The 239,277-nt window shown below is 38.8% G+C and overlaps 3 protein-coding genes, 1 non-coding gene and 1 pseudogene across 4 annotated transcripts in view; 3 read left to right on the top strand and 2 right to left on the bottom strand.

Moving 5' to 3' along the window:
* Positions 1-1,131: 1,131 nt before the first annotated feature.
* OTOF (otoferlin) lies at positions 1,132-179,978 on the bottom strand. The gene is made up of 48 exons (XM_074188236.1): positions 179,884-179,978; positions 179,713-179,792; positions 136,329-136,387; positions 117,168-117,256; positions 107,419-107,518; positions 102,464-102,645; positions 90,937-90,981; positions 77,736-77,809; positions 73,183-73,309; positions 72,622-72,676; positions 67,323-67,454; positions 62,777-62,839; positions 62,351-62,435; positions 43,984-44,143; positions 43,202-43,388; positions 41,562-41,748; positions 39,939-40,162; positions 39,151-39,259; positions 38,403-38,580; positions 38,012-38,132; positions 37,314-37,414; positions 36,929-37,019; positions 36,312-36,428; positions 32,812-32,964; positions 31,686-31,875; positions 31,140-31,264; positions 30,552-30,686; positions 29,472-29,633; positions 27,868-27,987; positions 26,135-26,296; positions 25,625-25,787; positions 24,997-25,067; positions 22,084-22,113; positions 21,009-21,140; positions 19,186-19,255; positions 15,900-16,036; positions 15,534-15,668; positions 15,240-15,377; positions 14,412-14,539; positions 14,023-14,193; positions 12,769-12,929; positions 9,918-10,060; positions 9,182-9,270; positions 6,116-6,214; positions 5,593-5,834; positions 5,121-5,299; positions 4,367-4,467; positions 1,132-2,126 (listed from the first exon to the last, which is right to left on the bottom strand). Exons 1-48 carry the CDS (start codon positions 179,976-179,978, stop codon positions 1,946-1,948), a joined length of 6,078 nt encoding a protein of 2,025 aa, XP_074044337.1. The 3' UTR covers positions 1,132-1,945.
* LOC141515528 (NADH dehydrogenase [ubiquinone] flavoprotein 2, mitochondrial pseudogene) lies at positions 68,291-68,836 on the top strand (annotated as a pseudogene).
* A 12,677-nt stretch (positions 179,979-192,655) lies between the features above and the next one.
* On the top strand, positions 192,656-192,762 carry LOC141510349 (U6 spliceosomal RNA). Its single transcript, XR_012474846.1, has one exon. It is a non-coding gene; the product is annotated as a U6 spliceosomal RNA (small nuclear RNA).
* A 2,675-nt stretch (positions 192,763-195,437) lies between these two features.
* On the top strand, positions 195,438-215,595 carry CIMIP2C (ciliary microtubule inner protein 2C). Its single transcript, XM_074209920.1, has 4 exons — positions 195,438-195,691; positions 206,180-206,453; positions 208,935-209,047; positions 214,080-215,595. Exons 1-4 carry the CDS (start codon positions 195,618-195,620, stop codon positions 214,117-214,119), a joined length of 501 nt encoding a protein of 166 aa, XP_074066021.1. The 5' UTR covers positions 195,438-195,617; the 3' UTR covers positions 214,120-215,595.
* CIB4 (calcium and integrin binding family member 4) overlaps positions 215,124-239,277 on the bottom strand; it is a 122,143-nt gene continuing 97,989 nt past the window's right edge. The window contains exons 5-8 of the mRNA XM_074209919.1: positions 229,087-229,196; positions 226,981-227,069; positions 221,603-221,797; positions 215,124-215,381 (exon numbers count right to left, since the gene is read on the bottom strand). Coding sequence (XP_074066020.1) covers positions 221,767-221,797; positions 226,981-227,069; positions 229,087-229,196 — 230 coding nt within the window. The 3' untranslated portion in view covers positions 215,124-215,381; positions 221,603-221,766. The remainder of the gene's footprint in view (positions 215,382-221,602; positions 221,798-226,980; positions 227,070-229,086; positions 229,197-239,277) is intronic.

The following is a 239,277-nucleotide window of genomic DNA, read 5'->3' as shown; positions in this document are numbered from 1 at the left end:
TGGTTTGTTTTTTATTTCTGTACATCACTCTAAAATGGAACCAATGTTGGAGGTGAGGCTCTGCTTCCCCAGGTTCCTTGAATTGTCTACTACTATATATGTACTTATAAAGGGGTGGACTCCCAGAATTCTTATGCCCTTACCAAGGTGGGAGATATGAGCAGAGTGATGCAGATAGAAGGGCTCAAATAAGCCCCTCCAAGAGATCCACTTAAGTTCCTTTTCATGACTATATAACTCTCTACTTGGAAGTTTTATGCCTTATTTTGTTCAATTTCCTCTTTGTTTTTCATTTTGTAGTATGTCCTTTTTAACCCTGATCTTGTCTCAGTTGAAACAGAGGAATAGTCTGCTTACCTGTCTAGAAAAGGAGGGGGCCAGTCAGAGTTCCACTAGACCAGGAGAAAAGAAGAAAGGGCAAGTTTCTGGATGGCATTGGTGGTGCTCAGCAACAATTGCTAGCAAGGGGGATTGATAGATATGGAGGGTGAGGTATTTCACAAGGAGGAAAAACCATAGTTGCCTATTGTATATTTAACTTACAGAGTCCACTTAGCACTTCATTGTAGAGACAGCTTGGTGGGCACAGTGGATAGGAGTTTGATCTGGAGTTCGGAAGACCTGAGTTCAAGCCTAACCTTAGAAACTAGCCACATGACTCTGGGCAAGTCACTTCATCTCTGTCTGCCTCAATTTCCTCAAACTATAAGATGGGCATAATAATAGCATCTATTTCCCAGAGTTGTTGTGAAGATCAAATGAAATATTTATAAAAGACTTAGCATTAGCACCGTAGTAGGTGCTTACCCTCTCATTCTGTCTCAGTCCCCCCAAACACACTTTTATCTCTTAGGAAACAGGCAGCTCAGATATTTGATTTCTTTTATTCAGAGAAAAAAAAACATCCAAAGGTGAAAAACCCAACAGGAACACAACCCAAACAGGAAGGGAGAAGTGCTTTCTGCACCATCTTCAAGGAGGGAAAAGTATAATTTAGAAGAGCAGGCAACAGTGAGAGATGGCAGAGTGGGGAGAATGGGACTGAAGCCAATCTGGTCATACCACCAGCTTAGGACTGTAGGGGGACCAGGTCCAAGCAGAGGGAGCATGAGGAAGGGCTGAGGGTGCAAACAGGATGATGACAAGGAATGAACACCCACTGAGGTCAGTGCTTTGGAGAAGGGCATACAGGCACAGGGATTCACGTGAGGATGGTTAAAAATCCCAGGGAGAATGGGGTCCTGTGATCCACAGTGGATCCTTGGCAAAGCTGGGCATATCCCATGGGAAACAGGGAGCTACCTTTTATTTTCTCCTTTGGGGGAGAGATAAAGCAAAGAGGAACCAGAGCAAAAGTAGTAATTTGAGGGAATTGGGAGTAGGACAGAGATAGCTGTCCCATTACTGGAGGACAAAGGTCCTATGTTCTTACTATAATATAACATGTTACTGGAATGGGACAAGTTGTGGAGAGGGAGGTGGAGAGAGGAGTGTTTAGTGTGGCCCTAGGTATCTTGGTTTGCAACTCCCTATGAAGCCATTTTATAGCCTGGGTTCACTATGATTTTCTCTTGGTTTTATGCAAGCTTTACTGATCAGGGCACTGGACTCTGGGAAGGGTTAGGAGGTTGTAATCCAATTGGAGATTTCCATGACCAAGTCTAGACCTTGGCAAAGAGGAGGGAGGGAGGGAATCACCCAATTTTCCACCATGCCTTGCTCTAGAACCTCCCCACTTGGATCTGGACAGAGGGGAGCTGCAGGCCCTGGAATCAGAAGGAGAAATTTAGGAGCCAAACAAGAGGGAGGCAAGGCCTCTGAAAGCCCAGGCCTCCCAGGGAGTCAACAGAGCTCAGTTGGTCCCTGGGGGAGAAGACAAACAGTTCAAATCACAGAAATTCCAAACACAGAAACAGGTGGGCCCAAGGTTGGGAGTGGGGGGCATTCAGGCTCCCAGCAGCTTCTTGACCATGTAGCCAGGGAGGCTGTAGAGAAAGAGGGCAAGCATGAGCAGCCCCAGCAGGGCCAGCACAATCTTGATAATGAGCCACTTGTATCTGGTGCAAATGAGGTACTTGATGGACTTCAGTGGGTTGAGGAACCAAACGAAGGCAGTATCTGGCCGGCTGGGGAGAAGAAAAAGATTTAAGAGTTGGGATGTTTAATGGGGAGCCAATGGATCCCCACTCAACCAGCTGTAGAGACCTGCAGGCATGAAGATAGGGATTCAAGTCTTGTTTCAGACATTATTTGTGTGACTGTGGCTTTGATAAGTACTAAAGCTTTTTCTAATCAGCATGTGAATAATGATAGCACTTATCTCAAAAGGTTGTTGCAAAGTCCAAATTAGATAATGTACACTGTGGCACTGCCCATATCTTGAAGTGTGTGTTATAACTTAAAGCTATTGTTTCTATTACTCCAGATGGCACTCCCTGACCTTATCCACTCCTGCCCCTTGTAGGCTTATTCGGTATGTTGGGAATAGAATCATTCCTCAATATTATTGGCTACCTACTTTTTCATTGTCAAAAGGTACAGTTCAATTGACACTCTTTCCATAAAATAGAAAATATTCCCTCCCTCCTCAGTCTGACTCTTTCTAGGTACTGTGTTAACATTCTAGCTTGCATAATTGTGTCCTTGTCTTATCCTCCTAGGTAGGGATCATTTGGTTTTTCACTATGTCCAGCACCTAGCAAGCTACATGAAATGTTCTATCTTCCATCTTCCTACTCTACCTATGCACAGGTGTTCTCATGTCTGTAATGTACTCTTCACTTCTGTCTTGTAGAACCCCTAGCTTCCTTCAAAGTACAATTCTGGTGCTCTTAGTTATACGAAGCCTCTCCTGGTCTCCCTAGTTGTTGAGATTTTTCCCCTCTTGAAATTACTGTACTTATGGGCCGCAGTACTGGAGATTGTAAGTTCCTTGAGGGCAGGGGCAGGTTTTTTTTTTGTAATTCAAGGACCTTGTACATAATAATAGACAAAGCAAAAACATGAGAAATGTTTAAAACATTTTGAATTTCATTGAATCTATCACAGAGGGACTAAATTCTATGCTGGCAGCCTGTATTCTTAGGATCCATTGGGACTTGCTAGTTGTCCCTGGGGTGTCCTTTTTCCTTCCTGTACTCCAGTCTGCTGATAAATATTGACTTTATAATCCTTTTGGAGAATTTCCCCTATTCCCTCAAGGAAAGGAAAAATAGGGGAAGAGAAGGAAAGAGAAGGAAGGAAAAGAAAGGAGGGAATGCCCTTTTCAGTAGTGCAAATCTGAGAGAAAGCAGCAAAGGGGAGGAGTACCAGACCACTGAGGACTAAAGGATGCTTAGGCACCAATAATCTTCTTGACCAGGTAGCCAGGCACAGAGTAGAGAAAGAGGCCAATGAGGAGAAGGAGAAGCACCAACAGCAGTATCTTCAGCAGAAACCAACGATATGTGTGCCATAGGAAGTAACGAGCAGACTTGAGAGGATTTAAGAACCAGATGAAGCTTGTGTCAGGTCGGCTGGGGGGGGGGGGGTGATGAGAGGAAACAGAAGAAGAAGGTAATATTGGAGTGAAAATAATGCAGAAGAAGGGGAAATGGAGAGGGGGGGAGGGAGAGAGAGAGAGAGAGAGAGAGAGAGAGAGAGAGAGAGAGAGAGAGAATGAGAATCATTTTGGGTTGAACCAAATTGCCTTTGTTTGGTAAAATCTTTATCTCCCTGGAAAAAAGCAACAGACTGTAACTTTATCAGTCATTTTGACCTGAATCTGAGTTTTTAAAAATTTAAATGGGAGGAAAGGGAAAGAGAAGATAAGGAATACTGAAACACCTGAGGAGGGCACCTGAATTGGAGGAGAGGGGAAGTTGGAAGTTTTGTGGAACATCTGTCCTGGACATAGGAGAAGAACAAAAAGGGAGATGAGGACTAAGGAAGAATAAAATTTTCTTGGTTCTATTGGTTGTTTATTGTTAGGTCATTCTCTTCTAGGAAGTGGCTCTAAGACTATTCTTACATAAGAGATTTTAGCATTTAATCATTTTACAGATAAGGAAACTGAGGTCAAGAAGCATTGAGTGACTTGGCCAGGGTCATACAGGTGACAGGGATTCAAGAGCTGAGATTCCCCCAACTCCAGATCCAGAGCTTTTTCCACCTCCCATTTATCTTAGAGCCTCTCAGACCTGGTGCATTTTGAAGTCTTAGAAATATTAACAGAATTGAAGCATCTAGGCAGTGACCAGAAAGCAGTGTTCTGAGGGAAGAAGTTGGAATACTTGGGAATTCTCTACTGTAGGTGGGAGATAGGGATGAAGTGTTGGGCAGGATTAAAAGGGAAGAGAACAAGGAAGGCAAGGAGAACTGAACTTACTTAGGTTTCTCCAAAGGGTCTGGTTCATTTCGGGCTAAGCCCACAGGGTTCTTCTCTGCCTCCTCAGCAGTTAATAGATGCAATTCTGCCTCCACTTTTCCCTAAAGAGAAACACAATTTCACAGACATGCCATGTTCATCCAGGAGGTCCAGGACTGTAATCATGCTCAACTTATTCTCTGAGCCTTTGTAGTTCCATTCTCTTCCTAGGAAGAGAAAGCTTGCCATGACCTTACAATTAGCTCCATGTACTCAACTTCTCAGGAATATGAAATCCTAATTCATCAGGATCCATCCAATGCCCCAGTTCTGTTGTTCTCTCTAGTGGCCTCTTGGTTATTCCATGAACAAGACACTATATCTCTCATCTCCTGACTTTTTTCTCTGGAGTTATCTTGTGCCTGGAGTCTCCCCTCTTTCTAACTAATGAGGTCCTTGAGTTCTTTAGGCCCCAACTAAAAGTCCCAATTTCTACAAGAAGCCTCAGTTCCTCTTAGTTTAATGCCTTCCTTCTGTTAATTATTTACTATTTATCCTATTTGCAGCTTGCTTTGTATATGTTTGCATGTTGTCTCCCCCATTAAACTGTAAACTTTTTGAAGGCAGGGATTGTCTTTTGCCTCTTTTTGTATCCCAATATGTAGTTCAGTGTCAGGCACATGAGGCAATTAATAAGTATTGATTAATTAGCTGTTTTCCATATCTGTCTTCCACTTCTATTTTATTATATGTCTGAAGGTGCAGTGGTGCTCACCGTTAGCTCAAATTCATCATTCTCATTGCGAGCCAACAAGGGCCACCAGCCTTTGACACGCTTCTGTTTAAAGATGGAGACCAAGGGGACCTCCATCTCCCCTGTGGCCATCTCCATGGAGCACTGCTTGGCTGTCTTGGCGCCTCGGGGGAAGCGGTTCAGATCCAGCTCAATGGCACCTGTTGCAAGGAGAGCAGTAAGATGTTAAGTGTATCTTCTTGTCACATACCTGACTCCGATTTACTAGGGTAGAAACTGTCCAGAGCATTTGAACCCCTTTTCATACCAATACCTCTGCTTTGGGGTTTCTAGATCCCTTTTGTATTTCTCACTAAAACTCAGTCTCCTTTTTTTCTCTCTCTTGGGAACCCACCACTTTTTCCTCAATCCCCTCCCCCTGCTTTTTTCTTCATCCCCCCAGTTTTCTTCTTCTTTGTGTGGTCCCCTCTCTTTTGCTCCTCTCTGGCCGCACCCAAGAAGTCATCAGCAGAGAAGTGGTCTGCATCCCAGATTTGCAAGGTGAGCCGTGCAGGGATCTTGTATTCTGTCTCATCCCAAGAGAACATGGACTCCTTCTTGGAGATGACGATCTTCTCCTCCGCTGCCAGGTAGTCAAAGGGGAACAGGTAGCGCCAGTTAAAGTTCCCCTCACCAGTCAGGGAGTGATAGTGAACATCAGTATCTTGTTTGTCTTCTTGCTGGCCCTTCAGCCACCTGTGGAGAGGTTGTCATGGAAGTTCTTAGAACCCACTGCTCATAAATGCTTCCTGGCCTCACCTCTGCCCCAACTTTTCAGCTACCCTGCCTCCCCCACTTCCCTGGCATGCTGCCTTAGCCTTTGGAGTTGGGATCAGTGGCTCCTAAGGTCCCTTTGGAGCCAAAGTGCATATTTTATGCCTTCTATTTTCCCCTTCCCCACCCCAGCTAACCAAACAAAAGTCTTTCTCCTTCAAAACTAGCCTTAAGCTTTCCAAGCTCACAGTGCCCCTGCTTACCCCCGCACAAAGATGTCACTGGATTTTTCCCCAGTAAAAAAATCATCATCCTCTAGCACCACTTCATCTGTGTTCCATACAATGACTCGAAGCTCATACCTGAGTAATAATAATAATTATAATAATAATGATGATGATTAATAATAATAATAGATGGTAGTAGCATCAGAAATGATAGAGGCTAATTTCATTATAGAGAACTCCTAAATGAACAAGCTCCTTCTACCAGTGCAGTTTGTCATCTTTTCTACAAATGAGTCTTCGAGAGTTATTTAGGAAACTTAGATTTTAAGTAATTTGCTCAGTCACCACTTGTGTGTGTGTGTATGTGTTATAGGTATTACTTGAATTCAGATCTTCCTAGCACTAAGGTAAGCTGTCTGTCACAGTATGACAAGCTGCATCTCTCAATAATTTCTTCTACTACTACTACTACTAGATACACATATGATAAACATCACAAATCTCTAGAAATACTTTTGAAATAAACAGACATCACTACAAGCAAGGAAAAGCTTGATAATAAGTACAGGTCATTGGATTGAATGAAAGTAGGTTATTGGATTTATCAAATATATTTGTATTTATATCTGTACATATATACAGTTATACATATGTACATCTCTAAATATACATATACCCATATGCATACACACACATATATATGTGGAAGTGATTTATCTTCACATGAGTTCTATGAAATGGTTAAGATCCAAGAATGAAATCACAAGGTCCTCAAGGGGCAACATTCACATGATTTAGTCAACTATTCTATTGAAGACCATTGAACTAATGACTGTTTCAAGCAAACTTGATTGTGAAAATGGAGGGGTTTTTGAAGATAATGCAGGACAGGTCACTACCACTAGAAATTATAAAAGGGCTATCCTTGAGCAATATGGGTTTACTAATCAATGTAGATTTTGCAAGGAAATGGTAGATGTTTTCTATCATTGCTGTAGTCTATAGCAACTTAGTGCCAACTAAATATTTAGCAAGACATGATCTAGGAGCTAGAGGTACACACCAGAAGTTTACTACCTTTCAGGGACTGAAAGATAGCAAGTTCTCACGCTACATGTATATGTATAAATCTCATAATATCCTGGATAACTTCTATTTACTGCAACTGGACCGTTACCACAGACTGTTCAACTGCTGTGTCAGATCACAACATACATAAAAACTTAAGAACACAGTTTTAAATAGATATTGATAAAATATTCAATCTCTAAACTATATGGAAGCTTTCAAAATATGGTAACCAAAGAGAGGAAATCAAAATCTTGTTGAAAGAAAATGAGGTATATTTATATTATCCTTGTTCTGTCTACTCTGGATTGGTACCAAGGATGCTTTCAGGGAACCTACAGTGGGTGAGCTTACATCCTAATACTTTTATTCAACTACAAAAAGCAGTTATTTTATTCACCTGTACAAAAAATCATAGACCATTGAATATGAAAGAATAATAGCAGAAAAGAGAACTGTTTCTGTTTCTATTGAAGTTGAAAATAGGGTAATAATAATACTAATAATAATGCCTTCCAGTTTACAAATATTTATAGCACCCTTGCAGTTTCAGAGAATATAATTCACATTGTATAAAAAAGAAAAACTGAGACTCAGGGGAGTTAACTTTTTGCCCAAGGTTTTAGTGTTAGTAAATAATGGGAGTCCACATTAGAAATGATTTCCTGATGTTTTTTCTGGATTAAGTATGAGAATAAAAATATGATACTGAAATGAGGGGATTAGTCAGGTTTGAGAGGAGGAACTGAGAGAACAGAGGAGAAAAGGTTATATTAAAATTGATGGGGAAGTTCATGGAAATGAAAACTGATAGGGACAGAGGGGAACCAGTTTGAGAAGTAGGACCTATATCCAATAGCAATCTCTTGTTCAATAGGTCAGTATATGATGGGTGCTTTGGGAAGATATAAAGGCAGTTCTTGATCTCTTCATCTTCTACTCTTTACATCGTTAGTTCACAAAATCTTGAATCCTACTTCTGCCCAAATCCCTTACCCTTTTCCTGCAGAAGACCCTGCATCCTTGGTCAATGTCTCCAGTAAGGTTCCTTCTTTCATTCCCTCCAACATAATGGCCTAAGAAGTGAACTGTCCTATTCCTTGCTTCTCTTTACCATATCCAGACTCTTCCTCTTCTGTCATCAATGGGTAACTTTTCTTTCCTTTGAGACTTTCTTCCCTATTCTGTATTACCTAGTTAGATCTTAGCGGCAATTATCAGCTCTAAGGTTATTTTCTTTTCTTTCTTAAGGGAGTTTGTTCATACCTGCTCATGGTCTTTCTGAGATTTGGAAACTATATACCACAGTTCACTGAGAGTTTCTTCTTATATAAAATAAAGGGTTTAGGTTGAATTTCTTTCACCTAGAATGATCTTTGAGTCTATTATTCACTTTAATGGAATTCTTTCAGATTCTGGGGCCTGATAAATCATTCTTTCCATTTCAACCAGATAAACATCCCCTGTACATATTTAGCACTTTCATGTCCCCAAGACTGTAAATGTCATTTCCTCCCACTTAAAATACCTTCCCTTATGTTCTGATTGTCTCCTTCCAAACATTGTTAAAGACTCATCTTTTGCAGGAAATTATTCTAAGTTAGTCTGACCTAGCTTCCACTGGTTCAGGAAATTCCTTGCCCTTTTTTAATTTCTGCTGTACCAGACACCCACCCGACTTGTGTTAGGTGAAATTAGAGATAAATGTGGACATGTTTCTGTCTTGGGTGTTTCTGTGCATATAAAACGATGACCAGCCAACATCTCCTACTACAATTATACATTTCTCTGGGCAAAAACTATCTTCTAAGTGATTTCCCTAGGACTTTGTAGAACAGTTGTTGTTGAGTAGATATTTGTTGAATGAAATATATGTATCTCCCTCTGAGACCCTCACACAACACTTTGGACTGGGAGCTCAGCAGGTTGACTGACACCAGGTTAGGACTGGCAGGATTGTGAGATGAGTAAGAAAGACCAGGATTTCTGAGTCTTGAAGAAAGAAAGAAGAGCCAGAGGACTTAGGAGGCTCACTTCTTGGGCTTTCGGGGTGAGATGTCCAAAGGTGTCCCAGGAGCAGGCATATCCATGGGGAACATATCCACCCACAGCTCTAGGCGGCCCTGAAGAAGAGACAGATATTGTGGTCTTTGACTTTTCCTTTAGTCTCAACAGACCCTAAACTTCTCTCAGAACTTGCCGTTCACACACAGAGAGCCAAGTTTCCTACCCTTCTTTTCTTAGCTATTCCTTCTCTCTGTACTGCAGATCCATTGCTACACTTAATTAACATCAGGCAAAAATAGTTGTGGGAAGGAAAGACAACAGCTGTGGAGAGTTGTGTCTCTAGGTGATAGCAGGTTCAGGAGCTGAGAGTAGAAAGTGATGGAGTAGACTAAAGCTTCTTCCTGTAGGCTCTAGGGTTGCCAAGAAGCAGGGTGGTGGTGGTGGTGGTTTCTGTTCTGCCGGGGTAAGAGGTACACCCCTTCAAGCTCTGACACCTTGAGACAAAACTCCAGGTTCCCTGCCCTAGGTGCAGTTTTATAGGAACTTTAGTATGTTTGGGGCTATACAACGCAGAGACAAAAGAAGATTGATTGATAGATAGGGTGAAGGAAATATATCCCCTATTCCTATCCATCTCCCCCATTTCTATTTCTAACCCTTTCCCACAGGGCCCCCATCTTTTTCTTGTAGATCCAACTTCCAAAGATTACCCTCATATTGTTTAATTTTTTTATCCCTTTCCCTCTGACTTTGCTCTCCTCACCTGCTCAATGCCTGGCTTGTCAGGGTTGAGTAGAGGTCGGGTTTCCACATGTTCAGGTACCAGGGGACAACCTACACGGGGGATGTCCTCCCAATGCCGTAACGCAGCCAAGGCCACATGCTCATCAGTGGTCTTCCGCTGACCTGTAAGGGGAGGGAGATACCTTTAGGGATTGAAGGGACTCTTAAGAGTCGTTTTGTTCAACCTTCTCATTTTACAAAAAAAGGGAGACTGAGACCTAGTAGGGCTTAAGTGACTTTTTCAAAGTCAGAAGTGTAAGAGGCAAAGCCAACATTTGAGCCTCAGCCCTCTGATTCCATATCCTGCTTCCATGTTGCCTCAGGGCACCAGTGCTCTGTAGAAGTCAGGATGTCAGGGCTGGAGGGGGATGTTAGGGAATAGAGAGGTATTAAATAATGCAGATCTAAGAGAATAGAGTTCATATAGATGCAGGTTTCTCCTAGAATTCCCTCTAATATGGAGACATGGGGATCTGAGCTGCATAGGTACTATTAATATAAGGTTTAGGAAGGAAGGGATCTTTAGGGATGGAGACCAAGGAGTTTGTCTTAAGTAGGAGGACCTGGGTATAGGATTGAGAAAGGAGGAAACTGAGGCAGATGGGTTAAGTGATTTGCCTAAGGTGACATAGCTAGTAAGTGCCTGAAATTGAATTTGAACTCAAGTCTTCCTGACTCTAGACTCAGATCTCTATCCACCTACCACATAGCCTTCCCTCCTGGTTCCTTCCTCCTTCCCAGTTCCCACTGGGCCAGGATGGTCATAATAATGTAGTGTTTATAGCTATGACTAAGTCCATCATGGTCACCCTTTTGATGTAGGCGAATTTGGGAGATCCCCTGACTCTGTTGGGGGAGGGGGTGAGGTCAGGGAAGTAGATGGAGGACTAAGCCAGATAAAAGTTGTGGGGTATTTTTATACATAGGGCTATTAATGCTTCAGGTTGGGATTTGTCAACAGATTATTCCAAAGTCCCTCCATAAAATTTTCCTCTAATACCTCATCATGGTCTACCCAGCTTAGATAAATTCCAGAATTCCATCACCAGAAAGTAACATCCTTGTATCCCTCACATATGGTGTTCTTCTTGGGACTCTGGACTTTAGTAATGACTATCTCTCATGCTTGTACCTAATACCTATATTTGTTTCTATCCTTGTATAACCTTAGTCCTAAAATTGTTTCTGACTTGAAACTAATTTCTAACCCTAAATTAGTTTTTAAATTATTTCTCCCTTTCATTTCTCCTTTTTGGCTTCTTAAAAAGTTCTCTTCTTCAGGAGGTCCTTCATAGTCCCCCAGCTCCTATTGCCTTTTTTCTGAAATAACCTTCCATCTGTACCATACGTACACCTATACACACACATTTTTGTATATCCACCCGCCGCATAGTTGCCTTCCCTCCTGGAGTAGTGGGGTGTCTGTGTTTGTGTGTGTGTGTGTGTGTGTGTGTGTGTGTGATATAAATACTATATATTGTAATATAATAGTATAGATGTGCATAGATATGTATATACATATACATATCTTGAATGTATGTAGGCATTTGCAATTTTCTTTATTTGAATGTTAGCCCCTTGAAGGAAAGGACCATTTTTCTGTGCCTTTCTTTGTAGCCCTAGAGATTAACCAAATGCCTTCCAAATACTGGGCAGCTAGGTGGTATAGTGGATAGAGTACCAGCCCAGGAGTCAGAGGGACCTGAGTTCAAATTCAGTCTCAGACACTTGACACCAGCCATGTAACATTGGGCAAGTCACTTAATCTGATTGTCTTGCATCCAGGGCCATCTCCAGTTGTCCTGATTCATATCTAGCCACTGAACCTCGGTATCTTTGGAGGACAAAGGGAGGCTGGTAACTTAGCACAATACCTCCCTCACTCAAATCCATTTCATCTGCTTGTCATGACATCACCTCCCTAATGTCATAGTCTTCTTTGAGGTTACAGCCCAGCCCAGTGCCTGCCAGATAATAAGTGTTTAATACTTATTGAGAAAGCTGGCCACCAAGCAATGAATTATTTTGGCCACAGAAACTTGAAATAATCATTTATCACAGGGTGGGGAACCTCCAGTCCATGGGCTGTATTGGTCTCATGTTGCCAAGGCAACTTCAGGTGGGGACTCAAAATTCAATTATTCTAATAGCTTATTAGGAATGAATTATATGTTGACAGAAAAAAAAGTTTTCCCATCCCTGATTTACCAACTAGAATAAAACTCTTCTTTTTGAAATTTAAAGGTCTTCAAAATCATGCTCCAACCTATCTTAACTACCAGAATATACATGACTCCCCCCTCAAACACATTGACTTGCTAAACCATATATGACAATCTAGTTCCAACCTTTATGCCTTTGGAAGGGCCATTTCCGTTACTCTCTTCTTTCCTACCACCATCTTTTGGAAATCCTATCTCCCCTCAAGGTAAAGCCTGTCCTATTCCTCCTGGTCAGTGCACTCCATGCATTTGCTTATTTTATTGCTTGTTCTCTTCTGAAGTGGGTTTAGAAGGGAGTCTCAGGGCAGCTACGTGGCACACAGTGGATAGAGCACCTGCCCTGGTGTCAGGAGGACCTGAGTTCAAATCCAGCCTCAGTCACTTAATAATTACCTGTGTGACTTTGGGCAAGTCACTTAACCCCATTGCCTTTCAAAAAAAAAAACCAGAAGGGAGTCTCAGACTTCTTTCCAAGGCAGATCTCATGAATTTCCCATGGAAATGTGAACCCCAGATTTCTATCTTCCCTTTCTTTTCTCTTTCTATACTTTCCAGAAGAGGCTGGGAAAGATTTTGAACCCATGATTTCTCCAGGCTGACCCCAATTACCATTCTCATCCTCAATTTCAGAAGGGCCAGTAAAGACGCGGTTGGCCACCTTGACACGCCCAGGAGGCCCAAAATGAGGGCCATCTACTTTTCCTTCCTTGCAGAGCTGGGATAAGATCTGTGTTGGCTTCATGGGGTCCCGCCAGATATTGTAGCCGTGTCTGCAGGTGACAATACAGAGGGGCTCCTTGGGATAAAGACTGAGATAGAAGGATTCTATAGGATTGTACCCAGTGTTGAGGGAGGTATGAGAACACTATGAGGCTGGAAGCATGAGCAAGACTGGGACCATAGGTAATTGAACTCTTATTTCTTAAAGCAGTTTTGGTCATATTAACCCTTATCCCTTTCTGAGGAAGTGTTCTTCACTTCCCAATTGCTTGAGGGAAAGCACACTTGCAGATACCTTCACTTAACCCTGTCCTCATGGGCCTAGTTTTCATTTCCTTTCTAGACTTTTTCCCCTCTATCTGCCTCTTGATATCAGTTTCCCACCCTCTCTATTATTCTCCCCTCCAATTCCATTCTACTCTTCTCTAACTCTTCTATTCCCTAAAAGACTTCTCTTCTTCCAACTTCTTTTAAATGATATTCTGTCTCTCCTATTCATGCAGCCTGCTGACCTGCAAAGAGTCATTTCCTTGTGGGATTAGGGTCCAAGTTGGAGCAATTTAACTGGGAGCCCATAGACCAGGTGTTCTTAACTTAAGATCCAAGAATTGTATTTTTTTTTAAATTTTGAGGCAGTTTAGTATAAATGAATTGCCCAGGGTCATACAGCTGGATTTGAACTCAGTCCTCATGGACTCCAGGCCTGGTGGTCTATCCATTGTTTTACTTAACTGCCCTCATGAACTTGCCTTTAAAAAGATTTTGATAACTGTATATTGTTAGATTTGTTTTCATTTGTAATCCTATGTATTTTTTGCATTTAAAAACATTATTGAGATATGGGTCTTCTATATTTGAGCAGATTGCTAAAGGGGTCTATAAAGCAAAAAAAAAAAAGGTTGAAGACCCTTCTGTAGGCCTTAAAGGCATTCAAGGACCCTGTTTGGTCCAAGACTGGACTCTGAGCAAGAAATTTAAAGATCACTGAGTCCAAATCACCACCATCATCATTTTTGGTTTTAAAATAAAACTGTTGTTGGTCCATCTTCTTTCCTGCCCCAAGCCTTGTCCTTCTCTGTCCTCCCACCAGTCTGAGTTCAATTTTTCCTCTGTCTTCTCCCCAAGCCACACCCCAGAGCATACATGGAATAAGTCTGGGTAATGCCACAGGTGGCCCGGTGCTTGCTGTAATATCGATTCTCCAAATCAATCTTGGTCTCTCCAATTAGGTCATCCGTGCCTACCAGATCCCAATCATACACAGCCACAGTCAACATGGACTCCATGGGGAAAGAGGCTTCAATGTCAAAGGATCTGCAAGTAGAGTCAGAGAGTAAATGGAATGATGAGAATAGGCAAGGACTGCTGAGGATAGGACTATAAGCTGGGGGAGGTCACTGGTCTAGGAATAGTCATGCCTAGAATATTTGCCATACTGGGAAAAGTCACTAGTTTGGGGGAGATCATGACCGAGGAGGTAACTGGGTAGAAGGAATCATGGATGTGGGGGCAATGAGTACTAGAGGTCTTACTTTCCAAAGACAGGATTAAGCTGCTTGGAAATATAGTTCTCTTTATCCCGAATGTCTGTCTTCCCCAGGCGGATGGCAATATAGGGATCAGCTTTGCCATTGATGTCAGCGGGGTGCAGGTCTGTGGCCTATAAGGAAGGGTGATGATTAATCTGGATTGTAGTTGGGGTCAAGGACAAGAGAACTTCACATAATCACCCTATTGCATAAACCTTGTTTGAGGTTCCAATTCCCTAAACTATCCCATCTTCTTTTTGTATCTTCTTTTTTCCCCTATTCTCTAGGTAAGAAACTTTCCAAGTTTTGGAGGAGAGAAGGTGTCACAAAATAGGTTTTCAGTCTTCTCCCCAAAGCAGATCTCATACAGTGTCCCCATGGAAAAGTGGGACCCAGAATTCTATTTCCCTTTCTATTCCTTTCTTTTTAAGAGTCTGGCAGACAATATTGGGAAAGATCCCTGCACCCAGCTACCCCAAGAGGTAATTGACTGACTCCAATGACTGTTCTCATCTCTAAATTCAGAAGGGCCAATAAAGACTCAGGTGGCCACTTGAATATGCCCAAAAGACCCAAATGTGCAGAGTCCAGGATTGGGAGTCAGGAGACCTAGGCTATAGACCTAGCTCTCTCTTTAAGACCTTGCCTCTGGACTTGGCTTCCTTATTTCTAAAGAGAAGGAGCTGTAATAAGATGTATTCTGAGGTTCTGTGGAAGTATTACTGTATAGAATCATGTTAACTTTGGTATTGCTCTGATTCCTCTCCAGTGCAGGATCAAATTATGAAGGAGGTCAAGAGGAACAAGATAAGAGGTCAGGAAAAGGCTTACCCTAACCACATAAATCCGGACGAGGACATTAATGGGGTCATTACTTGGAATTCCTTGGAACATGCCATAGGTGGGGTCATAACCGGCTTCCCGGGATATGTCCTCTGGGAGAGGTACCTTGTACACACAGAGAGAGCCCTGTAGGAGAAGACAGGGAAATGCATTAGAGATAAATTTTGGGGTAAGCACTTGGAGGCTGAGGACTGAGATGTGTATGTGACAGTGGCTCAAATGGAGATATTTGGAGTAAAGTTCCACTTTGGGTAACAGAATCTGGGGCCCTCATTCTCTGACCTTGAATCTGCCCACAATGCGTTCCTCCTCTGTGGAGCTGTCCTCATCATCGCCAATCTTGCCACGAAGCAGGTTGAAAGTGTGCAACCAGTCCTCAAAGTTGTCAAATTCTGACTCCAACTCCTTGGGGTACACCTGGAACCCCAAATCACATCATGAAGTGGAAACTGCCTTCCCTCCCCATTTAGATTCCCACTTTTTTTTGCAACAGCCCTTGGGCAAAAGTACCCACCATGCTTCAGGGAAAGGGGTATTTGCTTGATCATGGCCATTGAAGGCCAGGTATCTTGCCTTGGATCCCTTCAGCACTGACCCTTTACCACTATGCCCCACTCTCTTCTTTCTCTGGTTACAAGGGGTCTTCACCTTGAGTTCATCAATCTTGGGCTTCTTTTTCTCTGGAACCTCTGTACCCTGACCCTGTCCTTGGTTCTGAACTTTCTTCTTCTTTTCTTCTTTGGCCGCCTTTGCCTTCTCCTTGCCCTTTGTATGTCCCTTTGGGCCTGCCAGGAAAGAGAAGGAAAAATAAAACCCATTCATTAAAGACTACTCAACAGCATGGCATAATAGAAAGAGCTCAATACTAGGATCCAGGAGATCCAGGGCCTAATACCCCAACCACATTATTATGAGACAAGTTGCCTTACTACTCTATGTCTCGATTTCTTCATCTGTAGTGTATTGTTAATATGTGTCTTTCTATCAGTGAGAGGTTAAGAGAAACAAATGAAACATTAACTGAACTGTTGTATAAAGTCCTATCCAAATGTAAGGCAGAGAACTGATTTTTGGAGTGAGAAAGATCTTGATTCACATCTTGCTTTTGGCACATTCTGGCTGTGTGACTCTAAACAAGTTATTTAATCTCTCATTATTTGAGGCAAAGATGATAAACTGAAAATGTTGATCTGTGTTCTTTTTTTAATTTTTTTTTTTAGGGTTTTTTTTTTGTTTGGCAAGGCAATGGGATTAAGTGACTTGCCCAAGGCCACACAGCTAGAGGTAATTATTAAGTGTTTGAAGCTGGATTTGAACTTCTGACTCCAGGGCCGGTGCTCTATCCACTGCACCACCTAACCACCGATCTGTATTCTTAAAGAGAGTGTCCTTACTAGAAGTTCTCTAAACTACTAAAAATCAGAGATTTCACCCAAAAATTAATGAATTAATTGATTAAGCAGTTGGTTGGGAGCTTAGTGGAGTATGTGCTCCTAGAGGGCAGAAAAATAGGTTTTTGGAGGCAGTCATGGGCCTAGTGACTTGCCCAGGATGACACAGAAAATGCCTCAGGTTAGATTTGAACTCAGGTCCTCCTGACTATGGGTCTAGTACTCAATCCATTGAGCAATCTAACTGCCATAACAAGAAGTGTTTTTTTAAATTTGTATTCATAAATGCATAAAAATGTAAACAGGAAATGGAAAAGATGCTAGTCAAGAACATTAAACTATATATACATCCCTACAAGCAAAGATAATACTTGTAACTCTTGAAAATTGTATTTCTCTTAGGATAATTAAAAGAAACATACTTAGAGAGAGGGTAAGGGTATAGAATGATCATGAAAATGTTGAGCCTTTAGCCTATCCCTTAACTAGTGAGAGTTTAATGTAGTTGGAGGGATTGTACAATCCTAGCTGTACCAGATTTAAAATTATATTATAAAGTGGAAGTCATCAAAACTGCCTGGAACTGGTTAAGAAATAGAGTAATGATTAGTGGTTTAGAGTAGATATAAAAGAAATGGTAGTAAATGACTATAGTAATAATTACTGTTTGACATACATAAATATATTAGTTTCTGGGATAAGAACTCACTATTTGACAAAATAGTATGGCAAAAACTAGGCATAGACCCACATTTCACACCCTATACCAAAATAGGATCAAAATGGGTAATGAATTTAGACATAAAAGTTAAAGTCATAAAAGACTAAAAGAATAAGAAATACTTTATCAGATCTATAGAAAGAGGAGCAATTTATGGCCAAGCAAAAGATAGAGAACATTGTAAGTTGCAAAATGGATGATTTTTATAATATTAAAAAGTTTTTGCAATCATAAAGCCAATGCACCCCAAAATAGAAAGAAGGCAGAAAGCTGGAAAACAATTTTTACAGCTAGTATTTTTGATAAAGGACTCAATTCTAAAATATATAGAAAACTGAATCAAATTTATAAGATTACAAATCATTCTCCCAACTAATAAATTCAAAAGATATGAACAGTGAGTTTTCAGATTAAGAAATTAAAGCAATATGTAGTCATATGAAAAATGGTCAAATCATTATTGATTAGAGAAATGTAAATTAAAACTATGAGGTACCATCTCACATTTATCAGATTTGTTAAGATGACAAAAAAGGAAAGTGATCACTGTTGGAAAGGATGTGAGAAAATAAGACATTAATGTATTGTTGGTGGAGTTGTGAACTGATACAGGCATTCTGGAGAGCAATCTGTAACTATGTCCAAAGAGCAATAAAACTGACATACCTTTTAACCCAGCAATATCAATACTAGGTATATATTCCAAAGAAACCATAAAAAATTGGAAAACGTCTCACATGTTCAGAAATATCTATAGCAGCTCTTTTTATAGTTGCAAAGAATTGGAAATTGAAGGAATGTCCATCAAATGGGGCTGAATGGCTGAATGAGTTGTGATCTATGAATGCTATGGGGTACCATTGTTCTATAAGAAACTATGAATAGTTGGACTTTACATAAGAATGGAAAGAATTACATGAACTGATGCTGAGTGGAGGAAGCAGAACTAATTCAGAACATTGTACACATTAACCACAACATTGTGAGATGATCAACTATGATGGATGCAGCTTATCTTAGCAGTTCAGAGATCAAGGACAACCCTGAGAGACCTGCTATGGACAAGGCCATTTACATCCAGATTAAAAAAATCAAAAGTATCTGAATGCATACTATGTTCACTTTTAACAAACTTCTTTTATGTTTTCCCTTCCTTTCTCATGGTTTTCCCTTTCTCCTTAGTTCTAATTACTCTTTTGCAACCTGACTAATATGTAAACATGTTAAACATGAATGTACATGTTCAACTTTTACCAGACTGCCACCATGGAAAGTGGGGAGTGGAGAGAGGGAAATAGAAAAATGTTGAATTCATAAATTTGCAAATGGGTAATTGTTGAAAAACTACCATTGCCTGTAATTGGAAAAATAAAATAAAATTTCAATTAAAAAATTTGTAGGCACAGCAGACAACACAGTGCTCAAATGGTAAGTATTCAATAAATATTTATTGAATTAAATCGAGTCTGGAAACCTGAATTCTCATTACATCTCTGTCAATACAACTCTATAATGACCTTGGGCAAGTTATTCATCTCTTTGTACCTCCTCTTCTATATATGTAAATTGATGGGCCTGGAACATATGAGTTCTAAGGTCTCTTTTTTTAACATCTGGATTTTTCTCAACATAATTGTTAACTATCTGAGGCTGAACTTTTCCCCTGGGATAGGGACCAGTTCTGCTTAATTTGTGTCTGGAAACATCTAATTGGTGAATTTTACTGCTACTCTTGCCCTTCCATAGCTGGGTCTGGAGTCAGGGTAAGGTGTAAGTGTGAGTTTTTTGGGGAAGATAAGATTTGGGATCACAGAGGCCTCACCCTCAGTAGTGGTGTCCATCTCCTCTTTGTCTTCAGCATCACCTGCTGCTGCCTCTTGCTGTTTAAGTTGCTGCCAAAAGATGGAACAGATGTGAGTGGGAATTGAGAAGGGAAATACTCTGTGGTGTCCTTGACTTCAATGAAGTCCCTTCTAGTCCATCAAATACATTTATTAACTTCACAAATTCAATCTAAGATTAACATGAAAAAAATCCTATCATCCCATTCCATTTTAGAAATATTTTTATCAGGTGGCCCAGGTATCCCCTAAGAATATAGGCAAGCCTCCCTTCCTGTGTCTCCTTGATGAAATATGAATTTGCTGAGAATAGTATGAATTTCCCTTCTTCTGGGCCTTCTGTAATTCATTGATGAGTATTTTGCTTTTTCACTGCTAAGCTCATAATCCAGACACCTGAGTCATTATGTCCTTGGGCTTGTTCTCTAAGAGGAGGTTATATATTCTCTGGGAGAGCAAGAGAGAAGTAGAAAGAAAAATGAAGAGAGGATACAGAATTGAGAGTGATCTCTGCATGGTTGGTCAATCAAACATTTATTAAGCACTATGTGCCTCTTAAATGTTGAGAATACAAAACTAGCTCCTACTCTCAAAGAACTATTGATCTAATAAGGGAGATGACAAAGAACTAGTTAAGATAGATATTTACATGTGAGTGTTGGATAGGAGAAACAATAAGGAGGTTGGTATCAATGGACTGAATACATAGAGGTGGGGGGAGTAAATTATAAGAAGACTGAAAAAGAAGTAGGGTATTGAATGCCAAATAGATTTTATATTTGATCCTGAAGTTTATGTGAAACCCCTGGAATCTGCTTAATAGAAAAGTGATCTGGTCAAACTGACTTTTTAAGAAAATCAAACTGATAGTTGAGTGGAGGATAGTCCAGAGTTGGATACCAATCAGTAGGCTATTGCAATAGTCCAGAAGGTGATGAGAGTCTGCACCAACATGATGACAATATCAGAGGGAAAAGGGGAGCATATATGGGAGAAATATATAGAAATGATAGGACTTGGCAATACACACACACACACACACACATACACACACACATATATATGGGGAAGAGTTAGTATAGGATCTAGAATGATAATTTGTGAGCCTGGGTGACAGGGAGATGGTATCTTAAATAATAGAGAAGGTAGTGGATGAGTGGGAATAATGTGTTTTAGAAATCTTGTTCAATATGTGGCTGGGGATGTGATACTAGAGGTCAAGAGAAAGGTTAGAGCCCACTAAGTAGATCCAGGAATCATCAACATAGAGATAATAGTTAAAGCTATAGGAGCTGATAAGATGATGGAGGGAAATAGTAAAGGAGAAAAGAGGGCCTATGATAGAGCCTTTGGGAACTGATGATTAGTGAGTGTGACCAGGATGAAGATACCAAAAAAAAAAAAAAAAAGATTGAACTGTGGTAAAACAGAGAAGAGAATATTAAGGAGAAAAGGATGATTGTGTCAGATTGCAGAGAGATCAAGGAGGATGTGTGTGAATTGAGAAAAGGCCAATAGATTTGGGAATAAAAATATTTGGTGACTTTAGAAGGAGCAGTTTCAGTTGATGAGGTTGGAAGTCATATTGTAAAGAGTTAAGAGAAAGAAAGGAAAGGAAGTAGTATAAAGAACTATGCATTGAGGTAGGAATGAGTAAGTTGCATGAAGAGATGACAAGCTCAATGATTTGGATATTGTATTAAGGAGGTCAGTGACCTAGAGGTAGGAGTTGAGACCAGTCTCATCTTCTTACCCATTTCTCCCCTGCTTTTGCTGCCCCAGTCCCTCTCCTGGAGCCTCTCACCTCTTTCATGGTGTCAATAGAGGCAAAGTATTTAGACCACCAGTCCAACATGCTTTCATCTGGCTCCTCCTCCTCTGGCTCCTCTGATGTTCCTTTCTTCTTCTTCTTCTTCTTGTCCTTCTCCTCCTCTGTCTGTAAGTGGTGAGGGACATTAAAGGATCCTGGATATAGTCAATCTGTCAGTCAGCCAGTATCAATTAATCATCTATGAGCCAGGTACTGTTGCTGGATGATGGATTGGAAGTCCTTTGTACATATGATGAAACTGAGCCCAGAGAGGTTAAGAGGCTAGTTCAGGGTCACACAGTAAATGTCTAAGGCATGATTTGAATTCATGTCTTTCTGACTCCAAGTTCAAATCTAGGCTCAGGTTCAGTTTTCTTTTCCTCTGTATCATCCCTCCCTCCAGTGTTATTGTCAGCCTGTGAGCTAGACCATACAGCCTCTATTGTCTTATCTACTGGACTAGTCCAGGATAGGAAGCTACCAAGTCTTTGTAGTAATATTGGAACTTCTGTGGGCCAACTGGTGGTAGTTAGGAGATGTGTATCCAACTGTTGGATACACGATAATCAACAGAAGGAAGGCACAAAAGGGAATCTGGAAAGACTTCTAATAGAAGATGGAATTTTAGCTGGGACTTGAAGGAAGATGGGATACAGATATGAAGGATAATCAGTAAAAAGTTGCAGAATGAAGAAATGGAGTGTTGGATAGGAGGATTATCCTGTATCCACTGTATCCAACTATAACCCTCAGATACAGAATACGAGTGACTTTTTAACTTTAATTTTTAATTTTTTTTGCAAGGCAATCTGTGTTAAGTAACTTGCCTAGGGTCACATAGCTAGAAAGCGTGAAATGTCAGGGTTTGAATTGGAACTCAGGTCCTCCTGACACCAGGGCTGGTGCTCTATGCATTTTGCCACCTAGCTGCCCTGTTTTATTTTATTTTATTTTTTTAGCATGTGAGCTATTTCCCCCATTCAGTAGCCCCCCATACCTCCCAGGTCCCTCATCCCATAAGCTTGTCCTCGGGCACTTCCCTTTGTAACTTTCCAGGGCCCAAACTCACCACATCCACCTTGACAACAGCATCAGAACTCTGGGAAGCATGTCACAAGAAACAAAGACAAAGTTACTTACTCAGGTCACAAGCCTGAGAGTAGTAGCAGAGGTCCAGACAGATCACAAAAGTAAGAGAATGGACAGGAAGGTGTGTGCATACAGTTCTTGTGAAGTACCTATTCACAGAGATGCTGCTTTCCAAACAGAGTTGCAGAAATAATGTAATTTGTATCAACAATGGTATATTATTTTAGTAAGCTGTAAATAGTTTCCTTTTCAGCTATTTCTAAATTAAATTTCATCTGATCTGGTTTAGTAGGGGATAAATGAAATTAATGATTAAATGGATATGAACTTCAGTTGACTACCAGTAGATTTCAATTATCTATATGTTCTGACTCCATCTTTATTTCTTGGCTTCTCAATGAGTAGAGGAGGACCTGAAGGGAGGGAGAGAATTCAGAATTGAAATAGAAATTGAAATAATGGCAATAACAGCAACAACAACCTCAAAGTAATCAGAACAGGAAGTTTTTTTAAAAAATTATCTTTATGCTTTCATCTGCCTACCAGAGACTATCAAAGAGTTTGCCGTATTTACACACATGCAGCTAAAACGGAAGGCGTGTAAGTGGTGGCTTGTTTCCCAAGGGGGCTAATGAATGACCTCATAATCTATATAGGATATTGTGATTTTTGCATAGGGCTTCCCAAGTACACCTTGATGACATTCTATCTATTTGATTAAAGGGAAATCAATTCCCTTGGCCTCAGTTTCCTCCTCTGTAAAATGAGGGCATTGGATTAGATGACCTCAGGTATCTTCCAGCTCTAAAATCTGTGATCCTTTGGTTCCAAATGAATTATTCTTTTTGAAACTTGGTTTTCTTGTTTGTGAAATGAGTGTTCTCAATGGCTTCAGAGGTCCCTTCCAATTCTTTATTTAGAATCCTTTATCTAGAACCAGTCCTGGTGGGGGAGGTAGAAGGTAATATAAATGGTGAATTGACAAAGTGGGTGAGGACTTCCTAATATGGAGGAAAGATGTTAAATGAAAAAATAAACCCAGGAAATTTGGTAAGATGGATTTTGAAATGAAAATGAATATCCTTGTTTGATGGAAGGTGAAACAATATGGACGGTATCTTTTCTGCAGGTAACTTGGCTACTGACTTGGCCTTTTCCTGAGCCTGGGCCATGAGACAAGCTAGATGGCAAATGGGATAGTTAACCTCAGAATTTATGGGACCAGGAACCCTTTAGGTTTAGATTGCCAAGTTCTGTGATGTGATAATTCTGGAATTTTGATTTCTGTTATCTCCCATCTCTTTCTTTGCAGGTAAAGTTGTTCTGAAAATCCTAGCAAAGTCAGTTTCCTAGTTGGGACAACTGAAGTTTGTCAAGGGTTGGAGAAGAGAGGAATATGAACACATTGGGGTTTGTCCATGGAGATGTTCTGAGGCAGCTTATTTTGTGTTTGGACAATTCTATTTGTTAGGAAGTTCTCCCATTATATTGAGTGGAAAACTCCTCTATAACCTGTAACTTGTATGATCTACCAGATGCATCAGACTTATTCAGTCATTTCTTGCTAAGTATACTAAATTGGTTTGTCTTTTTCTTCTCTAGCTCATTTTACAGATGAGGAAACTGAGGCAATCAGGATCAAGTGACTTACCCAGGGTCATGCAACTAATAAGTATCTGAGGCTAGATTTGACCTCTAGTCTTCCTGACTCCAGGCTTGGCTTTCCATCTATTTTGCCACCTAGTTGCACCAGACTAACAGATTATAAATTCCTTGAAGTCAAAGATTACATAATTTTTCATCTTTATATTTCCTGCAGTGCCTTGAACATAGTAGGCAGTTAGGTGATACAATAAATAGAATGCCAGACCTCAAGTCAAGAAGATTCATATTTTTGAGTTCAAATCTGGTCTCAAACACTTACCAGTTGTTTGACCTGGCATGTCACTTAACATTGCTTCAGTTTTCTGGACAAAGAATGGCAAACCACTCCAATATCTTTGTTAAGAAAACCCCAAATGGGGTCATGAAGAGACAGAAATGACTGAAAAATAATTGAACCAAAAAAGTGACGAGTTGTCAGCCAGTAAGAGGCCAAACAGTGATGGGTTTGATCAGTTGTTATACCATTACTAATTGGTCTGATGATGCAAGAAGGCTTTCCTTCCCTCTGCTGACTATACCAGAAGAAAGTTCAAAGCAACAATCTTAGGATAAAAAATATATGTTGATATTCCACAAGGAGATCTAACATATCCCTCGATTCCCTACTCCTATTTGAATAAGGAGAGAGATGGGCACTTACAGCTAAGATCTGGATGGGTATCCTCAAATAGAATAATGACTCCTTCTAGGTTCCCAGTGCTTTTGGTCTTGCTTTGAATTCTAGCATTTGGGTTTTAGGATAAAATTGTCCTCATTGCCCCCCCCCATAAATATCAATACACATTCAGGTAGTTTAAGATTGGTATTGTTGGACTATTACCATATAATTTTTCATGGGAATGTTCAACATAATGCTGCTTAGTGTCTTATTACACTGTTGTACAACATGAAAGAATCATTGAAGGATTATTATGAATCCTATTGATCTGAACAAAGGTCAGCCTTAATTATAGGCTATATTCCTATCATGAGCTTTAAAATGGGTATAGAAGAAACACTGGAAAATAATAAAAATTATAAGTTGTATCAGGTTGTCTATGAGATATATTTGTGTGCATGTGCGCAGGTGTGTATGTGTGTGTGTATGTTTGTGTGTGTGTGTGTGTGTGTGTATGTGTGTGTAAGTGCTCCTGTATTTGGACAAACATAAAAATTCTTAGAAAACACATAACACATGCACATGCATTCATAGGCAAGTCAGGGCTGCTCCTAGGGCAGAGGCTCTTACCGCATCTAGCTTCACCATGGTCTCCAGTTTCTTGACTGGAGCCTCGGGTTCCATATTGATCACAATCTCCCCTGTAGGACGGTAGCAGGGACCACCATTGCACAGCACCCGGCCCCCCCTGCATAGCCCAACTGAAGTAGGAAACAGATCGATAGATAGAAAAGAAATGGTGATAGCAATATAAGGCAGGAGGAGGAATGGATCAATGTTCTAGAACTGTCTGTCCAGGAGTTCCAAGGTAAAGAGAGACATGTCAAAGGGTGGTAGGGAACAGAAGTCAGAGAAATAGACTGACAGCCCCTTGCAGGATTACAGAGGGTGGCAAGGACTAAGGGTCAAAGAGAAGAAAGGGTTGATTAGGATGTACTAGGGACAGGTTTTTTAAATTCAGGGCTCTAGGGGACTGGTTATCCTGTGAGTTCAGCACTCTCCCATCCATCCTCCACCCCACCTCACCCACATCAGTCCCTCTCAACTTCTTTGCCACAACTCTCAATAGTTAGGATTCTTAAGTTAGGGTGGTCAGTTGACTGGAAAGAAGAAGAGAGGTCAAAAGGGAGTCTAGCCTTGAGCAGATTTTCTAATTGTTAGCAGAATAGCCAGGATTGGGTTTGAAGGTGCTTGGTACCTGTAGTGTTCCAGTTGGGAGAAGAGCGATCAGGGGGCCTATAGATGAACCGTCGAAGGGAACTGACAGCATGGGAGCCCACCAAGGTGTATCGGCCAAAAGCTCTGCAATCTACTACCCGGATATTGAGAGGTGGGTGAAGCAGCTCATTCTCTGGAAGGTCCTGGATGGGAATTGGTAAGGAAACTAAGAACTTGAAGAAGGATCTTGGGAATACTCCCCTTTTCACTCCTTTGTCTAGGGAGTAGTAGAAAGAGCACTGGGACTAGGACAGGAAGACTTGAGTTCAAATCCTTATTTTGACTTTTTTCTCCCTGTTCAACCATGGGCAGTGACATAATCTTTCTGGGTCTCAGCTTCTTTATCTGTAAAATTAGAGGGTTTGTACTTACTGACTTCTAAGGCCACTTTCAGATCTTGATGATTCAATTAAAATTGGATCTCTTTCTCTATTCCACATCCCTTTGTTCCTCCTCATATCCCAACTGGCAGCCCTGAGCCCCCACTCACTACTTCAAACCACTTGACAAGGGTGTTGAAATTGGGGTTCTTCTTATAGTTGTGGATCAAGGATGACTGCACCCCTCGGCCTGCACATTCAATATCCACTCGAGGCCGATCCACCTGGGCCAGATTCACTCGTTTCAAATCCCGGAGACCCCAGAAGAGCACCTAGAAAAGAAGACTCACTGGGAGGAGGAAGGATACAGGGGAAATGAGGGTAGCATCTGGACCAAATGGTGCCATTGGGTATGGACAGAGAGGCAAAATTGTCTAGGAAATCACAACCCAAGGGAGAACAGCAATGGTTTTGGAGCAAGGAAAACCTGGATTTGAGACTATTCTCCTGCTGAGTGATATTGGCCATGTATGTTTCTCCTCTCTGCCCTGTTTTTTATTTATAAAATAAAGGATTGGACTAGATAATTTCTATGATCACAAACAGAACCAACATTCTGTGGTTTCCTGTTCCTTGAACCTACCTACCCAGGTACAAGTGAGTGTCTAATGAGAATTGGGGAAAAAATCCAAGTTGAGGGATAGAGACCAAGAAAAATTAGCCAATGGGAAGGGATATAGTGGAATGACTTTAGATACACTAATGCTGGAGTCTAATGAGATGAAGGAATGATTCAATCAATGAACAAGCATTTATTAAGCTCCTTCATTTACTATGTTCTGTACTGAATCCCAAGAAAAGGGCGTACAAAAGACCAAATTGGAACTGTTACTGCCCCCAAGGAACTTAGAATCTAGTCAGGGGACTATTTATGTACATAGATATTAATTTCCTTTGGTCTCTTTGCTTCTACTTGGATTTTCTCCAGTGGTGTCAAACTCAAATAGAAACAGGGATCTTTGCCTGTGTATAATGACTTGGAAAAAAATTTAACATTATGGTTTATTGTACATTTATTTATTCTGTTAAATATTTCCCAATACATTTTTATCTGGTTCAGATCATACTCTGGAATAATTTTGGAGATATGTTTGACACCTCCACATTATACTTGTTCTTGTATGTGTATATACATATATATATGTATATATACATATATATATATATATATATATATATATATTATGACTTGTACTTGGGTAGAAAAGAAAGAAGATGCCATAGATGGAGAATATGTCAGGGCTTCCTGGGTCTTCCAGCCTAACCATTACAATTCATTCATTTTTATATAGGAATAGAAAAATTTGGATAGGGTAGTATTCATTCCACTTCTGACACTATGTTAGTGATATTAGGTTTCATGGAGAAAAGATGACACCAGAACTGAACCTTAAAGGAAACTAAGAATTCTAAAAGAAAGGTGAGGAGAGAATACATTCCAGATGTGCAGAATAGCCTATGCAAAAGCATGATGGTGGGAGGTCATATGCTATATATAAGAACAGTAAGCCCTGTTTGACTGAACTATAGAATGTAGGGGATCAGGGGGATCAGTCATGTTTAATAAGATTCAGGAGGAAGAGTAAGATCTGATTCTGAAGGACTTTGTGACTCCATTTGTGAGCTTTACATTTGTGCTGTTGGAAGAAACTGACTGTAAAAGTTAGGAAAGACACATGGAGAGAAATTGGGACTTTGGAAACCAGAATGTTAAGAAATAAAAGGGTTTTAGTTGTAGATAACCATTTATGAGCAATAGGGAGAAAGAAAGGGAAGAGGTACAGTCAGGAAGATTGAGCAGGATGCCTGGTCTTGCCAAGAATGAGAAGGGGACACCCATTACCTCAATCCGATATTTGCTGAGCACGGGTCGGATGCCAAGGGGCACGGGCATGATGGGACCTCGATCTGTATCCACAGGGCCATTGATGGGAGGTAGGTCAGCCTTCCCTGCAGGTCCAATCTACAGACACAGAGATAGAGACCACAGGCACATAAGTCAGTCTAGAGTAGTGTCTATCTCTGTGTATATCTGAGGCAAGATGGATAAAATGTCCTTAGGGCGATAAAAATGAAATAAGTCCTCAAACAAGTTAGATGTCAGTATCTGTGTGTGTGCATGTATGTGGATGTCGATGTCCTTGTGGAGTAAAATATAGTTGTATAAAAATTTGTTACATGTCAGTATATTTTGTAGTGCCTAAGAAAACGTTCAGTACATTACCCACATGCATATGTGAACATGCATGTGATTGTTCTCCCAGCTGAATGTGCTTGCATATGCTATGTGTGTATTACAAGTAGTGCGTTTCATGGTGCGTACATAAGCACAATGTGAGGCATGTAATATGGCACTCTGCACATTTCCATTTCTAGATGTGCATACATGTTTATGTTGTTAAGTGCTGTGTGTCACTATGTAGTTTACATGTACACATGTTTGGAGTCTGTGTTATATATGTATGTATTATGACTTGTACTTGGGTAGAAAAGAAAGAAGATGCCATAGATGGAGAATATGTCAGGGCTTCCTGGGTCTTCCAGCCTAACCATTACAATTCATTCATTTTTATATAGGAATAGAAAAATTTGGATAGGATAGTATTCATTCCACTTTAGAAGGATGCATATACAGATAAATAAAGGGGCATGTCTGTGTGTACACACAGTAGACATAGCGTGGCTGTACACACCACAGTGATTATACATTATGTAGCTTGTGCATATATCATGAGATCCACATACATGTGTTGCATATACAGTAGGAGTATGTGTTTACCCCTATGTAGATAGCTGTGACCAGATGTGAGCATATGCACCTTTGTGTCTGTCTCTGGCTGTGCATGTGCCTCCACTTGAACATAAGACCTATCTAGCATGTATGTAATTGAAGATGCACTCACATGTACTCATGCGTGTGTCCATGTGGGAACCCCAGAGTTCTTTGAGGCTGCTTCTAGAAAGGCTGCTTCAGGTAATGCTGGCAGCCCACTAGGGCTGTCTGGGGAAGAGGCTGATGGGTGGGAGGAGGCAGCCTCCCCTTTTCACTAATTATTCTTACCAGTTTGATGCCAAGCACCAGTGTTTGAATACCCCTGAAGGACAGAGTGTTCCTCTGGATTTCAACACTATGGGATAAAACTGTGAGCACTCACCTCTGGTTCCCCTGGCAGGTGCCCAGGACAAGAGCAGAACCTTTTTCTATGAGAAATTCTGCCTTTGTTTTCTGATAAACAGAGCCCAGAAGTCACCTTCTGACATGACTACTCAAAATAAGTCTAGTCTGGAACCTTATTAGGCTTTAATATCAGGATTCCTCAAAGAAGCAGGCCATTTTGTTCTGGGTTAGACTTTGGGGATGTTGGACTAAAATTCCCTCTAGCACTTCAACATCCTTGGAAGCTTGGCCCCTTCCAGTTTTTTCTCTCTGTGTGGGCTCCTCCTCACCTGCAGCAGTTCAAAGGCGGCCAGCAGGTCCCCAGCTGTGGCATTGCCACGGTAGATCTGGTAATACTCAAGCTGGGGAGGGAATCGGGGTGGGCAGTAATCCTCATCTGCCATCTTCACCACTGGCTTGGCAAAGGTCCGGCCCATGAAGTCTGCCTTCCCCTGGGAAGAGGAGAGGGTAAAGAGAATGCTGCCTTTGGTTGCCCCCCACTCCCAGAGGGCTGCCTCTCCTATGTCCTTCCAACTCCTAAGTGACTTGTCTTTTTCAGAGACATCAGTGGGCAATGAGTTAGATATGGTGCAATGCTTATGAGTTGGGAAATGCATGAAAGATGAAGGGGGCACTTGGAACATTCCTTAGTATGGTCTTAGCAGGATAGCAGCTCAATCAGTTAAAAGGTTATGGGTACTTTAGAGTTTATAAAGTCCTTTATGAATTATTTCATTTTATTCTTCCAATGAACTTATGGGGTTGTTAGGGATGGTATCATTTCCATTTTACAGATAAGGGAACTGAGGCTGAGGCTAAATGATTTGCCCTAAGTCAAAAGGACAGATCTAGAATTTGAACCTGGAACCAATTTGAGTGAAGGTTCCTGGACATTTCTGATTCAAATTAGATATGACTCCATACTCAGACAGGTGGGGGCCAAAGAAAGGCTGTGAGGACTTTAGAGCTCACCTAGCTCAATTCCTTAATTTTGCAATGGGAGGATATGGAGGGAATCTCTGTTCTGGACTAGGAACAACCCTACTCCATTTCCCTCAAGGGGATCTCAGTGTAGGAGAGGTATAGAGGAGCATCTAGCACAGGAAAAGGAAACGGGCCTCCTTTTTTCAGGGTAGATAGGCAAGAGCTTTAAAAATTGTGGTATTGGAGGTTGCCAGTTGTCTTGAGAATAGGGCAACTGAACACACCAAAGTGCATGCTTTGGAATGAACCACAATCCAACTCCAGGGGTGTAATAAGACTAGGATATTTGGTGGTCAGTAATAATAGTAGGAGGGGATGAGGCCAGGAGATGAAGGGGTGATCCAAAGGGGCTCCTGATCCCCTCTCCCTCCTTCCATAGCATTTACCATAGTATCCTGGTCATATATTTCAATGACAATGATGGGGGGATCATCCCGCAGTTCATGGGCCTCTCCATATAGCTCCAGGTTGTCAAACACCAACATCTGGTCCCATGTTGGGCATAGGGTCTCATTTAAAACCTGAAACCCAGGTGTGAAAGGAGGGGAAAATATTATCAGGAAATCAATAGGGACCCACCTGGGAGAAAGCCATAACTATCTTCTCTTGAAATTCAGATTCTATGAAAATTCAGAGCTGAATTTTAGTTTCTTTCTCTAAGCCTTCAGCAGTCTTGAAAAAATGTCAATACTCAAGAAATGTTTTCCCAATCTGTGTTGTACTGAATTTAACTTTAACAAAAATTAATAACAGCTGTTATAAGTCTTGGGCCAGTAGCTATTTGCAAGGCCCTTCTCCCCTGCCCCTCCCCCTCAATACCCCCCCCCAAAGGAATTAGTTGATGCTTGAGCTTGATCTCTAGAGCAAACATGTAACTTCTTGCCTATGGATCTCATATCTCTCTAATCCTCTTTTGGACCTGGTTGTCTATCTCCTTTATCCTCCCAGGGAGAGTCCCTTAGCTGAGATCTCACCTCTGTGCACTGACTCTGAGTGATGAAGAAGACCCTGGCAAAAGGATCTGAGAGGCCACTACTGTCCGCAGCAAAGAGGCTTCGAGCCTGATACATGTGGGTCCTGAGCTGGAATGCCTGCTTCTCTAGATGGGGAGGGGGTATAGAGAAGCAAGGTCCTGAGGCTCACAGGGTCCCAAATGTTTCCTCCCTCCCCAAGGAGTGTCCAGGACTAAGGCACTGGTCTCCCTCTTCTCTCTAATCCAACCCTTCCCAACTCTACAGGTCTGATCACCACCTCTTTCCTCTCATCTAGCTCTCCACAAGTCCATAGGTCAGGCCACCACCCTCCTTTTGATGAGGATTTTGGGTGACTTAGAGTGGGGGTGGGATAGCATGGGTGCAGGACTTTACTCTGGGAGGACAGACTGAGCTGGACAGACCTGTCCAATGGATCTACAAGAAACTGAGTTGAACTGTCCCTGGGATTCTGCCATGGACACATGTAGAAGCCTGATGAACTGGGAAGGAAGTTACTCATAGGGACTTTTCATGGTTCACACTCACTAGTATAGCAGAGGCTGATGGGTGGGAAGGATTGCAGACCCAGGCCCTGGGCTGCCTTGACCTCCTCAAAGCCACAAGGCAAGCCGCATAGGAAGTCTTTCCGTTGCTTATTGAGACCCAACCATAGGTATAGCTCCAACTTGGCCTGAACTGTCCAGCCAGCTGATCCAAAGCCCCTCTTTCCTGGCAGCTGGGAAGGTAATGAAGAATATATGCCTGAGGGATAACTAGGACCATGGCCATGACCATTCCCTTTCCCCAATCTGTGCCCTTTTGCCTGGATTCCCAGATGACACCAGATGGGGTAGGGGATAGGAGGAGAAGGAAGGCCAGGAAATAGGGAGAGACAAAATCTTTCCCTATAATCCATGCCCTAATTTCCCTTTTTATGGTATATCCCTTGAAGTTGTAGATTAGGTAGGCTGGAGATGATATCATCATCATCATCATCATCATCATCATATTTGACATAGGGCCTTAAGATTTGCAAGCATTTATATATTACCTTATTTGAACCTCAACATAATGTAGGTGATATTGTTATCTCCATTTTACAAGTAAGGAAACTGAGTCTGGGAAAGGTTAGGTCACTTGCCCAAGATCACACAGGTACTAAATGCTGGAGGCCAAGTTCAGTGTTCTACCCACTAGAGTTACAGTGTTAGGGAATATACCAGGACCAGGCAGGTCAGTGCCCAAGCATTCTGGTACCTAATTCATTTAATGCAATCATTATCCTATATGCTCCATCCCTTCTACATCTCCCCACCTTTCAGTTTCCCTTCTTTGACTCTTCTAGCAAAGGCTAGAAGATTTTCAGATTTCTAAAAGATTCCAGATTAATATCAACTTCTTTATAGTTTCTGTCAGAGCTGGGGTCCCATGGAGAATGTATGTGCATGAGATTAGATTGTAAGTTTCTTGAGGGCAGTTATATCTCAATATTTCTTTTCCCAGGACCTAGCACTATAGCTGAACATAATAAGTGTTGATTGATTGAGTGTTTGATTGGGGTGTACAGTGGGGATGGGATAGTGGTGGTCGTTAGTCATACATAACCATTTAGGAGAGACTAAAGTTTTGGTTCATTCCTCCCTTCCCATCTCCCCTTAATCCCGCCAAGCACCTTGAGGAATAGAGTCTTGACTTTAGCGCAGTCCTTTCCGGCTTCTTCCTCCACAATTGAGAAGAGCACATCTTTGGAGGGTACCCGAGCATAGGCAATTCGCTTATTATTGCTCATCATCCAGATGAAGACGTCTGGGATGCTGTGCTGGGGCTGTGTTTAAAGAAGAAGTATTTGTGGGGGGTCTTGAGTAAGAAAGTGGTGCAGAGGAAGCTGGGTTTAGAGTGGGTTAAATGATGGAGAGAAAGTCATGGTTTGTGGGATGTAGGCCTGGAAAGAGGACAACTAGGGCAAAAGGAAGAAGGCAACTTCTTGGAGCTGGGGAAATGGAAGGAAGCTAGATGAATAATGTCTCTATGTATCTGGTAATCTCCATTTTATGAACACACTGTCTCTTCCCATAAGAATATGAACTTTTTGAGAGTAGGGACTGAATTGTATCTCTAGCTCTTAGCCCAGTGTCTGGTACATAAAAATGCTTTAATAAATGCTTGTTAATTGACTTGCTGATGTATACAATACTTGACCTAAATTTGGAGCATGAGAATTTAAGGGATTGTTAGTGTGGGAGGATTCCAGAGTCCTAGAATCATGAGAGCTTCAAAGATTCAACTTAGATGAATAAGCTAGGTAAATGATTTGGAGAATTAACATTTTTCTTTGGTCAGAAATGAGGTGTGGGGGCAGCTAGGTGGCACAGTGGTTAGAGTGCCAGCTCCAGAGTCAGGAGGATCTGAGTTCAAATCCAGCCTCAGACACTTAATAATTACCTAGCTGGGTAATTAACCCCATTGCCTTAAATAAGAAAAATTTTTTTAAAAGAAATGAGTTGTGACTGACTCTAAAGCTGGGGTCCTAGACCTTTTCTGTGTCATGTACCCCTCCATGTCTGGTAAAACCTATCAACCCCTTCTCATGACAATGTGTTTATTATTTTTTATACTTTTTAAAAATTTTATTTATTTAAGGCAATAGGTTTAAGTGACTTGCCCAAGGTCACACAGCTAGGCAATTATTAAAAGTCTGAAGTTGGATTTGAACTCAGATCCTCCTGAATCCAGGACCAGTGCTCTATCCACTGCATTATAAAGCTGCCCTGACAGTATGTTTAAATGTATAAAATAAAATAGACTTCCAAAGGAAACCAATTATATTAAAACAGTTATTAAAATGTTAAAAAAATTCAAGTCAATGCACCTGAGGTTTAAGAACCCTTGCTTTAAAGCAATAAATCTAAAGGGGACTAACTTTGAAATTGAAAAGAATAATATGGTGATTTTGGAGGCACTTGCTCAGGCAAGATTGATGGGAATAATGTCATTTAGTTCAGAAATGCTAATTGCTCAATTCCATCTTTTTTTATTTTTTTCTTAGTTTTTCCAAGTCAATGGGGTTAAGTAGCTTGCTCAAGGCCACACAGCTAGGTAATTATTATGTGTCTGAGGCCAGATTTGAACTCAGGTACTCCTGACTCCAGGGCTGGTGCTCTATCCATTATGCCACCTAGCCGCCCCTGCTCAATTCCATCTTGCTACTTGCTACATGTGTGACTCTGGGCTAGGCATATGACCTTGTTGGCACCTAGTCTCTTCGTCTTCAAGATGAGAGACAACTGGGCTAGACCTCAGTGGTTCTTTGGTCCTTGGAGTGATCAGTGGTCAATCCTCAATCTATGCTTACTCTAAGAATTGATAGTTTAGGGATGTCTCAGAACATGATTTCCCCATTTTGCTACATGGCAATTCAGTTTTACATAAGTGTTTTAATTAAGTTCCTACTATGGTTCAGGCACTAATTAATCACTGAGTGTGTACAAAGGAAGGCACAAACAGTCCCTGATTTCAAGGAACTCATGGTAATGATTATTTCACAGAACTGAAAAATCTCAGAATTCGGAGGGATCACAACATCCATTAATTCAACGCATACTTGAAAAAAAAAGAATCCTCTCTCCTACATCCTTGACAATTATATCTCCAGGTTCTTCTCAAAGACTCTGAATGATGGGGACCACCCACCACCTCTCAAGGCAGCTAGTTCCACTTTGGGATCATTCTAATCGTGTGGGAGCTCTTCCTTTCATCATGCCTAAATTTATCTTTTTGTAACTTCTACCCACATTTTACCATCAGAGGTCAAATTGTGCTTAAGTATTGGTAAAATCCTTTTCAAAAGTTCAATCTCTTAGTTAAGGAGACTATGGAGAATAAAAGTGGGGGTATTGCTAACAAGACTGAATATGGTCTGGTAGCATCAGGAGACAGGTTAGAAAGGACTGATTAGTGAAAGAACTGATAAATAGAAGTATAGAATATTTTTACATTTATACATATATGTATGTATTCATATAGATACACACACATATACAAACTTTCTGTCTCTGTCTCTTTGTCTCTGTCTCTCTTTGTCTTTGTCTCTGTCTCTCTGTCTCTCTGTATCTCTTTCTTTGTGTCTGTCTGTCTGTCTGTCTGTCTGTCTGTCTGTCTGTCTCTCTCTCTCTCTCTCTCTCTCTCTCTCTCTCTCCTATTTATGTCTAATGGTAGCCTGGTAGCCATCTCTAAGGTAGAAGATGGGAAGGGGAAGAAAAAGGGAATGGCAAGTTGTATGTGGTAGATTTGCAATTTTATATGCAATCATCTTTTTTATTGTATTATATTATAGAAATGCTTGTTTGAGTTGTTGCATGTTTGAAAGTAAAATAAATTTGTTATACAAAAAAAGTGGAAAAAAGAAAAAAAGAAACATTTTGGGCAAACTGGTCAGTGAAGTAACACAGTCAAGCAAAAAGAAAATGAAAAGAAGAAACATCGCAGTTCAGGAGAAGTCTAGGGGATGAATGCCAGAATTCCCTTTCTGCCCAGAATCTGCTTCCTGATTGATCATCCTCAGAAGACTACTTTGAAAGCAATAATGTTCAAGAAAATATATTATATATATGTATATATAAATATATATCTATATATTCATGTGAATGTCTAAATGTTTGGTTAAGAAATATTAGTTTTGTTACTTCTGATACCATGTATGTCTTATCTTTCCCATTTGACTATAGGCTCTCTGGCTTCATAGGATCAGTTTTGAAGTTGAAAGTTTCCTTAGGGGCAGCTAGGTGGCGCAGTGCATAGAGCACTGGCCCTGGAGTCAGGAGTACCTGAGTTCAAATCAGACCTCCAACACTTAATAATTATCTGTGTGGCCTTGGGAAAGCCACTTAACACCATTTGCCTTGCAAAGATCTTAAAAAAAAAGTTTTCTTAGAGGCCATTAATCCAATTTCCTTATTTTGAGATGAGGAAACTAAGGTCCATGTTAGTTAACTTACCCAAGGTCATACAATTTGAATGCAAAGTCTTTCATTTATCCCATTATGACCCTTCATAGAAGAAGGGAATGACAGTTGTTGGATCTGACCCCCCATACCTTGTTCAGGACCTAGAGCAGGGCAGTGTTGGGTTAGGAATACTTTCAATACTTGTCTGATGGACCCCCAGATCCTTTACCTCATCTGCCAGAAATCGAAGCTTCTGGAGGAAGTTCTGTACCAGCTTCAGCTTGTCTCGCACAGTGTGCCTCTTCACCTGAGCCCGAAGAGCCTTTGCCTGCTGTCCCATGCTCTCCTGTGTGTGGCAAAAGATGGGCAGAGGCCCAGAGGGGCCCCAGAGGCCAGGGAGGGGGATAGGTACAATGGGAAAGAGCTCAGGAAGAATCTGGAGTGGGAGTTTGGGTAAAATTAAAGCTGCCTCATAGTGAGTTCTGTAGGACTGATCCTAGGAAGGGGCAGCTTTGAGAATCCCAGAAATGAACAGAATGCTTCCTTGATCCTGCTGCCCCTAGTTGGGGTCTGACACCCTTACATTTGCAGCCTATCTCCCCCCCCCATCATTAGTTTCTCCTTCCCTGGGTCTAATTCCCTCAGCATTTCTTTTTTTCTTTTCTATTTTCTTTCTTTTTTTTTTTTTTTTAACATCCTGACCAGTTGCCAGAACCAGTCCCTTCTTAACTTTTCTCCTATGGCTTCCCATTTCCCCCCTCCTCAGACCCCCCCCCCCCAATTAGCTGCTCATGCTCCACTCCACCTTCTCCCTTCCCCCAAATTTAGACAACTTCATGCCCTCACCAGTTCCCTCATGCATGATTTGAGTCTCTCTCTGTCAAGTCTTGTCTTAGAAGATTGGCTCTGGTCCTTGTCAGCAAGTGAGAGAAATCGACTGCGAGAGACAAAGCCACAACCTGGGTCTGAATGAACTTTCTCAGAGCTCATTCCACTTTTACTATCCATGTCTATCTTAGGTGTACATGGATGTCTCACTGTTGGTCTTTCCATGCCTCATTCCATCTTTATGTTGCCCAGCCTTGTCCTCTGTTCCTATGCCTACTCCTACCAGTCCTTTTCCTGTTCCTCTTCCCTTGACTTCCCTACCTCATTTCCATTTCCCTTTCCTCTTCCCCCTCCTCATCCCTCACCCCAAAATGTACCCCTCTCCCCCTAATCTTTGTCTCACTAGCAGCCACAGCTGAGTTCCTCCAGAACACCTCGGAGCCGACGCTCTGGGTAAGACTTCTCTGTCTTGATCATCTCCTGTACATCATTCAGACCCTCCTCCTGGGAGAAGGGTTTTGGGGGAGAAAAGCACAAGAGATTTATGTTATAATATTTGTACCTTTCCTCATTTTGGGACTAGATGGCAAGATAAGTTGGGAAGTGTTTTGTTTTTTCAAGTGAATGAATCAAAATTATGGACCTTAAGCTAGTTTTTTTTGAGTTCTAGAATAGCATTGACTGAACTCCCTTCCCTGTTGAGGTTTTCCATTGTTCTGATATCTGAGACTACCATGATAGGATGGTCTCCCTCTACCAGTCCCAAATTCCTCTCCATTTAATACTTTCTTCTTGCTATAGGATGGAACTAGAGACATTTCTGTGAATTCAGTGATCTGTCCTGCCATCTCTGTCATGGTTGTATTAGAATGCTGTAATTAGGCTATTTTAGTAAGGGTATTTCAGAAAGATCAAAGAATTTCAGAGCTCAAAGACTTGGAAACCATCTAGTCCAAACCTATCATTTTATAGATTAAGACAAAAGTGGAGATTTGACCAAGATCTTCCAGTGAATTAGGACTAGAACTTAGATCTCCTATCACATTGGTCTTTCTACTCCCCTTTGAGTTTCCTTTCCTGCCTCCCACCAAGGGCACTTACCAGCTTGTCTGCAATGCGGTCCATGATATTAGCATTGTAGAGGCGACGACGCTGGTCCTGCCACCAGCTTTTGATGTAGATACAGGGTTTGCGATCCAAGTAGGGCAGATGGAAGTAGTTCCTGGGGACAGAAATAAGGGGATGAGTTGGGGAGGAGACTGAGAGGAAGCATGGAAGGGAGGTAGAATGGTCTAATCTGCCATGCCAGTAAGAAGCAGGGTGAAGGCAGGATGTGGGATAGATAGGTCAGAAACTAGAGTGTGAATGGGCTAATATACAGAAGACAGGGAGTTGGCTACTGACTGTTAAGAAGGGTCCTTTCCCACCACTACTACGTAGCTCTCTTCTAATCTCTTCATTTCCTTTCTACTCCCTTGTTCTAGGCCTTTACCTATCTGTGATTTGGGGCCGCATTGGAGGTGTGGAAGAGACAGATACTAGATCTCCACCCTCATCTCCTTCATCATCACTGGAATTTTGGATCAGATCCACTTCTTCCTCATCTCCACCCTCCTTCTTCTTTGGACGTTGTGGTCGAGACATCCCATCTACCTGGTTGCCATAGTTTCCTGGAAGTAGAATGAGGACACTGTGACTGTGTCCTTCATGTGAGGGGAAGAGAAGGTACTAAAATTGTTCCATCAATGATTATCATCAATCCAGACCAAGGTTCCCACCCTCCAAGCTGTTTACCCCTTTGGGATTTAGTGGGGAGAGAGAAAGAGAGAGCTGAGGGGATGAGGGGAGAGGGAAAAAGGGAATCTGGGTGAGTGGTTTCACTGGTTTGGAAGTAGCGGAGTAACATTGAATAAGAATCTGAGTCTGCTTTTTCTTCTCTCTTCCCTCTATTTTTTCTTCCCTTTTCTAACTTACTTTCTTCTTCACTCCCCAAAACTAGTATCATATCAGATTCTTCCCAGAAGCCCATCCTGAAGGTCTGAACTGTTTCTATTATTTGAGTGGGACTTCAATGTTTTTTTAAAGGAGAAATCCTTTTCATTACTGGTGTTCAAGTGAGGACTCAGCTCTCTGGAGAATGCACATATTTATGTGCTATATAAGTGTATGTAAAGGGAGGGAAGAAGACAGAATGACAAGGGGTCAGGAGTTATTGATTCCAACCATGATGCTGTGCTGACCTATGGTGACTTCAAAGGTGACAGGTTTGTCTCCATTCTTCCGGTCAATCATGGAGGCTTCCAGGAAGGCCCCAAAGAGAAAGAATTCTTCCATTTTCCCTGTGCAGCTCTAGTGAGGAGATAGGGTGAGGGATCATTGAATCACAGACTAGACAGAGAAGTTGTGGGACCAGAATATCTCCTCTAACTTTTTATGGGCAGAACCTTCGCACTGGGTATATTTCCCTTTAAAACTTGGTAGACAGGGTTCTGAAGTTCCTACCTTGACCTCCAAGGTTTATAGAGTTTGGGGGCTGAATTCTTTCTCCAGGACAACAGACATTAGCTATAGTTAATGAGACACCATTGACTGGAAAAATGGGGTTCAGGAGTTCTGATGAGAAACTCCCATTTGGATTTGTCGGCATCTAACCACCACTTTATTAAGATGAGCTGTATTCTCAATGACTTTTGGGCAGAGGATAGACAAAGTTCAGGATATGGAATTGTCATCTGGTAAAGGGATTCTAGTTTTTGTTCAGGAAATCCTGGTAAGAATCAAGGGACTGGGGCTTTAGAAAGGGTGACCCTTGGAAATTGATACTCTGCTAGTCTTGGACAAAATGGAATGAAACTGATCTTGCTAAGCTAAGATGTACAAGATGGAGAGCTTGGGTTGCTGAATGGGTAAAGTCTCATCTCTAGGACATGAAAGGTGTGAGATTTGGTTGGGATGGGGCTAAATGCAGTGAGACTTTAGGATATGATGGAGTTCTAACCTAGAGGCATGACCAAGAAACTAGACTCACATCAGAAACAGGATTGGCTTGTTCCACCTGCACCTCGGTGGAGCTGGTGAGCTCAGGGTTAGAAGTGTCCAGTATTTCCACAGCTAGACCCAGCATCAGGCGGGCTCGGAAAGAGACGCCTTCACCCAGCCCCTCATTCAGATCCTGGTGCTCATCTAATAGGGTGTAGTTTCTAGTAGAACCATACATATTCACCCAGGCTGGGCCCAAAGTGGGCAAGAAGCCTGAAATAGGGGAAGAAAGGTTTTGGAGAAGAGTAGGAAGGGAAACCTTCCATAAAGCCCAGTTGGAAAGCAAACCTAAGCTAGGGTGGGCTTGCTATTCTCCCCATAACTTCATCCTTCCAACTCCTTAGCATCCTTTGACTTCCGTGCATAGGAGAAGAGTTCACCTAGGAAGGGGAGTTATTCTTTGTGAAGAAGGTGTACAGACAGTGATAAAATGGGAAGAGCACTGATCCTGGAGTCTAAGGATCTAGGTTCAAATTCCAGCCTTGCCATTTGCTATTTGGGGCAGATCACTTAACTTTTCTGGGCCTTCCAACCTGGAATCTATTATCCTATGATCCCCTTTAGCTCTAGATACATATTCTTATGACAAAATAAGCCTGGTACATATTAGGTACTTAAAGACTTGTGGATTGGTTGATTTGGTTTGTTGGTTGGCTGACTTAGAAGGGGTGAGATTTGGAGTTTTCATATATTAAATAACTTTCCTGGATATATCTATTCTCTTTGGGAAACCAGGCAGAGTCAAGGTTGGGGGTTCAAGCTGAGTATTTGGTAAAGCTCTCTGCTTTATGGCAATAGGCTAATGGAATTTGAGTCCTGCCCTCAAGGAACTTACATTCTGAAGGATAAGCTAAAAATTTGATACATTATGAGTCAGGAAGGACCTGGATTCAGGTCCTGCCTCTGACACATACTTGCTGAAGGACCTGGGGCAAATCATGTAACCTCTGCCTCCAGACAGCTCTGTAAAATTATGTAATATAAGTCACACAATTTGCATGTAGAAGGAGCTTATAAGATAATAGTTTTCTCATATATAATTTCCCCAAAGAAATCATTGGTCTGGATCCCTAAATTCTACAAGATAAAGATAAACTGGGAATGGCAAAATGGGGTCAGTATTTTCTAAGGTGTCCTCAGAGAACAAAGGAATCTTAGAATTGGGAGAGCTGAGGGTCATCTAGTCCAATTTGTCTTTCAAGAGCATTCTCCTTGCCATCCTTGTTATCTGGATTGCAGAAGAGTACGAGTTGGGAGTAGTTAGGTGGGTTTCAGTCAATTGAGTACCTTGAAAATCACTCCATTCCTTGACTTCTCAACATTGGTTTTTCTTCTTTATTGATTTTAAAATTAGTTATTTATTCATCCATTCATCTATCTATCTACTTATTTAATTTTTTAGTGAATCAGGATCTGCTATTATCTTATAAACTCCTTCTACATGCAAATTGTGTGACTTATATTACATAACCTTTTCACCATAAGAAATCCACCCTACTAATTGATACAAGAACTCTTGGATGTGACTTCTTATCTACCTCAGGGGTTTCATCTACTTCTCTTCTTCCTGTTCCTTATTTGCCATCAACCTCTCCCAGTCTTTGCCACTGACCTTTGTCTCCATCATTGGAAATCTTTCTCAGGTCAATGAAATGGGTGCCAATTGCTACATCATTGACCTTATCTGAGTCCCGGATCTGCACCTTCATGCGTTTGCAGAGTGGAGGAAACAGGTCTGTGAAGACGATTTGTTCATTCCACAAAGGCTCATAGCTGCTCTTCTGCACAGATGTCTTTCCCTGCCCAGATGGGAGAATGATGATGGATTGGGATAGGAGAGAGAATATATAACTCATTTAAACTTCCTTCCTCTCCCTAAGTTTTATCTCTCACTACTGTGATCTCCCTATTCTTTGAAGTTAGGGAATCTAACTCCTCTGGTGTTTCGAGGTCTTTGTCATGACCAGCAGGGACTGTTTCCTTGTTATTGTAACTCTGTATTCCTAGCATCTGACACATTGCCTGGCACAGAGTAGCAACTTAATATGTTCTTCTTGAATTTAATTGAATGTCAGGGGTGTTCATAATCTGTCCTGTGGGTTTTTATCTGTTTGGATCCTCTCTCTTCCAATCTCCCTTCCTCCTGCTCTTCTCATTTCTCCAGGCTCTTAAACTCTTGATTGTATTGCATCTCAGTTCCAAGTCTAGAACAGGAATTTTTAAACCTTTTTAGGTTTAGTGGCTATCTTTGGCAATCTGATGAAAGCCATGGACCCTTCTTAGAATAATGTTTTTAAATGCATAAGTAAATGCATTATAACTCAATAAATGTATAGAGTTACAGAGGAAATGAATTATATTGAAACATGGTTATTAAAATATACCTACATCTACATCTGTCTCTATATCCTCTCTCTCTCCAGCTATAGCTACACCTCTATCTACAGCTATACCTTTATCTACATCTACATCTACAACTATCTCTATTTCATTATCTACATCAGCATCTATATCTACCTCTGTTTATATCTATCTTCATTACATATCATTATCTACATCTATATCTATCTCTTTATATCTGTCTTTATGATCTCTATATATTTATCTACATCTATATCAATATCTGCACCTATCTATATATCTATCTCCATCTTCTCTAGCTTCATCTACATCTTTCTCTATCTATTATCTCTATCTCTATTTACATCTACATCTATCCCTGTCTCTATCATTTCTATCTCTATTCCATCTCTATTTACACCTATATTTCTACTTATACCTATACCTATATCTGTACCCATATCTAGATCTATGCCTATATCTACCAAGTTCATGGACTTTGGGTTAAGGATTTTTATTCTAGAGAGAGTTCCAAGTCTAGGAAGTGAAAGATGAGACCCGTTTCCTATCTGCCTTGCTCTAACACTAGGTTTCTTGCTAGACCTAAATCCTCAAAGCTTCAAATTTCTATTTCCCATCTCCCCCCACCCCCAACTCTTGGCCTTCCTTCTGAGGTTTCCTTTCTGCAGTTACCTCTATATGTCACTGTATACAACTTATGTACTCATAGTGGTTTGCATCTTGTCCCCTCCATTAGACTAGGAGCTTCTTGAAGGCAGGGGACCCTGTTTTTGCCTTTCTTTGTATTCATATTATTTAGTGAAATAGAAGGCACATAGTAAATGCTTAATAAATGTTTATTAACTGACTGGACTACTGACATTCTGAGCACCCCCTAGCACCTATGAGTACCTTTTGGCCAGCAAAGAAGACTTGAACGTAGGGGTCAACGAGGTCCTTGTTTTCACCAATGAATGCCTTTTTCACGTTGGCCATGAGGCTTGTGTTCATGCGGGGCAGCCCCTCTGCCCGGTATATCTTCACATAGAAACGGGCCCACTGGCGCTCTGCGGGCACCCCCTCAGGAAGCAGTAAGTTCCTGCCGGCACATCCAGCTGAGGGTATTACAGCCAGGTTCCCCTTTTCCCCTCTACTAAGACCTGTATCTTTATTCTATTTTGTTCCAGATTCTTTGACCCAGAAATGTTTTAGTCTCTGTCATTCCTACTCGTTTCCTTCATTGTTCTCAGATATAGATAACTGTATGCCAAAAAGCTGCCCTCTATATTTCTGATTGCCTTCATGTTTTTGCCTTCTATCTATGGAAAGATAGGGAATTAAAAAAATCCCCCAGGCCCATGTGTTCTTCCCTATCGCCCTCTTCTATTTCTACTCAAGTAGAAAAGGAAGCCTAGAATGAGGAAGAGAAGTAGTACATGCCACAGGCTGCCTCTGAGAAACTGGTTGAGGTTCTAAAAAAAGGACTATATCTTTGTGGAGCCTCGGAACATACAATGACTATCTGGGACTATTGAAGTAGATAGGATATCATGGAAGGTAAGACAGGCAGACACCCCAGGATCAAATGGGGCTGCCACTCTAGGGTAAAATATATTTTTTGCTGGATCAGAGGCAGGAAAGGAAGAGATGGAATCAAGGAAACCCTGGGATTGGGATAACATGGGAGACCTCACCCTTCAATGTCATCTTCTTCTGTTTCGTTGGCCTTGTGGGGGGTCTTGATATTGTCTCCCTTGCCCACCACAGCAATGTCACACTTGACATAGCCCTTCAGCCCAGCTGAGATGTCATCTGGATCTGACAGAATAGCCCACTTGTGATGGAACTGGTGCTCTGCAGATGGAGGGAAGTGAATTTGATGGTGCTCCCATTCTTCAGAATTTTAACTTATCCTTCTTCTAAGATTGGGTAGGCAAAGTCCATTTAAGGAAAACGCTATAGCAAAGCCCCAGCAAGCAGAGTTTATTGGTTTATGAATGGTCATTGGCTCATACTCCCAAGTCCCTGACTTTCTCTTTATCATAATTCAAGTTGAATTTATTCAAAGCTGAGAATGTTAGCTAAATTACCAGGATAAGGCAAATACAACTACAAAGAAAAGGGACTTAAAAAAAGTCAAACATAGAAAAATCCATATAGCTGAACAATTGTCAACTCCTTAATTATAGCCAGCATTTATATAGAATTTTGAATCTTGTAAAACACTTCACAAATTTTATCTCATTTTATCCTCACAACAATCCTGGGAAGTAGGTGTTATGTTTATCCACTTTGGAAGCTGAGACAGACAAAGGCTAAGTGACTTGCCCAGGATCACACAATTTGTACGCATCTGAGGGTGGATTTGAACTCAGGTCTTCCTAACTCCACACCCAGTACACTATTCCAATGCCCCAATTTTCATGCTATTATTGTTCAAAGCATCCTTGGAATGTTGTTTCTAGAAACTGCTTCCAGGGCTGGTTCATAAACCACAGAAGAGAATTAGTTTCATCATTTTATGGCTATACCTTATTGTTATGTAGCTACTCCTTAGTATTAGAACACTTAGGGGACATAGACAACCTTCATTGCCAGCCTAGAATCCCATAATCTTCTCTGTTCATTTGAAGATGATTTCTACAATATTGCTGTAAACTATAGTTAACCCCTCTAGACTTATCTTATATCCCTGAAGTGAATCCAAAAAACCTCCTGAAAACCATTGCTTTCAATACTTTCCCATTCTTCCTTAATGTTAATCTTCTTCTGATATTATTTCTAATATTTCCAGTATATTTTTATACATAATTGTTTACATGTGACACATATAAGTTTGTGAGTTCTCAAAGGCACAGACTAATTTTGTCTTTCTTTGTATATGTAGTGTTTAGCACTTTAGGTATTTAATAAATCCTTGTTGACTTAACTGTTGTCACCTAATTGTTTTCCTTCCCAGTGTCTAGGTCTATATTAAGGCACTTGTACAGAAACAAGCCTATTTGCAATGGCCAATCTCCACACTAGCAAATAATACCTGTCTAGAAAGGGCAATTAGGTGACACAGTAGATAACGTCCTGGAACTGGGGTCAGGAAGATTCAACTTCCTGAATTCAAGTCTGGTCTCAGACACTTATTAACTATTAACTTATTAACTATTAACTTATTAACTATAACTATATGACCCTGGGCAAGTCTGTTACCTAAATCTGTTACCTCATCTGTAAAATGAGCTGGAGAAGGAAATGACAAATCACTCCAATAACTTTTCCAAGAAAACCCCAAATGGGATCATCAAGAGTTGGACATGACTAATTGATTAAACAATATTTGTCTGAATGCAGAAAAAAACATGGCTCAAGGCCTAAAAACCTAATAAAGGGAGATTGTTTTAGTGATGTTATTGTTTTGAAAATCAATAATTTTAACTCACTACATTGCTCTCTAAGGGAGGTAGTTAAGTGTGAGAAGATTTGCCTTGGAGTTGGGAAATGTCTCATTTAAATTTTGCCTGTGACATATACCATTTGTATTTTCATGGGTTTTTAGTATTCCAGGCATCTCTCTCTAAAACAGTTTACAGAAGAGTTATCTATAAAATTTATATCAGTGGCGGTCATTTATACATCAATTGTCCACATGACAAAAATTAAAGGTCCAAATAAAACAATCATCATTGAGCTATATTGTTTTATAAATTGTCTATAATTAAGATTGTGATAGAAAATACACTAATAATATAGATTTAACTTAAAAGTATATGAAAAGCACTTTTTTGGGGCAGGGGGGCAAGTTGTTAAATATTTACCAGTTAAACATTACTGTCCTCTTCATGGATCCCTTTTGGCAGTCTGGTGAAGCATTATGGACCCTTTCTCAGAATAGTTTTTAAAAAAATAATTGATAATCAAAGAAAATGCTAAAAACTTCAGTTAGTGGTTAGTGAAAATAAGGAATGTAGCTTTTTTCCCATCCAAATTAATGGACCTTCTGAAATAAATGCACAGATCCTTTAGAGGGTGGTATGGTCCATGGATCCCAGGTTAAGAACAGCCTAACACAGGAAAGCAGGAGTTTATTTGCCTTTGGTCATTCCTTGTTTCCTGATAGGGGTTTTTACTGATATCAGCCCAAAGGATTTGACATCACAAGAGGTGAAAGGCAGCAAGTAGTTGTTGGAAGTAGTTCCACAATTGATAGAAATTGGCCTTGGGAGAAAGGGAAGATGATGACAGACAAAGAATTTGGATACCACCCTAATGATAGGTAGAGAGATCTTGGAATAGCTCTGTCCCCCATCCCTAACAAATTTTCCTGGGTTGGAGACTCTGGGACACCATCAACTGACAAGGAGGCTGAGAGTGTCCAGATAGGACTAGGCCAGGGAAGGACTTACTTGGGCTTGCACCTATTTAGTTTCCTATTTTAACTAATTATTTTTGATAAGTAGATGCTAGGCCAGCTAGGTAGCTCAATGGATATAGAGCCAGATCTGAAGTCAGGAAGACTCATCTTTCTGAGTTCAAATTTGACTTTAGATACTTAATAGCTATGTGATCCTGGACAAGTCATTTTACCCTGTTATTCTCATTTTCTTCATCTCTAAAATGATCTGGAGAGGAAAATGGCAAACCACTTCAGCATCTTTGCCAAGAAAATTCTAAATGGGGTCATGCAAAGTTGTACATGCCTGAACAACAACAAATTGGTTGCTAAGCTCACCTGTTTCTAGGCTGTTGGTGAGTACACATATTGTCAGAGCCCTCTATGTTTCAATGCTTTAGGGAAAACCTTAGTTACACTCACCTACTTAATAGTTCTGATAATAATTGATTGCTTAATCAACTAAAGTTCTTTCAAAATTAGCTGCTTTACTTATGGCCCACTGTCTTTTGTTTATGTTTTTGTCTTTGTTTTTTTAATGTTTTTTGGCCCACTATCTTTTAATGAGTTTTACTTTTTGGTGAAAATGAATGTAAACTATATATATTACAAAGAAAGTAATTTTTGTCTTGTGGAAGCTTGGAATACAATGAGAAATTAGGAACTAGGGGGATGTCTAGAAAAAGAAGTTGCATTAGTTGACTATGTTATATAGAAGTGCCTCAGTAATCTAAAATAGGCTAAGAAACTGAGTGTCAGAGAGGCTGGAAATCACATATTTAATAGAATAATAGATTTAAGCTTAGAAGGAACTTTAGAGAACCATCTAGTTCAGCCTTCTCATTTTACAGATAGAGAAACTGAGGCTCAGAGATGTTCCATGATTTGTTCAAGGTCAAATAGGAAATAAATGGCAAATTGAGGATTCAAATCCCAAGCTTTCTTACTCCAAAGTCAGTGTTAGTTCCACAGGATCATCCTGCCTCCTGTCCTCCCAGTAAGATGTTGCCTCCTTGAGGGCAGGGATTGTTCATTTTTATGACAACCAAGAACTTATCTCAGATTTAAATGATTTAGACTAAGAGACGTCATTTGTGGGACCCATTTTCAAGAGAAATGTAGAGAGGACCTGCATTCAAACCCTCCTGTTGCCATTCACTTCCTATTTGACTTCAGCATGTCATTTAACCTCCATGGTCCTCAGATATAAAATAAAGGGATTGGACTTGATGGTGACAGTATCCCCTCTAGCTCTAAATCTTTGCTCCTATGATTCTATGGTGGATTTTAAAAGACATCTCAGTATTTGCCTCCATGTGTCCAGGCCTGGCCAGAGGAACTAAAGGCAATTTTATGGATTTTGTGTGTATCCATCAAACTGAACTGTATTCTATTACTGTCCCCAGGGACCAACGCTTCCCTTTACCCTGCCACCCAAATCCTGACAGATAGGTTTTATAATATAACTCATTATCTAAGGCCAAGTTGATTATCAGCCACTATGAAATATTTCACTGCAGGATTTGGTAAGGATGCTAAACCTTGGAGGGAGGGCCATAAACTTCTTTTTCGTTTATTTGTTTGTTTGTTTTAGGTTTCTGTGAGGCAAATGGATTTAAGTGGCTTGCCCAAGGCCAAACAGGTAATTATTGTGTCTGAGGCTGGATTTGAACTCAGGTACTCCTGACTCCAGGTCCAATGCTCTATCCACACTGCGCCACCTAGCCACCCCCATAGACTTCTTAATATTGGAAAGTCAGGTGTGTGCTGGAGCCACATTGGAGAAGCAATTGCTAAAAATTTTCAATGTGAACATTCACACTTCAGAAATTGGCAAGTGCTACAAATCAGGGCACTTGATTGTTTTGTTGGTTCCTAGACTTAAAAAAAAAGGTGATAGAGAAAATGTTAATAGTATGGATTAAACCTAAATGTGTTTGGTGACACACTATTTTTCAGAGAGGTCATTATCAGCCATTCACCAGCACAGCCTTGCTAAACTTCTTGGAATCACCAACACAATCTAAATAGAGGGATTCCTTCATGTATGCACCTGAGGCTAACTAGTGCAAGTTTGATGGCAACTTTCACTGTCTTAAAAAAACAAAGTTGGAGACTTCCGGCCAAGATGGTGGAGAGAAGACAGGCACAGTTCTAAAGTCTCCTGATCTCTTCCCCATCTATCACATGAAACAAACCTCTTAAAAGAAATCCGACTCACAAAACCAAGAAAGAAAAGCCAGGAGAAAGAACATCTACCTCAGGATTTGTCTCCTGCAGCAGCTTTGGTAGAATTCAGGCGGGTGAGTCTGGGCTCAGAGGGAGGATCAGCCCCAGATCAGCCAGATTAACAGCTGAATTGGAACCGGGAGTCTGAGGGCCGGAGAGTGGGACCTGCTGGATCAGCCGTGGGGCTGGATGAAAGGGGCTTGGGTCCACCGGGAAGCAGAAGCACTGGTGTTGGTGCTGTCCCCCTGGAGCTTGGGGATGGGGCTGCGGGGAGAGGTCTGGTACAGGAGAGCTGCAGATGCCATCCCTGGGCTCCTCCGGTCTGAGAAACTCCGAGTCCACGCCTCCATTGCACTGAGGCCTCCTTCCAAACAAACAATTGCAAACTACTTCTGCCTCAGGCCCAGGTGTGTGAGCAGAAGAACCAGCCCAGCTGAGGAATGACCTCAGGCCAGGGTAAAGCCCACCATTGATTGAAGGCAAAAGAATTCAATAGTTCCAACTCCTCCCTTTGGGCAAAGGGAGAAGGCCTCTCAACCCAGGTCACAGACACTCCAGAGAAAGGAACCAACACCTCCTACTGGCCAGCCAGAGAAACTGCACTCAGGAAAGCCTTTAGCCATCCCAAGCCCAGGTGAACCAGCCCCCTCCCCCCCAACTCAAGGTCTTAGCATAATGAAGAAGGGTCAACGGAAAGGTGGATCCATAGAAAAATTCCTGGAAGGGAAAGACCCCAACTCAGAGAGACCTGGAACCTCTGAGGAGAATACAATCTGGTCTCCAGCACAGAAAGACTTCCTTGAAGAAATAAGGAAGGAGAGACAATACCTTGCAACAAGAAAACAAAACCTTAGAAAGTACAATTGGACAAACACAAAAGGAGAATAAATCTCTCAGATCATCTATTGGACAATTAGAAAATGAGAATAATTCTCTCAGATCCTCAAATGAGCAAATGCAAAAAGAAATTAATTCTCTCAAAACCTCAATTGGTCAAATGGAAAGCTCTTTCAAAAGTAGAATTGACCAATTGGAAAAGGACTTGCAAAAGGTTAATGAAGAAAACTCCTCCCCTCAAAAAATAATGGAGTCTACAGAAACTAATGATTCCATGAGACAGCAAGAGTCAGTTAAACAAAATCAAAAAATAGAAAAAATAGAAGCAAATGTAAAATACCTCATCAACAAAACCACTGACCTTGAGAATAGATCGAGAAGGGGCAACTTGAAAATTATAGGACTTCCTGAAAATATTGAAGAGAAAAAAAGCCTGGACTTAATATTACAGGATCTAGTGATGGAAAACTGCCCTGATATCATGGAATCGGAGGGCAAAGTAGTTATTGAAAGAGTACAGCGATTCCCACCAGAAAAAGATCCTAAAATGAAAACACCATGGAATGTTGTGGCCAAACTGCAGAACTATTAGATAAAAGAGAAAATCCTACAAGCAGCCAGAATGAAACAATTTAAATATCAAGGAGCCACAGTAAGGATCACTCAGGACCTGGCTGCATCAACATTAAGGGATCGAAGAGCCTGGAACGTGATATTTCGAAGAGCACGGGAGCTTGGAATGCAGCCAAGAATCTACTTTCCTGCAAAGCTGAACCTTCTTTTCTAGGGAAAAAGATGGACATTTAACGAAAGGGAAGAATTTGAAAAATTTCTGATGAAAAGACCAGAGCTAAACAGAAAATTTGGACATCAAACAGGAGGTTCAAGAGACACATGAAAAGGTAAAAAAAGGGGGGGTGGTAAAAGAAAAAAAATGCAATCCAGTAAGTTAGTTGAAACTGGCTATATCCCAGCATGGGGGTAAAAAAAAAAGATTCTCATAAATCTTGAGAAATGTAACTCTAACAGAGAGAATACACCTAGCCAGAAATGATGGACATTCATGACCTATCCATGAGACTAGTATCTAATGGGATGTAACTGGCTTTAACCCCATTTGGGAGAAAGACTCTAATAACTCTTAGGAATTTTGACTCTGTTCGATAGAATATACAGAAATAGACAGGACAGACACTCAGAATTTTCTATGACTTAGATAGAATGATAAAAAAAAACACTACCCCCCTAAAAGGGGGGACAGGAAAGAGATGGGAGGAGGGAGGGGATTGAATGGGGTAAAACTCATTACACTAAGAGGTACAAAAAACCTATGGTAATAGTGGGGAAGAAGGGAGCAGAGGAGAAAAACCTGAATCTTCTTCTCATCAGACTTGGCTTAAATTCAACCTACACATACTCAGTTAACTTATAAAACATCTAACCTTTCAAGTATTAAAAGGGGAAAAGGGGGAGGGGGGACGGAGAAAGGGAAGGAGAATGGGGGAAATAAGGGGAAATAATAAAAGGAAGGGAAGGGAAAAGGGAAAAAGGGAAAGGGGAAAGAAAGGGGAGGGTGTGATATAGGAGGGCAAACACACTGAAGGGGGTAGTATTCAAAAACAAAAGATTGGGGAATATGGATAAAAGGGGGGGAAAGGGGGAAAATACAAACAGAGGGAAGATAGCACAGAGGGCAATAAAGAATTAGTAATCATAACCTTGAATGTGAATGGGATGAACTCTCCCTTAAAACATAAGCAAATAGCAGAGTGGATTAAAAACCAGAATCCTAAAATATGCTGCTTACAAGAAACTCATTTGAAGCGGAGAGATACATATAGAGTAAAGGTAAAAGGTTGGAGCAAAATATATTTTGCTTCAGCTGAAGTAAAAAAAGAAGGGGTAGCAATCCTTATCTCAGACAAAGCAGCAGCAAAAATAGATAGCGTTAAAAGAGATAAGGAAGGAAATTATATCCTCCTAAAAGGTACCATAGACAATAAAGTCATTTCAATATTGAATATATAAACCCAGTGGGACAGCATCCAAATTCTTAGAGGAGAAGCTGAAAGAATTACAGGAAGACATAGACAGCAAAACTCTACTAGTGGGAGACCTCAACCTCCCACTCTCAGATCTAGATAAATCAAATCATAAAACAAACAAGAAAGAAATTAGGGAGGGGAATAGATTGTTAGAAAAATTAGATATGGTAGATTTATGGAGGAAACTGAATGGGGATAGAAAGGAATATACCTTTTTCTCTGCAGTACATGGAACTTATACAAAAATTGACCATGTACTAGGACATAAAAACCTAATGATCAACTGCAGAAGGGCAGAAATAGTGAATACATCTTTCTCAGATCACAATGCAATAAAAGTCATATGCAATATTGGGCCAAGGAGATATAGACCCAGAACAAATTGGAAACTGAATAACCTCGTTTTAAAAAATGAGTGGACCAAAAAACAAATTATGGAAAGAATTAACCATTTTATCCTAGATAATGATAATAATGAAACAACATAACAAAACCTATGGGATTCATTCAAAACAACTCTCAGGGGATATATTATAGCTCTAAATGATTATATGAATAAATTGGAGAAAGAGGAAATCAATGAACTAAACATGCAACTAAAAAAATTAGAGAAAGAACAAATCAAAAATCCCCAATTAAGTACCAAATTAGAAATTCTAAAAATTAAAGGAGAAATTAATAAAATTGAAAGCAAAAAAAAACTATTGAATTAATAAGTAAAACCAAAAGTTGGTATTATGAAAAAACCAATAAAATTGATAAACCTCTGGTCGATTTGATTAAAAAAAAGAAAGAAGAAAACCAAATAGCTAGTATCATAAATGAAAAAGGTGAACTCACCACCAATGAGGAGGAAATTAAAGTAATAATTCGAAATTATTTTGCCCAACTCTATGCCAATAAATTTGATAATCTAAGTGAAATGGATGAATATTTACAAAAATATAAGTTTCCCAGGTTAAATGAAGAAGAGATTAAATACCTAAACAACCCTATCTCAGAAAACGAAATTCAACAAGCCATCATTGAACTCCCTAAAAAAAAAATCTCCAGGGCCTGATGGATTCACAAGTGGATTCTACCAAACATTTAAGGAACAATTGGTTCCAATTCTATATAAAGTCTTTGGAAAAAATAGGGAAAGATGGAACTCTGCCTAACTCTTTCTATGAAACGAATATGATGCTGATACCTAAACCAGGAAGAGTTAAAACAGAGAAAGAAAATTACAGCATCCATTCCTATTAAAAACACTAGAGTGTGTAGGAATAAATGGACTGTTCCTTAAAATAATTAGCAGTATCTATCTGAAACCATCAACAAGCATTATACTCAATGGGGAGAGGCTAGAGGCATTCCCAATAAGATCAGTGGTGAAACAAGGGTGTCCATTATCACCACTACTATTCAATATTGTATTAGAAATGTTAGCATCAGCAATTAGAGAAGAAAAAGAAATCGAAGGAATTAGAATTGGGAAGGAAGAGACAAAACTAAACATGCAACTAAAAAAAAATGAAAGAACAAATTAACCCCCCCCAAATAAATACCAAATTAGAAATTCTAAAAATTAAATGAGAAATTAATAAAATTGAAAGGAAGAAAACTACTGAACTAATAAATAAAACCAAGAGTTAGTTTTATGAAAAAAAACAATAAAATTGATAAACCTTTGGTTAATTTGATTTAAAAAAAAGAAAGAAAAAACCAAATTACAAGTAGCATAAATGAAAAAGGTGAACTCATAACCAATGGGGAGGAAATTAATATAATAATTAAGAATTATTTTGTCCCACTGTATGCCAATAAATTTGGTAATCTAAGTAAAGTGAATGAATAGGTACAAAAATATAAGTTGTCCAGGTTAAATGAAGAGGAAATTAAATACCTAAATAACTATATATGAGAAAAAGAGATTCAACAAGCTAACACTGAACTCCCTAAAAAAATATACAGGGCCAGATGGATTCACAAGTGAATTCTATCAAGCATTTAAGAAACAATGGGTTCCAATTCTATATAAACTCTTTGGAAAATTAGGTGAAGACAGAACGCTGCCTGATTCCTTCTATGACACCATTATGGTGCTACGTCAGTAAGAGTCAAAACAGAGAAAGAAAATTATAGACCAATTTCCCTGATGAATATGGATGCAAAAATCTTAAATAAAATCTTGGCAAAGCAATTACTTCAAATTATCACTAGGATAATGCACTATGACCAAGCAGGATTTATCCCAGGAATGCAAGGTTGGTCAATATTAGGAAAACTGTTAATATAATTGACTATATCAATAACAAACCTAACAGAAATCACATGATTATCTCAATAGATGCTGAAAAAGCCTTTGACAAAATGCAGCACTCATCCTATCAAAAACACTGGAGAGAGTAGGAATAAATGGATTGTTCCCTAGAATGATAAGTAGTATCTATCTGAAAGCATCAACAAGCATTAGATGCAATGGGAATAAGCTAAAAGCATTGACAATAAGATCAAGGATGAAACAAGGATGCCTATTATCACCACTACTATTCAATATTGTATTAGAAATGTTAGCTTCAGCAATAAGACAAGAAAAAGAAATTGAAGAAATTGGAATGGGAAGGAAAAAAACAAAACTCTCACTCTTTGCAGATGACATGATGGTATACCTAGAGAATCTCAAAAAATCATCTACAAAATTACTAGAAACAATTAGCAACTTTAGCAAAGTTGCAGGACATAAAATAAACACATAATTCCTCATCATTTCTATATATTTCTAGCAAGATACAGCAGCAAGAACTAGAAAGAAAAATTTCATTTAAGGTAATTTCAGAAAACACTTTTCATATAATAAAATCAGATTTAAATAACTGGGCAAATATCAACTGGTCATGGATAGGCCAAGCTAATGTAATAAAAATGACAATTCTACCTAAATTTAACTACTTATTTAGTTCCTTACCAAACTTCCAAAAAATTACTTTAATGAGTTAGAAAAAATTGTAACTAAATTCATATGGAGAAATAAGAAGTCAAGAATATCCAGGGACTTAATGAAAAAAGTGAAAAAAAAGGTGGATTAGTCTTACTAGATCTAAAATTATAAAGCATCAGTCATCAAAACTGTCTGGTATTGACTAAGAAATAGAGTAGTGGATCAGTGGATTAGATTAGGTACAAAAGAAATGGTGGGAAATGATTATAGTAATCTGCTGTGTGATAAACCCAGTTCAGCTTCTGGGATAAGAACTCTATCTTCCATAAAAACTGTTGGGAAAATTGGAAATAAGCATGGCAGAAACTTGGATTAGACCAGCATCTCATACCCTATACCAAGATAAGTTCAAAATGGGTGCAGGATTTAGACATAAAAGACGATATTATAAGCAAACTAGGAGATTAGGGCTCTATGGAAAGGGAAACAGTTTATGACCAAGTAAGAAATGGAGAACAACATTAAAAACAAATTAGATAATGTTGATTACATTAAAGTAAAAAGCTTTTGCAGAAACAAAACCACTGTAACCAAGATCAAAAGAAATCTAGTAAATTGGGAAACATTTTTTACAACTAGCATTTTTCACAAAGGAGTCTTTTCTAAAATATATAGACAACTGAGTCAAAATGTTTTTAAAAAACAAGCCATTCCCCAATTGACAAATTGTCAAAGGACATACAAAGGCAATTACAGATAAATAAATAATAGTTATATGAAAATTGCTCTAAATCATTACTGATTAGAGAAATATAAATGAAAGTAGCTCTGAGGTACCATCTTACACTTACCAGATTGGCCAATATGATCAGAAAGGACAATGTTCAGTGTTGGAAGGTATCTCAGAAATCTGGGACACTAATACATTGTTGGTGGAGCTGTGAACTCATCCAATCTTTTTGGAGAGTAATCTGGTATTATGCCCGAAGGACAATAAAAATGTGCATATGCTTTGACCCAGTATAACATTACTGGGTCTATACCTTGAAGAGTTCATGAAAAAGGGTAAAAACATCACTTGTACAAAAATATTAATAGCAGCCCTGCTTGTGGTACAAAGAATTGGAAATCAAGTGAATGTCCATCAATTGGGGAAATGGATAAACAAATTGTGGTATATGTGTGTTATGGAACACTGTTGTTCTATTAGAAACCAAAAGGAATTAGAATTCAGAGAAGCTTGGAAAGACTTGCACAAAGTGATACTGAGCGAGATGAGCACAACCAGAAGAACACTGTACACCCTAACAACAACATGGGAGTGATGATCAACCTTAATGGACTTGCTCATTACATCAATACAATAATCAGGGACAATTTTAGAGTATTTGTGATGGATAATACCATCTGTATCCAGAGAAAGAACTGTGGAGTTTAAACAAAGACCAAAGACCATTACCTTCAATTTAAAAAAAAAAACTGTCTTACATACAACACAAATTTTCTATGTCTAATATTTTATTCTTCTCAAGGGTATGATTTCTCTCTCAACACATTCAATTTTGATCAATGTATTGCATGGAAACAAAGTAAACGTTATCAGACTGTCTTCCATGGGGGGGGATGGGGGAGGGAAGGAAGGGTGGAGGAAAAATTGTAAAATTCAAAACATTATAAAAAATAAGTAGAAACTACTATTGTTATATAATTGGAAAACAAACAAAATATTAATTAAAAAAAGAAAATCAAAACACATAGAAGATAATAAAATCAAAGATAAAAATCAACATCTAAAGTCTCCAAGAAAAATATGAATTGGTTTCAGGCAGAAGAGCTCAAAAAGGATTTTGAAAATCAAATAAGAAAGATAGAAGAAGAGTTGGAAAGATAAATGAGAATGATACAAGAAAATAATGAAAAAAAAAGAGTCAACAGTTTGGTAAAGGAGACACAAAAAATGATAAAGAGGCCCCTCTTGGGGGCTTGGTGGCACAGTGGATAGAGCACTGGCCCTGGAGTCAGAAGTACCTGAGTTCAAATCTGGCCTCAGACACTTAATAATTACCTAGTTGTATGGCTTTGCACTAGTCATTTAACCCCATTTGCCTTGCAAAAAAACCCCCCAAAAACCTAAAAAAATGATAAAGAAAATAAATAAAACCTTAAAAAACAAGGGAAAAAACAAATGGTATAAAAAGGGGGAAAAGTCAATGAGGAGGAAAAAAAGTTTTAAAAATAATTGATCATAAGGAAAAGGAAGTTTAAAGCTCAGTGAAGAAAATAATTCCTTAAAAATTAGGATTGAGCAAATAGAAGCAAATGAGTTTATGAGAAATCAAGAAACAATATAACAAAACCAAAAATAATGAAAAAATAAGCAGACAATGTGAAATATCTCATTGGAAAAACAACTGACCTGGAAATAGATCTGAGAGATAATTTTAAAATTATTGGATTACCTGAAAAACCATTATCAAAAAAGACCTTATACATCATCTTTCAAGAAATTCTCAAGAAAAGCTGCCCTGATATTCTAGAACAGAGGGTAAAATAGAAATGGAAAGACTTTACCAATACTCTGAACAAAATCCCCCAAAATGAAAACTCCCAGACATATTACAGCAAAATTACAGAGCTCCCACAAGAAGGAGAAAACATTGCATGTATCCAGAAAGAAACAATTAAAATATCATGGAATCATAGTCAGAATAACACAAAATTGAGCAGCTTCCCCATTGAAGAATTAGAGGACTTGAAATATTATATTCTGGAGCACAAAGGAGCTAGGCTTACAACCAAGAATCACCTACTCAGCAAACTGAGTATAATTATTTAAGGGGAGGGGGTGGACATACAATGCAATAGAAGACTTTCAACATTTTTTTTAAGTTTTTAAAGTTTTTTTGCAAGGCAATGGTAAGGTTAAGTGGCCTGCCCAAGGCCACACAGCTAGGCAATTACCAAGTGTCTGAGGCCAGATCTGAACTCAGGTACTCCTGACTCCAGGACTCCAGTGCTCTATCCACTGCACCACCTAGCTGCCCCTCAAGCATTCTTGATGAAAAGACAAACTGAATTGAAAATTTGACTTTCAAATCCAAGAAGCAAAAGAAGCATAAAAAAGGAAACAGGAAAGGGAAATTAATAAGGTTAAACTGCTTATATCCCTATATGGGAAAATGATACTTGTAACTGTAAGGGATGAGAAAGAGAAATGCACTGGGATAAAGGGAAAGGGAGGGAGTAGAATGGGGGTAAATTATCTCACATAAAAGAAATGGGAAAAAAACTTTTATAGATGAGGATAAGATGGAGGAGGTGGGAGAGAGTGAGTAAACCTTACTCTCATCAGAATTTGCTCAAAGAGGGAATAACATATACACTCAGTTGGGTATAGAAATTTTTCATACCCCACAGGAAAGTAGGAGGGAAAGGGAATAAGAAAAGTGTAAGGGTAATAGAAGGGAGGGTAGATTGAGGGAGATAGTAGTCAGGAGCAAAATACTTTTGAGAAGGGACAAGGTAAAAGGAGAGAAAGAATAGCAATCAAAACTATAAAAAATTTGAAGTGTTAGACTGATAGAGGCCTCTTTTCTCAACTATAGAAAACCATAGCGAACTGAATAAAATTTGTAAAATAGGAACCATTTCCGAACTGATAAATGATCAAAAGATATGAACAATTTTCAAATGAAGTAGTAAAAACTATCTATATAGCCATATGAGAACATACTCTTAACTACTATTAATTGGAAGAATGCAATTTGAAACACTTCTTAGATACTACTTCATAACTATTAGACTGGCTAATAGGAAAAGGAGAATGACAAATATTGGAGGGGATGTGGGAAAATGAGACATTAATGAACTGTTCATGGAATTGTGAACTGATTCCACCTTTCTGTAGAGCAATTTGGAACTCTGCCTAAAAGGGCTATAAAACCATATGTACAGAAATATTTAAAGAAGTTCTTTTCTGGTGTCAGGGAGTTGGAAATTGGGAGGATGCCCATAATTGGGGACTATTTGAACATATCGTGCTATGTGATTGTGATGGAATACTATTGTGCTTTAAGAAATGATGAGCAGGAAAACCTAGAAAAGGAAAATCTCAGAAAAATCTAGAAACACTTACAATGTACTACATACAAAGTAATAGTAATATTGTAAGACGATCAGCTATGAATGACTGAACTATTCTTGTCTATATAATGACCAAGACAACTCTGAAGGACATATGATGAAAAAATGCTATTCATCCCCAGAATGATGGAACAAACTGACGGGACAAAGTCTGAATACAGATGGAAGCACATTTTTTAAAAAAACTTTTTTCTTGAGTTTTCTTTTCTTTTTTTTTGGTTTGTGTTTTCTTTTACAATATAACTAATATGGAACTATTTTTGCATGACTATACAAGCCTATATCAAATTGCTTGCCTTCTCAATGAGGAAGAAGGGAGAAAATTTGGAAATAAAAATTTTTTAAATGAATGTTAAAAATTGTTTTTACATATAATTGCTCTTTCTCTCCATCATTCCCTACTTTAGGTCCTTACCCTACTTCTTATATTTCTTCCCTTCTTTTGCCTAAGTTTTAGACCTATAAGGGACACTCAAGCACCTTACTTACTCTGTCAACTGTAATGATTTACCAGTGTGCTGAACCCTAAAAAGATACAATTCCAAATGGTGTTTGGAAAGCTGGAGGCAAAAAAACCAATGGAGATTTCAATGTGTTTTTTTAAGAAGCTACCTACATATTCTTTGAGGCTCTAAGTGCTCACTGAATTTATAGTAGATTTGGATCTGAGTCCAAATAGATTTGGACTTAGCTGTCCTTTAGTTCAATCTCATTTTATAGAATAGAAAAATTATTATCTTCGAGGACCAGGTGATTTATTCTAGGTCATCCCATGATCCAAAAACAGGTCTTCTGACTGCAAGTCCAATAAACTCTCTACTACACCATGAGTTAAGGATGCATGACTAATCATTGAGACACATGTGTACAAGAACATGGCCATTTGCCATGTCTGACCACTTTGTTAGTTCTTGTGCACTGAGCCATGTTGGTGGTTACTTATTAATTTGAGTGTATCATGTACATTCTCTTTCTCATTCCCAACTGATACATTTACCAAAGGGTGTCCACTTACTGTTCTGTTGTGAGCCACCTTAAGCACTGGGATATTATAGAAACAGCTCTTATTCTCTTTTTATCTTCTGCAGCCCTTCATTAGGGGTTTAGGTAAATAGTTATCAATCAAACTGTGGGTATCTGGTTACTTGTCAGCTAGCCAACATTTGCTGTGTGCAGAGGACCATAGCAAGGACTAGGCATTCCATGTAACTGGAAGGTATTTAGGTGGCTCAGTAAATAGAGCACTGAACCAGGGGTTAGGAAGATCTGAATTCAAATCCGGTCTCGAGCACTTAATAGCTGTTTAGCCTTGGGAAAGTTACTTTTACTTCTACTTGAAAACATTTCTTCATCAATAAAATAAAAATAATAATAGCACCTAGCTCCTAGGGTTGTAAGAAAAAAAAACTAAGATGACAGTTTTTTTTTAAAGTAGGTTATAAATCTTTAAATTTTTAACCTTGTTGTTCATTTGATCATCTCTGACACTTCTTGACACCATTTGGGTTTTTCTTGTCAAAGATGCTGGAGCCATTTGTCATTTCCTTTTCTGGCTCATTTTATAGTTGAGGAAACTGAGGCAATCAGGGTTAAGTGACTTGCCCAAGACTACACAGCCAATAAATATTTGAAGGCAGATTTGCTATTTGGGTTGGTTAGTCAGTCATTTCAGTCATATCCAACTTTTTGTGGCTCCATTTGAGGTTTTCTTGGCAGAGATACAGGAGGAATTTGCTATTTCCTCTCCAGCTCATTTTACAAATGAGGAAACCGAGGTAAACAGGGTTAAGTGACTTGCCCAGGGTCATACAGCTAGTATGGATCTGAAGCCAGACTGGAACTCAGAAAGTGGCGTCTTCCAGACTCTGGGTTAGTCACTCTATGCCCTGTGGCACCACCTAGCAGCCACTAAGGAATACTACAGAGGAGATTATCTCCTCTGGATCTGGGAAGGTTTGTTAGGAGAGTTTCTTGAGGGCAGGGATCATGGTATTCTTGTCTTTGTATTATCAATGCCTGTTGAACAGTGTTGCACAGCCAATAGAGTGCTGGCTTCCGAGCTAGGAAAACCTGCTTCTGACATGTAACTCTTGGCAAATGACAATCCCTCAGCTCTATAGGCTACTATAAACTGCAAATTAGAGAGAGAAGGCACTGATTTGTTTGAAGAGAAAAAATTATTTTCCTATGCCAGTGAAATAACCTATATATGAAGCCCTATGGGCTTCATACATATAGAGACTAGAGATAAGGGTGGGAAAAACTCCTGAATTCAACAAAACCAAACAAACAACAACTTTCTCCACCAAAACAAATTAAGATCCTCTCTCCAAATTGTAGTATCTGAGTTAGGACTTGAACCCAGACCTTCCAGGCTCCAAAACCAGTTCTCTACTCTTTATGCCTCACAATCTTTTGTGTTTTGAGATCCTTGGTGTAGGGAGCTCCCTATATTGAGTAAACTCTCTCCTGGACACCTGCTCTGCAATTCAATCAGGTAATAATGTTTAGTGAGTCTCTACCCCCTTCCCTAGCTCTTAATTGTTCTTGCTAAACAGGTGCTGACTCTGGGCATTTCTATGCTTCTAAAGAATGAAAGGCACTGTTTTAATTCCTTAAGAAGCACTTCTTACTCCCACCCTTGCTATCCTTCTGTGGTTACTCAGTTGACTAGGTGGGCTGCTACTTGTGAAAGTCTAAAATCCACTCCTTTCATATCACCACCTGCTGAAATCCATTTCTCCCTTAAAAGGTCTAGTTTAGCTGACAACACCTCTTCCATGAAGCCTTCCCTGTTTGGTGCAGATGAAAATGAATTCACCTGCCTTAAATTTCCCATAGGAATTTATTTGGATCTCTTAATCTGCGTTTCTTCCCACTTGGCCTTGTGCTGTATGTAAATGCTCACAGAGGGGCAGTGACCTGAACCAGAAAGGGTGCTGGGTTTGGAGTTAACCAGTGGTTTGGAATTCTGATGCTTCTGTGTGACCTTTGGCAAATCAACTAACCTTTCTGATCCTTTGTTTTCTCCTTTTTTAAATGGGAGGGATTGGACTAAAATGAGCCCGAGCTCTAAGTTTTATGATAGTTCTGGGGGGAAGTAGTGTTGTTATGTAGTGAAAAGAACACTGTTTTTGGAGTCAGAGGACCTGGGTTCATATTTTGCTTCTGTTATGAGCTAGCTGTGATTTACTGGGCAAGTGCCTTCACTGATCTGGACCTCAGTTTCCTTCTCTGTAAGATGAGTCAGTATGGTCTCAAAGGTCCTTTTTGGTTCTACTGCTGTTTCAACCCTATCTTTGATAATAAATTCAGTGAGGGCAGGGGATGTGTGGTATTTTCTCTTTGAATCCTTCACTCTCTAGCAGTCCCACTCCCTAGCACTCCTATAAGTGGGACTCAGTTAAGCTTTGGTGAATTTACATTACACTGTGTTATATCTGATTACTCACCAGGCTCCCAGTTTAGACCCTGGATAATTTGGTGACTGCTCTACTCACCTGGCTGCAAGTATACAGTTCCCACGTCCATCTTGAAGGACCCCACGAGGGTTCCACTGCGTAGAAGATTCTTGGAGTGAATCACCTTCCAGACAGAATCAGCTGCCATCAGTCAGAGCAGATATGGGGCTGTCCATCCATAATGGATGGGGCTGGGTTAACTGGGATGGGGGCAATAAGTGCATTGGTCTTTTATGAGGATTTGGGAGAGTAGTCAGTTTGACTCTCCAGCCTGAGTGCAATGAGTTATTGGGAGCTGTCTAAATAAACTTGGGGAGGGTGGAAGGGGCCATGAGGTAGGAGGGACATTGGCAGAGCAGGGGCTGCCCTCAGAGGCCTTGCTGGCATTCTCAGCTCTCAGCCTCTCCTGCCTTGAGCCCCCTTCTCTTTCAGCTGCCCTCACTCAGAGCTGCTGCCCAAACTCACCGAGATCTTGATGATCTTGTCGAACATGACATCAGGAGAGACGTGGAAGTCGAAGACAAAGTACTGGGGGAGGAAGGACCCAGGACTACATGTCACCCAACTGGCAGTACCCAGACCCTTCCTCCTGGAAGTGCCTGTCTGTACCCCCTAGCATGACTCTGGGTGATGGCAAGAGATCATGCCATTTCCCCTTAGCCATGGAGTTAGGATAAAGGAGAGGAGAGAGCCTGGCTCCTCCCTGGGGAGGGTGACCCCTTGCTTGACAGGAGGTACTAATTAGGAAAGGATCCCTGGCACTCTGTTAATAGGAGCAGGATGTTTTAAAACCCAGTACACTCTAGAAGTCTGATTTGCAACCTTGAGAGATAGGTATGTCAGAATCAGCTAGTTCAGTGATGACAATCATGAGTTGGGGGCATGAAGAGGAGGAAGGGTTAATAACAACATCATAATTATCCTTAATATCTATAATGCTCCACTCAGTAACAGAGACAGAGACATGGGGACAGAGAGATAATCCCAGAGATAGAGAGGTTTGAGAGATAGAGAAGAATATAAGCTTCTTGAATGCAGATCCCGTTTCACTTTTATTTAATGGACCCAGGACCTTTCATAGTTCCTGGTTCATAGTTGGTATTTAATAAATGCTTATTTATTTATTATAAAAATTATCTTTTATATGTCTATGTACTGCTTATCTCTCCCATTGACAGATAAACTTCTTGAGGGCAGTGACTGTTTCTACCTTTTTTTATTCCTAGCACCCAACCTGGCCCACAGGAAGTAGTTAGTAAATGTTTGCTGAGTGAATAAATCCCAAACCATATATAGTTTGATATTGAACTCTTGATCATGACCATGGAGATACGATATTTATTGACATAAAGCAAAAAGACTAAGAAAGACCTTGGTTTCCTTTATCTACATATGGGTGTAGAAAAACCATCAGTGATAGGATAAGGTTGACCTAAGTCTATAACACCTGCTATTTACTTGTGTATTGGTTGTGTCTTTTCCTTCTCTATTTCCCTTCTCTTTCCCCCTTTCCTCTAGAATATAAAAAACTTTTCATGGGTCAGTTTTCATAGCATGATGGATGGAAACAGCTTGAGAGTTTGGAGTTGAGTAATAAGGGGCTCAACCTCACATTGGCCACAGGGCTATGCATCTTTTAGTTATAGAAAGTCTAGAAGATGGTCTTAAAAGGAATTCACTGCCTCACTGCTACCCTGAGAAACAGTTAGCTCTTTAGTGTTCAGATAAGTCCAGCTGCACTGAACATCAGTGGCAGGAATTTCCATGCCAGAAAGAGTCTAAACCAAAAACTAAAAAAAACCAAATCAAAACCTTGCTTCTTCAATTTTTGTTAAAATGAGTCAAATCTAGATATTTTTATTGGGAATGATTTTGAGGAGTCCACATAATCTGTGACAATGGGAAACCCATCCAGGATGAGCCCAGGAACACAACTGATTAAGTGAACAAGAAAGAAAGTTCATATAGTCATGAGAAGGCTTGGAGCTAAAGGAACGATCTTTAATAGCAGGTGTGTTCAATCCCTGACCTGTGGACCACAAGTAGCCCTCAAAACCCATTCATTTGGACAGTATTACATTTTATTATTATATGCATTAGGCAATATGGATTTCATTGTAGTCATAAATTTATATTAAATTCTATATGTAGCCTAGAAGAGCTAAAAGGAACAAAGACAGCGTTAGAATATTTTTGGGTTAGTGAAAAACAATAGACCATCCAGTCAGGATCTTAGAGAAGATCTACAGAAGGATGAAAGAAATGGAAGAATTTAGTGGAAACAAATATAGGATCCCCCTTGGTCAGAATTTTCCTCCATAGACTTTTGCTGTTGAGGTGAGGCTGGGTTCTGCCAGCTCTTTCAGGGTCTTCCAAGATAGAAAAGCTTGAAGTCAAAGCTCAGTGTCATTTTGTGTTCATTATCTGGTGACTAGCCTTGGGTGAGTTCTGAGTGCTGATTAGTGAGAGGCTCAACCCCAGGTTGGCCACAGGGCTATACATCTTTTAGTTATGGCAAATCTTGAAGATGGTCTACAAAGGAGTTCACTGCCTCAGTGAAGAGGGGGAAAAAATGATAGAACCTTGACGTATTAGTATATTGAAGGAAATCTGGGCCCTAGAGAGTAATTCAGACTTATGCAAAGATCAATTTGACATAGGGAATGGATTACTAGACTTCAATTCAAATTCCCCTTCAGATCCTTCCTAGACATGTGAACTTCGACAAGTAAATTAAATTCTCTTGATCTCAAGGTTCTAATCTGTAAAATGGAGATAATAAGAGCTCAACTCACAAAATTGAGAAAACAAAGCATTTTGCAAACCTTCAAACACAATACAAATTCTAACCATTATTGTTGTTATTCTTATGGATATTTACTTGGTGAAGGTGTAAGCCATTGCATTATAGCTTCCATATTTAGGGGGAGGTGCTCCTTAAACACCAGGAGACCGTTTTGTGTTTCTGTGTGGAAAACCAGACTCATATTGATCAGGGACTTTTCCACAATCAAATGTGTCCCTCAATACTACTTGTACTACTATTTCAGATAGCTTGTATTTCTATAGTGATTTAATTTATGCACTATGCTTTTTTATATTTTATTTCATTAGTACAGTGTAGAGTACTCTAGATTTGTGGTCAAAGGTCTAGGATTTGAATGCCCTTTTTTCCATATTCTCTCAGTTATCAATGATATGTTAAAGGCAAAAATGGAATGGGCATATTGAGGCATTGTTGGTGACACTGTAAATTAGTCCAAACTATTCTGGAAAACAAATAGGAAATATAGCCTCTAAATCACAAAATTATGTATATCTATGAACTAAATGATATTAAAAATAGACCTATATTCCAAAGAAAGAAGAAAAGGGCTCATCTGTGTAAAAATATTTAAGACCATTAATTATTTCTGAAGTGACAAAGAACTGAAAGTTAAGAAGATGCTCTTCAACTGGAGAATGGTAGAAAAGATTATGGTATGCAGCATATTGTCATGCTGCAAGAAATGATGAAACAATTAGATTCAGAGAAATCTTGGCCTATTTGAACTGGTACATAGTGAAATGATCAGAATCAGGAGGACAATTTATACAATAACAACAACATTTTAAAGACAAAGATTTTTGAATGACTGATCATTGCAATAACCAAACAGGATTCCAGGGTCAATGATGAAACCGGTTATCTATCTCTTGTAGAATGAACATACATTTTTGAATATGTATAGGACAGGGATTTGTTTTTGCTTGGCTATGCATATTTGTTATGAGGTTTTTCTTTTTCCTATTTGTGAGGAGCATATGGGAGGAAGAGAAAGACTTGCTAATTAAAAAAGTTAAAAATAAATATATGGATAAATTGCTCATTTACAGATGAAACAAGGGAGAGCTAGCTTATACACTGGATTGCAGTTAAGATCCAAAAAAATCTCGGCCATTTAGAGTATGGGCTGAATCTGGTAAGATGAAATTTGATAGAGATAAATATTTTATTCTTGAGTCCTAAAAAGTCAGCTTTACAAGAACAGAATGAAAGAAACATGGCTTAACAGTCATTGTTTCAAGAACTTTTTTTTCTTCTTTTAAATTGGGGGAAGGGTAGGGTAGAGAGAAAATAAATACTTGAAAAATGAAAACTTTAAAAATATTCTGCATATATATTTAGATATATACAGCTTATCTCCCTACAGAATAGAAACTCGCTGAGGGAGAGGGCCAATTTTTTTTTGGAGTGATGGGAGGTCTTTTCATCTCCAACATGGTTATTGATTGATTAAAGCATAAATTCCATTTATACTATCACTCTACTTCCTCCAATAAGTCTTAAGGCCTGACTAGTTGCCTACAGGGAATTCAATTAGCTGGAAGGAATAGAATTGTTACTGATAATTCTCTTCCCTACTCTAGCATACTCCAGTTTCCCAGAGAGCCTGAAAAGAGATTCAGAAAACTGCAGAAATCATCTTTAAGAAGCAACTATGTATGTAGTTATTTCTTAGAAGAAAGGAACAAATCAGGCACATATGTCTCTTGACTCTGTACCCTACCCCAAACAGAATAAAGGGTGTGGATCTGGGACCAACAGGGAGCCTGTAAGAGTCTGGAAGGTGGGTCAACTGCCCTTTAAGCTAAGCCATCACAAAGTGATTGAACTAGCAATGACTGCTGTGATCTATGTGAGACCTAAGGGGTTGTGTAGGACCATGGAACATGAAAATATATCAATACATTTATTTACACATATATGTGTATATATATATATATAATATATATATATATTATATATATATAACAGATGCCAATATCTATATCTATATCACTCTATAAAGGATTCTTCCAGTTCTTCCAGCTAGTATTCTAAGACCCCTTGGTTAAATGAGACATCCCATCTCATGAAGTTCTTTATAAGTAGGATTGACAGGGAGCAGGAAGTCAAGATTTCTGTATGGAAGGAAAGGACCATCTTCCCAGTGTCCCTCCAATATCTTGGAGCCACAGAGTCACTGACCTCATTGTAATAGGGGCAGTTGGTTGACTCCTTCATGGAGGTGTACTTCTTGTCCTCTCCCACCTCCACACATACTACAGGGTCCATATTTAGCCCCACCAGCTGCCGAGCTTCAATGACTGTGATGCTGACCTGGAGGAAGACCAGAAAGACTTTGAAAAAGGGGCAAATTGTTCTCTTAATATTTGTAGGGGTCAAGAATTCAATTGAATTCAATTAAAACTAAGCACTTTGTTGTTAAGTAATTTTCAATTATGTCTGACCCTTCATGACCCCATTTGGGGTTTTCTTGGCAGAAACATTGGAGTGGTTTGCCATTTCCTTCTCCAGCTCATTTTACAGTAAGGAAACTGAAGAATTCAGAGTTAAGTGATTTGCCTAGGGTCACACAGATAGTAAGTGTATGAAGCCAGAATTGAACTTAGGAAGATGAGTTTTCCTGACTCCAGGACTGGCAATCTATTTACTGAGCTATCTAGATATCCTATTAAGCACCTACTTGCTATAAATGAAGGGCAAATTATGTGACCCACAGAACTGAACCTTTTCGCTCCAGCCTAGTAAAAGAAACTACTTCTTACTAAATCATACAAATTGATGTATATTTCATGACCTCATTATAAACTCCATTTATATCTCCAGTGCCAATCACATCTTTTTGAAATATAGACATGAATATTATCAACCTAATCCATTCTATGAGATTATAAACAGTAGTTGGCATGCACTTTGTTATTTTTTATCTTTAAAACTTGGACATAGTTGGCATTTGAAGAACTGATTTAGGCGCGGCCCTGGGACTGCGGTGGGGGCAGCCGGGAGACCCGCTCTGCCGTGTTCCTGTCCTCATCCCAAAGTGGAGCTGGAGGAGCCTTATTTGTTCACAGAGATACTCCTGAAAGTAACCCAGATACTCCATTTGATTTTACACCAGAAAACTACAAGAGGATAGAAGCAATTGTAAAGAATTACCCAGAGGGACATAAAGCAGCAGCTGTACTTCCAGTACTGGACTTAGCCCAAAGGCAGAATGGATGGTTGCCCATCTCTGCCATGAACAAGGTTGCTGAAGTTTTGCAAGTACCTCCAATGAGAGTTTATGAAGTGGCAACTTTTTATACAATGTATAATCAAAAGCCAGTTGGAAAGTATCATATTCAAGTCTGTACCACTACACCTTGTATGCTTTGGGATTCTGACAGCATACTGGAGGCCATTCAGAAAAAGCTTGGTATTAAGGTTGGAGAAACTACACCTGACAAGCTTTTCACACTAATAGAAGTAGAATGTTTAGGTGCCTGTGTAAATGCACCTATGATTCAAATAAATGACAATTACTATGAAGATTTGACACCTAAGGATATTGAAGAGATACTTGATGACCTAAAAGCTGGCAATGTTCCAAAACCTGGACCAAGGAGTGGACGTTTCTCTTGTGAGCCAGCTGGTGGTCTTACATCTTTGACTGAGCCACCCAAAAGACCTGGTTTTGGTTTGCAATCAGGCCTCTAAGTAATTTGTATGAATTTGTTAGGAACCCTAAACAAATCTGTGAAAATATTTCTTAGTACATTAAAATAAATTAAAACAAATCTCCCTAAAAAAAAAGAACTGATTTAAAATAAAGTATCTTGCAACAATTTCATCTGATAAGTAGAAGGCTATTCATTATTAATCCAATTATTAGTTGCAAGACCATGGATTTGGGCAAATTGTTTTTCTTTGTTTTCATTCTTCTTAACTTTTCACTTGTATTGTTCTGTATTTATCACAGTTTCTGTTCCATAATTTGGTTTTGTTTTTTAAGGATTTGGGAGGAGCCTTTGCTCACCATTTCTCCTGCTAGTCCTCTGTAGTCATCTATCCCAGACAGATCATTCTGTTTCCTGGGACTTTGGAGGGCTGTTAAACTGTTTTTTCCTTAGGAGTAGGACTTGATATTTTTAACTTCAGAAGAATTAAAAGAGGGATAAAATGCACTTTTAAAAAATTTGCCTTTTGTGATGGTCCTTTTGTATAGCTCCCAAAGTAGTCTGAAGTAGGTCATGAGCAACTCCCAAGTCTACTCTCTCACCTAATAATGTATAATGACCTTGCACTGAAGGTGCCATATTTGAACAGATGGTAAAAATCATTCTCAAGTTGGAAATAGGCAAAGGTAACAATGACTCTAGGATATTTTTCATGATAAATAGATTTGGGCAAACTGCTTTGCTTTGAAGTAGGTTGGCTAGGTGACTTTTTCCCTAGATAGGAGTGGGGTGAGAAAATGACACACTGAAGTTGAGTAACATTGAATCCATAAAGTATGATCATAAGCTACCAAAGAGATTTTATCAGTTTGGGTTCTAATTGGTACAGTTAGAGGTATGTAGGATTTTGGTTGGGTCTATTTGAAAAGCATATTTGGGTAGCTTATTGATTCCAAGTAGAATGCAATCAAGGTGATTGGAATAGTGGACAGAAAACTGGCTCTGGAGTCAGGAAGATCAAGTCCACTTTCTGAAAAATGCTAGCTTGTATGACCACAGAATGGTTGTTGCATATTTCAGGGTCTTAAATTGCAGAATAATTACTGATTTTCACATATAGAGATATTTATTCACCTGGAGATCTTAACATCAATGCACAGGTTTGGTTTAAAGAAGTAAATAAACCTAACTTTTCCCTCCCCGAATTCCATTCCTTATGATCAGTTTGTTATCTTGACAGGACTGGCTGACTCCTGCTTGGATTTGGTGTGTGATTAAAGTGATGCAAGTTCCAGAATTAGGACAAATGAAACCAGAGAGGCTATGCCACAGAAGAGTATATGTCTTCATCGTTTCCTTTGTTTTGAAATTCTTAGATAAATTCCATGAGCATGGCAGAAGATGAACTAGAAGTTCCCTTTTCTGTATCATGAGGATGATAATGTAGCTACTACTAACTATCCCATAGGGCTTTTTCAAGGAAGACAGTGCCTCCTTTGACCCTTACAAAACTAGTATGAGGCAGGTTTTGTTAAATTTTATTCTCCCCATATTACAGATGAAGAAACTGAAGGCCTAGAGCTGGGAGAGACCTTAGAATTCCTTGAATTCAACTTCATTTTATGGATAGAGAAACTGAGATCTGGGGTAATGGGATGACTTTCCCAAGGTCCCAGAGCTAATTAGAACTAGCTCTAGAACTCCTGGTAATATAAGGCCTAGTACTATTTCAATTTCACCATGCTGTCTTAGGGAAAATTTTACTCCCATTTTTCCACAATGCCAGGTCACTTCTCTTTCCATGTTTTGGCATTTTTCTGGGTGGTGGTTTGGAAACTTTAGTACTTCGTTTTTCCCAGTGGCAGTAAGGCAGAATGTGGAAGACACTCACTTCTTGATGGAGGAACACTAGAACCATGAACAATTGAAATAGTACCAGCTTTCCTTTCCTTCTCTGGAGTATAATCAGATATTCTAGTTTAGTGAATGATTTTTGTGAGAATTGGGTTCATGTAAAATATTTGCTGTAAAGGCATACAGCAGTAGTATAAAATTTTTCTGGAGTCCTTTTGTTCTTTCACTCATAAAGCTGATGTCTGTGAAGGCCTTCAGAATTCTAAAATACTATTTATCTGGGGAAAAGCGATTATCTGGGTGACGCCATTCAGTCTGTACAGCTGAACTAGGAAACTGACTTTCTAGTACATGATACTTTCAGAGGAGTGTGAGCAGGATAGCCCCAGTCCTTGGTTCCAGGCTACACTCAGATCAGATGGAATAGCTGGGGATATGTAACCTGGAGAAGGGAAAACTTAGGGGTTACTTGACTTCTGTCTTCAAGTTAGAAGAGCCTTCTATGTGAACAAGTAATAACATTTGTACTGCTTGACCCTTGTGTGTGTATGTGTGTGTGTGTGTGTGGGGGGGGAGTAAGAGGTAGATATTGCATAGTGAGATTTCAACTCAACTTTTAAAACTCTGAAACAATTAGAGCTGCCTGGAAGTAGAATAACCTGCCTTGAGTGACTGCTAAGTGTGTTCCTAATGGTTTTTAAGTTGGTTAACCACTTGTCAGGATGGAAAAATATAGAGAGGATATTTGTTCAAGTATGGGTTAGAGTAAATGACTGTGAGAATCCTTTCAATACAGAGATTTTATGCTTCATTTCAATGTCACACACATTTATTAAATGCCTACTGTATGAAAGGCATTGTTAGGGCCAAGGGAAACAAAGACAAATATGAAATAAGGGCCTGCCTTCAAGAAGCATCCATTCTATGGAATCCTATGATTTCAAAGTAAACTTGCTATTTTGGCGTGGGGGTGGGGTTGTTTCTATAGGACAATTAGGTTAAGTGACTTGCCCAAGGTCACTCAGTTGGTATGTATCAAGTATCTGAGGCTGAACTCAGGTCCTCCTGACTCCAGGGCTGGTACTCTATCCACTATGCCACCTAGTTGCCCCTGTTGCTATTTTTTAATATTGTATCTAGTCTAGAAGTTACTTTGCTATTTCTCATAGCAATAATAACTCATCTTTTTAGAGTACTTTAAGGCTTCCAAGATCTGAGGTTCTGAGTAAATATACAAGTCCAACATCCAACCCATGCTTTGTTGTCTCTTTTAATTTAAAGAATGTTATAATTAGTAGGGATTTTAGAGATAATTTAGTTTAACCCTTTTACAGATGAGGAAGTTGAGACTTGGAGTTCTGGTTGCCCAAGATCACTACAACTATTTGGCAGTAAACATTATTTTATCTGACAACTAAGTGGCACAGTGGATAGGATTCTAGGTCTGGAGTCAGGAAGACTCCTCTTCTTGAGTTCAAATCTGACCTCAGACCCTTACTAACTGTGTACTTTTGGGTAAGTCACTTAACCCTTATTGCCTCAGTTTCCTCATTTGTAAATGAGGTTGAGAAAGAAATAGCAAACCATGCCAATATCATTACCAAAAAAAAAATCCAAAATAAGGTCGGGAAGAATTGGACACAATTGAAATGACCCAACAACAAAGAAATCTACTTTATCCATGAATCAAACATTTCCAGTCTTCTTCTGCGTCAGCATATGATAGGATCAATTTTTCCTGCAGGCATCTAAGTAGTTACAGCAGATTAAAAAAATAGCAAATGAACTTGACAATTTATATTGACAAATGCCTCCATTTCTATCCCCAACTTCTCCTCTGATGGCCAGGCCATAAAGACATAATTACTATGACCTTGAGATCCATACCTGTACATAGTCTGTGAATCCATCAAGCTGGATGAACTCAAGAGAATTCAGGTTTGAGAAGCATTTGAGTTCAAGCTCCAACCTACCTGATAATCCATGGGCCTTCCAGCACTTGGCTCCATCTTAATGTCAGGCTTGGACCTATGGGGGAGAAATGTACACACCTCAGTGATCTGGTGTGGCGTATAGAGGGAAATGAGCTCAATAAAAACTTTGGAGGTTCATAGGTTCTGGGATATGAGTTCTATACCCAACTTTCTTCTGCCTTCCTATAGACGATGGGTTGTGTGTATGGGAATGAAGCTGAAAATAAATACAAAATGATAACAGATTCAGAGTTAGATGGGATCTTGAAAGTCATTTAATTCAACCCCCAGATTTTATAGATGTGGAAATGGATGCCCAAGAGGTTGAATTTTAGCAAGGCCATGAAATAAAATGGCAGAGTTGGGATTTAAACAAAGGACTGTTGCCTCCATGACAACACTCTTTCCATTGAACCATGGTAAGCAGTGTGAGAAATGGGGGGGCAGCAGGGCCCAGACAGTCAACTCTTTATCACCTCAAGTCTTGGAAAAGCCTGTGAAGGAGCTTTTGCTTGCTGGTGATTGAGGGGCCTGGGACAGAGGGGGTGATTCTTCTCTTACCTCTTATTGGAGACATTGGTTGTAAGTGCTGTGACAGAGGCCAAGGAGATAGAGTCAGGGTCCAGGCCATCCCCAAGATGAATGGCCAGGCGGTCAAGGTCCTCCATCTCAAGTACAGCTGGCTCATCTGGTGGAAGAACAAAGAAGGCTAAGTGGCAGGAAAGATAGGATTCCTGGGATTTCTTACAACAGTCATTGCTTACCAAGTGAAATAAAAAAAGGCTGATTCTGTAGAGTCAACTGGAACTTAGCCAGTATCAACTTCCCTCAAATATTTTAGAGATTGCAAAAAAAAATGAAATTGAGGAGATATCCATCAATTGGGAATAGCTGAACAAGTTGAGCTATATGAATGTAATGGAATACATTGTGCTAAAAGAAATAATGAGCAGTCTGATTTTAGAAAAAAGATTTACATGAACTGAAACAAAGTGAAATGAGCAGAACCCAGAGAACATCATATATAGCAACAGCAGCACTGTGAGATGATCAACTATGAGTGATTTAACTCTAACCAAGTAACTTTTTTTTACAAAGGAAGTTATTTATATTTTTTAATTTTATAATTTTTCCCCTAATTTCACTTCCCTTTCCCCCCCCACAGAAGGCAATCTGTTGGTTTTTACATTGTTTCCATGGTATACATTGATCTAAGTTGAATGTGATGAGAGAGAAATCATATCCTTAAGGAAAAAAATGAAGTATAAGAAAAAGCAAAATTACATAATAAGATAATGGGTTTTTTTTTGGTAAATTAAAGATAACAGTCTTTGTCTTTGTTCAAACCCCACAATTCTTTCTCTGGATACAGATGGTATTCTCCATTGCAGATATCCCCAAATTGTGCCTGATTATTGCACTGATGGAATGAGCAAATCCATTAAGGTTGATCAACCCCATGTTGCTGTTAGGGTGTACATTGTTCTTCTGGTTCTGCTCATCTCACTCAGCATCAGTTCATGCAAATCCTTCCAGGCTTCCCTGAATTCCCATCCCTCCTGGAGCAACCAAGTAATTTTCAAAGGACTCATGATGGAAAATGCTATCCATATCCAGAGAAGAATTAATCGGACTGAATGCAGATTGAATCAAATTATTTTCATATTTTATTTCCTTTTGGTCTGTTTTGGTAATGGTTTTTTGTAACATGAATAATATGTTTCTTTTTCCACAACAGCTTTTACATAAATCCCCTCTCACTACTGCCACTCTAACTTAGACTCTCAAAACCTTTGGCCTATTCCATTGTAATAGCCTTCTAGCTAGTCTCCCTGCCTCAGTTCAATGTATCCTCCACATAGTTGATAAAATGATTACCTTAAATGTCAGGGCTGATGATTTTAGTACCTTAATTAATAAACATCAATAATTCTTTATTATCTCTGGGATTCAATATAAACTTCCTTTGCATTTAAAGCCTTTTCACAAGCTGCCTCCTCCCTACTTTTCTATTCTTCTTACAATCCTATGCATACTGGCCTGCTTTTGGCTCTTCACACATAAAGTTCCATTTCCCATTTCCTCTGCCTTTGCAATAGCTGTCCCCCATATCTGACCTGTTCTCCCACCTAACTCCTTTTTATTGGGGCCTTTGCTTCTTTTATGGTTTATTTCAAGATTCATCTCCTTTAGGAAGTCTTGCCTAATCCCCCACATTAGTACCTTTCCCTTTATCCCCCTTACTTGTACTCTAAATTTATTTTATATATTACTGAACTGTGTGTGTTGACTTCTCCATTAGAATAATGTGAGGTTTTTGAAAATAAGGACTTTTTTGGGGTTTTCTTTTTCTTTGTGTCCCAAGAAGTTAACATTCTGACTAGCATCCACATTAATAAGCACTTAATAAATGCTTGTAGATTCACTGATTGATGGGTAGGAAGAATATGCTTGTTGTTCAGGATAGTTTTAGTTATGGACTTTATATATCTTTATCCTGACAGATTTGAAGGATCACAGTCCTTCCATGGAAAGGACGTACAATGCCTTTATCCCAGAACTAATAAACACCTATGCCACCTCATAAATCCATTGGTCCAAAGCAGTGTGTAGTAGAGAGGGCTGGGATGTGGTCCTATAGTCTAGTGGGAGGTTGAGTAGGTCAAGAAAGGGTATAATGGACATTGTCTAATTATCACATAGGATATCATTGCTAATGAGATGTGAGACATGTAGATCTCTAATAAAATGATTTCAACTTTGAAAAAGGACTTTGAGTTAGACAAAATGTCAGTTCTCTAATATTCTTCATTTTGAATTCCTGATCTTTGGTAGATTCTCTTGGAACTGAATTCTACTTAGTGAGTAGAACTGTCGGCTCTCTTCCTAACTTGGGTTTCACTTTTCCTATCACAGGTGATGATTATCCTTGTATCCTGCCTGTGGGCTTCCCAAAATGTCACAGTAGCTTATATTTGATCCTAGAGGTAACCAGGGGGGCTGTTGTGTTCAGTAGAGGAATGACATGAACAGATATGAACTTTAAGAAAATCACTGCCAGCTGTGTGGAGGGAGGATTGGATTGACTCTGCCTGGGAAGGGGATTATTATTCCAAGTGTAGAAACACAGGAGCTAACTTTAGAGCTGGAATCAGTCATATTGGGAAGCAGAGAGATAGTCTAGAACTTCTGAAGTATTTCCCAATGATAGCCATAAAAAATAGCCTCTCATTGCCACCTCCTCTCTCCCTATTTTACCCATTCCTAACTCTTCTGGTCTTCAGTCATATCTAACTTTTCTTCCTTTTCTTCTTTCCCAGACTTTCCAGTACTTTCAATTTCTGGAGTTCATACTTTTGCTTTTGCAGGATTATTTATTAGCTATAAACGACTCTAGATCCCTAAACTCCTTACCTTTCCCAAACTGTGTTTTTATAGGAGGCAGAGACTAGACCTGTGATTTTATTGGTATAGAGAATGTCCAGAGGGAGAAACTCCTTACATCAAGAAAAGCTGTCACCTTCTCAGTTAGAGTTTTATAGAGTTACTTGGAACACAATTTGAGTTCAGAATTATAGAACTATGTATAGAGCTATGTATCAGAGGCAAGACGTGAACTCAGGTCTTTCTGGATCTGGAACCATTTCTCTTTCTATTTTAGCACAGTTTTTACATTCACAGCAAATATGAATTATTATCTTTCTTAATACCACTCCTGGGAGATTATCTTACAAACTCTGACTCATAGCAGGAGTTCATAACAAATGGAGATACCATCTGTAGGCCTGCTGTACTGGGAAGTTTCATAGACTCACAGACTTTGGGGATCAATGAGGACCTTGAAGACCACCTAATTTAATCAGTACCTAACAATCCTCTATAATATTTATAACAAGTTGTTATCCAATCTCCACTTGGAAAACTCATTCATTCTACTTAAGAGAGGGAGTTCCTCCCTCACCCAGAATTGAAACTCAATCTTCAAGATTTTAGAGTTGGAACCTCACCAGTCATATTCCAAAAGAATTCCCATTTTACTATACCAATAATTTCCAAACATTCTCCTAGTTCTTCCCTTATAGAACCAAGCAAAATAAGAGTTTGGGGAATCTCCAACTCAATGGATTTTCATAAAAATTCACATCAACAAGCATTCATTTGTGCAAGTACCAGGCTCTGAAATTACAAAATATGAAACCAAGCAGTCCCTGACCTTAAATTCTTCTGAGAGTACAAAGACAAAAATGAAAACAGTTCCTCATGACCTCATTTTAAGTCATTCTATTGCTCGTGAATTTCATAAAGTGGGTTCAGTTTAAAAACTTAAATGGGCATTGTATACAATGAATCAGTCGTAACCCCCAGATGCAGAAGAATAAAAGAATGAATGAAGACATTTAGGATTTGTACCAAGGGTTCTCCCTATCCTCCTCAATAGATCTTACAGTCTAATGGAAAATAAATGACTGGAAAAATATTTGTTTGGCATTCAATTTAATCCAAGCATTGGTCATATGAAAAGAAAAATGGAGAGACCCTACTCTCAAGAAACTCACAGTCTATTTGGAATACAATATACAAATAAGATCACTCTGCAACACTTGATCAAATAGTTAAAAGGAAAAACAAATCCAACTTTTCAATGTTTCTATTAAGCTTCCTCAATTTAATCCTTTTAGCATCTCAGTGAAGTTGATGGGGCAAAGGGGAAAGGAAGAAAAGAGCCTTTAAGGGAACAGAGGGAGAAGAAATGATTATATGAAATTCATACTATAAAAACTGGCAAATCTCACAGTGACAGTGAAGGGGACTGAGTTGTTGGTTTAACTTATAAGAGAATAAGAATGTTCTTCTATTCAGAAGTAATTCAATTCCAGTTCCTCATTTTTCAGTATTATCTGCCCTGTTCCTAGAAGACTTTATTTCTTATGAGGCTTTTAAAAAACTCAGTCAATGGGGATAACGATTCTCCCTTGTTGAGTTTGTATGGGATCAATTCAAGGAATGTAAAACTTGGGGTTTGGGTAGAATTGTGCCCAGCTTGATGTGATAGGAAAGAATGGTCTGAAGAATAGGAACTGGAAGGAGAGGAGAGCAAGGGTAAGCATCTTTACCTTGTCTCTGTTGCTCTTCCTTGTGAGGTCGACTCTTGCCAAGTTTCATGGCAGAGAATACACTCTTTCCAGCTCTGAGAGGAGGCCCCAGGCACGGGTGGAGTTGGAGATGGAAAAGAGTAGAGACAAGTAGAAACACATGAGAGAAAACATGATTAGGTCATTCTCAGAGTCCCTCTTACACACTTGCTTCCTCCATCTTCTTCCCTTTCTTTTCCAAAGCCTCTTTATTCTTCAAGAGGACCTGAGTTTACAGAAATTTGGGACTAAATGTCCCCTACTGAGAATTCACCCAGTTAAGCCATTGGAGCAACTGTCTCCTCCAGTACTCCTTACATCTTCTAGAATGGAACTATGTACGAGCAAAGACTCCAGCAAATACAGAACCTAGGACACCACCAAATATCAATCTTTTTACTTGGAGCCAAACTTAAAACTAAGTCCTCTGTGCTGTGTGGTCCTACACAGAGTAACTTAAGAACCCTCCCTTCCTTTGCCCCTCTGAGCTCTGAGTCATTAGTGTCTCTCAGTCCCCAGTCCTGCAGCCCCCTCCCCTCCCCCCTACTAGAGGGAAGGGAAGGGAAAGGAAGGAAGAAAGCTATAACAGAAGAGTTGCAAATGACAGTCACTTGGTGTGACAGAGTGGTCAAAACAGAGGACTGCTAGGAGAAACATGCATTCAGTCGACAGTCAGCCTTGGCTCATTGAGATCTAACTACGTGCGCCTTTCTCTAATCCCTTTGTCTCCAGGCTTCTCCCTAGTTTCTGTAGAGGAAATGAAGTCATTCCTTCCCCAAATTTGTCTTCCCTCCTCACCAATTCTGAAATGGTACCTAGGATGGAAACCCTAAGGGGCTAGGTGGTTCCTACCTCGTCTTGTTGCTTGATTGGGCTTTGCTCCCCCAAGTGAAGGGGGTTGAATTTCCTGGATTGTGGGCACAGGTTCTGTTTGATGACCCTTTGTTGCTAGCAGCCGACTCTATGGTCCTAGAGCCAGGAGGAGGATTGGGAGGTAGGAGAAGCAAAGTGCAGTATTCCATTACACCATCAATATTGAATGAGAAGGATATCTGAGCTACCTCCACTTCCAGTTCTTCCTTCTACTTTCCCTCCAGGAGGCTGGATAGGGGGTGGCCCTATCATTCTGTAGGTTCTGTATGGGGATAGGTTAGGAGGTTGCCTGGTCAGGTTCCCATGGAGTCATCCTGAGGTAGGAATCTTGGGATACCAAGAGGAAGGGTATTTGATTCATATGGACCCTGCTCAGGAGGATAGAGCTCACCTTCCTTTGGGACAAAAAAGATTTCTACTACTCTATGCTTTCCTTGTTGGATAATTTGTATTTATATTTGTGTGTAAGTGTCTGAAAGTGGAAGTGGGAAGAAGAGAAAGAATTTCTTTATAAGTGGGACCTATAACTGAAAGCATTTTTTGTTGTTGCTCCTTTTTAGTTGTTTCAGTCATGTCTAATTCTTCATGACCCTGTTTGGAGATTACTTGGCAAAGATGCTGGACTGATTTTGCCATTTTCTTTTCCAGTTCATTTTACATTTGAGGAAATTGAGGCAAACAGGGCCAAGTGACTTGCTCAGGGTCACACAGCTAGTAAGTTTCTGAGGCCAAATTTGAACTCAGGAAGATAAATCTTCCTGAACTTCAGCTTTGACATCCTATCCACTGTGCCACCTAGCTGCCCCCTTGGTCCATAAGTACATCAATCAGTTCTCCATCCATGCATCCATCCATTCATCCATCCTCCAACAAGCATTTATTAAGCCCTTGTTATTTGTTAGGTACTGTGTCACACTTCCTTTTATTTGCTTGCATAGGGCTCTGGAAACTAAAGGAAGTAAATCTTGTACACAGAACCAATGAGCCAGCACCTGAGTCATTTACCACATCTATCCCTTCCTCCAAAATTGATCCTTATTAGACAACAAGAAAGTGAGAAACTTAAAATAGACATGATTGGGGGATGGGGGGAGGGATATTAGTGTAGATAGCTTGGAGCATCTGGCACTGGGGAGGAGACCCTGGCCAAGGTCCTGATTAGAATAGACTTGAGAAGTTGTGGTTTTTTAAAATTCTTTCCAACTTATTATTTAATTTTACTATTCTCATTATCTTAGCATTTCAGAAAAAAAGTAGAAAAGAACTAGTAAGGGGGAGGAAGAGAGAAACTCAGTAATATAAAGCCTGATGGATTCGTTGTTCTTTTAAAGCATTTTTCCCAAGGAAGTACCACCTCTAAGGAAACTCTACTTTATGTACATATTTCTCTTAAAAGAATATAAAACCCTTGAGAGCAAAATCTATTTCTATTTAGTTTTTTTTTTTAGGTTTTTCCAAGGCAAATGGGGTTAAGTGGCTTGCCCAAGGCCACACAGCTAGGTAATTATTAAGTGTCTGAGACCGGATTTGAACCCAGGTACTCCTGACTCCAGGGCTGGTGCTTTATCTACTGTGCCACCTAGCTGCCCCTCTATTTAGTTTTTAATATTCTCAGCTCTAGCAGCATAATGACTGTCACAATGTAGGTGCTTAATAAACGATTGTCTACTGACTGAGTGATCCTTGGCATATTGACTTAATTGCACTAGTCTATACCTCTCAAAAAACTGAAGTTGTATCCAGCAGTCCATGCAAGAGGGAAGTGTCCAAATACAAGCTCATACAAATATAATTAGGTATATTCTTTTAGTCCAAAAGTTATAATCTGGGGGCCGCTAGGCGGCGCAGTGGATAAAGTACGAGCCCTGGAGTCAGGAGTACCTGGGTTCAAATCCGGTCTCAGACACTTAATAATTACCTAGCTGTGTGGCCTTGGGCAAGCCACTTAACCCCATCTGCCTTGCAAAAATCTAAAAAAAACAAAAACAAAAACAAAAAGTTATATTCTGTCCATTTGAAGAAAGACATGACACTCTGAATAGTTCAGTGGGGTCTGCATAAGTTTGAAGAACTTCCAAATCAAATGGAACCATCAAAATCTTTTGAAAGAAACTCTTACTAATGCAAAAGTTAAATACCTTGTGCCCTCTTAATAAGTAGAATAAATAAAAGTGAACCCAAAAGAAGAAACATTAGCTATTCATCACAAAACTTTATGTTCACCAACCTCATTAAAGGTACTGTAGGTAGATACAAAGATAGCCAAGAAATGTTCCCTGTCCTTCAAGAAGTTATGAGTACTGAGAACTCTTGACTTAGAAAGGTATCAAAACTTTTGCAATAGCCATTTAGATGGGAATTTATTGATCTTTTTTAGTTTAAATAAGAGCTAAAATCACAATAGATTTAAAAGACTCCAAATTCTTTGCTGAATTTAGGAAGCACTCATTCAATCTCTTTGCAAATAGGAAGTTGTTTTTTTTGGGGGGGGGTAGACCTTGAATCATGAACTCTTTAGAATCTTGGAGGTCATCAAGTCTAATCTGGAAGCAGTACCTCCAACAAGTAATCATTCTACTTCTGTCTGAACACTTCCAGTGACAGGGAGCTCACTACCCTGAGGCAACCCATTCCAAAAATGGTTAAGAAGTTTTCTCACTAATGTGGAACAAAATCTTCCTTTCTCTAACTAATACCCATTGTTCCTAGTTCTTCCTTACAGGAACAAGCAATTAAAGTCAGACTCTCTTTTATATAATAGCCCTTCAAGTATTTAAAACAACAACAACAATAAACTAACATAAGACTGCTATTCTCCAGGCAAGACACCTTCAGTTTCTTCTAAGGGTTCTAATATGACTTGGCCTCAAGTCTTTTTTTGTCTGGAATGCTCATATGATAGTGCCCCTTCTAAAATGTGACACCCCCAAATTAGTGCCATAATCTAGATGTGATCAGGCCAGGGCAGACTATTGCAGGGTTATCACCATCCTCCCTCTTCTTTCTCCTGGTTACCACATCATTCTGCTGATTTACTGTGTATCCAGTCTCTTAGAAATCTCATAGCTTTTGTACATGACTCTATTCCTAGTAATACAGATATGTTTCTGTCTAAGGATCGAGAGCTCTAAATCCCAGTCTTGACCATGAGAAGAAAATAACCATTAATAAATTTTACCTGGGGACCTGTTTGTCATTCTGTCATAAGAATGAACCTTTGTTAGATTAAACAATATATCATACTTTTTTATTGTCAAATGTTATATGTAAACCCATGTTGGGTTGGGCCTTCCTAGGAAATGTAAGATTAGTGGTAGCTCTGAAGAGGTAGAAAATCAAACCTGTTCTCTTCACTAATAACCATAAGTTAAGGAAACCTCACTTCAAAAAGAAAACTGTATATATTGGATAATTAATCATAAGATCATAGATGTAGACCTGGAAGGGACCTTAGAAAACTCTGAGTTCAAATTCTTCATTTTAAAGATGAAGAAACTAAGGCCCAAAACTTCCCAAAGATCATAGATTTATTAAATGGCAGAGATGGAATTTAAACCTGATCTTTTCTGACTCCAAATTCAGTATTCTACTCATTCTGCTAAGCTGCCTAAATTATTGTATTTGTTAGCAGTTACTCGTATGGCCTTTGGTTCTTCAGCTGTGATAGGCACATTGTCATTTGCACAGAGGCATGGAAATTGTGCTAAGATACTATTCACTAGCATGAAAAATAAGCTGGGTCTGACTGGGAGCCCACCCAATTAGATTTAGTTCCTGAAAAGTTCAAAGGACTTAGTTTGGACTTTGTGGTCTAGTAAAGATAAACAATTTTCCAAATGATTTTACATTAGCTCCTTTGAGAGGGAGATGTTAACTCCCTTTAGGAAATGAATCCCCTAGGATTTCAAGCCTTGCTAATGCCAGGCTTCCTTTTATGCCACATTGAACCCTCAGGACTTGGAAAAAAGCCAGGATGAAGTGATTTCTGAAGCTTGGGTTAGTAGTGGCAGGGAGAAGGAAGTGGTGGGGGAAGAATTCTTGCTCAAGGGTTTACCTAATAGGAATTTCAAGCTGCCCTACACTACAAAATGACATCTTTTAAAAAATACCCTTAAGATTTCTTCTTTTTTGGAATGCCTTCCACTCATCTCCATGGTAGGGAGGAGGTAGGACTCTTTTCTAACTAGCAAATGTCAGTCAGATTAAGTTTCCTTGACAGATGTATCGATAGAGATAGTTTTATTTAAAAACCTAAACCCAAACTTCTAACCATCATTGGTAATGTTGTCATAAAACTGGGAGATGTATATTTTCAAAGGTGTTTGCCTCTAACAGACAGAGACTTCCAATTATCTTTAATCTTGAGTAAGTCACTTTACCCAGGGTTTCTGTTACCTTGTCTATAAAATGGAGGCAGGAAAACCAAGTTAACTGCAAGATTGCATCTATTTATAAATCTGTTATCGCATTTACAATTAACTTGTGTAATTCATTGCAGAAGTAGGTTTGTCAGTTCTTCTGAATTTGCTAGGAGTCTTCTAGGGTCTCTAATAGATTTGTCATTCCCAGGTACAATGGGAATGTGTATTTATATATGGCTACTCCATCACTTTTTTGGCTAATTCTGGGAGCCGTATCTTCCCTAAAGGCTCGGTGTTGGAGAACCACACTGAATTCCAGCACATAGATGCAGGCACTGTTATATCCCAATTCTCTATTCCATGTCTGCCACACTATCACAATCCCTTCTCCAGACCATGGTCTTCTAGTATGAAAGTTCATCAAGTTTGAAAGCCATGTAGCAATAAGGAGGGAAAAGAACCAGACCCCAGCCTAAGATATAGACTTCAAAGGGAATGGCTGACCTGGTCCTTTTAGGTGCTCAGTATTTACTGCTGTTAGATCCCAAATGAGAAAGAAGGTCAGCAGTTGAGTTATTCAGGTACTTTGAAGCATGATTTTGATATTACTGTTAGATCACAGCTTAGGCAAGCTGATTCTACACAAGTGAGTGGAGCAAGGGACAAACCTTGCTACTTCCTCTCTCCTATAGGATCAATGGCCACACCACAAAGCAGCAGTGAAAAGAATCCTTTATTTGAACTCAGAGGATTTGGGTTCAAATCTTAATCTTGTTACTTAATAAATATTTGAGCTTGGGCAAGTCATTTCTCTGCTCTGAGCCTCAATTTTCTCATTTGTAAAATGTTAGCCTTGGACTCAAGCATGTCTAAAGACCCTTCCACCTCTACATCTATGTGCCTATTCTTTAGAATGTGTAAGTATAGGAACAAACTAAATGACTAAAGATTTGGATTTTATGACACAGTCTCTGGATTATGTTCATCTTCCCTGGTAGTCAGTTCTAACAATAGCAAGGTTTAAAATGATCCTTCTTCATTTCTGAGATAATACCAATACTTTGAGCTCATCTGAAGACTTGAAAACAATGAAGTTTTCTCTTAGATATGAACATGAAGACAAGTTTCAGAAAAACAGATTTTTTTTTTGTAGACTCAAATATTTGTTAGTTTTAAATATGGGGCACTTGTCACACATGAGCCATATTTATTACCTCTGCCTTTTGAAATTCTGATGAATATTGAAAAGTCAAAATCATGTTTGTTATCAGGAATGGGGGCACAGGAATATAATTCTTATTCTTGGGGAAAATTGAGGCTGATAGATTGCTGGAGCTTCAGAAGATGGAGATGCAGTCAAGTTAAAAGCTAGGTTGGACTCCCACAATAAGTCTAAGACCAATTTGGTGCCAAAGGGGGATGGAGCTGGATGAAGAGAGGATCAGGCTGCCTAAGGAAAGGTACTCTCTTCTGACAATAAACAAACAAATGAAAGGTTTCGAACCATCAGTAGCAGGATCAGGTTATGTGTAGTCAATATGTTTCCAGTCAGGGAGAAATGGGGAGACTCAGTTTCAAAAAAAAGAAAAAGAAAAATATGTTAGTTGACTATAATTATCATTTGCTTTTAATAACCTAACATTCTTTTTCAGTTCCATGGTATAGAATTTAAAAATGCAATTATTTTACATATTTGTAAGTATATACATGTATATGATGAACATATTCTGAAATATTTGGGGTTAACAAAGTACTACAATTCACTTTTTTTTTAGGTTTTTGCAAGGCAAATGGGGTTAAGTGGCTTGCCCAAGGCCACACAGCTGGGTAATTACTGTTTGAGACCGGATTTGAACTGTGCCACCTAGCTGCCCCTACAATTCACTTCTACAAAGATTTAAATGTCTAGCTTTGGGGATACACTGTTCATTGTTGTTGTTCAGTCTTATCTGATACTTCATGACCAGGAAAACCATACTGTTCATGGCTTGTTTTTTTTTTTTTGCAAGGATTTTGGAATGGTTTGTCATTTTCTTCTCCAGAAGAGTAAAGCAAACAGAGGCTAAGTGACTTGTTCAGGAACACATAGCTAGTAAGTATCTGAGGTAGGATATAAACTCAGGTTTTCTTGATTCCAGACCCAGTGTTCTATCCATTGCTCTATCTAGCTGTCCAAAGTTGTGTTATTCAAGGAGAAATATGCATGCATATTTATGACTATATGTATATATATACATACATATATTATCATAGAAAGTGATTTATAAAAAAGTTATTTATATTATTGTAGAAGTTGTAGGTGTGTATTAGTTGCAATTTGTATCTTTGGAAAGAGCTCCCATATTAATGAGAACATAAATCTAATAATAGCCACTATGCTAAGAGCTTTATAATTATTATCTCATTTGATTTTCATAATAATGCTGGGAGGTAGGTACTATTATTATTTTATTATTATTATTATTATTATATATTTTACATATGAAGAAACTGAAGCACACAAAGGTTAAGTGACTTGTTCAAGTCATAAATCTAGTGAGGCTAGATTTGAACTCAAGTTTTTCTGACTCCTAAGTGCTTACTGCACTACCTAGCTGCCCTAACAGTTAGCTTTGCCTTAATTTCTAAACATAGATAAACATACCTCTTCTTTGTAGAGTTCATTCTTTTGATTATCTAGTCACAGACACAAGTGACTTTATTGATATATCATTAATAGTTCCTTTTCAAAGTCTATTGAATTTTCATTAACTATTTTTTCCTCATTTGCCTGAGGCTGATTGAATCCTTCAAAGATAGGCCAATCTAGACTGCAAATTCAGATAACAGATTTTAGATTTGCATGGGACCTACTCATTCCAGAATAAGAATCTCCTCTAGTAATGTTTGTCCTTCATTTTCAGAGAAGACCACAACATCAGGGAGGTGATGCCCTGACAAACACACGAACTGGATTTAAGTGAGGGGGTGCTGTGCTAGGTCATCAGCCTTACTTTCTCCTTCAGAACCATCTGAGTTCAGTGGCCAGATATGAATCAGGATGACTGGAGATGACCCTGGATGCTGGGCAATCAGGATTAAGTAACTTGCCCAAGGTCACACAGCTCATAAATGTCAGAGGCTGAATTCGAATTCCTGTCTTCCTGATACTAGGGTCAGTGCTCTATCCACTGTGCCATCTAGCTGCCCTAAGAATCTCCTCTCCAATTGTCCCCCAAAAGGTCATCCTGCCAATGAAGTATTCCTAAGGGAAATCATTCTGTTTCTGGAAAGATTTAATTTTTTAGAAGCTTTTCTTGATGTTGAACCTTATAGTATGACATTAAGTCTGGAAAGGTCAATCAGTTAGATCATGTTTTAGGCTTCTGAATAAGTTCAAGTATGGTCTGACTCCAGTGTGAATTTTGAACAACCTTTGAGAATTCTTTCAGTTCTAGCTCTATGGTCACTTTAATTCCTATTTTTTTCCAATTTATTTATTATTTCCTAAACTTAATAAAGATCCAAGGAAGGTTTAGGATAAGAAGGGTTCCAAGATCACATTTGGACATTTGGAAAATTAACAAAGGTAAAAAGGATTAGAAAAAGACAAAATCAAAGGTAAAGAGAGCCATAGGGAAGCAGTTAACAAAAGAATGGGTGAGATCATAGGTCAAGAACTGAGCTGGATCTCAGGGTTTATCTGTTTAACTGCTCCTCTCTCTATTCAATTTACTGATTAAAAAAACTAAGGTCTAAAGAGTTAAAGTTAGATCAGCATCAGTGTTGGGATTTGAACCTAAATCCTCTGATGGTCTAGAGACAGTGCTTTTCCTAATGTAACAAATAGGTTAAGAACTAGGGTATATGTAGTGGGGGGGGGGGGAGAGGAGGAAGGAGGGTTGAGCAAAAGTTTTTAATGGACATAATAACTGGCACTTATATAGAATTTTAAAATTTGTAGAAGCATTTTCTATGTTAGTTCATTTGATGCTTACAACAATAATGTGAGGTAGGTTCTCATACTATCTCCAAGTTAAATGACTTGCCCAGGATTATAAAATTAAGAAAGTATCTGAGATAGGATATGAACTCAGGATATGACTCTCCATCCACTGAGTCATCGAAAGAACTTGGTTTCTGGTTTTCTATTATTAGAGACTGAAGGAGAGAAAGAGGTTTTAAAAAGGCACTTCAGGTTTTGAAGACTCTATGAGAAAGAATTGCAGTCATAAACTCCTTCATTTGAGGAGGGGAACAGTACTAACATCTCCCCAGGCTTCTCCTTGTTTCCCATCCCTCTCACTCAGATACAGATTTCCTTAGATTTTCACAATGCTTAAAACAAGAGTTCCTTTACCTGGGGTCCATGGACTCTGTCCCCTCAAGAGATCATGAACTTGGAAAAGGAAAAACTTGCACCTTAGTTTTTACTAACTTCTAAATGAATTTAGCATTTCCTTCAATAATAAGTTGAAAAGTTCTACATTTTTTTGAGAAAGGATTCAAGGTAACCAGACTGCCGGATGGTTCAATAATGCATAAAGGGCTAAGAATCTTTGATTTACAGTGAGCAAATTCTTTCTTCAATCAAGAATCAAAAGCTTGTACCAGCACTGCTCTGAGGACTGGGAAAATACATGAAAAAAAAAGGCAAAGATAATCCCTGCCCTCAAGGAACTTATTCCCAATGGGAGAAGACAATGTACAAAAGAAAAATGAAAGAGGTGGATGGAGAAGGGGTGGGGGTGGGGAAAAATGGAGAAGACATAGAAATCTAAAACTGAGAGGGATGGGAAACAAGAAGCCTAGGGAGATATTAGTATTGTTCCCCCTCCTCATATGGAGGAGTTTATGACTGCCCCCTCTAATCCAAGGTGTAGAGTCCAGATGAGATGTGAGTTACAAGGCTGATTGGATCTTACAAAATGAACTTTCCCAAGGGGTGGCTAGGTGGTACAGTGGATAGAGCACCGGCCCTGGAGTCAGGGGTACCTGAGTTCAAATCTAGCCTCAGACACTTAATAATTACCTAGCTGTGTGGCCTTGGGCAAGCCACTTAACCCCATTTGCCTTTCAAAAACCTAAAAAAAAAAAAAAGATGAGCTTTCCCAATAAGGAGTTGTTTAGAATCACGTGGGGAAATTAAGGGAATCCAAAATGAATGCAGCGGAACAGGGAAATTGTGCCTAATCTATCTCCCTTGCTATGATTTTAACTCACTTCCTCTTATTCACCTTTAGTGGAGATTTTTAAAATATAGATAATCAATCATTGTTTGCCATGCAGTAACTTCAGACATGTAAGAATATGCCTTCCTTCACATTTCTATATGCTATATTGTTTTATTGCTTAAAAAGGGGCTTCCTTTGAGACTCAGATCAGAGGCCACCTCTGTAGGAGGATTTTCCTAATTTCCTCAGCTGCCGATGGAAAGTAGCTCATTCCTTATAAGATTACTTTGTATTATATGTATGTCTGTACACATACACACATATATAATGTATATGACTGATTATCTATGTGTTTTCTCTCCACTATTAAAATGTAAATTTCTTTAGAATAGGTTCCAGGGCCCAGCATGATGTCCAGCATGGAATAAATACTAATTGAATGATTGATTGGTTGTACTTGAAGCCTTTATTGTCTGATAGGACAGAGCTCCTTCCTTGTTAGCATGTTTTGAGAACTTATCTTCTCCACATTATAAAAAGGCACCAGAGTAGGACTTCAATGGAAGTGACTATTCTTGAAGGTTATATGGAAGAGGCACCCAAATATAAATATAAATATATTGGAAGAGACACCCAAATATAATATCCTTATGATCCTGGGAAATTCTGGTTTGAGTCTATGAGAGCCTAAAAGAGCTGGTTAAGAGTTCATTCATTAGTTGCCATCCTTGCTATCTTTGTAGCCCCATCTCTATATATAATTCTCATTGAGAACTTCTCTTTCTCTATCCTATCATTTATCATCTCTCCTATCATCTATCCCTTAATTAACATCTCCCATTTCTTAAGAACTGATGTGCCATATATATAACCAGCACAGGAGAAAAGAACATAGTTTCTCTGGACCTTCTCAGTGCTTGCCCCATTCCTCCATAGCTCTGAACCCAGAATCCATTGTCCCAGATCCTTTGGTACCCTATGACTGTCTACTCCTCCACTTTTCCGCCTCATAAGATGTTTGTGTGTGTGTGTGTGTGTGTGTGTGTGTGTGTGTGTGTGTGTGTGTGTGTGTGCTTGTCCTCTTTAGGTCCCAGGAATATCATCTCTCGCAGTTACTTATAAACCACATTCCTCAAGAATTGATAATTTGAACTTTGCCTAAGCTTCTTCCAAAGCAGTGTGTTCCATTCTGTTGTTGAGTCATTTTCAGCTGCCTGATTCTTTGTGACCCCATTTGGGATTTTTTTGGCAAAGTTACTGAGTGATTTACCATTTCCTTCTCTAGTTCATTTTATAGATGAGGAAATTGAGACAAATAGAGCTAAGTGACTTGTCCAGGTTCACACAGCTAGTAAGTGTCTGAGGCCAGATTTGAACTCATGAAGATGAGTCTCCCTTCTCCAGTTTCAGCATTCTATCCACTACATCACCTAGACATCCTTTTGTACTTTGGGGTAGTACTAATTGTTAGAAACTTTTTCTTTTATATCAAATCTGATGGATGGACACCTACCAAGCCATCTCACTTGCCCTGAAGTCATTACTATCCTATTCCCTCCCACCTGAAGCATTATGCTTAACCCTAAACCAGATTTTGATGAACCATCCAAACAGGTCATCTGCCATCTGTCCTGCTACAGCATTTATACTGCTACTCTTTTCCTCTACTCCTTGCTTTGGGAATAGAGTAATCCAATCATATATAGTATATTGCTTCTGGAAAGGGCATTGGCATTGACTAACCTATGCTTCCACTCAACATTCCTTTGACTCAGGCCTAATTTCCCTTCCCCTGGCCAACACAACTTCTGTGCTATCACCCTCTATTAGAAAGGAAGTTCTATGAGAACAGGAGTTATATCATGCTTTGAATTGGAATCTTTGGCACATAATACAGTTCTTGGGGCAGCTAGGTGGTGCAGTGGCTAGTGCATCAGCCTTGGAGTCAGGAGGACCTGAGTTCAAATGTGGCCTCAAATACTTAATAATTACCTAGCTGGATGACCTTGGGCAAGTCACTTTTGCCTTGTAAAAAAAAAAACAACCCAAAACACCCAAAACCAAAAAGAAAAAAACCAAACCAGTTCTTGGCAAGTAGTAAACACTTAAGAAATGCGTTGACATTCATTCATTCATGTATGCATTTATGCATGCATTTAAATCAGCTTCTCTGAAATTTCTATTCCCTGCTCCTATCTCTGTTTTCTAGGACCAAACAGAAGTCTAACTCCTTTACCACACACATATCAGTCATTCAGGCAAAAGGAAAATAAAGGATGTAGGGAAAAGACATAGGAAGAGAAAGTGTTATTCATAAAAACCATGAGAATGGAATACAGATATTTTTGCCATTCTGATCTGTCTATTCTAGCACTTGGCATTTCCACCTCAAAGTCCTGAGTCATCCCAGATCATAATGGCCCTTTCTGGCCTGTTCCAGCAGGTGTGTGTGTGTGTGTGTGTGTGTGTGTGTGTATACATACACATATATATATATATATATATATATGTGTATATATACACACACACACACACACACACACACACACACACACACACACACACACATATATATATATATATATATATATATATATGAAGACCTCGTTCCCTATCCCATTGCCCTTCTATCTGGATAGGCCAGCTTATTATTATTAACCCATATCAGGTGAGGGGAACAGCTAGGTAAGCCCAATTCTAAACCACAGCTCTCTTCCTCATAGAGCAGAACCTAGTGATCATAGATGCTGCACAATGTGGCACCCAATAGGTCCACCATACGCCAAGGTCACCTACTTGTGCTCTCCATCTTTTCCTCCCTTGGTCTTCTCTCTGCCTTTGCTGAGCCAGGAAGAAACAAGGAAATGAGTATGCATATGTACATCAACACATGCAAGCACAGACATATACCAACATACAGATTAGAGACTGGCTGGAACCTAGAACATGCTCTTTTCCCAAGCCCAGCTCTTCCCAGGGACCTCCCTGTCTCTGAAACACTTTATTTCCTTTCACACTTCCACATTTCCTTGCTATGCAGTAGATGTGGAAGGAATGAAAAGCAGTCAATATTGAAACATAGAGTCATCTCTTCTAGGGGAATAGGGAGGCAATTAATTACTTGAGGAATGGCTTTGGAAATAGAGGGTGAAGGGGTCGCCAACTTCAGTATATCTCAATTAAATGAGATTTGGGAGGATATAGGAGTGGGGTACAGCTACCTAAATGATACTGAGATAAGACTATCTGAGGCAGCTGGAACATCCCTTCCATGTCATTGGGTCACAGGATCATAGATTTAGAATTGTAAGGGATATTAGAGGTTCTAGAGTTCAACATATTTATTTTAAACTAAGGAAACTGAAGCACAGAGAAGTTAAGTGATTTGCACATGGTCATACAGCAAGTAAGTATCTGAAGTTCTTAGTGGTTATGCCAGATCTTGTCCCTATCTCCCTTCATCACCCCTGGCTTGCAGGTGATCTGGAGCTAAATTTTCCGAATATCTACTATTAGGGATCAGACTGCAGTAGCCCCAGTTCCCCATGCAGGGAAATAGTGTAGATAATGGTGGACCCGGGCTATATCAGTTACTGCTTGGATCTCTTATCAACACTTCCTTCAGTTTCCCTCTCTGACCATTGTGAGCTATGTTCACATTCCTACATGTGCATTGCTCCTCCTAAATGAATGGAAGGCTGAACCTCCCCCTTTTAGTTCTGTCCTGAAGGAGCTCAGCTGGACTGGGAGCTTAGTAACAGACCCACAGAGCAAGGTCACGTTCCAGTTTGTCTTTAGAACCGGGGCTTTCAAACCAGAAAAAGTTTTTGCTATGGCTACCATATTGCTTCTGTACTCTGAGAGAAGGGAGGCTAAGCAAATGGGGAGCACAAAACTTTTTCAGGCATCACATATTTATGTTATTGCTGAAGATCAAAAACTGGTCAATGTCATTATTATGTAGCTAATATTTACATCAACGGGGTAAGTTTGCTTTGTCTTTAAACTACTGGACATTTACCAGGTCTCTAACTAATATTTAATTGGATGGCTGCTGTCAACACTGTCAAAAGGGTCAGAATTTTCCATATATTCTTTTGACCCAGATCAATAATGACTGATGAGCTCACAGAAGGGAAATGTTCAACTAGTCCTAAAATTTTTGTGGGCAAAATCTTGGGCCAAAGATACAGCCTGAGTAAAAAGAACCCCTGAAAGTGGTGAGCATCTCCCAGGAGTTCCAATAAAACAATTACAAATAGTAAATTGGGTCCTCTCACAGAGAGGTCAAAGTGGGGGCATAAGGTTGGGGTGAGTGTACCTGAATGATAAAATATGATGCTTTTTCTCTTTCCCTTTGGGTTTTGTTCTGAAATCATAGAAAAATATGAGGGTAATACCAAATAAGAAGTACAAACGTTGGTCCTCAGGCACATGGAGTACCAATGTCCCATTATCACCCCAAACCTGGGAACACCACACACAACCCTTCCCCCTTTTCTCTAACACATGGTTTTCCCCTTCACAGACACATGTACATAAGGCTTCATAGCTGGCAAAGCAAATGCACAAAAGCAGAAACAGAAAGATACTTTAGAGTGTGGTAATGGATGGAGAGGAAGAATGAAGTCTTGAAGCCAAAAGACAAGTAAGGATGGTTGATGAATGAACCCTGATGATGAGATACTGGGACAACTTGAACTCAGACCTTCTGTCCCCACAGTTTTTGCTTATTTTACATCTTCTTCCCCATATCCAAACTAGATTGATTATTCTCTAAATCTTCAGTGTCCTGAGCTGGGATTGACCCTTATTGCATTGCCATCCTCTTGCTGCTTCTGCCCTATACACTTTGAGTCATTTGGAGACATAGACCCGGGGACCACTTCTTAGAGTTACCCCAGAAGGTGTCACAGGGACAGGACATGAGTGAGATTTCAGGGTGTGCTTTAGAAAGCTATCCAATCTATAACCATCTCTGAAGCTTAGCATCTATAGTTTCTATCTCTCTGTGTTATTCATAGGTGGGAGGGACCTTAAAGGTTATCTGGTTCCATATTAAACATGAGACAATTAAGGCCTCTGAAAGTTAAGTGATTTTCCCAAGCTCATACATTAGTATCACAGCTCCAGACCTGGCAGGGATCTATCCTGATGGGTTTACACATGAGTTTAAGTGACTTTCTCAAGATCACATAGGTAGCAAATATTACAATTTGATCCAAGATTTTACTGTATGTATTTTCTACTATACCAGGTGATCACTATCTTTCTATTTCTCTTTCTGACTTTCTTGGATTGTTTTCCTCTAGTTCTAACACTGTCTTTGGACAATCTTTAGTACTGGCTGAAAATTTGGGTCAAAATGCCCTTGGATGTGAAATTACCCTGTTTTGGAGGAAGTGATTCTAGGTCCCAGATTCCCTCAGAGTTAGGGCATAACTCTGATAGTTCTGATTTTCTTCAGGAATTTTCATCACAGAGTAAAATGTATAGTATGGGGAAGTCAGGGTAGAAGCTGAAAGGAAAAGAAAAACATTCCCTTCTAATGATGGGAATTCCCATACCTCTTCTTGCTGTATCTTCAAAACTCGTTTTGCACACATGCACACATGCTTAAGGCACATCACCACTGCACACAACCCCTCTGGGAACACACTTCCCATTCCTCCTCCACCCCCATGCAATTAGATCCAACCTCTCCTTGACCCTGGGAAGAGGAGCGAGGTACCTGACTTCTGCAAGGTCCCCACTGGAATAAGAAGGATCATTAGTAAGAAAGCCAGGTAAGGACAAGATATCCTCTTTTCCATTTCCCTCCCCTTAGCTAATAAGGAAGTCAGGGGACCATGGGTGTTGCCATTGTGCAGGTATAACAGAAGTCCCTTTGGCCTTTGGCACAGGGATCAGAGGGGTAAAAGAGACAACAGAAAGAATAAGTCAAGAAAGAGTGACTGGCATAGGGGGACCCAAATCACCAAACAAAGTAGGAGTGCTGAGATATTAGAAAGAAGAAATTCAAGACTTCACTCTTCTAGAGCCCAACTCAAGATTAAAGCTTTAGATCCTGACCAATTCTCTGATGTTTTTTGTTTGTCCTTTTCCAAAGAACATGACAACAGGGAGGTGATGTCATGAGAAGCACATGAATTGAATTTGAGTGATGGGTATGCTATGCTAAGTCACCAGCCTCATTTTTTTCTTCCAGAGTCATTTGGGTCCAGTGATCAGATATGATTCAGGACAACTGGAGATGGCCCTGGATGCGAGGCAATTAGGGTTAAATGACTTGCCCAAGGTCACGCAGCTAGTAAATGGCAAATGTCTAAGGTCAGATTCGAACTCCTGTCCTCCTGACTCAAAGGCCACTGCTCTGTCCACTTCACCACCTAGCTACTTTTCTGTTGGTTTGCTTGAGATGAGCCATTTGACTTAGCACCTGAGATGTGACTGACACAGAAAATAACAACACCCCTAGTCAGACACTGCAGCATCTCCAGAGTATTTGAGTGTTTATGTATGTGTATTTATGTGTGTTTAATCTGAGCAAACTTTATGCAAGAAGAATTTGATGGGATCTCAGATTTATCATATTTTTCAGAAAGGACCATCTCCAGTAGGCTAACCTGTCAGAACCTTCTCATCAATTATCAGATCTTTGGACTGGAGTGTCATTCTTTTGTTCATTAGAAGCATTGCGAATGTATTTGGGGGCTACATGCATTTGAGTGAAGGTGTACAATATGTAGGATATGACCTTCCACTCTCACAAGGAAACTGGAAAATTTCTTGCCCCAGTTAGTATTAGTAGAATGTTAGTTATGGGATTTAATGAATAAGTGGAGGGGAGAGGAATTTCAGGAACATTTTGTAGACCTAACTACTGGGTATTTTCTAAGATTTGGAGAACTATCAATTTATTACCTATGAGGATTTTAGAAGGAGACAGAAAGAACAAGACATACCGTGATTTTAGGGAAAGTGCTAGAAATAGGGGAAGAGATATTCAAAGGAAGTGAAGGTATACTAGCATTAATGTTTATTAAATAAATGAATGAGTTAAATTATCCTCTGAGGACTAGCAAGTGAGTGAGTCTATGGTGTCCAGAAGGGCAAATTCAATAAAATTTACTGGGTAACTACTAACGAAAGGAGAGATTGAAAAGAAACCTGGGACCAGAGTTTGGGCAAAATTGGGTCAAGAGCTGATAGTACTCGGAAAAGTGTTTATCATTTTGGGGATGTGGTAGGGCTGTCCCAATGAAGAACCTCCTCACCAATGCAGGTGGTCTTTGTTCTACAACATAGTCTTAAGGGGATTTTCTGGGGGAATCTGTGATTTAACCAGGATCACAAAGGATGCATTATAGGTATGACTTGAACCAAGGTCTTCCTGATTCTAAGACCAACCCTCTATACCAGGCTGCCTCTTAGAATATGTTTATCCTTTTTACTTGTTATAGGCTCCCAGGAAATGAAAGCTTCCTGATAACAGGAACAATTTATTAGATTACCTTTGAATCCCTAGCATCTAAAATTAGTTGGATTAGATAAACTTGAAATGGGGGGAGGGAAGGAGTAGGGTTTCTAGAGGATTTCCATAATACTATGACTCCCAGAACTAAGAAAACCAGTGCCTGAATCTACCCTGTACCTGCAACTATAAGTTCTGGGATCTGTTAGTTTCATGACAGATACATTGCTTGGTAAGTTTTGACTGAAGAATTCAGTCTGGATAGGTCTGGATAAACAAACAGCAGGGATGATGAAGCCCTTGTGGGATCAATATTTTGGATGACAGAGACAGGAGGATTTTCTCAGACTTCTCCCAACAGGGACCCAATCTCTAAAAGGACTTCAGTGGTTCTGTTCCACTGTGTATCTGTTCCACTGTGTAGTCTTGAATTGGTAGGTAAAAAGATGCCTTGACAGAAACTCACCATATTAGTCTTGTTTCACTGTCCAAGCTAAAAGAAGGTAAGAAAGTAATGAGATCTATTACACTAGTGAAGACGCAAGTTTCCCCATATCTTCTGAGAACTTTCTTCCCTCTTTTCCCCCATATCTCACTAACCTTCCCAGTAAGAATGTGAGCCTCCATCACATCCAGTTTTTAAGAAGAGAAATGGAATGATAAAGAAATGGAATGATTTGCTCAAGATCACACAGAGAGTAAATAACAGAGACAGAATTTGAACTCAGCCCTCTTTATCTCACCCCATCCCTCCAAACACACAATAGATTTTATAGGAATGAAGGAAAGAGACAAAGATATTCTAATGATTCAAGAGCACATGTCCAGAAATGAGGATCAGTCCCAGTCTTTGAATCACAACTTTGACTATAAACTCTTCTCCAGTCTCAGCTTCCTTATTTTAATTTGAACCAATCCCTTATTTATTCTTCCCTGATTCTAGAACTTCCTTTGTCCCAATAGAGCCCTTTGTGGATGCAGAAACTGATTTATCCCTCAAGATTTCAGAACTCTAAAGAGACCTGGTTTCTCCCACATGAATCCTTTTTTTAATTTCCTCAATTTCTGGACCTCATCTCCTCTGTCCATTAATTTTTTATATATTTTGGATTTTTAAAAATTTACTCATTGTTTTTCCCAAGTAGACTATAAACTCTTAAGGACAGAGATTATTCTGTTTCTGCCTTTATATTCCCATTACAGTGTCTGGAACTTCTTTCTTTTTTTTTTTTTACCAGATTTATAAAATTATTGGTATAAGAAAGAAACTTCCTCTAAGCAGAACAACAATTATTCTGCTATTTATCATCTTAGGGAGTCATCTAGGGGTCTGAGAGTTTAAGTAACTTGTCCAGAGTTACTCTATCAGAATGCATCAGAGGTCTTCCTGACTCTTAAGACTGGCTTGATTTGCTATTTCAGGCTGTGTGATACATAATATGAGCTTGATCACTGCTAACTGAATTGATGTGAATTCTCCAGTTTCTCCCCAGCCCCTTAGTGGCACCCATATAGTTGGGAACCTCTGACCTTGCCCAGTTCACTTTGCCAGGAGCTTGTTGCTCAACAGCCTCAGTTCTCCTTTGCCTATTCCTTCCCTACTGTAATAGGAGAGCATGAATCAGACTCCAGGAAAATTTTACCATTGTATCTCAACTCTTCCAGTTCCTTTAGCCAGAACAGGATTGTTTACTCATTGCTTATTCCTGCTTCCTATTGCTCTGACTGCTTCCTCTTTTTGAAAGACCTTTAATTCCAGTTTATAGATCACTTTGAAAATGAAATATCTCCAGGTATCAAGCAAGGTCTTTAGGGAATTGGCAGTCAGGAGATGCTGGAAAGAGCTTGTCTGGGACTCCTCTCACATTCTCAGGGTGTTGGGAGTGGGGTAGTGATATGGAGGAGAAGGATGGTATTAGCGCTAAGTCAAGGACAGACCATAAATTTAAAGATGAGAAAACTGAGGCATAGAGAAGAGAAATTATTTAAGTAGGAGTAAGTAGTAAGTTCTACCTAAGAGAAATACTCAGGTAGATCATAGGAATAGAGCTGGAGAGCTGCAAGAGGCCATAGAAAGCAAAGGGTCATAAATTAGGGAAGGGATCTTAAAAAACATCATCTAATCCAATTGCCTCATTTTACAGATGAGGAGCCAAGGCCCAGAATGGGCAAATGACTTGCCCCAAATCACAAAGATAGTAACTGGAAAAACCAAGATTTGGGCTCAGGTCCTTCAACTCCAAACCCACAGATGTGTGCATACACATATACTCTCACATACATACACAGAATCTCTCTCTTTCTCTCTCTCTCTCTCTCTCTCTCTCTCTCTCTCTCACACACACACACACACACACACACACACACACACACACAAACACACACCCTGAGACTGTGGTGGTGATACCTGGAGGTCAGGGAGCACTGGCTGTTGTTGTCACCCTGTCCCAGATCGTTGTCACTGTGATAAAAGTCCTCCTCCTCCTCCTCTTCTTCTGCCCTGGGAGTGGCCACATGAAGATGGGAGGGGGATAGTTTGGAACTTTGCCTTTGACCTGTCTATGAGGTTCAGAGACTCTTTTCCCTCTCCCCCACCCTAACCCGACCACTCTTACCAATCTGGAAAATTCTGTTGAGGAATTCTGCTGGAAAACTTTTCATCTCCCAGCTAGATACCTTTTCTATTACCTCCTTCCCCTTTCCCTTTTCCCCTAAAGGACCCAGGGGGGAACTGGTTCAGAGTTCACTCTCCTTTTCCTAAGTAATTAACATTGTCCCAGAAAGAATTATTTTGTCTTATTTGTAAAGTTTTCCCAGAGGTGAACCTTTGTAAGCCACCCTTTGGCTTCTTTAGTCTTCCTGGGACATTTAAAATCAAAGAAAGCTAGAATTTAAAATGATCTTAGTGGTTACTTCTCTCAAATCTCTATTACAGGTCAAGAAACTAAGGTCAAGAGTGGTTATATTGACTTGTTTGGGGTTACAGAACATTTAAAGGCAGAGAAAAGATGAGAACTCAGCTTAGATTTCCTGACTGCCTCATTCTACCATGCTGTCCTATCTTCTAGAAGTTCTTTTACCCAATCTGAAACCACAATTCATGTTTTTCCTTTGTTGGAGATGGATATGATTTGGGAATAATTCAATAAATGTGTAGATGGCCACTAAATCCTAAAATGTATTTTTCTATTTCATAAGATCCTAGTTGGGGCTCAAAGAGAACTCAGAGGTCAACTAGTTTATCATTCTATAGTTAAGGAAGTAGAAGCCCAGAGAAATGAAATGATTTGACCAGAGTACCCAGGCCCCCTGAGTATAATCCTGTGCTCTTCTCACTGTACCATGTTACCTTTTCCTTCTTGACCCTTCTATTCAACCATACAAGGGATCACTCCTCTTTGGTTTACAATGGATCAAAGGATGACTGGGGTCCAAGAAGAGCCCAAAGCATAGTCGTGAATGTGCTCAGACTTTTACTGCTTCTACCTCCATCATTCACCTCATTGTGATAGCCTTTGCTGTAGCAACAATGAACATCCTTCATATCTCCTATTCCAGGCCCCTTATTCCTCTTAGAGATAGGATGGTTTGGAAGGGAGGAAGCAGAGGGAGAAGAGCATGGCCATAAGGTATAATCACATTATTTCATCTAGATGTTGCTAAATTAGAATTTTTTAGACTAGAAGACAAAATTTGGCTGTCAGTTTAACTATAAGGAAAATGTTTAAAATAAATTAAAATCTGTTTTCAGACTCTAGGATCTGAGAAAATCTTATAAATATCTTCTTACTTCTTACTTCTTACAGTTATTCCCTATGCTCACTGCAAGCTATTCTTAAGTATTCACTAAGGGATCATAACTTTTAGAAGTAGAAGAGACCTTAGAGATCACCTATTTCATCTGTATCTTACATTGCCCAGATCAGGCAGTTGAGTTTCACAAGGTCACACAGAAGCGAAGCCAAGATTTGAATTCATTTAAATTCATCTGGATTTATTTGGCCAGTTTCTTTCCCTCCTAAGATTGATTAGCCTTTGAATAAAATTAAGTGGTGTTAGGTACTAATCAGGCTTGGATTACTGTATTGCCTAGTTAGTGCAGGAAAGACATTCTCCTTTGAAATAAAACAGAAAGACTCAGGATCATGGATTTAGAACTTAGTGAGCCTTTAGAGACTCACAAACGGAAGTCCATGGAGGTTAAGTGACTTGTCTAAGGTCATATGGATACTAAAGAATAGAGACAGTGTTTGAACCTAGGTCCAAATACTGGGTTCTTTCCTAATTCACAAATACATGTGACTTCCTAGCATACATTGATCTGGAAATTTAGTTATACCTGACTTTACTCTGGGCTTTTACCATTATACCTCAGGCTCTTATACTTTCAAATGTGTCTCACACAGTAGGCACTTAATAAATGTTAAGTTGATTGATTCATAATATTTGAAGAACAAGTTATTCTTTGGTGGTCCCTTTGAGATGCCACTAAGTTGACATTAGATCACAGGATCTGAAGTAAAGATCTAGAAGAGATCTTAAAGGTCATCATTTTACAGCTGAGGAAACCAAGATTTACGGAGTTTAAAAGTGTACTCCTAGGTATACCAGGAACCAGTTTTTAGATGTAGAAGTTGAGACTCAAAAGATGCAAGATACTTTTCCATCATATCTCATCACCTCACAGAGTTATTCTTTCCTTATTCCAGCTCTCAGGGCAGAATCCTGAGATTGCTTTTGCTTACCAAGTGCTGTTTTATAAAAACTTTGTTTTAAAGAAGAAAATCGTGTAAGTAGTCTCTTCCTTTACCTGAATAAAAGTTGAGGTTAATTGAGGCTACAAGTTCCTTGGGGCTACTCTGGGTACAGATAACTGTAATTCCTCTGACTTTTGAATTTGCCCTTTGCCTTCCAACTGGCCCAGTGAGGTCTAATTTTCCTAGAAGATATCACTGCTGATTAAAGTTGGTAACCCTATTTCCACCCCAGTCTGAAGCAATTTTTTTTTCACATGAAGAGAGAGATGTTACTCCTGATTGGCTAAGAGGCCTCTGGCCAAAGGCTCTCAATATTTGCATAAAAGGGTAGAGAATTTGGAGAGATTTCAATGGAATAGTCTGAGAGAGAAGCACAAGTGTCTTCCAATAATCTCTCTGAAGCCTTTACCTACTTACTCAGTGGACAGTGTCTTCAACTCAATGGTCTCTCAGACAATCAGGAATCACATTTTCTTCACACAGAGCCTGCAGTCTGTAGGACTGTCCTTTAGAGAGAACCACTCTAGATTTGAACGCGAGTGGGATTACATTTAAAACATTGTCTCTTCTGCCATTTCTAATGTCCTCTGGCCCATCTTTCCCATCCTATTATATATTATTCTGTCAAATTTCTGTTCTGTTTTTAAAAAAGGGAGGAAATTCTGAATGTTAGTATTGGAAAAGTAGAGCCCTGGGTTAGTCTGATAATAGAGAGCACATCATGTTTCCCAGGTCTGGTCCTGCTAGACATCAGGACTTGTCCTAATGAGGAGTTTTGAGTGGTCACTTTATCTGTAGTCTATTTTAAAAATTTGATTATATAGGAGTTTTTTTCTTCTTATTCTTGGAAGAAGTTTATTCACTGTAAGTAGAGGTTTTCATTTTCTTAGAATGTAAGTTTCTTGAAGGCAAATACTATTTTTTGCTTTGTCTTTGTACCCTTTAGGTTTATGACAATACTGAGCACATGTAGGCAATGAATAAATGCTGTAGGATTGGACTAGATCTTACCTGGGTGGTATGAGGAAAACAGAAGTAAATGGGATGACTAGGAAGGGGCTCTGTAGATTTGCACAGGAAGAGGATGATTTTTTTTAATAAGGGGAATAATTTTGAGAGCTTTGGCAAGATTGATTTAGGCACCTTCATAGCCACAGAAGGTATTCCTGTGTTATAAACAGGATTCATTGTTTTGTTCCTATAGTTTGGGTGAGTTCCCAGTCCTGAAAGTATAGTGGGGATGATCCTGACCAGGAAAGCATCTGAAGCAATGATCTGTCAAAACTTATCTCATGTTATGGAAAACATAAGTAATCTCTTCCTGTCCTACTCATCCATCTTCTTGTGGCTAGTGGAACTACTTATGGAAGTTTCAAACCTTTCATATTAACCAGATCTAGAATCTCTCCTGAACTAAGGGTTGGAGAAACAGTTAATTCTTTCTCAGGAGACACCTGCCCTTTTGAGGCCAGAACACTTCATATGAAGTATATGATTCTCAGTTGACTTCTGAAGTTTAAAATTTCCAGTGGTTAGGGGCGAGGGGAGATTGATATCAAACTGCCTTGCTCTTCTTGTTCATTTCTTCTCAAGTAATTCTAATAATAATTAATATTTGTGTAGCTGTTTAGCTTGCTATATACTTTGGTTACATTATTTCATCCAAACCTTGCTCTGGATGATAGTTAATATGGATATTTATATCCCTGTTTTACAGATATGGCTCCTGAAGTTGGTAATTCAACTAAGGTAATGCAATTTATAAACAGGAGAGCTAGACCTCTAAGGGAAGTGTTCGAATCCCAAGTCCAGTGTTCCTTCCTTTATGACTTGCTGCCTATAAACCTATATGCTATAAAAAGAGTCTGAGGGAATCTGAAGACATTCAGAATCCAGCCTCTCTCCTAATCACAAGGCAGAGATGTTTGGGGCAGAGATGCTACTGATGCAGACACAGACACCAGCATATGCCTCCTCCAGGGAAGGTGATTGGTGTGGGGCCCCACTTTTGGCATTATTTGGGTGACCAAAATGGAACTACCCAATGTACATATTGCAAAGCCCCAGCATAAAATAATTGTCTTCTTATTACCTCCGAAAACTCTTCTCCCCAGGCTGACGGGTACCACGGTGGGAACCTGGGAGCAGACCATCTGTCTCCTGACTGTCCTTCTCTTCCCCTTGTAGAGAGTCATCCCCCAGGAACTCTCCATCATTCCAAGAACCCACAGTGCCATCAGCTGCCTGGTACCGGACCTCCACACATATGCTGGTCTATAAATAAAAGGGTAGGGGCAGAATGTGAGCATTTGTAAACTGGAAGAACCATCAGTAGAACCTGTGGATCAATCATGATATGTCTCAGAGGGTTGAGGCATCCTGGAAGCTGAATTGGACATCCTCTCCATTGCTTAGATTCCAACTATAGTTTTTAAAACTCAGCTCATTATAAATTCCAGTTCAACAACAATAACAATCCTGAGAGATAAATGCTATTATTACCTCCATTTTACAGAAAAGGAAACTGAGGCAAATAGGGGTTAAATGACTTGCCCAGGGTGACATAACTTGTAAATATCTGAAGCCAGATTGAACTCATGTTATTCTAACTCTAGGTCCAAGCCTTTAGCAAGTCACCTCTTACTAAGTAAATTCTAGAGAAGTTTTCCGACACTTGCCAGTGTCAAATAACCAGTAAGTGTCCATGTTGGAATTTGAAGTCAAGTCTCCCTGATTCAAAGCCTAGCACTCTAGCCATTGTTCCATGTTCCCTCTAATGGGGGTGGTGAGGAAAAAAGGAAAACTTAATGGATCTTAGTATCATAGAACCTTAGAGATCACCTCTTGGTAACCTGGGGAGGGTAGAACTGGGTAGTTAGGGGGACAATGGGAGATAGCTAGACCTTGCAATGGGTCGTGATGGACTTGGATTCAGCAAGGTTTGAGTTTGTATACTATCTCAGACAGTTACTAGACATGTGACCTTGGGCAAATCACTTACCCTTTCTCTGCTTCAATTTTCCCATCTTTAAAATGCAGGACTTGGACTCAGTGACCTCTAAAGCTTCTTCTCAACTCTAAATCTATGATGCTATGGGTCTTTTTTACAACAATATTCAGTTTCAGCTTGAAATTGTCCAGTAATGAGGAATTCAATGCTTTAGGATGCAAGTCTCATTGATTAGAAGTTCTCCCAAATAGTGGGCCCAGATCTGCTTCCATGTAACTTCTATTCAATGATCCTAGTTCTTTTATCTTCAGGAGTTTAAAAAGACAAATATATTCTCTTCTTCTATGTGTTAGCCCTTCAGTCTGCAGAGAAGCTGAAGAAGTTGAAGTTGAAATAGAGAGTTGAAAAAAGAGAATCCCAGATTTGACTTTTTCAAATGCATTCATCCATCCATCTAATCAAATAATCCATGCTGCCTCTGATAAAGAGGAAATTATCTTAGAATGAGTATTGGCCTTAGGAATTACAAATCTTAATTCGGTACTCTTTGTGTACTATCTTCTCTGTGTTTCAGTTTCATTCATTCAGTTTCATTCATTTCTTTCATTTAGCAATGCAAGGAAGGACCACTTCTTTCAATTGAGGTACTGAAATATTACTTAATTGCCCTTAATTCCTTTATCAGATGGTAATGTGACCCTTTAGCTCATGTGGGGCTGAGGATTCTCAAAGAGATCATTAGGGAATTAAAGAAATATCTTTGAGGCACTCCCTTCCTTCTCTGTTCCCCTGTCACCTAACCTGGCCAGGTTAAAGACTCAGATTGAGATCTGGGGGCAAAGTAATAACAAAAAAAATAGAAATAATATGTTTTACTGAAAATAGCATGTAACTGGGTCAGAATTCAATCTCATAAAAAAGCATTTATTAAATGCTTACTTTGTGTAAAGTATACTATTGTGCTAGGCAGAGACAAAAGCAGTCCCTTCTCTTAAAGAGCTACATTTTCCTGGGACAGAAGGAAGAAGAGGGTAAAACAGATAAACAAATAAATATATGCAGGAGAATTTGAAGATGGAGCAAGGACTCATAGCTTAGGGGATCAGAAAAGGTTTCCTATAAAAGATGGATTATAAAATGAACTGAACCTTGACAATAGCTAGGGAAGATAAAAGATAGAATTGAGGAGGGAGGGCATTCTAGACCTCTGCAAAGGCAGTGAGATGGAAGATGGAGGGCCAATTTCAGGGAACAGCAATAGACCAGTTTTTCTGGAGCATAGAGTTTGTGGAAGGGAATTGTGTGTAAGAATCCTAGAAATTAAATATCAGAACCAGATTCATGGAATGCTATACTGAGAAATTTGTATTTAATCCCAAATGTAATAGGGAACTATTGGAGTTTCCTAATCACAAGGAAATATAGCATCACTTGTACTTTAGGAACATTATTTGGCAATTATATGGAGGATGGATTGGAGAAGAGGCAAAAGGGAAGTGGAAAGTTTAACTAGGAGGCAGTTGCAATAGTGTGGGGGAGGAGATAATGAAGACCTGAACTAGGGGGATGACTGTGAGAGAAGAGAAGTTGTAGAAGTCTAATTGACAAATATTTGGATATGGTGACTGAGGAAGAGGGAGAGTTTGAGGATTGCTTCAGTGAGGGAAATGGAGTAATAGAACTTTGGATAAGGAAAGTACTGAGGCGGAAGACAATAAATTCTGTTTTAGATTCTGATTTTGAGATGACTATGGGAAAACCAGTTACGAATGTTCAAGGAAGTATAGTTGATTTAGGACTAGAAGATGTGGTATGAGATATAGGGGAGAGAGAGAGAGAGAGAGAGAGAGAGAGAGAGAGAGAGAGAGAGAGAGAGAGAGAGGTGGGGGGGAGAAGGAGGGGAGAGAAAGAGTGAAGAGAAGAGAAGAGAAGAGAAGAGAAGAGAAGAGAAGAGAAGAAAAAAGAGGAGGGAAGAGGAAAGGGAAGGAGAGAGGAAAGGGGAGGAAAGAGAAGAGAAGAGAAGAGAAGAGAAGAAAAGAGAAGAGAAGAGAAGAGAAGAGAAGAGAAGAGAAGAGAAGAAAAGAGAAGAGAAGAGAAGAAGAGAAAGGATGTCCCCTTAGCGGGGGACATGTCATAGGAACTGAGGAAATGGAGTAAACTGGGAAACCAAAGTGTCTGCAGGGACACTATTATGTATGATGGAAGACCTATAGGATGAAGGCAGGATTTGGGTTGGAGAGGGAGGCCAAATGAAGTACTGAACTCCCTGAGAGAGAAGAGAAAATGGCAAAAGGAATAGTAGATAAGCAAAGGAGAATATCTTGAATGTTAGTAGCAGATAGAGGTGATAGCAAGAAGCAGTAGGCCTACATGTCTTCCAGAATAGTTGATTGGCATCCTAGTGTTGCAGAGGTTGATTTGGTCTATAGGAGGTCACCCCTGGAAGTATGTGTTTGGAGCTCCCTCACATTTCTTGGGATTCAAGGGACTTATGTAATTCAGTGCTAAAAGAAGTTGACTCTGGTATGAGGCAGCAAAGCCTAAGTAGATTCTTGGTCTTTCCCTATTTTTGGCAACAGCATGGGAGTGAGTTGCTAAGATGTTTAAAAAGTAGAGATCTCTTTTGTCTCTCTTCCTTCAACCCTCCAAGTGGCATCATATAATTCTGAAATTTCCTGTGAGGAGGGTGCATTCCTTCTTCTCTCATTGCCCCTATCCTCTTTGCCACACCACTACAAGCACATGATAGCAAAAGTATAGGCAATCCCGTGCCTAGGTTTTTAGCTAATCTCTCTTGAATCTGTTCTTTCCTGATTTTAGATGAGTGAGTATTTATCCTGATAAAGTCATATCTAGACTTAGAGATGAACAATAGAAGTGTCTTGTTCAGAGACCCACAACCAGTACTTGTCAACATCAAAGCTTCAACCCAGGTTTACTTAACTCCAGCTCTCTCTCCATTATGCCAGGCTGTCCCTTGCTGACCACAGGTTAGGTACTTAAAATGTCTTTTGAAATTAAAGAAATTTTTATCTGCTTCATGGGTTTTCACTATATCATCAGTTAATAATACTCCAACGATTTTTGCAGGCAAGAAGCGACTAAATAACATCACCAAGGAAACGACTAGAAAGTAAGGTGGGGTGATTTTAGAGGACGGGACAGCAGAAGTAGACAGTCCAAATACTGTGCTGTGCAAAACAGTGGAAGGAGGGCTACATTTGGAGTCAAAGACCTTCCTTTCTTGTATCTATGTTGGACCAGATGGTTATTAACACTTCTTTTAATGTTCTAGTTTTGTGATAATTACCAGAAGCCACTTCCTACCTGATTAATCATGGGCATAGACCCTAACCTCTGGGGGAAGGGATCTGACTAGATGACCTTCAAGATTTCTTCTGGTTCTTTTATGGTCCTAAAAAACTTAGAGCAATGATTCTTAACATAGGAGCTTCCTATATCTTTATTTTTGTATAATTGATTTCCTTTATAATATGAGACATTTAAACATATTTTTCTAACAAATGTTCCATAGGCTTCATTAGACTGCCCAAGAAGTCTATAACATAAAAAAAATTAAGACCTCCATTTTAGGAAATGAACTCCAGGGTATTATGTAGATCTCTGTGGAGGATTTATGGAAAGAAATAATAATTAATAATATTTATATAATGCTTACTATATGCTAATAAATTTGCAGTCATTTCATTTGATAGTCACAACAACTCTGGGAGGTAGCTAATATTATTATGCCCATTGTACAGATGAGGAAACCAAGGCAAAGAGGATTAAATGACTTGTTCAGGATCCCACAGCTATTAATTATCTGGATTTGAACTTAGGTCTTCCTGATTCCAGTCCAGTAAAATGTTCTATGTGGTGCACCACCTAGAATTGCCCAGGGTGAGAAGATGGGTATAGCTCTTCATCTGGGACTGTCACCAATAAATTCTTGTTGACTGATTGATTGAATCCCATACCTCATTTTACCAGTGAAATAATAATGTAAACCAGGAAACATCCATGATTGCTTTTCTTTAATCTAGTCATGCCCTGCAAATGAAATAAAGGAAGGCAGCTGATAGGAAGGCACATACCTTGATGGTGGCATTGTTGTCATCGATCAAAGTATCTGTCACTTCTAGGTAGCCCTCTTCTACCACCTGCTGCAGTACCATACGGAAGGTCCCAATGATCCTAGAGAGGTAGCAAGAAGATTGACTAGTGAGCAAGGGTCATGGATACAGGGCCAGGGACTATTGGAGCCTAGACTGTCCTGGGGGAAGTACAGACCATATTTCTTTTTTTAGGTTGTGAAGAGAATAGGTGAGAAGAATTAATCTCTCCTGGAGATTAGAGACCCTAGATGATTTCAAAGCAACTGTACCTTGTTGGAAAGAAATGAACTAAAAGGAGAGACCAAAAATGGAGGAACAGACAGAGTCTTAAGGGATGGCCACTGGAAAGGGACAGTGGGAGATAGTGTGATAGGTGAATGACAAAAAATCACAACCCCCCCCTTCAAAAAACCTCAGCATATTTTGGTGATGGAGGCAGGGATGTATATATCCAATTTAGAGGTGAATCTTTGGTGGAAAAAATTCTGGAAACAATATAAAGTAGGCTTTGAGGAACAGAGAGACTTATAGTCCAGTAAAAAGAACACTAGTTCTAGAGTGTTGAAGATTTGGGTTCCAATCCCATTTCTGAAACCTATGTGACTTTAGGTAAGTCACTATAATTCTCTGGGCCTCAATTTCTTCTTTTGTATAATGAAGAGGTTGAACTAGATGAATTTTGTGATCCCTATGATCCTGTGTTGGGGATAGTGATATCAGTGGCTTTATGTCCCGAGGCAAGTATCCCTAGGGAATGGAGAAGGCAATAAGTGAGTCACTGGTAACTGTGCCAAGGACTTAGGCACTGACAATGGGGCTGAAACCCATATATGTACAATCATCTCTATCTAGCTGTAAGACTCAGTTTCCATATCTTTAAATGAAAGCATTAGACTAGATGATATTCCTGATCTTTCCCTCATTTGAGTCACACAAGAAGTCTGTGAGATAAGGGTGAGGAATTTTTATTTTCCACCATTGCATAAGAGGAAACTGGTACTGAAACAGGTTAGAAAAACTGTTCATGGTCCTAGAACTAGCTACTGTAAGAGGTGGGATTTAAACACTAGTCTGCCTGACTCTGAGTCCAGGGATCTATCTATTGCCTGGCATGAGAAGGGAAAAGGAATAAGCATTTATATAGGTCCTACTATGAATAAAACGCTTTACAATTATTTCATTTTATCCTTACAACAACCATGGGAGGGAGATGCTATTATTATCTCTATTTTACAGTTGGGGAAACCGAGGCAGAAAGCAGTTAAGTGCCTTGTCCAAGGTCACATAGGGCAGAGCATAATTCAGATCTTCCTGACTCTAAATATAGTACTCTTCCCCATTGTGACACTAGCTACTTCTAGCCTGTAAGCATAAGACTAAGTGATATTCAATTTCATTCAATTCAATTCAATGAGTATGATTGATTGACTTTCTTGTCAAGGCTGCATTTAGCATTTCTTTAAAGTGATTTCATCTATATTAAAATGTTTCTGGGAGTCAAGGAGTGTGGGCATAATCCATTTTGGAGGGGATGACTCCAAGACCACTTTCCTCACATTCACTCCTCTTTGCCACCTCATATGATCTATAAGAAAGACTACTTTTGAATTTGAAGATTTCATTTTGGGAAGGAGCAGTATCCATAAAAAATAAACCCTAGATTGAAATCAGAATGTCTGCATTTCAGGCCCTGCTCTTGACACTAATGGTGTATCTACAGAGAAGTTGACTCATCTGTTTCTACTTCATTTTTTCATGTATAAAACAAGATAATAAGAGAGAGAGTATGGCAAAGTGTATAGAGATCTGGACTCAGGGACCTCAGTTTGCATACTGCTTCTACCACTTACTAAGCTGTGAATTTCTCTCTGAATTTCTCAGGTTTTTTCATCTGAAACAATGGAGTTAATGAGATTTGTGCCCTCCTGACAAGACTGCTATGAAGGAAGTTATTTATAAATGGCAAAGTGATATGGAAATGAGAATTATTATAATTAAAGGAATATATTGACATGGAGTTTTGATATGAAGAGACTTTAAAATTTAGGTTTTTCACTATTGAGAAACCAGTAATTGAGTATTATAGGTACAATTGAGGAATGACTAGGTCAAAAGCTCTACTTCCTAGTGTAAACACTGGCTCACACTCCAAATAAAACACTATATAACTGTAGAAGAGTAGGGTCTACTTGCCCAGAAGATTATCAGAAAGACCCTTCCTTGGAGGAAACCAGAATACAAGTAGTCAACAGAGATATGGCAAGACACCACCAGGGGACAGCATAGAGCTGTTTTCCTGCACATCCTCAGAGACTGTTTTTTGAAAATTACAATGAAATAAAATCCTCAGGTAGAGAGATCTTTTCTAAGAGCACTGAATTTAATTCCTATTTATTGGAAATAGGACTTAATTGACAGAATTAGGAGTATGGTGTGGTCATCTAGGAAAGGGGCAGATATATGGGCAAAGAGGACATATATCCCTTGGAAAATTAACTAACTAGAAAAAAAAATACCATTTGCAAAATGGCAATGTAAGGACTAATGAGGCAATATGGCATAAAGAAAATTGAAGGACTTGGGTTTGAGCACACATTCATTTGTCTTACAGATTGTGTGCAATTTTTATGTTATATATCCATGCCTAGGCTTCCATTTAATTATAGGCACTGGAAGAGAGTTGGGCAGTATATCTATCATGGAATCATAGATTGAAGGCTGCACAAGCCCCTTGAGGCCATCTAGTCTAATCTTCTCATTTTACAGATAAGGACATTTATCTTCCTATTCATGTAGGTAAAGCAATTTGACTAAGGTAACACAGGTAGCAAGCCTCCATTATGTTCTCAGGGTACCTGACACATTTCTATCAAATCAGGTATTACCGTTGGTAAGGTAATATAGTATACACATAAAATACTGTCTGTTTACAATTAGAACCTTCATGGTGTGGTGGAAAGAACATTGGTGTCTTATCAGAAAACCTAGGTTTAAATGCTATCTACCATTTTTCTAGCTTTCTATGACTTTCTGTAAGTCACTGAAGGATAGCTAAGTGGCACAGTGAATAGTGTATCATCTTTCTGAGTTCAAATCTGGACTGAGATACTAGCTATATGACCTGTGCAAATCGCTTTACTCTGGCTCAGTTTCCTCATCTAAGAAATGCTGTGTAAAAGGAAATAGCAAACCACTCAAGTATCTTTGCCAAGAAAGCCTCAAATGGGGTTGTGGAGAATTGGACACAACTGAAATGACTGAAATGCCACTGAAAGCTCTGAGTCTCATTATGCTCATCTGCAAAATGGGAGTGACAGTATTTATACTACTTACCATAATATCTTATTGGGAAGAAAGTATTTTTAACTTGCAAAAATTTGGGTCTGAGTTATATATTTATAATATAAACAATTACAATGGTCCTAGAAAGACTAGCCTCTAGAAAATTTTATTCTAGGGGGCAGCTAGGTTACTCAGTGGATAGAACACTGGGCCCTGGAAGCAGGAGGACCTGAGTTCAAATCCAGCCTCAGACATTTAATAATTGCCTAGCTGTGTGGCTTTGGGCAAGCCACTTAACCCCATTACCTTATAAAAAAAAGTTTTAAAAAATATTATTATAGACTCTTTTCCTTCTTCCCTTTTACTTTGGGTTCTACTTTATTTTTATTTTTTTTCAGGTTCTATTTTAATAAGCACTCTTAGTAAATACAGATAGGTTCTACCCCACCCTACAACTGAAAAAAATCAGATATCAGATCCACCAGTGAAGGAAAGGTTATAAAGGAAACTTGGTATTTTTTATCAGTTGAGGTTAGGGTTTCATTAACAGAGCTAGGAGTATGGTGTGGTTATTGGGAAAATCTAGGAAAGATGGGAGGATGTATGGTAAAGAAGGACATACATCCTTTGAAAAACTAAACATACGGAAAATTCCACATGTAAATTGGTATTAGAAAGACTATTAAGACAATGTGGTATAAAAAAAAAATCTGAGGACTTGGGTTTGAGCCCATTCTGTTTCTTTTTGGTTTTTGATGGAAGAACCTAACATTTTTCATTAAATGAAGTGATTAGATCAGGTGGTTTCTAAGACTAGCATGCTATTCTAAGATTCTGACTCTTTAAACATGTAAATATGGACTTTGCTAAGGAAGAATTATTAGTAGCTCACTTGGACAGCATTTACCAAATTTGAAAGAACTTTGTCTTATTCTTATATCAATCTTATGATTTGTTGGAGCAGATTTTATTCCCATTTTAGAGGAAAGAATAATGAGACTCAGATTAAATACTTCTCTAATGTCATTTAGCAGATAAATGGCAAATCTGGGACTAGAACTAGCTTCTAATTCTAGGAGAAAAGGAGAGTGGAAGAAAAAAGCAGGGAAAATGAAGGACAAATATATGTGCAAAGTCTTTTCAAAATTTACAGAGCTATAGAATTATTATTATTAATTATTATTCTTGAATTCCAGAATTATTTTGTTACTCCCTATTTGGAGAGAGGGCTGCATGACCCAGATTGGATTCCCAGCTAATTAGCCCTGGAATAAATGAAGCCTGAGGCAACAGGTGGAAGGGCAAAACAACTACAAAGAAGCCCCTATGAGGCACTATGACAGTCTTCAATAATTCAAATACTTTCCCCTAGGAGAGAGCATCAGATGTCTTGGGCCAGGTTGGGTATGATTGCCAAACTCCTAGAGTCCTTGTATTATTCAGGGACCATTGGCAGCTACACTGGGGAGCCTGAGGTAGGAGGGATCTTAGAATCTCTTGGATATCTCCAGCACATTTTGTTTTTGGAACTCATTCTTAGAACTCTTAAAATGCATTTGACATGTCATATTATATGTTATCTGATATTTGGGTCTTCTTTCTTTATTAAATTGCAAGCTCTGAGAGATCAGGGGTCATGGATAACTAAGCTGTATTTTTGATGAGTTTAGTATGTACCCTATGTATAGTGATAAATTATAACTGACATATATAGCACTTTAAAGTTTAAAAAGAACTTTGTATTCTTTATGTCATTTGAACTTTATACCAAAGCCTGTGAGATACTATAGGTATTATTACTGTTCCTATTTTATAGACGAGGAAAGCAAGGTTACCATAGGAAGATGAACTTGTGGCATTTTGTGGTGGCTAGGTTGTAAGTCTTAAAGATTCTAGGTTGAGAACTGGAAGGAACTTTGTAGATATCTAATCTACTCTCTCTCCCTTTTCTCTCTCCTCCCCTCACCCTCCAACCCCCTCTTTTGAGGAAATAGGCCAAGAACAGTTAAGTGTCTTGCCTAGGATCATATAGTTATTAGAAATCAGGAATGAAATTTGAACCTAGATCCTCTGGCTCAAGATGGGCAACTAGGTAGCACAGTGCCAAACCTAGAGTCAGAAAGCCTACCTCTTCCTGAGTTCAAATGTGACCTCAGACACTATGTAACCCTGGGTAAATCATTTAATTCTGTTTGCCTCAGTTCTGTAAAGTGAGCTAGAGAAGGGAATGGCAAACCACTCCAATATCTCTGCCAGGAACCCCATATGGGGTCATGAAGAATCAGACCCAACTGAAATGACTAAGCAACAACAAAAATCTAGGCCTCAATCAGTGCACTTTCTACTCCATTACTCAGTACAACTTGAGTCCAAGATGACCCCTCCCTTCACCCCACCCCTTGATATTTACTAGCTATATTATCTTAAGCAAGTCATTTAAAATTTTTTAGCCTCAATTTCCTTATCTATAAAATGGGAATAATTATTCTTGTAGTCCTAACTTGCAGGCTTGGTGTTAGGCTTAACTGGGAAAATTTATGTGCAACTAGCCTTTTAATCTATGCCCACCAAAACTTGTCCATTGAATAGGGTACAGGCTGCTCCTAAGGGACCACATTCCCCCTAAGCTCTGGTGGCTTTGGATATGTCCTAGGAATGACTACTCAGGATGCCTTGAGGCTTAAATGTGGCTTGTGAGGAGAGGGTTGATATAAAAGAAAGTCACCAAAGAGATGTTATCAGGAACTGCCAGGGGTCCAGCCAGGATGAAGCAAAGAAGAAGGAGGTGTCCTGTGGTCAGGTCACAGGGATGAGAGTGATGCTGAGTATTTCCATGCTGCCATTGAATATCAACAAAGAGGAGCAGAGTCAGAGATATGGAGGGTCCTGGAGTCCAAGAATTAGACAATCCTGTCCTCCTGCATATCACCTTGCTTCAAACTGGTTCAACTTGGAATGGCTCTTCTTTGATGTGTTCCTTGCTCCTTTCCTCACAAATCACTTCAGTCTTCAAAGACATCTTCTCCTTGGTCAGAGCTTCAAAGATTTGCTCATGAAGTTCTTTGAAAATTTCAAGGAACACCATAAATGTCTGCTTTTGTTATTAAGCAGAAACAAAATTCAAACCTTGTTCTGGCTCTCCTTGATGAAGTTGTTTATGTTGAATCTGCACCTCCAGGACCCTGTCTTGTTCATTGAATAGTCATTATCCCTGTTCTGCTTTTCTCCTCATTACTCTGCATTTAGGGTCTCAGCTGCTTTTTGTTAAAATTTCCATATTCACTTTCTCCATATGTGCCTAGCAGGACCAGTCACACATCCTGTAGAGACTTCCGCTTCCTACTCTTCAGTTTGCCCCCTCCCCCATATTCTCTACACCAGAGGCATCAATCTTGAAAAGGGCAGGGGTAAGGGGGGGGGGTTGTTGCAAGTGGCCTGCAAAACTCCATAGAGAGACTGAACCAGATTAAAATATAATTGAGAAATAGTCAACAAAATAAACAAACATATAGTACTACACAGATGATATCAGTTTATGGTTTTCTAAGTCAATATAGGGCTGTTATCTATTTCTATTCAAATTTAATATCAAGGATTACTCTCTCCTCATTCCTCTAAATGATTCTGGGTATTGATGCTAATTGCTACACTCAGGTTTAGCCTAGGAAATAGTATCCCATCTCAAATAGTCAATGAATTGGGTTTGGGGATTGGAGATGAGAGTTTGAGGGAAAATATGGAAAGGTCTGTCAAGCAGGGATTTTAGCACACACCTAGCCATCACATAGTTCTGTTGTTGCTCAGTTGAGTCTGACTGTGAGCCCAATTGGGCTTTTCTTGCTAAAAATATTGGAGTAGTTATTTCTTTCTCCAACCCATGTTATAGATGAGAAGAGTGAGGCAAATATGGTTAAGTGACCTGCTCAGACTCACAGAGCTAGTGAGTGTCTGAGTTTGGATCTAAAATCAGATCTTCCCAACTCCAGTCTCAATTCTCTTATCTACTGCATCATAATTCTCTTGTAACTACTACTGCCCCACCCCCCACTCCACCCCACCCCCCAACCCACCACAAGCCTGGACTATTTTGGGTCAGATACCACTCCTTTATGGGGCCTTGAGAGTAAGAGGTGGGGCAACACTTCTTCCTTTCTTACCAGGGACCAGAAGAGTTCCTCTTTTCTTTTCCGCCTGCTCTCCTGCTCCCCATAACAAACTGGAGAGTTATTCCCTTAGATTTTTACCAATAACTCAATGAACTTTCTGGACAACCCTTTCTCCCATAAAGCCTCTTTCCCTTTACTCCCTTTAATTCTCTTACTGCCCACAGCCTCCTCTGACTGGTCCCAGAGGAGGGGAAGAGGGAGAGAAGGTCTGGAGCATAAAGTGCCTTGCTAAAGGAGAACACATAATTCTTTGTCACTGTGTATCTTCCATCTTGATGACATTTTAGAATGAATAATGAAGTTCCATATTCAATTATTTAAACTTTTGTGTAAGCTAGTTTTACTTTCAAAGACTTAGGCATTGTTTTAAAAAATGGATGGTGGTATAGTAGATAGAGTACTGAATGTAGAGTAACAACAACAACAACAATAATAATAATAATAATACTAGGCAGTATTTATACAGCAAAATAAAATTTTCAAAGTGCTTTACAAAATGATTTCATTTGATCCTTGAAATTAGAGATAGGTGTTATTTTTTACTCCCGTTTTACAAATGAGGAAACAGATTGAGTGAGGTTAAGTGTCTTGCTCAGAGTCACACAACTAATAAGGTCTAAGGCAGGATTTAAATTCAGGTCAGGAAGTTAAGAAGATCTGGGTTCATAGCCTACCTCTGACATATACTATTTGAATGATCCTGGGCAAGTTATTTAATTTTTCTCAGTCTCATTTTCTACAGTTATAAAATGAGGTGGTTGGACAAGATGGTCTCTAAATTTCTTTCCAACTCTGAACTTAAGATCTTATGGATCTTAAGGACTTTTGAATGTAAGTAGTTGAAAAATCTAGACTCTCACATCTTTCATTTCATTCTCCACTTCTTTTCCTTTAATATTCTGATGATCTTCTGCTTTTTTCCATTAGATAGTGCTGCCTCTCAAGCTTCACATGATTTGTATGATGAGTTTGGTTGTCATTAAATAGCTAATTTTTTTTTTAAGATCAGAGAATCAGAGCAGGAAGGGACCTTGAGAAGGCATCTAATCCAATACCCTCTTTTTAGAGATGAGGAAGCTGACGTCTAGAGAAGTAAATTGATTTCTCAACGTTGTGTAGATAAATGCTAGAACCTGGATTTGAATGCCATTCCTCTAACTATACAACCTAGGCTCTTTCCTTTTCATTCACCAAACATCTCTGAGAAAGTGATTTAGAAACTTTCTTTCTCTCTCTGTCTCCCTGTCTTTCTCTGTATCTCCCTCTGTGTGTGTCTGTCTCCTATCTATTTGTCTCTTCCTCTCTGTCTCTATCTGTCTGTCTCTCTCATTCACACATAGACACACAAATACACACTCACATACATATACACACACAAATAGCATCTCAGTCATGACCTAGTCATAATTAATGGTGTACCTTTATTTTAATTAAGGTGATCAGAAAAGAGATCTCTGAAGTGAATGAATCAAGGTTATTCTATCAGCCAATCATTTATTGCTGATAAACATTTATTAAGCTACTCAGGGGGAAGGAAGCTCTAAATTATTTGCCCTAATTCAGTTAAGGGAAGCTTCTGGGAAGTGGTGGTTAAGGGAGACTTGGGAAGGACAGTAAGCATCTCCAGCACAGAGAAAAGGAGAATACAAACTGTGGGTATCATTTCAAAGACATGCTGAAGACTAGTTTGTAAGAACCCATTGTTAAATTTTGAGTGTAAGTATTTAGATCTTGGAAACTGAGGAACACTGCAATTTGGGCTTGATTGATTGTTTCATTGATTATGTGAGATTAAGAAAGTAATAGAGAAAATGCTTAATAACCCAAATTCATATTAAATTGCATACAACTTCCCTCCAACATTCCCTCTTAAACATTCAACAGATTATAACAGGTTGTAGTTAAGACTGAGAAATCATGTGAGGAAACAACTACTTGATAATCTTGCCAAGGATAATCACTCTGTTAGAAAAGAAAACTATTGGGCCAGGGATTCTGGCATCCCTGATTCTAAACCCCAAGGGATAGTAGAGCCCATCAAACAAGGTATTTGGGGGGGTGGTTCTGTAAGTCAATGGGGTTAAGGGACTTGCCCAAGGTCACACAGCTAGGTAATTATTAAGTGTCTGAGGCTGAATTTGAACTCAGTTCCTCCTGACTCCAGGGCAGGTGCTCTATCCACTGTGCCACCTAGCTTCCCCCAAGATAGAGTTTTAATCATCCCCCCATGTTTCCCAGGCTGGAATAGATCAAGACTTTTCCATACTTGAATTCACTTACTTATTGCTGAAGACTTTGCTGTAATTGAATACCTGGATCTCTAGCATCTCATTGCCATCAATGTTGCTGCCAACTGGCCATCGGAAGGTCTAGAAGAAGAAAGAAAGAAAAAAGAAAGTAGTCCAGAACAGGAATTATAGGTATGGGTATCTCTTAGAAAGATGAAAAGGAACATGTTCTAGGGAATCTATGACGTGTATTTCTTTAAACCACCTCCTGAGTTTACATGGATAAAGTCTTAGCTTCAGGGCAATAGCCTCAAAAACCTTATTATTTCTTTGACTTACTTTGTTACCCTACCATTACAAGTTTATATGAGAAATCTCAAAATATAGATCATGAATCAGCTTCCAAATATGAAAGTAAAAAGATCTTTAGTGATTTTATAAGCATTTAGGATAAGACTGTATATTGTGTATAGGGCAACTTTTAGTTCATTCCATGGAAAATGCAGACAACATATAAAAATTCACAGTAGTTCATAAATAATCAAAACAATTCTCTTCGCTTTCTGAAAATTCTACCCTATACTGTTATGCTATATGGGCTTGTAGATTCACTGCTAGACTGTGGCTTAGACTTTCTTCAGAAGATATACCAACCTGGGTTTGCTTGTGTGGAACTCCACCTTAACCTCAGATCAGTTTGCCTAAGAGATCCATGTAGCTCTATAGTATTACTTAGAAGTCTTTGAATCCCCTGGAAGGAAAATGAGCTTCTCTTCTCATGGGTCTCATACTATACAAATGTCTTTATGGAATATCAAAGGGCAAAATCTAGAACTTTTGCTCCTCCACATTTGGCTCATTCCTTTGCTACTCTTCCAGTTCTTGGGGACCACATGTGTAATCCTCTTTTCCTTAAGAATATAATATTGCCTAAAATTCTCCTATTCCTCTCAATGATTAGATTTAAAAATCTAGATTTCAGGCACTTTCCTCTCTGATCCTGTGCATGAGAATACATTGAATTATTAGAAGCACTTGAAGTGTGTAGGAGTGAAGTTATTCATTTATATAGGTTTTCTGCCCACCTTCAGGTTGGGTATTAGCACCACTCTTCCAGGAGCTGTCCAGAAAATATGAAGTTAAGTTAAAGACCAAAACAAAAACTCCTAACCCCAACACAATGAATTGACTCCTCTTATAGCAATTAATTTCTAATTGATCTACAATGAATTGAGAATGGGATGAATGGGCATGTCCACATCCTTCATAAGGAGATGCAATCAAAATCCCAAATAGAAGTTCACCTGCTTATAAATTTATCAGGTTGATCAGTGAACTCCCCTGACCAAAAACTTCATGGAATAGTAATTTCTTTAGAGTAGAGGAAGGGGAGGGGAGGCTGGGGGGTGGTGGTGGCTAGGTGGTACCACAGGCCCTGGAGTTAGGAGTACCTGAATTCAAATCCGGCCTCACTTAATAATAATTACCTAGCTGTGTGGCTTTGAGCAAGTCACTTAACCCCATTGCCTTGCAAAAAAAACAAAAACAAAAACCCAAAAACCTAGAGTTGAGGAAGGAAGTTTGTTCAGGGATGTAAAAGTGAATGTGGGACTTGGCTTCCTTTGGGAAGCTAGCCTGCTCTTGGGGAACAGCATTTCCCAGATAAACTCTCCTGCTTCTATATCCTTCCTTACTACTCATACCCTGATGGCTCATCTTTCTCTGGTAGGCCAACCCACTGGGAGTATGATTTCCCAGATAACCTCTTGTGCTTCCATACCTTTCCTTACTATTTATCTCCTCATGGCAGCTGCTGATGCTATTGTTGCTACTGCTTCTAATCTTTCTTTCCTTTGGCTTCTGCTAACCATAGCAGTATCTAAATGATTTTTGTCCCTTCCCCCTCCTAAAACAGAAAGTGAATGTGAAATTCCAGAGAAGGAATATGCAGGTCCACAATGCCTAGTCTTTTAGGGAGAGGTGTCTTGGAAATCCCAAGCTGTAATTGTGTCTTGCAATTTGAACCAAATGACATCACCCAGGTAGAGATAAGTTATGTAGATAGACTTTTTGGTTATCCTTGTTTGTTCTTATTCAGTCATTCTTTGGAGCAGATGACATCGATAACTACCTTAGAGCATGTCCTGACTACTTGAGGCAAGCTTGTAGACTAATAGAATCAAGAAAGTTAAAATTAGAAGGGAAGTTTAGGGAATATTACCACAACATTTCTCTATTCACTTAAATTTTTTACATTTTCCTTTTTATAGATGAGGAACCTGAGATTAGGTAGATTGTGACTTACTCAAGGTCAAGTACAACAAAGGTCACACAAGAGGTAAGATTTGAACCTAGCTCCTTTGAATCTTGAATCAGCACCCTTATCACCATACTATCCTTTCCCACCTTCCCCTGAATTTCAGCAACTTGTCCCAAATAACACAGGGTAAGCATATAGATCTGGAGCTGGAAGAGACCTTGGAGGTCATCTGGTCTCTCTCCCCTGCTTACCTCCCCCCACCATTTTATAGTTGAAGAAACTGAGACTAAAGGAGTTTTGTTGTTCAGTCATGCCTAACTCTTCATGAGCCCATTGGGAGTTTTCTTAGAAAAATGCTGGAGTCTTTTGACATTTCCTTCTCTGGCTCATTTTACAAGTAAGGAACTGAGACAAACAAGGGTACGTAACTGGCTAAGGATCACCTAACTAGGATCTGATGTCTGATTTAGAGCTTTTTCTTCTGTATTATGATGCATCTTGAGGTTAAATGACTTGCTCCAAATCATACAACTAATTATTGACAGAAACTGGACCAGAACCCAGAGAAAAACCATGTGTTAGCAAGCCTTCTGTTATTTCCTATCATGTACCATGAGTAACCAGTTTAGAAATAAAGAGACGAGAAATTGCAAAAATGAAGATAGTCCAGTAAAGGCAGTCATGATGGATTTTTGGCAAGTAGGGTAATATCAAAATAATAGGATCTGAGTAAGAAAATTTAATCCTGAACAATTTGGAAATAGACCTTCCCCCAACGGGTCAGGCTTCATTAAGCAGCTTCTTCAAGTCCTGCTCTTTATATTCCTAAGGCAAGGCTCTCATCTACAGAATCTGCAGTTTTCTTAATGAAGCTGGTTTTATTGTTCGATGGGGAAATAAGACATACCTCAGGAAAAGCTAAGCCAGCTGCCTCAGTGTAAAAAACTAACAACAACAACAAAAGACCTGTATACTCATGAATTTAGAGATTTGGAGAGAGAGCAGCTTTTCTATACCAGACCTTCACAATAATTAAGAGGAGCAGAGTGCTGACTTCAGTTTATGTATTTGCTTCATTTGAAAAGCAAAGAGGACAGGATGTAGCTGGAAATCCTAGCTAGGTAAGAAGGAGAGGCTTAGGTTGGATTAGTAGATTGAAAAAAATAGTTCAGTGAATTCAGTGAAAGCCTAAGGGATTTAGGTTGTTCCATTTAATTAAATAAATAGGAAGGCAACTTCTAAGGGCATTTTGAGAGGATTGCATCTTCTGTAGAATCAGAGAATCTAGAATAGGGACATGCCTTAGTGGCTGTACTGAGGGATATGCCATACTATATTGTAAGATGATGTGTGATATAATGATATACAGTAGGATGTGATTTATTATAATATGTTATAATATAACAATTTACATAGAGGCATGGGTAACATGCTTTTTAGATTTTCAGATAAGATGATGAGAAAAATTGCTAATACTTTGAATGACATGCTTTGTAGATTTTCAGATGACAAAATCATTCCATGAAAAGATTTTGATAGGCTAGAACAAAAAGACTGAGTTGAAGAAAGCACAATTTAGTAAATGTAAAATATTGCAATTGCAATTGGTGTCAAATAATCAGCTATATAATTAAGGGTGGTGGGGCCATTGCTGGAATAATGATTTCTAGTATAGATAAAATATCCAATGTAATTTAGAGCTTCACTAGAACCAAAACGAGGAAAGAATAGTCTGACTTTACTTTTCCCTGGACAAATCACCTCTGGAAAGGTAAGTGCATTTCTGTATATCACATTTTAGGAAGGATATTGACAATTTGAAGAATATTCAAGGGAGGGTAAGAAGGGTGGTCAACCTGGAGATCATGACATATGAGTTTTCAGTGGAATAAATTGGAAATATTTAGTCTCAAAGGCAAAAACCTCCAACAAACTTAGGAAAATTATCTTTCTTCAATTTTGTAAGGGCTCTCTCATTTAGAAGGTTCAACTTGCTGTTTCATCCTGACAGCAGAACATGGAGCAATGGGTATAGATTGTGCAGACAAGATTTCAGTTTGATGTAAGGAAAAGCTTCTTAATAATGACTATCTTCCTAAAGTGGAATGAATTTTCTGGTTTAGGAGATGATAGATTCCTTGCAGATCTTCATGTTAAGCCTGGGTGATTACTAATTACAAGACAACATTACCTTCTGGGAGTGCTTCCATCTCTGGTGAAGTTTTAAAACAAACCCAGGAATTCCTTGACTCCTCTATTCTTTGAAGAATGATACTTATGAGATGTTATAAGTTGTTTCTTACTCTACCCCCATCAATCTCTTTTTCCTAATAATGCCTCATTTTCTCCAGCATGCAAGTTAGATCCTGTGGAATCTTAGAATCCCTGTCTTTCTTTAAAACTCAGCTTTAGGGGTGGCTAGGTGGTGCAGTGGATAAAGCACCAGCCCTGGAGTCAGGAGTACCTGGGTTCAAATCTGGTCTCAGACACTTAATAATTACCTAGCTGTGTGGCCTTGGGCAAGCCACTTAACCCCGTTTGCCTTGCAAAAACCTAAAAAAAACTCAGCTTAAATGCTATGTCACCCAGGAAACTTTTCCTACCATCAACCAACTACCCTTTAAAGAGACTTTTCATCTATGCTTGTATGTATCTCGTATATGACTATGTTCATGTTGTCTTCCCCAATATAGTATAATCTCTAGGGCAGAGACTTTAAAAAATATGCTTCTTTTCTTTTGCAGTCCTTGTGCTTAGCACAGTGCTATATGAACATAATAAGTACTTAATAATTCTTATTGGTTGATTGAATGGTGAACTCCTCTATACTCACACCTTCTTTTATTTATTTATTTTTTTATCCTGGGACTAGGAATAGAGCAGAAAAGAGAGCAGCAGAGAAGAAAGGAAGAAGAGCAAAAGGGAAAAAATGGCCAGAGCTACACCTCAGCTCATTCTCAGGAATGGCTTCACTTGACTGTTGTCAGGGATTAGAGCAAGACAACACACTGCATTATCACTGCTTTCCCCCAAAACACACACACACACACACCCACACACACACACTCACACATCCTTGCAACTGCCACTATTGAAGTTGTCACTTCAAGTGAATAGGGCATAGAAACACAGAGACCTGTTGGTTCTGGACTATTGCCTAGCCATACTTTCATAGGTGCTATTGTTTTCTGATTACAGGATAATAGTTTCCATTTCTAGGGAAGTACTGGTAAATGATAACCTAGAAATTGCATCAAGGCAAACCAGCACATCTTCTGAGATGCCAGTAGAGAGCACATGGCATCACGAGGCACTCAAGTCTGGAGCACATGGAAGATCAAGTGAGCAGTAGGAAGCAGGCAGTCATGACCCAATTAACTGGGTCCTCATTTATCACAGAATCCCTTGATATTATCCAAGGTGGCAGAGTTCAGTTCCCTATCTGCCAGGATCATCTATGACTTCATGTAAGGTTTCCCTGGGGCAGGATCCTGACCTGGATAGTTTTTAGCCTGATAGTAAGAATAGTATTGCCCTAGGCCAGCAAAGCAGCTCCAAGTCAATAATCTATTGTTTGAGGTCCTCTGTGGGTTTCCAGGGCACTTCCACTGCTTAAACAAGTCTTAGACTGTCCCCAGGTCTTTTGAAGAAGAAAAAAGAGGGGACAACTCTAACCAGTTGAGAGGGCCAAAAGGGAGGACAAGTGAGCACTCCTTCTATAACATAGTCCTTGGGATCATGTCAGAGACAGAACCTTGGGCTGAATGAACTCATTGTAGACCTGGTTCAGCCTGGTAGATCTTATGTTCTCCAAGTGACCCTTATTTATGACTGCACATGTTTTATTCCTCCAGTTGGGTGAGAGAACCTAAAGACAGTGACTCTTGCTTTGTCTCCATATCCCTAGTGGCTAGATACAGTGCCATGAATATAACTGTTGATTAATAAATGATTGTGAATGAATGGATGGATAGATGGATGGATAATATGGTACAATGGAAGGAGCACTGGATCTCAGGTCAGGGAACCTAGGTTAAATCTCACCTCTAAGACTACCTATGTGACCTTGGTAAAGTTATTTGACTTCCCTGGGCCTCAGTTTCCTCAAATGTAAAATGGGGAGCTTGGACAAGATGGTCTCTGAGGTTCCTTTTAGATTTACATCTGTGATTCTGTGATCTTAAAGACTGAAATTCGAAGCTTCATATAACTACACACTAAAAATGTGACCGATTGGAATCCACTCTTAGTCTGTAATCTTCCTGGGGTTAGGGAAGTAGGCAACTCTAAGTGAACTGGCCATGTCTTTTATGCAGAAGTCTAAAACTGGTCTCAGACAGTTAATACTAATGAATTACTCTCTCCTTCCTGGTAGTCAATTAATCAACAAGCATTTATTAAGTACTTGCTATATACTAGACACTATACCAAACATTGGCAATACCAAGTAAAAGGAAAAATAGTTTCTACTCTTCAGGAGTTTTCATTCTAATGGGGAAGACAATTTGTAAATAAATAAAAATGACTATAGAGAAGATTGTAGAGACAGAAGCAATGGTCAGTTGTCCACTTGTCAATGTAGCATCGTATTAGGTGGTGACTTATGTGATTTATTGGGAGCAGAATTCCTTCCATCTCCATCCCAGAACTTACTGTGTGTGGGTTCTGAAAGATCTGTTTGGTCATCATCAACCAATCAACTAGCCAGCCAAAAAGCATTTGTTATACAGAGAAATAAAATGCACACACATAAGTACATACATATACAGACACACATACACACTGTTTCCTCCTCCCCCAGCATCACAACTTGGACCAGAGGGTTTAGGTCAGACTATGGATCTTTGGTTTCAGCCTTTCTGAAAGGCAACACCAAGCCAGAGGCTCTGGTTTCCCCATTGTTCATTGAGCACTATCTTTCCACCCCATCTGGTCCTTCCCCACTCAGGTTCCCAACTTTAGCTTCCCACATCCTCTGACTCCAGTCTTGGAGAAGAGCTTACCCCCAAGTTTCAGTTCTCAGACTGGGCAAAATTCTCATAATGAACAACTTCTAGAAGGTTTAGGAATTTTAGAATAAAGATAAGGAGAACAAGTTTCTTTTCTGATCTTATTAAAATAAGGCAAATTTTTTTCCCAGTGTAAGAGACAATAATAATAACTCATATTTCTAAAGCACATTAAAATTTGTAAGGCCCTTTATAATTATTCCTCATTTGATCAGCACAATATCCCTAAGGTATGACCAAAGTCCCCATATTTTTCAGATGAGGAAACAGAGATTTTAAGTGACTTACTCAGAATTCCAAAGCTATTAAGTGTCTGAAGTAAGATCCAATACTAAGTCTTTCTAACTAGATCCAAGAGTGGATATAGCACTAATTTCTCATTATTCAAAGGAGTCTTTAGAGGGCAGTTCAACTCCAGGGTCAGCACAGGGCCTAGTATCTAAATCCTCTCCAGAGGGTTATTATCTAAGAGGGAGAGCTGGAACTGAGGTAAAAGGTAAAGTATTGTCTTCCTATGTCCTATGAAGACGTGGAGAGTTGGAACTTTTTCTGAGTCATGGAATACTAGAGTTGGGGGTGGGGAGAGGGAAGCAAGATTGGGGCAAAAATTGTAAAACTGAAAATAAATAAAAACTTTATAAAATTAAAAAAATTAAAATTAAAATAAATAAAAATTTAAAAAATCATCTGCTATATGAAGTGACTTGCCCAAGGTCATATAGATGGTTAATAATACAGCCATAACTTGAGCCCACTTGAGCTTCATGATGCTCTGATCAGGGCTCTGATCAATTGTTCAAAGTCATATATCTCCTGGAAGATGAAGTGATTTGGGCAGCTAGGTGGTGCAGTGGATAGAGCACTAGCCTTGGAGTCAGGAGTGCCTGAGTTTAAATCCGGCCTCAGACACTTAATAATCATTACCTAGCTGTGTGGCCTTGGGCAAGCCACTTAACCCCATTTGCCTTGCAAAAACCTAAAAAAAAAAGATGAAATGATTCAAGTTTATTGGGGTATAATGATTGCAATTAAAGCATAAGGACACACATGTACACACACACACACACACACTTATCCTTGCAAATGATGCTGTTATAGTTAGCATTTCAGGGCAGTAGAAGCTGGAGACACAAAGTCTTGTCCATTCTGAACTGCATAAAAACAATTTCTCTAGGTTAAAAAATACTCAGGTATAAGTCAAACTGTTTTTCTACAATAACGACTCACAATTTTATAGCATGTTGAAGTTTGCAAAACACTTTCCTCATAATAACCCTATGATGTAAGCAGTGCAAATATTATTGTTCCTATTTACAGATGAGAAAACTGAAACTAGAGAAGTTAAAAGATGTGCCCATGGTGCCATAGTGGGTAACTCTCAAAACTTGGATTAAATTCTAGGTCTTCTAATTCTAAAAGACTTGTGATGGAAAATACCATTCATATCCAGAGGAAAAAGTTGTCTTGTGTATTATGTCTTTTTTTCTCTCTAATTTTTTCCATTTGGATTTGATTCTCCTTTAACAACATGATTAATATGGATCTGTGTTTAGCATGGTTTTTGGATTGCTTTCTGTCAGGGGAGGGGGAAGGGGAGGGAGGGAGGGAAAAAATGTAGAACTCAAAACCTTGCAAAAAATGACTGTTGAAAACTATCATTGCATGTGGTTGGAAATATAAATACATACAATATTTAATTAATCAAAAAATAAAGATAAAAAGTACATAAATTCTAGGTCTCCTAAAGTCAAATTCTTTTCACCATAACAATTCTCTTCAACCTTTAGTCATAAACTTGTTTTTTGGGGTCTGGGGCAGGGGGCCCCAGACTTTTAGGCAGGTGGTGGGACAGCATACATTTCCACCACTGTCAGCTTTGAATTCATGAAACTTTCCCATTCTTTTACTACTCTTTTGAAGTCAGGAGTTTGGCAAGATGGTTGAGGTAAAAACTCATATCCCCATTCCTGGCTTGCCACACTATTCCAAGTCTTCTTTCCCTTCTCTCTGAACAGCAGGCATTCATGTTGCTCTTTACAATATCACTAGCTCTCATGATATTTCAAGGGCCAGCATATAAGTGGAGAATGAGAGGTACAGATCAGAAAACCTCAAGACCAGGGTTAGTGGGAAGAACCCTGGGTTTAGAGCTAGAAGACCTTACTACCCTTGTGACTTTGGGCAAGTTATCTCTTCTCTTTCAGACTCAGTTTCCTTGTTCAGTTTTTAGACAGTTTACTTGTTCACTTTCCTTATGCATAAAAATTAGGGTCTAGAGTAGATTGGCATTGGTGAAGAGAGGTTAGATTTTTCTCCCTGAAAGCAAATAAAATCTTCAATGAGCCCTACAAAATAACCTACCCCCCAAATTTCTCTTTCCTCTTTCTCCAAAAGTCTCTTAAACTAACATCTCAGTTGAGATAACTAAGATCTGAACAAAAACATTAGTGGGCTTCTCAGATTTACTCTTGTTCTAAACCAAATCCCTGGTAAGGTGGGGGTGATTCCTGAATCTCAGAAGTTACTCTAGAACTCAGGGCTCCTGATGCCCAGCAATGTTCAGAAACAAGCTTTAGGGACAGCAAATATGGTACTGAGGGTTATGTAAATGGATATGATACTTGATACTCTCCAAGGGTCTCACTATATTGGTGCTGGACTTAGTACATATCCCTATTAGCTTAATCCACTGCAGTTCAGAACTCCTGAGTTCAAGTGATGTATCAGTCTCAGCATCATTACCACTCCTTCCACAGGTGTGCTTCCCGGGATCAAAGATGTTCTTAAAATGTGGTGCTTAGACCAGAACCTCAGAGCATATTTTTTTTTCTCTCCAAAGGGACCTTTGTGCTACACTCTATTGCCTCTAGAAGTCTGACTGGAGGGAGTACATGGACATCATTATCTTCTTCTTCCTCTTTCTGTAATCCTTTCACATGTAGTATGCTAAAATGTAGTGGAAAGGACCTTGAATTTGGGAATCAAAGAATCTGAGTTTGTATCTTAACTCTGATACGTGTGAGATGTGTGATCCTGAGCTGGTCACCTAATGTCTCTGACATTTCATTTCCTCATTCATTCACCAATCACTTATTAAGTGCCAGCCAATGCCAGGTCACACACTGAAATCGCAGACTCTGGAATTACAAAGACAAAAATGGAAAAAAATAGTTCTTGCCTCAAAGAGACTACATTCTATTCTCTATTTGTAAGATGGAGAAAACAATTCTTCCCTTCCCTATTTCATAGACTACTATGAGGAAAGCATATTATAAACTTAAAAGCACTATTTGAATGTGCATTATTATTATACCTTTGCAGCTGATCATGAAGACATTGAGGACAAATCTCATAACTGTGAGAAGCCATCTTCCCAACTCCATCCATATGCTGGTGATGTTAGGGAGAGACATGTGCACAGTAATTAAGTTTAATAGACACTCATCCTCAGGTGTCTCAAAGTGTAACTAATAACAAAGAGTCACGGCAGCCCTGTTCCAATCCACCCACCCTCCCAGACCCAGCATCATGTTGCACACATGACCAAGGCATGACCTGAAATGTTGACAGGCTCTGAAGGAAGTCTTAGTTCTATCTCTGTCTGAGAGATACCTACTGGCTGTGCTGTAACCTGGGGTAAAAGGGAAGGATTCAGTCATGATGTCTGACAATACAAGGAACAAAAGTCAATTACCAGTAAAACCTTTTGGGAGAATTTACTGGGCATGAAGCCAGAGACACTCTCTTGTGAATGCTAAAAGAATTTTAGACTAGGAGAACATTCTCCTATTCTAATTGAATATTAGAAAATAAAAGGAGAATCCTGACTGGTAATAGTGATAACTCTAAAGGGTTATAACTATCCAGCTCCTAGCTAAAAAGAAGAGAGACAGGATGGGTAGACCATAAGTTCCTCAATGGCAGGATCTATATCTGATGTATTTTTAAGTCTCCTCTTGGCTCTTTAACAATATCTTTAACATAGTAAGCACTTAAATGTTGGATGATTGAATAATTAATAAGACTATAAGGCAGAAAGAAGATACCAATCTTCATTGCCAGAGGGAATTAGTTTCATGGCCAGTAGGTCCCAGCATCAATGAAATCAGAGGTCTGAAACAAATATATGAGCATTTTTACAAAGTTCCTACCCTGATGCCTCATCTTAAAACTGAGTTGACCCTTGGTTAGTGAAGTCTATGCCAGTGGAGCATAAGCTCTAACTGTTTCTTCCATTTTGAGAAGTCTTCAAGTATGATCTGAAGAACTGTGTGAGGACCAATCTAGCTAAATATTCAGAAGATCATTAGCAGAAGATTGTTTACTAGGTGACAAATTCTTCAGTCATGACAATACATGAAATAAAGAAAATTATCAAATAGTCACTAGTCCTATGCTGCCCTCTTCTGCTTTTGCAGAGTTGGTGGCAGAAGGTAGAAAAGGGGGCAATGGTTGTTAACAGTAATATAGTTTTGAGATCATCTACAATAATGAATTTAACAAGTGATAATTAATTATATGACTCTTGTCCAATGACTAGTGAATTACCATTCTAGCTAAGGAAGTGTTGATATGTTAATACATTTTTGTTTTGTAGCAAAACCAAAAGATAGGAAGTTTTAGCTAAAGAGGTTAAATTAATTAATCAACTAGCCAATAAACAAGTATTTATTAGCACCTTCTATATGTTAGATACCATATTAGGGGTTAGGGGTACAAAAAGAGAGCTTACCCTCTATTAAGGATGATCCATAGGCAAATAAAGAAGTGGACAAAGTGGGTTTCATTGGATGATCAAATGATAAGAAAAACATAATTTCAAAGTATCCCTGGCTATCTTGTCTTGAGATGCTCATGATACACATAATTAAAAAGACTAACATGAAAATAATTGAAATTTATTGTAGAAGATGAGGAGGGAGAAAAGTTCAATGAAGAATTTATTAAAACCCTCTCACCTATGTTTTGTTTTGTTTTTTTTAAGAAGGCAATGGGGTTAAGTGACTTGCCCAAGGTCATACAATTAGGTAATTATTAAATGTCTGAGGCTGAATTTGAACTCAGGTTCTCCTGACTCCAGGGCTGGCATTCTATGCACTGCACCACCAGCTTCCCCAAGACTCTCTCATCTATGTCAACACCTCTGAGCAAAATGACAAGGCTCTCTGTGTTTCTGACTCTGACTCTGTCTCTCTGTCTCTCTGTCTCTCTGTCTTCTCTGTCTCTCTCTCTCTGTCTTTCTTTTTTCTCTCTCTCTGTCTCCCTCTCCTTTCCTCCTTTTCTCTCTTTATCTATTTCTCTCTTTTCTCTCTGTCTCCCTCTCCTTTCTCCATCTCTTTGTCCCCATCTCTCTTTCTGTTTCTCTATCATACATCCACAACATATTTATGTTGGAAGATATGGTTCAGCTTTAAGAAATGAAAGCATCCAAAGACTTGAAGACTAAACAGAAGTTTCATTTTCAAGAATAATTTTTTTCTAAGATGAGAGTCAGGAGGTATAACAAGCCCTGAAACACATCACAAAAAATGAAATTGATTATATCTTAACACACAAGAAATGAATGATTACTCATATTAGAATTCTTGGTCAGACTGTAGACTTCTTACAAAAATGTCAAAATCAATATCAAAATAGGAGAATAAAAAAAGGAGAAGCTACAGCATCCAATAGCAACATGAGTCACTTAAACAAGTGGAATGGAAAAAGGATGAAAGAAATGGCATTAGCATGGATTATTATCATGCCCTATGGAAACTGGACTTGGGTAAAATGATCACCACAATGAGAAAACCAAACTTCCTTAATTGTTAAACATGATTTCCTTACATAGAGGAAGCTGGATGACTTGGTAGGTAGAGTATTTCAGGAATATCTGATTTCAAATCTGACCTCAAACACTTAATAGCTGTGTGATTCCAGGCAAGTTATTTAACCTCTGTTTACCCTCAGTTTCCTCCATTGTGAAATGGAGATAATTATAGCACCAATCTCACAGGATTGTTATAAGGACCAAATAAGGTCATATTTGTAAAGGCTTACAAAATGTCTGGTACATAGGTGATACATATTTCCTTCCTCTTCCCAAGAAAAGCAATATGACCATAAAAGGCTTGTAAAGTTTTATAAATTAGTTTATGTTCTAAGTAGAATCTACTTAGAATATAAGTAGAATCTACTTAGACTATAAACTAATTTACAAAATGTTATAGAGAAACATGATATATAATTTGAGTATTATTTCCTCATAAAATAGTAAGAAATGTTTGAGGGAAAAGCAAGTTTACAAAAATCTTTATGTGAGACCCAATTAAATTAAATAATTTCAAGAACATCTAAGGATAAAAGGAAGAAAATAAACAGATAAGAAATACAATAGATCTATCAGCATTTCTATAATAGATTATTTTCTTTATCATTGACAGAAGAAAAACCACATTTGGTTTCTCATAATCTCATTCCCAGTGTGACATATAATAAAGAGAAAATGGCATGAAAGTTAAAGAAGATATAAAAAAGCAACTGACCACATCAAATTTATATAATAAAAAAGGAAATCTTGAGAATATTAATAACATATTAATAATCTTCATGAGCATAAAAACATCTGTTGAGGGTATGATTGATGAAAATAGGAGAACAGATAGGTTTTCACAAAAAATTTCACAGTGGATCATATTTTCACAGTCACATAATTAAAAATTCAAGATTTCCTCTGATTACTGTAAGTAGATTGAAAAAAATTCAATAAAAAGAAAAATAAATAGAAGAAAAAAATAAAAGCAACTGATTCCGCAGAACAAAATGTTTTCCTAAAGCTATCCTCCAACAAAGTCCCCATAAATTTAAGATGGTATAATTCTCTGTTAGATACAATTACAGAGCTAATTATAGCTAATTGCAGGTTCAACAACCCATTAGTATCAATATTCATCAAAGTATAGAAAAGGGATGCTTGCTAAAGGTATCCAGCACTGTTATGGATGAGATTCACTACAGAGTACAAATATGGGGGTCTTCCAAATGCTCTAATTGGTAGTTAATATTGTATTATTTGCATCAAACCATGGAATACAACAAAAACTACTGAAATCCATCATCACAGAAAAGTGATGTAATATTAACAACTCACAAAGAAAAAATTAAGTGCATAAATACAGTCCAGACTGTAATAGGCAGCTGAATGAATGTCCCATTGAGTTAGTTGCTTAATCTGCATATCTTGGACATATACTTCAGAGAGATAATAAGCTGTGCCCAGAATTCAATAGAAAGAAGACTAACCTGCATTTGGTAAATTGCAGACTGTTTTCAGTAATCCTTTCATACTCCCAGAAGCAAAAGTTCATCCTTTAAACATTATTTTTTTGACAATTCTATGACTATGCATCATGGAATACCACATTGTCTCAAGAAGCAAAAATTGCAGCTAACCCAAAGGGCAATGGAGAGATGAATGGTGAGTTAAAAATAGCCCACAGTATATTGCCAATGATGATTTTACATGTAAGAAGTGAAATTAAAAAAATCTCATCTAGGAGATGTCTCATGAGAAAATCAAATGGGTCAGTTGTATTGAAAGTGAAGATAATGGACAGTCAGCCCAAAAGTATCACCAGTATTCATATAATCTAACAATAAAGAAAAAGACCTCCAGCTAATTTGATGAACTTCCTATGAAGGACCACAGGAGAAGATATAGCCATGAGATGCAAAGGAGGAGAAGACCTAAATCAATACCAAAATAGAATTTAAAAAAGGAGAAGCTATAACATCCAATAGCAACATGAGCCATTTAAACAAGATGGGTTATGATCTATTCCTCTAGGACTGTATCCACATTGAGGGGTTAGTTTTTGTCACTATATATCCAGCATCTAGCATAGTGTCAGACATACTATAGATGCTAAATAAATGTTTTTTGGATGAAGGAATGAAAACATTGATCCAGTGAAGAAAAGTAGTAATACATAACTAGCTAGGATTTATATAGTGCTTTAAGATTTGTATGTTATGCAATATTATAAGGATGATCAACTGCGAAAGACTTAGCTACTCATCAAAACAATGACCCAAGACAGTTCTATAGAATCCATCATGAAAAATGCTATCCACCTCCAAAGAGAGAACTGATGAACTCTGAGTGCAGATTGAAGCCTGTGATTTTTTTTATTTTTATTTTTTAATTTTTTTGTGTTTTCTTTTGCAACATGGCTAATGTAGAAATATATTTTGCTTGACCTCACAAGTATAATTAATATCAAATTACTTGTTTTCTCAAGGAGAGGGGAGGGGTGGAAATTCAAAATTTTTAAAAAGATTGCTAAAGATTTTACATGTAATTGTGAAATATGTAACAAATATGTAACAAAAATTAAAAATAATAAAGATTTATGTTATCTCATTTGATTATCACAGCAACCATATAAGGTAGGTGATATTGTTATCCTCATTTTACAGATAAGGAAACTGAGGCAAACAGAGGTTAAGTGACTTACCCAGGGTAATAAAGCTAATAAGTACCTAAGACCATATTTGAACTTAGGTTTTCCTTATTTCAAGTTCAAGTCTCTGTCCACTCTTCAACCTAGTTATATATATGGCCTGGCAAGGTCAATTTTTGGCTCAAAATTTAACAGAATTAGATCTCTGTTTCCATCTTATTCATGATGTTCACTCCTTAGGGAGGCTGCATGGAAGAACAGAAATAACTCTGCACCTGAGTTTGAATCTCACTTCTGACCCTTATTAGCTGTTCGATCAGGGGCACATAGATCTCCAGGTCTGAGATTTCTCTCTTAAAATGGGTAAAGATGTACCAGAGAATCAGGCAGTCTTAGGATGTGAGGAGTAGGCTTTTACCTTACTTGCACAGGCAGATGGCTCTCCGGGGCAAGATTCAAAGTGACAGGTAGGGGGGCTGCACTGTGGGGAGTCAGGAGAAGGATGCAGAAAGGACCTTGGAACTAGAGGACTGCAATCTGACTTTTTTCATTTTGCTAAGTCACTCTTCGCTCTGGACCCAGACTGAGCAGATTAGTCAAGCATGCACAGTCAGGAGAGGACAAATAATAGCTGACGTTTACATAATTTGAATCATACCTACTATTTCAAATACATACAATTGATTCCATTTTCTCTGGGTTTCCTAAGAAACCCCTGGCAAATCTCATTTGAATTCTGAATTTAGTTTCAGGCAGTTAAAATGAATAGATTTGTATATAGTAGAAGGGACCCTTACAGATCATTTCTCACCTTCACATTTTACATGTTAGGAAACTAAAGCCCAGAGAGGTGGGAATATAGATTTAGACTTCGGAAGGAACCTTAGAAGCCATTTAGTACAACTTTATCTTTTTCCAAATAAGGAAAAGAAATTCTAGAGAAGTTAAATGAGTTGCTCAAAATCTTAAAGGTAGTAAGTCTGAGTCAGAACTTGAACCTTGAACCTCTGTCTCTGGAACTAAAGATCTTTCCACTCTGAAAAAAAAAACAAAGAAACAAATGAACAACTAAAAAAACCCCTCCCTCTCCCAATGACACATACATCCAGGAGTTTCTTTACCCCTTTCCCTCACTGGAACAAAGTATGAGAATGGTGGTGGTGGTGATTTGGTTTCTAGGTTGTATGGAACCCAGAAAGTTATAACTCCATTCACAGAAGCAATGACTTTGAGTTAAAAAAGACTCCAGAGACAAAATACTACAACTCAACCCATATCTGGGGAGAGGGATTTTTCTGCAACATTCCTGACAAGCAGTTCAATAATTCACTTCACTTTTGGACAGTTCAAATGGAAAAGTATTTCTTGTTTTTTTTTTTCTTGGGGGGGGGTTGGTGGTAGGAGTTAGATATTAAACTCCCTCCACCAATTCAGATTGGCACCTGCTCTACAATTTACAGTTAGAGAGCTGTCTGTGTCAGAAGAGAGTAAATGACTTGCACAAGGTAACCTAACCAGAATGCATCAGGAGTGGGAGTTGAACCCAGGTCTTCATTAATCCAAAGTAAGTTTAGACCAGTACACTGCTAGATTATGCACCACTATCAGTTAAGAAAAAAAATGAGCATGTACCTTCAGCATGTGAATATTATTTAAAGTATATCCATGCACACTTAGAGCTTCTTGAGAGCTTTTGGGGGTTTTTGGCACATAGTAAGTATCTCATAAATGCTTTAATTGCCACACAACTGTCTATTTTGTCCTAGAGGTAGTAGGAAGCTTATACATAGTAGACAATTACTGAGTGATTGAAAAAGAAAAGCTTCCACAAGTCTTTCAGATGCTTGAAGGTCTACATGTTCTCCTTAAGGTTTTTCTTTTTCAATTTAAGCATTTCCATTTATTTCTCTTTTTTGGTGGGGCAATGGAATTAAGTGACTTGTGCAAGGCCACATAACTAATAATATCAAGAGTCTGAGGTAGGATCTGAATTCAGGTCCTCCTGACTCAAAGGCTGGTATTCCACCACCTAGTTGCCCCAACATCCCCATTTCTTTCAACTGAATCTCACACAACCATGCAAGTTATCATCTCCTGGATTCATAGCTTACTAGTTTCCTTCCAAAAGTGAACCACCCAGAACTGAACTCAGCACTCTTTAGAAGTGATCAGACAGGAACAAAGTGGAGAGATTGTCATTTCACTAGTCTTTACCTGAGATATAAGTGGCCTTTTGCCCAATTCAGAGATGAGAAAGAAAAGGCTCTCATGAGATGGTTGATTTAATTGGAATCACCATATAAGGCTACCAGGTCATCTTTGATGAGGAAGGCTTAGGGACATTGGAAAATGGCAGTTAGCAATGAAATGCCAGTAAAAGAATTTATGTGCTGGCCAAATTAATATAATATAAAAACACATCCAAAGATTTCAGAACCCTGATCAATGCCATAGCTAGTCATTATTTCATAGAATTGATGGTGATGCAGATGTCTCCCCTGTTATCAGAAAAGTAGTAGGCTATAGGATTCGAATGAAAGGCATTCAATTTTAGATTTAATCAATATGTCAGTTTGCTTTGACTTTTCTTACTTGGAATGGGGAGAGTTCTTTTGTGTAGAATGAAGAAAGTAATTGGGAAGAGATAATGGTAAAAAAGCAAAAAAAGCAGCTAGGTGGTATAAGGGATAGAGTATTAGACTTGGACACAGGAAGATCTGAGTTTGAATCATTTCTTAAGCATTTATGAGCTGTTTGATCTTGGGGAAGTTACTTACTGTCTCTGTGCCTCAGTTTTCTCATCTATAAAATGGAAGAGTTGGAAATTATGGTCTTTATGATCCCTTCTAGATTGAAATCTATTATCCTATGGTTGATAAAACATTTTTAAAATGAAAGATAATAAAAGCTGTTTAATAATATAATAAAATAACAAAAATATTTTTAGAAGGCAAGGATAAGCAAGAAAATGATATCATCTGGGAAACTATTTACAGATACTTCTCTATGAGTCCACTTTCATGAGGGGGTAAACCAAGATCCAGAGAGGATTGGAAATTAGAATTGGAATCAGTCATATTTGCATTGGACATTCTGCATTGACCTAGGATGACCATGGCTATAGCTTGGGACCCTGGCCAAGGACCATGAGGAAACAAACCACAGACTTCTAGCAGGAGAAGTCTTTGCTCATATGGTGAAGAAAAGAACCCTGATCCTACTGTCCAGTCTCCTGTAAAGGATGCCATTTTGCTTTGAGTATCAGGTGAAAGAGAAAAATAACAGGTTATCTCCCAGAAATCTAAAGTTCTCTGCCTTCTCTCCATGACCTCCCAGATAAACTTGGTTTCAGTGGTTCTAAAAATCAGACGTTAAAGAGCTTGAAGTCTACAGTCATGCCAGGCAGATGGTATTTCCTTGTCTTGCTCAACCTTTAGGTAAGGGAGCCACAAAAATCTTTGGGGAACCAGAGTCAGGGAGTTAGAAGATGGGTGTTTTACCTCATCAAATTCGGCTTCATCTTCACAGTTCTCTAGTACCCTTGAGTAGAAGGAGTGTCCTGAGGGAGAGAAATGGAAAAGGTATTGGTATCAGAACCATTTTGTACATCTGGACAGAGATATGTGAATTTGAATAAGGACTTTTAGTTATCATTAATATTTAAAATGTGCACACACACACACAAAATGTTTATATTTGACACATATTCCAAAGTCCTGTGATTCAGAATCACTGTCTGACAAGGTGAAAATCCCTTTCCCCTATTGCTTGCTTCTCTTGCTTTTCCCTATCCAAGCCAGTCCTATGTCTCCTTGGTCCCTGTTCTCCACTGCCTAACCCCTCTGCTTTACCCTCTAGAATTCATATTCTATGGCGATAAAGTTTCATGCTCTTTAACCTCTCTCCTATGCTGGTTATTCCTTCTTCCGTGTTCACAGGATCCTCATAGCCACTCCCAGACTCCTTTCTTCTGTTCCCACCCTTCAACCATCTTTCCTCATTAGAAGTTCACACTATTCATTGATATCCCTCCTTCTAATATCTTTATGGATCCTTTCTTCAGTGAGTTCAATTCAGGGATTATACAGTCTCTACACTCTGTCCTCATCCTGGATTTCAGTATGCACACCAATGATCTTGCTGTTTTATTTATTTACTTCAACTACTCTGACCTTCACCTCTACTGTCGATCCCATATCAAGCTACACTATCGCCCCAAAATATTCCACCTTCAAGACAAATGACATCTTTGTGAGTCCTAATGCCATGAACATCTGAAAGTCCTTGAAAGAGGCAGTGCCAGAGCCCCAGGTGATGTCAGCAAATGTCTTAATGGGCAATGTAATCATAGAAACTATGTTTTTTTGATGGTGACCTCCTTGTCAGAATGTTGAGAGTAAGACTTTTCTATATTTGAAAAAAGGATATGTGTGTGTGTATCTCTAGGATTTGAGTTTTTTGTCTTTCTTGGTATTTTGGTTGGTGGGGGAGGGAGGGAGCTGTTTTACTTTCCTCCACACCCCTTGTTATTGGCATCACTTCTAACTCCCTCTGCAAAAAGTACTTGCAATCACCAAGTGACCAGCTTTATGCAGGTAGTCAGGTGGTCTTTTTCCTACCTGGTAACCAGCCTCCACTGATCATCTTGCAACTTTCCCTTCCTATTTCTGGATGGAGTTCATTTTCCAACCTCATTTGTTTCATATATCTTCATACATGTGTAAAATAGACTATGGTATTATTAGTTAATGTAATTAAAAACTAAAATTTCACCACAATTATGAATTTTTGCTCAATTTATCACAGAACAGAAGGTGACTGTTTCTTTATCCTTCCTATTGGTCATGGAGCTCCCATAGTTTCTTCACCTGATCAAATCAACTTTATTCAATTAAATACCTACCATGGTCCAAACACTGAGATTCTAGGTTTTCTTTTACAGATGAAGAGATAACAAAGACAAAAAGTAAACAGTCATAGCATCATAGGCTGCAAGGAACTTTAAAGTTCAAGAACTCTTCTTCCTAAATTGCATTTGGTGATCCAAAAATCTAGTGTTTTTGCCCAAGGTTTGTGCTTTCATTCTGCCACTTGCACATTTTATTATATATATATATATATATATATATATATATATATATATATATAAATATGTTATTTTAGTTATCTTAGAGTATAAAATCCTCAAAACATATAGCAATTATAAACTCCTAAAAGGTATGGGAAATTCTCTTTGGTTAACATGTTTGGTTAATCATTTTAGTGATGATGAGGTAAGGTAAGATTTTTAGTGATGATGTTAAAAAGGAAAGGCATTAAAGCTGCTACCTTAAAGTTGCTACCTTAGCAACTATACAATTTAGTCCCTTCAAATGGAAGGTGGGGAATGAAATTACATGTATAGGGTTAGAAAATAGTGCAGAATATGTGACATTTGAATCATGAGAGAAGACTACAGTGGGCTGGAAAGGTTGGGTATGAACTTTATAAGGATAATAGGATTTGTTTGATTGTGAGGCAATTGGGGTTGTGATTTGCCCAGGATCATACGACTAACAGGATTTTCATTACAGGAGTTAAAAAAAAAACCAGGTAGGCAAAACCATCCCTCTGCACTTCATTTCTTTTATCAGCTTTACCACCCTTCCAGTCCCCATGTTCATCCTTGACTTGGGGTCATTCTTGACTTCTCCCATAACACTCACATCTAATAGTTTTGAATTCTTAATGATTTTCTACCAATGATAACTTCCATTGATCCTCTTCTCTTAACTCACATAGTTTCCTCTCTAATTAAAGCCCTTACCACCTTTCCAATATATTATTGAGGTAGCCTCCAGTCTCTTCCCTGAGTAACCCCACCTTTATACAAGTACCTGGCTGATATACCTAAAATACAGATCTGACCATGTCATTTCTTTTCATCCTAGCAGCTAGGTGGTGCAGTAGGTAGCACTGGGCCTGAGCAACATACTATTTAGTCTTAAAAAAAAGGTGCTATATAAGTGACATGATCATTATTATTAATTTTAGTATTTACAGTTTAGTTAACAATTAAGAGTTCTTACACAACATGTTCTTAGGACCCAGATGCTAATGTCTTAGAGAGGAAAGTCCTTGGTTGAATTGTTATTATTTTGCATTTATTACTATCTGAAATAATATTTTCTTTATTAACAAAAAATAGTTAAGATTGGTGGTGAAAATACACACTTAAAGGAAAATGTTGTTGTAATTGTAGATCCAGAAGGAAACTTAGAGATCTAGTTTGCCCCTCTCTTTTATACATCAGAAAATTCAAAATCAGAGGTGTCACTCACATAATCATTATCAAAAGTAGGATTTGAACCCAAGGGAAAGTCTATGCAGATTTAGAGAAGGAATTTTAGAAATTATTTAGTCCTATAACTCCCCCATTTTATAGATGAGAAAATAAAGGCTCAGAAATGAAAAGATACTTATCCAAAATTACAGTTGGTGTGAGCTGGTACCATTATTCTCATAGTCCAATGCACTTTCCATGAGACCAGGTTGAATGACTATATGATTTAATCAATAATATTAATAGCCAGCATTTAAGTGTTTAAGGTTTGTGAAAGGCTTTACATAACAATATTTTGTTGTTATTCAGTTGTATCAGAGTACTTCATGGAGTATCCTTGGCAGATACTGAAATGGTTTGCCATTTCCTTCTTTAGTTCATTTTACGGATGAAGAAACCAGGGCAAATAGAGTTGAGTGACTAATCCAGGCTCTCACAGCTAGTAAGTGTGGAAGATTAGATTTGAATTCACAAAGATGAGTCTTCCTGACTCCAGGCCCTGCACTCTGTCCATTGTGCCACCTAACACTCACCTAACATCATCCTTAAGTGCTAGGGTCACCTCATTAGGGCAAAACCTAGTTACTAGATGGGCTAGTGAGTCAGCTAGGTGGTGTAGTAGATAGAGTACCAGTCCTGGAGTCAGGAGGACCTGAATTCAAATCCTGATTCAAATACTTAATAATTAACTAACTGTGTGTAACCTTGGGCAAGTCACTTAATCCCGTTACCTTGCAAAAACCAAAACTGAAAACAAAACCAAAAAAAAGAGTATTAGAATTCCATTAAAGTTAACAATTCAAGGCAACATTTATTCAGAACTACAGTATGCTAGTTCTTTTACTAAAGTCCTTGAAGTCTTCATTATAGCTTGGAAATGGCCCTGTTCTGTAGAAGCTCTGGCAAGAGTTTGAAATACTGGTAATAGTTTGTCTGTGTCATCTAAGGGCCTGTTTAGGGCAAGTTGGAGAGAACTAGAAGGGAACTTAAAGATCACCTATTCCAATGATGTCAAACTCATATAGAAATAGATTCCTACTGGCTATATATATATATATATATATATATATATATATATATATATATATTGACTTAGAAAATGACAAATTAACATTATTATGTTGGAATTTATTTTTATTTGTTTAGTTAACATTTCCCAATTTCATTTTTTCATGTCTTTTGTAGAAACCTAAGAGGAAGTTTTGCTGGTCTTTTGCAGCAAGAGAGCCAGACATCTTTAATTTTTGGTCATTATACAGATGAGGAAACTGAGGCAAAATGATTTGACAGAGCTGAAGTTCAAACTCAGGTCCTCAAGATTCTAAACCCAGGGCTGTAAAGGTACTATTGTATGTGGGAGTATTGTAAACTTTTATCACCTGGTGTCCTCTAGCACCAGAGCCTTATTTTACTGGTTGATTGTAGAGCACCACAAGAGTGGACCAGGAACTGGGGAGCATATTTAAGCACTTGTATTTGGCTTAATAAATGGAGAACTTGGAGAACTTTCCATCTTTGTCTCTTGCCTCTTCAATGTTCACCTGGGGAAGGATAAGCTAGCCAGCAGGAACCTAACAAATTTGTGCCCAAACAGGAACACAAAATCTGATAGGAGTCCAGGATAAGGACCAGCAGATACAAGCAAGGAAAAATTCCAGGTGACATCCTGGAGCAAAAGACTTTGGAGAAGCTAACTAGTCATTTGTTATCTAGAGGCAGACATTAGGGGGAAAGTAAGAAGAAACAAATAAGTATTCAGCATTGAGGAACCAGTGAAAGTAAGAAGAAAATAAGTATTCAGCATTGAGGAGCCAGTAGGAAATGGAGTCTCTGAGGCAGCGCTGCAAGGGGACGGGGCTTCTTCCTCAGTAGCAGTCTGCCACCTGAGCACCAGTGCCATGAATGGGATGTGGGAGACCTACTAGCAGTTCCTTTTGACTGCTGCTGCCTGCACTATTCATGCTAAGAGTGACCCAAACCCCTAAACCTATGGCCAACTTCAGAGACTCCTCATTGGTGCCACTGACCTTGATGTCCACTCTGACACCCACAACAAATTTCACTCCCGAAGTCACAATGAATTCTACTCTCCAGCCCACAACCAAGCACTCCAGTTCTTGAAGTCACAGTTGAAGAAGTAAATGGTTAAACTGGAAAGTCTCCAGAGGAAGGTAATTATGATATCATAAGTCTGGTTATCCAATAAATCCCATAAGGATTGATTGATGGACTTGGCAATTTAGCATCATGAAGACTAGGGGAAGGGGGGAAGGAAGGGGAAGGAATAGGGATAAAAGAGGCTATCTTCAAGTCCTTAAAGGACTATCATGTGGATTCAAAGGGCAGAACCAGGAATAATGGATAACAGTTGCTGTTCTTCATTTATTTTTTCAGCCATGTCCAACTATCTGTGACCTCTTTGGGGTTTTCTTGGCAAAAATACTGGAATGGCTTGCCATTTCCTTCTCAAGTTTATTGCACTGATGACTTTTGCTTCAGCACCAGAAAGCCATGAAGTACACACTAACTGTATTTCCTGTATTGAGAGTAAAAATGTCACATGCTATTCAACAGTTTTTAATGGTGTTGACTACTGTTCAAAAAATACAACTCTAAATTGTACTGTTGTTAACAATTTAAGTAATTGTTTAGTGGAACTTATAAACAATCTATCTCCAACTAATCCTACAGCTAAATGTTCACCTTCAGTCTCAACCATCCCAGCTGTCACCACAGTTGTCACAATAGGTACACCAAACATTACTGTGATTCCCACCCTCTGCAGGGGGAGGGGGGAGGGAAAAGGGAAACCTTCCCTTTTAGAACTTGGAAACTCAAACCTATGTCTCAAAAAATTTATTTTAGAAATCAAGGGAGGGGGGCGGAGCCAAGATGGTGGTATGAAGACAGCATTTCCCAGGAACTCCTCCCCCCCAACTCCAAAAATCAACAAATGATGACTCTAGCCAAAATTTAGAGAGGCAGAACCCACAGAAAGACTGAATGATTCATTTTCCCAGTTCAAGATAGCTTAGAAGTTCCACAGGAAAGGTGCAGGAGCTGGAAAAAAAGCAGCAGCTACAGTGCAACCCAGCCCAGCCCAACCCAAAGATCACTGGCAACAGCTTGAAGGGGCAGGGAGAGAACTCTGCTACACCAGAATGAGTGTGGAGTGAGGAGCACTGGCTGCAGAACCTGCAGCAAGAATATGGAGAAAGCAGCCTGTACCCCCAGAGATGGTAAGGGAAGTATGCAGAGATTTCTCTGCTTTCCCTCAGGGTAGGACTCTGCTGCTAGGCTACACTCAGACCCAGGTTGCAGTTTGGGTTTCCATACTAAGTAGCCAAGCTGGAGCCCTCCTTATAGTTCCAGGGCAGAGGGAAGTACAGGGGCCATCTACATATCAAAGCACAGGCAAGAGAGCATAATAAGACCTTGGAGGAATAAAGGTCCCAGTGAGGTGTCCCCCAAAATAAAAAAGACCCAAAGCCTTGGAAGTGTTGTCTTGGGCTGAGGAAATGAGTAAACAACAGAAAAAGAAGAATCTGACTATAGAGAATTACTTTAGTCCCATGGAAGATCAAAACACATACACAGATAATGATCATATCACAGCTTCCATATCCAAAACCTCCAAGAGAAATAGAAAATGGTCTCAGACTATGGATGAGCTCAAAAAAGACTTTGAAAAGCAATTAAGGGAGACGGAGGAAAAATTGGGAGGAGAAATGAGAGCGATGCAGAAAAATCATGAAAACCAAATTAACAACTTGGTGAAAGATATACAAAAAAATACTAAAGAAAATTATATGTTAAAAACCAGTTTAGGCCTAATGGGAAAAGAAAACAAAAGGCAAATGAGGAGAAGAATGCCTTAAAAAGCAGAATTGGTTAGCTAGAAAAGGAGATAAAAAAAAGCTCTCTGAAGAAAATAACTCTTTCAAATGCAGAATGGAACTAAAAGAAGCTGGTGACTTTGCAAGAAATCAAAAAGAAATAAAACGCTTCAAAAAAAGTCAAAAATTAGAAGAAAATGTGAAATATCTCATTGGCAAAACAACTGACATCGAAAACAGATCCAGAAGAAAGAATTTAAAAATTATTGGGCTATCTGAAAGCCACAATCAGGAGAAGAGCCTAGACTTCATTTTTCAAGAAATAATACAGCAAAATTTCCCTGAGATCCTAGAAGCTGAGGGTAAAATAGAAATCAAGAGAATTCATTGGCCACCTCTTGAAAGAGATCCCAAAAGAAAAACTTCCAGAAATATTATGTCCAACTTCCCAAACTCCCAAATCAAAGAGAAAATTCTAAAAAGCTTCCAGAAACAAACAATTCAACTACTGAGGCTCTATAATCAGGATTACACAGGATCTGGCAACATATACATTAAGGGCTCATAGGGACTGGAATATGATATTCCAGAAGGCAAAAGATCTTGGTTTACAACCGAGAATCAACTACCCAGAAAAACTAAACATCCTCTTACAGGGGAAAAGATGGACTTTCAATGAAACAGGAGACTTTTAAACTTTCCTGTTGAAACAACCAGAGCTGAACAGAAAGTTTGATCTCCAAGGACAGGACTCTGGTGAACCACAGAGGGAGTAGAAGAGAAGGACTAACTATGAGAAACTTAATGATATTGAACTGTTTGTATTCCTGCATGGGAAGAAGATATTGATAACTCATATGAACTTTTTCATTTATAAGAGGAGCATATATAGACAGCACATACGAAGGAGCAGATTATAATGGTATAATATAGTAAAAAGATGGAGTCAATGAGTGATAAAGGAAAGTACTGGGAGGAAGGGAAAGGAGATGAAGAAGCTGAGAGATTTCACATAAGAGTGAAAATTCCTCAGGGAGGAAATGACATACATACTTAATACGGTGAGGAAAACTGTCTTGCCCTGGAGAAGGATGGGAGGATGGGATGAGGGGCAATGGGGGGAGGGAAGGGGGGATGAGTGAGCCTTCATTCTCATCAGAAATGGCTCAGAGAGGAAATAGCATACACACTTAATAGGGTGAGCAAATCTATCTTACTCTAGAGAAAAATGAGAAGAAAGAGATGGGATAACAGGAATTGGGGGGGGAGGGGGGAATATGTGATAGAAGAGAGGGAAGATGGAGGGAGAGGGTACTCAGATACAACACTCTTTTGGACAGGGACAGGATGAAAGGAGAGAGAGAATAGAATAAATAAGAGTAGGAAGGAATAGAGTAGAGGTATGACTAGTAAAAGCAACTGTGGAAAACATATTGAAGCAACTTCTCTGGTAGACTTATGATAAAGAAAGCAACTCACCCCAGAGACAGAACCAGAATCTGAACACAGACTGAAGTACATTTTTCTCTCTCTATTCTTGAGGTTTCTCATCTTCTTGGGGGGGAGGGGGTTTATGTTTACTCTTATGTTTACTCTTATAACACATTCAATTTACATCAATATATAGCATGGAAACAATGTAAATATTATCAGACTGCCTTCTGTGGGGGGGGGAAGGGAGGGTGGGTGGCAGGAAAATTGTAAAATTCAAAACCTTACAAAAATGATAGGTAGATACTACTATTGTATATAATTTGAAAACAAATAAAATGTTAACAAATTAAAAAAAAAGAAATCAAGGGACCCCCATGCCTTCTTCTTGGTTTGGGGAGGAGAAGAGGTTGGACAATAACCATGTTTTTCTTAGGCTATTGGTTGGGAAGCTTCATGGTCAATTAGTTAAGAAAAAAAGGCTTTTTTTTTCTGGGACTGGGAAATTCACATTTCATCTTTTGAATTAAACCTTGCCTATGGCTAGTAACATATATATGAGGTTCCTCAAGAAATCCTGATTGGTTCCAAAAGTTATTTTCCTTGACTGGTCTTAATTAGTGCATTATGTCTGTATATGTGTATTTAAATATCTATAGGACATTTTATCTCTCTACTGGCCTGGAGAGGTGGGGAAATGTTTCTATATTCTGAGATCTGGTACTGGCCAGGGTATCAAACTCAGCTTGCTAAATGTGTTTCAAAAGAATTGTTTCTGTGTTTACATTAGCATTCAAACTCCCGTGTGTGTGTATGTAATTCAAATATGAAATAGTTATAGTTACCTGAGTTAAATGTTACTCCTTTTAGTTTGGGCTTTGAATTTCATTACTTTGAAAGGTCTTTGTTGGCAAAATAAAAAATCTTTGCCTCATCTATCATCACACATTAATGGTAAGGGAAATATCACAAATCATGACCCCTTTCTGGGATAAATCTGTGGATTCATGTATAATATAATGGTGGAAATATTATTTTGTAAAATTTAATAATTCGTGTTAATTGACTTGGATGCTTAGTTGTTTGTACTATTGTTTAATTGACATTTGTTTATGCTATTTTTGAACTTTTGTTTACAATTTATGTAGCATCCATTATGCAATTGAATTAAGGACTTTTGCTTCAAAAAACAAAAAGGGGGAATTTGTAAGGGACTGTTGTGTGTGGAAGTATTGTAAACTTTTATCACCGGGTGTCCTCTAGTACCAGAGCCTTATTTTACTGGTTGATTGTAGAGTTCCACGGGAGTGAGAGTAGACCAGGGACTTGGGAAGATATTTAAGCACTTGTATTTGGTTTAAGAAATGGAGAACTTGGAGAACTTTCCATCCTTGTCTCCCACCTCTTCAATGTCTGCCTGGGGAAGGATAATCTAGTTGGCAGGAACCTAGCACAGGGCTTTTTTTTCTGAAAAGTTGGGCATATTTATATCAGTATACACAAGAGACTTGTTTCTGTGGCATTTTAAAAGTGTGCATGAAGAGTTCTCTTAAATATTCCACTTGCCATATGACCTTGTGTAAGTCAACTTCCCCTCTAGATCTCAGTTTCCTCATATGTTAGGTGTTGGACTCCATGCTCTCTGTCCCTTGTAGTTTTAACATATTCAGACTCCAAGGTTGAAGATTGGGGCAAAGCAGGAAACTATTGTCCTCTTAGCCAGGCATGCCTAGATGAATAAAAACTAGCACACTGCCAAAAAATTTTTTAAAGGCATTGATTTGGAAGGACATACTGGTCTTGATGTAATTTTGTACCCAGAGACAGACAGAAAAATAGAAAGAGTACATAAATTGTAGGAATGTTTCACTATTTTATTTGGGAGTGGAAAAAGATCTGTCATTCAATCTTTGTCTGATCTACTTCTCAACTCTAAAATGGGGAAAATGATACCACTTACCTCCCAGGGTTATTGTGAAGGTCAAATGAGATAATATTTGTAAATTGTCCCACAGTGATACATAATAAGTGTTTAATAATTCTTGTTCCCTCTCTCCCTTTATAACCCTGGTAATTATTAAGTATTGATAATTACTTTCTTGTCATTATTTATCATCTAGCTAGCTAGCGATCCATCTGTCTGTCCATCCAGCTATCTGTCTATTACTGTAAAATAAATGATGAAAACTACCATTATTGTTAAAATATACAATTAGGATTTTTCATTAGTTGATACTTATTTTCCCTTGATTACTTTAAATATCAAGTTTTAATTTTACAGTAGACAGAATATATTATATATATATATATGTATATATATATATATATATATATATAGAGAGAGAGAGAGAGAGACAGACAGACAGACAGACAGACAGACAGACAGACAGACAGACAGATAGACAGACAGAAGACTTGGATTCAAATCTTGATTTGGGTAAATCACCTTATTTCTCTAAGCCTCAGGATCCTTCTCAGTAAAATGAGGGGGTTGGAATCTTTGAAGAAGATAATTGAGTATCCAATAATAAGAACTTGCATAATACTTTAGGGTTTATAAAGCATTTCCCTCGTGACATGTCTGTGAAGTATGCAGTACAAATAATATAGCCGCTTTACAGGGAAGGAAACTGAGGCTTCAAGGTCAGAAAGGGGTGAGCAATTCTGAGAAGGACAAGTTGGTCTAGATTTAAAAGGGGAATGAATGTGTGGTATGGGGACTATTGGTTAGGCATTGGTTTGACTAACTAACTACTGAGATCCCTTCCGACTCTGAGACCCTATAATTGTGTGACTAAATGATCTCCAAACTATCTTCTAATTCCAGATTCTGTGATCTATGACTTATAAGTCTTGTGTTTCAAGAAATGTTCTCTATTGATTGCTGTATCTGTCCAAGAAAACTTGCTTCCAATTTGTTCACATACTTATAGAGTTGGATACATCTGTCACTTCACTGATGACAGAGACAGTAGGCTTTAGTGAATACAAAGCTGGTCCTAGGATCAGAAGGGTTGGTGTTCATATCCCACCTTAGAACCTTATTACCTTTGTGACTCTAGCCAAGTGAAATAATCTTTCTTTTTCAGTTCCTCGTTATAAAATGTGAATTAAAATATCTGTAACATCGACCTCAGAGGGTAGATGAAGTGATGATGAGACAATAGATGCCTAAGATACTGACTGCCCTTTTCTAATACTGATTGCTGATGGGGGGTGGGGGGAGGGAGAACCATATTTGAATTAGGAACACTGATAAAATCAGCTTGAGAGAAAAAATACAGCCTCTCAGATAAAACCTTTGTGGAGAGACAGAGACTGTTTTGAGGACCTGAAAGAAATTTTTCTCTCAAGGAAATGAAGTTAGAGGACCTGCTTGAAGATAGAATACTGAGTTAAAGATGGCTGCAATGCATTGTAGTGTATCAGCTCATTTACATATTACTGTCTTCAAAGTTTTGAAGGATATAACTGATAAACCACAAATCAAATAGTTGCTTGGGGACTATGGGAAGATGTTGGGGTCCTAGCTGCTGGACTCAACAAAAATATGGATTCTTTTGTGTTTCATATCATTATAAATTAGAAATAGAATATTGCCTATGATGAGTTCACCTGATTTGAGGTATGGGCTGGGTAGTTAGGATGGGTGGAAGCTGATCAGATGAAGATGGAAGAAATTTAAGAGCAGAAGGAGCAGGGAACAGAAGACACAGGAGGTGATGAAAGGAGTTACTTATAGAAGTTGATGGGAATTGTTCATCTCTATCAGATAGGCTTTACTGGGCACAGTGCTAATTGAAAGAAAGGCATTGTTTTTCTGAGAATTAATTGACTGAAGAAAGCAGGATTACTTTCTCTGTCATTTGCCACCTGAAGGATCTCATGCTAATTAGGCCATCAGAATTAATATTATGTACTCTGGCTACTTTATATACTAGTTTCTCTTCATATAAAACTTTAATATCAAAATCACAATCAAGTCTTCTAATCAACACACTGAATGCACCAGAAAGGTTTTCTTTGAGTGTGAAAATACCATGGATTCACAGGTATTCTCTGGTTTTGAGTTTATCAGAAATCTTTTTAAACCTTCAATAGGACATCTCTAACCAATAATATATTTTTGAAATTATACATTAAAATGTCTGTCTACACATCCAAGAGGCTGAAGAATACAAACAGTTGAAGAATTAAAATAACACTTGTATGGTGGATAACATTAACATACTTTTAGAGAAAAACATGTTAATCAGCTGGAAGGAGCAGGGGGAGAAGGGGGGAGGGGCGGGGCCAGGAAAGAACCTTCCTGGTAACCAGCATGGGAGTTCTATTTAAACCACTTCTATGACCCCACTTCTCCTGGCTCTTCACTCTTCAATGGCAAAGAATAGACATGGGATGGGGCAAAGAATAGAGATGCGATGGGTTTTGACAAGCTGGTGAGCAATGAGTACAGAGAATAGCAGATAGCAGATAGCAGAGTTGTTTTGCCCCACATGCCAACATATGGTTCAGAATACTTTCTAAATAATTAAGGCTATCAAGGGGTGAAATATGGGGATATGAGGTGTCCCAGGCACATGGCTTTTCCTACTCATGTACTTCCCAGTTGGGTTTCTGTAAGTGTGCAACTACTCTTCCTAAAGACATTTAAATGCATTGATGAGACCCAGATTTATGCAAAGATCTAGTTCTGTTGAATAGATGTTATCTTTATTCTTGCTTTTATCTCATGTTTATCATTGTTGTTATGTTTGAGAGTCACTGGTGTCATTATGACTGATTTTGAGTAATCATAAAACAGACTGATGGAACCTTAGGACCTACAATGGTGAGTGGTAAAAAAGTTCCCTTTCTCTACTCACAAACACACCAAGGTTACTGCTAAAACTCTGATAGTTTGAATTTAACCAGATAGATGACTCTACAGGAATACCACCATCTGACATCTTGGGTGATTTTACAATGGAGGTAATCAAGTCAGTTCTTCTCAGGGAAATAAAGAGACTGGGGAGAGAGTAGAACCTGCCACTACATAAATAAAGATTATATAAATAAAACATTGCAAACTTTGAGGCACAATATATGGAAATGTTAACTATCATTGGTGTAGGCATTTTCTCCACTCCTTATCATGTGTGATTTTTCCCATATATTTTTAGAAATCTTCTAAGGAGGACCCACCCAATGTGATGGAGGATTTCCTATGATTTTTTTTAAATGTCATAAGCATAGCAGCATTTGGATCTACTAAGACTCTCTCAAACATTGTGCTAGGTGCTTGGGATATAAAGACAAAACCCCAAACTGATCTTGTTTCAAAGAGCTTACATTTGGCTCTCAACCTGAGGATAGTTTTTTGCACAAAATTGCTTGCCTATTGACTCCTCCATTATTTTGTAATTGAGAACAGAACTATCTTTAGTTTTTCTAAGTATCCCCAAAACTTAGCCAATACCAGGCACATGATAGGCTTATTGACTGACTGACTTTACCCTCTCCTTTTCTGGTCAGACATTTCCTTTACAACATCTTTCTCATATATATCATTATTGGTAACGTGTTACAGCCTATTCACAACGTGTCACATCTCATCTTTTGCTTTTAGGAGACCTGAAATTGAGATTTTCCCCAAAATCACACTGTTCCATAATTATTTGTTCAAATGCCTTTGGCTTTTGGAATAGCTTTATCTGCTATATCATTGTGTCTCCTCCAACCCAGATCACATTGTTCATTTCTGAAAGCCAACAGCCCCCACAAAGCCCTAGGAAATGGCAGCACCTAAGCAACAACCAGGAGTTGGGAGCTGTCCCATTTATTCAGCATTAGCAGTTACGATTAGGGCTGTTGCAAGCTGGGAGACTAGTTATCTGAGCTCTATTCAGTGACAGTCATTGTTCTTCCTTTGTAGGCAGAACCGAGCTACTGTGCATTCACATTTTGTAAATTTACCTTGAGTATTATTTTTAGTGGTTGATTGGAAAATTATAATTTTCTTTTACACCTGTTTAAAATGTCTTCCACATTCTTAAGTATGATTTGATTATATCTTAGGCTAAATGGCTTTTCCCAGAGGAATATAACTTGAATCTAACAGGGAAAGTTAATGGCAAAGTAATATTTATAATACAAAAACTTATTTTTAAAGGCAACTTTAAAGGAAATTTTATTCAATTTGCTTAGTATTTATAAATCACTGACTACATGCAGGTACTGTATTAGATTCTGAGGAATAGAAGGAACATAACAAAAGAATCAGAGGATCAAGGAACCTTAGTGGTCACTGAGTTCAGTCTTTTCATTTTGCAGTTGAGGAAACAAAGGAAAGTGTCCTACCCAAATTTACACCAGTAGCAAACAACAGAGGCAAGATTTGAACCCATGTCATCTCATTCTAATTTCTTTTCACTATCCATTGTGGCATTCTATTGGAAATACATCTGTCTGAAGCATGCTTTTCACCACCTAAGCAAAGAAGTAATGGTTTCAAAGTGTAGAATGCTTTCATTGGGCAGGGTCAATGAAGGAATTTAATTTTCTTGAATGTGCATATTTGTCACAAGAGTTTTCTTCCTTTTAATTGTAAATTTGAGGAAGGGCAGAAATAAGAGAGAATAGAGGGAAGTAAAAAAAAGGGGGGACACATATCTATTACCTAAAATGAGGCATACCTGCAGAGTTGTGTGACAATGAGAAATGGATTTGAAAATAACCCCATATACATTCCCAAATAGGTTGAAATCATTAAGGCAAAAAGCATTTATTAAACATTTGCAGAGGCGGCTAAGTGGTACAGTGGATAGAGCACTGGCCCTGGAGTCAGAAATACCTGAGTTCAAATACGGCCTTAGAAACTTAATAATTACCTATTTGCCTTGCAAAAATCTAAAAAAAAATTAAAAATAAATAAACATTTGCCTGTGTTCCTGGATTTAAAAAAAATGATCTTTCTTGAAAGCTTTAACTTTTTTTTTTTTTTTTTAGGTTTTTGCAAGGCAAATGGGGTTAAGTGGCTTGCCTAAGGCCAAACAGCTAGGTAATTATTAAGTGTCTGAGACTGGATTTGAACCCAGGTACTCCTGACTCCAGGGCCAGTGCTTTATCCACTGTGCCACCTAGCCACCCCTGAAAGTTTTAACTTTTAAAAATCACATGTAGGAAAATAATTTCTTAAACCCTAAAAGAGAGCAAGGGAGCCTTTGTGGTTTTAAAAAATAATCAAAGAGTTTAAACATCTGCTAGAGGTGGACTTATCCAAGATTGGAATAAAAAAATGGGAGAAAAAAGCTGTTGGAAATCCATTTTTCTGCTCTGAGAGGTCATGATCCAACTGTTGAAAGGAGAGATAGAAACTACAGATTTAGCTGAATAAGTGGTTCATTTTTTCCTCAGGGACTGAAACCAAACTGTGTTTCATCTGGTTGTTAAGCTATCTTCAAATTAATCTGGTTGACTGTAGCTATCCTTGACTGGATCTCATCCAAGTCTCTGTCTTGTGGAATTTTGGTTGTCCTCAGATCCCAAGAGCAAGAGAAGGCTTCCCTTTTAATTGGTCTCTTTGCTTCCAATCTCTGTAATCCCCAACCCATCCTCCACAAGCTGCCAAAATAATATTCCTAAAGCACAGACAGATCTGATCATAGCACCCCTATACTCAGAAACTCTTTTGTGGCTTCCTACTACCTACTACCTCTAGGATAAAACATACAACCTTCAACTGGCATTTAAAGCTTTATAAATCTGGCTTTATGGATTCTCCATTTGAATCATATCAGCTCTCTAGCTTTTTCTAGGAGTGTTCCAGAACACTCCTTGGATATGAGCATTTACACCTGGAAATCAGCAAACATCATGTTTCAGAGCTTAATCTTTTGTTTTGCTAATTGTCTAGACTAAGAAACTAATGGAGAAAATGTTAATAAAGCAGATTAAGCTTTGGGTAGTGGTATTTATATATAATATATATATATGTATTTATATACATTTTTTTTTCAGAGAGTCTTTTGTTAAACATTTACCAGCAAATCCCTGGCTATTTCCAATAAATAACATATCCTTCCCCACATTCTCTTATTCCAATTTTAGCATCCTTTTCACTATCTATTATGGCATTCTACTGGAAATGCATTTATCTGAAACATGCTTCACACCTCCTGAACAATGAAGTGATAGACTCAAAGTATAAAATGCAGTATAAACATTTTTGAGCAGGATTAGTGAAGGAAATTGCTTTTTTTTTAAATATGCATGTGTCACAAGAGTTTCTCATGCATAGGTTATCTATCTTTGCTGATCTAAAGTCTCTCCCTACCCTTGCTTCTTAGAATATATGCCTATCTTCTCAGCAATACATTGATCCAAGACAATTCCAAAGACTCATGATAGAAAATACCCTCCAGAGAAAGACCGATGAAGCTGAATGTAAATAGAAGAATGCTATTTTCACTTCTTTTGTTTTTTTTTCTTCATGGATTTCCTTTTGTTGTGATTATTCTTTTACAACATGACTAATGTAGAAATGATTAATATGATTGTACATGCATAACCTAAATCAAATTGCTTGCCATCTGGGAAAGGGGAAGGGGAAAGGAGAAAAAAATTGAAACTCAAAATCTTACCAAAATCTTACAAAAACTATCTTTACATATAAAATATGTCAAGTGTGTGTGAATGGGTGGGGGAGAGAAGAGAATGAATGTCTAGCTTTCTTCAAAGTGTAGCTCAAGAGCTGCCTTGTACATTAGAGCTTTTCTGATCCAAGAATGTAAATTCTTGTGAGTAGTGATTGTTCTTTTCTTTTCCTGGCACAAGGCACATAGTATACCATTAATAAATTCTGTTGGATGGTTGGATTGACTGATCCTAGAAATTTTTAGTGCTCTCTATCTCTTGAAAGTGCTTGATATTGATATAATTACCCTCTCATTCTACAGCCGTCTCTCTATCATTGCCCTTCCCAAAACAGTATTGAGGGATAGGGGAACAAGAGAGGAAATGATGTGATTCTGTGGCAACAAAGAGTCATTGCTCTGGTCAAAGGAAAGAGTGATGGGGATATGTGATGGAGGTCCTATTCCACCTCCCCTGTTCTTTTTACTGGGCTTCCTTGAGGGGATAAGAGATTCTCATCCCTTGGAAGTCTTCAAGAAGAGGATAAATGACCATCTTTTAGGTGTTTTATAGTAATGAGTCTTTTCCTGCATGGGTTAGACCAGATGGTTTCATAGGTCCCTCTCAACTCTGAGATTCTGGGATTCTATAATGGGTTAGTTGCAGTTAGTCAATTTTGGTCAGAGTTAGGGAAGCAGCAACCACCCAGCATACACTGGATCCAGAGTTGCATGCTCCTGAGCCTTGAGGGAACAATGATTGAGACTCCAGTAATTTCTGCCTCTACACCAGTATTGAGTAGAGTGTAGTATAGCATCCTATGAGAATTATTCTGTGCACTCCTCTGACTGCTCAAGGAAAAACTACAGCTGCTCAAGTTCTCAAGCCCTATGTCCGGGCAATTTCCAGGGTTTAGGAGAACAGCAGCTTTGTAGTTCCTTGGCAGATTTTTTAATGTTTATTATTATGAGTTGTCTCCTTGTATACTTATTGATTCTATGTTAATCATGAAATCACTGTATGAGGCATTCCTGCATGGGCTTCCCTCTTTGGAAAACTAACTTCATCTTGTCAAGATCATATAAGCTCTAAATGGAGATGGGTTAGTTGGTAGTTGAGTGCTTGGAGCACAAATTCACATATCCATTACACTGAAGATCTCAGACAACTTTGTAACAATGAAGAGTATCCCACTCACTCAACATTTCTGCTCCAGTAGAGCATGTGCTAATCACTAGTGACCACAGGACTCCTCTGTGAGCAGTTTTTTTCACCACCTGGTATCTTAATACAATTTCATTTATACACACACACACACACACACACACACACACACACACACACACACACAGAGACATTATAGCTCCACATTAATGTTAGCTTCTTGAGGGCAGATTATGTTTCATCTTGTTTTTGTGTTCCCAGGATAGAAACCTACAATAGTAGTTGCTTAAGAAAAGTTCATTAAATTGAACTGTATATCACCTCCCCATCATGAAATCATGAACGAGAATCTCAAATGCAAAAGAGAAGAGAGTATCCAGATAGTCATAGTGCCAAAAACTGCAAAGAGAGTAGGAAGCATAGGAGTTGAGGAAATATCTTAATTGAGAGTTTATTGGTAACATTGAAGACACTCTCTTCTCCTCTGTCTTATTTTGACAGTTCTTAGGCAAATTATTTTCCAGGGATTCAGCTTTTTCATTTGTAATATGAGAAATTTGGGCTAGATGGTCTTTCAGGTCACTTTTGACTCAAGATTTAGAATTCTATGATCCTTCTATTTATCTGATCACTCCTTTTCAGTTTCCTTTCCTGGATACCCCTCCTTGCACTAACTATGGGTGTCCCCCTAGATTCTATCCTAGGCTTTCTTTTCTTGCTTTCTAAATCTAGGATCTCAACTAAACTTGGGCCATTTTGTATATTTGATATGACTCTGGATTGGTGAAGAAGAAGTTGAATCAAATCTCTGTATCTAATAAGAGTTGAAATGGATGTGAACTCTTGGGAGAAAAGAGGCATTTATTCTTCTTCAAGAATCATACAATGGACTTCCAGGGTGGAGCCAAGATGGTGACATGAAGTTAAAATGCTCCCGGAACTTTTCCCTATACAACATTAAATAAAGCTACAGATCTTATTAAAAAAGATGATTGAAGCAAGTTTTCAATTGTAGACATCAAAGGGGATCTTCAGTAAAGCTCTGTCACTTTGGGGGAAAAGGGGAAGTAAAGCCTAGCTAGATGAGCTGGAAAGCCAGAGGGAGGTTTTTAGCAACACTGCTAGCAACAGATCCCAGCAGCTATATAGCAAGCCAACAGGGAGGGTCCCAACCTCAAAAATAGTATGAACTCTGAGAACACCAATGCAAAAGACAAGACTGGGTTGGGAACAACTCAGTGCATAGGTAGAGCCTGGACATAAAAGAGGAAACAAACCTCTGCATAGTCAACACCTGGGCTGCATAGGCAATCTTGATCAGCAATAAACCAAGGATCAGACTCTAGCCCCTGCACAAAAAGCTCAGGACTAAACTCCCTATAGCCCAGGAGCAAAGCTCAATGATAAAAAAGAGCCAAAAAAAACTAAAAGAGCACTAACCATAGAAAGCTACAATGCAGATAGAAATTTTTAAAAATGCCTTCTCAGAAGAAGAAGGCAGTGACAAATTACCTACATGGGAAGTTTCAAAAGAATCTATGAATTGGACTCAAATCCAAAACCTTGTAAAAGAAGAGAATAAGAAAAATGGAAAAAAGAAATGAGAACTATGCAATAAAATTATGGAAAAATTCACCAAAGAATTCAACTCCTTTAAAAGTAAAAATAATCAACTGAAAAAGAATGTAACTCTTCAAAAAATAAAATCAACCAACTGGAAAAGGAATGCAAGTCATCTAAAACTCAAATTGGCCAGCCAGAAAGAGAATACAACTCAACAAAAAATAAAATTAGCCTACTGGAAAAGGAAACACAAAAGTTAACTGGAGAAAATAAAACCCTAAAAATTAGAATTGGTCAAATACAAACTAATGAATCTATGAGACACCAGATTACATCAAACAAAATCAAAAGATGAAAAAAGTTGAAGAAAACATAAAGTACCTTTTAGAAAAAAATAAATGACCAGGAAAATTGATCCAGGAGAGATAATTTATGAATTATTGATCTACCAGAAAGCCTAGATCAAAAAACGAGCCTGGAAAATATCTTAGTAAATTATCAGGGAAAATTGTCCAAATGTACTAGATCAAGAAGACATAATGATACTTGAAAGAATACTTAGAAAACCTCTAGAAAATGATCCCAGGATAAAAACTCCAAGGACTGTCATAGTCAAATTCCAGAATTTTCAAATAAAAGAGAAAATACTGCAAGCAGTAAAGAAGCAATTTAAATGTAAAGGAAGCACAGAATTCTGTAATCAGAATTACATAGGATTTATCAGCTTCAACATTAAAGGATCGGAAGGACTGGAATATGATATTTCAGAGGGCAAAGAACCTAGCATTACTACCAAAATTTACTACCCTGTAAAAAATTCAACATATTCTGTCAGTGGAAAAGATGGATGTTCAATGAAATAGAAGATTTCCAAAATTTTCTGATAAAAAGATAAAAACTGAACAGAGAATTTGATCTTCAAATACAAGACTCAAGAAATATATAAAAAGGTAAACAGAACCCAATGTTAGTCAAGAACATTAAATTGTATACAACCCTACAAGGGAAGATAACATTTGTAACTCTTGGGAATTGTATTTCTCTTAGGACAGTTAAAAGGTTGAATATAATTAAAGAGATTGTACTTAAGAGGATTTGGGTGTGGTTGGTTTTTGTCCTGTGTCTGTCTGTGACTGATCAGACCAATATGAGCTCAGAATGCTCTACCACAAGTCCTGACAAAGGGGATGTAAGTACAAGACATGGTTAAAGTCATAAAAAGAAGCATTATACAAGGAGAAGGCTAGTCATTAGTGGATAAATAACACCAGGTGAAGAGGCACAAAGACCTATTATAGTAGAGAGAAAGAAGGGAGGGAATGAACACTGAGTAAATCCTACTCAAAATATCTGGCCCAGAGAGGGACTAACATACTTTACTAACTGGATTTAAAAATTTATCCTATTCTACAGGGAAGTAATGGGGAAAGGGAAAGAAAAGGGAAGAAGGTACTGATGAAAGTGAAGGCAAAGGTAAAAGTGAAAGTAAACTTAAAATTAATATTTAAAAAAAGTTACATGTAAGGGGTTAATAGACAGAGTATGTGGCCATGAGGAGTTCATCCTGAGAGTCATTGAGACTGGGGACAACAGGAATGTCCATACCAGAGTGCTCTGAACTCAGGAAGGAGCTCTGGCCCTTCTTTTTGTTTGTTCTCTGCCTTTCATCCTTATATTGTTTAAGATTATCAGGAAGGAGCTTTGGTCCTTATCTCTCTGCCTTTCATCCTCATCCTGTTTATGCCAGGATACACACCTTTTGTGGCATGCCCATTACTCTTTCACAGTGCCTGGAGATGAGAAATGCTGATAACAGGAGGACTAAGCTTATATATACCCTTACTCAACTATGTGAGTTAGAGATGTAGAGATGTAGTGTCCCATTAATAAAACCTGTTACACATCTCTCCTGGTTGAACTCTCATTATTGAACACGCTGGTCGTGTGGCACCAACAAAGACCTTGGAACTAAGGTACAACCTGGCTGCCCAAAAGGAAAAGCCAAAGGACTTTTCAGTTAAAGAGGAATATGAACAAAATATTGATGAGAAAGAATAAGAGGAAAGGAAAGAGAAAAGTATAAATTATGAAAGATGGCATGAAGGGAAATAAAGAATTAGCAATCTTAACTATAAATGTGAATGGGATGAACTCCCCCATAAAACAGAAGTGGATAGCAGAATAGATTAAAAACCAAAATCTTGGAAAATATTGTTTACAAGAAACACATCTGAGGAGGGGGAACCAAGATGGCAGAGTAAAGGCTCCCCCCAAACCACTCCAAATACTTTCAAATAATGACTCTAACCAAATTCTAGAGTGGCAGAGCCCAAAAAAAGATTGAGTGAAACAATTTTCCAGTCTATGACAACTTGAAAGATCTGAAGGAAGGGTCTGTTGCATCAGGGTTAGAAAGAGTCCCCAGTGAACCCCAGTCCAAGACAGGAACATACCGAGAGGTACCTAGGTCCCTAGGGTCATCTGACCTGAGTCAGTAGCAGCAGAGGTAGTTTCCAGACCTATCAGCCCAAGGATTGCGGAGGACAATGGGGATGATCAGAAGGAAAACTGTGCCAAACCAAAGTGAAAGCAGAGCCCAGTCTAGCACAGGCCTCGCAGATCCAGCTCCCAGGGACCAGGAGCAGGCCTGGGGAACCACCCAGCAGTTGCTTCTAGTGAGTTCAGCTCACTATGGTAAAAGGGTCAGAGGAGTTTACAGAGGTCGTTCTGCTATCCCTGAGTCAGGACTCTGTAGCTTCATCCATACTGGTTGAAGTCTAGTGTCTCAGTCTCAGGAAAAGGAGTGGAAGGTCAATAGAACTTACTGCCTGCAGCAGAGCAGGGACCCTCCTCAAGCTTCCAGGGCAGAAAGGATAGCTTGTGGTCATCCACAGACCAAAGCACAGGCCAGGAGAGCAGTCACAGCATCTCAGAAGACCTTAGAGAAATTGAGAACTTCAGGTCCCTGGAAGCTGTCCCTGAAAAAAGCTGCAAAAAACCCTCAAAAGTTTGAGTTAGGGTGTCCTTTACCCTGGAAGCAGAGCCCCATTTTAACAAAGAGTTAAAATCAAGTCATAGACTGGGGAAATGAGCAAACAACAAAAGAAAAAAAATCTGTCTATAGACAATTACTTTGATCCTATGGAGGATCAAAATATACACTCAGAAGAAGATAACAAAGTCAAAACTTCTGAATCCAAAACCTCCAAGAAAAAAATAAATTGATCTCAGGCTATGGAAGAACTCAAAAAAAGAATTTGAAAATCAAATAAAGGAGGTAGAGGAAAAATTGGGAAAAGAAATGAGAGCAATGTGGGAAAATCATGAAAATCAAGTCAGCTGCTTGTTGAAGGAGATGCCAAAAAATGTTGAAGGAAATAACATCTTAAAAACCAATTTGGGTCCAATAGAAAATGCAGTCCAAAAGACCGATAAGGAGAAAGAATGCTTTAAAAAGCGGAATTGGCCAAATGGAAAAGGAAATACAAACGTTCTATGAAGAAATTAATTCCTTCAAATGAAGACCGGAGCTAAGGGAAGCTGATGACTTTGTGAGAAATCAAGAAATGAAACAAAACCAAAAGCATGAAAAACTAGAAGAAAATGTGGACTATTTTACTGGAAAAACAACTAACCTGTAAAACAGATCAGGAGAGATAATTTAAAAATAATTAGACATGAAAGTTATAATAAGGAAAAGAGCCTAGACTTTGTTTTTCTCCAGGAAAACTACCCTGCTATCCTGGAAGCATGGGTAAAACAGAAATTGGAAGAATCCCTTGTTCATCTCCTGAAAGAGATTCCAAAATGAAAACTGAAAGAAATATTATCGACAAATTTCAGACCTCCCAAGTAAAGGTAAAACTATTACAAGCAGCCAAAAAGAAACAATTCAAATATCACCGAGCAACAGGATAATACAAAATTTAGCAGCTTCTACATTAAGGGATTGTAGGACTTGGAATATGATATTTCAAAAGGCAAAAGAGCTTGAATTACAACCAAGAATCAACTACCCAGCAAAACTGAACATATTCTTTCAGTGAAGAGATGGTCATTCAATGAAATAGGGGACTTTCAAATTTTTATGTTGAAATGATGATCAGAGTGGAACAGAAAGTTTGATCTTTAAGTACAGGACTCAGGTGAAGCACAGAGATGATGGATCAGAAGGGTAAATCATGAGGGACTTAATGATGCTGAACTACTTGTATTCTTGTATGGGCAGATGATACTGATAATTCATATGAATCTTCTCATTGATTAGAGCAGTTAGAAGGAGTATATATAAACAAGGCACAGGAAGGAGTTGAATTTGAAGGTGTAATATATTTGAAAGATGGAGGTAATGAGGGAAGAAAGGAATGTATTGGGAGAAAGAAGAAGGTGAGGTAGAATGGGTTAAGTTATTTTACAAAAAAAGAGAGGCAAGAAAAGATTTTACAGTATAGTGGAAGAGGGGAAGGTGAGATGGAATGACTGAGCCTTACTCTCATTGGAAGTGACTCAGAAAAGGTAATAACATACACAGTCAACTGTATAGAAATCTATCTTACCCTAGAGGAAAATAGGAGAGGAAAGGGATGGGAGAAAAGAGACAGGGGGAGAGGGTATGGGTGATAGAAGAAAGGGAAGATCATGGGAGTGGGTAGTCAGATGCAACAATTTTGAGGGGGAACAAGGAGGGAAAGGAGAAAGAGAATAGAATAAATGGGGCTGTGGGAAACAGCATGGCGGGAAATACAATTAGCAATAGCAACTGTTGGGGGGGGGGAAGGAAGCAATTTTTTCTTATGGATTTATGATAAAGAATGCTATCCACTCCAAAGACAGAACTGATGTGGTTCTCCACTCCAAAGTTTATCCACTCCAAAGACAACTGATGCAGCTGAATACAGACTGAAGCATACTTTTTTTTCTCATTTTATTTTTCTTAAGGTTTCTCTTTCTTTGTATGTGTGTAGGGGTTATGTTTATTTTTACAACATGACTACTGTAGTAATGTTTTTCATGGCTGCACATTTTTAACTGACACCAAGTAACTTACTTTCTCAATGTGGGGAGTGGAGTGGGAGAAAGGGAGAGAATTTGGAACTCAAAGGTTTTGGAAGTAAATGTTGAAATCTGTTTTTGCATATAGCTGGGGGATAAATTTTAAAATGAAAAATAAAATTAAAATAAAACAAGAAGCACATTTGAAGCAGAGAGATACACATGGGGTATTGATAAAATATGGAGGAAAATATATTATGTTTCAGCATAAGTAAAAAAGAAATCCTGATCTCAAAGTAAAAGCAAAAATAGATTTCATTAAAAGGGATAAGGAAAGAAACTACATATTCTTAAAAGGTACCATTGGCAATGAAGTTATATCATTATTAAACATATATGCCAGGGGCAGGTAGGTGACACAGTGTTGAGTGCACCAGTACTGGAATCAGGAGAACCTGAGTTCAAATCCAGCAGAAACTTACTAGCTGTATGACCCTGGTCAAGTAAATTAACCCCAACTGCCTTACAAAAAAGCAAAACCAGGGGCAGCCAGGTGGTGCAATGTGTGACCTTGGGCAAGTCATTTAACCCTATTGCCTTTAAAGAAAAATACATATGCACCCAATGGTATAGCTTCCAAGTTCTTAGAATAGAAGCTGAATGAATTATAAGGGAATAAAGTACAGGACTCAAGATAGCAAAACTAAAATAGTGGGGGACCACAACTCCCTCTCTAAAAACTAGGTAAAGTTGAACAAAAATTAACAAGAAGGAAGCTAAGAAAGTAAATAAAATATTAGAAAACTTAAGATATGATAGACTTCTGGAGAAAACTGATTGAGGATAGAGAGGAATATACTTTTTTCTCTTCAGTGTATGGCACCTATATCAACATTAACTATGTACTATGGCATAAAATCCTTACAATCAAATGCAGAATAGAAGATATAATAAATCCATACTTTTCAGAGCATGATGTAACAAAAATTATATGTAATAAAATATCATGGATAAACCAAAAATAAATGGTAAACTAAATAACAATTTATAAAAATGAGTGGATCAAACAACAAATCACAGAAATAATCAATCATTCCATCTAAGAAAATGATAACAATGATTCAACATACCAAAATTTATGGAATGCAGCCAAAGCTGTTTGTAGGGAAATTTTTATATTTCAAAATGCTTATATGAATTAAAATAGAGAAAGCTAGAAAAAGAACAAATTAAAGATCCCCAATTAAGTACCAAATTAGAAATTCTAAAATCAAAGGAGATTAATAAAATTGAAAGTAAGATGATCATTGATGTAGTAAATAAAACTAAGAGTTGGTTTTTAGGAAAAAACTCAATAAAATAGATAAACCTTTGGTTACTCTGATTTTTTATTTTTTGTTTTTGCAAAGCATTGGGGTTAAATGACTTGCCCAAGGTCACACAGCTAAGTAAGTGTCTGAGGTCAAATTTGAATTCGGGTCCTCCTGACTCCAAGGCTGGTGCTCTATTCACTGTGTCACCTAGCTGCCCCTGGTTAAACTGATTTAAAAAAAGAAAGAAGAGTACCAAATTACCAGTACCGAAAATGAAAAGGGTAAACTCATCAACAATAAAGAAGAAATTAAAGAGATAATTCAGAGCTATTTTGCCCAGCTGTATGCCAAAACATTTGATAACCTGAGCAAAATGGATGAATATTTACAAAAATACAAACTATCCAGATTAACAGAAGAGGAAATAAAATTCTTAAATAATCATATTTCAGAAAAAAATTGAAAAAACCATCAATAAACTTCCTAAAAAAAGGTCTCCAAGTCCAAATGGATTTATAAGTGAATTCTACCAAACATTTATAAATAAACTATTTTTTAAAAATAGGAGAAGAAAGAGTTCTGCCAAATTCCTTTTATGACACCATATGGTACTAATACCTAAACCAGGAAAAATCAAAATTGACGAAGAAAATTATAGAGGATTCTTCCTAATGATGCAAAAATCTTAAATAAAATTTTAACAAGTTATTACTAGGATAATACACCATGATCAGGTAGGATATATACCAGGTAGGCAGGGATGGTTCAAAACACTCAATATAGCTGAACATATCAATAACAAAACAAAAAAGTATGATTATCTCAATAGATGCTGAAAAAGCCTTTGACAAAATATCACATCCATTTCTATTAAAACACTAGAGAGTTTAGGAATAAATGGAATTTTCCTTAAAATAATAAGCAGCATCTACCAAAACCATCCACAATGTCATGGGAGCATTTCCAATAAGTTCTGGGGTAAAAACAAGGATGCCCATTAACACCATTACTATTCAAAATAATATTTAAAAGGTTAACTTTGGCATTAAGGGAAGAAAAAAATTGAAGGAATTAGAATTGCCAATGAGGAAGCAAAAGTTTCACTTTTTTGCAGATTATATGATAATGTACTTAGAGAACCCTAAAATATCATCTAAAAAGCTACTTGAAACAATTAACAGCTTCAGCAAAGTAGCAGGATATAAAATTAATCCACATAAATCATCAACATTTCTATATATGAACAACATAGCTCAAGGGTGAGAGATAGGAAGAGAAATTCCATTTGAACTAACTGCAGACAACATAAAATACTTGGGAATATATCTCCCAAGACAAACTCAGAAACTCTATGAATGCAATTACAAAACAGTTTTCACACAAAAAAAGTCAGATCTAAACAACTGTGGAAAATGTCAATTGCTCATGGTGAGGACAAGCTAATATAAAAATGATAATTCTACCCCCCCAAATAACTTATGCAGTGTCATACCAATCAAACTACCAAATAACTCTTTTACTGAACTACGAAAAAAATCATAACAAAATTCATTTGAAGCAACAAAAGTTCAAGAATATCAAAGGAATTGATGAAAAAAATGTAAAGGAAAGTGGCTTAGCTTTAAAACTATACTATAAAGTGGCAGTCTGATAACTGCCTGTTACCAGTTAAGAAATAGAGTAATGGACCAGTGGATTAGAATAGGTACAAAACAAATAGTAGTAAATGTCTATAGTTACCTATTGTATGACAAATCCAAAGACATTAACTTCTGGAATAATAGCTCACTATTCAACAAAAATTGTTGGGAAAACTGGAAAATAGTATGGCATAAACTAGGCACAGACTCACATCTCACACCTTATATCAAATAAGGTCAAAATGGGTGCAAGATTTAGATATAAAGGGTGATACCATGGACCAATAAACAGATCAAGAAATTGTCTTAAGTATGAAAAGGGAAGAAATTTATGATCAAACAAGAAATAGAGTACATTATAAATTGCAAAATGGATGATTTTGGCTATATTAAATTTAAAAGATTTTGCACTAAGAAAACCAATACTGCCAAGATTAGGAGGAAAAAAGAAAGCTGGGTAACAATTTACACAGCTAGGGATTCTGAAAAAAAATTTCTAAAATATAGAGAGAATTGAATCAAATTTATAAGGTTATTAGTCATTCACCAATTGATGAATAATCAAAGGAAAAGAACAGACAATTTTCAAACAAAGAAATTAATGCTATATATAATGCTTGGGAAATGCTTCATATCATTACTGATTAGAGAAATGAAAATTAAAACAATTATGAGGTACCACTTCACACCTATCAAATTGTCTAAAATGACAAAAAAGGAAAATGATCAATGTTGGAGAGATTGTTGGAGAGAGGACATTAATGCATTGTTGGTGGAGTTGTAAAGTAATCCAGCCTTTCTGGACGGCAATTTGGAACTATGCATAAAGAGCAACGACATTGATCATACCTTTTGACCCAGCAATACCAATTACTAGGCCTATATCCAGAGGAAATCATAAAAAATGGGAAAAGTCCCACATATTCAAAAATATTCATAGTAGTTCTTTCTGTAGTGGTAAAGAACTGGAAATTCAGGGAGGCCTATCAATTGGGGAAAGACTGAACAAGTTATTGTAAATTAATATTATGGAGTACTATTGTCCTATAAGAAACCATGAATGGTTGGACTCCAGAGAAGCATGGAAAGAATTACAGGAATTGATAGTGAACAAAGGAAGCAGAACCAAAAGGATGTTGTACACATTAACAACACTGTGAGATGATCAACTTTGATGGATGCAGCTCCTCTCAGCAGTTCAAAGAGCTAGGACCAACCTGTGAGGCCTGCTATGGACAATGCCGTCTATATCCAGATGAAGAAAAACAAACTACAGAATCTGAATGAACACCATGTTCACTTTTTTTTCTTATGCTTTTCCTTCCTATCCCATAGTTTTCTTTTTCCTTAGTCCTAATTCCTAATATAGAAAATGACCAATATGTAAACATATTAAATACAAATGTGCATGTACAATGTTCACTGGATTGCTTGCTGCTGAGGGGAGGGTTTGGGAAGGAAGGGTGGAAAAAATTGTGTAACTTATAAATTTGCATGTGGATAAATGTTGAAAACTTTCATAATATGTAATTGGAAAAATAAAATTGTTTTGATACATGGTAAAATTAATTTTTCTGCAGTATTTAATTGTCCTAATTTAATAACTTACTAAATATAAAATTCTGCTTATGTTTTTATTTTCTTGTTTATTTGCATTAATTTATAAATATTATACATTTTTTCCGGTGGAAAAAGTTAGCAGGTTTATCAACATAGTGTTCATTAATTTGATTGTAAATGTTTGGATTAAAAAAGGTTTTAAACTGCAATAGAGAAGAAAATTTCTACAAATTACAAAAAAAAAGTCATCCATAGTGTCAGACTCTCTTTTGAACTGATTCCAGACATAATAAAGGACAAATCTTTGGAAATTATGATTTAAGAGAAACTGGATCCTCCACATGTCTTTGATTTCCAACTTTCCTCCCTAGGAGCTTAAGGAAGTTTTCTCTTTGCTAAGATTGGGGCCTCTTTTGCTTTGAAATGAGATTTCATCTCACTCTCAGGAAAGAATTCATTTAATCTTAAGAGTTTTCTGGCATATTCTAAACTGTAGAACTCCAGTTTCTGTTTGCTCCTTGGGGGATGTGAGTTTACTTGAAATTTTCTTTTTGTGGTGATATTTGCATCCCTTGTATTTGATGAATAGTTAACTATTAACTGTAAACTTGAGTTAATCCTTCCCTCCTAATTTAAGGGAGAGTGAGCAGGAAAATGGCTTTTTGAACCAAAAATATATCCCATGACCAGTAATATTTAGTAGAGAAAATAAAATTTTAGCTCAGTTACACTTTCTGAAACTGGAGATAGGAATTCTCAGTTCTTATCCTAGCTCTTGGAACCTTTTTCCTGCTCTCCTCAAGGCAAGAGTCAACATATCCCTTGGAAAAGGAGTCAGCAAGATTCTAGAGACATTTATCAATGCCTCCACATCTAGACAACCATATGAACATAGATGTCTTTCATGGGCAATATATCTTACATTTTTTTATTAAAGATTTTATTTATTTTGAATTTTGCAGTTTTCCCCCTAATCTTACTTCCCTCCTCCCACCCCCCTACAGAAGGATATTTGTCAGTCTTTACATTGTTTCCACAGTATACATTAAATCCAAATTGAGTGTGCTAAGAGAGAAATCATATCCTTAAGGAAGAAACATAAAGTATAAGATATCAAGATCAGACAATAATATATCAGTTTTTTTCCCTAAATTTAAGGTAATAGTCCTTGGTCTAACTTCACAGTAGTTTCTCTGGATACAGATGGTATTCTCCATTGCAGACAGCCCCAAATTGTTCCTGATTGTTGCACTGATGGAATGAGCAAGTCCATCAAAGTTGATCATTGCCCCTATGTTGCTTTTTTTCTGGTTCTGCTCATCTCACTCAGCATCAGTTCATGCAAATCCCTCCAGGCTTCCTTGAATTCCCATCCCTCCTGGTTTCTAATAGAATAGTGTTCCATGACATACATATACCACAGTTTGCTAAGTCATTCCCCCAATTGAAGGACATTACTTAATTTCCAATACTTAATTTCCAATTATTTGCCACCACAAACAGGACTACTATGAATATTTTTTGTACAAGTGATTATACCTTATATTTTTACACTCTCACTTGATCTTAGTTCCCACATATAGATGATTCTCAGATCTCTGTATTTAGACCTAGTTTCACTTTTGAATTATAGATCTACACCAAATGCTTGCTGGACATCTCTTTCTAGGAATCTCAAACTCAACATATCCAAAACACAACTCATATTTATTCTAAACCACATCCTTCATTTAAATCTATATCCCATTTTCTCTAATAGATTGCCCCTTTTATCATTCTTTCTTATATCATTTATCTCTCTTTATCTACCATCTTCTTTCCTACTGCCTACAAATATTTCCCTGTCACCTCTATCAAGAAAAACCTGACTTGATCCTTCCATTTCCACTATTGTTCTATATTTCTTCTGCCCTTTGTGGAAAACTCATCAAGAAAACTACAGCAGGTGTTTCTATTTCTTCTTTTCTCATTTTTCTTCTTTACTTCCTTATAATCTAACTCCCTACTGCATTATTCAAGTGAAAATTTCTCCAATGATCTCTTAATTGAAAACTGAAATGATCTCCTAATTGCCAAATCTAATGATCTTTTCTCAATCCTCATTCTTCTTGATCTTTCTGCCTTGATTCTTTTTTTCTTTCTAGGTTTTCAGGATACCATTCCTCCTGGTTTTCTTCCTGACACTCCTTGGTCTCCTTTGCTGGATCCTCATTCAGTTCACTAAATATGTCCCTCTGGACTCTGTCTATTCTCCTATTATACTACATCATTTGATGATTTCATCACCATCAGATGATTTAATTATCACCTCTATGCTGATGATTCTTATATTTACCTATCCTGCCTCAACCTCTTTGATGACCTCCAATCTCACATCTTCAACTGCCTTTTGGATATCTCAAACTGTGGATGACCAGTAGACATCTTAAACCCAATATGTTTATCTTTCTCTCTAAAAAGTCCCCATTTCCAAATATTTATATTCCTACCTAGGGCACCACCATCCTCCCAGTCTCCCAGGTCATAACCTAGATATCATCCTTGAGCCCTCACTATCTCTTACTCCTCTATATTCAATATTGCAAAGATTAGTCTATATCATTTTTGCAGCATCTCTTGAATATATTCCCTTATCCTCGCTGATACTGTTATCACTTTGGCATAGACCCTCATTACCTCATGGTCTACTTCAATACCTTGCAGGTTGATATGCCTGTCATAAACCTCTCCCCACTCCAAACTATCCTCCATTCAACCACCCAAGAGATTTGATTAAAACATAAATTCTCCCAAGTCATGCCTCATAGTCAGTAAACTCCAGTAGCTCTCTTATCACCTCTAGGAACAAATAAAAAAAATCCACTGATTGGTGCTCAAAATGCTTCATAAACTAACAGCCCCGCAGTGTTTCGTGATAGTGACTTCCTTGCTGTTCCACAAATAGGATGTTCAATCTCTTGACTCAGCATCCTCTCTGATTGCATGCCATGTTAGAATGCTCCCCCTTCTCATCATGGCCTCCTGGTTTCCTAAGTTGCCTGCAAGCCCCAGCTAAAATCCCACTTTCTACATGAAATCTTTCCAAGTCCTCCTTAAGGTTTACCTTTGTTGATTATTTCCAACGTATATATTTCCAATTCACCTACTATATCTGTAATTTGTTATTAAGGACAATCTGACAGAATAAAAGGACTCTTGTCTCCAAACCAGGGGTCCACAGGCACAGGATAGCTTTCAATGGGTCTATGAACTTGGATAAGGAAAAAAAAATTACATCCTCCTGCAAAAGGACCCTCCTTTCCTCAAGCTTTTAGTACCCTTTTCCTTTTAAAATTTTGTTGTCTATGTTATAAACATAACAGTCCTCTCAGATAAGACTGTTACATACATATCCTTATGTAACTACTCCCCAACCCCCAACCATAGTAGAATATAAGCTCTTTGAGGTGAGGAATTCTTTATGGATATTTTTTTCCTTTGTTTCTCCAACATCTAGTGCAATGTCTTTGTATGGCATTGCTTGTTGAGTTAGATTGGACCTAGGGTTCCTGACTTTTGTTCAATTCTCATAGATTCAGGAAGCAGATTCAGAGGCAGTTGGTCCAATCTTTTCATTTTTCAGATGAGGAAACAGGTCCAAGAAGGTTAAGAAATTTGTCCAAGATTTCATGTTATCAGAGGTGAGATTTGAACTCAGATATTCTGACTAAAGATCGGGCATTCTTAACCTTTTTATATGTCATAGACCCCTTTGGCTATCTGGCTAGCCCCTGTATGCCTTCTCAGAATGATGATTTTAAAGGCATTAAAATACGTAGGATTACCAAAGAAACCAAAGGTTAATGAAATTAACCTTGTGCTTTTTTTTCCTTATCCAAGTTCATAGACCCAGGGAAATCTGTCCTTAACCCCAGGTTAAGAATCTGGGCCTGTAGTCAGAGCCCTTTCATTGTGCCAATCTGTCTTTAATAACAATAGGTTTCAGAACTCAGGCAGAACCAAACACTTTCCAAAGCAGTATTTGCATTATTGGGAAATGCACCCTGGATTTTGATGTTTGGAGATTTTTTTACAGAGCTCTATTTAGTACTCTTTCAGCCAAGTGCATAGCCCAGGGTATTTTTAAGAGTTATTCTCATGTACGTTTTATTGGCCTTAGTCAAAGTGTTGTCTTGGGATTGTCAGAGAGCTCTGCCTTCCCTCCATGTCTTGTTCCCATTGGTACGCTCCAGTCTGGACACACCCTGAGTCTCCCCGCTGCTCTGCTGATACAGAGAAGGAATTGTAGACATCCATGCTGCGTGTGTGTGTGTGTGTGTGTGTGTGTGTGTGTGTGTGTGTGAGAGAGAGAGAGAGAGAGAGAGAGAGAGAGAGAGAGAGAGAGAGAGAGAGAGAGAGGTGTGCTTTGGGGCTGGGAATGGTCCCCTGATTGGGGGCACACTGGAGGAGGAAAGCATGGTTACTTGTGGATGGTAGCAATTGCTACACAGAGGAGGAGGAGGAGAGTTGCCAAGAGCCCCTCAGGGGATCACGACCTCATCAGAGGCTCTTTTAATCAATCCAACATTAACTGCTGCTTCTCTCTTTGGCCCTGCTGGGCTGGAACATCGCCTTTTCTCTCCTCCCCTGCCAGCAGAAACTAGTGGGAGAGAGGCTAACTGCAGGGTTAGAGATCTAGAGAGTGTGCCTGGCCCCACCAGGCTGCTTCTGGGGGGAAGCTTTTCCTCCGTCACGTTAGCAAAGAAAGTGAATGCAGCCTGTCTGGAGCCCAGAGGAATATTGACATTACCCTGACATTCTTATATGCCTATATACATAATACAAAAATATGTGTATGTATGTGATATGTGTGTGTACAGAGATAAAGAGACAGAGAGAGACAGAAATACGGAGACACAGAGATAAAGACAGAAACAGACAGAAAGATATGCAGAAAGAGACAGGGGGAGAGAGAGAAAGGGAGAGAGGGAGAGGGAGAGGGAGAGGGAGAGAGAGAGGGAGAGAGGGAGAGATAGGGAGAGGGGAGAGGGAGAGGGAGAGAGGGGGAGAGGAGGGGAAAGAGGGGGAGAGGGAGAAGGAGGGGGAGAGGGAGAGGGAGAGGGAGAGAGAGAGAGGGAGAGAGGGAGAGATAGGGAGAGGGAGAGGGAGAGAGGGGGAGGGGGGGAAGAGGGGGAGAGGGAGAAGGAGGGGGAGAGAGAGAGAGAGAGAGAAGAGGAGAGAGAGAGAGAGAGAGAGAGAGAGAGAGAGAAGAAAGGAAAGAGGAGGAAAGGGAAAGAAGGGAGACAGAGATAGGCAGAGGCAGAAACAGGAGAGACAGAGATAGACAGAGAGAGTCAGAGACACTGAAAGACAGTAGCAGTTAGGTGCCAGAGTAGACAGAGCACTAGATTTCAAGTAAGAAAGACCTCAGTTTGAATGCTGCCTCACACACATACTAGATGTGCAATCCTGGGCAAGTCACTTTACTTTATTACCCCTAGTTTCTTCATTTGTAAAATGGAGATGGCTAGCACCATTCTCTCAGGGTTGTTATAAGGATAGATTTGTATTTGTAAAGCATTATATGTCTCTAGTTATCATATTATTATTATTAAAATGTTTTTGCTAACCTTAAAGCATTAAATAAATGTTAGTTATCATTGTGATTATTCTTAGAGGTAGGGTATCCTCCATAGATAATCCCTAAGGACTGCTTGGGTTGGACTCTCCAATTCTGGGATGTTTAAAGGGTAAAACAACTTAACCTCAGTCACAAAGTAAACAGAATTTGAACTTAGTGACTCCAAGTCTAGAATTCTTTGACATAGAAGGGCTCATTCCAGCTCTCAATTCGATCCTGTGATAGAAGCAAAGTCATTTGATATCTTTAACCCACTTGTAAAATAAGGGGATTAGAGTAGATCATCTCCAAGTTTTCTCCCAGGGAAGACAATCCATGATTTTAATACCTGGTGAGGTTCTTAGTTTTGCAGGCACTCCTGATACTCTGGATCTTCACGGAGAAGTTCCTACTACATCAAAAATATGGAGGCATATGGAATATATAAGGTATATCAAAGGAAACTGAGGACAAGAGAGGGCTTCACCTCATGATATAAAGCACAAATTACAAATACTGATAACTTATAATTTAATTGTCCTTTAATATTTCCAACTTGCTTTCTTCCCAGTAACTTCTTAAGGTAAGTGTTATTCCAGTTTTATAGATGAAGAAATTGAGGTTTGGAGCCTATGAAGCAACTTCCCCACACACTAGAGTGCTGGAATTGGATGCCAACTGACATTGAGTCCAACTCTTCAATCTAGCAGGAATCCAAATTCCAGTTGAGGCTATCCCTCCCCCTCATTCAAGTTTGATTCTCTACAATTCAGGTGCTAGCTATCTTAAGAGTGATAGTTTAGCAGGAGTACTTAGGTTTAAAAAGTCTGCTACACAAGTAAGTACAGGACTCAGATGATGAGATTTGAGAATTATGTGAAAAATATATTGGGTATCTTGGTTGACTGCCCAATATGGGGGGGGGTTACTTTCAAATCTCATGCTACAGCAGTTGATATAAGATCCTTATAGCAAGGAAGGTCATAGAGTCACAGACGCAGAGTTGGAAGGGATCTTAAGTCTAATCTTGTCCAACTAGTATTCTCTTCCTCCTTAAATATTCCATTTAACTGATTTTATCCTGTTTCCTCATCTGTAAAATGGAGATAGTAATCCCCCTACCTTGCATCTTCCTCAAAGAGTTATTGCAAAAATCAAATGAAGTAGCATGTATGCAACATTCTGTCACCTTTAAATCACTATATAAATGCTAGCTATTACTGTTATTAGAAAGGGCTTAGTAACACATGTTGAATTTTGCTGAAAATTATTCTGACTTGGGGTAGCTAGGTGGCGCAGTGGATAAAGCACTGGCCCTGGAGTCAGGAGTACCTGGATTCAAATCTGACCTCAAGACACTTAATAATTACCTAGCTGTGTGCAAGCCATTTAACCCCATTTGCCTTGCAAAAAAAAGAAAAAGAAAATTATTCTGACTTATAACAAGAGGTTTTGTTTAGAGCTTAGGAGGGACCTTAAGAGGTCATTTTATAGCTGAGAACACTGAGGCCCAGAGAGACTGAGTGTGTTGCTCAGGGTCACACAGTTAGTAAACAACTGAAGCAGGACTGAATTTTGAGTCCAATACTCTATGCACATGGATAAGTCCCTTGATTTCTCTACAATCTTTCCTTTCCTCATCCATAAAATGGGGATTAACCTCCCTATCTCACAGGATTGTAGCTAAACTAAGAATGACTTAATATGTGTAAGTTGTACTTTGCACAGTTTTAATCAAAGCAAATAATCTATTATTAATATTATATTGTGGAAAGCCAGTTGACTTGAGCATATAATGCTTCCCTTTATCTTTCTGGTACTCCATGGGGCTAGAATAGAAAAGTAAATTGGGAGGGAGAGTTATGTTGACTTCAAACATTTGAGCATTATTTCCTAAACTGAAAATGTACTCGTGTCTGATGCTGGAGATAGGCAAAGAAGTCAAAAGGGGACACAGAATCTTAATGGGCATTGACAAAATAGAGACAGAGATATAACTCTCAAAGGGCTTTGTTCCAGGGCACTAACATCTAAGAGAAATTTCCTTCCTTCCTTCCTTCCTTCCTTAGGTAATAGTAGTCATAGCTGTTGCATCTTGAGTCACCTCACAATCTTCTCAATTTAAATGCCCCCTTCTCCCCTTATTTAGTTTTCCTCCAAGAGAACAAAATTATTAGTCATAGCCCTAGGGAGTGGGCTAGGGAAGAATGGACCAGAACAAAAGATAGAATTAGAGTGAAATCTCATAAAAGAAAGATGTTACCAGGTGAACATGAGGCATTGACCATCTGGGAATTATGGGAAAGAAGATGCATATCTCTTTGCCACTTGCTGTCTGTGCTATAGGGGAAGAGGGGGTAAGGAAGTGAGCCTCAGAACCAGTAGACAGAGCACTAAATAAATCAGAGATCCCATATAAGGATCCAAGTAGGTTTGTTCATTTATTCTATGGTAATATTACTGATCTGCCTTATAATAGACTCTCCTAGACCTTGCAGCATAACTTGGACTCAAGAGTTCTGAGATCTGGGTTCAAGTCCATGGTCTTCCATTTACTAGCTATGTAATATTGGGCAAAGTCACTCCACCCTCTCTGAGTTTCAGCTTCTTCTTAGCCTATTGTCTCTGGATAGGTCAGGGTAAAATACAATCTATTCTATTTGGCTTTGAAAGACCTTCACAAGTTGTTTCCAATCTATATTTCTAACTTCATTATACAGAGCTGCCCTTCCTTCACCCTGTTCAGACAAATTGCTCACACATATTGCTCTACCTCTCATCTCCAAGCCTTTGCACTGGTCATTCCCCAGGCCTGAAATGTAGTCCCTTCTCATCTCTACCTCATAGGATCCCTCACTTCCTTCAAGATGCATTCATTTTAAGGGTGGCTAGGTGGTATAGTGGATAAAGCACTGGCCTTGGAGTCAGGAGTAACTGAGTTCAAATTTGGTCTCAGACACTTAATAATTACCTAGCTGTGTGGCCTTGGGCAAGCCACTTAACCCCATTTGCCTTGCAAAAACCTAAAAAAAAAAGATGCACTAATTTTAGTTAGTATTCTACTGTTGTTACTGTAGTTCAGTCATTTCAGTCATGCCTGACTCTTCTTTTATCCTGTCACTTCTTACTTAAATGATTTGGGATTTTCTTAGCAAAGATATTGGTATGGTTTATCATTGCCTTCTCCAGTTGGTTTTATAAATGAGAATCTGAGGGAAAGAGGGTTAAGTGATTTGCCCAGGATCACACAAATAGTCTTAGGCTGTATTTGAACTTAAATATTTCTGACTCTGGGCCTGATGTTCTGTGCATTATACCCACTTGCCCCTGTATTTAACTACCTTGTGTCTATTTTCCCTGAATTCTATTGTACATATAAATATATATGTATATATGCGTGTATATGTATGTAATATATACATTATGGTATATGAAAAAGGCAGTATAAAATGGTATGATAGACAGAAATTCCTGGATCTAGGAAGACCTGATGTCAAATCTCATATACTGACTATATAACCCTGGGAAAGTCACTCACCCTCTCAGTGCTCTAGGTTTCTCTCTACAATGGTAAGTTGAAGGGGATATAGGACTGTATTGAGCTGCCTCCCCTTGATGTCCCCTGTAACAATGAAAACACAAGTCTGTTCCCTCTCTCCATAGCATAAGGTATAAAATCTCCTTGAGGACAGAAATTGTTTCATTTTTGTCTTGGTAGCTTACTTAGCAACAATGACTGCTGCATAGCAGATAAGTGCTTCTTACTTAAATGATTGTTCTGTGAAATGATATAATGGCATTTGATTACCTACCCAATAGGATAGTGATCTTAATAAACTCATTCAATAAACATACATTTTTGCATACCCCATATCCAGTATCTGTTATGTATAGGAGGAGATATAGGTATAGATAATACAAAAGACCTATCCTCGTGAAGCTTAAAACCTAGGAGGGATATGATATACACAAAGGTAACTATAATGAACCTAACCAACATTATAACATACACTACTTTGCAATCAATCAACTAATATTATTAAGCATATTCTATGTGTCAGACCTAGAATACAAAAAATATAATACAAAATTTAATACAAAAAATATAATAACCACACAGAGAACACTTTGTTGCTTAGGTTCAGTCATATCCCTGTTTCATGACTCCATTTAGGGTTTTCTTGGTAAAAATACTGAGTGGTTTGTCATTTTCTTCTCCCTCCCATGTTACAGATGAGGAAACTGAGTCAAACAGGACTAAGTGATTTGCCCAGCGTTACTTGTCTAGTGAGTGTCTGAGGCTGGATTTGAACTCATGAAGATGAGTCTTTCTAATTCTAAATCTAGTGCTCTATCTTCTGTGCCACCTAGCTGCCTCCTTAAATTCATTTCATTTATTCATTCCATGATATGTGAATTACAGAGTTGCATCCAAAATATCACGGGGGAATATGATTACTGAAGCAGGGAATGGTAAGGGAAGGCTTCCACAAGGATGTAGCATTTGCCTTGGATATTAGTGGATGGGTAGGAACTCAGCAGGTCAAGAGGAGATGGGCATTTTGAGAACTGGAAACAGAAGGAGCAAAGATCCAGAGGAAGGGAAGCACAGGAAACAATGAACTATTAAACATTTGATCCATTATTAGCAGAAAGAGAATGTGCTAACTTAATTGCTTTGAGTGGCTCCCAAATGGTTCTCCAAAGTCATAAGAAGTCAGTCACTAGATCACAGATTATTTGATGATAGACAGAACAGGATGCACTCACAACAGAGCAACAGCCCAGAAGAATCGTCACAGACCCTGAGTTGGAGGGAACCTCAGTGGCCACCTAACCAGCTGGTCCAACGCCATACATCAAACTCAGTTGAGGGCCATTACCACAAAGGAAGAAATTGTCCAGGAGACCCCTTGGACTTACTGGAGACTAGTCTAACTCCAAGACTTGGGTGAAATTGGACAAGCATTTGGTAATGGATTTGCTCCTTTGTGTTGGAATGTGAGCACATGTAGTAAGTAACCAAAGGAAAGAGTTACTCTTTACTACACCCAGGATCTCTGATGAGATGAACCTCAGTTCTTCTAGTTGTTTTTGTTGTTGTTGCCCGCCGCTGTTGTTGTTTCCCCTTTGTTTTCTACCCACTGTGGCTGGGCTGGAGGCAGCAGTGGATAGAGCTCTAGACCTGGAGTAGGAAGGCTTGAGTTCAAATCCAGCTTCAGGCCTTTGCTAACTGTTCCTTTTATTAGCTGGGCAAGTTACTTAGCCTCTGTCTTTTTTTCACTTTAATCATCTGTAAAATGTGTTATATAATAATACCCTCCTATCCACCAGGATAATTGTGAGGATAAAATGAGATATTTGTGTTTTGTAAACCTTAAATTCTAGCTGTTGTCATTATAATTATTATTAGTTCACTCAGCACCCAGCTCTAGCTGTCTCTCTCTGCCATCTCTCATCTCATCATTGGATAATTTGGGGTCCCAGATTAAAGAAGAAGTATCAGGGGAGATGGAATGTGTGGGGGAAAACAAAGACTCAATACTGGAAGGAAATGGCCAGAGCTGGCAGAGAGGAACTCATTTCAAGGATCAGTCCCCCTTCTTTTCTTATCAATTCAATTCAACAAACTTTTATTAAGCAATTATTATTTTAGGCACTGTAGTAGACCTGATGATACAACAAAAATGAAGTAGTCTTTGCCCTTAAAGGGTTTACATTCCTTTTATCTTCTTTCATGATTCTAGGGAAAACTCAAAAATTCTTTTCTCACTTTCTCTTAAACTGTCTGTCTGCAAAATGGGACTGATTTACATAGCCTTACCATGGTTAAGTTTAGTTTGAACCATTGAAGGGTCAGATGTCATTGTGCCAGGGAAGAGGAAGCCTGTCCTTCAGAGAGAATGCTTGAACCCTGTCCCCCAACTTCTGGGAAGATGTGGGATATAAACAAAACCCCCAAATTAAAAACTGTGTGACAGTGGAATTTTGTAATCAGGAGAGGTCTGAGTACTGGACAAGCTGAACACAATAGTGGTGCCCAACTATTGAAATGGGGCCACTAAACTATACATAAAGGATCCCTGAGGGCCATATATTTTGGGGTATTTTTTTGGCAAGGGAATGAGGTTAAGTGACTTGACCAAGGTCATGCAGCTAAGTAATTATTAAGTGTCTGAGGTCAAATTTGAACTCAGGTCCACTGGTGCTCTATCTACCACCTAGATGCCCAAGGGCCATATATTGACTTAGAAAATCATCTGTGTTTTGCTGTGATTTTATTTTTTGTTATTTAATTTCCAATTACATATTAGACTGTTTTGGACCTCACTTGGTACTGTTATGGACAAGTTGAGACCTGTAGACTGTGTGTTTGACTTATAACACTACTCAACCTCAATTTCATCTTCTGTAAAATGGGGTAAAAATACTTGCATCATTATCTTTTGAAGGTTGTTTTGGATAAAGAGTTTTATAAACTTTGTATCTGAAATGTAATGAGAAACAAGAGTTGTTTTTATTGTTTGGGCTAAGAATGGTGCAACATCCAAACACTATGTTATCTGTTAATTTAGAATTCAATTTGATAAAAATGGAAAAAAATATAATTTTTTTCTTGTTAGTTATGTTAAGCATGCAGAGTACTGAAGAGAAAAGTTACATGTTAGACAGTTCTACCAATAATCAACCCATCCTACCAGCTAATGACTCAGCAGCTCCTCAGACACATATCTAGGAATCTCAGTGTCTGAGGCAAATTTGGGAAAGGATAAAGGGAAGAAAATCTCACGGAAAGACAGAGAAATGGTTCCTAGGGAGGCCATCAGGGAATGGAGCAAAGAGGGCTCAGCCTGGGGCAGAGCTTACCTGGAGTGAGGGATAGACTCAGGTTACCTCAAGCATTTGACCTTACTTCATTTTCAAGGTATCATGGCTAACCAGTTTGAACCATTTGGGTTTTTTTTTTGGGGGGGGGTTGTTGTTTTCTTTGGGTTTTGCAAGGCAATGAGGTTAAGTGACTTGCCCAAGGTCACACAGCTAGATAATTATTAACTGTCTGAGGTTGGATTTGAATTCAGGTACTTCTGATTCCTGGACTGGTGCTCTCAACACTGCATCACTTAGCTGCCCCAGTCAGATGCATTTGTGACATGGAAGGGGAAGCCTGTCATCCAGAGAGAATGCTTGCACCTTTGATACAACACACACACACACACACACACACACACACACACACACACACACAGAGCGCAATAGTAGCAGCAGCAGCAGCAGCAGCAGGAGGCATCTCCTTTCAATGGGAATGAAGTGAGAACAATTTGCAGAGCTTTTACTAGTTACTGGTGGGCCACAAGAGTTCCAGACCATAGGGAAGGGGAAGGGTGAGTATATGTCTCTAATATTTAAAAGCCTGACATAAAGAAGCTTTTTTACAATCTCTCTTCCTACTAGGAGCTCATCCCCACAGAATTCCTACTGTTGTCTAACAAAGGAGGAGAAAGGAAATGCAACTCCTCTCTCCTCAGCATTTGTTTATCCTTCATACAGGACAGGTGGAAAAAGCAGTTTTTGGTAGCATTTTTTGGATCACAGAATACCTCTCTCATATTTGATTTTTCTGTTTGGAAATTAGAGTAAGGTAAGTGCTTTCTCCCTACATTTCTCCCCTGCTCCAATCCCCAATTATGGAGCTGATTTCCCACCAACATCCTAATAATAACAACAACAAAATAGCTAGCATTTCTATAACACTTTAAGGTTTCAAACAAGTTTTACAAATATCATCTCATTTGATCCTCACAACAACACAGTGAAGTAGATGCTGTAATTATCCCCATTTTACAGATAAGGAAATAAAGGCAAATAAAGGTTAAGCAACTTGCTTAGGATCACACAGCTAAGTATCAGAAACAGGATTTGAACTCTGGGTTTCCTCATTCCAAGTCCAATACCCTATCTACTTCCCCACCAAAATCACTATCTGGAAAAGATGTGATAAGGCAATCATGGAACACAGAAGAAGGGAATCTGAAGGACAGCAATGTCCTAAGAGAGACATGGAGAGGGATCAAGGGTGAGAATCATGAATAAGACTAAAGGAAACACAAAGATATATGCAGCATGCTATGCACCCCACAGATCCAAAGGCTGGTCAAGATGCTCCGTGTCTGAACTTTGAGTTTGGGCAGGGGCATACCCCTGGTCTCTTTGAGATTCTTCAGTCTAGGAATGATCTAGAATATGATTTGAAGTTATATGTCCATTTGGAATCAGATCATCAACCCTGTGTGTGAGTGTGAGGAGGAGAAAGGAAGATGTAGGCAGAATTAAAACTAGACTGGACCTCAGAGACTGGAATCTTACAAGGAGCTAGCAGCTGGAAGACTATGCTACCCTTCTCCCAACTGCCACCTTCTCCAGAGAACAAGATTCTTCTTCTTTCTTCTCCAAAGCCTCCTGCAATCAGATGAATTCTCATCTAACTTAGGGGTGAACAAATGCAGAATCACAAATATAAGGATAGAGAGAGACCCCCCCCCCAAATAAGGCAGAAAGATGAGAAAGGGAAACAACACAAAGGGACATAGAAACAGGGAAGAATACTCAATGCTCAAGAAATCCAAAGGACCAGCCTAGCTAGGGGCAGGTATCATTATACAATTCAAGCCCCCATCTCTTAGGACTCTGCAGAGAACTTTTCTTCTGCCCTCCATCCCCATCCACAGTTACCCTTCTGAATCCTGCAAGTGTCCATACAGACATCCTTTGGTTTGGCTAATATTTCAAATTGAAGGAAGGAACCCCCTACAAAACCATCTCTCAGAAAGCAAGTAGAATTGGTCCATACCTCGGAAAGTCACTTTGGCAATGCGGTCCCCCTTGCCTTTTAGTTCTGTGATGGTCTTCAGATGAACTATGAGAGCCATGCTGGACGGTTAGGACCACATCAAGGGTGGGCAGGCAATGGGCCAGTGCCAGTGAGGGGCTGCTGATGTGATGCAGCCTGCCTGCCTCTCACACTCTGCTTCTTTCCTCTGCCTCCTCCTCCTTTACCCTAGATGCTGCCCACAGAGACCCAGGAAACAGGAGCTGCTGTTCTTCACTGCTACTCATCGGCAGGGAAGCCTCCTCCCCCTCTCCAGCTCAGAGTTGTCATTCCAGAGCCACTGTTCCAAGAGTGGGGTGTGTGTGTGTGTGTGTGTGTGTGTGTGTGAACATGTCTGCATGCATGCATGGGAAGATTGTGCAGCCAACACAGAGTCTGTGAATGAATTTTTCACGAGGTGCCTTCTTTCAGATAAAGCATTGCTCAGCTTCAGGTGTCTTCTCTCAGTATCTTGTGGTTCCAGCAGCTGCTGGCCCTTCCAGCAGCCCCTTCCATTGCTTTTTAGGAAGCCTTATTCTTTTAGTCTTACAGAAGAGATATCAATCAGGAGCAAGGAGTGAAATTAAAGGGGGGGGGCAGGAAGAAGACACCAATTATTTCTGTACCCAAAGAACAAATTGCTAATATCTGTGAAAAGGAGAACTGAGCTGAATCCAGTTCTTTTGATCTGTGAAAAATAGGCATGTGGATGACAGTGGGCTTACATAGGGCTAAGCTGTTGGAATTGTGTTTTCAGGGTAATTCTCATCACAGTTGTGTTCAGTGATGTTCAAGACACATACTGGTATCTCACACCTATTTCTGGTGCTAACATGAAGTCCAATGGGCCTTAACAAATGGTACTTGGTTGTGTCAGACTTAGGAAGATTCTTCACCTGCTCAGAGTATCTCCCTCCATAATGAGCAATGTGAGGATTCTACTCCAAGAGTTTCCAGCAAATAACTAGGGAATCAAGCAAGATGATCTCAAAGTTTTGCTTCTTACTCATAGGTAAGGGATTTGAGAGAAGAAATTAATGCCACACTTGAATCAATTCACTAGCAAGTCAAAACATCACCCTCATGTATAATTGTTCAGCTTCAAAAATGAAGGATAAACAACAATAATGCTCATTGAGCTTGTCTGGATTTCATTTATTGATATCTATTGATATCAGCTAATGTGTTTGTGTTGTTTTCCCCACAGAATGTAAACTCCCTAAGGTGAAGGACTTGGATTTTTTTTTTCACCTTTATAACCCCACTATCTAGCATAGGGCCTGGAATATAAGGGATCCTAAATAAATGTTTGTGAAATTGAATTAAATCAAAACAGAGCATATGATGAGGGTGTGTACATGCCTAATAATGGAAAATGCCACTTAACAAATGCTATTCAACAGTTTTTTGCATGCAGTAGGTGAAAAATATTTTTTTAACTGATTGCCAGTCACTTATGGGGACTGACTTTTCTTGATTTGGAACATATATTGTGACCCATGTCAAGCCAGGAACCAAATCCTGCTCCGAACAGACTGAGGATGGTTCATGGAAATATTCCTACATTACAAGAAAGTGAACAATCAGTCCATCAATATGTATATATTCAACATTTAACAAGCAGCAGTGTGGTGACAAGTATTCAACCAATCCTATTTGCTCTTCAATCTTTATTCTATTGGCCCATTACCTAAATGGGTTTCCTAGTATAATGCTTCTCTTCTCTGAAAACTTGTATTGTGGGATATGTAATTCTAAATATCATTTTTTAAAGATCTGAACCCACAAGTATCTCTCTCTCTCTCTCTCTCTCTCTCTCTCTCTCCCACCCCAAGGAATTGGTCTCCCTTAATTATTTCCTCTCAATTAACTGCATTCCTAACAAAAATCCTTCCTTCCTTCCTCCCTTCCTCCCTCCCTCCCTTCCTTCCTTCCTTCCTTCCTTCCTTCCTTCCTTCCTTCCTCCTTCCCTCCCTCCCTTCCTTCCCTCCCTCCCTACAAACTTTTGTCCCTACCTCCCTTTCTTCTATTCATTCTTCACTCCATTCATCCTTCCCTTCTTCTTTCCTGTCTTCTTTCTTTCTTCCAATCCTCCTACTTAGAATGCACTATGTTAATAGCTGTGAGGTATGCCAAGATAAATATGTTAGTCTTGTCCTAACTTCATGGAGCTACAGCTCAGTAAAATGAATGCAGAAAAGCAATAATAGAAATACAAAGAATAAGACTATACAGTGAGAACTGAGGGAGTCCAGGGAAACCTTCATGGATAAGGTAGCATTTAAGATGAGCCTTGGGGAAGCTAGATGGTACAATGTATAGATTGAAGGGCTTGGAATCAGGAAGATATAAATTCAAAAACAAATTCAGACACTGTCTAACACTGCATAAATCATTTTTACCACATTTGCCTCATCTGTAAAACGAGCTGGAGAAAGAAATGGCAAACAATTCCAATACCTTTGCCAAGAAAACCCCAAATTGGGGTCATAAAGAGTCACACATGTGAAATAACTAAATAACAAAAAAGATGAGCCTTGAAGAATAGGAAAAAAATACTAGTGGGAGCCCAGGTACAGGGGTGGGAAAGAATGAATCATACTCATAGAATACGGGATAGTACAGTTTGTCTGGAGGAAGAGTGTACGGAAAAGGAAGAGAAAGGAATAAGTCTGGCAAGGTAGGTCAAAATGAAGGGGACTTTTAGAAATTGGGAACTTCTTTCCTATACAATGTGAAGAACTCAAGCAAAAAACACACTATAAAGCACTATAACCAAGTGCTGGTACTGAGATAGAGCAGATTGACTGAGGAATTGTAACAGGGTCACAAATTCAGAAGGTACCCCTTCTAGCCTCCCTAGTCTTTCTACATAGGGAAACAAAGAATATCTAGCTAACAAAAATAATTAGTTAAACTAGAAAGAGACTGGATCAAGGACTGGAATGTTAACCATCCCCTCCCACCCCAAATGTGGGTCTTTATCCTCTCAACCCTTCCATCTTGGTTCATTCTTGAAAGGGCTTTATATTTACATTGTATATAGTTTATATTTACTTTTATTTGCATACAATGCTCCTAATAGAATGTAAGTTTCTTGAAGACTGAGGCTTTTGATCTTTCCTTTCCTAGGATCTAACAGATCTTGGCACAAACTTTAGCACACAGTAGTTAATTAATAAATGTTAATTGATTATTTGACTCTAGTTCTTTTGCCCTCTGAGATTCCTTCCCTGATACTCTCCTTCAGGTGGACATGATCTTGTTCTTTGACCTTTCCTGAAGTGTGCTCAAAGTTACTTGTTTTCATTTTTCTGCAGCGATTGGTGTAATTATCTTATCATGTCTTCTCTATCTTTGAATCTCCCTAAGAGGCTTTCTTGTACTTAAAGATGCTTAATAATCATTAACTGAAGCATAGGATTGTTGCAGGAAAGCCTTTTGTAGCTTCCACAAGTCCCTTCCCTTTTAAAGTCAATTATGAAGGGGGAATGGTCATAATAGTGATTTTTCTTTAGACAATCATCTATAATTTTCAAAGTCTAACAGGTTTTGTCTCATTTGATTCTTTTAAGAGACAGGATCCAGATTTGAAGAGTTGTGGGTTCTTCAGGTCTTTAAAAAAGATCTGTGCTCAGTGCTTTAGTTAAGCACTAGCTTCTATATTAAACTTTTTTCTGATCCCTCTTCAACTCCTAGTGTACTCACCACCAAAAGGTGATATAAAAGCTAGCATTTATATAGCCCTCTCACAGTGTACATATGATAAATCAGTCAAGACTCACAACAGCCTGTGATGTTGTGCTATTTTATATATGAATGAACTAAAACTGAGAGAAGTTAAGTGATAGGTCCAAGATCACACTGCTAGTGTCAGGCAGAATTTGAACTCAGGTCTTCCCAAATCCAAGTCTAGGACTCTTACCTATTGTGTCATCTAGCTGTCTCTCACCACCTTCGGTGGATATCTGTCAACAAACATTTATTGCCAAATGCTGGGACACAAATAGATGGAAGGAAGGAAGGAAGGAAGGAAGGAAGGAAGGAAGGAAGGGAAAGAAAGAAAGAAAGAAAGAAAGAAAGAAAGAAAGAAAGAAAGAAAGAAAGAAAAAGAAAGAAAGAAAGAAAGAAAAAAAGAAAGAAAGAAAGAAAAGAGAGAGAGAGAGAGGGAGGGAGGGAGGAAGGAAGGAAGGAAGGAAGTCCATGCCTTCGAGGAGCTTACAATCTATCAAGAGAAGATGATACAAGATGATGGTTTGGGGAACGTTGGAGAAGATAAAGGAGTATAACTTATCGAGAAATGACTAGTCTGGACCCTTTCCCTAAATGGGCAGAGAGGTCAAGGTAATGAAGTATTGAGCATATTATTTTTCTTTTTTCTTTCTTTTTTTTTTTTTAGGTTTTTTGCAAGGCAAATGGGGTTAAGTGGCTTGCCCAAGGCCACACAGCTAGGTAATTATTAAGTGTCTGAGATCAGATTTGAACCCAGGTACTCCTGACTCCAAGACCGATGCTTTATCCACTACGCCACCTAGCTGCCCCGAGCATATTATTTTTAACTATTTTGTTAATATTTGTATTTAATTGTCTTATACTTGTATGTATGTACTGTCATTCATTAGAATGTAGTCTCCTTTCAGTAGTGATAGTTTCACTTCTTTGGATTTGCATCCCAAGCACTAAATTCCAGGGACATGGGGGGAGGGAGTAGCAGGTGAGGCAGAGCTTAATCTCACCTCTGATTATTACTTTGCAATCAAGGTGAGGCTCATCACATATCTCTGTACTTAACCTAGTGTCTGGGACATGTCTGACTTCATGACTCTATTTGGGGTTATCTTGGCAAAGATACTGAAATGGTTTGCCATTTCCTTCTCCATCTTATTTTACAGAGGAGGAAACAGGCAAACAGCTGACTTTTTCAGGATCACACAGCTAGTAAGTGTCTGCGGTAAGATTTAAGCTAACAAAGATGGATCTTTCTGACTCCAGGTCCAACTCTCTGTCTACTTACTATACCAACTAACTGTCCTGCTTTTTTCTTTTGTAACATGGCTGATATGCAATATGTTTTGCATGATTTCACATATATAATTGGTATCATATTGCTTACCTTCTCAAGGGATATGGGAAAGACAGGAGGAAGATAGAGAATTTGAAACTCAAAATTTTTAAAAATGAAAATAAATTATTTTACCTGTATGTTAATTGGGAAATATTTAACAAACTAAATAAAAGTAGATATTTAAAAGTATGATGTAAAATAATTTTAAAATGTTGGATTAATTGAAAGATCAGTGACCTTACAGGACCACTTTGGGGGATTAATTGGAAAATAATGACAATGGAGAAAATTAAAAACTATTCAACTTTTTAATTTTATTTTTACCTTTTTATTTTTCTCTTGAAAGTGAAATCTGTCCTGTTTCCTAGTTACATGTGATTTCTTGGAAAATGTAGTAACTGCAAGATTTGGACTGGTTCTCTTTCGAATTGGATGTCTCATATTCGGTCAGAGGAAATGAATAATGAGGTTTTGTAAAACATTTTTAATTGGTATAGATTAGCTATGAATAATTATGGTAATAAGAGATTGAAAACTATAACTTTCCATTAGGATTGACGTTATGAATAATTAAGACAAGGAGCATTGAATTTGCTTTGCATGCTTTGGGTAGTATTAGTAAAAAGATTGCAAGCTTGTCTTAACACCCAATGATGGGATAAGACAGAATTTTGAGGTAGGATTATTATTATAATAAAAAGAGACTCATGAGCTTCTATCTTTGACATTCCCTAGCTGATGTTACTTTGCAGTGGGAGTTGTGTCCTTTCTCTTTGAAGAAAAATAAAAGACCCTTTCCTGCTCTCTGATTCAGACTCAAGATTCTTGATTCCTGTGGTTGTTATCACATTTAAATAACATAGTTTATAATAAATTATGATTGAAATGAAAGTTTGAATGGAAATTATTCTAAAAAATCTATTATATACCTCTTGAATATTCTGCATGATTTAGAAATTTTTAAAATAATATTTCATTTTTCCAAATATATGTAAAATCAAACTATTCATTTAAAAACTTTTTTGAGTTTCAGCTTTTCTCCCTCCTTCCCTCACCTCCTCCCTTCCTAAGGGAGGTAATGGTAAAATGGTAAAGAATTTGATATAGATTATATAGTGTAATCATGTAAAACATATTTCCATATTAGTTGTTATGAAAGAGCAGATGGACCAAAAGAAAAAAAGAAAAAAGAAAAAGAAAAGAAAGAAACTAATATACTTCAATCTTTATTCAAACTCGGATTTTTCTCTGGATGCGAATAACATCTTTCCTCTTGAGTCCTTTGGAATTGTCTTGGATCATTGTGTTACTAAGAATAGCTAAGTCATTCAAGGTTGATCATCATATGTTTTTTTTTGTTTTGTTTTGTTTTGTTTTTTAGTTTTTGCAAGGTAATGGGGTTAAGTGGCTTTGCCCAAGCCCACACAGCTAGGTAATTATTAAGTGTCTGAGGTTGGATTTGAACTCAGGTACTCCTGACTCCAGGGCCCGTGCTCTACCCACTGCACCACCTAGCTGCCCCACTATCATCATATAATGTTGATGTTATTGTGTACAACTCAGAGTGCTTTGTACATGAGAAATGCTTGATTGATTGATTGATTAATTTGAGAGATCTTGAACTTTTGTTATCATTAAGTAGGATGTGGAGTTAGAGATTGTCACCCTTACATATGAAAATACCCTTTAAAATTCAGAACTATCCCAAAGTGGAATGAGTTGTCTTGGGAGGTGATAAGTCCCTTCTGAATGAAGGTCAGGTATGCTTAGGATTGGAAGTGGGAAATGCCTAGCCAGATTTGAATTGGACTGTCTACAAGTATAACTAAAATTATGTCATTCTAGCAGATGGTCTGTGGGAAGACTGATCACTTCCAGATGGTTCTCAGTTTGCAGTCTTCATTGTCTAAGGTCAAGAGATAGTCTCACTGATCTTTAATGGATCCATGGGGGCTAATCTTCTAAGTAAGTTTTTCTAATTTGTTCAGACTTCTGAAACCTGACCCAAGACTCATATCTACTAATGTGGATTTCAATACTCTGCACCGAAGGATGAGATAAAGTAACTCATAGAATCTGAGAATTGGAAGGAATTTTTTGAATCATCTAAGCTGACCCATTCCTGAATAAGAATTGCCACTATCACATAACTGATAAGTGGTCATCCAGCTTTGCTTGAAGGGGTCCATTTAAGGGAAACCCTCTAGCTCCTCCTTTAATTTCTGGATAGATAATTGTAAGGAAGATTTTCTTTACATTGAGCCTAAATCCTTTTCTCCATTAGTCTTACCAGTTGCTTCTTGGGGTCTATGACCAAATAAACACATACAATCCCTCTCTCTGATTATGACTCTTCAAATATTTGAAGACAGCTATTAGATTCATTTAAAGTATTCTCCCCAAGGAGGTTGAATGATGCCCCCTAAGTTCCACAGGCAGTGAATAACCTCAAGGTCCACTCACCTGATATCAGTGACTTGGTGACCAGTGACCAGTAACCAGGTGCACTGACTCGATATGAAAAAGGCTTCCACTGTACTGTATCATGGATCCTGCATTTAACCTTTCCTCTCTCTGTTCTCTAGTTCACCTTACCTTGACCCTTCTCCCCATTCTCCTCTCACTTTTGCTAGCATAACCACTCAGTAACAAATAAGGGCTTCTGCTTATTTGGCCATTCCTGATTACTCTGTTCAAGTATTTAAGGGTTAAGACATGGAAGAGCATTAAGATTTGTTCTCTTTAGTCAGATAGGACTGAGACATTAAGAGGTGGGAAGTTGTGAAGTCAGACAGAGAGTTTTCAGTCTTGTGTTAAGTGCTAGGTATACAAAAAAAGACAAAAGATAGACTGTCCTTTGGGAGTTCACAGTTTAATGGAGGAGAAAAAATATAAACAACTATGCCCAGGATAAAAAGGAAATAAGAGAAGGGAAGCATTAAAATCAAAAGGGATCAGACAAAGGGGCAGGAGGAGAGGAGGGAAAATTTAGGTTTGATGGCTGGGAAAACTTCCCAAGAGCAAGAATTATAGAATCATAAATGGAAGAGACCTTAGAGGACATTGAGTTCAATTACTTCATTTTATAGATCAAATTTAGATACAGAGAGGGTAAAGATTGCATAGGGTTTCATATGCAGTTAGAAAGTGACAGGGACAGAATTTGAATCCATACCTTCCTAATTCTGGGTCCAGTATACCACATTATGCATCTGCATTCTTCTTTTAATTTCCTGTTTCATTCAGAAATCAATCCGATTGTTTATAGTCTCCCAATTTCATGGTTGTCATACTTGAGAAATATTTTGTAGATAGTTCTCTATCTTCAAATTTGAACTTTTCTTCATTATCATATCACTGTTAGAAAATCATATTTAGGACAAGAAGGGATCAAGTCTTAGGAGCTCTCTGATAAAATTCATCAGCTAAGGACTCTAACTAAACTTTCGAGAGACAGAACCCACAAAGGGACCCAGTGAGGCAGTTCTCCTACTCAAGGTAACCGGGAAAAGAGCAGAAAGGCTCTGCTCCCCGGGATTGGAGAAGTGGCCTGCCAGAGGGGTGGCCCGCCAGAGCCAAAGAACCTCAGCCTCCCGGAGGCAGCCCCAGGGCGCTGGGGGTCTCAGCTCACAGCAGCGGGGGAGTCTCCTGAGCTGCACCCCAAGGAGCACCGGGCACAAAGTGGGGGAACATTGGGGGACCTCTGCCAGAGCCACGTGGAGCCCAGCCCTCAGGGCGCACAGGAAGCAGCATCCTCTTTCCCCAGCCCTGATCCAGGAAACGAAGCAGGCGGAGACGGTAAACAGGAGCCCCCAGGGCATGAGCCCATTGAGCTGAGGGAGGGGAGTGAAGAGAGACTGCCTAGCTCTGTCCTCTGCCCCTGGAACAGGACTGTGGCTCTGACCACATTCAGATCCTGACCACAGTCTAGGCCCCCCATAGAACAGCAGCCCCCCCACATCAGCCCCTTGGCAGAGGGGGGTGCTTATGGTCATTCACAGATCAGGAGGGAGGACAGAGCCTCACACACTGAGACCCTTGTGGGAGTGTCCCAAAAGCTCAAGAAACACCCCAAACCAGGCCCAGGCTGGGAAAAAGAAGACTATTGAGAAATATTTTGCAAATGAGCCCAAGAAGGACCAAAATACTCAGTCTGAAGATGAGGAAGCACAAGCTCCTGCATCTAAAGACTCCAAGAAAAACAGAAATTGGGCTCAGGCTATGATAGAGCTCAAAAAAGACTTTGAAAATCAAATGAGGGGATTGGAAGAAAAACTGGGAAAAGAAAGGAGAGAGATGCAGGAAAAACATGAAAATGAAGTCAGCAGCTTAGTCAAGGAAATCCAAAAAAATGCTGAAGAAAATAGCATGCTAAAAACCAGCTTAGGTCAAATGGATAGAACAGTTCAAAAAGTTATTGAGGAGAAGAATGCTTTAAAAAGCAAAATTGACCAGATGGAAAAAGAGATAAGAAAACTCTCTGAGGAGAACAAATCCTTCAGACAAAGAATAGAATTCAGGGAGATTGATGAATTTAACAGAAATCAGGAATCAATACTTCAAAACCAAAAAAATGAAAAATTAGAAGAAAATGTGAAATATCTCATTGAAAAAAACAACTGATATGTAAAACAGACTTAGGAAAGATAATTTAAAAATTATTGGAATACCTGAAAGTAATGATCAGGAAAAGAGCCTTGACATCATTTTCAAAGAATTACTACAGGAAAATTGCCCTGATATTCTAGAAGCAGAGGGCAAAATAGAAATGGAGAGAATTCACCGATCCCCCAGAGAAAGAGATCCCAAAAAACCAACCCCTAGGAATATTATAGCCAAATTCCAGAACTCCCAAGTCAAAGAGAAAATATTACAAGCAGCCAGAAGGACACAGTTCAAAATCGTGGAGCTGAAGTCAGGATCACACAGGACTTAGCAGCAGCTACAATGGAAGCTTGTAGGGCTTGGAATACAATATACCAGAAGACAAAAGAGCTTAGAATGCAGCCAAGAATGAACTACCCAGCAAGGCTGAATGTCCTCTTCCAGGGAAAAAGATGGACCAGGGGAATTTCAAATGTTCCTTTTGGAATGGCCAGAGCTGAACGGAAGGTTTGATCTTCAGATACAGGACTCAGGTGAAGCATGGAGATTGGAGGAGAGGGGGGAAATATGAGGGACATAATGAGGATGAACTGCATGTGTTCCTGCATAGAAAAATGACACTGATAATACTCATATGGACCTTCTCAGTTAATAGAGCAGGTAGAGAGAGCTTTTATAGTTGAAGCACAGGAGAAAGCTGAATTCGAAGATAAAATATGGTGTAAAAATGGAGTCAATAGAAAAAAAGGGAAATGGAAGGGGAGAAAGAAAAAGGAGAGGGGGAATAGTCCAAGATATTTCACATAAGATTTTTTTTATTACAATGAGCTATTGCAATGATATGGAAGGGGGGGAGGCAAGGGGGAATGAGGGAATCTTTGCTCTCATCAGAGGTGGCTAGGAGAGAAAACAGCATATATACTCAATAGGGTATAGACATCTGGAGTAAGAAGGAGGGGGGAGCAGGGGGAAGGGGTAGGGATGTGAATAAAGGAGGAGAGGATGGACCATGGTGGGAGAGTGGCCAGATATAACACATTTTCTTTCTTACTTTTTGCAAGGGGCTGGGAATGGAAGGCCTGCCCAGGACCACAGGGCCAGGTGGATTCTGGGCCTAAGGGGTGGTATGGGGGCTCAGGGCTTCTTGGCCCCAGGACCAGGGATCTGTCTGCTGTGCCACTCAGCGACCCTACAGCAGAGTCATAGTGAAAGGAGAGAGAAAATAGAGTACATGGTAGTGGAGAAATAAGAAAGGAGGAAGTTGCGATCAGCAATGGCAACAGTGGAAAAATATGGTAATAACTTTTGTGATGGACTTATCATAAAGAATGAGATCCACCCATGACAGAGTTGTTGGTGTTGGAACAAAGACTCAAGCACATTTTTTGTTATGATTATTTGGGGGAGGGTGCAGGGCAAGTGGGGCTGGGTGGCCTGCTTGGGGCCACATAGCGGGGTGATCTTTGGGTGTCTGGGGCTGTATTTGGACCCAGGTGCTCTTGGCTCAAGGGCCAATGCTCTGTCTGCCACCCAGCCACCCCTACTATTATTACTATTTTATTTTGTTTTGGGTCTTTTTTTTCTTTCTTTTTTTTTTTTTTTTTTTTGGTTTTTGCACGGCAGTGGGGATCGGGTGGCTTGCATGTCACACGGCTGGGTGATTGTTGGGTTTACAAGGCTGGATGTGGACTTGGGTGCTCGTGGCTCCAGGACTGTTGCTTCGTCCATTGCGCCACCTGGCCATACCTACAATTATTACTATTTTTTTATTTTAATTTTTTTCCTCTCCCCTTTACTTTTTTCGCCCAAACAAGTCTATCTATATTCATGGGGGAGGAGGGGTATTTTGTTTACTTGTAAACAATAATATTTTATTAATGTAAAAAAAACATTTGTACAAAATGAGAATAAAAAAATAAATTTAAACAAATAAATAAAAACTGAACAAAAAAAAAAGAATTTTAGAATTGAGGGGCAACTGGTGGTGCAGTGGATAAAGCACAGGCCCTGGAGTCAGGAGTAACTGGATTCAAATCCAGTCTCAGACACTTAATAATTACCTAGCTGTGTGGCCTTGGGCAAGCCACTTAACCCCATTTGCCTTGCAAAAACCTAAAAAAAAATAAAATTAAATAAAAAATAAAATTAAAAAAATAAAGAAAATCATATTTAATGGAATCCACTGTGCGCAGAACATAACACTGGAAAATTAATACAAAAATTAATAAAAAGCATTCATGAAACTTCAAATTCCAAGATGTATGATAATCCTGTACATTCATATAAAAGGAGCAAGAGTAAACAACAAAATAAACACACAAGGAGCAACTGTGTTCATATCAAATAAGGTATATATGTGCAAGCTTTGACATATTTTTTGCTCATTTAAAAAAAAAAGTTTTATGACTCCTACCCAAAACCTCACCCTCTACTTTCTGTTTCTTTTTGTGTAGAAGTCTGAAGAGCTGGGAGACAGGAGAAGGAAATTATGGAGAAGAATAGGGAAAGAGTAGTGAAAACATTGCACCTAGGAAAATGAAACTTTGGAGGACCTTGACAAGAATTTCGCATAAATGAAACCCAAGAAATAACCACAGGTCACCTAAAGACTGAAACTTGGATGAAATAGTTGGGGTTTTGCCCCATGTTGCTGAAATTTGGAGGATTTTAACATTATTTGTACTACTTCTGAAAGTAGGAACAATTGAATATCTAGTAAGAATAGTTCAAAAGAGAGATTACCACCTGCTCTCCTCTTACCTACTGAAGATAAATGGAGAGCTCTCCAATTTCCTTGCTCCTTTTCCCTGTGCAGTCTCACCAGCATCTGCCTTCTAATAACCATGGGGTCTCTGTCTCTTGTTCCACCATATCATGTGTTCTGAGATCTCTTCCTGAGGTCTCCCTCCAAATTCAACTAAATCTATCCTAAAAAGTTGATTTCTATATGACTTTGGTGAACCTTGCCCTAAGGCACATATTATCTTGTCTAACAAAGCCAACATAACTGCCTGCTTCAGCAAAGGAGCAGCTAAAAATGTTGAAAATTGGTAGTAGATGGAAGGCCTCAGTCTAGGAAGCTAAGTCACAGATGTAGAATCTCAGGATTGAAATGGAATGCTGTGGCCATCTAATTCTAATCTCTACCCAAATAGTAATCCTGTAAACATAAAACATTCCCCCAAATGGCATCTATCCTGTACTTAAAGGCCTTCAAGTATGGAAAAATCACAACCTTTCAAGGGAGCAAATTCAGTGCTTGCTTTGGCAGCACTTATACTAAAATTGGAACAATACAGAGAAGATTAGCATGACCCCTGTGCAAGGATGACACGCAAATTCATGAAGCATTCCATATTTGTTTTTTAATTAAAATGAAACAAGGGAGCAAATTCATAAGATCATCGATCAAGAGTTAAAAGTCATCTAGTCCTATCCCATCATTTTACAGATAAGGAAACTGAGGCCTAGATAAAGAAATTGCATGCAGTGGAATCTGAACCTAGGTCCTCTGAGTCTAGAGTTTCAATTCTTTCAATATGCCTCACTGTGTTCTATTTTTGTTATTGCTGTTTAGTCATTTCAGCCATATCTGACAATTTGTGACACCATTTGGGTTTGTTTATTTTTTTTTTTGGCAGAGATACTGGTATGGTTTGCCATTTTCCTCTTTAGCTCATTTTACAATTGAGGAAGCTAAGGTAAATAGGATTAAGTGACTTGTCCAAAGTCACACAGCTAGGAAATGTTTGAGAGCAGATTTGAACTCACGAAGAGGAGTCTTCCTGATTCCAAATCCAGTGTTCTCTATCTACTATGTCACCTAATTGCATTGTGTTTTGATATGACTCAGATCATTCACAAGCTTTTCTTGATATCAAGCCTTCTTTGCTACTGCTACCCCTTGCTATTGGGTTTGACCTCAGGGACCAAGCTAAGAGAGCAAACCTAAAGTCTCTTTCACATGACAATGTTCCAAATACTTAAAAGCAGTTATCAGGAATCCTACATGGGGCAATGCTTCCTCCCAGATATCCCTGAGTTGTTACAACACAGGTAAAAAGAAAGAGGGAAAGAGAAGGGAAAAGACAGGATGAGCTAGAGAACAGGGGAGGATGATTTATTTGGAGAAAATGTCAAGTGCATGACCTTTAACTAATCTGTAAAGGATCCCCCCCCCCCCAACTAACATAAGGAAGGACACATAAATTTGGAATCTGATAACAGCCTTTTGACTATGTGACTGGGCTCAAACACTCTGGGCTTCAATTCCCTCAGCTATAAAATGAAGGGTTGGCCTAGAACAGTGATCCTCAACTTTTTGATGTCAGGACCCCTTTAATCTCTTAAGTATTATTGAAGACCCTTCCAAAGAATTTTTATTTTAGATATTTACCCTATTAGAAATGAAAACATCTCAGTTTTATGAAAGTACTTTTGACTTCACAGATCCCTGAAAAGAGGCTCAAAGACCCCCAGGGATCCCTTGGGCCACACTTTGAAAATTACCTATTTGAATGACTTCTAGGATCCTTTTAGGACTATCTATGATCCTATATTTTTACTGTAAATATTTAGACTTGGGAGGCATGATATCCTGTTTCCTCAGTTAGATTAAAAGAAAGCTTAGGGGCGGCTAGGTGGCACAGTGGATAAAGCACCCTGGAGTCAGGAGTACCTGGGTTCAAATCCAGTCTCAGACACTTAATAATTACCTAGCTGTGTGGCCTTGGGCAAGCCACTTCACCCCATTTGCCTTGCAAAAACCTAAAAAAAAAAAAAAGCTTAGACTAGATGTTCTCTTTAGGCCAGACTTCATGATTTCCAACCCAGCCATATCATACATGGATGCTAGATTGGATAAATATTAGCCCAGCTTCTCTTGCTGTGTTTATTCTAAGAAAGAGGCAGATGAGGCTTTTCCCTCATTTGCACATATTATGAATAGTGTAATTACAATAATTATTCACATTTTCCCATTACTCTAAGTTGTACATAATGTTTTCTTCACAATACTGAAGTATCACAGAATCGCAGATCTATCTCAGTAACCATCTAATCAAAACCCATACACCAAAGAAATCCTCACTGTAACCTACCCTATGAGCGGTTGTGTAGTCACTTCTTGAAGATTAGGAGACTCAAAGAATTTTTCCTGACACCAAATCTAAATTTCCATCTTTGTGACTCTTTACTTTAGGTTCTGCCCTCTGGGACCAAACAGAACAAGTGATTCTGCCCCCACGTGACAGAGCTTCAAATATTAGTAGATATCTGACCCTGCTGAGTCTATTTTTCTCTAAAATTTGAATAGTTCCTTGGAGCAATTCTTACTTCTTAGGGACTAAAGGCACGGGACCATCTTGTAAACGCTCTTCAGTTTATCAATGCCCTTCTTAAATCCAAACTGAGCACAATATGCTAAATTCAACTTGAACAGGACAGAATACAATGGAACTGACTCTCACCTCTCTATTTCTGGAAATTACACTCCACTAAAATGCCCCTCTAAGTTCTCCTTACCTTTTTTAAGCTGTCATGTTAAACTAAAGATTCATATTGATCTTGCAATCCACTAAAACTCCATCATCATTGTAAGACCTCTATCCACCCGAGGCTCCCTCATCTTCTACCTGAGATGCCAAAAACACGTTTACATTTCTCTTTATTGAATTTCATCTTAATAGAATTCAAGACCGCTCCTTAGTGGGCCGAGATCCTTTTAGATGCTAGATCCTAGAGTATGTTAGCGATTCTGACCAGTCTGGGGTCATCTGCAAAATCCGATGAGCCGACAGGACCCCGATTTCGAACCCGGATCCCCGGATTCCAAATGCAGCACCCCTGCAGGGAAAGACCGTCCTGGATCATCCGGTGCAAGGCCCACGACGACTGGGGCGAGCTGGGGAGACAGTGGGAGCCGGGAAACCAGACGGGCTGCCCCCCGGGGGAGGCACGCATTTTGCGGGCTGCCTTTAGGACTGGACGCTGTCACCGGCCCGGTTGCCAGCCCCCCAGGGCCGTTGCCCGGTGACGGGTCTCCGTTTACTCGGTCGCTTGGATCCCTGGGGTTGGAGACGCGGAGGGGCGGCTGCTTTCTCGGAGTCTCGCAGGAGCCTGGCACACGGGCCGTGGGTCGCCTCTGGGCCCCCCTTCTCCCCTGCACCCCTCTGCCTGTTCGCTGTCCCTGATCGACCCGAGCCTTCCCCGCGAGGCCATGGCCGCCCGGAGCGCGGGCACCCTGCATACTGGCAACAATGCCACCTACGTGGCGCCCAGCCTCATGCCTGGGTAAGTCAAGGCGCTATGCACTTCTTCAAACCCACGGCTGCTGGTACAGAAGGTCTGGGAGGGGTCCTGGGGGCGGCGGGTTCACTCCACAGAAGGTTGAGTCCCAGGAAGACCAGAGTTCAAATCCTGCCTCTGATGCTTGCGGGGCAGTCAAGGGCAGATCCTTTAACATCTCCGAGCCTCAGTTTCCTCATCTGTAAAACGGAGCTAGTCCCACCTCCCAGTATCTTCCTCCCAAGGTGTTGTGAAATTCGAATGAGATATTGTATAGAATACTCTTTGCTAAAGTGTCCTTTTAATGTCTATTGTTGATGCTATTGTTGTTCAGGAGGCACTAGTGACCGAACTGGGGCTGATTTTCCCCAGTTGCCCCAAGAGCTGGAGCCAAGAAGTAGGAAACAAACAGGGTTCCAGGGGCTGGCACTCATTCTAGGGGAACATCAACCGACTCATTGCGGGGCGGTAATAGCGGGGAGAGGGGAGGGTGACTGAGAGAAATCACTTTCAAACAGAAAGGGATGAATTGGATGGAAAAAGACAAAAGCTTTGCTTGTCCTTAGGAAAGGGATTAACACATCAACCCATCCCCCAATCCCAGTTTTTCCATACTTTTTAACCATGGTTTGTTACAATTATACTTTGACCATTGGTGGGGCCCCTACCATAACAAGCCTGGTCACAGTCACATTCTGGAGATAGAGAATTACAGGAAAGTCCAAAATGTTAAATCTGATAGGGATCTTAGAAATGCTTCATCCAAAATCACTTATTTTACATGTGAGGGAACTGAGGGTCCTTGTGTACTTTTCCCTAGACTGAACACTTTTTTGAATTGGACTCAACCTCCAGTAAGAATCTTTAGACTTAGCAGGTCTTTTTAGAAATGAGTGGCCTTCTGTTTATGTGATTGAATTTTCCCTACCTACCTTTCCTCTCTTTCCATTTTCACACAGGCAGGACTTCAGTTCTAACATTTGCCCAATTTTTCCCACCTTCCTCCTCCTTGCTGCCTTGTCTTCCTCCTGTTCTACCCACAATCCCCACTGCTGACCTTACCTACTCTCTAGTCAGTGACAAAGATCCAATGACCTCTGTGCCAGACCTCATAATGATCTCCATCCGACAGTAGGCATAACCCACTACTGGTTAGATCAAATAGGATTCCAATGAAGGGGAGAAAGTAGACAGAAAAAAAAATGTAGACAAGGTTCATATCCTTATTAGCTGTAATCTTGGGCAAATCTCTAAGCCTAAATCTCCCCGTCTATAAAAAAAAAAGAGGGATTTGAAATAGCCTCTAAATCCATGTTCTAACAAATGTCCATTTAGAGATTGATATTATAAATTTAAAATCAAAGGGTTTTCAGAGTCCATCTCCATTTTACAGATGAAGAATCTGAAGCTTCTAGGGAGGTGAATGACTAGGCCAAGGTCAGACAGGCAGGTCACAAGGTCCATCACAGGTAGCCAAGTCAAGAAGTTTTTTTTTAGGTTTTTGCCAGGCGAATGGGGTTACGTGGCTTGCCCAAGGCCACACAGCTAGGTAATTATTAAGTGTCTGAGACCGGATTTGAACCCAGGTACTCCTAACTCCAGGGCTGGTGCTTTATCCACTGCGCCACCTAGCTGCCCTCAAATCAAGAATTTGAACCAAAATCCCTGACTCCAAATCCTGGAGTTTGAACTTGAACCATGGGTGATGGGGAGTCATTGTAGGATTTTGAATAAGGGATAACATGATGAAAATGGTATTTTAGGAAGATTAATCTGCTGGAAATATGATGATTAGATTGGAAAGGAAAGCATACAGAGGGATTAGTAGGAAGCTTTTGAAATGGTCTAGGCACAAAGCTCTTTAATGGTGCAAAGCAGGCCAAGTGACTTGTCCAAAGTCATTGCTCTTTGCAATTACAGCTTTTGTTGTGTGCCCAGTTAACCATCTCTTGACTCATCCAGGTACACACTCTGGCTTTTAGTGTGTTCAGGAATGCTGCCTTTCAGACTTAGAGATACAAATCAAGCTAAATTATTGGAGAGAGCACAAAGAGTGTTTTTATTCTATTTCTCTCAAAGGGAAAGGGATAGTGTATTTCTCAAATTCTTTTTAAGAGGCTATTTGAGGGGGCAACTAGGTGGCAATGGATAGAGTGCTGGACCTGGAGTCAGGAGGACCTGAGTTCAAATCCAAACTCAGTCACTTGAACCTGGCAAGTCACTCAACCCTGATTGCCTCCGCCCCCAAAAAGTGGTTTTTTAAAAATTTTTTTAGGTTTTTGCAAGGCAAATGGGGTTAAGTGGCTTGCCCAAGGCCACACAGCTAGGTAATTATCAAGTGTCTGAGGCCAGATTTGAACCCAGGTACTCCTGACTCCAAGGCCCGTGCTTTATCCACTATGCCACCTAGCTGCCAAAAAAGAGTATTTGTACATTTCTACATTAAAAAGAGAGTATTTGTACATTTCTTTTTTAAAATTTTTATTTATTTAAGACAATGAGGTCAAGTGACTTGCCCAAAGTCATACAGCTAGGCAATTATTAAGTGTCTGAGGCTGGATTTGAACTCAGGTCCTCCTGACTCCAGGGCTGGTGCTCGATCTACTGCGCTACCTCTGCTACCCTCTATTTGTGCATTTCTTAAATCACTTTGATTTCTACTCACTCCCCTTGGACAATCTGTGTTACTGACCACACCTCTTTATTGAATTCTGGACTTGGGGAGCAGCTCCAATTGCATTCAATTGATCGGTATGCCATATCACAAACAACCTAAGCATTGGATTAGCCAAATCAAAAATCCACATCCTCCAGCAGCTTTTCGCAGAATTATATGGATTGTGGGTGTGAATATAGTCCCTTCTGTGGATGAGGTCCTCATTGAACCCTCATTGATTTCCTTGTCTCCATTCCCTTCCCTTTGCCATCCAACCTCCAAACAGTTGTCACGTTATTTCCAAAGTCCAGTTCTGTTCATCCTATTGCCCTACTAAAGAAACTTTGGTTGCTCCCTATTACCTTTAGAATCAAATATAAACTTTTCTGTTTGGCATTTAAAGCCCTTTGATGTCTGACTTCATACCATCCAGTCAGGCTGTTTATAAATGGCTGTTCCTGTCATACTAATCTATTTGCTTTTTCCTCACACACAACTTTCCATCTCCCATGCCCCCCCCAAGTATATACCTGCATAGTGTCTGATACCTAATAAATGCTTAACAAATGATTTTCATTTATTCATTTCCATATTCTTGCCTTTGCATAGGCTGTGACTCATACCTGTGATGTTCCCTCCTCCCCCAATCTCTTTGAATCCGTAGGAAGCTCTCTTTATATTTAATTCAAATGTTCTATCATACAAGGAGTCCCCCAGTTGTTAGAGCTTCTCCTTCCCTCAAGGTTACTTTGGCTTTATTTTCTGGATTTTGTATCTGAATCTAGATCCCCTCCTTCTAAAACAGGGTTCCTTCCATTGTACCACACTGCCTCCTGCTGAAATCACAGGTCTAATCCAAAAAAAAAAATATTTTTTGCCCAAGCTTACCTGCATACATAATATTTTCCTCTAGTAGAAGGCAAGTTTTTTTGAAGTTAGGGATTCTTTAGTTTTATTGTCCTTGTATCCCAGCACCTAGAAGACTGTCTTATACAAAGAGATAAAATAGGAACATGACTAATTATTTCACTGATATAAAGAACTCCAAACTCCCTCTGCATATGCAGGGATGTACATAAATACCTGGCATGGATATGTTCTTAGCACTGATGGGTGAAGGAATCTGCTGAAGGTCTTGCAGGCTGTATGAGTCAGAGGTATGATTTGTTTTTAGGTAGTCCTGACCCAGGCAACACTTCTCTAGAGACTTAATAGAATGGCATGGCTGGAAAGCTGATTACTCTTGATGAAGTGTCCTCAGATACCTGTCAGCTTGAAGATCCTAGGGTTCATTTCCCCCATCTTGCCTCTTCTGTGCCCATTCTACCTCACCACTTTAGTGAAATGACCCCCTAAAATTGCTCTTCCATTTGTTCTTAGCAATAAGTATAGAAAAGAGAAGGGTAGGCTGTGGGGAGGAGGAGGAAGGGAGGGAACTGCTTTAGATGAACAAGTTAATTAGGTAATAAAACTACAACTGGTATCTCTAATGGCTCGTAGTAACAGTAATTAATGTTAGATGCTAGCTCAGGGACAAGCTGATGCTGTTAAGAGGGAAGGGGGTGAGATTACTCCCTTTGCATAGCAAGTCCCATTCCTAGTCTGCTGAACCACCAACCAAAAGATTATTCCTCTTTTGTGTCTGCCATGAATTCTCTGTGTCTATACAGGGTGGGGGAAATAAATACAAAAGCCTATAGAATGGTTGAAGCCCTGCTATGTGACCCACCATATTCCATTATATTAGAATGGAAAGGGTCTTATATTTGGGGGTCAGAGGACCTGGGTTCAAATCTCTATCACTAACTACATAACTTTGGATAAGCCACTTCCCCTCCCTAGACCAATTGTCTTATTTGTAAAATGAGTAGGTTGGGACCAATGACCTCTGAAACTTTTTCCAAACCAAAATATGATTCCATGAACTATCTCTCTACTCATTGTAATTAACAACCAACAAGTCAAGCCAGGATTTGTCTTCAAAAGGGTCAAAGTATCCCCAAGTACCCACTGGGTATTACCTTCCAAGAAAGTTATTCCTCATCTCTAGGGTTGCGGTCGCTGGTCAGGGATGAGCAAGCAGCCGGGACTCAAACATGTATATTTACCAGGAATACATTCCTCTGCATGAGGAACAGAAAAGACACCCTCACAGTCACTCTAGAAGGGAAGTCGGTCAGAGTTCTGGGTGGAGTGTGGAGGAGAGAAAGCTTCAATTTGGATGCAAATAGTCTTCAGTGTGCAGGGGAGGAGCAGAAAAGAGAGTTTGGGGGTGGCTACAAGAATATAATAATGGCATCTCACATTTCTATTGCACCTTGCTCTGGAGGAAGCCTAAATCCCACTGGAGATAATGACGAATTACTAGAAGAGCTCTAGAATAAATGAAGAAAAGCTTATGCATCATAGAATACCTAGGACAAGAATGAGCTAACTTCTGGTCTTCTTACACTTCTGCTGACCCCCCAACTCCCTTGTATAGGCAGAGAAAGAATTGGTACTTTAGATTAGGTTTCTGTTTCTGGTTCTCTAGCCCCTAGTGGTAGGATTCAACCAGTCAGAAACAAGGAAGAGATTTTAGGCTTTGACTACCGGTCTGAGGTAGATGGACAGTCAAGGCTTAAACCAGGTGTTGATATCAAGGAGTAAGGTGTTCCACTTCCTGCTATGCTCCAGAGACCATTATTCTTATGCCTCTTTTCTTCTAGAGAATGGGGTAGGTGGAAAAGCAAGCCCTTGGGGGAGATAAGATGGGTCACTCCTGTTCCCCCCAAAACTGAAACTTGTGGTTAGTCTAGCTCATTTTGGGACTACCTGCCTGTATTTTTTATGCCTTTAGAAATCCTTTCCCCTTATGTTTCTCCCCAAATGTTTATCTAAATTTCTCTTAGCTAAAACTCTTCCCAGGTCCTGTCCTCTTCTGCCCGCTCTTTCTTGTATACATTTTGGAGCCCTCCTCAATTTTTTTTAAGGCAATTGGAGTCAAATGATTTGCCCAGGATCATATAGCTAGTAAATATCTAATGTTGGATTTAAACTCAGGCCCTCCTGGATCCAGAGCCATTGCTCTATCCACAGTGACATCTAGCTACTCCCCTCAATTTTTAAAAGATTCTCCTTCACCATGGATCTCTTTTTTATTTCTTTTGTCTTCTGGTGCTCACTAAAGCTTTGCTTGATCCTGAAAACTACTAAGAATTCTCTCTGAGGGCAGCTTCTCTTTCTTCCCCCCCCAACCCTCAAAACACATGAACAGGAGAAAACTACTTACCCTACTTTCTCTTTCAAACCCTTTCTCTACCACCATCATTCAGCAGTCACTTCTCCTCCTTCCACATTCATTCTATCCTATCCAGATCTTTGTTGATATTATCCATAGATAACCAGGTCAGTCTCCTACCTCCCTCAATAAATCCAATAATGGCTAGAGTCATCCTTGTAACAATCACTTAGCCCTGCCTATGCCCTGGCCTCCAGGCTTCTTAACCTGGTCAACTTCTGTGGTTTGCATTTTGTATCATAGTAAGTAGAATGTGAGAATCCTGTGTTTAAATCCAGCCTCTAATTAGTTTCAAAAAGTAAGACATGATTTTGTAGGATCAAAAAGATTAAAGCCTGAGAACATTGGAAGAATTGGCAGTGAGGAAGTATTTAGTGATTTTCAAGAAAAGATGTTTTTATAATTATAGAAGCAGTAATAAGTTTCCAGGAAATTATGGAGAAAGTCAGAGGTCTGAGTTTTGACTACTCATTAAAGATCTTTAGCTAGAAAAGAAGAAAATAGGTTAGTAGCTAGAAGGGACCCTAGAGGGTAGTTTTGTGTTGTTATTGATTTTCAAGACAGGGAATTTCTGTGTTTGTGGATAGAAACACTGAAGTCAGTGGAAATTGAAAAACTGAGAAATGGAAGAATTGAAATTTTCCATGGGGGAAGGGAAAAGGAGCATGCTCAAAGATTAGAAAGAATGAATTCCCAAAAGATGCAAAAGAGATACAAAGAAATAGATTGATTTTATTATTACCTGGTTTAATTTAATATGCTTTTTTAAAAAGTCTGTGACTAACAGTTCATAGTTTATTATAATAATATGCATTTCTATTCTTAAAAACTGAAAAGTTTGTGTTTCCTCATGATTGTTGAATTAATAATGAAAAAAATTTTAAAGACAATACAAGTTCCAGGATAATTTATCTTGGCATCAGAGAGAAGGATGAAAATTAGTATATGAACATAAGGATTTATTGAGGTGAACAAGAGAGTGAATCAGTAGTTCATGCTGCATTGCTTCAATCTTTTTCATTAAAACAGAAAAGAAATCATTTTCCAGGAGGGAGGGAAGTATCTGAGAAAACATGGAGGCTTAAAACAGTCAGGTCAGCAGTATCAAAAGCACCATGGAGACAAGAGAAAATGAGAAAAAGCCTTTGGATTGGGACCTTGTGATATTTGAGGATCAGTTAGCTTAAAAAGGGGATTGTTTAGCCTGGTGAAGACATGTAGAAGAGACATGGTATCTGTCTTCTAATATTTGAGAGCGCTGTCACTGGGAAGAGGGATTAGCCTTGGTCTCTTTGACCCTTGAGGGATAAATTAGTAACAAAGAATGGAAGCTGCAAAGAGGAAAATAAGGAGCATTACATTTATGTTTGGTAGTAGAATAAATGGATTCAGAAATAAATGACTACTTGAACAAGTAGTCATTAATATGTGCAATGTCTGATAAAGTCTGCATTTAATCATAATTGATTGATTAATGGTTCATGTCAGCTTAAAAAAATCTCTAATGAAGTGCCCCAGGATTCCATTCTTGTTCCCCGTTCTGTTTTTTAGCAGTAATTGACCCATATTACAAAGGGAAGAGTCAGAGAGAGACCCCAAATTCCTATATGTATCCTCCTGTACATGGTGGATTACATGGTTCCTCCATGGCATGTGGGGGACCATAAAGGAGCTTCAGAGAATCAAAGGGACTTTAAAGGAATCTAGTTAACTCCCTTCCCTCATTTTATAGGTGAGAAAATAGGGGTTAGAGAGGGGAAATAACTTGCTCGTTCCAGGTAAGTATGGTTGAATGACTTAGTAGAGAGATGATTTGAGAGTCAGGGAGAGCTGGGTTTGAATCCCGTCTTGGACACTTATTAGGTATGTGAGGTTGGACAGGATTATTCATTTATTTACCCAGCAAATATTTATTAAGCAGTTACTGTATCCGCAAACTTTCCTTTTTTTCTTGGTTGAGTGGGGAGGCATAAGGATAAAAGACACAATAGGTATAAAGTCTGGATAAGAAAAGACTCTGGATTCATGAAATCAGTGGGGTGACAGAACCTATCATTCCTGAGCAGGCTTTCATCCAAGTAATAATGATTGTTTATGGTTATTCAAGTCTGTATATAAGGAATAGAAAGTTAGTCTTGAAGCCAAAAGAGCTAGATTGATGATACCAAGCAAGTGAATTCCTCAACGCTCCAAGGAAATGTCTCAGTAGAGAAGATGTCAAGCTGTACTGGTGAAGGAAATTTCTTCATCTGAAAGTTCTTTACAAAGTATCAAAAAAAGTCTCAGGTCTAACCCTCCTATCATGTTTATATAATAATAATAATTATAAATAGTACTTTAAAATTTGCAAACCACTTTGAATATGTTATCTCATTGGTCATCATAACAGCCTTGTGAAGTGGTTGTTATTATTTCCTCTATTTTACAAATGGGAAAACCATAACTCAGAGAGAGAATTTACCTATAGTGACAAGGATAGTAAATATCAAGGGCAGGATATGAATTCAGTTCTTCTTACTCTCTTTCTCCTATCATACCATACTGTACTAAGTACAATGGTGCATTATAAGTGATATGACTATACACCACCAAGGGTTTACTGCTGAATAGGTGCAGTAGATAAAGCATTGGACTGGAAGTCAAGAAGACGTATTCAAAACGCGCCTCAGACAATTTACTGTATACCTATGGATAAGTCATTTAACCTCTGGCTGCTTTAATTTCCTCATCTATAAAATGGGGATGATAATAATATCTGCTTCCCAAGGTTTTGTGAAGATAAAGTGAGATATTTGTGAAGCACTTTGCAAACAACCCTTAAAAGCACTATGTAAGTGTTAACTGGCATCAGTATCACTTATTCTTCACTAATGAAAGGGAATAATAGGAAGATCTTAACCAGGGGGTAGTTCCTGAAACTATGTCCTGAACTCTCTTCTGTACCCTTTCTCTATAATATCTCTATTTTTCCCTAAAATAGGATTGCACTTTAAGAAATGAGATATTTTAACAATTTATTATTTTTATGTTTGGAAATTGTTTAGTACAATTACTTAATAAATGCTTATAAAAGAGAGGTCAATGAAGTGATTGAGAAGTAGCTCAGGTTCTGTTAGACAGTTAATCGATGAACATTTATTAAGCATTTACAATGGACCAGACCCTGAGCTAAGCACTGGAGATACAAAGAAAGGAAAAAGACAGTTCCTTCCCTCAAGGAGCTTACAATCTAATGAGAGAGAAAAGATGCAAACAACTAGGTACAAATAAGGCATAGACAGGATGAATTAGAAGGAAAAGAGGGAAGAGTTAGAATAAAGTGGGATCAGGAAGGGTGGAATTTTAGCTCCCTCTTGAGAGAGAAAATGGTAGAAAATAATCATTGAATCTATAGGAGCTGAAGTCGTTCCCCTGCTCCATAAATTCCAGTGACTCCCTATTAGCACTTGGATAAAGTTTTTCATTTTAAAATCCTTGTTGATCTATCTGTAACCTACCTTAGACATAACTCCACTTCACACACTTTGGGGTCCAGTCATGTTGGTTTTCTTCCTGTTTACCACATATGACACTTTATCTTCTATCTCCTATCTCCTAATCATCCCCCAAGCCTGAAATCCCCACAGTCAACTCTTAAAATCCCTACCTTCTTACAAAGTTCAGCTCAGGCATTGTCTTCTAAATAAAACTATTTCTGATCCTCCTTGCTATGTTTCCCCTCTCTACATATCTTGTGTTTGTTCTGCATATATGTTAGATATTTTTGCATATTGTCTCCAACAATAGAAATAAAATTCCTCAAGACCAGAAACTGCTTCATTTTTGTCTCTAGATTTTCTCAGTTCTTTTTATAATGCTTGGAATATGATAAGTAGGGGTTCAATAAACACTTTTTGATCAATTGATGGATCAATGGAAGGTTTCTTGCCTTTCTCTGGAGAATTGGTGGTAAGACTGGCAGCTTGGAAAGCCCCAAGGCTCTCTCTGCTTTCCTACCTAAAAGAGCTGTTCAGGTCACCCTAGGAAAATCTCTGAGGGAATGCCCAAGCTGATCTAGCCAGTTATCCACATCACTGGTGTCAAACTTAAAAAGCAATGAGGGCCACTAAACTGCATATAAAGATCCTTACAGGTCTCAGGTTGACTTAGAAAACAGAATATTAACATTACTTAAGCTTCATTGTAGTTTTTTTATTAAATACCTCTCAATTATATTTTAATCTGGTTCAGACTATACATGGGAATGTTATGGAATACAGCAGCCTCCTGTATATCTGATAACTGGTTGACCTCCATCCAGAAGGGTCAGGATCCTTTTTCTCACCAAATCATAGATGGTGAGGTGGAGGAGACTTTGCAGATCATCTAGTCTAACCCCTTCCTCCTACAAATGAGCAAACTAGAAGTTAAGTGACTTGATCAAAGACTTGAACAGATTAAAATGATAGAGCTAGGACTGAAATCCAGATTCTTTGCTTTAAATACAGAATTCTTTCCATGACTCCACCCTGCCTTTGTTGCCCTAGGAATCACCTCATTGCCTTTGTGTTATCTTTAGGTATCAGGGTCATGTTCCAAATATGGCCTTCTCCTTCGGGGATACTTATGGCAATATCACCTTTAAATACTTCCAAGATTGCAGAAATTCAGCCACGAATACCATCTCTAGTCCCTACAGCAAAGATGTTCATTTCCCCACACTTGTCTCTCGAAATCCCAACCTGACTCTGGGTTACTGCTCCCATTCCTGGGACCGCTGGCTGCATACACCCGTCTACACACGATATAACCTTGATTGCAGCAGATATGCAGAGCTCAAACGATTCTACCAGGTGAGTTAAGAATCCATTCTAGGAGAAAGGTGTGGCTACTAGCACCCCCAAAAAGCACTGGGTTGGAGATAGGATGACCTGGTTTGAATGCTGACATTATTCTAGTGACATTATTCTAGTGATTTTGCCTGCTCTAACTCTGTTTCCTTATGAGTAAAATGAGGAGAGGGGATCGGGTGGTCTCTGACTTCCCTTTGGCTCTCAATTTAAGATGAACATCTAGTCTGGCTGGAGTGAATTCTGCTCCAGCCACATGTGGTGTCTGGGAGAAGGAGCCCAATTTCTCAGAGTTATCCTTTGGGGTTCCAGATGCTTCTGAATCTGCAGGCCAGTAACCTGGTAGAATGAGAGGAATCAATGGGAAGAGGACTGAGGAGCCTGTGTTCTCTATCTTGTTTATAGACTTCATAATGAACCATAATAGCTTCCCAGAGGTTGGGGGAACTTATTTCTGGGGGCAGAGGGGTCTAAGTCCCCTCTAATGGATTATTTCCTCTGCTGACATAAGGTATGGATTGGGGCCATTCTGGAGTTAGGAAACAATCCCTAAGTGTTCATTTTTTCTTCCTATGATTCCATAACCTCTTTTCTCTAAACTGGACAAAATATGGCCTACTCTTGATGAATTTACTGACATAGATTTTATTGAAAGACTCATAAAGACAGAAAAAAGTTTCTAAGTTAATAGATGGACCTAAGATTAGAACTAATCCCCCTGGCCTTTAAAATCAGAGCTTCTCTTCAAGTAGAAAAGTCCACCCCCTTAGGTGGGTGAGAAGTAGCTTAAAGAGGGTTTTTGGAGCAATGGATCACATGTGAAAGAACTTGACTTGAGTTTTCCCCAATCCAGATGGTATCCACCCCACAGTCTGATTTTCTATGATGTTGTTTGTCTTTCATTCTTAAAGAAGATCATGACATCAGAGAGGTGACACCATGACAAACAAGTAAATTGGATTTGAGTGAGAGGGTTCTGTGCTAAGTCATCAGTCTCACTTTATTCTCCAGAGCCATCTGAGTCCAGTGGCCAGATATGAATATTTTTTCTACTGGAGTCATATGGGCCCCTGGGGTTGGCTAGTTCATTCAGGCTTCAATAAAGTAGCCTATACTTGCTTCCACAACCACTCTGCATTCCTTAGGCCCTACCTTCAGTGTCATGCCAAGAAGATCCAAACTCCCAGGATTCTTACAAGTAGATATCCAGGTGAATGCTGCCTTTCTCAAATTCTGATCCACTTTCCAGGTCTGCCCTGGGAGGTAGATCCCTGCCCTAGTTTTTCTTTAATTTAGACAATCTTTGATAGTAGGCTACAACATGACCTCAGGAATCCTGGTGTAAATCAGAACTCTATATTCACACTAAAATAGACCTGAACTCTCATCATGACCATGTAACTAACCTGAACTTCTTACAGATTTAGAAGACCTAAGGACAGTCTGGCCTTCCTGAGAACTATCTGGATAAGGTTTCCTGGGTCTGGCCTGGCCGAAGCCCTAAATCTGAGAACCAGGCTAGGGGAATTCTTCTCCATGGAAAAGACATTGAGGATGTTCATCATTTGTATACTTCCCCAATAAGTTCACCCAGTTCCATAGTAACATTGGAAATTCATGCCTCCTATAGATGGTATTTGGGGCCCAGATAAAAACCAAGATTCCTGAGTTCCCTTCACACTGTCCTGGTCTATCAGATTCCCTCTAAATTAGGGATGAATTCTGGAATTCAGCCCTGAGCTTTCACACACACACACACACACACACACACACACACACACACACACACACACACACACACACACACACACACACACATTTTCTTCTTGTTACTTTTCTCTGTTCTTAAATCCTTAGATTAGTTAAAGGCCTCCAATATGTTCCCCTGCCCTACTTATATTTATGGTGGATCATGTTGGATGGATCAGTAAATCCACCACTCTGAAAAAGAAGGTCCTGGGTTGGAGAATACAACAAGTGCATTTTCTACCAATACTTCATAAACTCCTGTCCTTCTCTTTCTTCCTCATAAACAATCCTGTCAACCAATAATGCAAGGTGACACATATCTCCTATTCCCTGGAGAATAGTATTCTCTGAGGTGAAAGGGGACAAATGTCTACCGAAATTAAGTCTGTGAAAGAGTCAGTTGGGATCATTATGATAAGAAACTCTCTAAAACAGAATGGACCTGAAGTAGTATGAATGTGACCAGGAAGGAACTCCCTTAGGAAAGACCTTGCCTCTTCCCAAACTCAGATCTAAATGATTGAGAAGGACACCAGTTCAGAAAGATTCTGGGACCCCACAGTTCTCTGTTCATATGGATAGAATTCTGTTCTAGGGACATCAAGGAATATGTGTGGTGGTACCTCTGGATGAGATTTCCCCCAGACACTGGGGCACAGAGATATGAGTATCTGTATGGCATTCCTGCCCACTGACTGACCCTTCTTCCTCCACCTTCCTTGGTTTGAGCTATAGCTGGTACAGCTGCACCGAGAACATTACCGAGACAAGACAGGCACTGTCAACCGGGTCCCTTACTTTGTGCTGCCTGTGAAGGAGAAGGATCGTTATCCTCTGCCTGTTGACCTGTGAGTACCACTCCATTCTAACCTACCCCTCCCACTCCTTCCATTTGAGATGCTTCAAGGGGATGCTCTCTCCCATAACTCTGAGGGACAACAAGTGAAACTGAGGGGGTGGAGAAGATTCAGAATAAAGGCAAGAAGTTTTATTCCTTCAAGGTGAGAAAAGTCTGATGGGTAGAGCACCAAGAGAGGAGTTCAGGCTTCCTGAGTATCCCTATTGACATGGGATAAGGAGTTCTATGTTTCTGTATCTCTAAAAGTGCTCTAGGTCACAGGTCTTGCTAATTAGTGCTGGGGAAGGCAGCAGTTAGAGGAAGCCTTAAGCAGGGTAGAGTTCATCATTTTTCTTCTCTTTTATATATATAATATATCATATATAATATATTATATATATTAATTTTATTGATGCTTTTTAAAACATCTTTGCCATTTCTGAATGTCTCCCTACCCCACCCACCCAAAATCACACCCTCACTCACCCAGTCCCACCTCTAAGGAATTCTCTTATAATGAACAAACTGATTGTATCTGATGTCTGCCTCATTTCTTACTTGCAATCTCTCTTTTGAGGGGCTAGAGGCAAATTTCATAGTATAAAAATATTAAACACCTACAGCTTACATACTACTGAGGTGCTGGGGAGATGTCCCATTAACATGAAACAAGTCCCTGCCTTCCCCAAGTTGTGGTCTAATGAATACAGTGCCCCCATTTCCCTCCCTCTCCTTGGCCCCTGCAGAATGTATTGGAAGCTGTGCTGGAAAGCAAAGCTTTCTCCACAAACCCTATGACCCAGACCTATGACTTCATAGTTATGGTGAGTTCTCCTGCAAGAAATTCTTTGAACCAATGCAGATGGGCACAATAGAGATAACAATCTCAGCAAGTTGCTTGAAAGTTTGAGTAGCATGCCTATGGACACCCAGCCAGAGTATAGTGTCCTAGCTTCTGACACTGTGGGTCACTAGGTGGTCTTGTCTACTCTCTGTTCTGGGTTCCCTGTCATTCTTAAGATTTCTACTATTTTTGGTTCTGCTTCTCCTCAGTTTGGAGGCAGCTGAGACAACTGATCCTCAGCCTTGGACTATAGGGAGGGATGCCTTTGCCTGTGCCTTCTAGTTTGGATTGGGTTTTCCTTCTCTATTGCTCTTCTTTGGCTTCCTGTCTTCAAAACCCTTCTGTCTTTATGGAGCTTCTCTACTATCTCCACTTTCCCAATCCACAGCCTTCCAAAAACTCCCATTCTAAACCCTACTCTGTAGTTGAGAGGTATCTCCTTGTCCCACCTGCCAAGTTGGACTCAATTAGGGAAAGCTATGTTGATCAGAACTGTGAGAATGAGAACAAAGATCATGGATAATCATGATGAATAGACAATTACAGTACAAAATGATACATGATGAGGGCATAAAAGATGTTCAAATTGCTACCAAAGGAACTCTTAGTTGGGGCATGTTCATGGCAGTGGAGACAAAAAAAAAATGGTGGTGGAATGAGTCAGCAAAAACTCCATAGAGTTGGGATTTAAGAGGGAAAGGGACTGATAGGAGGTGAAGAGGAATGACAGCATGTCCCCCATGGCTAGCTGAGTCTTCCACTGAGGCTGGGAAATGGTTGAGTTAACCTCTGTACAAGATGGTTTTAGGTGAGGAATAGGGGTTCTTAACCTGGGACTCTCCCACTCCACTGGACTCTCCTGGACTTTCCTGGTATATGTAGGGGAAAGATCCCTGTTCTTAGAGTGAGAATAGGATCTGCACAAGCTTTTCTATCAGCTGTGTGACATTGGACTAGTGATTTTCCCTCGCAGGGAATTTCCTTAGTCATAATGTGAAGAGATTGGTTTAGATAACCTTTAAAATCCTTTCTAGATGGAAAACTATATCTTCATGATGCTCTTGTTCTCCCTCAGCATTTCTCTACCTCCAGCAATAGTGGTGGTCAGATATATAAGCCATGTTAGGAAATGATTCACTGGACAGGTAAAGGAGATGAAATCATCTCTTCCAATGTCTCCTCCTGGAAACAGATTTTTCTTCTAAGACCAAGGAAGTGAGATGGGAGATGGTGAGACTGACCCAGGTTAATAAGAAACAAACAGTATTTTTAGCTAAAAAACAATCTTAGTGTTTATTTAGTTTCACCCTCTTTCCCAAATAATTAGCTAAAAATTATTCATGATTTGAACCCAGATCCTCTGACTCCAAATCCAGGGATGTTTCTACTAGACTGTTTTGTTGTTGCTATTCATTCATTAATTGCAGTCATGCCCAATCTTCATGACCTGTTTAGGGCCTAACAAACCTCCCCAAACATTTGTAATGGGATGACATCATGATTAAGGGTCTTGTTCTGCCCCAGATGAGCTTATAGTCTACTAACATAAAATAACATATACATAAATAAGTAATTATAAAACATATATAAAGAAAATATAAACTAATTTCAAGGAGATAGAAGCATTAACAGTTGTGGGAATCAGGAAGAGTCTCATTTTTGAGCTGGGTCTTGAATAAAGCAGGGAATTTTGAGAGAAAGATAATAGAAGTAAAAGAATCCTAAAAGGGTAGTCAAAAAATAGATTTGGAAATGCTGTCCTGACCCTAGTTGGGTAATGATGCAGGGCTGAATAAGCTTTCAACATGTTCTGCTCTTCTGCCCCCCACCAATACTGCTTCCCTGAACCATTGCCCATCCTCCTTGAGTGAACATTAATGAGATCCAAAGTACCCTTGGTTCAGGATGACTCTCTATATGCACCATTTTTACCATACTCAGCTTGAATCCCCCCCCCCCCCCAATTTTTGTCCTTGCTCTGCTGTTATTTGTATCTACTTTTCTGGATTTTAGGAGCAGCAGTGAAAACCCAGAAGTGGTGCAGAATTTAAACTAAGGTTTGTTGGTCTTTAGCTAAATAAACCAACTACCCAGAACAATAATCCATCAGTCATCTCCAAAAGGGTCCATTGAGCCAGAGGCCCAAAGGGATCATTCCCAAAGAATGAGCAATGTCATCTGCTCCCATATAAAGGGAGGCTGTGGCCAAGATGCCCTAATTCCCTTTTCTGTTGTTTGTATCATATTTTCCGTTTTTCCAGGTGAGGGAGGGTATGGGTGAGGCAAAGGGTGAAGGGAGGGAGGGGCAGTTAATTGGGCAATAGCATTTCTGAAATATCTGTGTGCCTTAGAACATCCCACTGGAAAGTCCCACAGAGTTTACTCCCTAGTCCTCCCCTCCTGGAAGTGTGAGCTTTATGTCAATGCTGATACCCTCCAGGAAACATTGGGCCCCTGAGAAGGGGATGAGGTGAGGACTGTGGGGATGAGACTATTCCTCTAAATCACAGAAGACACCTGAATTTTCAGGTACTTGGTGCCCCCTAGTGGTGACAGATAACTAAACTTGGTTTAGCCGAAAAAATGTTTATATGAAAGAGGACTAAGGCTAAAGAATGAGTAAGGCATAGGAAGGTATTATGGAGGGTTAAGAAGTTGGACATACTGTAACTTTTATTATTCATGGAGAATCTTTGCTCCAATAAGCAAAAATATTCATACCCATATGACTGGACCTGTATGTGTATTCATGCATATATATGATTATATGCATATTTATATTTATATATACCTATATATGATTGTTTAATCACTATCAATTGAAAGTTTGAGTCCAATGAAACCTCTGACTGGTAGGCAAAGGTAGAAGTCTGAGAAGCAATTCACAGAGATACCTCCTGTTGACCACACACTTTACAATTGAGGAAACTGAGACAAATGGCATCCAAATGATTTGCTCAGGGATTCACAACTAAAAAGTAACCAAGAACAGATCTGAACTCAGGCCTTACCTATTCCAGGTCCGGTGCTCTATCCACCTGTCTACATAATTCCAGCTTCCATTTGTTTGGGTCTTTAGTTTTCAAAACACAATTAAATGAGCAGTCATTTGAATCTCACAACTCTGTGAGATAGATAGTATACATATCATATTATTTTACTGATGAGTGAGTAAAACAAGAATTAGGAAAATTAAGTGATTTACCCAGGATCACACAACAATGTGATCCAGGCACCTAGATAAAGATCCAGGTCTTCTGATTCCTGACCAGTGGGAGGAGCTTTCACTGGCTCCTGAAAAACTTTCAGTATAAGCATTTACACCTCAGAAATGAGCAAATATTACAAATCAGAGTTTAATTTTTGGTTTTGTTGATAGCCAAAATTTAAAGTGTTGGAAAATGTTAATAATTTGGATAAAACTTAAAGGGATTATGTATACTTTTTCTTGGAGAGTTGGTTGCAAAACATCTTCCAGCAAACCCCTATCCTTGGCTCATTGTACTCGATGAGTGCACTTTTGTTTCTCACTGTATGTTTCTGAACAAGATTCTGGGGAACAGAGAATGTGAATGAATGTACCTTTGGAAAATATGGGGATTCCTCTGGAGTACAGGAAATCACTCTGAAACTCCTCACCTAACTCCAGATGACCAGACAAGCTCTCCATGGAATGAGTTATACTGAACTTCCACTCAATCTACTTTTTCCTCCCAGAAGGGAATCTCACAGCTTTTGGATATATCCATCTCCCAGAACTACAAGAAAGATGGAATTAAATCATGGAGGGGCAGAGGAGAGGCACCCTGACCTCATCTTCAGGACCTGTGGCTTTTCTAATTAGTTGTATGATCTTGGGCAAATCACCTCACCTTAGTTCATAATCTGTAAAGTGAAGGCTTGGTTTGGATTTCTGAGGTCCCTTTTACCTCTAAAATAGTGATTCTAGGTGTAAAGTGTCCTGTCAATTTATCCTGGGTTTGACTGGTCAGAATCGATTCATCTATAAAGATAATATAATGATGAATCTGGCATCCTGACTCTGAAGAATGGATTAGAAGGGTCCTTTTCACTTGGTAATTTCATGTCAAAGTGTCTCTGTTCCTCCTTTTTTCTTTTCCCCTCCCCCCTCTACCTGGCCTTTCACTTAACAAACTGCTCAGACCTGTCCTCATTTCCTTCCTTTTCTTTTCCACAGACCATCGTTGATCCCGAAAAAAAAAGTGGTGCCTGTTTAGAATGTCCCTGAGAACCTGAAGACATTCCAAACACTCCCTTCTGGGAAGAGGGTCTCCACATAAGATAGATATGAAATTGTTATTTTGAATACAGAGCTTGAGGCCATATACCTGAAGCCATCAGGGACCCAGATAGTCTGGTTCATAATAAAATGTTTTTAACAGTTTCTCCTTCCTCTCTTCCTTGCCAATTGGCAGGAGCAGCATCATTAGACTGGGCTCTTAGCCCATCCACAGCCTGCTAAAACAAGGGCTCTTAGCCATGCACATGTTATATATGACCTGAGTTGTTTACAGGATTCAAGGATGCCCTCATCAAGACCTAACTGGAATGTTTTATTTGGTTGTGAACAAAGGAATACTGATGACCTAAAACTGACCTAAAGAATAGTAATCAGGATGCTGAAAGGTCTGGAAGTTGTCACATGATGATCAGTTGAAGGAATGAGGTTTTTTGGTTTTGGAGAAGACTAAGGATGTTGGAGGATAAAACATATTCCCTGTCTTCATCTATTTGAAGGGTTTTCTTGCAGAATAGGCATCCATTATTCTATGTGGTTCTAAGAAATGAGACCAATGAGAACGATTTAAATTTCAACTCATTGCAGGAAAACCATCCTAACGCTGAGAGAAAGGCAGGAATGGAATGAGCTTATTAGTGGATCCCGCATAACATAAATAACCCCATATTTAAGTAAAGGCTGTATGACCAATTGATAGGGATTTCATAGGATAGAATTTCTGCTCTGATCTTTAAGGACTTTTTTAAATAATCCAACATTTATTCATACAAGCATCAAATATGTAGGACCTTGTCTAAATTAGCAAAACCACTGTGGAATGACTGGTGTTTGACCCTAGGTGCCAACATTCATAGGGTTTAAAATAAACATATTCCAGCCTTCTGCAGTTAGACATTATAGTAATTCAACCCTCCTACTCAACTGAATAGGTTTTAATTGCTTCTTGTATAATTGACAAATAAATTCCAAAGCTGATTACAAGGGTCATTTTGTATTATGCATCCAAGTTCCTTTCATGCTACATGCTTCAGGGGATGGAGCAGGAGAACAGAAGACTCTGGTATAATTGTTAGTTGCAATTTTTTGTATGTCCCAGAACCTATTTTCATAAAAAAAAATGGTCTTTTCCTTGGATTTCTTCCTGGGCTCAAAGTTTACCTCCTAAGACAGATCTGGGGCCATCTTGGTTAGGAACTAACATCTTCAGAATGTCCTTGGTAGTTCAGAATCTGGGAATGCCTGTTTGAGAAAACCCAACAAATTGGTGAACAAACTTTCATGTGAACTACTGGTTTTCCATGTTGTACAGAAAAAAACTGTATGTGTCAGTCCCATGCTAAGCATAACTGTTAGGTGGGAAATGTGAATGGAAAAAGAAAAGTTGAGGGAGAAAAAACTGTTGTGCTACTTATCAGACTAAATGTGTTTTCCCTAATATATGAATAAACTGATGCCCTGCTTTACTAGTCAGTCTCCTGTGATTTTATTTATTATGAATCAATCATATTAAGGCATACCAATCTCTGGGATAGAGATAATGCTGGAGTTTTGGACCTGCAAGACTAGAACTAGAGAATCTCTAAATAGCTTAGATCATAATGTTGTGTCAATAAAACTAATATTATTTACATACAACTTTAAGGTTTACCAAGTGCTTTATTTACATCTCATTTGATTCTCACTGCAACCCTGTGAAGTAGCCCCTATTCCCATTTTACAGATCAGGAAATTGAAGCTTAGATTATGTGATTTTATCTAGGTCACATTGCAAGTAAATGTCTAAGACAAGCTTTCCTGACTGTAAGCAAATTGTTTTAGCAACTTTGCTGTTTAATATAAAAAAAACACTGTTGTTAATAATATTCAACCCACTCATCAAGTTATTACAAAACAATGGTGCTAGTACCAGTTCTCACACCATGACCACTTCCTTTTCAGAGAAGCACCCAGAGTGCAGAGTAGCATTGATAATGGGCACCTTGTTTTGCTACTATATGGAATCCCTCTTTAACTTGTCACTTGGTGGTAAAGTGCCATTTTGTCCTCCCTAGCCTTTGTCCTGGCTCTTGAAACCTACCTTTGGGAAGGTTAAGTGACTGTTAAAGTCACCTATATAATCTACATGAATTAATTTACCCCAAAAGCTTTTTTCCTAATAACTAGCAACTATGAATGAGCCAAGATTTTTTTTTTTTGCTGGAGGGATAGAAAAGATTGCCTCTAAATTGTTCCTGCTTTGGTCCCAGTGTTTGTTTGAGAGCAATCTCCAACATACCCAAAGATAGAAATTGAAAGGTCACCCATCTTAAAGGCTGTCTAACCCAACTCAGCCATTTTATAGCAGAATTTCATTTCATTATCATCTTTCCTCTTCCAACCAACACATTTCCTCTAATCCAGAGTAACATTTTCTTCTTTTAAAAATTATCTATCACATTAATTTCATTCTTAAAATAAATTTTTATTGACTTTAATATAACTATAATTTTCCCCAGTTACCCCTCTGCCATCTCAAATGATAAATGACATTTGTTAAGACAAAAACAGGAAAAAAGAATCAGCCCAACTGGTTGATGATTGAAAAGAATTGAAAAAGAATCTGTATAAGACTTGTGGACCTCCCACCTCTGCAAAAGGGAGATATCTACTTACATCATCTTTTGAACCATGTTCAGTTCTATATATTTTTACATTTACTTCTGATTTGAGGAAGAAGTTGTAGTTGTTCTATCTGCTTATATTAAAGGCATTGTTTCCTTGACTCTGCTTACTTCACTTACCCTCAGTTCATGTAGATTCTTCTATGCTTCTCTATATTCATCATATTCATAATTTCTTATGGGAGATTAACATTTAATTGCATTCATGTATCACAATTTGTTTAGCCACTCTCCATTCAATGGATATTTACTTTGTTTCCATTCCTTTGCTATCACAAAAATTGCTGTAGGCAAAAGTTCCTATAGGCGAAACTTTCTTATCAATGGCCTCCTTGAGTATAAAACTAGTCATAGAACCTCTGGGTCAAAAGGTATGTGCATTTTCATCACCTAATTTGTAAAATTTGAAATTACTGTCCAAAATAATTGATTCACAGTTTTTCTTCTGGATTTCCATTTGTTCTCTGTACTTTAAAGAAAAAATATATTTCATTGATCCCATTTAAAACAATGCACTTTACAACAATCTTATCCCAACCCCTTCAATACTTGACTACTTTTTTAATCTTTTAGTATTTTTGCCAATTTGTAGTATATGAATTGAGAATTCAGGGTTCTTAGGATCTGAATCATTATTGATGATTTGGAGCATTCTTTCATATAGTTATTAATTTATAATTTATAATTCTTTGAGAAATCTTCATTAATATCCTTTTATCACTGAGGAACAGCTTTAGCCATGTGTGTTTATATTAATATATGTATGTGTTTATCTATATATGTGTTTAGATGTATATATACTTACATTATGTAAATGTATGTATATATACATGTTAGTTGTTTATACAAAATCTTTATCAAAGAAAATTGATATAAAGATTTTTTCCCCATTTGACCACTTTCCTTCTTACTCTACATGCTTTAAATTTGTCTGTGCAGGTATTAAATTTCATGTTGTCAAAGATCTATTTTATCAAAAAGAATTTTTTTTATTCTAAAAGTATTGCATATGCAAAGTAAAACAAAAAAAGGAGGATTGTACATGAACCTGAATTTCTTATTATATATAGTTTGCCTTTTCATTTAAGAATTATAAAATATTAAAAATATAACTTTCAAAGTTGTTGTACTTGTCTGTAATCCTTTCTGCATTTCCATTTGTTCTCTATTTTAATGATTCCTTTTACTTCTTTTTTCTTTTTTTTTCCTCAATACTATCACTAGTCTCCTTTCCCTTTCTACTCCCAACTACTATTTTCCTATCATCCAAGATAAAAAAAAGAAAAAGAAAACCCTTGTAATAAATTTGCATGATTAAGTCACACAAATTCCAGTATTGATCATATCCAAAAATGTATATCTCTTTCTGATCTTGAATCTATCACCTCTTCATCAAGTAGGGTAGCATTCTCCATGGAATTATGATAGACTGATACATTGATCACAGTTCTTAAGTCTTTCAAAGTTGTTTTCTTTACAATTAGAGAGGTACAGTTGAGCAAATTATTTAATTCATTCCACTCTATTTAAAGTAAACGATGAGATACTAAGCCATTTGAAATTTATCAAATGAGAATACTTCTCTTTGAAACTAATCCTTTGGAGGGAAGAACCAAGATGGTGAAGAAAAGACAAGGGGCTCACTTGAACTCTCCCAAATTTCCTCCAAATAACTTCAACAGCTCAAAAAGAATTCTGGAGTGGCAAAACCCATAAAAGAATGGGGTCAAATTATTTTTCCATGACCATAGAAAGTTAGTAATGACAGGGAAGATCAAAACATAAACTCAGAAGAAGACAACAAATAAAATAAGAGAGATAGAGGAAAAATTGGGAAGGCAAATGAGTGATGCAAGAAAATAATGAAAAAATAGTCAGCAGAATGGTTTAAAAAAAGTTCACCAAAAAAATGAAGAAAATAATACCTTAAAAAAAGAATAGGCAAAATGGTAAAAGAAGTACAAAAACCCTCTGAAGGAAAAAACTCTTTAAAAAAGTAGAATTGGCTTAATGGAAAAGGGGGTATAAAAGCTCACTGAAGAAAATAATTACTTTTTTAAAAATTAGAATTGAGCATTAGTGAAAATTAATGACTCCATGAGATAGCAAGAAACAATAAAACAATCAAAAGAATGAAAAAATAGGAAAAAAAGTTATTGGAAAAATAACCTACCTGGAAAATAGATTGAGGAGAGATAATTTAAGAATTATTGGACATATATATGTATATATAAAATACTAAAGAGCCTTGACATCAAATTTCAAGAAATTATCAAGGAAAATTTCCCTGATATTCTAGAAACAGAGGAACAAGTAGAAATTTAAGGAATCCATCAATCCCCTACTGAAGGACAAATGAAAAACTCCTAGGAATAGTCAAATTCCAGAGCTCCCATATTAAGGAGAGCAAATTATAAGCAGTAAGAAAGAAACAATTCAAATATCTTGGTGCCACAAACAGAATTATCCAAGATTTAGTGGCAAACACTAGGAAGCCCTAGGGGAATATATTATTTTCCCTCTGAGTACTTGGCCTTGTCAGTGGCAAGTAGGAATTGAAAAAGTAGTCCCAAATGCTACACAATGATGTTGCTACTATGTAAACTCTGTTTCTGATTCTGCTGATTTTATCAGTGCATACAATTTTTTCCAAGATTACATGGAAATAGTCCCTTCTGTCATTTATTCTGGGACAATAATAATTCTTCACATTTACGTAGCATAATTTTTCAGTCATTCTCAAGCTGATAGATACTCCTAATTTCTTCTCTGTAGGGCATAGACTTAGTAGTGGCATCACTGGATCAAATGGCATGCATAGTTTAATCATTTTGGAACTATGGTTCAAAAATTGCCTTTCATAATGACTAAAACAATTCACAACACCACCAAAAATGCTTTAATACTCATTTCTCAATTTTCAACTTTCCTCCCCATTCAGAAAGCTATCTTTTCTAAAAAATAACAAATAAAAATAAAAAAGGCAGTTAAGAAAAATTAACCAATACAATTTAATGTGATAGTATTTGCAGTATTCTATACCCATAGTTCTCCAACTTTGCAAAGAGGAAAAGAAGTTCATTTCTCATCTAAAGACAAGCTTGGACAATTTAAAATTACATAGAGTTTAGCTTCCTGATTTCCTCATTTTATGGAGGAAAGAGTGCAGATCCAGTGAAGGGATGGAATTTTCCCTACCTTCCCTCTACTATGTACTTTTTGCTCATGGAAATTTTTAAAAAATTTATAGCAACGTAGTGACTATACTAGCATATCACCTCTTATTTTTTTCTTCTTCTTCTCTCCATTTCCCTTCTCTTCCCTCAACTTCTGCAGCTTCTTCTGCTTCCTAAGACAAGTTCTTCCTAACCAACATGGATATCTATACCTTGTTTTCTTGCCTTATCTAGATCTCTGATCTTTAAACTCACATTTTGCCCATTCAGAAGATCTTTACCCCCTTTCACTTGAGGTGCCTTGTAACCCTTAGCTTGTCAAGGTCAAAAGTTCCCTTATAAATACGAAGCACAAAATAGACACAAAGATTTCCTGTGCCTCCTGCCTCTACCCATGGAAGCTATCATGAAAACCCTTGCAAATCGAGAGAGAGAGAGAGAGAGAGAGAGAGAGAGAGAGAGAGAGAGAGAGACTTCTAGGTTCAAAAGTAGAAGTTATGAAAAACAGGAAGAACTTAGAGGAGTAATGTAGGGAAGGGGAAAAGGTAGCTGGCCTGTCCACTGATATCCCTACATATCCAAAATATCAACTACATCCCCATCCTTACACCTCCAAGAAACTCTTTCTGAACATTTCTACCTTACACTGTTTTTATTGTCTTAAATTTCAGGTGGAGTCTCATTTGAACTAACCAGCCTCTGTTGCTGGAAGGTAAATTAAACAAAATCTAATACTATTCCTTCATTTTATAGATGAGGCTCAAGGAGACTGTAATTGCCTAATCACATAGTTATCATTAGAAGCAGGTCCCCTGACTTCAAAGTTTGTGTTCTTTCCACTATATCTTCTCTCTCCACCCCTCCATCCCCAATAAAAGTACTGTGTATAAAACCCCTATGCTGACCGAATCCAAAGAGGCTCTACAAGTGAAGAGGTTTAAGGAGGGTTACAATATCCATGGGGAAAGGAAGTGATGGAATAGTAAGGTCCTGGACTGCAGTGAGGGGAGACTATACACAGTAGTGTACATAGTATTTTAAACCTCTTACCTCTCATCTGGACCATAAAGACAAGCTCTTCTTGGAAGGCCCTGTAGTTAACACTTCAAGAGACCAGTGTATGGTGGTAGTCACCTCAGTCTTTCAGCCCAAAGTTATTATGTCCTTCCACCATGTTCAAGAGTCAGAGATAATGAAGGGGAATGAGATGATAACATTTATAGAGAATGTTTTGTTACTTGATTTAGTCACCTGTTAACTGTGTCTTTTCATGTTTTAATTAGATATTTTTCCTATTGGATTGTCATATCTCCACATCAAGTCATCTATGACTTAAATTAATAGACTGAAACATCTTCTTGGACTTGGTTATACCTGAGAGATGCCACATACAATTAACATTTCTTCTTCTTCTTGAACATTCCACCAGGTCCTGACCATATCTTTTAAAATGGCCTCCCAAGCATTGGCAACCTTAGCACAGTCTGTAAACTTGATGGATAGCCAAGAGGGTTGTTACATGGAATTTAATTGAGTCTTCATTCAGTTCAATCTTTTTTTATAGTCTAACATGGTACATTGACTGGATTCAAGGAACATTGAGCCAGAAGGGTGAGAAAATTACCTGTTTGTGGCTTTATTCTCTTAGAAGAAACAGATATATACTTGTAACCATATCCCTCCCTTAGCTTCCAGAGATGAGGGAAGTCGACAGGATTCTAGAGATTTCCCATGTGGCAACCAAAAAGACCATTTGGTTAGGATGTTGTCAGCAAGGCAACTACACCATTAGAGGCCCCAGGAATGAATCCGAAAGGAACTGGAAAAAGAAGAGAACATTCAGGAGGTTCTGGATACTACAGGAAATTTTGTTTGGGGTTCAGATATAGTTATAGAATCTATGGCTTTGAATTCTCTCTGATCATTTCTCCCTGGAAACCCCAACTCCCTTTCTTAGGATTATAGTCAGCATTGATATGTTGTTGTTTGTCCTTCATTCTCAAAGAAGACCATGACATCAGGGAGGTGAGACCATGATATGTAGGTGAATTGGATTTAAGTGAGGGAGACCTGTGCAAAGTCTCAAGACTCACTTTTTCCTCTGGAGCCATCTGAGATCAGTGACCAGATATGAATCAGGATAACTGGAGATGGCCCTAGATGCAGTGGGAGACCTTGGCATTTTTAAGATAAAGTCTTTAACAGGTCTCAGTTGACTGAGGCAACATCCATTCAATGATTAAAGCTAGATAAGAAAAGAATGAGGAAAAAGATAGTCTCTTAGTTGTTTTTTGGTTTGTTTGGGTTTTTTTTTGGGGGGGGAGTTGCCAGGCAATGGGGTTAAGTGGCTTGCCCAAGGCCACACAGCTAGGTAATTATGTGTCTGAGGCTGGATTTGAACTCAGGTACTCCTGACTCCAGGGCCAGTGCTCATCCACTGCGACACCTAGCTGCCCCTCTTGTATTTAGTTTAAAAAAAAATCAATCTGGACAGGGGAAGACCCTCAGGGTTTCTGGGCAAAACAGAAACAGTTGCTATTTTACATTCACTCTGAGCCAGTCAGGGCCCAAATAATGACCAAGTAGATATTGGCCTGGGACCTATTGTTGGCCAATCAAAGAGAGCCAAAGTTATTTGGGACTGAAAATCTCCAAGATAACAGGTTTCTTTTCCTTCTTCCTTTCCCTCCCTTCCCTCCCCTTCCTTCCCCCTTCCCCCTCCCCTCCCTTTCCTCTTCCCTTCCCCTGCCCTTCCCCTTCCCTTCCCCCCTTCCTCTTCCTTTCCTTCCTTCTTCCCTCCCTCCTTCTGACTTTCCTTCCTTCCTTCCTTTTTTCTTCCTTCTTTTCTTTATCCCTCTTTCTTTCTTCCTTCCTTCTTTCCTTTTCTTTCTTTAAAGAAAGATGAATAATCATCTTTTAAAATATCTTCTCAAGGCAACCTTAGCACAGTCTTTCTTTCTTTCTCTCTTCTTCTGTCCACATAGGGTATCATACCCTTCCCTGTGGAGGCAGGCCTCAAAGGAGGCCCTAAATCACTCTGGCTCTCACTGATTGACCCATGAGGATCTTCCCCATCCAGATTGATTTTTTTTTTGGACTAGATTGAAGATGTCATTTATTTTATTTCCTAATGATGTTACTTCAGTCAAACTGAGACCTGTTAAAGACCTTAGCTCAAAAAGACCAAAGTCTCCCCCTGCATCCAGGGTCATCTCCAGTCATCCTGATTCATATATGGTTACTGGCTTTAGAAGAGAAAGTGACTTGGCACACATCCCCTCCCTCAAATCTAATTCACTTGCTTGTCATGGCAACACCTCCCTGATGTCATGGTCCATTTAAAGAACAAAGGACAAACAATAAGTCATCACTGATATAGATAACCCTCCTCCTCATTTTACAGATGAGGAAACAAATGAGACCCAGAAGGATAAAGTGATTTGCACATAGTCACAAGTTAATTAATAGTCATTCAGCATTTATTAAACACTTACTATACACCAGATCCTGTGCTAAGCACCAGGAATGCCAAGAAAGGCAATAACAGTCCTAGTCCTCAAGGAGTTTACATTCTAATGAAGAGAACTAAATAAAGAAGTATATACAAGAGGTTTCCAGAATATATGAAAGATGATGTTTTGTGAGAAAACATGTTAGCAGTTGGGGAACCCAGAAACTACTCTTATAGAAGATAAGATTTAAGCTGAGTCTTGAATATTAAGAGACAGAATTGAGAAGCAGGATTGTCCCAGGCAAAGAAAGTGACCTATATAAAGGTATATAGATGGGAGATGAAGTGTTATATTTCAGAAACAGCTATTAGACCATGATAGCTGAATCATAGAATGAGGAGGGAAAGGAAGGAAAAGAAGTAAGGAGATTGGAAAGGGAAGGAAGGTATTGGGTTATAAAAACCTTTAAATCCCAGAGGACTTTAATCAGAATCAGTGATCCTGCAAATAATAGGGAGTTTTTTAGTGAGGGAAGGGAGTAACATGGTCAGACCTATGCTTTGGGAAAATTACTTTGATAGCTGAATAAAGAATAGATCAGAGTGGAGAGAGACCTGAAGCAGAGAGCCCAATTAGAAAGCTACTGCAGTAGTCTAGATGAATGGTGGTGAGAAGCTGAACAAGGGTGGTATGTGAGGTGACAAAAGGGGATGCATATGAAAGATATTGTGAAAGTAGAAATGGTAAGATTTGCTGATGGATTGTGTGTGTGAAATAAGTGACAGAAGTTAAGGATGACACAGAGGTTTCAAGTCTGGGAAATTTGAAAGGATGGTAAAAGGAAGGTTCAGAAGAGAGGAAAGGCTTTGGTTATGTTGAATTTGAGATGTTAATGGGATATCCAATTCAAGATGTCCAGAGGGCAAAAGACAATGTGAAATTGTTCCTCAGGAGAGTGATTAGGGATATACATATATATATATATATATATATATATATATATATATATATATATATATATATATATATATGTTTGTGTGTGTGTGTGTGTGTGTGTGTGTGTATCCTGGAATCATCTGCATAAAGGTGATAATTAAATCCAAGGGAGCTGATGGGATCACTAAAGGAGAAAATATGGTGGGGAAAAATATAGTTCAGGATAAAACCTTGTGAAATAGATGAAGAACCATCAAAAGATATTGAAAAGAACATTTAAGAAGACAGAAGGGAACACACAAAAACTTAGAGAGGAGAGATTATCTAGGGGGAAGGTCATCAACAATATCAAATGCTATGGGACAAATTAAGAAGAATAAAAACTGAGAAAAGGCCCTTTGATTTGACAAGGGATCACTGGTTACTTTGGGAAGGGAAGTTTCAGTTGAATGAGGAGATCAGAAATCACATTGCACAGAGATTAGAATAAAGTAAGGTATAGGAAATGGAGGCACTTTGCATGGATGATTTTCTCAAGGAGTTTTGCTGAGATGGGAGAAGAATTATGGGACAAGAGCTTCCATGGATAGAAGGATCAAGTGAGGAATTTTTTTAAATAGTGGGGGAGACAGTAGTCAGGGAGAGATTGAAGAGAGGCAATCTAGTGGGTATGATAGTAGAGCAAACTTTGGGAGATGAAGGGATGATGGGATCAAAGGTGCATATAGGAAGGGGGAGTTCTCTTATCAAGGAGAAAGTCTACCTTTTCATCTAACATGGGAGTAAAGGAATAGGGAGTAGGCAAAAATGACTGAATGATGTGAAATGAGGAAGAAGGGAGAAGAGGGAGTTCTCAACAAATGGCTCCAGGTTTGTTTGTTTTTCTGTCAAGTATCAAGGCTCTCACCAGAGAGCATAGGGAAGTGAATGCTTGTGGGAGGCTTAAAGAAAGACAAGAAGGTTTGAAACAACTGCTGAGGAGAATAGTTAATAGCAGGACTACTATACTACTATTCAAACTCAGGTCCTTAGGCTCCACATCTACATAGGTTCTTTCTACTACAGTAGATTGCTAGTAGGACAAGTATAACTGGATCCCAGGATGCTTGAACAGAGAGGAACTTTTCAGATAAAGTCCAACCTTTCCCATTTTACAAATGAGGAATTCAAGATGCTAAAAGAAATTGGGTGATTTGCTCAGGATCACACAGAGCTAGAAAGCTGTTTTTTTCTCTTTCCAGGTTTGGTTAGGACCTAAAAACTCAGGAGCCAACAATGGTACAAGGGAAAGAGAGCTGGATATGGAATCAAAGGACTTGGGGTCAAATCATAACTCTTCTACTTATTTAGCTATGAGACCTTGGACAAGTCATTTAAATAATAAGGATCACAATTTGCCCTTCTGTAAAGGGGATTGAACTAGATAGCTCTGAATCTATAATCCAATAAATTCTAATTCCTTCCCTGATTCTATATTATAAATTCCATCTCCATAATCTCATAAGAGACCTGGATAGCTCCACTCTATTCTGGCCCACATCACCTCATGCCTTACTAATTTCATACTTTTCTAATTGGTCTCCCTGACCCAGATCTCTCCTCATCTAGTCCATTCTCCATTCAGCTACCAAAGTGATTTTCTTAAAACTCAGATCTGACCATTACCATGCCCTCCCCAATCAATAAACTCCATGATCTCCCTAGTATCTATAGATCAAATATAACATCGTTTGACTTTTAAAACTCTTCAAAACTGACTTCCTTCCTACATTTCTACTTGTCTTACATTTTACTTGCCTACATATTCCATGATGCAGTCACATTGAACTTCTTGTCGTTCCTTGAACATAATATTCCATGGTTATAATAACCATGGGACTTTTTCTGACTCCTTCTTTGCTTGGGATGTTGTCCCTTCTTACCTTTCAACTCCTATCTTCCTAGATTTCCTTCAAGACTCAATTCAAATTCTCCTTGCTTCAGGAGACCTTTCCTACTTCTTCCTACTTACTAGTACCTTCTCTCTGAGATTGCTTTCCAATTGTAGGGACAATTTTTTGCATATTATTTCTTCCATTAGAATGGGTGCTCCTTGACGGTAGAGGGTATATAATTATCTTTCTGTACCCACCCCTAGCACAAGTCCTATTGGATAGAGGTGAATGAGCTGTTCTCATGAGATGGTGGAGAGAGATAGCAATGAAGGGGAAGGACCTATTGGACAAGGATCAAATGAGAAGCTGGACAGATGCATTAACTGTGTTCCATGATCTCTGGAACAAGTGGAGTTCATCTTGAGGGGTCTAGTTTCCATTCTCCTCCAATCAGGGATTCATTATTTACTTATTCTTTTCTTTTGTATCTTTATAAGGTACCTAATTCAATAATTTGTTTGTTTTTTAATTCCTGGAAAAGAACTAGTCTTTGTGATATGGACAGAATCTATTGAACAATCTAAAGACTGGGAAATCAAAAGACTTTCTCTTGGTCAAAGGGAGACTAGAGATTCTTGACTTTCTACTTTGCAGCCTCTCCCTCCCTCCTCTTTTTTTCCCTTCCCTTTTCCATTTCCTCCTCCCCATTTTTATAGCTGCTACTGGGGGAAGTTTCTTACTTCATGAAATCTGGGGACTTGGACATGGCATGTTCAAACTCTGAGAAAGACAACATATGGTCATTGTCCAGGTCTGATTCTCCTAATATCTGCAATGGAGAAAGAAAAAGAGAGGAGTCTGAGAGATAGAACAAGCAGTAAGATAGAGAAGGAGAAAGGGAAAAAAAGGTATTTTTCTCATGACTTGGGTCATTTTTTCAGGAATTCCCCTGAGTCATCCAGTAAACCCTGTTTTAGAGAAAATGTCTGTTGGGTAACCCAAGATCTTGCCTGTACACCTTGGGTGTGAGTTTTGGCAACCACATACTATTTGCAATAGCTAAGCTGGGCTGTAGGCCCCAGGGAGCTTTACTGTGGTAGTCTCTAGAATGTGCAGAGTCATTTGGGACAAGAGAGGTGGGTTGAATTAGATTGAGTTTTTTAAAAGTAAGCAACTTTGAAAAGTAGTGAGCTCTCTATTTTTAAACCCTCTAAGGATTTAATGATGTCTGATTTTTGCAATGCCAGCGTTACCCTTCTCTGACTAGGAAGTACCCAGATAGTTTCATGGAGAAGACTCAGGACCAGGGCACAAATGTACTCTTTCCCCATGCATGTTTCTTTACATCAACTCTCCTCATGTCCCCAATACACAGACCCTGTCATGGAACAGGGTTTTGACACTGATGGGTGAGGAGCGGAATAAAACAGCTATAGAGTTGTAACTAGCAATTTCCACAAACTGGACAATAAACATAAGACAATAAAAACATTAATTCCAGGGAATGGGATGGGTGGGAGAGATAGGGGAACAGCAGCAGAAACTACAAGCTGTTTTAAAGATGGGAGAAAAGAAATGGGGCAGAAAAGTTCATTTACAGTAAAATCAAGTAGAGGGAACTCCATCTGATAGTAGATGATTAATCAATGCTACTTGATTGACTGGAAGCTTCCTATTTGAAAAAATATATATAGATATATAGATATAGATAGCTATATAGATATAGACACACACACATACACATACATACACACACACACACACACACACACACACACTTACTTGCTAACTAGGGGCTTAGTTCAGCTGTGCTGTTATTTTGTTCCTGAAGGAATATAAATGCTGCCAACATACTCTACATTTCAGTACCCTGAAGACAAGTCTAAGTTAACCTATTCTAGTTACAGCTTTGATATCTTTTCACAAAATTGACAAGAAAGATGATAAATTGGAGCCCAAGAGAAATGGAGTCATGGAACACTCAAGTCCAGTGTGACTGGGGTCTCCTACCTCTTAGGAAGAGGTACAATGTCTCTGAATCCAGTAGTGGTATTTTTAATCATTAAATGTTGGGCTACCAATTATGTATCAAAGGCCTGGCTAAGGCTTTTCTCAAGGTCCTGAATTACTCTAAAGGCAATTTAGCCCTAAAGGTAACAGTAAAAAGAGTTCTTTAGTCAGAGGCCCTAGGTCCAAATCCTACTCACAACCTGTGTGATCTTGGGCAAGTCATTAACTTCCTTGGATCTCAGTTTCCTTATTTGTAAAATGAAGGGTTGGGACTGTATGTCCAATGAAATCTCTTCTAGTTCTAGACTTATGATCCTATGATTTCTCTTTACCATTTCTCAGTATAGTCCAACTGAGAACCCTAAAACTACAAATAGCAAAGACTCACTATGTGGTCTTGAGTTCAAATTTGAAATATATACCACGACTCTTCAAAAAACTTCCCCCTGCCCCTTAAAAGAGGGAAGGGCACTGAATGAGAACAAGATGACCCTAGTGAATGTAGCTTATTTGGCTATGGTATCCAATTACTTAGACCAAGGCCACATGTTATATCCCTAGGAAAAGTCAGCCTATTTCATTCGGTTTTATGGGTATATACTGATTCCCAAATCTGAGTCTTCTCTTTTGCAAATACACGTCCTTGGCCATCATGAGATGTTTGGATGGCACAGAACAACCCCTCTCTACTGCCTTCTTAGCCCCTTATTTGAGGGACCAGGTCAGTGAAATTTACACTTGCCATATCTCTCCTGGACCTTGTGAGTCCCACCACTGGTGAAGGGAAGGTCAGATTTCTTCTTTCCTCCCTTGACCCCTTTTCATTAGATACATACATGTTGAGTTAGATTCTTTAGCAAATCATCACCCACATCAGTAGTGTTTAGCAATCGCTCGATGATGCATTGGAGGTCATCCTCATCAATGAAGCCATTCTCATTAATATCTGCTGGAAAGAGGCAATTCTTGAATATAATGAAGAAGTTGAAAGGGATGATTAGGGGAAGATCTTCTTTACTTCACACCATTAAAGTCAGCTAAGGTAGCTAGGTGATGCAGTGATTAGAGCTCCAGACCTGGACTTAGGGAGACTCAAATCTGGCTTCAGACACTCCCTGTGTGACCCTGGGCAAGTCACTAAACCCTTTTTGTTTCAGTTTCCTCATCTGTAAAATGAGCTGGAGAAGGAAATGACAAATCACTCCATTATCTTTGCCAAGAAAACCCCAAATGGAATCATGAAGAGTTAGACATGACTAAAAATCAACGGAGCAACAATAGCAACACCAGCTAGATAAATATAAAATAACTGATGGAGAGATACAAACATCTAGAGGGGAGTGTAATGGGAAGGGGCAACTGAGTTGAGTCTTCAAGGGAGCTGAGCATGCCAAAAGGTAAAGGTGAGGAAAATAAACATTTTGAGGCATGGGACCTGCACAAAGACACCAAGAATGTGGTAGAATATTATGTATAAGAAAAAGTAAATTGGCCAGTCTGCTTAGCACATATAGCATTTGGAGAGGATAATAAGTTTTGAATAATCTCCTCCCCCCAACACATTTTAAAACATTTTTATTTAAAGTTTTGAATTCCAAATTCTATTCTTCCCTCTCTATCCTCCTCACCTCCCCTCACACCATCCCCCTCACCCCCCTCAAAGATAGTAAGCAATTAGATATAGGTTATACATATGCAATTATGTAAAACATTTTCATATCATTCATTTTGTATAAGAAGACTCAAAAGAAGGAATGAGAGAAAGAAAGTGCTTCAGTTTGTATTTAATATCCATTATTTCTCTGGAGGCAGGAAGTATGCCTCATCATAAGTCTTTTGGGATTGACTTGGATCTTTGTATTGCTGAGAGGAGTTTAGTCATTGAATAAGCCTTAAAAAGAGACAGGCTGTAAAAGGCTTTAGAAAACAAATACAGGAGTTCATATTTTATCCTAGAGACAATAGGAAACCACTATAGATTCCTGAGTAAGGAAGAGATATGAACAAAAGCACTTGACTTAGAAAAAGCCAATTCTCTATGAAAGCGATGGTCTATTACTGACAATAAACTTTTCAACACCCCTATTATATGGAATACCCAGATTAAAAAAAAAACTATCAATGCAGATCAGTGCATACCCTACAACTTGGAGTCTTAGAGACTGGACAGAAACATTGAGGAGTTAAGTGACATGCCTAGGGGTATACTGCCAGTAGGTGTCAAATGTAGGACTTGAATCTCATCTCCTCTCTATTCCCCACTAGTCCTCCCATCCTCATTTCCTGATTCCTAGGTTAGTTCTCTACCCTTAACACATGCTCCCTCTCTTGTAGATTATACAAGGATTATTATGCAGATTTTTACAAAAGAGGAAATAGTGACCCATTCAAATGAAAGGATATACTCGGGGTCACATGGGACAAAGTGTCAGGGCTTAGATTTGAACCCAGGTCCCCAGCACTCTTTCCACTATGATATGTTGCAGAAGAGAAGAAAGAGAGAAAAGGACATTCATGAGGTGTTCATTCATATGATAGACACCAATCAAATGTTTTCTATTTCTGCTGAGACCAGACTATGAAGAAAAGCAAAAGGAAAGTATCAATTGTTTGTGAAATTGATAAAGAGGGACAATCCAGAACCAACAACAACCCAGGAGTTCCAGAAGAAGCATCAAATTCAGATGATGCCATGAAGCTAGGAAGCTCCCCAAGCTTTTCCCTAATCAACCTTATATGAAGCCTCTCTACAGACTTTAAAGTTATAAAATCCACAAAAAAAAGACTGAAACAAGTTCTCAAGATACTATGGAGGAACTTCAGTCAAAGTCTGCCTCATGGGGACAAAAGGGGAGTATAGCACAACAAAGACTGAAGAACTGGGAAACCAGTGGGAGGTTCTTAGCCACCACATTGCTGCTCAGCTCTGGGCTCAGCAAGCCAGTGATGCATAAGGCCAGCAATGAAGGTCCCAACCCCAGCTCAGAAGACAAAGTCTGAGCCCCTAGAATGCTGTTACAACAGGGTTGGGCTACTTTAACATGGGAACAAACTGCTGGCAAGTGAAGCATGGGCAACACAATAGGCAAGTGGTAAGTCAGGGACCAGACCCTGGCCCCCAGCATGAAAAGCTTAGAACTATTCTCCTTGAGCACCAGGAGCAGAGTTTAACCATCAGAATGAGTAGAAATAAAAAGAAAGAAAAGAAATAACCATATACAACTACCATTCTGAGAGGGTCGATGAAAACACCATCTCAGAAGAGAAAAACAGTGACAAAATGCCTATGAATGAAGCCTCCTGGGGTTTTTCAAATTATTCTCAACTCCAAAAAGAATTCTTGAAAGAGCTCAAAAAAGAATTTTAAAAAATCAAAGAAGAGAGTAAGAAGAAACATGGGGGGGGGGAGAAGGAATGAGAATCATGCAAGAGAATTGTTAAAAACTGACTGAAGAAAACTATCATTAAAAGGAAAATTGGTCATTAAAGAAAAAGAAATCAATTCCTTTAAAAGTAAAAATGGTGACTTCCAGCCAAGATGGCAGAGAGAAAGCAGGCATTGTGCTAAGCTCTCCTGGTTTCCCCTCAAAAATAACATGAAAGAAACCTCTTAATAGAAATCTGATTGACAAAACCCAGAAAGAGAATCCAGGAGAACACCTACCTCAAGGTCCGTCTTCTAGGATAATGGGTGAGGGGGGTGCAGAGAGAAGAGACTCTGCTGGGAAGACAGGACAGGGTGAGAGTCTGAGAGAAGGACTAGCCTGATCAGCCACAGAGGTGTTAGCTGTGCGACTGATGATCTGGAGCTTACCAGAAGAGTTGGAGGGCGAGTTCCAGCCTCTATCACCCCTTACTGGCTGGGTGAGTTATTACACTCAGTGAGCAAAGCCTCTAGCACCCCCTAACTGGCTGGCCCACTTGGAGTTACTAAATTCAGTGAGTAAAGCCTCTAGGGATCCCAACACCAAACCTCTGTGAACCAGCCCCTTCCCAAGCACAAGATCATAGGAAAATGAAGAAAGGCCAGCAAAAAGGGGGATTCATAGAAAAATTCCTAGAAGATAAAGACCCTAACTCAGAGAGACATAGAACCTCTGAGGAATATCATTTGGTCTCCAACACAGAAAGGCTTCCTTGTTGAAATCAGGAAGGAGTTTAAAAATCAATTAGAAAATTTGGGAAAAGAAACCCAAGAGAAGATTTACACCTTGCAACAAGAAAACAAATCCTAGGAAAATACAATTGGACAAATGTAAAATGAAAATAATTTCCTCAAAACCTCAAGTGGTCAAATGGAAAACTCTTTCAAAAATAGAATTGACCAATTGGAAAAGGAGTTGGAAAAAGTAAATGAAGAAAATTCTTCTCTAAAAAAAAAAGAATGGAGTCTGTGGAAACCAATGACTTTATGAGACAAAAAGAATTAAACAAAACAAAAAAAATTGAAAAATAGAAGAAAATATAAAATACCTCATCAATAAAACTACTGACCTTGAGAATAGATCAAGGAGAGATAATCTAAGAATTATTGGTCTTCCTGAAAACATTGAAGAGAAAAAAAAGCTTGGACTTAATATTAAAGGATTTAGTGATGGAAAACTGCCCTGATATCATGGAACCAGAGGGCAAAATAGTTATTGAAAGAATACATTGATCCCCTCCAGAAAGGGATTCCAAAATGAAAACACCAAGGAATATTGTAGCCAAATTCCAGAACTATCCGATAAAAGAGAAAATCCTGCAAGCAGCCAGAAAAAAAAACAATTTAGATACCAAGGAGCCACAGTAGGGATTACACAGGACCTGGCTGCACCACCATTAAGGTACTGAAGGGTCTGGAATGTGATATACCAAAAAGCAAGGGAGTCTGGAATGCAGCCAAGAATTTATTATCCAGACAAACAACCTTCTCTTCTAGGGCAAAAGATGGACATTTAATGAAGTAGGAGACTTCCCAACTTTTCCTGATGAAAAGACCAGAGCTTAATAGAAAATTTTGACTTCAAACAGGAGATTCAAGGGATACATGAAACAGTTTAAAAAAGGCAGGGAGGGGGGTTAAAAAAAAAAAGAAAAAATACTGCTGTCCAATAAGATGAAATTGGCTATATCCCTATTGGAGAGAAAGACTTTAATGACTCTCGAGAATTATAACTCTATTAGAGAGAATATATTTAGCCAGAAATTATGGATGCTCATGACTTATTCGTGAAACTGTTATCCAGTACAGACCTTGAGGTAGGTGTTCTTCTCCTAGCTTCTCTTTCTGGATTTTGTTGATCAGATTTCTATTAAGAAGCTTCTTTCATGCTATTTTTGAGGAGATGTCTGTCTTCCTATACCTGGGAGAAAGACACTAATAACTCTCAATAACTGTAATTCTATTAGAGAGAATATATTTAGCCAGAAGTGATGGACACTCATGACTTTTCTGTGACTCAAATAGAATGATTTAAAAACAATACCTACTTAAAAGGGGGACAGTAAAGAGATGAGAGGATGGAGGAGACTGAATAGGGTAAATCTCATTACAAAGGACATATTGCAATAGAGAGGAAGAAGGGAGGAGGTGAGAACTGCCTGAAACTTACTCTCATCAGATTTGGCTTAAAGTTAACATACATAAACTCAGTTAAGGTAAGAAACTTATCTTGCATTTCAAGTATTGAAAGGGGGAAAGGGGAGGGGAAAGGAAAAGGGGAATCAACAGAAGGAAGGGAAGATAGAAGGATCAAAGGAAAAGGGGGAAAAGGGGAGGAGGATTGTATATAGGAGGCCAAACACATTGAAGGTGGTGGTATTCAGAAGCAAAATACTGGGGAATATGGATAAGGGAAAAATACAAATAGAGGAAGATAACATGAAGGGAAATAAAAAGTTATTGTAATTTTGAATGTGAATGGGCTGAACTCTCCCTTAAAAAGGAAGTGAATAGCAAAGTGGATTAAAAAACAGAATTCTACAATATGCTGCTTACAAGAAACTCATTTGAAGCAGAGAGGTACATGTAGAGTAAGGGTAAAAGGTTAGAGAAAACTATATTTTGCTTCAACTGAAGTGAAAAAAGAAGGGGTAGCTATCCTTATCTCAGACAAATCAGGTGCAAAAATAGCTCTCATTAAAAGAGATAAGGAAGGGGGCTGGCTAGGTGGTGCAGTAGATAAAGCACCAGCCCTGGAGTCAGGAGTACCTGGGTTCAAATCCGGTCTCAGACACTTAATAACTACCTAGCCGTGTGGCCTTGGGCAAGCCACTTAACCCCATTGCCTTGCAAAAAAAAAACCTAAAAAAATAAAAATAAAAGAGATAAGGAAGGAAACTATATCCTCCTAAAAGGTACCATAGACAATAAAGTAATTTCAATACTAAATATGTATACACTCAATGATATAGCATCCACATTCTTAGAGAAGTTGAAGGAGTTACAGGAAGACATAGACAGTAAAACTCTACTAGTGGGCGACCTTAACCTCCTGTGCTCAGATTTAGATTACTATTACTATAACCAAAAGATAAACAAGAAGGAAGTTAAGGAGGTAAATAGATTGTTAGAAAACCCAGACATGATAGCCTTTCGGAGGAAATTGAATGGGTAGAAAGAAACATACTTTCTTTTCTGCAGTACATTGCACTTACACGAAAACTGACCATATACTAGGGCATAAAAACCTAATAATTGCAGAAAGGCAGAAATAGTGAATACATCTTTCTCATCTCATAAGGCAATAAAAATCACATGCAATATTGGGCCAGGGAGATATAGACCCCAAACTAATTGGAAACTAAATAATCTCATTTTAAAGAATGAGTGGATCAAACAACAAATTATAGAAAGAATGAATTATTTCATCCTAGATAATGACAATAATGAAACAACATACCAAAACCTATGAGATACACTCAAGGTGGCTGTCAGGGGATATATTATATTTTTAAATGCCTACATGAATAAATTAGAGAAAGAGAAAATCAATGAACTAAATATGCAACTAAAAAGCTTAGAAAAAGAACAAAATAATAACCACCAATTAAATACCAAATTAGAAATTTTAAAAATTAAAGGAGAAATTAATAAAATTGAAAGCAAGAAAACTATTGAACTAACAAATAAAACCAAGAGCTGGTTGTATGAAAAAAAACAATAAAATTAATAAACTTCTGGTCAATTTGATTAAAAAAACAAAGAAAATCAAATTTCTAGTATCATAAATGGAAAAGGTGAGCTCACTACCAATGAGGAGGAAATTAAAGTAATAATTTGTAATTATTTTTCCCAACTCTATGCCAATAAATTTGATAATCTAAGTGAAATGGTTGAATATTTACAAAAATATAAGTTGCCCAGGTTAAATGAAGAGGAAATTAATTACCTAAATAACTATTGCAGAAAAAGAAATTCCACAAGCTATTATTGAACTCCCTAAGAAAAAATCTCCAGGGCCAGATGGATTCACAAGTGAATTCTATCAAATAGTTAAGAAACAACTGGTTCCAATTCTATAAGAACTCTTTCAAAAAATAGTTGAAGATGGAACTCTATCTAACTCTTTCTATGACACCAATGTGGTGCCGATACCTAAACCAGGAAGAGTTAAAACAGAAAAAAGAAAATTATATCTCCCTGATGAATATAGATGCAAAAATCTTAACAAATGATTACAAGAAGTTATAATTAGGATAATACATTATGACCAAGTAGGATTTATCCCAGGAATGCAGAGTTGGTTCAATATTAGGAAAACTGTCAGTATAATTAGCTATATCAATAACAAATCATATGATTATATCAATAAATGCTGCAAAAGATTTTGACAAAATACAGCACCTATTCCTACTAAAAACACTAGAGTGTAGGAATAAATGGATTGTTCCTTAGAATAATAAGCAGTATCTATCTGAAACCATCAATAAACATTATATGCAATGAGGAGAGGCTAAAGGCATTCCCAATAAGATCAGGGTAAAACAAGGATGTCCATTATCACCACTACTATTCAATATTGTATTAGAAATGTTAGCTTCAGCAATAAGAGAAGAAAAAGAAATTGAAGGAATTAGAACAGGGAAGGAAGAGACAAAACTCTCACTCTTTGCAGATGACATGATGGTATACCTAGAGAATCCTGAAAAATCATATAAAAAAACTAGAAATAATTAGCAACTTTAGCAAGGTCGCAGGATATCAAATAAACCCACATAAATCCTCAACATTTTAATATACAACTAGCAAGATACAGCAGAAAGAGCTAGAAAGAGAAATCCCATTCAAAATAACTTTAGACAATATAAAATACCTGGGAGTCTACCTGCCAAGGCAGACTCAGAAACTTTTTGAAAACAATTACAAAACTCTTCTCATACAAATAAAATCAGGCTTAAATAACTGGGCAAATATCAATTGCTCATGAATAGGCCAAGATAATATAACAAAAATGACAATTCTACCAAAATGAAACTACTTGTTTAGTGCCCTACCAATCAAAATCCCAATAAATTACTCTAATGAGTTAGAAAAAATGTAAGTAAATTCATATGAAGAAAGAAAAAGTAGAGAATCTCCAGGGATTTAATGAAAAAAGTACAAAAGAAGGTGGCTTAGCCCTACCAGATCTAAAATCATATTAGAAAGCATCAGTCATCAAAACTGTCTGGTATTGGCTAAGAAACAGAGCAGTAGATCAGTGGAATAGGCTAGGTGCAATAGCAGGAACTGATTATAGTAATCTGCTGTTTGATAAACCTAAAGAGTCCAGCTATTGGGATAAAATCTCTCTCTTTTCAATAAAAACTGTTGGGAAAATTGGAAGGTCTAATGGCAGAAACTTGGATTAGACCAGTACTTCACACCCTATACCAAGATAAGATCAAAATGGATACAGGATTTAGACATAAAGAACAATATTATAAGCAAACTAGGAGATAAAGGAATAGTTTACTTGTCAGATCTATGGAAAGAGAAACTGTTTATGACCAAGGAAGAGATGGAGAACATCAATAAAAATAAACTAGATAATTTTGATTACATTAAATTAAAAAGCTTTTGCACAGATAAAACCACTGTAACCAAGATCAAAAGAAATGTAGTAAATTGGGAAACAATTTTTACAACTAGTATTTATGACAAAGGACTCATTTCTAAAATATACAGAAAAATGAGTCAAATTTTTAAAAAGACAAGCCATTCCCCAATTGACAAATGGTCAAAAGATATGCAAAGGCAATTTACAGATGAGGAAATCAAAGCGATCCATAGTCAGATGAAAAATTGCTCTAAATCACTAATTATTAGAGAAATGCAAATTAAAGCATCTCTGAGGTACCACCTCACACCTCTCAGACTGGCCAATATTACCAGAAACAACAATGACAAATGTTGGATGGAATGTGGGAAATCTGGGACACTAATATATTGTTTTGTTTTGTTTTTTAGGGTTTTGCAAGGCAAATGGGGTTAAGTGGCTTGCCCAAGGCCACACAGCTAGGTAATTATTAAGTGTCTGAGACCGGATTTGAACCCAGGTACTCCTGACTCCAGGGCCGGTGCTTTATCTACTGTGCCACCTAGCCACCCCAACACTAATATATTGTTGGTGGAGCTGTGAACTTATCCAGCCTTTTTGGTGAGCAATTTGGAACTATGCCCAAAGGGCAACAAAAATGTGCATACCCTTTGATCCAGCAATACCACTACTGGGTGTATACCCTGAAGAGATTATGAAAAAGGGTAAAAATATCACTTATACAAAAATATTCATAGCAGCCCTGCTTGTGGTGGCCAAGAATTGGAAATTGAGTGAATAACCTTCAGTTGGGGAATGGCTTAACAAACTGTGGTATATGTATGTGATGAAACACTATTGTTCTATTAGAAACCAGGAAGAATGGAAATCCAGGGAAGCCTGAAAGGATTTTCATGAACTGATGCTGAACAAGTTTTGAAGAACCAGAAGAACATTGTACACCCTAACAGCAACATGGGGATGATGGTCAACCTTAATGGACTTATTCATTCCATCAAAGCAATAATCAAGGACAATTTTAGAGCACCTGCAATGGAGGATATTCTCTGTATCCAGAGAAAGAATTATGGAGTTTGAACAAAGACCAAAGACTGTTACCTTTCATTTAAAAAAATTATCTTATTATGCAATTTGGCAATCTCCTATACTTTATGTTTCTTCCTTAAGGATATGATTTCTTTCTCATCATATTCAACTTAGATCAGTACATACCATAGAGACAATGTAAAGACTAACAGATTGCTTTCTGTGGGGGGGATGGGGGGAGGGAAGCAAGATTAGGGGGAAAATTATAAAATTAAAAATTAAAAAAATATTTGGAAAAAAAAGGATGGGGGCAGCTAGGTGGTGCAGTGGATAGATCACTGGCCCTGGAGTCAGGAGTACCAGGGTTCAAATCCGGCCTCAGACACTTAATAATTACCTAGCTGTGTGGCCTTGGGCAAGCCACTTAATCCCACTGCCTTGCAAAAGAAACCAGAAACCTAAAAAAAAAAGAATAGAAGGAAAGCATAAAACAGGGGGAATTTTTTTTACAGAAAATTTCCCTGATAAAGTCTGTATTTCTCAAACATATAGAAAACTGAGTCATTTCCCAAATGATAAATGGTCAAAGAATATGAACAGTTTTCAGATGAAGAAGTCAAAGTTATCTATAGTCATATAAAAATTCTCTCAATCACTTATGGATTATAGTGAAAAGTAAATTAAAACAACTTTGAGCTTTCATTTCACATCTACCAGATTGGCTATTATAGCAGAAAAAGAAAATAACAAATTTGATGGGAACGAGGAGAAAATGGGACACTAATACTGTATAGATTGAGTTGTGAAATGATTCAAACATTTTGAAAAGCAATTTGGAATTATTAACCAAGTGCTATAAGACTGTGCAATGATCCAGCAATATAACTATTAGGTTGGTATACCAAAGAGATTTTTTTAAAAAGGACTAATGTACAAAAATATTTCTAGCCACTCTTTTTTGTAATAGGGAATGTCTAT

This window comes from Macrotis lagotis, chromosome 1, assembly GCF_037893015.1.
Source record: "Macrotis lagotis isolate mMagLag1 chromosome 1, bilby.v1.9.chrom.fasta, whole genome shotgun sequence".
Lineage (NCBI taxonomy): Eukaryota > Metazoa > Chordata > Mammalia > Peramelemorphia > Peramelidae > Macrotis > Macrotis lagotis.
Note: the sequence above shows the minus strand (reverse complement) of the source record. Positions and strands in the feature narration are given on the sequence as shown.

Excerpts from the sequence above, each read along its gene's own strand:
- OTOF (XM_074188236.1), bottom strand. The coding sequence starts at position 179,978 with ATGAGTAGCAGTGAAGAACAGCAGCTCCTGTTTCCTGGGTCTCTGTGG. Across the intron at positions 29,634-30,551 it reads TATATGACCAGGATACTATG|GGGAAGGCAGACTTCATGGG; the intron begins GTAAATGCTATG and ends TCCTCTTCCCAG. Across the intron at positions 6,215-9,181 it reads TCACCCCGAAAGCCCAAGAA|GTATGAGCTTCGAGTCATTG; the intron begins GTGAGCCTCCTA and ends ATTATTACTCAG.
- CIMIP2C (XM_074209920.1), top strand. The coding sequence starts at position 195,618 with ATGGCCGCCCGGAGCGCGGGCACCCTGCATACTGGCAACAATGCCACC. Across the intron at positions 206,454-208,934 it reads AGCTCAAACGATTCTACCAG|CTGGTACAGCTGCACCGAGA; the intron begins GTGAGTTAAGAA and ends TTTGAGCTATAG. Across the intron at positions 209,048-214,079 it reads TATCCTCTGCCTGTTGACCT|ACCATCGTTGATCCCGAAAA; the intron begins GTGAGTACCACT and ends TCTTTTCCACAG.